This window comes from Ciconia boyciana, chromosome 14 (genome assembly GCF_034638445.1).
Source record: "Ciconia boyciana chromosome 14, ASM3463844v1, whole genome shotgun sequence".
Classification (NCBI taxonomy): domain Eukaryota; kingdom Metazoa; phylum Chordata; class Aves; order Ciconiiformes; family Ciconiidae; genus Ciconia; species Ciconia boyciana.
Genome location: NC_132947.1, coordinates 14,664,906 through 14,946,243, shown reverse-complemented (window position 1 = coordinate 14,946,243; position 281,338 = coordinate 14,664,906). Strand labels below are relative to the sequence as shown.

At 51.0% G+C, this 281,338-nt stretch overlaps 6 protein-coding genes and 1 non-coding gene across 21 annotated transcripts; 3 read left to right on the top strand and 4 right to left on the bottom strand.

The window, feature by feature from the left end:
- Positions 1-41,225: 41,225 nt before the first annotated feature.
- Positions 41,226-41,297, bottom strand: TRNAE-UUC (transfer RNA glutamic acid (anticodon UUC)). Its single transcript has one exon. It is a non-coding gene; the product is annotated as a tRNA-Glu (tRNA).
- Positions 41,298-86,550: 45,253 nt separating this feature from the next.
- Positions 86,551-96,745, top strand: EDEM2 (ER degradation enhancing alpha-mannosidase like protein 2). 2 transcript variants are annotated; one of them, XM_072879368.1, is made up of 11 exons: positions 86,551-86,709; positions 86,787-86,897; positions 87,016-87,055; positions 87,471-87,576; positions 88,679-88,804; positions 89,527-89,738; positions 90,917-91,058; positions 91,251-91,375; positions 92,098-92,242; positions 93,994-94,115; positions 94,958-96,743. In XM_072879368.1, exons 1-11 carry the CDS (start codon positions 86,597-86,599, stop codon positions 95,447-95,449), a joined length of 1,734 nt encoding a protein of 577 aa, XP_072735469.1. In that variant the 5' UTR covers positions 86,551-86,596; the 3' UTR covers positions 95,450-96,743. The 2 variants fall into 2 exon arrangements, with proteins under 2 accessions (XP_072735469.1, XP_072735470.1); XM_072879369.1 differs by lacking the exon at positions 86,787-86,897 and having other exon boundaries at positions 94,958-96,745.
- A 3,272-nt stretch (positions 96,746-100,017) lies between these two features.
- Positions 100,018-139,537, top strand: TRPC4AP (transient receptor potential cation channel subfamily C member 4 associated protein). Of its 2 annotated transcripts, XM_072878940.1 has the most exons (19): positions 100,018-100,189; positions 110,098-110,226; positions 110,485-110,601; positions 113,601-113,658; positions 114,819-114,874; positions 116,517-116,645; positions 117,801-118,002; positions 120,039-120,227; positions 121,922-122,064; positions 126,236-126,367; positions 127,048-127,106; positions 129,570-129,671; positions 131,507-131,590; positions 131,930-132,020; positions 132,383-132,523; positions 134,129-134,237; positions 134,449-134,561; positions 134,792-134,998; positions 136,725-139,537. In XM_072878940.1, exons 1-19 carry the CDS (start codon positions 100,052-100,054, stop codon positions 136,860-136,862), a joined length of 2,337 nt encoding a protein of 778 aa, XP_072735041.1. In that variant the 5' UTR covers positions 100,018-100,051; the 3' UTR covers positions 136,863-139,537. The 2 variants fall into 2 exon arrangements, with proteins under 2 accessions (XP_072735041.1, XP_072735042.1); XM_072878941.1 differs by lacking the exons at positions 100,018-100,189; positions 110,098-110,226 and adding an exon at positions 111,933-112,293.
- MYH7B (myosin heavy chain 7B) lies at positions 139,030-168,901 on the bottom strand. Its single transcript, XM_072879534.1, has 42 exons — positions 168,805-168,901; positions 167,646-167,749; positions 165,721-165,864; positions 165,462-165,618; positions 165,332-165,359; positions 164,068-164,164; positions 163,193-163,216; positions 161,182-161,274; positions 160,319-160,382; positions 160,099-160,197; positions 158,931-159,034; positions 158,272-158,410; positions 156,842-156,960; positions 155,893-156,042; positions 155,380-155,550; positions 154,486-154,665; positions 154,252-154,384; positions 153,669-153,745; positions 152,058-152,145; positions 151,498-151,615; positions 150,748-150,871; positions 150,127-150,263; positions 149,432-149,687; positions 148,605-148,847; positions 148,030-148,206; positions 147,537-147,682; positions 146,844-146,934; positions 145,825-146,214; positions 145,260-145,386; positions 144,659-144,777; positions 144,234-144,430; positions 143,684-144,033; positions 143,115-143,239; positions 142,703-142,818; positions 142,385-142,577; positions 142,090-142,293; positions 141,841-141,966; positions 141,501-141,671; positions 141,083-141,187; positions 140,609-140,704; positions 140,299-140,436; positions 139,030-139,089 (listed from the first exon to the last, which is right to left on the bottom strand). Exons 1-42 carry the CDS (start codon positions 168,899-168,901, stop codon positions 139,030-139,032), a joined length of 5,877 nt encoding a protein of 1,958 aa, XP_072735635.1.
- A 13,481-nt stretch (positions 168,902-182,382) lies between these two features.
- Positions 182,383-194,491, top strand: GSS (glutathione synthetase). Of its 3 annotated transcripts, none has more exons than XM_072878931.1 (13): positions 182,383-182,425; positions 183,024-183,208; positions 184,463-184,608; positions 186,093-186,168; positions 186,718-186,857; positions 187,012-187,128; positions 187,561-187,641; positions 188,866-188,943; positions 190,290-190,356; positions 191,002-191,196; positions 191,392-191,473; positions 191,788-191,977; positions 192,732-194,491. In XM_072878931.1, exons 2-13 carry the CDS (start codon positions 183,032-183,034, stop codon positions 192,853-192,855), a joined length of 1,473 nt encoding a protein of 490 aa, XP_072735032.1. In that variant the 5' UTR covers positions 182,383-182,425; positions 183,024-183,031; the 3' UTR covers positions 192,856-194,491. The 3 variants fall into 3 exon arrangements, with proteins under 3 accessions (XP_072735032.1, XP_072735031.1, XP_072735033.1); XM_072878930.1 differs by lacking the exon at positions 182,383-182,425 and adding an exon at positions 182,510-182,658; XM_072878932.1 differs by lacking the exon at positions 182,383-182,425 and adding an exon at positions 182,512-182,658 and having other exon boundaries at positions 183,024-183,160.
- An 864-nt stretch (positions 194,492-195,355) lies between these two features.
- On the bottom strand, positions 195,356-229,298 carry ACSS2 (acyl-CoA synthetase short chain family member 2). 3 transcript variants are annotated; one of them, XM_072879150.1, is made up of 19 exons: positions 229,113-229,298; positions 228,602-228,797; positions 210,694-210,785; positions 210,052-210,155; positions 209,658-209,730; positions 208,781-208,856; positions 207,255-207,369; positions 205,607-205,645; positions 203,581-203,718; positions 203,157-203,327; positions 202,151-202,284; positions 201,454-201,586; positions 200,921-200,977; positions 200,518-200,598; positions 199,958-200,066; positions 199,746-199,814; positions 198,284-198,460; positions 197,412-197,486; positions 195,356-197,200 (listed from the first exon to the last, which is right to left on the bottom strand). In XM_072879150.1, exons 1-19 carry the CDS (start codon positions 229,234-229,236, stop codon positions 197,073-197,075), a joined length of 2,091 nt encoding a protein of 696 aa, XP_072735251.1. In that variant the 5' UTR covers positions 229,237-229,298; the 3' UTR covers positions 195,356-197,072. The 3 variants fall into 3 exon arrangements, with proteins under 3 accessions (XP_072735251.1, XP_072735253.1, XP_072735252.1); XM_072879152.1 differs by lacking the exon at positions 229,113-229,298 and adding an exon at positions 211,216-211,389 and having other exon boundaries at positions 228,602-228,725; XM_072879151.1 differs by lacking the exon at positions 205,607-205,645.
- A 7,519-nt stretch (positions 229,299-236,817) lies between these two features.
- Positions 236,818-268,580, bottom strand: MTCL2 (microtubule crosslinking factor 2). Of its 9 annotated transcripts, XR_012045173.1 has the most exons (17): positions 267,764-268,580; positions 259,108-259,332; positions 257,349-257,507; positions 254,587-254,649; positions 250,495-251,727; positions 249,371-249,490; positions 249,062-249,187; positions 248,460-248,723; positions 248,175-248,282; positions 247,733-247,903; positions 246,403-246,654; positions 246,157-246,228; positions 245,699-245,769; positions 243,995-245,444; positions 243,758-243,899; positions 237,497-238,076; positions 236,818-237,396 (listed from the first exon to the last, which is right to left on the bottom strand). XR_012045173.1 is itself a non-coding variant. In XM_072879484.1 (16 exons), the coding sequence occupies exons 1-16, from the start codon at positions 268,508-268,510 to the stop codon at positions 237,967-237,969; spliced, it is 5,313 nt and encodes a 1,770-aa protein (XP_072735585.1). In that variant the 5' UTR covers positions 268,511-268,580; the 3' UTR covers positions 236,818-237,966. The 9 variants fall into 9 exon arrangements, 8 of the variants coding, with proteins under 8 accessions (XP_072735585.1, XP_072735592.1, XP_072735586.1 ...); XM_072879484.1 differs by having other exon boundaries at positions 236,818-238,076; XM_072879491.1 differs by lacking the exon at positions 237,497-238,076.
- Positions 268,581-281,338: the final 12,758 nt, after the last annotated feature.

Sequence of the window (281,338 nt, the reverse complement as noted above, 5' to 3'; positions counted from 1 at the left end):
GAGATGGCAATTAAAAGAACTGGATAAATTCCCAAAGGAGGAGGTGTTTCTTCAACTTTTGGTGTCTTCAGGTGGGGCCTGGGGTCCTTTACAGAAGACGCACAGGAATCCACCTCAGTGGTCCAGAGTTAGCTGAACTGGAAGAGCTCAGCCCTCTGTCATGAAGATAACCACTGCCACCCGCAGCAGTGTGACTTGGAAGGACTTCCAACTTGGGAAGATGGCATGGGGGCTGCTCTCCCCATGCTTTGCACCTTCCAGGCTGCCCACAACAGCTGATGGCGGAGAGATTCAGAGTGGGTGCAAAGAACGGTGGGATCCTCGATCCAGACCCTCACCCCCAGGACACGCACCGGCTCGTCAGCAGGGAAAGGAGCATTTTAAGGGCCAACACTTTCCTCCCTTCCTCAGGAGAAAATAGAGCAGAGCAAGAAAAAAAAAGAAAGAGGGGGTAAAAGTACTGAAAACAGGAGTGACAGAAAAGAGCAAGGACTGAAAGGGAGAGGATCAAGACAGGGTGCGGGAGAGTGGGCAGCAGCGTGCAAGGGCAGCACGGCGGCAGCGCAGCACTACTGCTGTTTGCTGGTGACGGTGGCATCGCTCGCATGAAGTGCCAATGCGAGCATGCGTGGCTTTTGCCGACCTGCCTGGTCTCGGGTGGTCACAGGCATGACTTCCCCACCACTTGCCCCGGGAGGTTTCCCCTGCGAGTCCCCAGGCCGAGGCGGGAGGGACCCTGCGGGCGGCAGGAGCCTGGCAGAGGCTGAGTCAGCCTCCCACCTCCCAGGATGAGGAGGAGGTGGGCTGGGTGAGAAAGGAGCCATGGGAGGGGGCTGCCGGGACTGGAAATCACTCTTTCTAGTTTTCATTTCCTCGTAGACACAGGCTGCCCTGCTCAGAAACGAAACTTAGAGAGAGACATGCCAGTGCTGCCTGAGATGCAAGGAGCCATAATGCCAGGTCATGCGATGTAGGGGCAGGGCGGCTGCTGGGCCGGGAATGCACAAAGCGGACACAGCCCTGGGGAACGTGTGGGGCCAGGTGAGCTCCCACTCAGCTCTGAAGGAGAGTGTAAATGTAGAGAAGATGTTTTCAAGTGCAGAGGACGGGTCTAGGAAGGGTGGAGAGGTGATGCTAGAAGCAAAAGAGCTTCCCCTCCACCTGTCTTTGCAGAAAGTGGTGCTGGAGAGGTTGAGTCTGTTTTCACTTTGGAGCTGTTATGGGTGTGGAGTAGCTTCTACGAGCCCTGGAGCATCCCATGTGTGCTTATGCCTGTGCTTCAGGCTGCTGCCCTGGGCAACTGCCTGCTTTGCCTGTGTTACAGGAAGGCTGCCATGTCATCTCCCATTGCCCATACCAGGAGATGCAGCTTCTTGCTCTGCTTTGTTCCAAGGCAATATTGTTCAGTCTTAGCCCTGATAAAAATTACATGGCAATCTCCTTTCCCATAAGCAACTTCCGTGCACCTTGCATGGCCAGAGCTAAGTGTGGAGACCATATATGAGCCAGAGCCAAGCTGGGTAGGAGTTCAGCAAACCCAGGCAGCTCTTACATGAGGCTGCCTGATTTCCACAATTGGATTACCAGGAAAATGTAGAAAATGAAAGCAGAGACTTCCAACTTCAGATTTCTACCTAGGGGTAGAGGGAGGAGAAGACAGTCAGGTTTGGCTGGATAGCTCACTGCCCATTGTGGAGATTTGGATGGAGCTCTCTCCTGATGGGGTGGGGAAGAGCTAAGTCTTTATCACTAAATCTCCTAAGGAAGAACCAGTGGTGTTTCTCATCATGGAGAATAATTTCTTTTGTTAGGCAAAGACAATGTCTGTATTCCATGTTTGTGCAGTGCTCCACCAATAGAGGCTTCAAAACACAAAACACAAATGAGCACTGCACCAACACACAGAAACTTTGATTCTTCAGACAGCCTGGACAGGGCTGCTGCTTCCCACTCACTAACGTGATGTCTTGCTTTTCTTATTCGTGGTGCAGCTACTTACCCATAGATTCGAGATAACTTGCTTACAGAACCAATAGACTTGCTTATGGGGACAAAACTAGAATTTATCAATGAAAAACAACTGGAAATGCCCATCTCATCTCAAACACATGCCAAATACTGAAGGTCTCTTTGCTGCCCTTTAAGAGTTGGACAAAGCTCCACAGCCATTACAGTGCACTGACTTTGAACTGGTTTCGATTTCCCATGCACCCATGTTCATTGAGAAAGGAATGAAGGCTAAAGTATTTGTCCAAATGACTTCAAGGGTTCTTTAGCAGATTAAACAAATCTAGTGTTCAAAAATGAGCATTTTAATTGTAGAGCCACAAGGCAGGCAGAGGTATGGTGTTCAGTGATGCTTCATAAATCTCACCAATTTGTACAGTTAGCTTAAAATGAAAGCTGTAATTAAAAGCAAAGGAACAGCTAGTCCCATTACAGACTAAATGGTTATATTAAATATTATGCTGTATCTGATTATTAATGTGCAGGATAACAGTTTAGTAGCTCGATATTTGTTCAGCAGGTTTTATTAATAGCACCATGGCAAATATTTCCCGTAACGCAGGATCCTCGCACCAAAGTAAAATATGAAAAGTTGCACACTTTTCCTCCGGTGGTTTCATTCTGCCTGGTAATTTCCACAGTTTTTCTGCATTATTTGCTCTCAGGTTTAGTCAATATGACACCAGGCCACGGCATGGCTGGGTTTTTTGGTGGGGAGAGAGGAGCCGTCCCATTCCCGTAACTGCAGAGCCGCAAAACAGACTGATTTCATTTTTCCCCTTACGTAAATGGAAGGTCCCGCTCCCTGTGACGCATGATCCTTGATTTCAAGAAAAGTAACTCCAAGGTCACCTGCAAGTGAACTAGCCCATCCCAGCCTGCCCTGGCCACCCACCACCACCAGGCAGGGGTACAGAAGCCGTTAACACGAAGGTGTGAAACCCTGACTGAGAAGCACCACAAAAGCACCAAGCAACGAGGAAGAGTGAGAAGGGGAGAGGGCTGTTTGCCTCCACGCAGTACATGAGTGGCTGGTTGTGTTAGTTTAGTTTCAGTAACCTCAGAGTCAGCATTTCAGATGTCAGTAGTTTCCACTGACAGCGACTGAGCTCAGGCCAAGTCAGTGAGGGACGCAAATAAATAGGGGTAAAAATTTATGCTCAGTCAATGGAAAAGTCACATTAAACAGAAAAGTGACCTAGATGAACTATCGCTCCACCCAGCCCACTTTTCTCACGTAGACTGCCAGAACAGGTCTTGCCCAAGAAAAGGCAGACAGCTGACTTGGGTTTGGCTGTTGCAATGGCTTCCAAGACTTAAACACCACACCGATCCTCCAGCCATGCTTGGAGGGAGCGTTGCAGAGCTGGGAGCACCTGGGGCAGAGCCAGCTGTGTCTGCTGGTGGAGCACTCAGTGGCAGTGGAGGAGCACCTTGTTCCTGCATCGCCATGACTTCTTCAACCCTGTTCCAAGTCGGGCAGGTATGGGTACAATTTCAAATAAAAAAGTGCCAGAGTATGGGCAGCTCCAGTGGTAGGTAGCAGTCATGGAAGAGCAGCGAGGAGAGTTGCAGCCTGGCAGTTTGGGCTCAGATGCCTAAATTGTGGCAAAATGCCTTGTTGCTTCGACAAGTCTTGTGTTTCGGTCTGGGCTCTTGTGCTTTCCGGTCATCCACCTCCTTCTGGGCACTGCTCTGCTCAGGAAGCGCAAAGCAGGAAAAATCTGCCTTTCTGATGTTGAGCTCTGACAAACTGACCCAGTTTGATGGCTGTGTTTGAAGTGTTGGAGGCAGGCACATGCCTCCCTCCTTCCCCGATGAGAGCGACACGGGAAGGCCTTGCACAGCATTTGACCAGTTAAGGGGTTTTAAATGAATGAATCCCTAAGCTACAGGACTGCAAACTAACTGATCCTCAGGTTAAGGAGGAAATGCTGTGGGAAGGGCTCTCCACCCACAACTCTATTACATGGAGCACCATGAGCCCTGGTAGGATCATCACCAGGGCCCCAGTGGGAGGACTTCTGCTCGGGGCTGACTGGTCCTCCCCGTTTTCTTATTTATTATTAAAACCTGGATTCATTTTAAATGTCTGCTCATAAGGAACCCAACAGAAGGTCTTACACACTAGGAAAGAGATGCCATCAGCACGGTGGTTGAACAGGCATCATGCATGTGTGAGTGATACGCTATCATCTCACTCCAGGAGAAATCACATCTTTTATAGTCCTAGGTATCCCTTCTACCAGGAGATGTCAGGCAGTTTTAGAAGCCATGTTCAATTTAAGCATGTCCAGCCATGGCCACCCCACAAATCTGTGAAGCACCATCACCTGAGGGAGGGAGGGAGAGAAGGAGGGAGGAAGAGTGGAGGTAGCTTCACAGGGAAAAGGGAAACATAAACATGAGAAAAGTGAATAATCAAGGATGTCTATAGTGGAGGACCCTGAATAAAAGTTTCTGTACATCCCCTGCCTTGCCTATGGCTTTGTCTCCTAGCTAAAGGCTCAGCCATCTCCCTGACAGCCACAGGGGACAGATCTCCCTTCTACACAGTTTCACATACATATGCCGTATTTCCTCAGTATCAGGCGTTAACAGAAATGTCCCAAATTATTTCAGAGCAAAGATTCAGACAGGGCCTGGACTTTGCTCTCCCCATTCTCCAGCAGATGTGACAGATGACTCACTCGCATAGGGGCCATCTGGAGACTGTAGGATGCTCCAGACCTCTCTGGTCCTTGCTCCACAAGAGGGGCCACAAGTGAGCTGTCTGATCCTGTAAGGCTTTAAGCTAATATATTTACATATGAAATAAAACTAAAGGTAAAGAAAATTATAACTATCTTCTTTCGTTACCTGTCATTCCCTGCTTCACACTGCTAGAAAACCAACATACGGTGAGAACATGGAAGTCTCCCAGTAGTAGATGTCATGTTTCTATTGCTGCCCTTGTTTTCTAAAAGGGAATGAGGAGGGAGGGGAACCTGTGGCATTTTGACCCTGATTTGCTGAGTTTCTACATGTTTTGAAGTTTTTTTAGTGCATGACTTCCAAAAATCAGCTTTTTGAAGCTGGATCCATATTATTAGTGGATGCTTTAGGTATGTTTTAAAACTAGCCTTTCTCTGGACCTCCTTTGTTCAAGCTTTGGAAAGAGAAGAAAAGCCATGAAGATGCAGGTGTGTCTTGCTGGAGGAGTCATTTCTGTTGGTCCAGGAAAAGACAACAGCTTCTAGCAGGGGCTGCTGGCTTCTCTGAACAGCAGGCATGTCTCCTGAACAACACAGGTTAAATGGTTTTCTTCCTACCAAGAAAGAAATATCAGTCTTAATGAGAGCTTCACCGACTTGCATTGCTGTGCCAGGGTGTAAGAACCAAAACAGTTCTTGGGGTATCAGCATCCTCTTAATGTACTCATGAGTCACCCAGTGCTTGCCAAGGCTTTATGGACTGGCAATTCTCCTTCTTAGTGTGCCTGTGGGTTGAGTGAGTGCTGGCAAACTCCCTTGGCAGAGCAGACTCTGGCACATCAGACATGACAAATGCTCCGGGACTGTACGTTAAATAGCATGAGCCTTGCGGTCAGTGGCCCAGCGCATGGTGAGAAGTCCCAGAACAGGGGGCATCCCACCCCGGGGTTCTCCAATGGGTATACAGGAGTGAAGGCTTGTCGGAGGGCTCAGTCCCCCTGGATCCACAAGTTGCTGCTGAGCTCTGGCTGTACGTGCTTTTAGTGCCCTCAGCTCCTCTGTCTCTTCAGGTTTTCTTGGTTCTCGCACACTACCACGTGGGCAATAAGTGTCTAAAATACACCTAAAATTCTTTGTCTCTGAGCTCACGTGTCCCACCCACTCAGGGCACTCTGCAGAGCTGGCAGAGCTATCTTGATGCTGAAATCAAGAGGATGGCAGGGACTGTGGGGGAGGGAAGATGATGCTGGTGCTTAGGGAACCGGCATGAACACAGGCAGACTTGGCTTCAACACCACCTCCACACATGTAACAGGGGGACACAGGGACTTCTCAGTAATGTTCACCATGGCTCCCACTCCTACTGTCCTTTCCTTCTCTTCTTCGTACCTTCGAAACGGTGTTACTTAACCTCTTTTTGTGAGGCCTTTCCCAATCCCCATCGTAATTGTGGCATCCTTTTGTCTAACTGTGCTCTTTTGTTTTACACAGCCCTTCTCTCTCGATTTTCTTATTTTCCTTTCTGTTCCACTATGTGTTCTCAAATTATTTATTTCCTGTTTCTCCTTTTCCTCCATCTTCATCAGAGATTTCTTCTCTCTTCTTTACTTCTAAGCCCACAGGGAGAGGAGCTGGAATCCTTCTTCCAGTGCATCAGTCCTTTTTTTCCTGAGTTCTGATCTAGTGAAACCTCTGAAAAACTGATGATGACAACCGTAGCAGTACAGGTACCCAGTGATGAGTTTTATTGACAGTGTCATGGACCTGTGGGAAGAAAATAGCCCAAGCTGTGTCCCAGACCAAGCCTGCAAGATGTGCAGTGGTTGGATCCTGCCCCTCCTTCTTTTTTTAAGTAAAAAGCAGCTCTTTACTAGGTTTGCCTTGTTGTCAGTTGATGAGATTAATCCAGAACCCACCTCTTGCCCCCAGCCCTGCGGGAATCCAGGTTGCCTGCAATGTCAAGCAAGTCTAATAAATAATTTGGATGGAGTCAGTGCATTTAGTCAAACAAATAACTTCATTTAAAGGGCAGAATGGATTTTGTCAAAAGCTTTTTTTCATTATGTCAAAATGAAGAAAAAATTGTGCAGCCCTTTCATTCTGTCACCACAAAGGCATTTGTTCAAGCTTCTGGCTTTGCTTGACGTAAAAAATGTAGTTGTCAAGCCCCACACAGTGAATTGCTCTTCCTCACCTTGTTAGCATGAGCACACAGCCCCTCACTTCCGCACAGGGATGAAGGGGCACGAGTCTTGTCATTGCACAGAAACACTGCTTGGATGGGGCTCTGGTGTGGAGAACAAACAGCAGATGGTCCATGGGGAAGAGGAAGCAGCATACCCAGGTCGACTGTATCCAGTGCTGAGGAACACTCACTCCAGTCCTCCCGGGCTTGTGCATGTCCCTTCCCTGTGCCCCAGCTCACCTCCACCAGCTTCCTGAGAGATGTTCTGCAGCGGGATGCAATACAGGGTTACTTGGTAGCATGCAATAGTGAGTCCCCTCTTTTTTTTTTTTCCGTTCAATGTTTGGCATAAACTCCCCCTAAGGTGAATAATGTTCTTTCTCTGCACTGCTCCCAAGGCCATGTACCCCTGCAGAATGTGAAAGGCGATGTTCCTCAGTGCTAAATTTGAGTGGTCAGAAGCAGCTGGAGCACCAGGCTCACAAAAATCGCGCGGATGAATTGTCCTTGTCTGGTGGTTTCGGTGCAGCCAGTACAGTGACAAGAAATTAAAACAGATCACGGATGCATTGAGCAAAGCCATCCCTCCAGTACACTCACCATATTGCATTCAGTCAGCGTCACTGCCTCGAGGCCGGTGGGGGGATCTATATGCCACCTCCGATGGCCAGCACAGCTCCAGGAGCACGCTTTGAGGCAGGGCAGACCCTGCTGCTGGTTTTCGTGGTGAGTGGAAAGCAGTGTGCTCTCTGAGTGCCCAAAGGAAATTCAGACATCCCATACCATTTTGAAAAATCCCTCTCCACTTCATTGAAATCACTTTGCTAAATTAAGCATGTGCACATCAAACATACATCTGAGCAAAAACTGGAAAATGGGAAATATGGGTATTTTTGGCACATCTTTCATTATATTTATTAAAAGTAATTAAAAAGAAGACCAGAACCTATGGGCAAAATGCTGGACACTGGAAGTCCTTTCATTTATAGTCAAAGATGAGAGACAAAGATAGGGTCCAACAAGCAGAGGACACTAGCTGATGGAGCAGTCATAGGCTGTATCTCCTGCATATCCTCTCAGACTATGTGAAGCCACCCACTTGCACCTTCTTGGAGTGATGTGAGTTGCAATTTACCGCATAAGTCTTCATATTCAGTGCAGTCCATAGCCAAACTTCCAACCTGCAATTCAAAGCCAGCAGCCCCCCAAGGTCTCCCAGGGCCATGATGCCAGTTTAGCAGTAGCAGGACCTACAGCTGCCCAGCTGAGCACAAAGAGTCACAGGAATGGGGCAGGCACTGTACAGTTCCTTTCAACAAAGAATGGTGCATCCAGAGGGTCATCATATCCACAAGTACATGTAAAACTTGCCTAGCTGAATGCAATAAATTCCTCCGACATAAAAGATACTCCACATATGGCTATAGCCTAATCGGGCAGCTGACTCATAACTGTTGGAGAAAAGAGGGAAGACATCAATACAGCATGCTATTTTTATTTTTTGAGTGGTGCTCTGTTGCTGTAGGGGACATAAAGAGCTCAGGGAGACATGTCCCTGTATTGGATCAGCACAAGTTCATGCTACCACGTTCTTCCACTTCACCTGAAGGAGCTCCACCACCTCCAACCTCCTCCACCCTCTCACTTCCCACACAACAGAGAAGTCTCAGACAACCGGCCCTTTCCTCCTAGCACAAGCTCATCGCTCTTAGTCCTTTCTTGGGCACTACGGCTCTTGCACAGCAGCCTGCATGGGGCTGCCACAAGGTGGGGCGGTGCTGAGCCCTCCATGCTGCAGGTGCTTGGAGTGGTGGCAGTGCAGAGAGGGGTCCACAGTGACTTCTGCACACCCACCCCCTGCCCAAACTCCACAGGGCTCCTGCCTCCTTGGATGGGGGACAGGGACTGCTCCCTGGGCTGGGAACAGGGCATTTCACATCCCTGCTGGAGACCTGGGGGTGGGAGGCACGCGGAGGGCCACATCCATGCTGAGATACATCTAAATACAACTACCAGGAGAACGGCAAAGCAGCCTTTCATTCAGATGTAGCAAAAGAATAAGGAGTTCATTAGATACCAATTGATTGATAAAGAGGGATTTATTGAAAGGTCTGTGTGTAGCCAAAATTAGTTTGCCGTGTAATTAACTAAAAATGACTTAAGCAATGCATTCTTAATTATTATCTTAGTACAGCCAGCTTGTAAGAAATTTCAAGCATTTAATTGGCATTTGATAGAATAGCTATAGCAAGCTAATTAGGTACCAAATTATGGAATGCACTAATTGATATTTAATAAGTATGTCAATTTGTGTCTAACTAGCCAATATGTTATAGCTATCTTGGAATATGTCAATTAAGTGCCTAAAGATCTCTTTCAAGTAGATTATAAATGTAATCTATTAAGGATGTAATTTGCAACATGTTTTGATTATGGATTGTAACTTATTTGCTTCCTGAATATGTTATTGCTATTCGCAGATTCATTCATACAATATAACGTACATAATTTTGCCTACATGAGCAACTTTGACAACTGATATTTTCCTGGGCTATACTCCTCTCTCAGTTATGCTGGTGTAAAGATTTACATTCCCTTCATAGGACCCAGAGGGGGACTTCTGAAATATATACCAGCGCAACAGCCACAGTCAGACTTGACAGAGCTTAAATTGGTTTAGCTGCAATTGGTGTCTAACCATAGCATTTTGGTTACTGTCGAGGGGTGGCGAGTTGGAGAGGGGCCCAGATGACTGGCATGACCAGCTCACCTGGAGGGCGGTGGCACTGGCTCAGCCCCGAGCCCTTTGATGTGTGGTCTTGTTCATCATCAGGAAAAATCAGGGGGATGCTACTGAAGTCAGTGGCATTGCACAAGTCTGAACCAGGCAAGAGTTTTTGTCTGCAAGTTTGTTTCCTCAAAGATCATAAAAATTGCTGCTCTCAGGACAGGAACAAGAGGGGGTAGTGCATGAGAAGTAGCTTAATTTAAAGGGTAAGATGTCCTCAGTGCCTCTCAGAGGCAGACATTACATCTCGGGATGCCAGGCTAGCTTGCTTAGCTCCTAACAGGATTTACCTGTTACTTGAACACTCCAGTCAGCCTGAATCCTCAGGGAATTTCACCATAGAGTTAATTTAAAGCACAGTGATGACCATGGTTATTTTCTTTTGATTTCTTTGATACAAGTTGCCATTTACGCTATGCCTTCTGAGGTCTTTTCCCTAAAGCAATCCACACATCTCTTTGTATCACGTGTAAGTATAAGGTTTGTATTATGAGAGGTGCAGCACATAACATTAGTGTTGTAGCAATCTGAGCACTTTATCTTCATGAGTAAAGTACCCAGCTGCTCTTGAATTCAACTGAAAAAAATATGCTGCCACTCGTAACAGCAATACATTTTCAGTTACTAATAACAACTGTTGTCATGGAAACAGCCGGTCCAGCATGAATGTAAGGATTTGCTTTCAGGTCAGTGCTGTATTAGTCAGCAGCCTTTCAAAACCTCATCTCCCTGGCACAGAAGTCTCCTGTCCAATTTACTCTCTACAGCACTTTTTCTCCATTGTGAATTACTCAAAATTAATTACATTTTATGACAATTGTGTGCAGCTCCTTTTCAACTCTATTCTTTGTATAATTACTTGGAAATGTTTTACGGAGGCCAAAAGAAAATTTCATAACTATATCCAGGTTTGGGAGTTCTTTTCTTCACAGGAACAGTGAACAATAGTAATAGGCTGAATTATCGTTATGATCATTAATAATAATAAAGCATTTGGTGTAGAGATGGGCAAGCACGTGGGATGTGTCTGGGTTCCCTACCCCTTTTGAGGTCTGTGAATTGGCTGGTGAAAGGGGCAGTGCAGGGGGCTCCAGTCCCTGCCGTGCCCCCATGCAGACCCAGCACGGCTGGGGAAGGGTGTGCGGGCATCCAGTGCTGCTTCCCCTGCTACAAGGCTCATTTTGAGCCCCTGTGGTGGACGTGGGTAAGAGGAGTTTGCTTCATCCCAGCCCTGTGGGCTCATTTCTGCAATTTCCATTAATCCCATGGACAATCAACTGGAAGAAGCCAATGTCCATCAGCTTCCAGACAGCCACATCACAGCCACAAATGCTCCTTCCCCACTGCAAAAGCAATGCCAATGGAGACTGGCTGTGGAGCCCAGGTCTGGGCTTTTCACCAGGGAAACCTTCAGGCTGGAGTTAGGCTCCCGGAAGGCACTTTGGGACCATTTCTTCTGGCTTTCAGAAGTGTCAAACACCCAGAGCTCCCGTTGATGCCAGCAGGAGCAAGAAGGGTTTCAGCCCTTTTTACAGCCTGGTTTAATTCTTCATTAAATGCTCTGCCTCTCCCACCAGAGAGAAGCAGTCCCATTCAAAGTGTGGGCACACCAAGCCTGTGAGCCCCCTGCCCCTTCTCACGTACGTCTCAAAGCTCCCTCCTACACAGACATATCCCTGCTGTTTCCTGAGACGCAGAATGAAAATTTGCATTTAATTTCTACCATTCTGGGACAAAACTTGACAGAAAATATCCCCAGACATGAGTGCAGAACAAAGGGGCTGATGCTACTCCCATACATCACCTGTGACTGTGGTCCAGATTTCTTATGCAGTGGGGAGCAGCGTTTGGTCCTTCCTTCCCAATCCTCCTCCAGCCAGTTTCTTTCCTTGTAGATCTGCCCCTATCCCCATCCCTGTGCGTTTACCTTCTCCTTGGTACTCTTATTTTTCTCCACAGTCAATCCATTTTTTCCTCTGTTTTAAATACCATAACCCAAGAATCAAATGAAACCACTGCATCCTTTATTCCAGGAACAGACGGACAGCCCTGGCTGGAGGGTGAAGTCCTTGCCTTGCTGTGGGGCTAACTACATGGACATGGTAAAAATTAGCAGGGGGCTGGTAGTTCAGGAAGGTTTTCTGACAAAAGAGTCAGAATACACTTTTGGGAGGCAATGACTGATTTCAGGGGAGTTTCAGATTTCAGCGTCTCTTGGTGCTTTCAGGCTTTTTGGGTGCTTGCCTTGGTGGGGTGCCCTATGGTGGGGACATGTCCCTGTCTTGGAGCCTCACTGGAGAGCAGGTCCCAGCTCTGCATGGGAGGAGGAAAGGAATAAAGATGAAAGACATCAAGAGCCTCAGTCAGAGTGTTTCTGATCTGGACTCAAACTTCTCCAAAGACACAGCTGGAGTGGAGGGCAGGATTTTGAGTCAAAAGTTGCAAAGGGAGGAAAGGCTCTGACTTTCAGGGTCAAGATGATGTCAACAGAGAGGGGACAAAAAGGACTGAAGGGAGCTGATCTCTGAGCAAAGGGAGTTTGCTGTACAGCCTGCGTACCTCCACCTTGTGGAGGTCTGTCTCCAGGCCTGCCTCCTTCACACCTAACCCAGCAAGGCTGAACAGTAGAGACAGTTTGCTTAACCTTGAATACTATGTAAAAAATCAATACCGATAATGATAACGGAAAGGGAAGGAGCCTGGCAAAGATTGCTGAAGAAACGTTTGATTTCTCATTTCACTCAAAGTCCTGCTCACCCAGGTGGAACGCATGGTCTCATCGTTTGCCTATTAACCCAACCCTTATTGATTTATTCATGGAGGCTTTGAGGGGTTGGGGGTTGCTGGAGGTACTGCTCTTATATCCCAGGCCATGGCTAGTGCATTGTCTGCACAAAATCAGGCTGTGCACTAGGTGGATTAGAGTAGCTATGTCAGATTTGTTTTGATACTGTTCATGTTACCTGAACCACAGAAAGGCATTCTGGTTCAAGGGGCCCCCTCTGCTCTCAGCAATCATCCTTCTCACTCAGGTAACTCCCCTCTGAACAAATCACCCCATCCCAAGGAACTGTGGGTGGCTGGAGTTGCCCAGAGAAGACTTTAACAGGGATATTGCAAGCTTGCACACAAAGTTTGTGCCCAAAGCTGAGGTGCAGACCACATCCAGGAGGTCTCTGCCACTCTGCCCAGAGCTGTCACAGCCCCCAGCCCACCCAGAGCTCTACCTACTGCTCCTCAAAGGTTTCTTCCTTCTCTACATGGGCAGACCAGCCTCTTCCTCTTGCTTCCGGATAAAAATAAATAAAGGTAGGGCAAAAATGAATAAAGGTATAAACCCGCAAACTATAATATTTCCTTCTCTGGGTCATTGGTGAGAATATTTAGGAGATGCTGCAGTGACTGTGTTCTGAGGGTCTGTCTATGCCCATGTGTTAAGAGGAACTGAGCTGGATCAGCACTTGCTCGGGAGATGCTCAGGCACACCTACATGACGGTGAAGGGCTTAGACCTGTAGTTCTTCACCCTCAGATGGCAGCCTGGGCAGGGATTAAGGTGCAAACCAAACTTTGGGCTCTTTGTGCTGTTGATGGATTCTGCCAAGGGGGACCTTGTGTCCTGGCTCAGGTCCAGCTCCAGTAACCACGCTCAGCCTCCTCCATGCCCTTCCTTGTGAAAGCCATCAGAAAGCCAGCCGACTTAAACTTCTGCAGGCATTGGACCACCCTGCAGAAGTGATTTTGGTGATCTTTGATACAGCTCCCAATGAAGGCTTAAAAATGCTTCGGGAACCTCTGGGAAAAAAGGCATGGGAAATAATGGACATTATCCCATGCTGGGATTACAGAGGCCAGATCCAGTAGGCCATCAAGATCAATGCAAAGGTTTTGCCATCCCAATGCCCTGGATGAGATCCCCACAGTGCTGCACTACCCTGCAAACTGAAAAGAGCCATGTGCTCATGTGTCCAGTGGTGCTCACAGGCAGCAGGGCAGGGCAGACCTCCCTTGTCTGCTGCCTGTTTGGGACCCCCATCACACCACAGATGAAGTGAAACACTTTCAGCTTCTTGAAACTTACTGCAGCTTTGAAACCTCTTTGCCAGGCCATTGAGCCATGGATGGAGGCTGGTCCCAGGAGCTATTTAATAAATTAAATTCGGAGACTTAGAAATCCCTGCTCATTCCTGTATTATTTATTGTTTACTCAGTAATACTCAGGCCTTTATCAACCATACATGAAGTAATCTGATATAAAACATTGGTAACTGAAGCCTCAAAAAGACCTCTTCTAGAATTATGTAAGATACATCTCATGCCATCCAAAATCTTTTCACGGACTAGTCAAAAGCAGAAGGAAAAACTAACCTAGAAAATACAACCACCATGCCTCCACCTCAGACAGAAGACCCACATCTTGGAAGCTAAGCATATTAAGAACGTAAAAATATAATAAGAACATGACATGTGTCCTGAGAGCCATCCAAAAAGGGCTGAGATACCCGGATGCCCAGACCGGCTCAGCCAGACCTGCCTGTGTCGCCTCTCAGCACTTACCCAGCTGTGCCCTGCACTTCACTGTAACATCTGTGACTTTACTGCTGAAATATCCCTTGTATTGGAGAAGATACAGATTTTATTCATAGCTCACTACTGTCTACCTTTTTATTGTTCTGTTATATGTTCTGAAAAGCTTGAAAAAAGTGTCCTGGACAGGGTGCAAATGAAGTTTTGTTCTTACCAATGTATGGCGCATTGAAAAACAAGATGACAACAAATCGAGAGCGAAAAGAAGCCTGGCTCTTATATAATGTACAGCGTGTGCTGAAATAAATGAGTCTTCAAAATGATAATGTCCCTATCCCCCAGGCCTGCTCTGCCATGAAGCTGGACTTCTGGAGCAGGAGTTACATTTGCAGCTCATTACGTATGCTGGAGTTTTTCTCTTCTCCTTTTTTGAATTTGTTTGCAGACTGTAATGGGACCCTTTCTGGTTCTTCCTCATATCCTCCGAATTGTTTTATAGGAGTGAAATGGAGGTTTTTGATATATTGAATATATTTAATATTTAAATGCTGAGAATTTGCAGGACAGAGCAGAGACTGCCTCTTGCGATAAGAGACATTATTATTGTTGTGAAGAATTCCTTTAAGATTCCATCTTAATCATTCTGCTATTGAAATGGAAGAATAAAGTAATAAATGGTTTGAATAGACTTGATTAAAAAGAATAATTATATTCCTTGGGTGGGTTAAATATATAAACTCTTTGTGGTTTTGCATTCTTCTAGCATTTGCCTGTTTAGAGTGAGCTTTTCTTTTCAATAAGCGCATGCCTCGCATGTGGGAAGGAGAGAGGCCTCTTGGCAATGAGGTTTGGGTCCTCAGTGGCCCCCGCCATGCTCTGCTTGGGGCAGAGGGAGGGCTTGTGGCAAACAGCAGCCCCTCACCTGAAGCCAGGCACTGCTGATATTTTCCCGCCCTGCTTTGGGACCAGATTTTTACCAGAAGTCTGCTCTGACCTGTGGGAGATGCACCACCTCCTTTGGGATCTTCCCTCTTTCACCGCCTCTTCGGGGCAACCACAGTGGGTCCAGATACCCACGGTGAGCTGTGCTGCAAGGAGGAAAGACCCACAGTGCTCCCGTCTCCCTTGGGGGAAGCACCCCCAGGAACCGGGGCAAAAAGGGCAGGTTTCCCATCGGCAAGGACTCCCTTGCCGATCTTGGCAAGCTGTAGTGGCTGCTAACAGCCAGCTGAGCATCCCTCAGGATGCTCACCTGTGCACCCTCTGCCACGGGTAAGCTGTGCAGACTTAACCTTGCCACTGGAAAGGACTGGGGAAAGGTGTTTCCTTTCTGCCGGGAATCCTGAGATTGCAACATTTTACTGCACCCTGAGTGAGGAGGAAATTCAGGCTATTTTTCAAAAGCAAGTATTCCAAGGTGTTTCTTACTGGTGCCCTGGAAGTTATGTAGGATGATGCTTCACGTAAAACATTCTGACCTAATTGCCCTGATGTGTGCACCTTATTGCAGTGTATACCATTTTGCCTAGTATAGCTTCCTTCTCTACCTTAATTGCCCATTGGTAGCTTTACAAAGATGAATACACGATGGCCAAAAATCGAGATTTCATTGCATCACCATTTCCTGAAGGAAGCAGCTCTTCTGGAATTCATCCTCACCCCAAAATTCTCCTTTTATCCCTCACAGTGCTGGGTCTCCCAGGTCTGTCCTTCTCTGCTTTGGTGCTTGAAAACTTTTGCTAGCAAAGAATTTGCTTCCAACCTACATTTCACTTTCTGCTCATGTCAGAGAGTGACTGCCTATCTCCCCCTTTCCCTGCAGATCTGATCGTAGATGCTATACTACTAAGGCTTCATTATTTTTACAAAAATCTACTCCAGTACAGTATGAAGTGTTATAAATAATTAAAGAAACACTAGAGTTGTCAAAATAAATGAACAAGGTACACTTTGAGATGCATGCTCTTGGTTTATTTGGGGTTTGTTCAGTTGGCAGTTGAACCTCAGAATTCAGTCCATGGAAATACCCACCAGAAATGCAACCAGTGAGGTTCAGCCATCTACCAACAAGGAACCTTTGTCTTTCCCCCAGAGCCATCTAGGAACAGGGCTGGACATCAAATAGCGTGCATAAAACACCAAGTGCCAGTCTCCTCTTGGCCTTTCCAGGGAAAGCAAGGACCCAAAATGCATCCAACCATGCATCCAGAAGTTAGCAAGACCTCTTGTATGGTCTGCTTTGTGTGATGCTAATGTTCCAAGTGAATGCCTCATTGCTCTGCACAATAAACCTTCTTCTCTTCATTCAACGCTCTTTTCCAGAAGGTCTTCTTTGTCGCCATGACGACAAATAAATTGCTTCTTGTTCACTGAAATCTGCTAAAAAGCTCGTTATTAAGCTAATGTGCCCAGGGTGGCAACACAGAAGAGGAAGACAGTCCTGCTTCAGTAAAAGATGCTTTCTTCTTGCTTTCCCATGTGGACACCACTTCTCTAGGGTCTTTCAGTATGCCTGCTCTGGGCATCACTCTCATTTGCTTTCAGAGATGTTTCAAAAAATTAAAGACATTTCAGAGAGAGGAGGAAAAACTCTTGAGTGTGAGCCAAAGACACTGATAACTGTCTGCTCACCCTTTCCATCTGTCTCTCTGTCTACTGCTGTACTCTTTCCAAGCACACTGAAACTTCCATACCAGGGCTCGTACTGGCCTCCAGCACACAGAAATCCAGACAGCGTCCCAAGTGCTGGCGCCAGTGCCACCACTGTCCTACTCACCATCACCTCCAGCTTCCCACAGCCTCCCCATATGGTGCTCCAAAGGGGAAATGCCAACATGGGAAGAAGACATAAAACAAAGTGCATGTTGGGGAGCTGTCTGTCATCCTTGCAGGGACCACTCATTGGGGTGAGGATCTGAGCACGCTGTGGTGCAGGTTTCTGAGGTCTCTGGTGCATTGCCTTGGAGAAGGGACCTGAGAGCCACAGTGCAGTTCAACGTGGTATGGGTGAACCTCATGAAAATCCCCAGGAGATGATGATGTCTTCTCATGGGTTGCCAACACCATTTAGCATTTCAGGGCTATCTTGTTCCTTTACCAACCACAGTATTTTTTACCAGCTTTCTTTCTCTCCCCACAATCCAAAGTGCTAAAAGGTCCCGTGAGAGTAAATGGTGAGAGCTTTCATGTGGTTACTGTCACTAGGGAAACCACTTCCTTGTGATTCACATGTTCTGTGAGTCTCTCTTCATTTCTCTCTGCACTCAGAAAGGTAATACTGTGCTGGTACGTGTCGGGGGGATGGGGCAGGGAACAGGCAGAGGCAGCAGGAAAATGTATTAGTATGCAATTGATTGCAGAGGTTTGGAAAAAACCTCAGCATCGTGGCAGGGTGAGGTAGAGCTAATCACTAGGAAAGGGTAAGTATTCAAAACTAGCAAAAAAATAAAACTGACTGTGTGGGACTCAATGCGACAGTCCCACAAAAAAAAAAAAAAAGGCCTTTTCTCTCCTTCTGGTATTACTTTACTTTTCCTTTCAACCGGATCACAAGTGTTTGAGCCCAAAATGAGCAAAATCAGAACAGGCAGACAAATCGTTACCATTTCTCTTCTATTCCTAAGACCAGCCTGGTGGGAAGTGTCTTCTGCCCGCCCAGGTAAGTGGGTGAGGAAGGGGCGGCTAGCCCAGCAGGTCACCGAGATGCAGAGGCACAGTGCTGTGGCTTGTGGCAGTGCAGCAGAACAACTGGGACTAACGCTATCAGCTGGAATGAGAAAGTAAGAGCCGGCGTATTAGAGGGGTAGCAGAAACTCAAGATTTGGAGAGCACCCCAAAATGCACAGGTATTTGAAGATCAGAGCCCAGGAACCAGTTTCCTCAGGGAAGACCAGAAAGCCCCTGGTTCTGCCATGTACCTCAGCCTCCAGGCTGTGGCCAGCATAAAGACCCACAGAAAGTGATGCTTTCTTCAAGCACAAGCAAACATATTTATTCTTGCTTACAGAAAAAAAATTACTATCCTTTGTGTTAAGAGAAAATTTTTCAGGGAAATTATTTGTTATCTAGAACCAGTTCCCCATTTATATTAGTTTTTGCCAAACATGTCCTCTTTCAGAGGAAAATTGTGATTTAGGGGAGGTAAAAGAATAAAGCTTCTGAAAACAGAGAGGTTGCAGTCAGCCCTCAGCTCAATCAATCTCACAGTGTGCACCTAGCACAAGGGAAGCCACCAGGTCTTTTAAAGGGTTCCCATGTAGAGCCTTGAGATGGGGACATCCGTCCCGGAGCTTCATTTCATCCATGTGTCTGCTCCATCCCTCACCTCCTTTTGCACCACCTTGCTGAAATCTGCTTCGTGCTGGCTCAATTTGCTGCCCCGCAAATTGAGTTAACATTCAGACACCTTTTATAGCCATAGAAGGTGGGTGTTTAAATCAAATGAAGATGAATATATTTGCTGACATATAATTGTTTTCTTTAGTAATTGCACTCAGGTCTCTTTACATCTGATCATTAATGCTGGGAGACAATTGTTTGTGAAATGTCTTATTGTTTCTGATGAATCCTATGAAAAGTGACATTCTTGATTATTTTACCATGCAGAGGATTACACTGGGTTTTACTGCTAAGCAGTATTGATAGACCTTGTGCTGTCTTTTACTGTTTAGCCGCTACTAATAAATCAGAACTTGGTTTCTTCTCCACGTGCTGAATCCTTTATCATGCACAAATACAAGAAAAGGGAGTTTTTGATGTTGCAGCTTCCCAGGGCTGTTTTCCTGGCAGTGGCCTGCCCCGGGGAGCTGGGCAGGAGCTGGTCTCCAGCTGGGGCTGGAGACCTCGGCGCTGCTCCAACATGGGGCTCGAGGAGGGGGTCCTGAACACCTTCCTGGTGGTGGAAGCAAGGCGTGACCATCCATGGTGGCAGGGGGACCTGGGCGGCCACACTCAGCGTTCCCAAGGCTCCTTGTTCACTCATGGGATTTCAAGCTTTTCTTCTGGTATTTTACACAGCTGCTGAATGGGAGGCAAAGGGGCTGGCAGAGGCATAGTCTGATACCAAAAGGGAAATCTGAACACCTCTTCACTTGCCGAGGCTGGAGTTACAGCTGCCTGGCCTGCAACGTTTCGAGCAGGAGGCAACAGAAAAGCCTCAGAAGTGGCCGTGATGTTTCTCATATTTGGGAGATGATGTGCTCTGAGATCCCGCTTTCCCGTGACAAACCCACAGCCAAAGGAAAGCCAGAGGCAGGGAAATTTGAGAGGATGGGAGGGTATAATGTGCCCCATCCCAGAGGACAGGGATACCCTGCCTCCGGCCGCGGTGGCGTGGACCCTCCCACATGTGCCGGCACCAGCGATGCTCGATGCCGAGATGCCAGCGGCAGCACTCAGGGCACAGGACCCCTTGGGCAGCCATGGTTCCAGTGGTAAATCTCCCCTCTGCCAAAAAGCTCAGCCCCCAGCCCAAAGCTAAGCTGGGAGCAGGATGCTCGGGCTCGTGGGCGCTCAGTGCTGCAGGCTCCCAGAAACACACCAGGGCTGGGGAAACCCCGGGTGCCGTGGGGATGGCCCGTGGCTGCGCCTCGCCGGCGGTCATCCCAAGGGGGATGGGGATGAGCTGGTGTCTGCTGTTCGTAAACCTCAGGGCCTCCGGGAGCAGGTAAGTGATCAAAGAGGGAAAGCGAGAAGAAGCACACACGTACGCCTCTCCATCCCTCCCAGCCTAATTGAGCTAATTAATTTAGCAAAGATACAGTGCACTGTAATTTGCCTAATTCAGTAAGAAGATACACAGCAGCAGAAAGTCCTGCTAGCAAGGATCATCTTCCAGCAGGGCTGGTCCTGCCAGGGGCTGAGCACCCTTCAGCACCTGCAAAACCCTTGCAGGTCCCATCAGACCCACCGGTGCCCGTCGCAGGCTCAGCGCCATGCCATGTCTAGCCCCTAAGGAGCTACAGATTAAAAAAAAATAAATGTTCCTCATCGCAGAGGCTGCAATTTCTAACCTGAATGAAGTCACTTGAAACTGAGCCTCTGATTGTCAAGAGCAGTTAAACCCTCATCTGCTCGGGCTTGTTTATTCTCCCAGTGTTAGGGTCCCTTTCCTGTTGTGAATAGAAAGCTCCCGGCATAAGGGGGTTTGCACAGATTCCCCTCTTCCAGAGGCTGCTTTTCTGCCTTCCTTGCTTTTTCTCTCTCTCTTAATGAAAATGTTGTGTGCTCATCAAAGAAGTGTTTCTGGATACGGCTAAAGATGTGGAAACTGCCATAATAGGAGACTGAAGTTAGCAGGCAACTGCATGCTGATTAGAAACCATTAAAAACCCTTCTGCAACTGGCACTGGTGTAGCAAAACAAGAGGGACTTCTATGCTGAAATGGAATGCAAAATAAAAATTACATCTAGCTGAGGTCATTTCTTGCATGATCTATCTTGGGAAAAGAGGGGTTTCTCTTCTTTCCCTGAGATATTCAGAAATTCAAAATAAAAGCTTTTAATTTAGGTGAATGTCAAGGCAGAGCCGCACAGGCAGGATCCAAGACCGGTGTTAATTTTGCCTTGAATTTTTTCTCCCTATCTGGCAATCTTTAGGAAAAAAAAAATCTTGACATTTTTGTTTCCTTATTTGCTTGTCTTCTCAATATGTCAAGAAAGAGACAAGACTATAACACGATCCCTGCTTTCAGCAAAAGACATATATTTGCCATCCAAACAGGCTGGTTTTTCCCTTTTAATGTAAATGATCATATTTGCCCAAGTTATTACTATAGATGTAGCAAGCCACATCTATTTTAATCAGCTTGTTTATGAGTATCCTTACATTTCCAAATTGCACAGGAGCTCTCTTGCTAAATACCCCTTTCTTTTTCAGGTAAGATAATTTCTAGGACAAAATGTCAGAAAGCTCAACACATCCCTTCAATTACTGTTGTACAGATTTTCTCTGAGCTACTGGACAATAAGTAGCTTTCAGGGAAGCATTAAGTAGATTTGCCCTCAAGGGCTTGCATTTCAGTAGAGTGACAGTTATTTTTGTAAATACAAAAAAAAAAAAAAAAAAAGAAAAGAAGGAAAAAACATACATAACGCCTTCCCCCAGCCCCAATAAAATAGACAGACATGGGCTAGACAACTGCTTATTATCTGAGAACCTTGAATCAGATAGGAAAACCAGAGTTTCTAATGTCTTCAAATGTCACAGCATTATGATTTATACCAGTACACAGTGTACCATGCTTCATTATAGAGAAAAAAAAATTTAAAAAATTGAATTACAGAGCTAATGTCTTCCCCCTTTTTTCAGACGGCTTCGATACTAGTCTGAGGATATAAAATACATCATTAGTTGTTTTTAAGCTTGTCTCTAATGATGAAAAAAATAATGGGGCATGAAACCCAGACTTAACAAAACAAAAATACAAAACACAGCATTTTACAGACTTTAGGTAAACATAATGTGACAATGCACTTCCTTTCATTCTCTGCTATGACAGTTAATTCCAGACCAGGAAAACTGTCAAAAATGTTTAGTTCTGCTTGGGTTGAGTTAATTACAGGCCCTGGGGCTGTGTTGACTTTCTCCTGCTAATGGCACTGTGCTACAGGTAAAAATCCATTTGCAAGAATGTTTTCAGAGCTACAGATCTAATTTACTGAATATCAAATATTTATGCCATTGCAATTAAAGTGACAATGTTCCACCCCTCTTCACCATGCAGGCTCGGACTTTTTAATAGAATTTATTATACAGTAAACATTTGGTAAAAAGTTTTGCTCGAGATTATAATGTAAAAGCTTTGAATATTTTATTGATTTTATTTCTTTTGCACTCAATCCCTATCAACACTGGAACGTTATGAACTTCTGCAGCACATAAAAGACCATTTTTTACTGTCAGAGCCTTATAAGCTTGCATGTAAAGGCTGGGGCTGAAGGATGGAGGCTTCGTTATCGCTGCAGCTTTCACTGTCACGCGGGGAGGAAGAGGAGGAACTGCGGTGAGGAGGGACAAAGTGCCAGGACAAATCTGCCAAGGCAGGAGTGGTAGCACAAGGGAAATAATTTTTCCTCATTACATAAATAGGCGAGTGGATTACTCCTCATTTGCACTGGGATCGGTAGGACCCACGGGGGGACGGGATGCCCACAGCCACCCATGTCACAGCGCGCTGGTGGATGGATCCTGCTTCCCGCGGGAGCAGTGGAGGTTTTAATGAGCACCCTGGAAGTCTGTGAGGCTAATGAGGCTCTCAGTGACGGAGGTGAAAGCGGATGGTGTCCAGGGGAGGGGAGGGGTTTGCTTTCTCCTTTGCTGTTTTGTTTTGGTTTTTTGACAGTGGAGATCAGGCTGCAAATTCTGCACTTAGGGCACTTCGTGCAACTCCGTGCAGCCATCCCCATTCTTACCAGGAGAGTATTTGCCCTTATTTGCCTCTGTTTACCACAAACCTGGTAGGTAACCATTATTTTTTTTCACATGAAGGATTTGACAACCCTGCTCAGGCTTATTTGCTTTCGCTGAAGATATTTTTAAGTTGCAGAGAGAAAACCAACAACAAAAAAAATTGGTTTTGAGCACCCGTTTTAAAAAAAGCCACTTTTGGTTAAAATCCTAAGTACTTTCTGCAAAGAAAAGGGCTGTGCAAAAGGCAAGGAAACAGGGTGAGGGGCCACCAAAAGTTGCCCGTTCAGCTTTAGGAGCAGCTGATGGTTGTAGCATCCACACTAGCCCTGGCGGGTGGCCCACAGCTGTTGGACTAGCGATGTTGTAGTGATGTTAGCAACATTGTCCTGTCTTGTTCATCCATTCAGCGACTTGTCCATGAATTTGTGCCAGCCCTTTCTGACCCTGTTGATACCACCTGCCTCCACCGCCTGCTTGGGGAAGTCAGCTCCAAAAGTCTGCTGTGAAAAGCAGTGCTTTCTCTGACTTGTTTTTAAACCAATCTCCTACGAGCTTTATTGAATTCCCCTTGAGCTGCTCTGCACCTTCTCGCTCTCTGCACTGCTTCTTTGTCCTTTTGCCTCATTTTTATGTAGTTCTCTTCTTGAAGCCAAACATCCACGTAGCAGGGTGATTTGGCTTGCTGCTCGTGCTAATGTGCCAAGCCTGACCGAGTAGAGGGGATGTCCCACTGCTACTTTCTGAATCAAGACTAAATCAGACCAGCATTGCTCCTCACGAGTTGTAAGGCTGGTCGCTCTAGGATGCGTCTTCTGTCACGTCCAAAAGTGCAATCTCTTCATCTAGGCCCAATGAAGCACCGACCTGGCCTGTGCGTGGGTAGCTGACATTTCCCACAGTCACTACCTGGCCTAAATTTGCAGCTTTGCTCATCCCACTTAATGTTTCCTCACCACTGTTGTCAGGGTAGTACTGCCCTGTAGCACATTTTATTATTAGATCGCGGGTTTTCCACCCACAGGGATTCCCTAGGGCTCCTCTTTCCACCTAGTATTTTAATGCTTTTCTTCTTTATATTATCACATGCCCTGCCACCCTCCCACCATCCTGCTCTGTCGTTCCCATAATGCTGGTACTGCAGCAACACCGCGTTTCTTGGATTATCCTCCCTCCACTAGGGCTCCTCGATGCCCACTGAGCTGGGACTGGTGTTGATGCCTAGCAGCCTAGGTCCCCGTTTTAGCTGTAGACCTCTGATGCTGGCGCAGGAGCTCATGAAGTTTTGCTATGGCTCTGGTGCTTCATGCTAAGGCTGCCAGCCAGCTGGATCACAGGTCGCCTCATTTGCCACTTTTGTGTATTTTAATTGTGATGCTCATGCCCCGCTGGTCCTTTCAGAGGTGCATCGAGCTACGTGCACCAAGCTGAACAACTCAGCTGAACCACGTGCTCTTCCTCGCCTGTCAGGTCTCCCCAGTACCTAGCCTAAATATGCCCCTAGGACCCCTTGGACAATGCTAACTATCACCCTGGCTCTGTCACAATTAAGGTGCAGTCCACCCCTCCTGTCCTGGATCTCAGCTCCTTCCTCTGATGTTGGCGCAGGAGCTCGTGGAAGTTTTGCCCAACTCCTGCCTGTCCCTCAGACCTCAGGTGTGGCATCGCAGTATTACTGAAGGATGCTGCTGCGGCGGTCCTGGAGATCAGCCCCGCCAAACAGCCTGCATTTAATCTCCAGGATAGCCTTCTTATTCTCGCCTACATCATTGGTATCAATATGGACCACAACTACCAGCTGTCCCCAGGACCGTGCCAGTAATTTATCTTGATCTCTCCTGAGATCTGCTCCTTTTGTACCCAGCAGACAAATACTCACACAGTCCTGCTGATACCAGAGACCAGCACTGTGTGTCTAATAATTGCATTTCCCAATGCCACCACTTGCGTCTCCTTGTCTTATAGGATCCTTTCTGCTGTGGGAGCATCCTTGATGTAAGAAGACCTTGGAGGGCAACTCTCAGCTACCTGACATCCTCCCTTGCCAGCAGATTTCCTCCTTCTCCGGTACTTACACCTTTCTCAGCAGTACAGGGGCTGCCCCAGTGGAGCCAGGACTGCGGTGAGACATCCCTGCAGACCTTGTGTAGGAGCTGCTGCTCCCCTGAGCCACCCCATTAAGCCTCTCTCACAGCAGGAGAAAACAAGTGCAGGAGAGAGGGAGGTCACCAGACATGCTGCACTCTGTGCAATAAATTGGGTAGTCCCCACTCCTGGGGAACACCTACCTGCCTCTTGGGCTTACATTAATTTAGTGTCTCTTTAAAGGAGGGATTAAAATCACTCTTATGCAACTCTGCTCTCATTAAACGAGTTAGCAATAGGTAAGAAATACCCAGCAGCAAAAGAGCAGCCTGCAGCCCCCTGACCTGCAGCCCCTTGAGCTCAAGTCCTGCTGTGACCTGGCTGCTCAGCTGCCTTTTGTCCTGCCCTGGGTCCAGGCAAGCTCTGCCCCTCAGCAGGGGCACAGGACCACTTTCAGGCTCAGAAACATGACAGCAGGAAAGTCAAGTGGGTGGGAAAACTCTCGTGTGCTGAGTGGAGAAAGGAGAAGAAAGAAGGAAAGTGATAAGGCAGTGTGGTATTGCAGGGGCTACAGCGAGGGGCTGGGACGTCCTTTTTGCTGTCTCCTGCAGCAGGAGCAGGAGGGACACCTGAAGCTGAGCTCAGAGCTGTCTCATGGAGAGGGTCGGTCGATGAGGAAGCTCACTGCCATCTCGATGCCGAGGCTGTGGCAGGGATGTTCAACCTGAAAAGTCAGGATTTAGGCCAGGATTTCTAACTGTGAGAGGAGAGGAGGAGACCAGTTGGCATGTACCACAGCATGGGATAATTTGTACGCTACCTGCCTCCAGACGGTCTCTGTACTGTGGCTGCAGACGGGATGGAGGGGGCACAGCACTCAGCACCCATGGATACCTGCTGCTGGGGCAGCAAGGGAAGGGCAGTGCCGGCAACGGCTGTACAGCCCAACCGAGTCCTCACAGTACAAATGACACCATACAAACTCTGGTCACATCTACAGCTTCAGTTTGCCTGGCCATGGGCAAGGTCCCCTCTGGGTGAAGGACGCTCAGAAAGCACTCGGGTCTGGCCAGGCACCGTGGCCGCGCTCCTGACAGCACAGGGCTCTCGAGTGCCCACCGCAATGATTACCGTGCTCCACGAGCACTTCGAGTCACTTGACCTTCAGCCTCCTGCCTCTCCGCACGCCTGAGACAGGCGCTAATCACTTCAAAACCCAACCGCTGTCATGTCTTATTGCTTAAACACCAGCTCTGCCAGCTGCACATTTACATCCTCAGCATTGACTCAGCTAATGTATCTGTCATTTAAGCACTAGTGATCTGCCAGAAATAATACTTGATACAGCAGCTATCGAGGGTCGGAGACTCGTGGCTTCCAGTTGCAGGGAGCGGTCCCTGGCTGTCCCGAGTAGGGCTTGCAGCAGCTCCCAACCATGGACCTTTGCAGGATGCAGGCAAGCAGTACATCCCCATGTGAGATGGTCCAGAGCCCCTGCAGCCCTCCTGGGGAAGGGCAAGAAGTGAACCCAAGAAGGTGTGGGATGAGTTCTGGTTGGAGGGGTTGTCATGGGGTCAGGGTCAAGATGAGTGTGGTAGGACCCCTGGGAAGGGGACATGAGCAGGGCTGGCAGGAACAGAAGCAGAATCCCTGCTGGGCAATGTCTGAAGGTGGAAACTTGCTCTGAACTAAAGTGTCTGAAGGTGGTTAGGTAGCTGGCTGTTCAAAGCTCTGTGGAAGCTGCTTCAAACACAGGCTGCTCAGGCATAACGCTCAACAGGTATTTGTGCTCTACATCCCATCACCTCTCCTCTCCCACCATAGTGTCTTCAGTTGGCTGATTAGAGCTGAGGGCAGCACAGCCTCTGGGGTGAAGCAGAGGAGAGAAAGACAGGCTTTACACCAGGAGCCTGTCCTGGAAAATATCCTCTGCATTGAGTCAAGCTCCATTTGATTGCAACCTGCTCTTGTAGACTTCATGCTGCTCATCAGCCGCACAATGTGCTCACTGACATCCTACTGAGGAAGATGTCAATGTGGGAAAACCTGCCCTCCGTGTCCAGGTTTGGAGGCAACTCAAGTAAAGTCTGGAGAGAAGAAAATCTTACCTAACCATCACTGCACCACACAAAGCCTCTTTCAGCCTGGAGACTGGTAGGTAGGTAACTTGGTTAGGTCAGAACATCTCTGTCTCTAATACTCCCATCAGGTAGTTGCAGGATGGTGGTAACATCAGGGCATCTCTCCTGGGGCTTAGCAGACAGCAGACAAACCAAACCTATCTTGCTTTAATCTCTTGCTCCCAGCTGTTCCCATGCCAAGGAAACATTCTTGAGAGGCCGTTAAACTACCTGGAACTGGTCACTGCTTTGCAGGCAGAGCAGAGGAAATAGCATTTGCTCCTCAAGCCAAGCACTGGTGTAGAAATCATGAAAGTCTCACCTGTGATGCTTTTCTGTGTGAGCAGCTGCCATACAGGTGTTAAAGATATCCACAGGAAAGTGTTCCCAGAGCTTGAGATGGGGAGGGAGATGTCCATTCCCACCTGATCATGGGTTTGGGTGGAGGAGAGGCTGCAGCTCCTCTGCACTCAACACATGATCTGCAGGGGAGGGGATGACAGGACTCCCAGTCCTTGAGCCTGCTGCAGCAATGAGTGATGCCAGCAAGTTTCCAAGATTTCTGGGCTTTAGTCCCAGCTTGGTGGGTCCCAGAATGATCCTTCTGCCTGGGGAGAAGATCTTGAAATGGACGTCCTGGAGATACCAAGGTCCTGAAAGAAGAACTCACAGATAAATCTTTGCTATGAACTCTCCCACCCATTAGTGTTTGAGCCTGTAATTGGTGATGGCCAGTGGGGTGGTGACAGTGCGTAATTGTGGATCATGTCACGTCTTTCAAGGCCACTGTGCCCAAGAGCACATGGGACTTGGCCAGGCAGTGCAGCAGCCCTGCTTTGGGAGATAACTCCAGTCCTGACACTACAGAAATACAGAAGATTAATGGTGCTTGAAGACAGCTCTGTTAGCTACTAAATCTCACTCCAGCCTGCTCTCCTCCAGCTCTGTGCCTGCTCAGCTCCCAGGGCACAGCATGGCCACCAGGTAAGAAATGAAGGATGGGAACGGCCCCACTCGCTGCTTGTGCTGGCCAAGGGCTGCTGGAGCTGATGCAGGGAGGATCCACGTGAATCCTCCAATGGAAAGATCACCAGCATCCCTAATGGTGGAGATCACATCCTCCAGTGAAACTCTAAAGAGCTAAGGAGTCTAAACCCAAACTTGCCCTGGAGCTGAGACCCCATCCTTTCAAGCTATCCTATCTCTGGACCACCTCAATATATTCTGAAGGTCAAAATCACATGCTGATGGGACAAAGGAAGATTTCAGAGAGTAAATGTGGAGGTGCCATGGACACATGGACATCCTCTGGAGCACAGATCAGAGCTTCTTTAAGAAGCTGCCCTACCTTGCATAAGTGCCTGGTCCCTGTGCTGCGAGGCTGGTGCCTGGAGGGTCCTCCTAAGCTGCCGCGGTGGGAAGAGCTCATGTTCTACCTTTGTCGCTGACTTGTTTTCATGAAAGTTTAATGCATCTCCTCTCTCTCCCTGGAAGTGAGCTGGCTCCTGTGTCCCTGCACAGAACAAAAGCAAGGCTGCACGGCCCACGAGGATGGAGCCAGTCCTGCCTTCTGCAGCCCCGCTTCTCCCTGCCTGGGACTGAACAGCACAGCAGAGATAAGAGAAAAGATCTTTGGTTAAATCCTCCCCGCAGGTGAGGCATGTGTGTAACAAGGAGGCACAGCACTGCTACTTAAATAACCAGGGCCAGGGCTCAGGGGAGCTTGTCTGAGGTCTTACTGCGCTTTAGGAAGCAGGCGGACTTAATGAAATCTTTCATTCGTCAGTAAATGCCACTGTATGAAGTGTAATTAATGGATTTACTAGAGCTGGATGTAGCCCAAACTGAAATATAAGCACTCAGGGAGCTGGCTGGGAGCAGTGTCCTCTACACCACTTAATTATAAGGTCACTGCCAGAGCGGTGGGAGCTTTGCTGAGTCTCCGACTTGGGAGAAATCTTGCCAGCTCCGAAATTTCCTCCAGCAAAGCGCTGGCTTTTCATGGCAAGAGAGCAGAGCATGAGCGGTGCAGGCAGGTCCGGAGCAGCGAGGCAGTGTGGGCTGTGGGCAGAGCCAGATGGGTCAGCAGAGCCCTGGGATGTGGTTGCACGGCTGTCAGTGCCGGGCAGGGCTGCTGGAGCAAGCAGCGTCTCTGGGACGTGGAGTCGCCCCAGTCTGGCAGTGGGGAGCCTGGCGTGCTCCCTGCTCTGGGCACAAGTGGAGATGTCTGGGCTTGGTGTCAAATTTTCTCCACATCTGCAAGGTTTTGCTTTGGTCCCTCTATGGTTCTGCTGGTCTCATAGATCCTCTGACCTGCAGGTGGCGGATGACGGAAGGGCATCGCTGATAAATAGCTCTGAGCTGGCTTCCCAGGCTTAGGTTAGATGGCATCTCATTTCCTTCATGCCTTCAGCAGCCTCTTGCGTGCAGCAGGAGTCAGAGCCCCAGTGGCACTGTCCCTCCTCTCCTCCCCACCCACCCGAGCCCCCCAGGCAGAAAGCAGTGAATATTAACATGAAGGTCTATTCCTCCCCAGCAGAAGGAGCCTGGCTTGGCTAACGTGAGGCTGGTCTCATGCACGCTTCTGGCTTCCTCAAATCTCTCTGTGACCAAATACCTTTCCACTTCTATCCTGAAGTGACTAAGGAGGAGATCAGCCCCGTGTAGCTGAAGGCAAACAGCTTCACACATGAAGATGAATCCACCCCCAATGGGGAGCTCAGGGACAGAGACAGGCAAAGCTTCTCTTCTCAAGAGTATCTGCTAAATTAAATGTCCTTGCATTCAGGATGTACAACAGAAGACCTCACCCTGAGAAGACCTCACCCTCACCCAGTGAGCATTTACATCTCACTCCTCTTCCTGGAGGTATTTGAGGACCTCAGTGGGATGACTGTGTGGTGCACAACACCCTGGTCTGCATGGTGTGGAGGGACAGTGCAAATGGCTTGTGTTCACCAGCCAGCCCGGGCAGACCTGCTCAACCCCGCTCATTGCATGTGGCAGGGGGAGATCGCAGCTCCTGATGACATCAGCCTTTTCCACCAGGCTTTCCAAAAGGAGAGCTGGCTTCCCAGCACCCGCAGCTCTCAAACAGCAAGTTTCTGTTGCTGAATCTTCTTTTCACTGCATGGCTTCCTTCCACATTACCCCACCGCCTTGCTACCAGAGCCTCCAGTCATTTAAAGGGTAGCCTTGGAGTACAGCTAGCCCTTCTCCTGGGAAGGACATCCTCCTTGGGTGGCCTCATGTCTCCAACTGGAGAACTTATTCAGCCAGGACATCTCTAACTCCCATTTGGCCCCAGCAGAGATGGATCTCCAGTTATTCTACTATGAAAATAATATATAATGGCCAGAAAGTGTCTAGCAATGGAGAAGAGACAGACACAGGCACAAGTCTCCCATAACCTGCTACATCCCCAAACGAGGGTGTGTATTCTCTGCAGCATATTTCAAAAAACCCAAAGCCCATTATGAGGAACAATCAGCAGCAGATTTTAATAGACGCATTTTGCACTCAGCTGTCACCATCTGTGTTTCTCCATTAGAAATGCAGAATGAACGAGCGCCACAATTACAGCTGTGAGGGTCTGGGAGGCCCAGCACAGCTCTGCATGCAGCCATCCCTCCTCTACTCCTTGGGAAATTCTGTCTCTCCAGCATGGCCAGTTGCTGCTGCGGCCAGTGCTTGGGCAGACCCTGCACCCGTCCCATGCATGGGGAGGGTGCTCTCAGGCATGGGGCATCGTCCTGCACCCCTCGTCTCTCCTAGCCAGAGATGTGCAGGGCCAGGACCTCCAGCAGGCTGTGGGGAGCCCAGTGTTGGGGTGCAGGGGGACCCCAGCCCCAGGCTGGGACCCCACAAAGGTGCTGGCGGAAACGATGCACAATGGCACGAGGCACTTTCAAAGGAGATGCGGGGGTGCTCCCTGTGTGCCCCAGACCTCAGAGGGCTCCTGTGCACACTTACAGGGGCTGATGAGGCCACAAAGCAGGAATTGAGGCTGCCGGGAGGAAGCTGTGCCCTTCCCTCCAGCACAACGGCCCAAGCCAAGAGCCAGACCACAGCACTGCCGTGGTGCCCAGCAGCAGCCCTGCACCAGGAGGGTCCGTGGGGCACCCCGAGGCAGCCATGCCCCAGCCCCGTGGGCTCAGTGCTCCCATGTGCAGACTCCGGCGGGCATCCAGACCTGCAGCGTTCTCCTGCAGAAAAGCATGGGCTACGTGGGGCTGCTTAGCCTGGGCGCAGGGACACCCCGGGGTGCAGGCTGGGAGCAGCTGCCTGGGGCGGGAGACCTCGGCTGGGGAGAGAGGAGAAGTGTGCTCAGGGTGCCCAGGTTGGGGGACAGGACCAGTAGGCAAGTTGCACACCAGAACAGCCCCAAAGCATGTCCAGAGGAAGGAGGAAAGAAGGGGCTGTGGATCGGAGATGCCCGGCCACGACGGGGCTGCTGTCCCCACGGGGAGCCAGGGAGGGGCTCGGCAAGGAGAGGGGCTGAGCTGGAGGAACCTGACAGGATGTGGGTACCCGCGAGCTGGCAGGATAATTACTTTTTTAATCAAGTCTTTTCAAAACATCTAATTTTATTACTTTATTCTTCCATTTCAATAGCAGAACGATTAAGATGGAATCTTAAAGGAATTCTTCACAACAGTAATAATGTCTCTTATCGCAAGAGGCAGTCTCTGTCTGCTCCGTCCTGCAAATTCTCAGCATTTGAATATTAAATATATTCAATATATCAAAAAACTCCATTTCATTCCAGAAAAATAATAAAGGAAAAAAAACCCCACATATAACATAAATTTTTCCTTCTTCCTGCTTAAAAAAAAAAAAATTAAATAACACTCAACTCTTTTCCCCTCCAAACTGCCTTCTCAGGGAGGGAGCCAGGACAGTGGGGACTGCATGAGAAACCTCCAGCAGCTGCCAGGCCAGGCCCTAGCTCAGATGCAAAATGAAGCCTTCCAAAGCTCTGATGCTACAGAACCCACCCAAGACGTGCTGCTTGGTTTGGAGGAGGTATGGGCTGGGTTGGTGACTCCCAGTGTGGTGGCTTAGAGAAAGCCTCTCCATCAGATTCGGAGGCTGCTGCAGGGAGGAGGATGCCAGCCCTGGTCCCCAGCACGGCACTGGGCCCCCAGCTGGGCTGCCGCTGCCCCCGGCCACAGTGCTCCAGCCCTTTTCAGCAATGTCCAGGTTAATGCTTGTTTTGATCACAAGAAGAGACTGTCGTCTAAACTTGGGGGTCATCAGAGTGCTCCCGAATAATGCAGGCTGTGTTTGGATCCTTGTTCCTCTCCAAGACCGTAAATGGTGAAAGGAAAAGTGGACAGGAGAGGAGAGTGACAGTCGCAGGGAAGGAGAAACGTGTTTGCCGTGTGATTTCAGGTTGTTTATGACAGCTCAGTGCTAAGCTTACCTTTCGGAGCTCAGGCTGCTGGGCATGCAGACTAAATGGAAGGGAAAAGGAAAAACCCAAAAGCCTTGTTTTGAAAAAGTGCACACGGAAATAAGATAAAATGTTGGAAATAAACACAGATGACCCTGAGCTACTGTCTCATTCCAAAAGCATGCATGTAATTTCCTAGCTTGTTTTGCTTTGCTTTGCTTTGCTTTTTAAAGGAAAGAGGTAAAAACAAATTCTACTGTGTCAAACATCCTTTGGATGATTTCCCTTCCTGCCCTGATTCTGTCTGGATCTGCCGCAGAAGCTTCTGTGTAACAGTCCCGGGTCTTCCCTGGGACAAAGCCCATGTCTCCATCACCTGGTGCCCGTGAGCACCACGCTCTGCAAAAGCAGGTGGGAAATGCTCCGTGCGAGTCGCGGGGAAGCTGGGCACTGCTGGCCCATGTGCCCGTCCTGCAGGCCAGGCCTGTTCCTGCTACCTGCCGCTGGAAAGATGCCTCCAGTAGCCACGTCTGGCACGAACATCTCACAGGAGCAAGGACCAGCCCAGGGGAGCCCTCACCACCTTTGAGAACTGACTCCAGAGGTCTGACGGACAGTTCCATCCCAAGCCTCGGTGAAAGGCGATGGGAAACAGCAGCTTAGTGATCCACAGCAATTTAGACACTTGTCCCCTGTGATTTCACGCCTTTGCTGAATCGCCCATTGCCCCAGGCAGCTGCTGGGGCACTGGCCTGAGGAATGTCCCTGCATCAGCCATTGCCAGCACCCACCCAGGGCACTGCTAGTTTCAGGTCTGAAAACTAAACATCAGGGCCTTTGCCAAAGCACGGGAGTATCCAGCTACTTCTAAATAACCAGGGTGAAGTACCTAAGGTTCTTGAAGGGAGAAGGATAAGCCAGGTGTTGGACTGCAGGAGCAATCCTCAGCACAGCTGGGTTTATTCTTGTGGTCTTCCACAGATGGGTTAACCTCGAGGAATTTGCATAGCTTTGCTGAGCCTCAGTTTCCCCATCAGCAGGATGGCATTTTTCAATCCTCTCTTGGGTACCACTTCCCTGGCCTGTCTGCAAAACCAGCTGTGGGGGATCTGAGCGTGCACATCTGGCCTGCGGATGGCCATTTGCCATCAATCTCCAAAACTCCTCCCTGTGCACAGCATGAACTTTCGAGGCATGATGATCTGGTAAGAAATACCCCCCTTTCAGCAGTTAACGCAACAAGTTGTCAACAATGTCATTTAGTTTTTAAGGTGAGCCCTGAATTTGGATCAGTTATCTAATGACATAATTCTCTATTCTGTAATGGTTTCCCTTCTGCATCGATACTCCCTTAAGATGAGTAATTTTAAATTGATGTCTATCTCTAATAGACTTTCCTCAGGCTCCCCTTACACTAGCTGCCTGAGCTGCTGGTTAGAGATTAAAATCTACTCGAGCCTGCCCAGCAGCAGTTCATCAATGACAGTTGTTTCATTAGTTGATGCAAACCCACTTAAAATAAATTCTAATTAAACCAGAAACTGAAATAATATATTTTTGGAACACTCCCATGCTGGTGGCACGCTCTGCTCTGCGTTTTGCTTCCAGACCTGTTATTACTCAGTCCCCCGCCTTGTCACTGTAGATGCGGTATCAGACAACGCTAAATAAATAGCGCTTTCATTAAAGTCTTTGGCAATCCAGGAGCAGATTGAATTATTTGTTCCTCGAGGTTCCCTGTGCACGTGAATGCGAGGGGAAAAGGGAAGAGCGAAAAAGCCACAAGCTGCTCCAGCGCCGTGGGGCAGCGTGCTCCCACCCCGGCAAAGCCAGAGCCAGGATCTGTCCTCTCTTCTCCCGGCTGGGTGCAGACCAGGGTGCCTGCAAAAGGGATTTAAAGAAATCAGGGCCCTCGGGGAGCTGCCGGCGGCGGCGAGTGCAGCCAGGCGGGTGCGTGGTGCTGGCACCACTCCTCTGCTGGCTCCTTCTCCTGGGAGGGGTTGGCACGACTCAAGGGCCCACTGCCTGGAGCCAAGCAAGTTTTTGCAAAAAGAAATCTTATCGTTTCTATTAAAAAATGCACGATTTGGGTAGTAAAAAAGTAGAAACACAAAAAATAAAACCTCCAGGAAGAAAACCTTTCCAAAGCCAGCTACAACGCTGTTCGCAATAAAATGTTTCCAGTTTTTCATTCAAATTTCTTCCCCTGGTTTCTCAGTTTTGCCTCTGGGATAAGATGAGGCTTGCGTACAGAGCGAGTTTTGTCCCTCAGCTGGGCAGGTGTCCCCGTCCCACGGGAGATGCTGCAGAGGTTGGACCGGGGGCCACTTTCATGCAGCGCATCTGAGTATCCACCGCTGCCAGAAATTCCCTTTGAAGTCCACTCCTATTGACCGAGTCATTTGTACTACACAAGTAAAACGCAGCACTTGAGCCTGCCGTCCTCGCAAAGAGCTGGACACCCACGAACCCCCCCGGGCTGGCGGTGGGCGATCTCCAAAGCGGGTCAGGATGTGCCTGCTGCCTGCCCCGTGCCCCTGCCTGCCCCCGCGGGGACCGGCCAGCCCTGACCTGCGCTCACCTCCAGTTCGGGATGTGCCAGATGCCCCGGGAGCGGTTATGGCCAGCGGCTCGGTGGATGCAGGGATCGCATGGAGTTTAGCAGGCAAACAGGTCACAGGTAAAGAAATCGGTGCTGCTTGATGTGGACAGGCTGGTGGCACCAGCCCCTGGTGGCAGGGATGGCAGTGGGGGACCCCGAGAGAGCTGCCAGGCCAGCTTGTGTCTCCTTCACCCCCCCCATCATTTCAATCAGCCTTCGCTCCCTTGCCAGCCCCAAACTCCTCACTTCGTCCATCCCCCTGACACGTAGTGCTGCAGCAAGGAGCTGTGACAGTCTTGCCACCGTTTTTTTTTAGGAATAGTTCCCGCAGCACATGATTTTAGAAATGCAAATAGGTTTGCCTGCAGATTTTCAGGCAGGTGCCAGGGAAGGAGAGAGAGAGACAGAGAGGAATGCTCCGATTTTATCAAAATCAGTTTTCCTGCCCAGGGGAGGATGGAAAGCAGCTAGTCAGCCTCAGGAAGACAATTCTATTTAAACCACCGGATCATGTTGTAGCTACTTCTTATTTACCAGACTGGAAAGTTACATTAAGAAGTTATCACTTATCTTGCAGGAGAACAGATTAAGAGTGAAGGACCGTTCCCTGGTTTGCATACAGCTGCACTTCCCGGGTTACTAAAAAGACAATTGATGTACCAGTTCAGGAAGAAATATGATTTTCATTATGATACGCAGGCATCAGGGATTGTATTCTAATGGTCCCCTGTCACCGGTGAAGAGCAAAATGGCCTGTGACCACTGTAATGGAAAAAAGGTTTCTGTGATATTTTGCATAGCGTGGAGGGGTTTTGTGTTTGGGAGGGTTTTTTGCTTGTAACATCCTGATGGCAGTATTAAAGGGAATGGCACCTATTTTTTCTAGATAAGGAATTTTTGGTCTCATAGTGAGAAATGTTTTTCCCTGCTCACAGAAGTATATTTATATTTGAAATTAACTTTTTAGTTAACTATAAGATAAAATAGTGGGTCTCATTTTCCGCAGTCTAGGGGATCTCCTGGGGACCTGCTCTCCACGCACACTTATTTGGGCAGGCGAAATAAGATGATTGTATGGAGTTACCTCATGGTACACCTCTCTTTTGGGATCCCTTGGAGCTTTTCTGACAATGTTTTGGTGCCCATAAGCTTGAGACTGTAGGAAAGCATCAAAGAGCAAAAAATGATGGTTGGGATTTAACCAGTGTCTACCTTCCCTGTGAAACATGTCTGGTTCACAGGGATTGCATCCAGGGCACGTGAGCACCACGACTGGCCCCAGATCCTCACTTGAATGTGCAGGCACCGACCCTGTCCTCTTCTTTTCCTGCAACACTCAGTCACTTAATGGAGAGAAAATGTGAGAACGGACACTTCACCAAAAGCAGAGATGTGTTTTATCACACTAAGTGGGATCGTCCGTCATCCCACTCTTCACGCCTCATTGGCTGGGTACCAGAACCAGCCAGTCTAGAGGCAGGAATGCACAGATGGCTTACACCACCCCTGTGAACCAATAGCAATATTGGAATATCAGCTATTCCACACGAATTATTCAGGAATAATTCCCAGATGGAAAAAAAAAAAGAATTCCCAACCACATTTTTGAATTACAGAAATTCTTAATAATTGATGAATTAAAGAATTTCACTATTAGTTTCAGAATAACAACAAGAAAGATGTGAAAAATGTAGCAGTAAGTGATTTGCCATGATTTTTTTCTCCTGTTTAATTACTCGACTGCTGTAAAAACTCAACGAAGTTTCAAAGGTAACTCAAATTCCCTCATCACTAGACAGTATGCAGCCCTTCCCATCTTGTGAACTTCCAGACAGCTGGGCTGAGCAGCTTTCCTTTAAACCCACCTAAGTTAAAGACAAACAATTTAGGTCCATTGATCTGTAGCTGCGGAGCCTCCTGTTTAAACTTGGGGAGATGGAAGAAGCATAAAGCTAGTGCATAGGATTTTCTTTGCATTGCTTAGATTAAAGGACATCAGGATGAGTGGTTTGTGTGATGATCAAAAGATTTAACACACTCTGCACCTGTCACAGGTACGAGCTCAATTCCTTATAGATAAAAACAGAGTGGAGCTGGCATAGCATGAGAGACTTGCAGGAAAGGATGTGCAGGGAGTATATTTAAAGCAGGCTGCATGAATATAGGATTAAATGTTAGTATTATAAGATAAAATGCTAATTTTGCTTAATTAGGCCATTCCCAGCATAGAGTTCCTGTTGATCAGAGCACTCCCTAGCAGATAAAGAGAGTGATAAGGAATTGCCTTCATAGAAATATGAGAAAGTTTCTAAATACCGATTTGGAAAAAAACCACAGTCAATGGCTGTGTAGATTAATGCCGTTTGCACTAAGGCTCGTGGCCTGACTACAATGGAGCAAACGGGAAACTCTCATCTCAATTTGCTATTTTACTCTTCCTCTGGAGGAAGACTTGCCCTTGGGAATGTGGAGTCCCTCCACCTTCACTGGTCCTAAAACCGGACTGGAAATCTGGAGACTGCTGGGACACGAAGAGCACAGACGTGCCCTCCCCAGGGCTGATGGTGAAGTGTGTTTCCATGGTCAGAGACTGATACTTCATGAGACCTGAACTCAGCTCAAGTGATTGTCATGTTCCTCGAGGATCCTTTTTTGCAGTTTTTTCCAATTAAACAAACTTATGCCACAAAGTCCCCCTCCGCAGCCTGAGCAGCTCTCTGATGCTCGGGTTTTCCCACTGTCATATCTGCAAGAAGCCTCAAGCTGAGAAATGATCCATGCAGGAGGGAGAGGGGACCCTGAGCAAAGCCTGCTGCTGGTGGAAGGGAAATGGAGAGCTTGGCGATGCACACCCCCATGCACCGGACCTGCTCTGCAATCGCCAGTCTTGCCACACGGTTTTAACTGCCATCTGCCAGGATCTGGTTGGAACTGGCACAGCTGGAGCCTAAAATTTTCAGATACCAGGGGAAAAACTTGCAAGTTGCAATATGAGAAGTCAACCTCTCTGAAAAGGAATCCTTTGTTAAGTGATCTTCTAATGCTAAATTTACATTTCTACATGCTCATGGCAAGTTAAAAATAAATAAATAAAGTATAACAATTAGGCAATTAAACAATGCCCAGATAAAGATGGAAACCGGCAGGATGCCAAGGAACAGGCAGTTGGGTGATGGTAATTTTGTGATACATTGCATTTTACACTATTTCTTTCTCATTACACATGTCACATCAGTCTCACTGGCCTGTCATATCCCCGGTCCCCATATGCATCAAAAGGCACTAACCGAGAGGAGAAGGAAGAGCTGACAAGGAGACAAGGTGTAGGTGCAGTGCCTTGTTCTCAGACTATGGCCAATGGTTTCCTTTTCTACTCAAGGACACTAAAGTCCACTGCAAAGTTTTTGTTTCTCTAAGAATTAACTCCCTAACTTCCAAATCCTTTACTGGACATAAAACCCATCTTAAAAAACAGGGGGGTTTAAGTAGGAAGATGCAGAAAGGGGCTGCATGGGACACAGGCAAGAAGCAGAGGTCTCAGGCTGACCTGGCATCCCATGGACCAGGCGGTGCAGATGTGCTTCTTGTGCTTTCATCTGCATGGACCATCCCCTATCGTTGCCATACTGTGCACAAACACCCCTGCTGCCATGGGGGAATAACAGGGACCTGGAGACAACACCCACACTCAGATTTTTTAATTATCCAAGTTATCCAAATTATCAAGTTATCCAAAAAAGTAAATGACCCAGTGATACCTTTTGGAAAACCCAGCATCAGCCTTGGAGAAGACTGTGGATATCAAGCAGTTTGACTCTTTGACTAGAGATCTGAACTGCGTTGGATAACCAGATAGTTTCCCATGAATATAACTTGTCCTTCCACGACATTTGCAAACCTGTGCCTAAAGCCCCTCTGCCAATCAGTCATCCTTTGAACTCTGCTTTATATTCCTGTTGTGATCATTGCTGGTTGCACTGAGCCAGCTCGCCGCAGAAAGCATGGTGCTGCATAAACTTCAAGAAGGGGATAAGAGCAGCAACACCTTGCTTACCCCGTATGAGGGCTGTTTCCCACCCAGGGGCAAGGGAAACGACCTAAGGGCAACATCTGTCCATAACAGCACACACCAATCCCTTTTCTGCAGCAGCCAAGGATGTTATTTCTGGTCCCAGGCTGTGGACGCCTGTTCCAGAGGTGGCTGAGCCATAACCCATTGCAACGAGCAGGTTTCCTTGTTCTGATTTCAGCCAGTGCTTCACTGAAGTAACAAATTTCAAGCAGAAATTCTGCCTCTAGTCAGTCGCTGATGCACGACTCCGACTTACAGCACTTGACAATCCGATCAACATGCCCAAGAGAAGTGTCTCTTTAAACCGCTTCAGTGGCCAGATAATTTCTTCCTGGGTTTATGCCTCTGCCAAAGCATCCCTCCTTCCCAACACCTGACGTCCAAAGGTGACGCAGACACAGCCACTGCTCTGCCCAGCCACTGCAAGCACCCGAGCACGGCATTGAGCTGGCTGGTAGGCAGGCACCACGGGTAGCCCTCATTCATCACTGGGAAATAAAGCCATCCCAATGCTGAGCTTGGAAAGGGTTATTCTTCATAGAGGAAAAAGAATATTTAAGACTGCAAAACTTCCTTTGACAGGGTTGTCTTTTAATTACCCTGTGGAATGATAAAATCCCAGCACTGAAAATGTGTCTTTACAAATCTCTAGCTGGAGTAATTAGTCCCGTGCCTGGCTCTCCTGAGAGATTATTGCTGCCTTCTTTTCAGATTACTTACCCAAACAGAAGTGGAATCATTGCTATGTTTGACAGTGAGATATAAAATATCAGATAAAGCTGTTAAAATACTGTTTCACACGCTGCGTTTCTGCAGAGTAAGGAAGCATCTGCTCTCTCGGTATCAGCATCAGAGCTGAACAGAAAATTCACAGCTGAGGGCTGAGACGATGAATCTCACTTCTTTTTTTGTCCCTGGTCATTCCTGGAAAGATCCAAGTAATCAAGATTTTAGTCATTATTCAAATGACTCAAATAACGTTGTTTGCAGCTTGTGTCCATTTTAAGGCTTGAACGTGCTCATGGGGTTTTAGGTCTGGTGAGTCCCCTGCTACGGTCTCAGGAACTCAACTGGAATACTTGTGTGACAAAGGCAAAGTTATTCAGTGGTAGCACTGAACCCTGAAAAATCCAAGTCTTGTAACACCATGCAGACATATTAGGTGGACACCTCTGTAAAAGTCTCTCTCTCTATGCAGAGGTACTTACGGGGGATGCAAAATGTAGGTAGCATCCCTCCTCTTACATGCTTAATGGTATGAGCTCAGAAGGAAGTTTCTCATTAGATATGGCATAGATTTGTGGTGAAATTTCCCTCAAAGAAGTTACAGTTGCTATTTATTACTTTCTGGAAAAAAAAATCTCTCTTTGGGAATTAAAGTGCTTGCTACATTATGTCAGGCTGTTAAGCTTACGGTGCTCAAAAATGCATTACTGACAGTCCTCATCAGTTGCCGAGCTGTTGTACAGACCACAACCTGGTTATTTCATTCCTTTCTTATCCACAGGACAAATTTATACCCGTGGTGGGTATGCAAACGCCTGGTGTAACTGATGTGCTAGCTGCAGGGGAAGGGTTCACACTGTTGGAGCAGCAGCTCCATCAGGGAAGCAGCGTGCCAGCCTTGCCTCCTTGACAGTCTGTTCCTTGCCATCTCAAATAAATGTTTTTGTGTAATTCTCACTCCTTCCAAGGCAGATTTTGTGTCTCACTGACTTCTAATGTAAGCCAGCATCGCAATGGAGCCATCCCCTGGGTCACCAGAGAGGTGAAGATTGCTCAGGCAGCTCAACTAGGATGAGGAACCACCAAGTATCCTGTTCCTGGGGAAATTAAAACCAACTTAACACTTTCCAAGAATGAACTTTATGGGTCAGAAGTGTGCTCTGAAGGTCTCTAGCCCAGCCTATATGCTCCATTAGGTCCAGCTGGCACAAGTTCCTCAGGGCCTTGTTCAATCGAGCTTCAAATATCTCCAGGAACGGAGACCCCACAGTTTCCCTGAGCCCCAGTTCCAGTGTTTCACCACCACGTGGTGATAAAATTATTCTTCATAACTAAGGAGAACTTCCCTTGCTCCAGCTGATGCCTCTCATCCTCCTACTGCGTGCCTCCAGGAAGAGCCTGGCCCCATTTTCCATGCACCTCCTCACCAGGCAGCAAGGAAATTTTCCCCTCTCCTTCTCTCTGGGCTGAGCAGACCCAGCTCTGTCCCTCAGCCTCCCTTCCTCTGTCCAGCCCTGGGCGCCTTGGCAGCCTGCACTGGATCCACTCCAGCAGGCACTCCAACGGTCCTCCTTGTCCCGGAGAGCCCCAAAACAGGCACAATATGAAATACAACTGCTTTCCCACACCGGGAGTCGAACCCGGGCTGCCTGGGTGAAAACCAGGAATCCTGACCGCTAGACCATGTGGGACCACAGCTGCCTCTGCCACCTGCGTGGCTCTGGACCTGCAGGAACAGCTGGTCCTGCTCCTGGGCTCACGGACCTACAGCCATCCCCAGCATGATCCCATCCTTTTCTTTCCTGGTCCATCCCACAGCCTGGAGGGAGAAAACACTGCGACGTAAAAAAGGCAATGGCCCGAGCTCTTTGATCCATCTGGGGCTCTGCTGGGATTCTCCTGCAACTCCATTTCAGAGCTCATGGTGGGACAAGCAGAGTTCATGCAAGCTCAGTCCCATGGGAATATTGCTGCTTTAAGCACCCCTGCATCGCCGTCCCCAGCATCTGCCCACATGCAGGCCCTTGCACCCATCTCCCGAGGGAGCTGTGCTGCTGCGGAGCTGAGGCAAGGTCACGCACGGGGCCACGCAGCATTAATGATAATTGGTGGCAGAGCATTGCAGGAGCTAATTCCACCCGGCATGAAGGCAAGTGCACAAGCTGCTTCCCCTTTATTTCATTTGATTACACTTTTTTGTTTTTGCATGATTCCCTACAGTAAGTAGCTCATAATTAACAGAGGATGAATAACATTTCTGCCACTCTGCGTATTAAGTTTTCTCACAACAAATGAAAACATAATTGCCATTACGCAGCACCCTTATCTGAGGAAACACGCTGCAGTTGGGATGATGGAGATTTACTGATAGGCACACACTTCTTCAGCTTCTCAGAGATGAAAACAAAGTGTTTGTGGCTGAGGGGCTGGAGCTGCTCGGCACACTGAACCGGCTTCCCGCAGCACCGCCCAGCAGTCCTCTCCACCATGGGCTCACAGCCAGGACCTCAGGAGATAGCTCAACAGGCGCTGCAGCAGAGGAGCTTCTGTGGAGCAAAGGACAGGATGAGGATGCCTAGTAGGTGACATGTGGGACATGGTCCCTCCTTCCCTTGACCAGGGAAACCCCAAAAACTGATGAGGGTGAGGCAGGTCTGAATGGTTTACTGGGAACTTTTCCACACCTCTGAATTGTCACAGGAGCCAAGACAAATGAAGTAGCCACAAAGTCTGATAAGTTCAGACATTCCTCAGGGCAATGATGTCTATCTAATGAGCCAGAGGTCCTGGTTCAAAGCCATGGGGCTGTCAGCTTGCCCAGCCACCGTGGGGCTCTCCACCAGGCTGGGGACTTCCAGAGCAATATTAATGCCCTATCTCCTGCACGCAACCAGCAGCTCACTGGGGACACTGAGAAGGCATGACTGGAAAACCTTTCTTCTCCCAACAGAATATGTTTAGTTTTCAGGAAAAAGTAATAGCTAAAAAACCTGGGCATCAACCCCACAAGCTTGACTAATGCTGCCAAAGAAAGAGCAAAGAGGCTGTTCTGGTTCCTGGGGGTGACACTGCAGAGACACCTGCCCAGATTCGGGACCTCTCCTATGGACATGGTATGGGCATGTCCAGGCAGGTCTGGCTCCAGAGCACTAGGTGTGTATTTGTTTCTCAGTTAGGACATTTTTCACAAGATTTCTTTCTCTCTTTTTTTTTTTGGATGAAAACTCAGTTTGCAGTAACAAACAAATGAGAACAAGCCCCTCTGCTTCCCCTGGCCCAGCTTGCAGTCTGTCCATGTCTCAACATCCATGAAGACACACATATCTAAAAGGACCATGGCTTGCCCAGCCAGGGATCAAAACCTGTGGTCTTCAACTCTGAACATCCAGCTCCTGATGGGCACAGGTAAGCACCTTGCAGGACCACATGCTCCAAAAAGTCAGCAGAGAAACCCCTTGGGGGTTCTCCTGGGCTGCATGGCTGCACAACACGGCTGTGAAACCACCACCACTAATGGGCAGATGGGGAAGATGAGCGCTGCGTGCCTCCTCCCACCACACAGGGGAGGAGATGCTGAGCAGGGCCAGACCTAAAGACCTTGAGCTGCCTCCTTCAGCCTTCAAAATGAAGCCAGGTTTGCCAATCCCACTCTAGCTGGAAGCATGGAGGAGTATGTGATGCAGGTGTATGATGTTCACAGCGCGCTCCCATTGCTCTTCTAGAGTTCTTGTCCAGTGTTGTAAGAGGAGGATTCTTCATAATTATTCCCAAACATCACACAGTATTGCCTCGCTCTCTACAGTTTCTTCTTCTTCTTCCTCTTCCTCTTCTTCTCCTTCTTCTTCTTCTTCTTCTTCTGCTGCTGCTGCTGCTGCTGCTGCTACAAAGCCTTCTTGGAAAGGCTGGTCTGGTTTTTATTTTTCCTTCTTCAGTAGGTTCGGGTAAAATATAGACTCTTCACCCATGTCAGCTCTGTCCTGCCCAAACCTCGGGTGTCTCCAAGTACATTTGTAAAGTGATAGTTTGCCCCCAGAGAGAGCAACCTGGAGCGCTTCTCCATGCCATGCCATTCTGTTTTGCTCATGTAAAAGCCCTGGCTTCCTGGTCGTTGTCATGATGCTGGTGTAGCATTGCAGACAAAATGTTCAGGGAGAATATAATTGCCAGTTGCTTCATGCGTTGCCTCCCAACATCTTATCTGAATTCTTTGAAAGCAAATTCTCATCACAGAATGAGAGAAATAATGACTTTCTGACAACAGACCTTGTCCTGGCCGTACTTACCAAGCAAATGGAGGCACAGAATACAGACATGGCAGAAAATGCTGAACTGTCTTTCAGGAAAGAGCTTGACCACCCATGTGCTGGGTGTAATTAGTACTCATTAGAGCTACTTATCATACAGACACTCCCAAAGGCCCTGCCAGTATTTCTGCTGGGCACTGAGCAAATCCACAGAGAGAGACTTCCCGCTCCCAAGCCTCAATATCTGAAAAGACAATCTCCCAAGGGCAAGGAATTAAACTAGATCTGAGGTGGAGCTTGATCACCTTACCAAAGTGATACACAACAGGGTTCCTGCATGAGCGGAGGGCAGGACTTGGTGTCACAGGGGCTCTTTGCTCCAGTTCTCCTCCACACCCAATGGATTGATCACTTGGCCGGGTATTTTCCTACATCCAGGTCAAAAGATACTCCTTTTCACAAAAGCTGCTGGCCGATGCATCCAGTCCCCAGTGCTCTACAAGAGTAAAGCTGGGCTCTGATGTCTCGCCCTTGGAGCAGTGTTGCTGGAGGTCCTACGCTATCGGGGTATGTGCCATTGCACCCGCGTCCCACTGCTCCTCCCACGGCAGCAGGCGTGCTGCGGCTCAGCCCCCATCACCATGCTCTGCGTGCAGGGGTTCCTTGCTCCTACCGTTTCCCTGGACATTCAGGAAAATAACCGTTTGTTTAACATTTTGGAAGCTTTGTTGGAATCCTGTTGCCTTCTCTCAAACAAACCCAGCTGCACGCTTATCTGCTCACAGATTTTAGGCTGGATTAGAAATAACAGAAAGTTATCAAAATAAACTTCAGTGCTCTCAGCACGTTATTCCAGTGTGACTGTATACACTCCAGGCGATGCCCCTATATAACTACACCAGCTCAGGCCAAGCACGCTGTATTATGAGGACGCCTGCCAGCCCCCTACCAAAGGCTATTTCATTTTTATTTGTCAACCGCAAGTGATGAGCTGGAATCCAAATAAAACACAAATGAAAACCATTCCTCCCAAAGGGATTTACAGCCTTTAAAAGATTTAAAACAGACTTCCCAAAATGTTCCCAGGGCTGGTAGCTGAATTATTTCCTCCTCACACAAACTTTCAGGATTAACATACTATTTTCAGCATGGTCACGGACCGCGGAACAGCGGAGGGAGCAGCAGATCTTTGGTGATAGGCTTTCAAATGACGTAGGGGTACACCCTGTCCCCTGCAATTTGCATGTGGATGTCACCAAAAGGCTGTCACCGCATGTCAGTGATGTAACAGTCTTGGGACATGTCACCATAAAGTACTTTTTCTAATTAAAAAAGAGTTCTCTATGTTTTTTTGATTGCTACAAGAGTACCTAAAAAGCCAGAAGCAAACAATAAGACATTCAAGATCTTTTGAAAATGAAGAATTCTCTTGATAAATACATCTCTTAATGAAATACAAGCAATTAAACTAAAAGCCCTATCGAATGCTGCTTGTCACTCCACACATTGACATTTAATTGACTTTTTTTTCCATCCCCTGGTTCCTTTTCCCTGATAAACAAATTCATTCACAACGGATCAGGTTTCACTAACCCAGAAACCAGATGATAGTCAATCAACTAATTGACACAACAAAGACTTTTATATGAAAAAAAAAATTGTCTAATTAAAGCTCAAATGAAATTTAATGATACACAGACGTCTTATAGTAATGAACAGTCTTCTTATATTAATTACTGTCTTTTTAACCCTTTCCCTTCTTCTGGTCACCTAAATTGTGAGGATGATGGAAGCGGAGGCAGTGCCCAGCAGAGCCACTGCATCCGTCCAAGTGTTTGCACCACCTCTGCTGGGAGATGAAGCCAGGTGTGCATGGGTGACCCAAGGGCTCTTCGGCTGCTCTGGGTTAAATGGATAAGCACCGTTGTTACCTCTTCTTCTTCCCTACCTGCTGCCATGTTTAGAGGAACTGCCCTTCTGCTTGCCCCACGCAGCCATGGTGTTCAAGCCTGTGCGGTGTAGGGCAGGACTCAACACAGAATGGCCCAGGATGGATGGATGGATGGAGGGGCAGACTCTTTCCTCCCTCACTGCGAGGCATCAGCCATCATGGTGCCCTTGGGAACTGCATCCTGGCCCAGCACCATGAAAAACGTGCTCACAGAGAGACACCTACACCAGTCCTGCCTTCAGTGAGAGCTTCACAGAGCGTTTCGGTAGGACAAAGGAGCAGCCCACCCCCTCACTCAAGATTTACCAAATCATTGAAAACTCTTGGGATTTTATCTCATGCTTAAGAGCCTTCCTGAATAAAGTTGAGCTTAAGGATGTGGTTAAAGTTCAGCAGGTGACTGAATGCTTTATTGAATCGGGGCTTAGGTCCACCACAAACCTGAGCCAACTCAGGAGAGAAACCAAAAACCTTTCCTGATGCCTTTCAGTGTCTAAAGTGAAAAATGTAAAAGCTAAACACATAAAGGGAAGCGCAGCAGATACTTCATCCCTAACGTACTTCAAATCTTAAATGTATTTGTAAAAACATGGAGAGGTCAAGGAGAGATTCTGAGGGATGCTGCAGGGACTGCAGGCAGAGCAGTGGCACATACCCGTCAGCAGGAGGGAAGGCTTCATCCACATTTACTCAGTGGCTGTTTTCTGGGTGCTCCCCTGCTACGTATAATCAGTCCTGATCAAAGTACGATAGAAAAACGTTCCAAAAATAATGAGCAGCCATTTGTGGAAGAGCCAAATAAAAGGAAGAGAGAAAAGCTCACCAAAGGGAATAAGAGTGAAGTTTTAAAAATGTTTAATTGCTCGTGCAAGCTGAACCCACAAGAGATGTCAAGTGCCTTTTCCATTCCAGTTCCCCCTGCACGCGGCGCTCCGGCCTTTGCCTGCTGCTCTTGGCTCTCTTGTTAAGAAGTAGCTATTATTTTCACAATCATTTTCTAGTGCACTTTATACCATTAACGGAGCAAGCTGTTGTGAATGGTCATTTTGTTTCCAAGCAAGTTTGGACACAAACAGCATCGAGTTCTTTCACCAGCTGAAAACACCCTGGGCTTCTCTCCCTGTACGAGGGTTTGGATACCCGTGGAGCTTGTCAAGTGCCCAGGGCAATCCCGAAACATGCTGCTCGCTGGGGCATGCCACTGCCGTGAGAACTCAATTATGCTAAACAAAAGCTAATAGGGCACCAGCGGAAAGAGGAAAGGGGAATTAGCAGCCCTGTCAGACTCCTCCAGGTAATTATGGTTTTTCTATCTAAAAATTACAACTGCTCTGGAAATGCCATTTTATTATGCTGGTGCACTTGGCATAAACATGAATGGAGAAGAGTTGGTTCTGCAGTGAAAACCTTTACCTTCAAACAGGTTTGTCAAAGGTAAAATTACTGCACAATTGATTGTGACCAGGAAGAAATCGGCTTCTGGTTATTGCGAACCCAGGAGATTTAAAGATACAAGAGCACACAGACTGCTTGAACAGCTGGATGAAATCCTGCCTCATCATCCCAAAGTGGAGGTCCCCCATATCCACCCCCTGAGGAGCTCAAAGCCATGTAGCCTAGGTAAGAGGTAACTGCAAAAAACCTGAGACTGCTGGAGAGGAGAAATAGATGATGCAGGGAGAGCATCCCCAGAGAGAGTCTTTTTTCACAGAGCCCTCAATGGAGACAGCTTGTCCTGGTCCCCACGCACTCCCAACCCTCTCCCCACACGTCTCAGCCCACCAAAGCACCCTCCCCAGCAGAGGCTTCTGAGCCCAACCATCACCCCCTAAAGGCAGAGAGACCGCGGTGGCACTGGGACGTGTCAGGAGAGGGATGTGACAGGGCCCCATCCCACCGAGCAGGCAGAGCCGTGCAGCCACGACGAGTGTCTGAGCACAATGGGACCAAAAAGCACCCCAGAAACATGCCAGGGGTGCCTGCAACACCTGGGGAAGACCCTTCCCAGACCCTCAGGAGTCGCTCCCGGCTCCCGCAGGAGAGGAAAACACTGGGGAGAGGGGCTGCAGGGCTTGTCTGCAGTGCAGTTGAATTTTCCCCGGTATATTTAAACATATTGCTTAGCATTCACAGAGGTGGCAGTCTGACAAATGCTAGTACTCTAAGGGTTAAGCTCTTTTAAATGTCTTGGGAGTTATTTGTAAAGCTATTACTTCTGAGTTTGTTAATAAATCAGGATTTAATACACCTGAGTTACATTATCTCCCTGTTCTAATGTATAAATCCTGTCACTAAACCTTCAGGCCCAAGTGCTGTGTGCTTTTAGTCTTAGGTTTAGCTACCTGGTTTCTAAAACGTTAGATTGTTTCACAAGTCAAGAGATGGATTTTTAAATCCTTCAAATCTCGCAGCAAGTATACAAATCTGTGTCTGGAGTTACAAATCCGATCAGAAGGTTTGTAAATCCTACAAAAGATTTATTTGAAAAAGTTTTCATTTACAAATTCTTGCTCTGCCTTTGGGACATGTAAGTGACTTATTTGCAAAGGAGGATTCGGCAGACCTGTGTTACATTGAGAAATCCTTCCCTTCACTCGTCACACACAACACAGGATAAATCCTCATCCAACCAGTCTATATCTGTCTCCCAAATGAAGTTTGGGGTTAGTAATGAGCTCCAGAAAAGTCAATGGAGAGGAACGGATGCTGGAGGGGTGTCAGCCTCCTGGTTTAGACACCATCTTAGGATGCCTGTGCTCTGCAGACACCTCCTCTCCCCCCCGACCACAGAGGGCGAGGGATACATAGCTCAGAGGAAAGGCTTTGTAGTGAGAGAGCTTGGGTGGGATGCACCCTGCCCTAGATGTGAACCTGAGGATCACCAACACCTTCAGAAAGCTGGTCTGAGGAGGTCAGTGAGGGGTAAGAGTGGTGAAGCCAGGTGATGCCACCCCACTTGTCCCAGTCTTTTTGCTGCTCTTCCTGCCGGAGATGAGTCTAATGGGGTCCCACCAGCTGCGGGTACGCCTGGCATCGCTAAACAGAAGATGCCACCCACCAGCGATGACCCTTCGTCCTCCCTGGGTGCTTCAGTGTGGTGAGTCATGGCAGGGTGTGCAGCAGCAGCCGGCCACAGCCAACACCACTCGAGCAAGATCCCATCCTAGACCCTACCCAAATCCAGCTGAGACCAGGCAAAGCCAGAGCGAGGCTGGGCAAAGTCACCCAGACCATAAACTCAGGTTTTCCCCCAGAAAGTCAGGCTTCCAGCATGGTTTATCTTTTGCCAGGCAGTCGTGCAGGTAAAGTAAGGATGAGTATGGACGTGCAGAGAAAACAGCTGAGCTGCAGCAGCATACGTGGTTACTGCTCGTGCATTAGCCCTCCTCGACTGCACAGTAAAAACCTTCAGCCTAACGCACCGACACATTTCGCTTTGCAACTGAGTCAGTTCCTATGGCTCTGTCATTTCTATAGGTGCTTTGATAAGCAGTATGTAACAGGGTAGTTAAAGAAATCAGGAAGATCAGTTTGGGTTACCTCAAATACTAGAGGGTTTTTCTAATATTTTTTTTTCTTCTGCTTCACTTTCTGGTTTCAGGCCCTTCCATTCATCCTAGAAAATTTTACTGAGACATGGACCTCTGAGGACGTGGAGGCAAATACAAAATGAGGGGAAAAAAATCAGGAAGGTTTTATCAAAAGTAGATCACATTAGACTAATTTAATATCATTTTAATAGGAAAACAGAGAGGAGCAGAGGAGCTAATCTATCTAGGTTTAAACAAAATATTGCATACAGAGCCTGATGGGAAATTAATCTTTCAATAGAGATTCTGGGAAGAATCTCTATTGAAGGAGTTACAGGAGTTACAAAGTGGCTGTGGATCCAGTTAAAGGGAAGGCTGTACAGAACAAAGTTATCAGCCTAGAAAGCAGTGCTGAATGGTGCTGCTCAGGGACCAGCCTTGGGGTCTTCCTGCAAAAGCTAGGTGTGTGCTTATGAAATGGGCGATATTATGAAGTTAGAAGGTATTGCAAGTGCTGAGGGACTCCAGTTTTCCATACTGGAAATGCTGAAATGGATACCAAAATAAAACAGGGTCTGGTCACAACATCTTCTGCCTCTCTTGCTTCTCCTGGGCTAAACCCATGACTAGATTTGCGCTCAGGAATGACTTTTCTCCCAGGTGGAGGTAGATCAGAGGGGTTTTCTCTGTAGCATTGGGAAATGGTCCGGTCTCCAGACTATGTGAATGCTATGATAGAAGACATCAGCAATATCAAGGGCAGTCAATGCTTTCGCTTCTCCGTCTTTCTTCAACAGTGCTTTAGACTGACCTTCTGCTGGGTGCTGGCCAGGGGCTGCATGGACCAGGCTTAGCCCATGGGTCTGGGCTTCAGCCTCGCAACAAGTCCGCGTGGAGGAGATTAAGTGCAGATGGTTACACCACCCCCCGTGACCTGTCTGGCAGGGATGCCTGCCCCACAGGCCCTGAGCCACAGGAGACCGGATCCGGCCACCCCGGGGATCCTGGACATGCAGCCGCCCCGGGGTGCCCGCTCCCCATGCCCCTGGGCTGGGTGTGCCGTCTGGACGCAGCAGCAATAAACACCAGCCCGACTGCATCCCGTCCTTTGGTCCACAACAATAAGGGGGGACTAATATGATATGGCACTTTTTAATTATTAGATCACCAACATCAAATAAAAGACATATTAAACCTTCCAGGAACAGATGCAGCTTTAAACTTTGGCTTTAAATTAAAAAAAAAATAAAAAAATCCCAAAAGCTAGTTCGGTGCTGCTTCTCTGTGCGCTTGAAAATCAGAAATGGCTTTGCCGTCTCATACTGCTTCTGTTTGTCCATTCTTCCTGTCTCTGTTTTCATGTTTTCATTTTTCTATGGCTATGTGGAACACATTTCTCAGTTAAGTACTTGCTTTTGAGAGTTGTTGCCATAACAACCGTTTCATTCCACGATATGCACACTATCTCTGAAATACAGAATTTCTCCTTAAAGGAGCATGTGCCACACACATCAAAGAGGAATATGGACTCATTATTTTTACATTATTTTGTGGGCAAATAGATGTTTTCCAATACAGTTTTTTCTAACTGGATTTTCTTGTTCAGTGGAACTATGGTTTTTTTAAGCATTCCTATCTTATAGTATAATTTTTGCCCGAAACCCAGAACATTAGGAGACAAGAATCTTTATTGTAGTTCCTTTTCTCCAAAGGTCTGAGAGAACTGCAGTTAATGCATTTAAAACACATCTTATTAGACAGAAAAATTATGTAAATAAAACCTATTAAAAATGCATAGTTCTTCAAGTAAAACCTCTATTTTACTGTACAAATTGGTGGTAGAAGGAGGGAGATGGCCAAGAATAGTCAGGTTGCTTCATTTTTTAGTATCTTGCTTTTGGGGGTCTCTGCAAGGGGCATTACATGTGCAACTGAACTGCAACTTTTCCCAAAAAACTACCCTCCCAAACTTTACTATGTCCGAAAGGTCAGAAAAACAGAGTTTTGCACATGAGCAGGACCTTGCTCCCAGGGCTCCCAGTTCCCTCCTGGGCAAGGAGTGCAAAAATGAGCCACAAGCTGGCCAGGAGCCATGGACGTTCAGGACAACTTGGTTTTCCGCTTTACTTTTACAGCACGTGCTCTGGGGTGGTGGCGTTGGGTCTTTGCTATGAATGGGGACATGGACATTTCTACTTGAGGGAAGTCCCCTCCCAGGGAAACCAAAGCGGGCTGTGGTGCTGAGCCAAGACCAACCGAGCTTGCAGATGGCTTTTCTATTGGACAGTGTTGCTTGTGCCTGGATGAAACCATAAAGAGGCACAGCAAGATGTGCTGCTCAGACATGTGAGTCCTTAGTGTATGGTTTGCTCACCACAGAGGCACGAAGCCATGAGCACCAAACTGAATTTTAATTTACACTTTAATTTCTAGGATCCTTAGGAAAGTCAAGCTTTAGACTACTAACTCAGGGAGACCACAGCCGTAAGAGTTCTGCAGGGCATGCATCCTATGCCCTGTGCTGGAGAGCTGGGGTTGGTGGATGGCTCAAGCTCCTTCAAGCAAGGTCAGCATGGATGTCTTCTTACGGCCCCATCATTTGCTGAACATTAGAGCCATGCCCATGGTCACACAGGGAGGTCACTGACGGAGGAGATTGGTCCTCACAACCCAATACACCTGTTACATCCATTTCTTCTCCCACCACAGATGATGGACACTGCTTGGCACCACAGTGCCATCACGCTCCTCCCGCATCAGCGTCATGTTGCAGAGCTCTCCAGTCACTGCTGCCAGTCCCTGTGAAGGAGCCGTCACAGCCCATCGACGTCTTGCCGTGATGACCTCGCGTCCTACAGCATCACTGTCATGATGCAGTGACACCCCTGCCGCAGCGCACACCCACTGCATGGCTACACCCCAGGGACACGTCAGAGTCAGCCGGTGTCACAGCCTCTTGCCGTGACAGGGCCATCAGCCTGCATTACAATCAGGAGGGGGAAAGCTTGAGTGCAGCTCATCCTACATGGCCCAACAGCATGGAGAAAGCAATATTTCCCGAGATCCCAAAGCCATTTACCTCGCTGTTGCACAAATTCCTTTCTCGAGCCACCAGCACAGCCTGCTCCCAGCCTTGCTCCCCCTTGGAGTGGAGCATCCAGGAGATGCAGGCAGGCAAGCACAGGAACAGGGAGCTGCAGTTCACACCAGTGCATATTTTAACTCACATTTACAGGCTGAAAATCCCAGGAGTGGAAGGATGCAGTAGCTAAAAATGCCGCCAGGACAGGAGCTCTTCAGCAGCACGGAGAAGTGCTTAACAAGGTCCCTTGCTCTGCAAGTGGCGGGTGCTGTGGAGGGAAGGGCAGCCAGAAAACACCTTTATTTCTGACCTTGGCTGGTCCTGCTTCCAGCTTACGCAGGCAAAGATCCGTGAATTGGTACCCCATGCCCTGGGGAAGAAGTTGGTCCCATCACTCACTTGTGGCCTCTCCCTCCAAAACCAGCTCTAGACAGAGATGCTGGATTTTATACAAATCACTTAGTAAGAAAGAGACCGTGGGGGGAAACCAGACCTCCAGGCCAGTGCTGAGGGCACCTCGTTGGGCTGGGGGAGAGCAAAAGTCAAGCTCCAGGGCCATGAAAGATGCAGAATAGCTGCAGCAGGAGCACTCCCTATGCAAAACAATTTCACGTGGGGCCTGCACCACAGCAGGGGGTCTGCACCCCACACATGACTTGGGACAGACCCAGCTTGTCAGTTCTGTAGTGAAACCTCTCAAGGGTTTTGTGTGGTCCCAGCGTGGGAGAGAGGAAGGGGTCCCGCCTGTCCTTCAGGACCCAGGGATCCCACTTGGTCCTCAGGATGTACAGAAGGTCCCATAGACAGAAACAGTCTGAGTCCGTCAGGTAACCAGCAGCAGAAGTGTTGAGGGGCTAGTGGATGGAGGCACCAACATGAGGCAGTGAAAGTTCAATCATTTATCAGAACACATACTGTTTTTAAGGGCCACATCACAGGTCTCTCTGGCCTGTGAGCTCTGCGTGTATCTTCTAAATTTCTGTCTCACACAACCCACAGCACCTCTCCGACTGTCTGCGAGCTGCCAGGATTGGAGACCTCTGTAAGAGGCCACTGGAGATCTCCTTTGCAATGGATACAGGACGAGAGTGATGGATTTACTCTTTGAAATCAAACTTCCTTCGCACTGATGGGGTGCAGGGATTTCCCAGTCCGGGGTCCAACAGCACAGCAGGAATTGGCTGCTGGTCCTGAGTGAGCCCTGGCACTGCAGGCAGATCCCTCGCGCTGCAATTAGTGCTCTGCAGCATCTTGTCGCTGACAGATCCCAGGACCACCATCCTCATGACTGCTGGTCACTTGCCAGTGGAGACCTTGGTGTCCTTGAGCACCCTGGCACCCATCACCCCTTCGGAGGCACAGCCACCTCCTCCAGCAGCCTGAGATACAGCCGCCTCCTCCAGCAGCTCGCCAGTGGCTGCTTTGAACCCTCTGCCAACATGAACATTTCATTGATTTATTAATGAAGGGTGTTCAAAAACACATGTTTGTGAGCTCTATGAAATAGCCTTTAGCTTCTGCTGATTACTCATGTTTTACATCAGACTGATGTTTTCTAGATGCATTTCAATCAATACAATAGCTTTTTTAGCACACATTACCGCTCGCCTTTGGCTAACCAACCATCACATTTCTTTTCAAGTGCCCATTTGCATCAAACTAACCCCAAAGATGCATCGTATCTCCTTTGACTGTCACCTGAGCTTACACAAACATTCCCATTTAGGTTTCAAAATGCCCTGCACGCTCAAGCTTCATTTCTGAGTGCTTCAGACAAGATGTTGGATGTGTTGTCTCATTCATGTCAGAGAGTTATTCTCTGCACAACTTGCCTTGCAACCAAAGCATGAATATTCAAGCTTACTCTTTTCCCCAGACTCAATGCTAGCCTACACAACAATTTTGGGGTCAAGGCAGCTCAAACAGGTAAACACGAGCAGTAAGCTCAAGGCAGGGGAAATACTTTGACCGAGCACATGCAGAGTCATGTGCTGCCATGGTTTCACTGCTTTTGGTACCCATGGTGGCTGTTTTCAGGCCAGCTCAGATTTGGCCCCAAGAGCTGCTTTCATCTCCTTCACTCAGCCACCGGCATGGTAACCATGCTCATTTATTGCATCTAAGGTTTTCATTGCGAAGCAACTGTTACGGTATCTGAATGACCTTTAGAAAAATAGTAGCAAGAGAGATATGGGTTTTTACTTTGGATCACTTCTTTGAAGATCCACCAGTCTTTAAGATTTGCCATTATTGTAATATGTGGCAAACAGCTCTGCTCCTAGAGCAGCATAATTGTCCTTTTGATCATCATTCAGATTAGTCCAGCCAAACCCAACCATCCTTGCCACCAACTATGTTTTTAATGCTCCAGCTGCACTTTTATTGTTTAGGTCATTCTGTCCAAACCTGCAATTCCACTTTTCACTGGAAGGGCACACAGCGTTTTGCATGTTTTAAAGGACCATTCTTTGTTGGTAGTAAAACGCACACTGTTAAATAACACAGCTGTTGTCTTCATTTGTTCAGTAGTAAAATGAAAGCAAACATTAATGCAATGAAGGGAGGGGGAAGGGACCTTCTTCTGCTGATGTTGCTTCCACACACACTATGGACCAGCTTTCCAAGTCCAGTATTTCCTTATTTAGCTGCTGACTTTGGTGAATTCCTCTGGGCGTATCCCAGCCACAGCTTTGGAGCCTGTCGGCATATATTTAAACATATCAGCCCACTATGACAGAGTGACGACAGTCCAAGGACAGTGGCATTCCTCCTTCTCCCTCCTGCCTCCCATACATACTCTCCCACCAGTCACACCGGCCATCCAAACCCACATTAATTTTCCCAGCAAGTTGCTTTGCTGCAGCCCTGGTCACAGCCAGGACACATGGACCCTCCACATCTAAGCGCCTTGGAGCCTTGCTGAGCAGACCAATATAAAAGACTGGGGATGAGATGGAAGGGTGCTTTACCAGCAGGATCTCTGACAACCTCAGTGAGATGTGGTGCTTTCAAGTGGTAGCTGTGCCACTGGGTCTTAAGAAGAGGAGCAGGTTCGAAATGTGCAGCCTTCAAAACTGGTTAGACACATCGCAATCTCAGGGCTCTTGCACTAGCAAGAGCACATGTGTGAGCTCAGCTTCCCTGGGCACCAACAGGTGAGCACTTTCATCCCTAAGTTGTAGGAACCCCAGCCCATGCCTGCTGTTGGACAGCTGTCACTCCAGTTGTCTCCCCCTGCACAATGTTCTCCAGGAAAGCAGGGGTTGTGTGAGACAGAGCCAGCCACGCTCCAATGCCACCCTGCTGTGGAGATGCTTGCCAAGTGCTGTGTTCGCCTCTTTTCCTGTGGGTGCTTTGTTCTTCCTCATGTTCAACATTCACTGTGGACTTGAAAACATGTTTCACACCAAGCACTCCAGAAAACTCCTGCTGCCAACCATCAGCCTTTCCAGATACCAGCATTCTCATTGCTTAAATTTTCTGTAAAAACTCAGAGTTCCTCTGTCTTTGAGGTCTATACAAAGATGGCACTACAGCTTCCGATGAGTCCTGGGGCTCCAGAAACCTAGGGACAGACTGAGTGTCTGAACATAGATGTGTTGCATCACAGAAATGACATGGCGTAGCTGAGACTTCCTCATGGATGCAATGGGACCTACGGGAGACCCACACCCTTCCTGACATCCTGAGACACCTTAGATATGTGTCTTAAGGCACTTTACTCACACACCCCTGTTTTCTCTTTGGCTTCCAGTGAGAATGTTTTAATGGCTGGTACAGGATCTGCTGCACACCTGCATCCCACATGTGATGCGGTGTAAGAGGACCATGGGGTAGGAGTGTGGTCAAAAACTGACCTAAGCTATGAGTGGTTTGAAATAATACAGAAAACTTTGGCAACAGAAATACTCCTGCAAGTAACCTGGATTGACACAATGAGGTTGTATTAGGAGACTATTGGCTGACCCATTAGGGAGTCTGCTCCTCTCCGTGAGCCCAAGAAGATCCTTATTTATGGCATGGCTGTTCCCAAAGTCCAGTTTAACAGTGGGCTAATGAGAAACTTCATGGCCTCATATACTGTAAAAGTTAGAGAACTGTAACAAGAAAGGGAGAGGGGAAGGTGGCAGAGAAAAGGCCACCATGAGTGTCAGTACGTGGGACTGGGCAGGGGACTTGACTGCTACAAGGAGTTATCAGATCATCTAACGTTTCTGAACCAAAAATAATTTCCTGGAGAAAGCAGACAAAGGTGGATCTAGTTCATCACCTTGTCTCCAGTCTGTTGCTCTTCCCTAGAAGATCTAGAGGGATGAGAACTTCACCTTTGTATGGCACATGGACAATACAGAGGATATGTTTACTCCAGGAAGAGTAAGATTCCTTTACTCCAGGAAGACAGTGAAAAGAAATCCATCTCCTTCACTGCTAGGTGGGCTCTCAGCTTGGGGAAAACTCCCTCGCCCCGCAGCCCCAGATGTGCTGACCAGTGCAGAGCGGTAGCGTGCCGGTGCTTGCCTTTATCCATCACTGTGCTCTGGTAAGCTGCTTCCTCTAGTTTCTGTAGTGAAGTAGCTGGTTCCTGCTGGCCTTTTCTCCTGGATTTGCTCTGGCCTCCACGCAGGCTCTGGTTTCATTTCCTCGGTCAGTGCTGTACAATGCTCCTTGCTGTGACAGAAATAGCTGTGCATTAGCAGCTCCTTCCTGCTGGCCAGGACTGCCTGCTGCCATCATCTCTGCTCGCCTGGTCATGCAGCCTGGGAGAGGGTTTGGGGGGGGCTGCAAGAGGAGACTGGAGAGGGTCAAAGATACTGTCTGTGCTGCAGAGCCCTTAATACAAGACATCTCTTCTTTCTAGAGGCAACATGTCAAGCTAAATTGAAGATACTAAATGTAATTGCAGTTTGCTTTAGCAAAACACACTCTCGGCTGTCTGCGAGAGACATTTAAGCAGTGAGCGCTCCTGATCCAAAGATTAGCACATTTGTGGGATTACAGCTTCATCCCACCCCTGATGTGAGCTTTTCCACTGACTTCAATGGGCGCTTCAGGGCTGGGAACCGGATCAGTAACCAGGAGTCCCCAGGGTGGGGTTAACCTATTTCTGGAGACACCAGGTGAACAGGATGGCATCAGAGTCCCTTCAAGGGGAGCAGGATGACCAAGAAGGTCTGTCCGAGCCAGGAGCACTTGCCATTAGCCTGTGCACCATGGAAACCATTGGCTTCAGTGGGAATGACCTGGTCAACGAATGCCAAGAGTTCCTCCTGCAAATCCAACCAGAGGCTCTGTCAGCAGGAAGGAAAGGGATGGCTATCAGCCAAGGCGTTACAGCTGAGAATAATGAGGTGATATTAAGAAAGGGAAAATGTGAGTAGCAGGAAGCATTTCCCAGAGTGAGATCTATCAGGTACTGGAATAATCCCTCCAGGGACATGGTGGCAGGTCCATGCCTTTAGAAATTTAAACTAAATAAAGCACAAGACAATGCAGAGGGACGTATTTGCAGTGCCTTTTCCAGTGTGATGAAGAAACGGAATCTGGAGGAGGACATTCCTCCTCCACTGCCTTTTGCAACAGTGAAGGAAACCTGCGATTCAGATTTGCACTGGACTGCCAGAAGTCAAGAGGAAAGAGGAGCCGGATAGCTGATGGCAGTGTTGGGATACGACGCTGTCTCCCGAGGGCAAGGGCAGCCCTGCGGGACAGAGCAGCTGGGGAGACGGGGTGCCTGTCCCTGCAGTGCCCCTGCGCAGCACACGCCGTCAGCACAGGCTGGGCTTTGCCTCTTTCTTCACCACAGTCCTGGAGGTGTGGGATGGTCTCCCACACCCTGCAAGAAGCCGGGGAGCAGGTACCAAGCTCTGCAGGGACCCCACGCCGCAGCAGTGGCGAGGGACCAAGGGGCCACTGACATTGCTGAGCTGAGGATGTGGACCAGCCAGAGAGGATAATGTATGGGCACTGGGAAACTAATAAACACAGGAGAGATCCACACTGGCATAATGGCACAAAATGTGATGGGGAGAGAGAAAGCAGATGAGATTTTAATATAGATGAGCAAGGTGCTGAGGGAGCAGGGGAGACAGTGGCATGACCAGGACCAGGACCATGAGCATGCCCCAGCCGTGGGGATCATGCCAGCAATGCAGACACCGGGCATGGGCCCAAAGGAGTTTGAAACTGTGCCTGGACTCTGCCCAGACCTGCCATCCTGCGAAAAGAGGGGGTCCAGGCGCGAGGTCCCTTGTTTCACCATCCAGTTACACCTTTTCCTTACACTGGTCTGGGGCTCCGTGCCAAGGAGGGGCAGAGCCGAGGGACTGGCCATGGCTGGCACTGCTTCTTGAGGTTTTCCACTTCTCTTCCAGTTCTTCTTGCAGAGAGATAGTGAAAAGCCATCAAGATGAGCAGTGCTAAACTTTCAAGCTCTTAGGGGGCTTAACAGAAGCTGTTTCACCTGCCGAACATGTAGCCTGAATCCGTGTCTCCAGCTATAGTGAAGACTTTACTTTGGCATTGTTTTTTTGTTGAAAATAAAACTGAACTGAGGGCAGGATGTTGTCTTTAACTAGTCTGAGATGACTAATTATTAAACTCATTTTCTAAAGGTTACCATATACAGAAAAGCAATTATACAGAGATTAAAACAAGTTCAGAAATCTGATTCATTCTGAAACTATGGTAAACCCAAATCTTGTACTATTTCTGATTTTCAATGACCTCAGGAACATTTTATTTAACTTAGATGTCAAATGCAATTCTGAAATGAGAGATTAAATATATTTCATGCCTTTTTTTTTTTTTTAACATAGTACAGTGCACAAATTTCCAGTGCTAATTCTGTTAGTGGATTTCAGCAGACTGGCAGGAGAGCTGTGCATGGAGAGAGGATCCCGGTTAACCCCTGGGTGACTGCGTTCCTTCGAGACACCCCGCCGGACCCTGCTCCTGCCTGCAGCGCTGGTGCAGCCCTGGATGTGGGTAGGTGACCGGAGCAGCTGCCCGTGAAACACTGCTGGGGCACATGTGCCTCCAGGACGCAGCCCCCAGCCCCCTCCGTCAGACCATTCTCAGCAACAAGCTGTGCTTTGGGATTTGGGGTAAAGCAAGGTGGGTCTAATAACGTTGTTTCTTCTCAGGACTGCTCCCTGCTTGTTCTGGCCCTGGCACGGCGACCCTGAATCCTCCCCTGGGAGGCTTTTGCTCATGTGGATTTTCTGTAAAAAGCAATATGAGGTTACAGCTCCTTTGGGCTGCTGTGCTGGCCCCGGGCTCTGGTGCTTGCAGGCTGGAGGGATCACTGGGACCGTGGTGGTCCACACATCGCACATGGAGCCATGGGACATCTTTCCCTGGCAGGTCTCTGGAGGAGGAAGAAGAGGCAACTGCCATGCTGGTTCTCAGGTGACAATGCAGCTCTGTGCTCCATCCATGTGACACAGTGACAGTCAGGAGCTCCTTGCTCACAGAAGCATCACTATGGCAGGTCATGCAAGAGGATGGACATTGAGTAAGGTGGGACAAGCATCTTTCACATGCTCCTCAGGCTCCCGCCCTACTGCCAGATACAGACAACAGCACTTTCTGCACCAGGAGAAGAGTGGGGTGGCAAGGCCAGTCCAGCAGACCGCACCAGCTGAGGCTGCCGGAGCGATGCCCTCAGACGGTGTACGCCAGAGCGGCAGATCTGCAGATCTCCCTGGGACCCGGCAGATCTCCACCAGAGCTGTGTCAGTCGGTGTGAGCAGCCCTGCACAGCGCCCAGCAAAGCTTCCCCAAGAGATGCAGCCACCCCAGCAGGGCAGCTCTGTGCCCAGCTCCAGAAAGAGATGCGAGGGCACCGCACCCCAGCCGTGGGGATGCCAGGACGGCCATGCTGTGCGCAGTGAGCTGCCCAGAGCGAAGGGCCACAGCTGGCCTCCCTCCTCGAGCCTCCTCTCGCTGCGCTGGAGCGGAGCCGCAGGGAGCAAAGTCCCGCAGGAAATGGCAGTTCATTCAGCCTGACACTTCCCAGCTGAAGTGTCCCGGGTTAAACAAACTGTCTGCTCCCCCGAGGTCTCTGACCAGCAAAGCTGCAGGCAGCCGTGACCCCCCCGCCTGGCACGGGGGTTGTCCTATTCAACCAAAATCAGACTTCAACAAAACTCAAAGTTTCAACCTCGAGCCTGCCACAGCTCCTGCAACGGCTGTGACCACTCCAGGGACACAGTGAGGGGAGATCTCCCTCCCAGAAGCCCCAAGGAGACAGCTCTCCTGCTTTTTGGCAGTTCCTCTGACCCCAGGTCACGCAGGATGACCCTGAGCGAGGTGTGCTGGCTATGTCAAATCCCTGGTTTTCTCTGCCAGGAGCTGCTCTGGAGCACGAGGCAAGTGAAAAATGCAGGAGAATCCCCTGATCTGAAAACAGATGGAAGGTGGAGATGGGATATCATGTACGCTTGCCCCATTCTTGATTTTTTGGTGTCTGCTGGTGACCACTGGGATGGACCCTCGGTCTCAACCTGAGGGGTCATTCCTGGGACCTGTTTCAGGTCATGTCGAGGCAAATCTCAGCTCTTCCAGGTTGTGAATGGGAGTCCAAGTACATACCTAAGAGGCAGAAAGAAAAGATTTTGGACCATTCTGGGAAAAAAATTGCCTTGCTTTTGTTTCTTGTCTTTATTTCTGCTCCACAGAAAAAAAAATGGACTTAGGGCTGAGTATTAGGTTTTGGGTTTCCAACAGGACCTGAAGTCAACTTCTGAACCTCACTGCTTCCCCCATGATGGCCAAAGGAGAGAAGCTGTTACACAGAGGAGCAATGCTCTGGTCTCATTCTCCATCTCCCAAAGATAAAAGCAGCCAAGCAATAAACAAGGTTTTAAACAACATCAACTGTGAATGAAGAGTTCCCAAAACACAGCTGCATTATCGAGGAGCTCACACAGCAAAGCGCTCCCTCCTCGCTGCCCTGCCAGCACCACTTCCCACCCCAGTGCCACCCTCCCTGGCTTGACCCCCATCTCCCCCCCATCTCCCCACTGCAAACAGGGTACCCCCCGTGTGGGTCTGGGGCTGGCAAATAATTTGAGCTAAAATGTACCCATTTCAGGACAGATTTTAAAAGGCTGCATGTTTCATTTTGACATTCACTAAACAAAGGTTCTGCTGTTATTGTGTCGAAATGATCTCGTATGGAGAAAGGCATCTCAATTTGCTGCTGCTTCTGCCAATGTCGAGGTGAAAACTTCTGTGAAACAACATGAAACACTCCATCTTTAGTTAAACGAAGCGTTGCAATGGTCTTCCATTTTTTTCTCAGAAATTGATTTTACTTTTCAGGGCCATCCAAAACTCGCTGTCTGCAGCTCAGCCAGAGAAGCAGGCAGGTGCTTATTTGCCCATCTCCAGCCTGGAGCTCTGCCGCTGCACCAGCCTGGCATCTGGGCGGCAGCGGCACGGGGAGGGGAAGCTGTGCGACCTGCTCTGCCATCGCCTTGTCCCAGCGGTCCCCAAAGAGTGGCGAGGACAGGGCTTGCTCCTAGTGGATGTGACTGCCTGGCTGCACAGGGCTGGAGGAGAGGACACTACAGCTGCGTTACACCCTGGACAGGCAGCAGGTCCTGGGCAGGACCACGCTCAAGCTATCACGGCGCAGCAGGATTTTGCAAGAAGTTGCCGGGATTACACAAGGCCCGGATCTGGAAGGTTTTATCCATCCCGCCAGGCTGCCAGCGGTGAGCGGCTGCCTCCGCTGACCTGGCCGGCATCCCCTGTGCAACAAGACCTCATCCCGCAAGAAACACTGTCCTCCCAACAGGCGATTATTAATTAGTGCATTGGCCTCTTTATTCAAGGTGCACACTGGCCTCTAGCGGTGCACAGACAAATCCTTTGTGATACCAACTCCGGAGCTGCGTTACAGGAATGGGTGACAGCACAAATGATATAGGTAATGTCAATACACACACACACACACACACATATATATATGTCTGTTTATTCATGTATTTATATATACACACATATATATGACCTGCTATTCTATGTATGTTGTACTTAACCCCAGTGCACCCTTGCAGGCGATTTCTCTCTCATTACTTGAACTGCATGAGTTTCCTTGTTGCTCCTTTCTGGCAGAAACAACACAGCTCTCTGTGAAGTTGAGTTGAGCAGTGTAACTAAAAGCAAGCTGAGCTCTGGGGCTGGTGATGCTTTGGGGAAGCCACGGCTCCCACAGGTTGACTGATTGCTCCTACTGGGTACAAATGGGCCAACTTCTGGCTGAAATCTGGAAAGACGACTGTCAAAACTGGAAAAAAATTCTGGCTTGAGATTTCAAGCTGAAAAACAGCTTTTCTCTCAAAATTCAGGACAGATAAAAGTTGCTTTTGGCACAGACGACAGCTGGGAACATTTGCTCCATCAGAGGTATCTGACTGTGATGGGAGCAGTGCTGTGACCTGGCAGATCCCGAAAGGGAGAGCTCTGCCGAGCCTGAAGAGCAAATGAGCTAGGACTCCAAGTGAAAATCAAAGGCTTGGGCTTATTTCTCCTGAAATAAGGAGATTTTTTCTAAAACTTTTTCTAAGACTTTTTCTACATGAGTAGTTTCACTTGGTTCTCCGGCAGCTTCAAAGAGAAGCACAGCCAGAGCCCTACCTGCCTGTGAAGCCTCTTGCTGTGCTCAGGCAGGAGGGTGAGTGGGGAAAGCTGCCAGCGAGGCTTGCGGGGAAGAAGCTCTTGAGATACAGTCTTGGGGAGTCTGATTGCCCAACAGCTGACTGAGCCCCGTCTCAAAGGCTGAGAGGATAATTTGAGTTGGAAGGGACTGCTGAAGCTCCTCTAGTCCAGCCTCCAAAGACTCCTCTCTGCCTGTGCATCCAGCACTGATGTTAGTTGTATCTGTTAATGCAGATGATCCTTCAGGGTATTTCACAACCAGGGCCAGGACGCAGGACCTCCTGAAGAGCTGGGCCAAGGGCAGAGCCCCCCAGCACTGCCCTCTGCTCTGCACAGAGGCAGGGCACAAGCCCTGCTGCGCTCCTTCGTTAGCTCCTTCGCTCCCGCTCAGACTCCGAAGGATCACCTCCCTCCCAAGTGGATCAGATCCTTTACTTCTCTTCCTTTCCTGATGCTGGCAAATAACAAATGTGCCACATTTGCAAATACGCTTTTTGCCACGTCCTGCCTTCTCACTAGGCAGCTGCCAGCTTCAGCACCGCTCCAACCAGTCCCAGTTAACTCTGTACTGGGAAGTCTGCAGCCAGGAAAGGTCTCCTGGCAGAGCCCACCCAGAGCTGCCAGGGCTGTAGGATGGAGGAGGCAGCTCTGCAGGGCAGCAGGGCAGAAACATCAGCCCCATCATCTCTGGAGAGAGCGGGGAAACAGCCACAGGCAGCCCCAAAACCCCTGCTGGTCCATCCATCGCCCTCCTCTCCTGCTCTGCCAGGCTGCTCTGGGCACAAGTGCACTGATGACATGTGATTCATGGGCAGCTTTACATAGGGCAGCTACCCGCGGAGAGAAAATAAGCCACTCATGAACCAAGGAATCACTGCGGCTTTAGGAGCCTAATCAAACATGCCATCTTATCTGCTAAGCTATAGGCACAAACAGCAGTGGGATAAGGAAGTGTTTACTGTCTTCAGGACAACAGAGAGAGAGAGAGAAGAAAGAGAAGGAAGAGAGAAAGAGAGAAAGAGAGAAGAAAGAAAGAGAGAAAGGGAGAAAAGAGAGAAGCAAAGAAGGAAAGGAAAGGAAAGGAAAGGAAAGGAAAGGAAAGGAAAGGAAAGGAAAGGAAAGGAAAGGAAAGGAAAGGAAAGGAAAGGAAAGGAAAAGGAAAAGGAAAAGGAAAAGGAAAAGGAAAAGGAAAAGGAAAAGGAAAAGGAAAAGGAAAAGGAAAAGGAAAAGGAAAAGGAAAAGGAAAAGGAAAAGGAAAAGGAAAAGGAAAAGGAAAAGGAAAAGGAAAAGGAAAAGGAAAAGGAAAAGGAAAAGGAAAAGGAAAAGGAAAAGGAAAGGAAAGGAAAGGAAAGGAAAGGAAAGGAAAGGAAAGGAAAGGAAAGGAAAGGAAAGGAAAGGAAAGGAAAGGAAAGGAAAGGAAAGGAAAGGAAAGGAAAGGAAAGGAAAGGAAAGGAAAGGAAAGGAAAGGAAAGGAAAGGAAAGGAAAGGAAAGGAAAGGAAAGGAAAGGAAAGGAAAGGAAAGGAAAGGAAAGGAAAGGAAAGGAAAAGGAAAGGAAAGGAAAAGGAAAGGAAAGGAAAGGAAAGGAAAGGAAAGGAAAGGAAAGGAAAGGAAAGGAAAGGAAAGGAAAGGAAAGGAAAGGAAAGGAAAGGAAAGGAAAGGAAAGGAAAGGAAAGGAAAGGAAAGGAAAGGAAAGGAAAGGAAAGGAAAGGAAAGGAAAGGAAAGGAAAGGAAAGGAAAGGAAAGGAAAGGAAAGGAAAGGAAAGGAAAGGAAAGGAAAGGAAAGGAAAGGAAAGGAAAGGAAAGGAAAGGAAAGGAAAGGAAAGGAAAGGAAAGGAAAGGAAAGGAAAGGAAAGGAAAGGAAAGGAAAGGAAAGGAAAGGAAAGGAAAGGAAAGGAAAGGAAAGGAAAGGAAAGGAAAGGAAAGGAAAGAAGAAAAGAAAATAAGAAAGATAAAAGCTGCCTGAAGAGCTGCAGGATGGGGGTCCCACAGATTTGCCGTCCCTGGGAGCTGAACTCCGGGAGGCCGGGGAAGCCTGTGACTGCGCTGGTGTCACGCAGCGGGTGCTGGTGGAAGGAGCTGTAAAAGGAGGTGGAAAGAGGAGCCCAAGCAAGAGGGCTCCTGGTGTGACCCAAGCACTGAGCTGAGTCGTCCCTGGCCAACAGGAGGAGAGCTGGCAATCACTGGTGGGGAACTGCTACTCCCCATCACCCCTTGCTTTTCACAGCTGTTGAAGGAGCATGTTGAGAGCCAAATGTGGGAAACAGGCCACCAGGTTTCCCCAAAGAAAGACCCAGGGGCTCCTGGCTTGCTTCAGAGACAGCACCCTCCTGCCGTCAAGCAACAGATGCCCTGGCGGCAGGAGCAGCTGCCTGGCATCCCAGAGCAAAAGCTGGTGCTCTCCCATCTTCCATCCCCGCTCTTCTCCCTGACTTTTGCCAAAAGCAGATCCTGTCCATGGTGGAAGCCCAGCAGAGCTGCTTCTCCTCAGAGAAGAAATGCCCAGTCCCTATGGAGGGAACGTTCAGAGCCCCCTCCCATCACAGGAACTTGGGGATATTCTGGTTAGATATGTCAAATTTTGCTTTCCAAACACTTGGTTTTACTTCTTTCTTTTTCCCTCATATTAAACATCTCCAGACGTTGGCATGAATCTCCTAATATTTTTGCCATGGCACTAAATTGGCAAAGACCCTTGAAGTCCCATTGCTGAGCTGTATTTTACTGTTCAAAACCACACAGAGACAGGGTCATGCTAAGACCTCCGAGCCCACCCCCCTTGGTCTCACACTGAGTACTAAAGCCAGAACTAACCTTGTACCCCAAAACCTCTTCCATGCATTTTTTTCTTGTCATTAAAACAGTTTTGCTCAATTCCTGCAGAGATGCTGAGGCCCTCGGTTATTTGTTAGGCTGCTCTCACATGGGAAGATCCACCTGTACCTCGGCACCAGCTTGCAGCAAGGGACATGACAGCAAAGATGGAGGCTTTGGGCACAACCACTTATTTCCTGCAACCATGGACTATGTGAGCCAAAACATGAATTGAAGACAACATCTCTGGGCCAAATTTCCTCTGTACATTTTCTCCTTCTACCTTCAGCGTGAAGGCAGTAGCACTCCTCAGGCAACTTCAAAACCAAGAGAGGCTCTACTCTCATCGCCATATCCGGTCCTCCACCCCGGTGCAAGGGCTGTGTTTGCACTTTTCTTCCTGTTATTGTGCACACACTAACAAGTGTCCTGGCCACCTCCTCCTCCTCGCTGCACTGAGATGGTGTTTTCTGAGCGCTTTGCCCTGTCCTCTGCTTTGGCCTGATGTGAAAAGTGGCAGAGAGTGAAAAGAACCCAAATCCCGGCACTCTGCGGGTGCAGGATTAAGGATGTGAACGAGCTTCTTGGGGATGGCAAGGCTAATGTTGGGGCTGAGCTTGAAGAGTTGGCCCAGCTCCTCTTGAGGGAAGCTCGCCAGGGTTGGGACCAGCCTGAAGGGAGGGTTCGAGGTGCTGGACATGACCAGCAGGAATAAACGTGGTTGATGTTGAACAGGCAGACAAGCTCTCGCCCTGTCCCAGTGAGTCCCTCTCTCCCAGCCATCGCAGACATCATTCCCTCACTCCAAAAGCTTCCCTTATGACAGGGAAGATCTTGGTGTCATTCAGCTCATCACTGGTGTCCCTCCAAACCCTCCAAACTAAGGACGAGGTGATACACGTCAGGTCTAAGAAATTAAAAAATTCCTTTCAAACCAAAGCACATCAGTCTGTTTGGATACCATTGTGCCAATTAATTATCCTTACTAATCAAAGATGATGGCAAACTTCATATGGTCTACCTCTGATGGCTGCTTAGAGGTATATGCATTAACATTTCTCACACTTATGGATCCTTTGGGATTCCTCTGGTCGTCTTCTGGTTTCCAAGCCTTTAAACTACATCCACATCACTTGGCATTCTTCTCTGCAAACACCAGGACACAAAGGTGATGCAGAATAAAAATTGAATCTTTGTGGTGCACGTCAGCTCTGATGCTTTAGTGAACTGTTCCAGTCCGCAAAACAGCCGCACTTCTGATGAACTGAAAATTTCACCGCCTGAGAGTTTTGTGCAAAAATATTCTACTGGAATATTTTTTTTCCAACTGTATATGAATTTTTGCTACAAGTGCAGCTTGAGGAGCTGCAGCTATAAGAACAACACTGGATATCGTGAAGACTTGCTGGACAATCCTGACAATTCAAGAATTCAAAGTATATAGACAGATAGGAAAGATGGGGCTGTATGCCTAGGAGTTCACACTCAAAACTACACTCACATCACTGTGGTCCAAGGGCAAGCTGTAATACATCAGACGGTGATCTGCATATAAAAATCTGTGGGTCTCTATAATCTAGTGACTATTAAATGTTGATCAAAATGTTTGTAATTCTAGCAGCAAAAATATGCCCTGAAAAAACTCAGATGTTGCTCGCCTCAACACAAAGGTCTGCTTCCAACCACCCTGCAAGGGTGCCGTGCAAGGAGGGCTGTGGTTTTTGCTCAAAGGGTTGGGTTGTCGCTCCAAAAGAAAGCTGAGCCACCGCAGCCGTGCACCCACCCGGCTCCAGGGTGGGGGGTTTGGCACCTTGGAGGTGCCACCAGGAGGCAAAACACCATGGGATTGCCCGTTCCCGCTGGTCTCCCAGCCCCGCTCCCGGTTGTCACTGTGCTCGTAGGAACTTCCCACCTCCGAGTCTTCAGGCAAGTTTGCTTGAAATTAGTCATCGGCTCTAAAAGCTCTGTGGGGGACTGACAGACAGATGGCAGAAAGACAAATAAGCAGCTGGCACGACTGCAGCACATCGTTGCCTTAGAAAACCAGGCAAAAAAAAATGGGATGTGTGTCAACTGAAGGCTTTTCAGAAGGGGTTCAATGCAGCCAGCGCTGGCCAGGGGAGACAGACCATGGCCGTGGGCTCCTTTCCCACTGGTGGTGTTCAAGGAGCGCTGGTGGAGATGAGAGAACAGGAGGACAAGGGCCAGACAGCCAGACACATTAGGAAATAAGAAAGGCTCTGAAAAACACAAAGAAATGGCAGCTTCACTTGAGAAAAAGCTACAGGATCTCCGGGGCAGAGCACGGGCTGGAGCAAACTTAGATACGGAGAAAAGAGATTTTCTTTGGCTCCTTCATCCTATGGGCTGAGAAGCCAAAGTAGAGTAGCAGAGATCATCGACCTGACCCCAGCGTTAATTCCCTCTCTAATGCAAGAAGCAGATTTGAGCTCCCTAGCAAGCTACATGTGTTGTCATAAATATTTCTACTTAGCAGTCAACATAAAAATGAACAGGAGTCCTTGATCCAGGCCCAGCAAGGACAGGTTTCCCCCACGCACCCCTAAGAGAAACAGGGCAAAAAATAAAAGCAGAAAATATTTTGACTCCCTTTGAAACATTTGGACTTCCACCGAAGAAACTCCCATGGGTGCCTGGACATTATTTACTATTGAAAACGGCTTTTGTGCCTTTGTAGTTTGAATTCTTACATGCAGGTGCATCTCAAAACAAAAGTGGGAAGGTTTTGCTTTGGAGATTTTGAACCAATTTTTTTCTTTGTTCTTTTTTCTTTTTTTTTTTTTGTCAACTACCAAGTGAAACATTTTGTTTAAAAAATGCCTAAACAAAATATTTTGACATTTTCAAAATGTTCTCCTGTTCCCTTTAGCCAAAACATGTTGCTATATTCAAAGCAAATTCGCAGATCCCTTCAGCCCTTCCAAAATGCCCTGGGTTTGCTGAATTTCGTGCTAACGGAGAGATGCTCATGCAGCCACGCAGGCTGAGCGAGGGGCAGGGACGATGGGGGGAATCAAGATGGGGTTTGAGGAGTCAGAGAGAGAAAAGTGAGGGGGACAGTGGCTTGTGGGGTGCCAGGAGGATGGTGAGGAGGAGGTGGGGAGAAGCTGGGAGAGGGCGAGGGGCTCCCGGCAGGGCTGGAGAGGAGCCAGGGAGCTGAGCAGCTCCACGGGCGTGGGCAGTGGGGGTCACGAGGTAGCAAAGAGGGAGCACCACGGATGCTGATGGGCAGAGGAGCCTGCCTGGAACAGGGCCAGACACAGCTTTTGCGCCCATCACCTGCGGGACAGATGCGGGGTGGAAGAGGAAGACCCGTCCCTGCTGCCAGCCGTGCTGCGCAGACACTTTGATGTGTGCCCCAGGCTGCGAGCCCCCTTCTCCTGATGCATCAAAACTACCAGCAGTGAGCTTTGCTCACAGCTTTCCCCTGTGGAGAAGATGGGAGAAAAACAAAATAACCACATCTGAGAGGCTCTAGTTACGCTGCTTACCGGCAGCCATGCCCTGCTGCCGCCCGCTACGCCAGCACAAAAACGGTGTCAGCAGCAGCGAGCCACGCTGGGAAGGGGACCCGGCTGCCGGCACTGCAGGAAGCTGCTCCCACCTCTCCATCCCGGAGCTTGTCCAGGGTGGACGGGTCCCTGCCCACCCCGTGTGGCGAGCTGGAGGGATGGGGCTCCGTGCATTCGCCAGGACACCGAGCCTGGCTGCATGCCTCCACCTCTCCAGGCTGACCATGACTGTGGGGGTATAATTGGGGCTGGATGGAAGTTTTCTGCAGATGTCCTCTCTGCTGCTCAGGGCCAGTGGAGGTCCAGCAGGCTGTGAGCTGTGGGGTCCCTGGTGCTGGGCTCCAGCTAACCCTGCAAGCCAGGCGAGGAGGCAAACCTGCAGCCTGAATTCAAGAAGGAGGTAGCTGAAGAGCTTTTACCCTTTTGGGTCCCATCCAAACCTGTTTCCATGGCAAAGGAACAAGCACGGTACACACTATCAGCATAATCAGCAATGGGGTGTCGTCTCATTATGCCTATATTTCCTGTTATTTTACCGGAGTTACATGTGGATTCAGAGGTGATTCACAGGGTTCATGACCTTCTCAGATACTACATTACTGGGGACACTGTGGGCGGCTGCTATAATTAGTAACTAATTCCTTGAATTTGGTAGCACAAGCATCAGGTCACCCTGCCAAGCCAGGTCCCAGCCAGCCATGCGCAGACCATAGCGGCAGGTTCGCCAGAGGAAACGCTGCATCTTTAACATCCCCCCGTGAGTCTCTGGTCTGCCGCACGGCTGTAAAGACATATGATGGGAGGGCACTACGGGGCTGTAGGACCCCCAAAGGGCCCATGTCCAAACTCATGACAGTCTTTCCAAGCTCTACTCCCATCACATCTGGAGCTGTCCTGCCCCAACACACAGCACGCAGTAATGACGACCTACACGTGGCCAGCATACCCCACAAAAACCAGGCCCTGGAGCCCCATGACGGAGAAACCCCCCTGTCTGCAAGAGCAGAAAAAAGAGGATGCTGAGAGGAACGCAAAAAAAGGAGTTTGGGGCAGACTACTGGGGGCTGGGGTTTGTTTCATGTTTTCAGCATCACCAGTGGAAGACGATTTGGAAGCCCAGAATTTGGGCCTGACCTCATCCCAAGATGGCTAATGAAGATGACCCAGTCTGACAGTGGCAAAGAAAAGATTTGGAGAAATCTGGTGAAATGCCTCAGGATGAAGACAATTACTATCTCTCGAAGCATGGGGAAAACTCCCTGTTGGCCAAGCTAGATGAAGGCTCTGCAGAAAGCTCTTAGCCTTCCTCTTGTACTGATCATGAGCCAAGAGACGACCAAGTAGGTCATCCCCAGAAGCTTTAAAGTGACCCAGATTTCCAAAGAATGCAGAGCAGGCCTCTACCCCTACCCTCCACCACCTCTCTGGGGCTATCTGGCACCATTGGTGTCTTCCACATAACCTAACATGGTGTGCGGTCTTCTGGGGAGGACTCAGCAGCTCACTATCTCGACCATGCCATTACAGGACCAGTTTCCCCAGCAGAAGTTCTGGCCCAACAGTTTGCCCTCACATCAACAGCACAAAGCTGCACAGATGGAGGATTTCGAGGGGAAATTATTTAGATAAGAGATTATCGGGTATACTTCGATGTCAGCTGAGCTTATGGGATTAATGCAGAATGATGAATCACCCATCCAAATACATATTATTTTCCCTGGAGGCACTGTCCTGAGAAATTTATTTCCCTCTGAAGGGCCTTGTAAATCATTTGTAACAAATAATCCACAGTATTGCCAACCCCACATGTTCTAAAATCCGGAGTCATGTATCAGGAGATTGGCCTAAAAGTCATGAGATCTTCCCTTTCTAGCAGTTTTAGGAGGTGGACCTTTCTCTGCTTTCTGACCCTTTCTTATTTACTTGCCCATTTTTCAAGCTTTCCTCTCCACTCCCCACTCCTGGCTGTGCGTAATATATATATTTTAAAAGGAAGCTGGTGTTCCCCTGAGATCTCTCAACTCCCATACCTGGCCCTTTCAAACATGAGCAGCACCCTGCTTATTCGCTTCTCCTCTTCTCACGGTGCTGGAGAACACTGTTTGCCCAAAAGCATTTGCCACCCGAACCCTGGCATCAAATCCCCCCTGCCACCAGTGCCCAGCGTGGAGCTGCTTGTTGGATTTAATATTGCCCGTCCCCGATGGGGAACTGAGCACAGACACCCACGCTCTCCGGCATCTCTCTGTTGCTGGCTTTTTCCAATCAGCAGTGGATTTGTTGGGGTTTATCCAGGACAGCCTGTGTTGCCTCTTTGGCTTATGTCATCTTTTGAGGCTCTGTGGGGTGATTTTGGCAATGACTCCCATTCTCCGCTCCAGGGAATAGAGGCAGAGAGACTCACAGCCCACGTGTGGGTGAAGCCAGGACAGCAGTTTCCTTGCTGGGGGTCTTGTATATCCCCTGCCTGGGGACAGTCCTGAATCACTGTTTCTCTCCCACCCTCTGCCCTGCTCCCTCTCACCCCAACCTTGGTGGTCCCCTCTCCTTCTGCCTCCCCCAGCTTCATTTCTGGGCAGCCCTTCTTGGTGCCCTTTTCAGCCATCCTTCACAGCAGAGGCATCTTCACTCCTGCCTGGGAGACAAACATGAACAAAGCCTGATGGCCAGAAGATTAGAGACTGGACTGAGAGCCACCACAAGTGCCTTCCAGTGCAGCAGATCCTTTGGCCACCTCCACGGCCAGCCCATGCTTTTGGGGCTTCAATACCCATCTCTCCATGAAACAAGGTTGATGGAGGAGACCCTCGTCACCGGTCTCTCTGGAGCAAGACGAGCTGAAGCAATGGTTGCGACAGGAGGTGTCGTGGGAAGTGGCTCACAGCAGGACCGGGGCTCCTCGTGACCAACCTTGGGGCCCAAGGGCTCAGGAGCTTTCTGAAATATCGGAGATCATGGGTGCTGTGATGGCAAATTTTCTCCCTTTCAGTGGACATTACCGGGAATAATTTGTGCCAAGCAAAGGCTGCAGCAGTTTGCTGCCCCTATCTGATCATCTCCCGCGATAGGTGCTCAGCCCTATCTGATCTAGCAGTTATTGAAAACTCAGCTGAGTGTGACTGGGATCATTTTTCAGGGTTTTCATGTTGTTCTTTAACCACGGTGAAAATTAAAGAGCCACCTGTGGAACAGGAGAAAGCTCTGTACTTTCACTATGACACTTTCTGGTAATGAGATATTTATTAATGTTTATTTCTTCTTAAAGGAAACAAACCAAACCCAATCCCTTATCTCCCTCTCGGTGTTTAAGTTATGAGTAACACAGGAAGCTATTAGGCCATGAGACAGCAAATACACCCTGCTCGGGAGCCTGTGGGTGTAGGAGATACAGCGATAAAAACCAAGACAGATCAAATCACTCCCATTTACCTAGAGCTTTCTGCAACTCTTGAAATGATGTAGGGATCTAAAGATGCTTTGTCTTTTTTATGAGAAAAGCAGCTGTGATTTAGCAGTTTAATCACTTTTGTCACAAAGAAATGCAAAACAAAGCCCATCACCAGGATATATTTTTTTTCAAAGCTGTGTTTTGTTTCCCATCAGTAAGGAACGATTTTAACTTCTAACAGCGGGCTGAGGTAGACACGTACTAAATAAAGCCATTGCTTATACAGTGGCCAGGCTTAGATCAGCTCTGTGAAACTGCTGTCCCACTAAGGGCTTAGTAATGGTGTTCATGGCCAAAACCTGCCTGACCTCAGGTGCTCAGCAGGTCTTCACAGGCAGCTGGCTGACTTGAGGGTGATTTGGGATTAGCCACATAATGAAGAGCTGCCTTAGCACCAGGCAGGATTTGGCTCACAGGTTTTTGCCCTGCAGTGACTTCTGAATGACCTTGTTCAGCCTGCAGGACTCGAGCCCTGGCTGCTGTGGCTCTCTTGCACTCGCAGCCAGCGTAGACAACCTGTGCTCTGGCAGTCTGAATTCACTTCCACGCTCTGGACTCGCAAAATCCTCACTGCTCTGCTCACAGGCACTGGGGTGCGATGCGATGAGTTTCTTAAGAAGATAACGCAATGAAGTAATTATTTCCTTTGTCATTATAATCACGGCCATGTGATTTATCAGCAGGGCTGGAAACTTCACAGACCTCTGCCAAGGAAGCTGTGGGTCTCACCAAACCATGCCGGCACTGCTCCCACCCCAACCACAGCTCCCTTAGCCAAGCAATTGCCCAGCTGCCCAGCAGCAGCCCCAGCTCCTCACAAGCTTTGGGACCTTTGTCGTAGACCCCTTCCCATGCTCTCTTCCTTGCTGCAGCCCAGCTCTCCTGCTCAGTACTTGGGAAAGGGCCATGGAGCACCCAGGGGAACCCACCTCCCAGCTTTGGCCAGTGTAGATGGGCGAGGCAAAGCTATTACTGACCTCCCTACTGAGTGTGCGCTGAATGAGACTTCTCCAAAGGGTTGCGATACAGACAAATTGGGGCACATGTGCATAGGAAAAGCAAAACATCCCCGTAGCAAAATGGCCATCCCTTCCCAGGCTCCAAAGCCTTGCTAAGCCTTCCCAAAGAAAGGGCCACTAGTTCATTACAATTTTGTAATGCATCATTTTCTTCTATGCCTTAAAAATGGTGGTCAAAGGATCCAAAGCTCATATGCTGCTGCCAACTCAGACAAGAGGGGTTATACAAGATCTGGAAGCTTTGTTTCCTCACTAGCCTTTTTTAAAACCCATTTTTTATTTCATATTTGCTGGCTTTCATGTATGACTGCATTTCCCAGTGCCAGGCTATGGCGGTGCAGTAAAAGGACTTGCTGTGCTGGTGGCTGGACACATGTCCAGCAAGACTCAAGACAAAGACTGGAAGGGAAAAAGTCTTCATGGGGCTTTTGAGAAATAGTCGCTCTCTGCCACTTCTCTTTAGTGCGCAATGGGGGTTTCCCACCTGGGCACTGGCCAGGTTGGTCAGCAGTCCCCAAATCACTTAGGCAGAGGCACTGCATGGTCCTTCTTATGGAGAAAGTCCCTTTTACAGGGCCTGTACCAGCATCTCAGCCAGCCTTCGCCAGGAGACGTGCAGGCACAGTGTCCTCGCATGGCTGCGCATCTCTCCCTGCCTCTGAGGTGGGGAAGAGGAGGCTGCTAAAAAACTCAGGCAGGAGCCAGGGAGCTCTCCCTGGCATTGCAAGGCTGAGGAAAGTGCTCCATAACCTTTCTTCTACATATCCAACACCTCCCTCAATGACAGGAGAGTCATCTGGTTGTGGTTACCAGTGGAAACCCATGGAAACCCATGGAAACCCATGGAAACCCATGGGAAATCCCACCCTTTGGTACCAACGTGGCAGAATGAACGTCTCTGCCCCTCGGCAGCCATCCCATCACGCCCCGTGGCTACTGAGGGGCACAGTACCAGCATAAGGCTTGTTCATGGGCTGGCAGTGTCCGTGGCCAAGGGGACCCTTGCCCTGCCCTCTACCTGCCACGGGCCACAGAGCCTCCTGCCCCAGCCCCTGTGTCTGCATGGGGGGCACAGCAGGACAGATTCTTGGGCATGCCCAACCAACCCAACTCGCCTTTTGCTCATGAAAGCAGTGAGGGGTTCCTGCCAGCCCTTCCAGGTGTGCCTCCAGGTGCTAATGGGTCAATGGTCCCAAAACACCTCCGTCCTTGCGGGAGCAGAGCTCTCACAGGCCATAGAAAAGCTTGGAAATGAGTCCCGAGGGCAGGTTTCCGCAGCCATGAAGAGCTTACAGACACGTTTCAGCTCAAGTCCATGTGAACGAAGAGGTGCTTCACTGCAACAGAACATCCCTTTCTTCTTCTCTAACTCTTTCTCTCCTCTTTTGATAGTGATGTTTTGCACAGCTCCACCAATTATATGTACCTCACTAGCTAATTCCACCTGTTCGTATGTCCCATTTAGGCAGGAAAACAAGTGTGGTCGATTGTACAGTTAAAAAGGAAGCTCAGCTCTGCAGGGGGTCATGGCATCAGCCCCTGCAACGCCATCATCCAGAGATGGTCAGTGGCACAGCCGGCCACAGCAGCAAACTGAGGGTAGAGGAGCCTGACAGCAGCCATGCTCTTAATGGCGGAAACATGCAAAATCAGGGCTTTCTATTTTAGTCAGACCAGGCCAGGTGGAGCCAAATAAAAATTTCCTAATTACTTTATTTTGGAGTATTTGGCAACATTACTCTACTTTGGAAAGTGCAGATTTGTCAAAACTTGAATTTTTCCCTGCAATGTGCTAGGTTTTCAGAAATTTGGGTTGAAAAAGGTTTCTCTGGCCTGGGAAGAACAGCTGGTTAAAATCAGAGATGAAACAAAATCCCCAGTGTTTAGGGGCTCTCAGTAAGGAGGCTGATGACCAAGTTGAGCTGGCTGCTCCAGTAAATAAGCATTTACCCCCCCTAGTTATTCAAATGGAGAGCTGTGAGTGGAGACACGGGGAGACCCTCACCACAGCACAGGCTGGATGGGAGCGAGTCTCCCAGGAGATGTGGGGAAGGACCATACGAGGGGCATCTGCTCCCAGGTGGGCCTGGGAGGAGACAGGAGACAGCACAGGTGCAAAGGGGAGAGCCGTAGCTGCAGCCCCGGTGCCGTCCTGGCCTGGCTACTGGCTGTGCCGAGGGCTGGAAGGGGCAAGTCTCACTTCTCATGAGAAATGTCAGAAAGCCACATTTCCACTGCAAGCCCATAGCAGGAACGTGTTTGTAGTCGCAACCAGCACTGCAGAGCAGAGTAACCACTCCTCACCCACCTCTTGCAGTGTGCAGCATGGAGCACAAGCACCTCTGATCTCTATCGCTGCGCTGCTTCATTTCCCAACGCCGCACTGCGACGACAGCAGTTATGAGATGAGCTGGCCAGCTCACCTCCATGGCACCTGCGGCGACTCTGGTGGCAGCACGGCTAGAGAGCCACAGGGCGCTCCTGGGGCAAGCCGGGCGGTGCCGGTGACACCAGCAGCCCCCAAAAAAGTCACGACTCCAGCCCCCATGGGGTGGGCAGCCCCGCAGGACATGGCGAGACCCCAGGCTGGGCTACTGCACCACTCGGCTGGTGCTCCCTGCCTGCAACGCTGCTCCACATCCACCCCGGCAAGCCCCAGCTGGAGTGCAGGCAGTGCAGGCAGCATGGGCGCTCATGTCAACAATGCTCAGGTGTCAGCCCGACCACAGCCAAACTTGTCCAAAATCTCAAGAAGAGCCAAGCACTGCACATGGCAGGGCCTGGAGAAGGATGAGACGTACCCTGAATTCCCACTGCTTTGGCCAAGCACCAGTGGCTCCCAGGAGATTTGCTCTGTTTCCTAAAATCTCAGCCTGAAGCCACGCAGTTCAGTTAAAAATCTCAGCTGTCAGTAAGAAAAATGTTATGTTTCTAACACTGAGGGTAGCAAGAGGAAGTTTGAAAAGGTCTTTGACCCTTTAAGTCTCTGAAACAAGGAGGCAAACAGGCGGAGCTCACAAGTTTTAAAACCTCATAATTTTGCAGCCCATATCCTGATTGCAGAGTCCTGCTGAGTCCTCAAACCTAACACAGGAATCATTTATCATCTGCTGTAGGGACTAGCGAGGACTCTTGCAGAAGACAGTTTGAGCTGCCCTTGACTGTAGGTTAAAAGACCCCTCCCTAATCTGCAAAACAAATCTCTCAGAGTGTTTTTCGTTGGATTTTTTTCTATTTTCGGAGAGCAGGGGGAAGTTTCAGAATTTCAGAAAGGTCATATTTTCCCCTTCCAGCTATGAAAACAGCTCTTTCACCTGTATACATGTATACAAATTCAGAAAGTACGTATTGGTATAAGGTATTACCCACAAAGACTTGTTAGATTAAAATCTAGATAAGCTTAGTCATCTGAATTTTAACTACATTTTACTTGGTTCACCACATTTTTTGAGTGAATAGTACAAGAAGATGTTCTCCAAAATGCCTTTAAAACACCCAAGCATAGTTCAGTAAAGTCCTAAAACATTTCTAATGTTAAGCTTCACAGAGTTTTGTTACACTACAAAAAAACAAGAAAGGGGAAAAGACAGGAAACGAGCCCCAACAACTAGGTCTCACAATGAGCAAAATTCAACTCAGATCCGTTGGCAGAATCCTATCAAACCTGGTCCCAAAACTGCAGTGTATTTTTGTGGTAGGGTGGTACCTTGTCGTTATTTGCTTGTTGGTACTCATCCGATTTTTGAGAAATCACCACTGAAAACTTGAGAAGCACAAGCCACAGCACTAACACATTTGACACTGAAAAGCAGATGTGACACAGGCTGAAATGGGGACTCTTGAAGGCAACAACTGATCAGTCATAAATGCACTGCACCCTCAAAACACTGTAGGAAGGGTCCAAGGGAAGGTCCTGTGCACCCACCAACCATGGCATCCTCACCCACTCTGAGCTGCAGATAACCATGCCATGATGGATGAGCAGCTGGGGTGTCCCTTTGTACCACTGCTGGTTTCTTCTTTGTACACCAGTAAACAAACGGTTGGGTTCACCAAGGACAAGAAGCTCAGAGGTGGTGGTTTTGTCCTCTGCTCAATCTCTCCCAGAGTGGACATCCACCTCTGGAGCTCAGGAGATCTGCCGTGCCGGCATCAATGGAACCTGCTTCTGTTTTGGTGGAGCTGGAAGATCATTGCAGGGATTTTTGCACTGCCAGCCTGTCATCTTCCCATCTGGAAGCCTGTCCTTTCAGAGTCCATTGCCACCGTGTCACCTCACTGCCTCAAAGGAGCTTCACAGCTGGAGCAGTGAAGAACGCCTCAATACATGCATTTTGTCTGACATGAAAGCAGAGCCAGCACTTGTCTTCAAGGCTCTCTAGCAGGCTCTAAAAAACATTAACAGAGGAGAAATAAATATCGTCTTCAAATAAGAGAGGAAGGAGCCCTCCAGCCCACCCACATTTGAGGATTCAGACAGCAGCAGCAGAACTGTCGTGAAAACAGTCCTCTCGTGACACAGACACTCTTTGACCACTCATAATAATTGTTAACAAAAAAGGCACACAGATTTCTTTAAAAATAATTTCCATGCTGGCAGCTTTGTCAGCTGCCTGGCTTCTCTGCAGCGCTGTGGTCATTCATCTGCCTACGGACAGCAGCAGAACAGGCTCTTCCCTGGGAGAAGAGGGGACCAGAGCATCGCAAGGGCCCAGCAAAAGCCGTAGCCCTCCCAGGGGCTCCCATGGTCCCAGGGCCCAGGAGCTACTTGGGGGGCTGACAGCAGAAGGACACAAGGAGCAATGGGGCAGTTGTCTAAGCCCAATTTGGACAGCAAGGTGTTTTCCCAAGTGCTGCTATAGGCACTCCAGTGAGAAGCTCCATGCCCTTCCCTGATGGAAAGGAGCAGCAGAACAGACAAGAAGCTGAGGAATGAAAGAAGATGTGAAGCTTTGGGAACCTGGAGGGGTGGGTTACTGAGGACCTGGCTGGACAGCCTCATCACTGAAGAGGTCCCAGAGCAGCAGCAGACAGAAAGGCATGGCATCCCTTCCCATGCCAGCCACGGATGAACATCTGTGATGCTGTCATGGTGGCAGGGCTGTGTCTCACAGAGCTTTCCAGAGGGGCAGGAGCTCGCTGGGGACACAGACCAGGGACTCAGAGGTGTAAAACTCCCTTCGAAACAGTTCTGGTTGACTGTGAAGGGAGCAGGTGGTTAGCCACCAAACCCTGCTCTGAAAAGTCACTGCCAGTGAAAACATGATGGATTTTTATCAATAATCCCAAACTAACAACTGAAAACTGAAAGTTTTGTTTTTAAAGCAAAGTTTTCATTCTTTCAGTTCTCTACAAACCACCAAACGTATACCAGAGAAGTTTCAACACAAATATCTTCGCCAGCACCTCGCTTTCTGGCTGGCACCTCTGTCCAGGCTGCCACAGAAGTGGCCAGTTCTGGGCTGGTTCTCCCCATCGAAAGCTGTCCTTGTCCACGGCTTTGCCAGGCAGCAAAAGGGGACGTCAAAATGTCCCTATGGTCCTGCTGGGAGCTGCATAGCCGAGGCCGTAGGGGAGTCCTTCAGGTGACAGCCCGTGGAGGTGGAAGCAGTGCCCAGATGCCGCAGGGTGCTGGGATGGGGGATGCCACCCCTGCCAGCTCGCTCCCACCCGCAGTTCACCACAGCCCCCCTGGGCTCTCCTTTGGTCACTGGGGGTGTATGGGAGCAGCGGCATGGCGCCCGGGAGAGTGGGTAGCCTCAGCCCTTCCTCACTGGAGACCTTCGAGCAACTTCTGGGCATGGGTTTCTTTCCTCCTTAAAGACCCACTCCTTGAATCTGTGGATCTCCAAGAATCTCAGCTTGCTTATGAACACATTGCAACTCCTGAGCCTTTGCGGTTGCACAGAAAAGCCAAGAGGTGCAATGTGAGCAGGACCAGAAGCACTAAGGAAACCCACCCTGTGTGTGTCCTTCTCCCTTTCCTGTCTGGGGCAGGAGCAATGGAGCGGGCATGGCTTGATGAATCCGTGGATGGATGATGGAGGCTGAAACTTGGCAGGAAGCTGATCTGCTACCACAACATCCTGCTGCAGCCATGAGTGCACCAAGGGAGACCCCAGTCTGCTGCATACAGCAGCTGGGAGTCAAGGTAGGCGTCCCGCTGCAAGACCCATAACCATCTAGCCATCACAGTCACAGTGGGAGCCTGGTGAGTGGGATGTGGCGAGGAGAGGAAGGAGGTCCCCTCCATCTCCCTCCACACTGCAGGAGGGGAAAATGGCTCTGTGGGAACAAGCGTCAGGAAGGACGGGGTCAGCAGCCCACATCTCCTCACCTGCAGAGTGGGGCAGAGCAGCCTACAAAAGATCAGGCCAAAACCCCCCATGGATGACAGCTATATATGCACACAGATGACAGCCCCCATCAGGAGCAGTCTTCCATACCATGGCCAGCAAACCCTCCACATCTTCTACAGGCTGCCACCGGAATAACGAAGCTGAGATTAATTCAGGGACCTTTGTGTTTTGTTTTCACATCCCACGTGTTCAGCTTCCAAGGCGTGGGCCAGCCCTGCAAGCGGGCCAATGCGGTGATGGGTAGGGTCCCCACGCCTCACTGCTTTGCAGGCTCTGCTCTGACCCTCAGCCATGCTAGAGGGGGTTCCCGCAATGCACATCTCACCCGCTCTCCAGGAGGGTCCAGTCCAGCCTAATGGCATGCAAAGATTTCCTTCCAGCTTTGCTAATGAACTCACCTCTCCTTCAGAGGCCTCTACCTAGCAGGAAGGAGAGAGCTTTTAACGAAATCAGCTTGCTGCTTGAATCCTTCTCATCAAACATGGATGAGACACTGAAAATGCCATTATGGTAGATCCCCAGGAAAGGAGGCCAGGACCTCACAAGAAGGAGGTTACTCTATTCAGTGTGTGAGTGCAGAAAGGGGGACGTAAGTTTTGAAGGCACTGAGCGCCAACAGCATGGACAAAAAAAGCAGGTATTTATTCCATAAAACCCAGCTGGGATTTCTCTCCCAGCCAATTGATGGGATCTCTGAAAGACGGAGAGGTAACAGAGCCTGAGCTGCCTTTGGGCTGTATTTAGTCGCCCAGATCATCACTCCTCTTGCAGGGAGGAGCGAGGTGTGGCCAGCACATGGGTCTCAGGCAAGCGCTGCCAGGACGGGGCAGCGGTGCTCTTCGGGTGGCCCTGCCTCCTGTGCAGAGCTCCTGTGAGCCAGCCCTGCTGAGCAAGCATCCTCATGGGAGATGTCACTGAAACCAGTGACCAAACGCTACAGATGCCAGCAGAGATGGGGCTTCCCTCTGCTCCAGCTTCCCACGGCAAACCATCCCCTTCCCAAGCACCGCAGGGCAGTCGCTTCTGTTGATGACCGCTTACGGAGACTGATTGTGCTGTTTTCATGGTAATTTCTGTGCCACAAAATTGGCAATTATCAAATATCTAAGTAATTTTCACAGAGAACAATGTCTTTCAGGGTTTGCCAGATTATTACCCCGAGCAGACTGAAATAACACTACCAGGAAGAAGCTTACTATTTACCTCTGTCAAAAAATGAGTCTTGGGACAGAAGGTAGCCACCAGGGTTGTCACCTGACTGCCTTAATATATGTCATATATATGACATACTTTGAGTAGTGGCAATAAAGTAGGTTTAGGTTGAAAGCAAAAATAAAAAGACAAAAAGGAGATGAATGCTGGAGAGAAGTGACTCCTCCAGATCTGTTCCGGTGCATCTCTGTGTGGTTCGTGCCACACCACAGAAAGGTGTCAGCCGGGAGCAGGCTTCGTTCTCTGCCACTCGGGCTCCTGTGCAAGCCCCAGCCCAAGCCCAGACCATTGCAGCGTGGCTGCTGGTGGTGTCCCCCTTCTTCCCCTGTCTCCCCCCAAAACCTCCAGACAAAATTCCCTTTTCCCAAATACAAGGGAAATCCCCACAGCAGCTTCAAACCCGCCTCCCCCTGGTCCCGCACCCCCTTTGGCAGCTGTTACCAGTGCAGAGTTACACGCTCCTGCACGTAGCCCTTGTCTCCTGCTTTGAGAAACAAACTCACCTCTGTTCTGACCTTTACCTAACAGCAGGAGATATTTGTTCAGTGACAAGTTTCAGTGAAGTTGTTTTACACAGTCATAAACTAGGGAATAAAATGTCTCTGCCACCTCTCTGTGTTTCCAGAGAGCCACAGGAGGGTTTTCTCATTGCTTCTCTCCAGCTGTAAACTCAGCCCTTCTTACCACGTTTGCCGTGCGAATGTGAAAGGTGGGGCATTCTCCCAGACATACAAGTTTTTTGAACTTCGAGGTCAAAACCCTGGCTGCACTGGAGCTGGTGATAACCAAAATTCCCACCCCTTTCCCACCATGCATAAGGCTGAATAACCCTTCTTGTCCCATTTTCTTTTTCTGCCTTTGCAAGCCCACCAGGAAAAATAAAAGATGCAGAAGGCAGTCCCTCTGCAGACATCCCTGACTCTCGTGGTGTAAGGGGCTGACGGCAGACAGACCCACACCTCTCCCCTACCCACACCCAAAGGCTGCGTACCTGCTCCTTGGCCCTTGCAGACACGACAAATTTATGTAAAAGGGAAATGGTGCCTGTCCCCTGTTTGCCTATTTGTATTCTACAGACACCAATCATCCAAACGCCTCTAAATCTTCCTGGTAAAAGAATATCAAAGCCACAATCCCTATGGGAAAATCCTAGCTCAGATAAAGAAAATGAAACCTCATTCACACAAGTGTGGCAGCTTTGGACTTTATCGATGTCATGTAACGTGGGTGCCATAAATCCCCATACAAAAAACCAAGACACATTGATGCTAACTCGGTTTTATTTTTGCTTTCTCACTTGTCAAAATCCCAACAGCAAGACAGACTTGCATAAAATATTCAAACTCATATAGAGCCACAATTCTTTGTGAGCATAGTGCAAACAGCTTCTGCCTGACCTTGTTTGGAAGAGACCTGTTTGGAACGGGAGCCCTCGCTGCATTAATTCTCTGGTTGCTGCCTACCTACAGTTTCTGCAACTACGTTAGTTAGTTAAGTTAGTTGGTGAAAGAAAAATCAAGAAGAGGTTTAAAGAGAACCAGCTGAAGCCGAGGAAGCTGCGCAGTGGAGCGATGTCACGTCAGCTCTCCCTTTCTCATGTTTTGCCGTTGTTTCTGCTTGCTGAGTGCCGCCTCGGTGGGACCTTCTCTGTTCGCACTCCCTGCCTGGGAGAGCAGGGCAGTACAGCACTGGGACACCTGCCAGTCACAGCTAGGCAGCTGGGAGTCCAGCTCTTTCTTTTTTAAATTGCAGCTTGGCTAAAAATCATGGCACCAAAAAGAAGGCCAGAAACCAGGTAGCCCGTCAGTTTTCTGTGTCTTATATTTGGCTATATTTCTTTTCTCTTTTATTATGTTAGTCAGGTGCTAAACAAATAAAATCAATTCTGAACTTATAAAAAGCAATTGGAAATGTCTAGTCTTTTATAGTGAAATCTCGACTGAAGCAGCCCACAGCACTTGGAGAAAAATCAATCATCGTTTCCATCCTGCTATGCGTGCTACTAAAATTAAGAATTGATGTTCAGCTGCAAAGGAAAATTATTTCAAGAGAACCACCTTAGCAACAGTTTTCAGTGTTCATAAAACTCCTGTTTACGGTTCTTCTCATAACAGACAAACTCCTACATTCCACCATGAATTATAAATATTAATGGGCAATCCTGATTTACATACAGTTTCCATCTTAATGGGCATCAAATTTGCAAGCAGGGCAACAGCACCACTTATGGTAATAGCAAGTAGTAAACAAGTCCTCAGCCTAAAGATGTCATAAACCAAAGTGTTAAACGCCCCTATAATTACAGCCTCCCCCACATCCAAATGAAACTTCATATTATTTTGCCAGTGGCCTTTTCATAAAGACAGAGAGCCTGACGAGCTGGAGCGAGGCATCTGAAGAAGCACTTAACTCTGATGCGGCCTAAATATTTTAGTAACATGCTCTATCCATTTGAAAGCACCGCTCCCTCCATCTTCTTTGATTTATTGCATCAAAGCCCTTGTATGATATTATGTGTACACCACATTAATATTCCTCTAGTATATGCCACAGCCACACTGAAAACCACCCTTTCCCCCAAATAATTTCCGTCCCACCGGCTGTATTTGTGTTTATTAACAGACATGCAGGTGATTGCCACACCATACCCAGAAGTCACTGTTTATCCTGCGGCAGGGGCCCAGCAGCAGCAGCAGCAGCAGCCCGGGCTGCCCGACACCCTGAGCGCGGCACGGCATGCTCCCCTCTGGCAACGGGAGCTGCTCCCACCCAGCTCTCGACAGACAATTTTCTCAGCCCCTCTGTGGTGGGGCTTGTGGTGGCAACAACAAAGTCACCTTGCTTCAGCGGGGCTTGCAATAAACCCACAGCTATGTCAGGAGGCAGGGCAGCAAATGCTTGGGAGGAGACAGCCCCCTCTGCCTCCCAGATCCGCCCCAGGGTGCTCAGCTGCCTCAAGCGCCCTCAGAAACAGTAAGGAGGGTGCTGAGCTCTGCACCAAAAGCGGCTTTTTCACAGCCAGCTCAGTTTTGATCCAGCTGGCTCTCCCAGCCGCTGCTCTCTTGCCCGCCAGTCCCTGGAGCAGCGGTTCAGTCCCATTTACACCCTCCTCCTCCGCTCATCCCTTGTTTTGGTCTTTGCTACTCACAGCCCTCGCATGTCGAGAGACAGAAAGCTCTTTTGCAATGGACAGCTCAACTCTGTTACAGTTAGCTACATTTTTTTCCAAGCAAATATTTTACAAATGCTTAGTGGGGTGCAGCGACTAATTACCACACTTCAATTAGTGGAATTGGTGCCTGCGATGTTGCCTCCATGGAGTCCACCGCCGCCACGGCCGCGGTGGCAGTGCGCTCCCACCTTCCCGGCTCTCCCTCTGATGCCAGTGGAGAGAGACCGAACAGCTCTGCCTCGGTCTTGTCCTGTTTTTCTTTCAACTCACATACTCTATTTGTTTCAAAAATACTTCAGTTAACTTTTAGAATTCAATAACTGACTTTGATAGAGAAATTACTGTCCCAGTATATGGAAAATGACAGTGGTCTAGAACACTGTTAAATTTAAGCCTGGAAAACGAACTTTAATAAAATGCGCTTCAGTAATGTACTGTGACAGCTTTTAGTGAAATCAGCTCCAATAGTTTGATTCTCCCAGAAATGTAGCGAGATATACTCCAGCAGCCTTGAGCCAGGGAATAAGCAAGCAGACAGCTTTATGATAAATGGGCCCAGAAACCTAAATTACAGCTGCAGCAAATGAACAATACGTCGAACTTACTCGGTGGCTTTTTGTTGCCGCCGCCGAGCAGAGCTGCGGGCAGCCGCGCCGGTACCCGAGCGTGCACTGACACCTACTGGGACAGCCCCCGGCGAGGAGCCTTGGGGTGAAGTGGGTTTATTTTATTACAGAACATCAACAACAGCCAGCCCTCCCCGATACTAAACACCAGCATGAGATGACGAAGTGCCGGGTTATTTGTGCCCTTTCCTCTCCTGCGAGCAAGCTGCTTTAGTTTTGATTTCTACATGCTACACCTTTGCCAGGCAACAGACTGGCTCATCACTTCTCTTCTTGTTTCCGCTCTCCCTACCAGGGTCCCACCTCACTCCTCCTCACCTATGGGCATGGATGGGCAAGAACGGGAAAGATTTACTGGGCATCAATCCAACTCTAAAGATGCAGGTGTAGAGAGATGCCTGCCAATCGCTCTGGTGTTAACATGTAACCTGCTGGTTAAACAGCAGGGTGCTAAAATTAGTGTAACCACACCGGGAGTACGGGCTCTGAAATCTCCCCTGACGTGAGCCACGGCACCGAAGCCCCCAGGGGACTCACTCCTCTTGCGGGGAGCGGGGCTGCTGCGAGCCCGGCTGCCTCGGAGCCAGTCCTGCCCCGATGGGAGAGTGCACGCCAGCACCTGAAGCCCACCTCCAGCACGGCAGGGTGACACCACACCACTCCACGCACGGGCCTGGCCGCTGGCTTCCCGGGAGCAGGTCCCCACGCACCATGCAAACCTCACGGAAAGCTGGATTTGACGCAAAGGGAGAAAGAGCACGAGCTGATTCTCAGGCGGCAGGCTTACGGGCCGGGAAACTCCCAATGGCCTCACAAATATTCTGGGCCATTTCCAGCCCCGCTTCCAGCCAGGAACCGTGCAGAGGCAGCACCAGGAACCACCTCCTCTTCCCACGTGGGACAAGGGCCTTCCGGGCCGCCGGTGCCATCGCTGGTAACGCATCACGACTATAAAAGCGCCAGCGTTTGTTACACTTATTGTCAGGCCTGGGAGCTACACCTCCAGTGCCGCCAGCTGCCCCCGTGCCTTGCAAGCCGCCCAGGAGACTCGTTTCTGCCCCCGGGCTCCCCCCGTCCCTGTGACGGGGAGTTCCGGCCCGCGGTGAGGTACGGCCGGAGCCCCCTCTGCCGGGGCCGGCTGCTGCGGCCGCCGCCAGCGCCGCCACGCTGCCGCCGCGCCCGCCGCCCGCCCCGCTCTGCCCCGCCGCGCCCCGGAAGCAGACGGGCGGTGCACGGCGCTTCCGGCGGCGTGCGCAAGCGCCGCCCGCCCCGGCCGCTCCCATTGGCTGGCGGCCGGGGGCGCGGCGGGCGCCGGAGAGGGGGCGGCGTGCGCGGCCATGGCCGCGCTGCGCTCGCTGGGCTCCCTGCTGTGCCTGTGGGCGCTGCGGCTGCCGGCGCTGCCGGCGGGCACCGGCGCGGCCGCCCGGGGGCTGGACGTCGCTTCCTACCGGTGAGTGCGGGGCCGGGCGGGGGGGCCGGGCGGGACCGGGCCGGGCCGGGGCTGAGCGGGCCGTGCTTGTGCCTCAGGGAGCGGGTGCGCGCCATGTTCTACCACGCCTACGAGCACTACCTGGAGAGCGCCTTCCCCTACGACGAGCTGCGGCCGCTGACGTGCGACGGGCAGGACACCTGGGGCAGGTACGGGCCGCCCCGGGACGGGGCATCGCCCCCGCCCGCCGCGGGGCCGGGCCCGGGGCGCCCCGCTGCTGGGCGCCGCCCCTCCGCCGGGCCTCACCTCGCTTCTCTCCTCGCACAGCTTCTCCCTCACGCTGATCGACGCCCTGGACACCCTGCTAGTGAGTACGAGCTGCCCCCGCCCCGGGGCTCGGCCCCGTGCGCGCCCGCGGCTGCAGCCCGGCCTTCAGCCCGCTCCAGGCCGCTGTCGGCCTCCTTCTTCACGCCTGGGTCTTAGGCGGTCGTGACACAAAGTCAGCTACCATTGACTGTGGAGGTTTTGCTCCAGCCCTGGGAGGCAGGTGGCCGGAGCTCCCTGCCCCTGTCCCCTTCTAACTCTGGAATAAAGACCTAAAGTGTGCAAAGAAAATGGTTTGAAATGAGGCGAAACAGTCAGTTGCTCTCTCAGTACTATTTGCAATTAATGATTTCATAAAATAGTAAAACAAAACTAGACTTATCCCCTAACATTGAATTCCGCCTCTGTTTTCCCATGAACTCTGAGCCTTGTTCTCTGTTGTCCTGCTCCCCCTGCAGATCTTGGGAAATGTTTCTGAGTTCCAGCGAGTCGTCAACGTACTGCAGGAAGGGGTGGATTTTGATATTGATGTCAATGCATCTGTCTTTGAAACTAACATTCGAGGTGAGGTGGGTTTTTCCGTGGTGTTTATGCTGGATTGCCTTCCTGTACGAGTCACTGAACCGTACACAGAGGTAGCGCGAGGTAGCAGTCAGAGTGAATTTGTAATGCAGTGTAACAGGACACGTAAACACACAGAAAAATCCCAAACAAATGTCACTTCCTATTTGTCTTTGCACATCACCTTTCGGCTTCCTGCCTCAACACAAACAGAAGTAGACGTGGCAGTTTCAGTATTCTGGTGCCAGGTTTTAAGCTTTGGAATAAACATCTCTTCCACTGAAACAGTACAAATTGCATATTATCTTTTTTACATACTGTTTTGGAATAGAGATTATTAATCTCTTGCTTTAGCGTCGTAAAGTGAAACTTGCCTTTTTTCTTGAAAATCACAAAGGCCTTTGGAGTCTTGTACCCAGCTGAACACCTAACTGCTTCAGTACTGTCCAACTAAAAGACACTGGCAGGGAACAAAACCATTAGTTATGCTTTTTTTGTGTCTCCTGTCCTCTCCTGACATTGCTGAGCCAGTTTTTGCAGCACTGTAATTTCTCTGCGTTTGTGCTTGTTATGTGACAGTAGACAAGGCTGTGAAAAGGGCTGATAACTCCCTGCCTCTGTCGGCCACGCTGAAATTCTTTACACTGGCCTAGACATTTTTCTCCAGGGTGTGCTGTATTACTTTACACAAACATAGCATTAAGCTATCTGGAAGAAATGAAACAGAATTCCTCTCACAGAGGTTTGTGTTAATTATACTATTAGCTTTCTAATAGTATCATCTGTCTGCAGGGCAGTGTAATAATAGTTTAATAGTATATCCTGTCTGCAGGGCAGTGCAGGTATAGTAGGGCAAGTAGGACCTGATGCTTCTAAAATAATGTAAGATATATATCTGCTACCCATTGCAAATAGGCAGGAAGAAATAAACCAACCACTCTTCTTTTGTGGCATACTGAATTAGGCTGTTAAAGATGAGCCATCTCGCTTTTCTTCTCCATAAACACTGCCTCTGCATCATGATAAATACAAATAAATAGAACTGGTTGCAGATTGCATTCCTCCCCCATGCGCTTTAATGGGATTCTTACTGTGCACCTTCCAGTGGTGGGTGGTCTCCTCTCCGCTCACTTGCTGTCGAAGAAGGCTGGCGTTGAAGTAGAAGTGGGGTGGCCGTGCTCTGGACCTCTCCTCAGGATGGCGGAGGAAGCAGCTCGCAAACTCCTGCCGGGTGAGGGCTTGACTTGTTTGTGTTGCTGTGCTGTAGTTCATGAGGTGACCGGTGTGTTTGATGAAGATGGCACTGCTTGGTGCGTAAACTCATAAAACAGTCCTGTGTTCCCTGAGCTCAAAGCAAGTTTAGCTTGCGGGGAAAACGTGAAGTGCATGATACCAGTTGTATATATGCATGCCAAGCTTTGTATGTGCTTAACACATCAGTTTGTTTGTTGCTTGTTGAGGGGAAATATATTGAATATAAATAATAAATAAAGGCTGTGAAACAGCAGCTTGTAAAGACAAGAAGATGCAGCCTTATCTACCCCTTTGTGGGCTGCTGCTGGGATGTGTGCCCTGATAGCACGGCACTGTTTCCTCGTGTGGTGTGCACCCTGGGCTACCACTGAGTAATCACAAGCTCAGCATTTGCATTTTGCTGTCCATTGTGTTTAGTTCTATTTTGACCACCCTGCTTGTGCTGTAACAAAAGTAGGGATGCAGTCTGCTGCTCTGGGCAAGGTGGAAGAGATCTGCAGTACCTTCCCAGGACAGTGTGTAGCTTGGGGTACCCTCTCTGCTCCTCCCAGGATCACACTCTACTTCTCATTTCTTTCTTTGCAGTTACGGCAATTGCTCCGGTCCCGCTTCTTGCCTGTGTGCAGTCTATTTGTGTGCTTGACAGTCTGTCAAACGTAACAGTGAACACTCATGTGAACCAAAAATATTATGTTTCAGCTTTTCAGACCCCAACTGGGATGCCATATGGAACAGTGAACTTGCTGCATGGAGTAAACCCTGGGGAGACCCCAGTCACCTGTACTGCTGGAATTGGTACATTTATAGTGGAATTTGCCACTTTAAGCCACCTTACTGGTGACCCAGTGTTCGAGGATGTTGCCAGGAAGGCTTTGAAGGCACTGTGGAAAAATCGCTCGGATATTGGGCTGGTGAGTGAGGAATGGACTTTGAATTTGCTGGCCTGCTTTTTGTATAGTTTTGTGGATGCAATTCTAAGCATAAAAAAGCATAAACAGAGAGGAGATAGAACTAGATAAATAGCTACAGTGCTAATAACTGGGCTGAAGTCGCGTGTTTGACGTTGTTCCTGATCACCTGCAGCACCCAGATCTCTGCTTTAGCAGTGCAACCCAACATTATGCCATCGTTCTGTCCCATAAGAGATGTGGTTGGGAGACAAATGCCTTCTGCTGGGTATTGCAGTCTTTGTAAGAGCAGCTGCAACAGATTAAATAAAAGGTCTGTCTAACGCCTGGTGGGACAATGGCCTACGGAAGAGAATAACAGCATGGCAAGTGCACCAAGATATCTTGCCTCTACAGCTTTGGTGTTTTAGGAATATCCAGAGCTAGAAGTGTTATCTCTGTGTTCGCTATCTACTGGTCAGTCTTTCTTCAGTTAATTTCTATAGCTGCTTTTTGAACCTATGTGAACTCCTAGTGTTGTATGTGTGAAGTGGAACAGATTTATTCATATGCTGTATGAAGAAGAGTTTCCTTTTGTTTGCTTTGTGATCTGTTTATTTTTGGTTTATACCCCTAATCCTTGTTCAATAAAGAAATTGAATAGCTGGGTTTTTTTTCATCTTTGCTAGGCAAGTCATGATTGTGTATTTTATTCTCCATCAGCTGAGTCTGCTTCTAGGCTGAAGAGTCCCAGGTTTGAAGGATCTATTTAAATATTAGCATGGCAGCTCTCATGCCTTTGACATCCTTGGGCTCCACCTCTGTACTTGTACCTCTTCATCCTTCCCTACTCTGTTGTAAGATTGGAATTAGGACCAGACACATCACGTTGAAATTGTGCATTTTTACAGTAGCATAATGGTGTTTTGTTTTGGCCAGTGCAGCATTTATATTGGAAGCATAAAATTCCAAAGTTATGTTTTCTACAGTTTGTACTTCTCTGATTATACTGATACATGTGTCTTGTAATGGAGAAAATGCTAGTTGGAGTGGACATTGGGAATCTGTGAAATGGACGGTCTGAAAAAGGGTCAAGGGTTTCTTGTGTGGTGGTGTTGGGAGTGATTTTTCTAATTATTGTTTAGTAGATAAGCTTTATTTCCACTTTAACTCCCTCTTTCCTCCTCCCTCACTTCTTCCAGGTTGGTAACCACATTGATGTGGTAACTGCCAAGTGGGTGGCCCAAGATGCTGGCATTGGGGCCGGAGTGGACTCCTACTTTGAATACCTTGTTAAAGGAGCCATTCTCCTGCAGGACAAGGAGCTGATGTCCATGTTTCTAGGTGAGCAGTTTGTTTTCTGTGTGAAGGGTCCCAGGAATGCCTCCTTGACTGCGCCTGTAAAAACTTTGCACGTGGGACTGCAGAAGAAGAATCTAATAGGGTACATTCAAGACTGTTCCTGAAGCCCTTGTTGTAATACTTTTGAACAGTCTGTGATAACAAAGACTTGAACCCATCTATGTTTCTTTATAGAATATAACAAAGCTATCAAAAATTACACAAAGTTCGATGACTGGTACCTCTGGGTTCAGATGTACAAAGGAACAGTGTCCATGCCTGTTTTTCAGTCCCTGGAGGCCTACTGGCCAGGCCTACAGGTAAGAGCTGTCGTACCAGTAGCATACGGTGATTTTGTTCATCTGTCTTGGGTCGGTCTTTAATATAAAAGTTACAAATATAACCCTTATCTGTGCTGGTTTAAAAGTTTGTTTTGATCTCTGGTGAAATCTGCAGTAGCCTGAGCCAGTAGAAGAGCAGATGTTGACTTTATCTATGGTCTATAAAAAAAGTCTTCCATTAAGCATGATGGGAGGGCAGTTTTGTTGTAGCAAACTCCACTGACAGTGGTCTCATAGTCCAGATGGGAACATAAGGCAAAAGAAAATCACACTTCTTTTTCTGCCACCTTGTAAATGCTTTATTTGTGTGAATACTTTCCCATTGAGAGGTTTGCTTTCTCATCAGTACTTATATTTGGTCTGGGACTTCGTTATCCCCGCTGAAGTAGACTGGATGCTGTGATTGACTAAAAGAAATGTGGACTGAAGAAACCCAGCCTTCCGTTAACTAAAAATCCAAGAGACTTCATATTATTTAGGTGCGCGGAATGTGATCCAACAGAAAAAGTAGCACCTATCTCCTTAGTCCTACATGTTCTTAAGGCATCATGCTTAAATATTACTTACACCATTCAGACCTGCTGAACAACCCATTTCTGTCACCATCTCTTGCTTTGACTATAGAAGTGTTAACGCATCAATTCCTGTGCTGTTTCTTCTTCACCTGGATGTTGCTTTGCTAATTGTTTCCTCTCTCTCAGAGCCTAATTGGGGATGTAGATAATGCCATGCGAACCTTCCTCAACTATTACACTGTGTGGAAGCAGTTTGGTGGGCTGCCTGAGTTCTACAACATTCCCCAGGGCTATACGGTGGACAAGAGAGAAGGATATCCACTCAGGCCTGGTAAGCAGAAATGAAATAAAAAGGAACATGGACTCCTGCTTTTGCTCTGGTGGTACAATCAAATGTTAGCAACACCTGCCCTCCAAAAGTTCCTCCCCAGTTTTGCTTTGACTTAGTTCCTGCGTGCATTTTACCAGCAATTTCCATAGTCAAAGCTACACATTTTGCTTTCTGCCATTCACAAAGGTAGGGCTACCTTTTAAAGGAAGCAAACCATAGTGTTACTATATAAAGGGGGCCTGTTAATTAATTGGGTTCACAATGTAGGATTTGACATGTTTAAGTGTTAGGCTGTCTGACACGGGATGTTTTAAAGTCATGCGAAACGTTAATGCGACTGCCTGTGTCCTTTAAATTAAGGAAGTGAAAGTGAGTATGAATAGAGCACTCTGGTTCTGTTGAGTTCCTGAAATAAACTAATTCTAGTTGCACTAGTAAAGCTCAGAGGGATTATATGTTGTCTGTGATACTGCAATGAAATGATCTGTCTTTTCTTCTGTTTTTTTACAACTCTGACCAAAAAAAAAAAAAATTCACACCTGATTATTAGGTCAGTGTCCTGGTTTCAGCTGGGATAGAGTTGATTTTCTTCCCAGTAGCTGGTATCGTGCTGTGGTTTGGATTTAGTATAGTGTTTGGACAGTACAGTGAGAATAATGTGATAACACACTGATGTTTTAGCTGTTGCTAAGTAGTGCTTACGCTTTCAGCTTCTCATGCTCTACTGAATGAGAAGGCTGGAGATGCACAAGAAGCTGGGAGGGGGCACAGCCAGTCTGGCCAAAGGGATATTCCATACCACATGATGTTATATAAACTAGGGAAAAGCTGTCCAGGGGCCTGCTGCTTGGGGACGGGCTGGGCATTGGTCAGTTGGTGGTGAGCGGTTGTTTTTCATTTGCATCATTGTCTTTCTTGGGTTTTATTTCTCTCTCTTTTTGTTATTTTCCTTTTCATCATCATTATTATTATTATAATGTTTCAGTTATTAAACTGTCTTTATCTCAACCCACAAGTTTTCTCACTTTTACTCTTGATTTTCTCCCCCATCCCACTGGGGGGGGGTGAGCGAGCGGCTGGGTGGTGCTTAGTTGCCAGCTGGGGTTAAACCACGACAGTAAAACTTTTTGTAAATGAAAATAATTAATTTCCTTTTGGTCTGAGTGTTCAGGTGACATCCACATTGCACACTTCTGCCAAAAATACTCATCAGCATTAACTTTCAAATGTATTATAGCATCCAAAAAGACCTGTTTCTTTAGTAAGTAAACACAGCACAGTGCATATGTTGCCTGTATAGAGTATTTCCATAGTACCTGTTTTTGTGGTGTTTTTGATACCCCTGTTTCAGAGGCTTACAGTATTGTTTAAAAACTGTATTTTGGGGGTTGAATTTCTTGTTTGTAATCCTTTCTAGAAGCATCTTTCTCTTCTTCTTTTGACAACTGAGTTTTAATCCTTTTCTCTCTTGCTCCTCTCCCACATTCAGAGAGTGGAAGGGGAGCATTATTCACTCTTACCTGAGCTGATGCAGTCTGGTTAGAGTGAATTTCTTTGTAGCGCATCCTTAGTAAAAGCAAGTATACTTGCTCTGGCTCAAGTATGAGCCAGAGGAAATACAAGGCAAGCTAGGCTGTTTACCTGATCATTTTAAAGTAGTGTTGTTAAATTAGTTCAAGGAATATCTTGTCTTCCCTGTGTACCTGGTTTGGTAATCTTTATGCTTGCAAATGCTTGGGGGTTTTTTGCAGAGCTGATTGAGAGTGCAATGTATCTGTACCGTGCTACAAGAGATCCCACGCTCTTAGAACTGGGAAGAGACGCAGTGGAGTCAATAGAGAAAATCAGCAAGGTGGACTGTGGATTTGCAACTGTAAGTGCTAAATCAACTACTAAGTCAGCTAAATGGCTGCTAAAAATCAGCTTTTAGAAAGTATTCTCATGAATGATGTTTTGCCATTGAGTCAAGCAATCACTGTGGTTGAAACATGACTTCTTTTTCAAACAAACCCCTGGTATTTCTCTGAAGCTGATCTGGTAACCGCTGGTCGTGTTTCTGGTAGTAACTTCCCTCACAGCCTGAACAGTGGGCCAAATTCTGTCGCTGGCTGTTGCACCAGAGCCCAAAAAATGGGAAAGCATCAGAAGCTTCTCCTGCCTCCTGTATCTTGGTAGCTACTAGGTGTTCCAGCTCAGCAGGAAGGCTCATATGCAGGCTGTCTGCCTGCCAGGTGTGTAGTTCTGCTTTTCCACTATGCCTTGAAAATCTGATCAAACACAAGAGAACTGCAGTGAGTGATTTCTCTAAAATCATTTAATAGAAGATTTCAAACACACTGTCAAGCTCCATTTTACAAAAAAACCCTTATAAATATTGGGAATTAGGCATTGTGATTTGGGAAGTAGGTAAAAGCCTTATGACTTTTTTTTTTTAGTGGGGGAAATGATGGGCAGCTTACTCACTGCCCTCCTCCTTATCCAGGTAGGAAGTGCATTTCTCCTGATTGTTAGTTTCCTGTTCCTTATCTCTAGACTATGCTAGTTCAAAACATCTGAAACCTTGTTGACATAAAACTGTTTAAAATACAGGGTCAATTGGTGCTATAGTGTGCTGTTTAACTGAAATGAATTGCAAGCTGGTTTTCCTTTTCCCCTTAAGTTCGTAACGTACTGAATTTGATATAACTGTAACCCACTGTATTTCTTCTCTTGTAGATCAAAGACTTGAGAGATCACAGACTGGATAATCGCATGGAATCCTTCTTTTTGGCTGAAACAGTGAAATACTTGTACCTGCTGTTTGACCCAGACAACTTCATTCACAATGATGGATCAGTCTTCGATGTGGTGATTACACCATACGGAGAATGCATCTTGAATGCTGGAGGATACGTCTTCAACACTGAAGCTCATCCTATAGACCCTGCTGCGCTGCACTGCTGTAGGAAGCGTAAGGAGGAGCAGTGGGAGGTGGAAGACTTGATGCGGGAATTTTACTCACTGAAGAAAAGCAAGAAATTTGCTTTAAAAAGGGCTTCTGACCATGATGAAGGGGAAAGTGCAAAAGACCCTGAAGACACCTCTTCAGAGAAAGGTGGAGAGAAGAGAAACTCTAAGAAGAACTCACACTCGCTCCTGAGTTGCCCCAGTCAATCCTTTAACTCTAAACTTGCAGTACTGGGACAGGTATTCCTAGACAACACCTGATTCTATTTTCATTATCAGTTTAAATTATTGATTCAGACTCTGGGAATATATTTTTATAGTTTCATAACAGACAAAGTCATACCTCACAATGTGAATTGTATTATGAAGTGAAACAGCTTCCCATTAAAGTCTGCTACTGCTGGTTCATAAAATGTGATTCAGATATCAGCTGTTAATGCTGTAAAGTTGCTAATCTCAAACCGATTGGTTGCCTGAATAGCAAACAGGTGTTCAGAAAGAGAAAGAAAAGTCTACAGGTTAGAGGTACCTTGTTTATTTCACTGTGAGTTTGTTTTGAAGTTTTACAGGCTTATGCAGAGCCCACAGCTTACTTTGTTCTATAAAAATAAGCCTGAGCGGTTCCCTGTCAGGGGAAGAGCAAGGATTACTAGCTGTAGCTTCACTTCTGAGACTACAAGTCTCCTCTGCGATGTGCTCCACCTTTTATCTTTGGCCTCTTTATGAATATGCAGTTAGCCTGAGAGATTGATGACCAGTCCAGAAAACCTTTTGATTTTGAGGTGGAGGCTCAGATTTGTAGATCTAGCATGTCTGTCGAGCATGAAGGATCGCATGGGGGGAGGAGAGCAGTTGCAACAGAAAATTTCTCAGTTCCTCTGTATGTAGAATCAGTGTGGGTCAGTACCTCCTGCCTGAAACCAGTTTAGTCATCTGCAAACTGAGGTGGAGCGTGGACTAGCAAAGGTTTGATTTACCCTGCAGTGGAACGTCTTTCTTCTTGCAGAATTGAACATGATTTTCCTATGAAATTTCCCCATTTCCTTCCTCTTTTAAACTTCCCTTTAGGGCCTCACTTGCATAACTCCGCATCAGACACCTCAGTCAGTGAAGCTGGCCTCAGGGTGGACCAGCTGCACTGTATGTGTTCCATGCATAAGGGTAGGATGGAAGGGGACTTGGTTCAGGCTGAAATGCAACTCTCCCTTGGTGCAGGAGACAGCCGAACAGATGTTCATAAGCTGGTCCCTGCAGCAGACAGTGGGAGAGCTCCTTGTGATCCTTCCTCTAATGGAAACCAGGCTGCATTTCTGTCTTTTTCTTCACAGGTGAAAGGCATGAAACCTCTCGGTGTTCAGCTGATTTGACGAATCCAAACCTTTAAATGTGATATTAGTGTCTTTTCGACAGATGTATGCAATGATCAGAAAGAGATAAATCAGTAGTGTTACAAAGAGTTTTTCTTTTTAAAGAAAAAGGGGTGGGGGGCAGAAAAATTATGGGCTTTCTTAAAGCCTGATGGAAGTTGAGTCTGGAGCAAGCACAAACAAGCTGTAGTCATTTGAGTGTGTTAGAGGTACAGGATAAATAAATCCATGTGGCTAGTGAAATACTTAAATACAACTGGGTCAATGTCCAGTCTTTGCTGGTGTGGGGTTGCTTTGAGAAACTATTGGTTTTGTCTCAATCTGTACTAGTGCTATAAAGTTACATAAAATCTGCACTCTGCCCTTCAGGATGGAAATCCTGTTGCAGTTTACTGAGTAAACTACAGTAAGAGACACTTGCAACTTGGACAGACAGACTTATTGGGAGGATTGGTAACCTGTGCAGGCCCTTCTAGTTCTGTACTTCTCCTTTCCTTTTAGCAGGTGGGACAGCTGCTGTTCCAGAAATACTGCATTGATGCAACTGTTGCAGGGGAGGTACTGAGAGAGGAGCACCCTAAAATTGAGGCATTGTTAGACAAAGATGGAGCTCTTGTTAGTGGCTCCTTGTAACCATAAGGTTATCTTTTTCGTTTCCAGTTGTTCATATCTCACATGCTCTTCATTGCCTAATCTGTAGAACAACAAAAGGCAGGCCTTCTCCAATGGCTTCACTTGGTGCTTGGTCCCGATTCTCTCTCAGCATCGCCCCACCTATGAAGTGGAGGAAGATGAAAGACTTGTGGGACAGGCTGCAGATTACCAAACAGTAGATCTCTGCTAACTGTGGCATTTTGGTGCCCTCACCTAAGAGGCTCCAGTAGCAGAACCAAGGGGTATTAGCCTTAGGAGGTAAGATCTTTCCTCAGCACAGCTGGAACTCATCTGTCCACAGCTACTGTTCTGTGAGTAATTAGATAATCTTGATTAGTGCTACAGGATGGGTGAGTCAGAATAACACAAGACAGCCTTAATTTTGATTTGTTCCAGTATTTGAGAGTGACTACCATCTTACTAAGACTTTCTTTTAACAAAAAGAACGGTGATATGATTTCTTAGGATCCTTAGTAAGCCTTTTCTTTAAATGGAAAACTGTATGACTTGGCCTAGCTGCTGGAGGGCAAAGAGCATGCTTGAGCCTTAGTGACACATGTACAAGTTGTGCTATTTCATAGGCAGCGTGATGAAGGACAGATGTTTGGGAACCTCTCTCTAAGGGATGGCAGGATGAAATTGTTGGTGGCTGCCTGTCCCACTAGAGATCAGATTCCATTCCCTGTGTGTACAACGTAAGAGGTTCTGTGTTAGTGAGAACTTGATGGATTCAAAACTACTATCACAAGTCAGCTGGGAAAAAAAATAAAGCTAAAACTTGTGGTCTCCTGCTGCCTCTCCTCCCAGGGGCCTCACAATGGAGGACATCTGTGGGAAGAGATGGCAGGTCTATTTTGGCATATTCCAGCTGGAGAGAGAGCTCCAATCAATATGGTGAGCGCTTGGTCATGTTAACAGAATGTAGAGGAGTTTTTTGTCAGGAATCCAAAATGAGATGTGCGTGAAACACAGACAGACGGGTAGTGGCAATTTTGGATGGCTTCCAAATGAGGCAGGTCAGCACTCAAAAGGTCCCATCTATAGTGCACACTTGTGGCATCTATCAAAGGCTGGAAGGAAACTGGATTTTGGTTGAGTTGTGAAAGATAGCACAGAAACCAAATTTAGCATTTGCTGTTGATGCTGTCCTTGTAACTGTTTTGGTTTTGTTTGGGGTTTTTTTCTCCACTCTAAGCAGCCTGCAAAGCCCAAAACTTAAGGGCAGATTTTCTGAGGTATTTCTGAAGTAATTGTTTGGATTTGGAGAGGCTGTGGATTGATGAAAGGTCAAACATCTTGTGAAAGACTATTTTAATGGAGCTAACAAAGGAGAAGATAGAGGAAAAAGAGTCAGACCTTCGCATGAATTCCTGGCAAATGGCAAAAAAACATACTGAAAAGCAAGGGAGGGGGGCAGGGGAAGCACTAGGAGAGGGGACTGAGAGCAGCCTTTTGTATCTGAGGCAGTGCGAGCGTGCAAGTGAAAAGATTGCCGTGTTTGCATTTCTTCAAATGCAGCGCTTAGTGGCTTTCTGTGAACAGCTATTTATCTAAACAGCAAGTCATCCATTAGCAGATCTTGCTTTTTACAAGTAAAACTGTGATCATCATCAGGCCCACGCATTATTCGTGGTGGTGAGAAGCAATGGGAAGATGTGATGCTCTGAAACTTTCAAATACATCACCTGGATGCCATCACAGCACTGGTTAAGCAGTGCTGTTAAGCATCATGTTAATCCCTAGTGTCCTTATTGCTTTCTGTTGTTCCTTGTACAACAAAGGAAAGTTAAAATGGAATGTAAACTAAGGTCTGCATTTAAAGCAGTCGTGATTTTGGGCACCCATGTTGTGTGCTGCATTCCTTGCTGTCTCACAAAGAGCTGGAGCCGGGCTGCTCCGCCAGGCAGGCGACAGCAGCTCTAGAGAGGCAGCAGCAAGCGAGGGAGGAGGGCGGCCGCTGGCGAGAGTTGTCTTTGGGACCATCGTCACCTCTCGGGTCCCTTGGACCTGCTGCCTGTACGTTAGTCAAGAACTCACTCCCGTGCGTCTGTCTTCCCAACATGCTGTGTCTCCTTTGACTTTTTTTTTTTTTAACCCTTGGAGGCATTTACACTGTTTTGCATTGGTGTGGAGAACAGCACCTGTCCCAGCAGTTTGCGTTGAGTCCAGCTTTCTCCGTCTTCCAGGGGCAGGGCAGCTTTGTCATAACGGTCTGTCTTGCAGCCTGGGCCCTGTGTGGCCACAAGCTTCTGGTTTGTGGTTTCTTCCATTTGATTCAAACAGCTCCTTGGTGCTGCGCTATGGATTTTAGTTCTGCCTGCGTGTCTGCATTGCTCGCCTCAGCTGATAATAGTAAACTAATAGTAAAAGTAAAAAAGTAATAGTAAAGCACAGGTGGGTATTTTAATGGGAATAAACTTGGGCGTGGAGGTGAGGCAGCTCCTGTCAGGGCCCTGCCGCCTCAGCAGCCCCCGGCAGAGATCAACGGGAGGAAGCCCGGGGCGGGAGAAGGAGGGGCGAGGACATGGACGTGGTGTTCGGTCCCCCCGTCCCGCAGAAACCTTGCACGCAGCGTGGGGGCGGCCCGCGCCCCGCCTTGTGCCCGCCTGGGGATGGCGGGCTGGCCCCCTCCTTCCCGGGATGCTCCGCGCCTGCGGCGGTTCTGCGCATGCGCCGCCTCCCGCCGGACTACGTTTCCCAGCGGCACTCGCGGGCCAGCGGCGGCGCAGTGCGCGCGGGGCCCGGGCGGGGGCGCTGCGGAGCGTCCCTCGCGCCGCTCCGTACAAAGCGGCGGGGGGAGGGGGCGCTTCCTGTTTGTCTCCGTCCGAGCGGAGCAGCGGCCATGGCGGCGGCGGCGGCGGCGGGGGGCCCCGGGCCCGGCGGGGGGGGCCGGCGCGGAGCCCGCGCGGCGGCCACCAACATCCTGGCGCAGCTCCGGCACGGGCAGCTCAGCGGCTGCGGCCTGACGCGGGGGGCGCAGGTACGGGGCGGGGGGTGGGCCGGTGGCGCGGCCCCGTGGCGGGGGCAGGCCGCTCCGGCGGCACCTGGGGCGGGGGCTCCCTGGGCCCGGGGGTCGGCGCGGCTGGGGGCTCCCGCGGGGGCGGGCAGAGCTCTGACCTGGGGCTTCGGTGGTGGGCCGGGGCGGGCTGGCGGAGGCCTCCCGCACCTACTGCCCCGAGCCCACCCCCCGCCCGCGGCCGGCCTGGGGCAGGGCCTGCAAATCCGCCTCGGAGCCCGACCCGCAAGGCCCCGCTCCGTCGAGGGTTGGGAGCGGGTGTTCGCCGGCCTTCGCGCCCCCTCGGCGGGGCTGAGCACCAGCTCGGGGCTGTCAGGCCTCTCCTGGAGCTCCGAGGCCGGGAAGAGCCCGGCTGGCCTAGCAGGGCCTGCCGCCAAGTCTGCTTGGAGGCAGCACCTGGCAAAGGGGCCTCTCTCCGTCCGGACTCGAGCGCTCCCCGACCTCCTCTGCCAGCCCGGCTTTGGTCCTGCTCCTGGAGGGCTGGCCCTGCGGCCTGACGCGGCGGGCAAGAAGGATGCCTCTGTGCCTTCGTGCTCCTCTTCCCTCCTTTCCATCCTCGGTCTCCCTGTAGAAAGACCGGGGAGCAGGACAAGCGTTTGCCATGCTGTAAAAGAGCCGTCCTCCTCTGTTGCTTTGGTTGGTGATGGAGATTGTGGCCTTCTTCTGCAAAGAAAGGAAGCTCTGCTTGGAACCGTAACAATGCAGCATCAAAATTTAAGCATGTTTGATGGACAAAGGCAACCTCATGATATTAGGGCTCAGGAGACCTTTTAGCTCTGAAATGGGGTAGGCTTTATGCTGGTGGTTTTCCATGAAACTATCCCAGGTCTATTTCAAATTTGTCATCTTTTCCAGTTGATGATGCTGGGAAATACCGAGAAATGAAATCAGCTCGTTAACCTAGGCTTGTGCCTATCGTGTGCTTATGCTGGCTTTTTTAAGGAGCTGCTCACAGATAATGAACTATTAATTTCTTTTTAGGAAGAATAATTGGCATTTATTTTACAGGTTAAATTTGAAGTGGTGCAAAGACTTGGAAGCTGAAGCGTGGGATAGAGAACTTGCATTTGGGTGGTGATTTATTGAGCTAGAGTGCCTTAAAAGGGTTGAAATGGAATAAATAATGGGATTTCTCTAAGTGGTTTTCACTAGTGCAGACAACAGTATTTTCCTTGATTAACAAGAATTCTGAGCAATTACTAAGAGAAGACTTGTTCATCATAAATGTCTACGCCTCGTTCTGTCGTTGAGATAGGTAAAAGAGCAGGAGGTGATTTTTAACACCTCTTTTGTCCTTATTGTACTGCTTGCTCAGATACTAGTTTGGGTATTACTTAAGAAAAAGCAAATCATTTGCATGAATTTAAACCTGATATTGTCTCTTTTGAAGGAAGTTATTTCTGTGGGATTGTTCTAGGAGTGTATTTCATACAGCATGTAGACAAAGCGGCGTGTTGTCTCACTAACTTGCCTGTCCACCTCTATGCTCTTGCTTATTCGCTCTCCCACAACCATAGCGCTTTAAGTCAGATAAACCTGTAACAACGGTGTGCACCAACATAATCTGTTAGGATGGTACCACCACTCTGGGCTGTGGTTTGCTTGAGAAATGCAGTGGTACTGGGTTTTAATTTGGGGCTTTTATGCATTGTTGGAAATAACTGTTGAAGCAAATGACCAGGCTTTTACAGTAATCGAGGAAACTTCTGCTGGTTATATCCTCCTTCTCATAATGCCCACGTTTGAGATGGTGGGGTTTTTTGTTGCTGGGGTTTTGTTTGTTTTGTTTTACTTTATAAATGTCAGTATCACTGTGCTGCCCTGAAAGACTTAAAGCTTGGACGCCTAGGGCTCCCAGTGCTTCATAAATGCTGTAGGAATACATTTTAAAATCACTTAGATTAAGGGGGGGGGAACAACTCGCTGAATTATTTTGAACTTTGTAAGTTACATGTCTCTGTACTTTTACCTTGAAGCAGCTTTTTGTTTGTAGATGATCTAAATATAAAACACTTTGATGTAACTTTTAAAGAAGTACAAGGCACTTTTGGGTGCTTTTCTTTTTTGAGTTATATTTTTTTATCAAAATGGTCGCAGTTTTCCTGCAGTTGACTCCTCAGCGGCAGTGTGGCAGCCCTTGCTTAAGTTTCTCAACTCATTTGCTCCTGAAAAGCCTGAGAGCAGATCAGTTTCCAAGCTGCTATGTTGGGGTGTAGAACAACAAGTTGGGAGAATGTCCTTCGAGTTTTCTTCATGTACTTTGCAAGGAAGTTTTGGGTCATACGCTGCATGGACTGCACTGCTGGTATCCCGTGAGGAAGAGAAACCCTTTTCAAGGTCTTAATTGAGAGAGATTGGGAAACACCGTTCCTTGCTGTGGTGCCTGCCATCTGAGTGGTGTTCTCCCGCAATGTCGTCACTGTATTTCAGCATCTGATCTCCGGGAGACAATTAGTACCCTTCTGTGGGCAGCAGTGGCATTTATTCTTAAACAAAGCTTTGCGTACTATTTTTAGGTGATCTCCAGATCCATTTTTGTATGAGGAAAGCGGGGGCTTATCTTTGAATTGGTAAGGATAATTGTTGACAGGCCTGCATCTCAAAGTTCTTCAGTCTGATCTTACAGGGACATAAAAATATTTTTGACAGCAGCAGCCGCCTGAATATCTGGCAGTTTTGAGGCCAGCTAAGGCTCTGAAATCTGGATCCTTGTGTGTTCTTGCTGTATTCGCCTACCAGGAGCCATAGCTTTCTTGCCGCTTGGTCTCTTTGCTTTATTATTAATAACAAGAAGGTTGATGGTTAAAGCAGATTTCAGTAGATATTGCCGTTACCTGTTCATATATGCATTTGAGCCATATTGCTAGCATCAGCTGCTGCCCTGGATGCAAGCCTCAATCATTGGTATCAGATTGCATAACCTTGTATCAAGGTTTGCCCTAGCACTGAGTACAGAGCAAGTGAAAGGGGCTTTTCAGATATTGGTAAACTAGAAGCAGACCAACTTTCCAGAAGTGACCCATGTTTTCTAATAAGGAAAAATATTGCTTGTGAACCGGCTGGTCTGTAGTCCCTCTCCTGGCACAGCTGTGCTGTGTGCACACAGGCACTGTAAATAAGACCTGACGGGGTTTATGCTGCGGTTCCTTGAAGGCAAAGGAACGTTTTGGCTCAGCTGATCAAGCTCAAATCCCCTTAGCAAGAAGGCACACGCTTCATCTGCTGCAAGCCAACTGTGAAAAGCATGTATATAACATGAAACCAGAAGATACTTAGGTGCAGCTATGTGTATCCCTGTAGACAGAGCAGTATAATAATGGACTAACCAGTGATTTGTTGGCAAACTAGCATGCTTCTGGTGCAGTCCCAAGAGCAGATCGTCAGCACTGGTCTCACTCTCACAGGATTGCCAAGGCTTAGCTGAAACAATCGGAATGTAAAAAAAGAGTCCATTTTTCCAGCTGTATTTCACAGTCTGCTATTCCTACGAATAGATGCTTCCCTTAGCAATATAGTCCCTATGCACTCTGAAAAAACCTCTCTGTGGAAGGAGAACATTTTCTGCCTCGGACATCCAGATTTCCAGCTCCTACCATTACAGGTTATCAGTAGTCTGTAGTAGTTTCCTAACTCTGAGAAAATATTTTGTTTTCTAATCAGTTTTGTTTCCTCCTTACACCACCACCGACAAAAAAACATTCATGTGAATATAATCCACTTTAGTTGCTCTAATTGTATGGGTCTTAGCAGGCTTATACCTCTTCAGTAGAGGACGGCTAAGTGAGTATTGGAAAGCCTGGAAGTGGCTTTTTATGTAACAGGAACCACAGCTCTGTCATACACTAGAAATGCTCAAAAGTGGTAGTGTTGGACTTCAGTAGTCTTATTTTGTGTGACTGAAGATGAGTGGGAATAAAACTGTTGTAGATGTGATATTCCCTGCCCCTCTGCTTTTTCCTAGATATCCCTATAGATTTTGCTTTCTTTCAAAATGAATTGAAGAAGAAACTTAGGCAGCTCCAAGGAAAAAGTGATCACTGAGAAGTTAATGTAATTTTACATATTAGTTGATTTATTTTTCTCTGAGAGTAAGATCATCAAAACAAACATTAGTTGCTATTATTACTATCTGGTAGATTCTGTAGTGGTTTTGAAGAGCTGCTGGTGTTAAAGATCTGTGTTGGAGTTGTTCTGCTCTTGGAAACGCTGTGGGGTTTTGAGATTTGTGAGACCTGTTGTTTGTCTTGGTAGACTAGCTCTTCGTCCAGTGAGGGTGAGTAGAGCAGTAGTTTGGGAGTCGTGGGATGGTTAGACCTGGCTAGAAGCTACAGCAGGTTTTCTCCTAGGACACCATGTCCCTGGGTTCATGCCTGGCTTTTGGGCTGGCAGGAGAAACAATGGCAGGCTCCATCCAGGGTTGTGGAGGATGGAGAAACAGTAGTCAGGGGAAACTTAATCCGCACTTCGAAGAATCTAGGAGCTGGAGAGAGGCTGGAAATAGGTGTTCTTAGGTGGACTTCCCCCAGCTTAATATCACCAGCAGAGTTTCTTTTTATAAATAAAATTTGGGGGGCTCTGACATGTTCTTGATCAGAGCTATGTGCAAAAGACCCAGCTGGTGACTGGTCGCGTTGTTTACTGCCCCACAGCTGCAGTTCACAGCTTCTCCCTTGGAACGCTTTCCAGAATCACTGTACGGGCCAGAAGTGGTGTTTCTGTAGTATGCTGTGGTGTTAAAATGAAAACTTGGGGGGGCAGGGTCATTTACCTTGGTTGTAGGCTTTTTTGTGAAAAGTTGTGTGAGGAAAGAGATGGCTTAGCCAGACTGAGGCATGTTTGTTAGTGACTGAAAAGGAAAATATAATAAAGAGCTGGGATGACAGGGCACTCCCCAAAATACTGAATAATCATTCTCCTGGCAGTCTGTCAGAGATTACTTCCTAAGTTATTGCTGTTCAGAGGAAAATTAAACATTTCATTGCACAAATATTAGTTTCCTGTTTTTTAAAGGTACCTTTAAAGCCTAAAAGGTTTGAAGAAAAGGATATGGAAAGGCTTTTATTTTATTAAAAATGCATAGAGATCATGTGCTTGCATCTGTTTCTTGAGATCCATAATCTTGTGCCTCTCTTTCCGTTTAAATTTTCAGAACATTTGAATATGTAGTTCAGAAGTTGTCATGGAAAATACTGGGAATGGAAATTCTGCTTTTTTTAAAGGACTTCCAATCTTAGCTTAATGCATGATTGCAACAAAAAATTGAATTAAGAAGAATTACAACTCGTGTCATAGCTGCAAAGTCTCATCACAGCATGAATTCTTTAGTGCTGTAAAGGATGCTTGGACACCTGAGTCACTATTTTTGCTTTTTGAAAGATCACAGTAAACACTTTTAAAGCACCCTCCTGTAGTGAGTGTTGAGCAAGACAGTGAAATGTTTGAAGGGTAAAATGTGAAATAAAGACACAATTTTATTAGAAAACTGTTACCCCTACCCTGGAAAGCAAAGGGAGGGTTAGCTCATGGTATTTCTGCTACTGTCATGTGTTCTTGGGCCTTCAGTTTGTCAGCAACCATGGGAAGACATGGAGATGTGTCACTGACCACAGCTTAGAAAAGTGGTGGAGGCAAGGTTAGGAAAAATAAGGGGGTTACTTTGTAAGGCAATGAAAATTTTCACAATGCAGGAACACAAATTGAAAGGAAAATCCTCACTGGAAGGGGAAGGGATTTTGAAGCAATCATAACTACAAGAGATTTCAGGCCAGTAACAAATGTTTTAGCAAGGCTTGTAACGCAGTTCTGACCACGCTGCATGGGCACAAAGCAGCCGGGAGGATAAGCTGCTTCTGTTGGAGAGGCTGTGCCTGAAGGATAGCAGTCATGGGTAGGAACATCAATAGCAAACACTATGGCAAAGTGGAGGGGGAGAAAGGAAAGGGGAACTCAACTGAAAGAGGGGTGGATTTAGGTAAATATTACCATGTAACTTAATATAACTTGGTGAAGATTTAGGTATTATTCAAAATTATTTATTGACTATTATGGTAATGGACGCTGGGGTGTTTTAAAAGGGTTCATAACACAGGAAGAGTGGAAAGAAATTTAAAATAAATATTTAGATTTGTGTGTAGTGTCTTTGTTCAGCCCTTTGTATACTTTCAAGAAAAATTACGCACAATAGTTATTTAAACTCTGTAGTAGGAAAGTATTCCTATGGTAGTTATCAGTCTTTGGAGTAATCTCCTGGGAAATCCTGGGCTCCAGTCCTTTGGGAGAATTTAAAGAGAAAACCACTCAGTCTGCTCTACCTTGCAGTCATGGATAGGCTTGATGACACATTTTTAACTCTGTACTTAAATCCTCTCAAGTCTTTGATTGCCCTTCCAGCAAGTTCACACTGCCATGGCTTCAACAGCCCAGCTGGAGGAGGGGGAGATGCCTGGTGCTGGTTAGGTATCTGATCACCTGGCTGGTGAACGGCATTCAGTAAACTGCCGGTGTAAAACTGGCATCGTACAGACGGCTTTGGACTATGACACAGTTTGGGAGCTCTGTGCTTGGGCCTGAGCTAGTGCGTGTGCTGCCTTGTTTCAGAGGCCTGCCTGGAATATAACCGCTTCTGGAGAGCCACAGCGTGCCATCCTCCGGGTTTCTCGGTTTGCAATTCAAAACTTGGATGTGTTATGGCAAAGTTCTGAGAAATGACTGTGTTGTGTCTTGGTGTTTGTACCAGTTTGGTTTACTGTACCTGGGTGGTAGGGAAGTTTTGATGCTGGTTCTTGTGTTTTCCCAGTAATTAGTACTTACTCTGTCTTCTTCTAATGCCAGTAAGGCATGACAGTTCATAACCCCTGCAACCATCAGTTAGGTAGGCCCTTTCTTTTAATTTACGCCATTTCCAGCTGGTTAAATGGCATTTATGCCATTTAACCTCCCCTTCTTGCTAGATAGTATCTAACCTCTCAAGCTTTGTGTGCAACATTTCAGAGATTTTATCCAGAGCTTTTCAGTGAATGAAGAAAATTTCTGAGAAATCAGGGTTGGATTGGGCTTAGCCTGCTTGGATGAGACCAGAAAAATGCTGGAGAGGGAAAGGGGCCCCGAGAGACCCAGTGCTAATTTTGATGACTATTCAATAATGTCTGCCCAAAAAAAGCAAGAAGGAAATCTACTTTGCTTATAAATGAAAACCATTGACTAGCTGCTATTACGGAAATCATGAGATGCAGTTTTTAACCAAAATGGTTGTACCGACAGACAGCTCCATACAATCTAATTGAATTTTAATCCCTCCACAGAATCCAAAAATCCTTGCGTTGGCAAATACCGCCCCACCACAATGGAAATATTGAGAGCCAGGGTAGCCTCATAAATACAGAATAGGGACCACAAGCTAGAGCTCACAATGAAACCAAAGACATGTATTAAATCAAGAGAAAGATTTTTTAATTTTTTTTTAAGCAGTTAAAAGAAGATGAGAGCAAGGAAACATTTGCTTCATTCTTTCAGAATTTCAGTGCTGAAAGCTTTCTGCAGATCAGCACAAGTGACTCAGAGTCCGGGACAGGGAGAGGAAGACCAGTAGTACAGAAATGAAAATGGAGGTGGATCCTGCCCCAAACCAAGAAGCATACATGCAATTAACAAATGCGGTATTAAGCCCAGGACAAGGTTTTAACATCAATTAAGGGCTTTTGGCCTTTTCTGAGGACACTTGGATGCTGAATTCTCTGCTGTGCTACTGGAACCTGAGATTGCAGCCCATACACGTCATTGTTGCCTGTGGTATCTTCCACATCAGCTGGAGCCGGAGAGTTGGATTCTTTCCCTGGCATTTTGCTGCACATTCTTTGCACTTTAAGCAACAATTAATCCGGTTCCTCCCGCCGGTCATGGGGCTGTGTACTCCTTCCACGCCTGAGATGGGGTAGTGGTAGAGCTCCTCTTGATCTCTGTGCTGGGTATTACAAGGAGAAATGTGAATTCGTGAGTTCAAAGGAGCTGACCCATTACTCACAGTCCAGATGATGAGAAGCCATTTTGACTTTCTAGTTTCGTCCTGCCATTTGTTGTGAGAACGGCCTCCTCAGAAGGAACTCTCTGTCATTCTCCAGCAGTGCTGGTTAATTACTCATATTCAGAAGTCAAAGCCGAGAAAAGTTAAAAACTGGAGAGAGTTTTATGTTCCAGGTTTGCTCATGCTACTTCAATAGCCCCTTGTAGCAAGAAAACCCAATACTTCAAGAGCCTTGAAATTCTTAGTTATGTACAAATTTGGGTATTGTATCAGGAAATGAACCCTAAGTATCTGGGAAGCTTAGAAGAAGAGTGAGGATCCATAGCAGCTAACATTGCCAGTCTGAGTTTTCATGTGCTTGCATCAGTTTTCTGGTCTTCCTGTATGCTGTCTAACAAGCAGAGAAAAGGGTTAAATTCTCAGTCAGAAATTGGGGTATATTTGCATATAATTGTGTAATCGGGAATTGAATGGCCCTTTGGAGTTGTACACTGAGGTATATCTGAGAAGGATGTCTTGGCTGAAACAATAAGAAGCAAGATTTCCTGGCTGTTAACTATTAACAATGAACATTTAAGCAGGCTGGAGGGAAACAATGCAAGTTAACCACAGAAAGGTTTGGGGAGTGACTTATGCAGAAAGAGAGCAGCTTACAGGTTTAGGTCTAGGAGTAAGAGAAAATCCACAAATGTTGCATTGAGATGCAGTCTTGCTGGCATGAGGATTGTTGTTTTTTTTTTTCCTCATTTTGTTTTTTATTTGGAGGGCATATAAAAATTTTGTAAAACCAGCCAGAAATCTTGCTGGCTATAATTACTGTTGTGTGCCTTACCTTTCTGTACAAGGGTAAGTCCGTATTTCAGGTTTGGTCTAGGTACCTCTAAGGTATCATTAAGGAAGGGGGTTAAATTTTGTTCAGCATTGACTGCATGGTGAACTTTAATTAAGAGCTCCTCCTTTACAGCATCTGCTGGCAGTAACCTGGAAGTGTTCAGGCTTCAAAACATCTTTTGTGGATTCTAAGCAGAATATTTATTAGCCTTGTGCTGCTACTTCATTTTTTTTCAGGTGTAAAAGTATAGTGGTGAATATTGAGAATTTTTTTTTATATTTTGGGGAGAAGGAGGAAAGTTGGAGAAATTTTGCACAAATGTAGTAGCAAATGCGAAGCTGTTCTTTTTTGTGGTTGCAGCCTGCTTCCCAGAGGATAATGCCAGTGTTGTTCTCCTGCTGATTTAGTTGTTGGTCTGCATTTCTAATGGGCCCAAGACTACAAAGGAAATTTTCACTGTATCTTTGATACATTCTTCTGGAGTCTGCTTGTAAATCTTAGTGGTTTGGGTCATTGCTATGACCAATAATGGCTTCAGGGACTTGGCTGAGGAAATACTCATTGCGAGCTGAATGTGACGAGTAATGAAGCCTTGCCATCTTCAGTGTTCTGTCTGCCTTAGACTAGTGTAGTTTTTGAGAGTGTCAAGGGAACCATTTCCTCCTTCAGTGACCTGTCAGTTGGAGTTCTACTAATGCAATTATTTAGAGACTAATGTGTTTCCATTTAAAAGTATTTGATCAATATAAAAATATGGAATGAGATTAAGTACTCTAAATGATAACATCTGCTTTAAGCCCTGTCCTGCTTAAGATACTTTGACCATCTGTAAAATTCTGCAGCTACCAGTCCTGGATAAATTGCTGCATGGAAAGAGGTACTGGATTTTGCAATGGTACTCTCTACAATAAACTATTTTTCTGTGATATTGTGATACTGATACTTTGGGGAGGTGATAAGGTTGTTTTCCTGGTTGTGAAGCGTTGGACACATGGGAATTGCATTCTTCCTTTGTTGCAGATCACAGAGGCCTTGTTAAAGGAGAGAGATAAACAAGCAAAATGGAATGGGATTCCCTTACTTTTGCAAAAGCTGTATGAACATAGCCACCCAAACAGCGATTTCTCCCAGTGCCAAAGCATCTTAAAGGTACTGTCTACACTTTTCTTCCTGAAAGCTAGGGGTTATTTTATTGTTACTTTCTTTAAAGTCTACTGTGATCGTATTCTAACTTAATTTTTGAAACTGTTTGCATGATAATATCTGGGAATTGGCTGGTAGATAAGAGCTGGGAATGCATGTAATTAATTAGTCAGTAGATTACACAGATAGTCAGTTGTGTTTATACTGATGAACAGTTTTATTTTTGAACCTTTCTTCCCCCCTCCCCCCCCTCCCCGCATGCAGGAAATTTCTCCACTTCTTTCAATGGAAGCCATGGCATTTGTTACAGAAGATAGAAAAGCGGCGCAGGAGTCCACTTTCCCAAATACATACACATTTGACTTATTTGGAGGAGTCGATGTAAGTGTGTTTTTTCAACTATATCAAAAGATTTCTGCATGGTAGTAATACCATTGCGAAATACTTAAGTGAGGTCTTTGAGACCTTTGAAGCTTCTAAATGCAAGCTACAGAATGACTTTACCAATTTGATATTAAGCATTAGAATTGTGCCTGTTTCTGTTAATCAAAATGTGAAAAGGGTGTATTTTACGAGGTACTACATCATCAAAAGTGAGGTGCTTTTTCTTACATGATAGAGAAGACCTGGCTGTTTCTTCAGGTTTTTAACTTAAAAAAGGTGAGACCTCTAGGTTCTCGATGAAAAGAGTTTTCAAATGATTTCTAGTTGTGAGATTAAATACTACAGTTGGTACTAGAGCACTGAGAATTTCACTTACCACTGAAGGATATGTGGCTTTTTTTTAAGCGTGCTAGGATGCTCTTAGCCAGGTTGTCTATGTTTATTGCTGGCATGCAATGCGGACTGCTTCATCTATGGAAAAGTTTTTTAAACAGTACTGCAAGGTTTCTGTAGACATTCTGGCAATGTATCTTTTTGTTTATTTGTTTTAATTCTACATTACACAAATACCCAAGTTTGCTCAATTTTACGGTGACAGGCTCTGGGATGTTAGCTTTCATTAGAAATGTATGATTTGTATTTTCCAGTGAACTAATTGACGCTTTCTCCTCCTCCCCCTCCCCCCTTTTTTTTTTTATTTGGTCTAACTAAACAGTGTCTTTGCTACTTCTCTCTTGTTACACTTAGCATGCTTTTACTTAAGTAAAACTTGTATTTGGGTTATGTTGTTTTGAAATTAGCACTGGTTTAATTGCTGGTATCCTGTCACCTGAGGACAAAAGTCTTCAGCTACCCAAGCAATTTAGAACATTGTATGAAAAAGTTCAAAATTTCCCTTGTTTTTAAAAGGAAATAGTGATACTTCCTGTAGAAGTGCTTTTAACGTAAGAAAGCACAGAAAATGGCTTTATGTTTTGTATTTAAATAAGTGTGTGTGTTGGGTTTTTTTTTCCTTGGGCTGGAGATGGTAAATATCAGATACACTGTAATTACCTGGTACTATGGCCAGAGATTTGGCTGATACAAGTGGGTTTAATCTGGTTAAAGGCAGTGGTAGAAGCCAGTGCAGTGTGTTTTTGAAAAATCTTAGGACTTGAAAGGGAAGTAGTCTTATCTGCCAGTTCTGTGTATGCCATGTGCTGATTCTGTATTGCAGTATTTTGAACTGTGAAGCATAAGTAACTTTGAAGGACACTAAATTTGCAGTGTACTCTGTATGCTATAATATGTTATAGTATATTCCTTAAAATATTTTTGGATTCTGACAGCCTTTACATCAAGGAAGAACAAAAGCACATATGTGTCTCCTCCCTTTATATGAATACATGTAAAATGTTACCTGAGAGTACAAACACATGAACTGATACACAAGCCTCGTGGACCTTGGACCTGAATGCAACCCCATTCCAAGAAATAAGATCTCATAACTCCCTTTCTGCTCCTTCTGCCTCTGGTGAGGCACCCTCTTACCTACTCTCTTTCTGCCATTGGACTCTTGTGCTTCTTGCTGCATACTGTTGCAGTTTCAGTAGGATGGCTGAAGAAAGCCCTCTCCAAGGAGTGTCTCACACCACTGCAGTCCAGTCCCTGGAGTGTATGTGAGGAGCATACCAGTTCTGCAAGAATAAGGTGATAAATACATGGTGGGTTATAGTATTGACCAGGAAAAATAAATACTAGCTGAAAAGGTCCACTCTGTGGCAAGGCAGGAGCGATCATGACTGCAGCCACCCTTAAAAGACAGACTTGTTGCAGTAGGTGTTCTTTCCCAGGAGAAGAGCAGGTAGCCTGCATCCCAAGTGCATAGGGTTATCTTTGGATGCTTATCTTGGGTACCGAGCTTTGAGGTGTAAATTCTTCTCCTAAAACGTAAGCCATTAATATAAGCACTACATTACTGCTGCAGTCATTTTTCTCTACCCTACTGATGCTACAGCTACTATTACAAATATTGCTGGAAAATGTATATTCCTCTTTAAAGTTGCCTATTTATTTATTTGTCAGTGCTTAAAATGTGGGCAGTGCTTCCAGTGCTATCAGATGTTTTCCTCTGTGTCTGGTAGGTAGTTCATTAAAAGAAGGGTAAAGTTGGGACAAATAGAGCAAGTTGTAAAACGTAAGTATATTGCCAGTTGGCGTGACTTGACTGGGTGATGCCTACATTGCTCTTAGCAATTTTAAACTGAATTTTAAAACTAGGGGCTTTTTGCAATACTTCCTGCAGAAGTCATCAGTTCCTTCTAGTGGCTAACTCATTTTTAAACAAACTGCTATTTTTAAAAATATTTTAAAATTAACAAGTGGTATAGGCTAGAACAACTAAAGATCAGTTCTACATCTATCGGAACCATAGTCCTAGTCTTGGAAAGCTGACTGTTACATTCCTGAAATAGAAATGAGACAACACTTCACATATCTGTAAATGTATATGTAAGTATACATATAAGGTGCATGTACACAAGCAGTGGCTTGCTCTTTGTTGATTTAAATCACATTAAAATCTGGAGTAACTAAGTTGTGTTACGTCTGGACCTGAAATATATTTTAAAGCTCAGGAAGATTTAGGGAGAGCCTTTGCAAAATCTGCATCTCTTTGCAGATTACTGCTAAAGATTCATTCTTTTGGGAGATGTGTGATAGCCATCCTTGATGTTATATGGATGCATGTGAAATTACATTCTTTGCAGACTCAAAATTCTTTAAAACTTGCTAGTGTGAGACTGTTTTATACAACTGTTATTATTTCTTCAAGGTAAATACAACTATTTTTTGTCAATGTGATTTTGATACCAGTGGGGTTTTGATTGTAGAGCTTCCATTATTCACCTCTGTGACTTCAGCAGAGACAGGACTAAGTTTGTATTTGTCACTGACAAATTAATTGGTTATTTGTATCCCAATGATTATTCCCTTAATTCTTTGTCTTGTTCTTACAGCTTTTAGTAGAAATTCTCATGAGACCAACTCTTATTACACAGAAAAAGAAACAGAAAAGTAAGTAAATAGGTGTTTTATTGTTTTTTTCATTCTTACCTTGTGTTCTTATTCAGCCAGAAATTATTCTATTTTTCTATTATTCTTTTTCCATACTGGCAATTTCCTGTTCCTAAATGAATCATTGGTTTCTTTGTTCTCTGTAGTACTGATTCATGATGGGATTCAGGATAGTCACCTGTTGTAAAGCACAGCTCAGGGGTATTCATGCACTCGGCATAACATACTTCTCTCAATGCAGTAAATCTGCAATCACTGGAAACTTTTATTGTTACTGTGGCTATAGCTACAGTTAACAATTATTATTAATAAGCCACAAAACATTGTTTATGTAATAGGAGTTACAGAGACTGTGAGATATGAAAAGTATGCTGTTTTCCTGACCTAGTCATAGTGACTACTAATTTCCAAATTGCTATAAGGATTTGTCAATGGGGCACAGTAGCTTCAGTGCAACTTTCCTGCTGGAGCAGCTTTAGTTCAGTGTTTTCATTTCTCCTGTCTGTGATTCTGCTGGTTCCCTGAACCCTTCTGAGGAAAGGAAATGTCGTGGTACACCCCACGCCTGTAAGCCAGGGAACTTTAAAGGTGAAGTAACTTGAACTTGAGCTAGAGTCAGCTGTTGTATGAGAACATACAACATACAACAGCTGTTGTATGAGAACATATTTTAGATATTAAAATGCTGGGCTAAATCAGATTGAAAGCTTTTCTATGAATTCCTGATGCTGCTTGGAGAAAACTGCATGAACTGTTGTTTCCCCCCCTGCCCCGTGCTTAATAACTGGAGCTAATATGTGTCTCAATGGTTTCTCATATTGACAAATCTTGAGCTGATCTATGATATTTTTCCTAAAATACTGTTTACACCCCTATAATTTTCTTTTGTGTGTGACTAAGAAGTGTGCTAGACCACAAGTACATCTCTCTCTGTGTTCCTAGGCAGTGCTGATAGTAGTTTTGGAAGGAAGCGTGTGAGCAGGTCAGGTATAGAGCGTTTCTTCCTCTGGTTTCTGTCCTCCAAGGCATTTGCACATATGATCTGAGCTAGTAGTTAGCCTGAAATTCTCACCCATTTTACAGCTATTCATGTCACTGCTGTGGACATTAGTGTTCCTTGGCAACGTATAGCTAGTGAATGTCTGTTTTCTCCTTTGCAGTAAGCGATGACCTCATCAAGGACTGTTTAAGCATACTGTACAACACGTGTATATGTGTAAGTACAACTGCTGTGGAAAAGTGTTCTTCTGCTGGTCATGTTTTACATTTGCCACTTGACAAGACAACATACAGACTTTTTTAAGCATAATTTAAACTTACTCTGAAACTTTTCATTAAAATTCCTTCAGTTAAATATAGGGCCACCCTATATTTTGATATGTTACTCAAATAATTTCTGTTTTCTTAGCCACATTGTCAAGTTTAAATCCTCTTGTTTGGATCTTTCTGTATCTGTGTTTCCATAGGAAAGCCATGTCAGCCTTTGTTGTATTCAAACCTAAAATTTGAAACTGGAAATGGGTACCTGCTAACCTGAGCTACAGCTAGTTGTGTTCAGTAACGGTGATGGCAAAGTGTTTTAACCTTGACCCTGCACCTCCTTCATGTGCTGAATGTTCAGTTCAGTTGATGGTAGATCAGTGCTAAGGAAGACGCTAGGTTAAAGGCCTGTTGAAATACCTTGCTATTAAAATTCTGAAGCTAAAAGTTCATGCCTCAGATTATGCATGCAGGGAACATCCTCAGGATTGTTTACTTAATCACACATTTTATTATGTCATAACCTAGGGAGCATTGTTTAACAAAGATTTTAAACAATGCAGTTACTGGCTTGGACCTCTTCCAAAGACATCAACCTAATCTTGAGAGTTTGAGCCTTAATAGATCATGTTCTCACTACTAAGTTTCTGTGTACACATGGGATGGGGAAGAGAGGGAACACTTTTTTCTTGACTTACGTGTTTTGTTTGCTTGGGTTTTTTTAACTACAGGTAGTGCAACTTTTGCAAACTGTGAATAGCGTAATATGCTAAGAAACAAGTTTGCAATTTATAGACTAGCTGCTGTTTTAATTCACGTCAGTATTACTGCTCTCTCTTGAATGAGAAGTGTTCAGGATCACTGAAATGTGTGTGCAGTATTAACTGTTCTTATGCTTATGTGTAAATATTCAGGAAGTATCTGAGCTAGTCTAGTTCTCTGAGCACTGGTAATATGTCAGTCATGTACAACAGACAGCTTTGCAAGCAGTAAGGATGTAGTTTTAAGTTACGTTTAATTCCAGAAAAGACTGGCCATGCTCTCAGCAGAGATCAAAGCATGAAAGGTGTCTTTAATGATCAGAGCATGAAAGCTGGCCTTAATGAACTCCATGATGAACCTGATTTCATGCTTTAGCATGACTTCTGGGTTCATCACTGAGTTCATTAAGGCCAATGCTTGATTCTGGTTGCTCAGACTCTGCCCAGCTGAGAGCAATGCTAACAGCTTGGGAGGAATCTGGGGACTACATTTACATGCCATAAAATGGAGCTGGTTACAATTTGTATGGGAAAACAGAGACAAGCCTCTCTGACATATTTCCAGGCATGCAGTGTTTACTTTTGATTCAGGCAAGTAAATAACTGCCTTGAGATGAAGCCTCACATCCTGGAGCCTGTAGTTTTTGCAAGTGTTTTTCCAAACTTCAGACAAGGACTGGAGCTAGTTTTGGTCACCATAAACACAATGTTTCCTGGTTTCAGGAATAGCTGATTCAATAACACATCTCTAAAACTGTCCTGCATGTGCCTGTAACATGTGACTTGTCAAGGTGGGCTCTGACTCTGGGTCTGTGTGTGCTTCTTGTTGCTTTCTAGACGGAAGGAGTCACAAGGCGATTGGCAGAAAGAAATGACTTTGTGTTGTTCCTGTTTACACTGATGACAAACAAAAAGACATTCCTACAAACTGCAACACTCATTGAAGATATCCTGGGAGTTAAAAAGGTTAGTTACTGGTTTGTTAATTTTATTTGTGTGGCTTTTCAGGCCAGTAGAGGAAGGACAGCTGTTTCTTTGAAGGGTTGCTGAAGATAATTCTCTAAGCTAGCATTCTTGCTTCTTGTAGCTGATTTGAAACCTGACTGTTTACAGTGATCATTAACTTCAATCACATTTCATACAGAAGCCTAATTATGCATGTGGTACTGTACTTGTAATGCTTTTGCATAGCTTGCAGAGCGTGGTGGGGGGCGAGTGCCTAGCTGTCATTAAAGTACAACCAGTATTTCAAATAAAGAAAATGAACCTTGTATAAGTTCATTTTTCATCCTTGCCTTCTGATTACGCTTCAGATATTTTGGTAGGCTTCCTGACATCTGGAAGGCTTCCCATGCTTCTCTCTTACCTTGGGGTTTGTCACCTCTCTGAGAAGTTGTAGGCTGGGGGAACAGGGCACTTAGGTCTTCTGCACAAACTAGGTTTTTGAACTTGCTTGCCAGCATCATTACAGCCTAGTGCCCTGATGTGATACAAATAATATATTAGAGGTGTAACCCTGGGAAAACCCTGAATGAAATGTGTCTATGTACATTTTGTGGAGAGGGTCAGGATTCTGGAACTTGTTACTGTTTGTTTGGGGTTTTTTTAAAGTTGAGGATGATGTACTTCCTGAGATAGGAAACAAGCTTAGTTTATTTGAACATAAATGGTTTTTTTTCTGAAAACTGTTTTCAACATATTTTTAATATCTTTTGATAAAAAAGACTGACGCCTAGATTTTTTTCCTCAGTTCTTATGTGTGAGCTTCAAAGAGAATACAGAGAGAAGTAGGAAGAGTGAAGCTTTGTAATACCTAAATGCAATTTTTCTGTTAAATTAGGGGGGTTTTTTTAAAAAAAAAAAAAAAGCCCCCAAAATTTGACTTCAATACTTAGTCTTTAAAAGATGGATATCTATACTTCTGGAGCTGATAAACATAAGTGACGCCGGTTGTAAATTCCAGGTTTTTTTCAGGCTCTTCACTTTTCGCTGCCTGTTAGCTTCTCTTCTACTAACATTGAAATAACACCCAGATCTCACCAGGGAAGAGCTGTAGCTGAAGCCTTCTGGCTGTGTCTATTTAATATCATGTGTGACTCACTCTGATGTTGCCTCCTCCAGGAAATGATACAACTGGATGATATTCCCAACCTTGCAAGCCTTGTGTCCAGTTTTGATCAGCAGCAGCTTGCAAACTTTTGCAGGATCCTTGCCGTCACAATTTCTGAACTTGACACAGGCAGTGATGACAAGCACACGCTTCTTGCCAAAAATGCCCAGCAGAAAAAAAACTTGGGTCCTTCTCGAGCTGAAATTAATCAAGGTAATTGTTACAATGTGAACAAACACAGAAGAATCTCAACAGTGTGTAAAGTTTCCCTCTTCTCAATGTCACATCTGTGGCCTATGTTTCTAGAGGATACTATAAGCATTCTGTCTTACAAAGCATTTTTCCTTATACACTTTCCTCAAGCAGTTTCCTGGAAACAATCTTTTCTGTTAATGAAACTTACTTTGTATCTTTCAGTTTCATATGTTGTTGGTAATTAGGTGAGTAAATGTCTGTCATTTCAGTCCTCTCTGATGAACTGAGTGGCTTAAAATAATTGGGTTTGTTTTCTGTCCCTCAGTCACTTCCATGGCCTTCCTTCAGCTACTCTCAGTAATTCCGTGTCCTTCTTAAAATAAGAATTCCTGAACTAAAACTGCATGCAGCCTGGTTGCTGTTGGAGAAGTTCCTTCTCTGATTTTTATCTGACATTGTCCTGAGCAGGATGTCTGTCTTTATCAACAAGGAAAGTGTGTTTAATAACGTTGCCCACGCTTACCACACCAGTCTTGGAAATCTGTGGGTCTAATCTCAACTTTAACTTTGGGCAGAGTGCAGGTTTCCTTATTTTGCTGAGTACTTCTCAGATGCAGAAGTCTTGCCTGGAAGGATGAGTATGAATTTAAGAGATTTAATTTAAAGTACCCTCAAATGTAGGATCTGCTGTTTTCAGCTCTTACTATGCTGGAAAGCTTTTGGACTTCTGAAACAGATGTTTGCATAGGCCTATGCCAAATAACGTTGGGAAGTGCAAAAAGGGGTTTTGGAGCTGGTTCTCCCATCTTCTAACATTTTATGTTAGTCATGAACAATAAAGCTCCATTTGTAAGCACTGCCACCTCTACAGCATGCAGTGAGAGACGGATAGCATAATCCAGCAGACAGAAACTGAGAAACTTTAAAGGGGGGTGTATAGTCTTCTGCCCTGTGATTGCCAGAGCTTGCTTGTAAAGAGCAGTGGACATATGTGTAGGTGTGGGTACAAAGTTTAATTTAATTTAGTTGAGCTGAATAAGCTTGGATCCTGCAGAGCTGAACTTAGCCAAGCAAATGTTTAACTAATAATTTTTTGTTTGCACAATTAGAGACTGTATCTAAGACTGTAAAGCATATTCCATTTTAAAAACTTTATCAGGGAGCTTATTCTTTCAGAGATGGTACCAGCGGGCAGAATCTTGCAACTCTTTTGCATGGTGTTCGTGGCCAAATTCTTTGTCCTTTTCTACTTCATCTGCAAGTGTGTAGTAAAGTGAAGACTTAGCCATGTATCTATAAGAAACAGGTCCTGTAATTAAGTTATTCTGTGAAACCTTTAGGACGAAATGGAGCTCCTAGCACCTCCCCAAGCCCCCCAAGCATTTTGCAGGGCAGCGAATTCTGTCCTTGGACTGCTATTTCTAAGGGTGCACTTCCACAACAATTAAAACCCTCGAACTTGGGGCTGCTGTCATGTGTTCCCCATCTGTTTTGCTCCATAATGAACTAACTTAGGAAACTAGTACTTAAAAAGCCAACAGCTTTCCGCCTAGCTACTAAAGTGAGCTAGTTCAGTTTGCTATGAGACATACACCACAGGAGGTAAAATGAAGGAGGTGGCATTGCGCAGAGGAAGGGGGAGGTGGAGCTGCCCCTTCCAAGGGCTGCTGCTTTATTTCTGCCAGCTTAATTTTCAGCCAGATCAGTTCCTTGATATTGACTCACTGTGGACTGGAAAACAGCAGTGCCAGCAAAAGGGAATTGGCCGGAAACAAGCAGTTAGAGTAGGGTAGAACTAATTTTTTTCCAGTGTAAGTCCAACACAATCAGTGTTAAACTGGTTTATGCCTGCGGTATGTATGCTCTCTTCCAGTCTTCAACAGGGGAGTGCACCGACTTCTTCCATCTTTGGATCTTTTTAACCAGATGGAATTTGTTTCTGGGTACTCTTCTGTATTACTAATATAGATGCTTTGGTACATTGTGGTATAGAGGATTTGATGACTGTTGCGTTGGTGATCCTAAATTGTAATAAAATTATTTTTCTTTTTCAGCTACACTTTTGAATATTCCAGGCTTCATTGAGCGATTGTGCAAACTGGCAACACGGAAGGTGTCTGAAACAACAGGTACTTCCAGCTTCCTCCAGGAGTTGGAAGAATGGTACACCTGGCTGGACAATGCACTGGTACTTGATGCACTGATGAGAGTGGCAAATGAAGAGGCAGAGCAGAGCAGTACAGGTATCTGGCTTGCATTCCTCTAGCCACCATTAGCTGATGCATATCTTAACCTTCTTCAGTGTTTGCCATGTGTTGCTTTTCCTTTCAGCCGGTGTCGATTCCCCTTTGCATGAAAGAGGGACATGTCAGCGTTTAGGTGTGGCTCCTGTTTTGTTCTCATGTAGCACTGATTTTTTTTCCATGAACTGAAGTTAGCAAAAGGAAATGTCCTAAGGCAAACTGTGCCCTTAGCACACCTAGATAACACTGTAACGCTGTACATCCTCAGCGCTAATATTCCTCGGAGCGACAAAAATACACGCATTTGAGGTAAATTGCTTTACCAGCATTTTGCTCTAAAACTTAGGCTGATGGCTTTAGGTCCAAATGCTTCATACCAAGCAAGTGGTCCCTTCTTCAAAAAGGAAAGGTACTTCCAGCAAAATTAAATAAGTTAATTGGAAAAAAAAAATTGTTCCAGGTGAGTATATGGAAGTGTTAATACAACCTTAGGAAAATGCTTCGAAGCAAGCGCCTGGTTTGTTTCTTCACCCTTCAATATTACAAAAATGCAATGTATGTCTTGTAGAACTCAAAGTACTCGGTAATGGAGTGAGGATTATCCCAAAATTTTGATATCTAAACCTTTGTTTCTATGCTTCTTTGGAAAACTTTCTTCCTTATCCAGCTTCTTAGCAATTAATTGCTAGTTTTGTAGCAATTATTAAAACTTCTGAAAATACACAAAAAATGAAGTATATGAATGCTCCAACAGCATCTTGCACATACCTTTACACACACCAACTTGGGGGAAACTGGAGAACACTTGGTATTTTGAAACAGGATTCACAAGGCAATTTTGCTGCAGTGGAACATGTCCAGTCACAGCTCTTGACCCACAACATCAGTTAGCAAGCAAACCTAGATGTACTTTCCCAGAATACTGTCTCAGTCTCCAGCGGCTTGTGGCTTAGGGACTTCTGAGTCAGAGGTGGTGTCTATGCTTTTTAGCCTTTGATGGTTTCCTTCCTTTGTATGTTTGCGTAGTTACTGTTTCTTCACATGGGTTCAAAAAGCATTCACGCTGTCCTGTGGCAGGGCAGTTCATCACTTAGTTATGTATTGTGTAAAGAGCTAACTCCTTTCTGAACTGCAACCTACAAGTTTCACTATGTCCTTATTTACTTTCTATGTGTCACTCATTATTTCTGTCCTGTTTTCCACTTGCAATTGTGGTGTGTTATATCCTATTTCTGCCCTTAGCAGTATAATTCTAGATAGGGCTATGAAAATTATTTAACTGTGGCCTAAGTATACTGGTACTGAGGTATGAAATGAAAGTAGACTGCTTCTGATAATCTCACCCCTACTTTTATTACCTTTTCCGCCATGTCCTTTCTGGTGCAGTAGTCTATTAATTCATATAGGTGACCTTACTTATTTTAGGTAGATGATGCCATTTAGGTTATTATGGAAAAATTAAATTATTTTTAAAAAACTAATTTTATCTCCTCTAAAGTTCCAGCTATATTTTTTTTCTCTTCTGTAGTATTTAATTTAAATTGGCTATTTGTTGTATGTCACTATTTTTAGTTGAGAAGAAGGTTCAACGTGCTGCTCTTACACCTGCCGTGTTTCAGTGTAACAGTAATAACTGTAACAAATCCTTTCCTGTTGAAGCTGCCTCAGGCTCATATCTTTGCCATCTTGTGCAGAGTCTTCGGATGAAAGTGGATTGGCCAACACCTCAACACGAACACAGCTTCCACAGTCCATGAAGATCATGCACGAGATTATGTATAAGCTGGAGGTGTTGTATGTTCTCTGTGTGCTGCTCATGGGGAGACAAAGGAATCAGGTGAGCACTTGTAAACGGTCACGCTTGCAGAAGTTGATATCTCTTTAAACCTAAGTGCTCGTTAATTAGGTCACGGACACAGAAACATGAAGGGCAAAGCTCAAGGCATAAAGCTGGGCAAATCCCATCATTGCAGTGATGCACAAACAAACAGGCAATGTTTCATTGCTGAGAACCAGAATGAGCCGCTGGGCAGGGCTTGTCACAAGTTGTGCTGACCAGTGTGGGGGTGGTGGTCAGCCTCTGCAGAGCTGCTGCTCTGGTGCAAGATGGCTGCAGGAGGATGCCTCCTGGATGAGGCATCCTGTCTCTGTGTGTGAAGAAGCATTTGGACGTACCTGGATGCTGCAGGAGCTGCAGCCAGGCGTTCTTCCCCCTCCTGGTGCACTGGTGACCCGCTTGGACGGAGCCCCTTCAGGCCTTCCCCTTCTTTGGCTGCTTTCACTTCTGGATATCCTCTGGGGTGATTTGTGAATGGGTGATTTTTGCAGTAGGTTCCCATGTCTTGGCTGAGTGAGTGTGTTGTAAAACTCTCAGCTGGGAAAATATACTTCAGTGCTGTCTGCACTCGACACTGCCTAAAAATCCCATCATCTGTTCCTTTTGCGTTTCTTGCTTTCAAAATGAATAATCTGTTCCCTGCCTCGCGTAGGCTTACAGAGAACCAATTGCTGTACCTTGGCTGTAGTTTGATTTAAACGGGTCAAAAGCATATTGTGAAGGGGAAAGAAAAGCAATCCGTTGGTACAGTTTTGACAGGTTTCCAACGTTGGCAGTCTGCTCAGTTCAGCAGAGCAGCTTGGAACAGCAGGGGCATTCGGCTGCCCTAGAGACTGGGAGGATCAAATTCTTCTGAATTGTTGAAGGGCTGTTGTATTAGGCAAGAATAGCTGTGTTGGGGGGGCTGTTGCTTAAGCACATTTATCTTGAGTATTTTGTTCTTTGCTAGTAACCTCCCACTGTATAGGAGTCTCAAATGCTCGCCACAGGCAGTCTCTTAAATCTCTTAATCTGAATTTAAAATAGAAGTGCATTTGTAGTACAGTCCTGAATGTAACTAACCTGTTCACTCAGAACCTACAAATGGATACTCAGCATTAAAAATAAATATTCTGTATAATAATAACCAGAGGAAACTAGCAATTCTTGCAGAAACCACAATCACTACCATAAGAAACTCATAATCTTGTTGTCATTCCTTTTAGAAGTACTGTTTCTATTGGGCATAAAATAAAATTTTAAAAAAGCCCAAGACATAACTGGAACTACCAGAACATGGATCTGTTAGGAGGACTTTTTTTTCCATTGTATCAAGTCAGATAATTCATCCCTGCTTGATTTCACCACAAGAATGCAGTTGTATAGATACTGCAGAAACTACTTGCAGCTTGCACTCATCCTGCTGCTGCCTGTTCAGGGAGCCGGAGGTGCTGGCTTCCTTACCTCCCTGGTCAGTTCTAGTGTGTTACTGTCAAATGTGACAAGGTAGAAAGTATGCTACTGAAATAGCTAGCTTTGAAGCTCACTTTTTTCTTTTTTTCTTTTTTTTTTTTTTTTTAGTTTTCTGGGAGAACTCTTTTCTTCCTCTGCTACTTCTGCCCCCATGCAAATGAGGAAACTGTCTAAGGGTAAAGCTGGCATGCAGTTCCCTTCTTCTCTAGGGCTGATTTGGGACTGGAATTGAATTCTTGAAAGATTTGAGTTACTTCAATCCCAAATACTTTTGGTCCAAAGCCAGCTCTTTTTGAAAAATCCACTGCCTTTGAAACACATGGTATATCCTTCATTCCTTAATCTACATAAAGTTTTCAGAGACTTGTGTGGCAGATGTGAATCCATTCCCCTTCCTGAGAGGCAATCAGATTACGAACTAGAGCTGAGCTGTTCTGCATGGAAAGCTCCAATAAGCAGGGAATGGCAGCGTCTCACTGACAAGCATTTCAGCTGCTTGGTGGTGTCTCTTTTTCTATGAGGGAATAAAAGCACAGGATCTGTGATACCAGTCTTCCAGTCTGAGCAGCCAAAGGTCTTACTGGTTTTATATGGGAATCATTTTGCATAGAATTTCTAAAGGGCATCACAAACCTGCTTCAGTCCACTATGATAATCAACATAATGGTCTGGCATTTGCTTGAAGCATCATGCAGCTTCCTAACAAACCCAACCTGTTGCTGAATGTTTACTCTAAATCTTTGGTTTAAACTTGACTGCTGGCTAACTTGCGTAAGTTGACAACTGTGCTGGCAGCAACCTGGCTCCTACCTGCTGCCATGTTGGGGATGATCACACCCTTGGGGATAAGTGGTGTTTCACTGCAGATCTGTGCCTTTGCTTCCTTCTCATTATGGTCACACCCTAAATTACTCTCTTTATATATTTTTCTAGGCTGTCTTGCATGTCTGTATTGTGGTGAAAGGCAATCAGCTCTTCTACTTGCTCCTGCTATAGGGAGCCAAACTGCACGCAGTAGAAGCTCATAATAGTTTTAGTAGTGAGAAAGCAATAGAGCAATTCATGTGGAGCTGGGCAGCAACAGGAAAAAGCCAAAGGAGTTTGAAGGATGGATATAGAGCAGGGATTGTCATGGCATCCCCGGGCTGAGTAGTTGTAATGAGTTTGGGGCCTGGGAGAGAGCATGATCCAAAGGCAATGACTGTGACTCAGGAGCTTTGTCGTGCAGCCATCTGTCAGGTGAGAACTTAGAGTTAAGCAAACTAAAAGTAAACTGAACACATTTGAAATTAAAGGTGAGTCATTTGGAATAAGGAGATCATGCTCTGTGTGGAAAGAAGCAGATTCACGAGTTAAAACAACGAACATAGCGCTCCTCCTTTAGTGAGGGGCTGAGGCTCTTGCAGGCAGCTCGCACGCTTGGTTTCATCCTGTTGTGCTTGTGCCATGCTGGCCACTGAGGGACAGGGGCTACAGGGAGTGCTTTGTTTGGTGAGATTCCTCAGAACTGTGTTTGTTGGAGGCTTGTGACTAGATCAAAGCGTCTGAGAGCGTTTTAAAGTAAGCGAGCACCAAAGGACCCCAGGCTTTGCAATCTGTCAGGGTAGTATGGGTGAGGTGGGAGGGAGCTGCATGCTTCCTCAGGTGTGATACTTGGAGATGCCCAGCAGCAGGAATGTGATTTCCATATAGATGGGAAAGTTGGTGGCTACAACCAAGAGGAATGCAAAAGGCCATCAGCTATGCTGTGAACAAGAATAAGAATGAAAACCTGTAAAATAGCATCGGCTTCAAATATTTTTGATTCATTCAGGTATATGAGGAAATAGAACAAAATGGAGTGATCTGCTTGAAATATTGCTAGTTATAATTCTGCATCTCGGGGACAACCTAGATTATTGTTTAGGTGACTTGATTTTAAGAAACATGTCCATTACTGCTTTGGGCACTTAATTTTTACAGCATGCTGGTCTTCCCAATCACGCGTGGTTTTCATTTGCACCACGTCTCAAGGGATACTGCTTGTCATAGGCTTGCAGCTGATGCGAGTCCCACTTTGTATTTCTCCTATTCCTCATCTTCCAAATTGCTTACATCAAAAGTATCAAAGCTTGGACTGAAGGTATTTAACAGCTGTTCACACCAAAATTACTAGCTTTTTTACAGGAGTAACTCTATAGTCTGTTTCAGACACGTCATGATGTACCATGTCCTAGCTTGGCAGGTGGACTGATAAATAAACCTGGGTAATTTGGCATTTTCTTCTCTTCTGAGCATTCTCTAAAGAAGTTCAACTTCCCCTTAACCTGAAGGAGCAGTGCTTGAACGGCAGTGGGGTTGTGTTACTGCTGGACTCTGCTTTGCTCAGAACTCCTGCCTAGGTCACTTGAACAAAAACTATATCGATAGTTTGTGTTGATCTGTAAGTGATCTCCCGATGTCCAAAGCTGCTTCCAGAGGCACAGTGGTTAACTGAAGCACTGGCTAACAGCCTTCTCCCAAAATGTCTGTTTTCTATCCATGTCTATCAAATGGAAACTACTCTAATGATAACACCATGGTTAGTGTGCATGTTAACACAAACCCATGCTGTTTGATAAAAGAATTCACTCTTTCTGTTGTCAGAGGATGACGTAATTGTGCCCATCTGTTTACCAGACTACGTTACATCCGCATTTGAGGCTGCAGCAAATGAGTATGTACTTCTCTTGTTTTCCAGGTTCATAAAATGATAGCAGAGTTCAAACTGATTCCTGGCCTCAATAACTTGTTTGACAAACTGATCTGGAGAAAGCATTCGGCATCAGCCCTTGTTCTGCATGGACACAATCAAAATTGTGATTGTAGCCCAGTGAGTAACTTTTTAAATTCTGTATTGGTTTTTTATCCTATCATATAATTCTGAGGAGTTGTATCAAGTAACTGGGTGCTTGTATAATAAATGAATTGAGATGTAGTAGCATTCATTTTGTTGTGAATTATTGTTTACACTTAAGTCTTTATCTTTGGCTCCTGCTAGCAATTTAGCCTCTCCCCTCTCTCATAGTTTGGAAACTGGGAAAGGGATAAATTCTCTGGTCCCTGGAGGCCAAAGGTAGAAGATGACCAAAACTTAAGGAAATTATAGCTAGCAGGTCTAGCAAGGAGAGGCACAGAACACAAAATGAATCACAATTATGTTGGGGGGGGGAGTTGGTTGGGTTGTTTTGTTTTGGGTTTTTTGTTTTGTTCCCCCCCCCCCAACCTAGATATTCTAAATCGATCAATACAGTGATGAGCTTTTTTGCCTTTGCAGTGAGAAGAAATTATTAACCGTTACATGCATAGGCTTGGAGGCAGTCTCCACTTCCGTTCTATTTTGGGAAGCCTGCAAAGTGCAGCCTTCTCCATTTATGCAAGTCCCTCGCTCTGCTGTCCAGAGGGGTTTGATTTGGATAGGTTTTCAATTCAGCCGTGTCATGTCAGCTTGGTAACTAATGATATCCAAAAATACTAAAGCAAAATTTTTTGACCTTTCTTGTCTCTTTTCAGGACATTACTTTAAAGATACAGTTCTTGAGGCTTCTTCAGAGCTTTAGTGATCACCATGAGTGAGTACGAAAAGCTGTGGTAGATTGTGGCTCAGCGGGATTGTTTGCCTGGTTGCAGTTGCAGTTACAGCAGGTGTCCTAGGCATGGTGCAGGCTCCATGTGAATGGAACATTGTACTGTCCTTAAACTTGATTCAGTGCCTTTCAGCTCCTGCTATGAAAAGGCTAAGGATATGCTCTCCAATGGGCATGTCTTAGTATGTCTGTCGATGATTAAAAATAGCCCATTTTGCTTCATTTTGAAACGAACCAAAACATTTATGTGATGGGTTAACACTTTGTGGCTGAAGAAATAAGGAGGCAGCTTTCATGATGCTGTTTATCTGTCTTCTCCCTGAGAGTTGGTAGTGAGCCAGTGTTCTCGCAAGAGCTCACGTACCCTGTGGAGACATGTCCAGGTTTAATTCAGAGTGGAACAAGCATGAAGCAAAGGCTGTTGGAAGATCAGGGTGAAAGACAGCGTACCTCTGAAGAGGTTAATACTCTTTTGCCTTTGTAAAAAGGCTGGGAAGATGCGATTGCTGTCGAAATGCCAGCAATGGAGAAGACCTGATTAAACTGGATGGGGAAATGTTAGGGGAACAATTATCTGTCAGCTAGCCATTGGGAATCTAGGTTGGAAATAGGAAGAAAGCTTCTGTTTGCCTTCAAAAGGCATACTTATGAAGCTTGAGTCTGCTGGAGTAGTTGAGGGGTGATGCAGATTTTTTTTGTTTATTTATTTTTTAATGCTTTTACATGCAAGAAGCACACCACCTCTGCTGGTACAGAGGTACTTGTTGCTCTATTCTGACTTGCAGAATCACATCTTGCATTCTGTCAATGTCCTGTTGCTCTAATTCAGTCCTGCAAGATGGTTTCCTATTCTTTACAAACATCTGCATTTGAGGCATATTGCACTGACTATGTATATGCCTTCACTTCTTGCCTAGCTGGCCTTATCTACAGCCAGGGTGATATTTTTCTGTAGGTTTTATCTTGTATTGTTAGATATGCATATTGAAAGTATCAGCCTTTTCAATTGGGAAGTATTAGCTTTAAGAATGGGGAGCTGCTGGACATGTTGTAAACATAAGGGAAAGGCTGACCTATCATAAATCCTCCATGCAAGACATCATTGTTTGCCCAGGAGTCACTCCAGGTTTTCCAATAAAATCTCTTTAGATGATGTTCCTACTTAAGTGGTTACTACAAAGATGTCAGGCTTCTTTAAACAAAAAACAGCTTTTGGCTGTAGCATTTGAGCAGGTGGAATGTGTGGAATCTGGTTAGGGTTTTTAAACAAATAGTTACATGGACTTTCTGTGAAATCACAGATAAGCTGAGTTAGCTGAGGACAGGATAAAAGCAAGTACTTACATACTAATATTAACTTCAGTAAAATTGTGTATAAACCAAACTTGCACAACTGTTTATTGCATGGAGAGAGAGGCTGTATTTTCATTACAGAAACCTGTTGATCCAGATCAAAGGAAGCTTCACATGAAAGCCTCAGTGGGCACTAATCTGGAAGATAGTGTTTGAAGCAAGATGGCATCCCCATCACCTTTCTGGTCTAATAATTTATCCTCTGTGTAGTTGCTATGTTTTGATGAATAGGTTGTGTTTGCACACCCTCACGCTCACCACAGCATCCTATGCTCCCTTAGGTTTCCTGTAAATAAATCTTTGCTGTCTGATTCTGAGCACTTCGAAGTAGGAGGGCTCTAAGGGAGCACATTGACAGTGGGCAGGAAGTCTGTCAAAGTGAGCCTTTGGACTGCATTTCTACTTTGTCAGACTTGTTCTGCATTTAATTTATTTTACAGATAAATTGGTTTTCATTATGAAAAGTTCAATATTTGAATAAAGCATTTAATGCAAATTCTGTGGGTTTATATCCATTCTGGTTTGTTTTCTACATTTCATGAAGCTTTAAAATATTTCCAGACTAAACAATTTGCTCAGAGTAATAAAATACCAGGATGATTGAGTACTTTTTTGCAGTTTCTGCTTTCTAATTGAGGTTTATTACTGATAAGGAGCATAGTCACTATATGGCAGAGAAAGACTGTAGGAAGCTGTGAAAAAGTTTTCTATTTAAGTCTGCTGAAATTCAGCAAAATGGTGCTGAGATTTTAGAAAAAGAGTGCCATCTGGAAGCAAATATACACAAACCAAACCATAACATCCTGAGCAGGTCAGCAAAGAACCAGCATCTCGAAGCTGGTCAGTGTGGAAACTTGCATTTGGCAAATTTTGGAGGAGGCTTATAAAACAGCAGCTGGTTGGCCTAGCTTGGGAGTGTGCTGTGGTGGAGGGGCGTAGAGTGTGAATGGCTGTGGAGAGCTGGAGAGGTGAAAGCTGATTGCCTAGTCCTGCAGCCCTCAGGCGTGTGGCTTTACTCTTCATGGAATTGCATGTTTGCCTGCCTCTAGAATTCATCATATTTTTCTCCCCTACTCCCCAACTGTCTTGCTTTAGGAACAAGTATCTCCTTTTAAACAGCCAAGAACTTAATGAGCTGAGTGCAATCTCCCATAAAGCCAACATCCCTGAAGTTGATGCAGTTGTCAACACAGACAGGTGAGTAGGGATAGAGGGTTTAGGTCAGCAGCTTCTAGCGTTTTGCAAGCACGTATATGGGAGGTTTGATGTCACCTGTTTCGTTTGAGGTCCTTCTGTCCACCTCACTTGCTTTAATTTCAGTGACATGTTTCAGCAGGGAGTGTCTAGGTTTGTATGATGTTCATGGTCATTAGCAAATCTAAAGTGTGCTTGTGCTCAGAGTAAAGCACTTTAAAAAGAAAAGCAACCTAAAATGGGGGTTTTGAGTGCACGGCCCAGACTTCACTGTGATGTCCGAAGTCTGCCTGTTTGTCTGGCCTTTCTCACTACAGGCATTGCAGACAGACTTGGAAATTAAACTGGGATCCCTCTAATGCATTAATTGCTGCTACTAATAAATCTTAGTTTTGAGATTCAGGAGCAGTCTGTGCACACACAATGTCCATTTGCAGTCTGCATAAACAGATCTAAGTGAGTCTGCTCAGAGTATTTTAAGAGCAGCTAATAACTAGAATAAGCTAAATTAGATTAACATGTTAAACCACTTACAGAATCTCTAGTATTATATTCGAGTATCTGTTAGATTGACTATTTTGATTTAATGAGCTCTTTAATACATGATTCTGATGTACAAACATCACAAGGTGAAACATTGTTGCAGACTTTAGTTGTCAGAATACTCCCAGGGTATCAGCAGGGACTTGGTCTGCACAGAGCAGATTTACCTCGCATCAAAAGGGAATTCTCTAAGAGGATTTCTAGATTATAATTATTATCATAATAGTGTGCCTAATTGGGAAGAAATGGTGTCCGTATTACTCAGATCCTTTCCTTCTAAGCACAGGTACCTTTCTGGCTTTGTTCGAAACAGAGTAAGTATTTAGGGGGAAAAATTTGCCCAGGTAGAAGCACACTGAAAGGAAGTAGATCAAGGGTATGAGCAGCTTTTTCCAACCTGCAAAGTTTCTCATCTCTCTTGAATGTTAGTAAGAACAGCCTGTCATGCTGCAAGAAAACCACTTCCCACAAAGGCTTTGTCAGCTGGCTGTTGACTGCCCAGCAAAGGTGCTGATACAGTATGTACCCATTAACCTCTGTGCATCTGCTGAATATCCATGCTGGGGTGTTTTTTGAGTAGAAGAGTGCCTCTTAGAAGCATCTTACTCTGCCTCTGCAGGATGGTTTGTATAGCCAGACAGGCAGCATTGCTCAGTTTCTGGCCTAAAATTGGTTTCTTTTCCACCCTTAGCACTTCGTTTCCATGTTGCTTTTCTTGATACATGAGGAGGCCAAGGCATTGCTTCTGCCTGAGCTTACTGTAGGTAGATACTCCACTGAAGGTGCTATTTAATACAAGTAGTATTGCAGTTCTACATCCTCTATACTTTTACTAGTACATACAGAAGGCTACCTCATGTAGCATCTAGGTTTCCATGCTCTGCTCTGCCTCCTAAATGGAATGTAGAGCTTCCTTTACATTTGTTGAGCAAAAAAGGTGTGTTTTCTTTCATTCCTAAGCTCAAATGTGATATATGTTTTTTTCTAATCTCTTAATTCCTTCAAGCTGTGAATTGGTATTTCTGAAATCATTAAAATTTTGAGAGAAAATGAATAGTTTTTCTTTAGGATTTATTTGGAAGTCATGTTACAGGTATTGCAGACGTTTACCAAAGGCAGTGAGGAGAACTCTTACACTGGTAGAACTACTAATGAAAATTAATATTTGTACTGTATATTTAATACTGGGATTTTGATCATTAAAAGCTCTGGAGAAGCGACTGGATTCAGTGTTCTACAAGGTACAGTGCTTGCCAGCCCTTCCACTCATGCTGTAATTTCTTCACGTGCTCTAGGAGTCTTGTCTGTGATGGGAAAAGAGGGTTGTTGACCAGACTGCTTCAGGTCATGAAGAAGGAACCAGCTGAATCCTCTTTCAGGTGGGTTCACTTTGCGCTGTAACATGCTGTTTTGAGTTGACTGGGAAGTCGGTTTGTTTTCATACAGCTTACAGCAGTTAAAATGCTTGAAAATCATAAGCTATGAAAAGATCTGGCTTTGTTGCACTTGGCTACAATGGCAGTGCAGGTGAGGGGAGAATGCCAAAGCCTGCATCGAACCTCATACCCAGTAGAGTCAGTGATTTTTCTGCAGGATCAAGCGGTGTGAATCCAGCTTCAGATTGGAATGACATTATTAGGAAATCTGAGTTAAATTATAGTTGTGATTAAATAATCCCCTTGCTCCAAAATTAAAACTTCATTTCTTCTATTCCTCAGGTTTTGGCAAGCCAGAGCAGTTGAAAGTTTTCTGCGAGGCACCACCTCCTATGCAGACCAGATCTTCCTGCTAAAGAGAGGACTTCTGGAGGTAATGAAGTATATGTCAAGTTTCCTCTGTAACCTATCTCCATAGCAATAGGGAAGGATTTATCTGTAATTAATTTAAAAGGGGGTAAAAATGTAGTGTTATATATTCACTGTGAATAGGGAAATTTTTGAAAAGTATTTGTGAATTCTGCTTGTGGCAATCAGGTGTGGCGTGGCCAGTTCTATAGCCTGCATCACTGGGAAGTTAATTTAACAGAAGACTCATCTGAATTGTTGTCTTTAGTTCTGTCATCTAAGAGCCAAACCTGCAGATAAATGTTTTAAATGGTGATTAAATCAGTCTATGCTGTACTGCTGGCTTGGGCTAAACTGTGGCAATAACGTGTTTTCCTCCCATGCCAGCATATTCTCTACTGCATTGTTGATAGCGAATGCAAATCACGAGATGTGCTTCAGAGTTACTTTGACCTTCTGGGAGAACTGATGAAATTCAATATTGATGCATTCAAGAGGTTCAACAAGTACATCAACACAGATGAGAAGGTAAATATTTGTATAAAGCTGTCCCCAGTGGGTCAAATTTACATGCTTTTATAACCAAATGTAGCACTAAGAAACTCAGATTCATTTGCTGATTTTGGTGTGATTGTTGAGCTTGGTGCGCGATAAAACACTGAGGAGTGAGCTGCCAGTCTCTTCACAAGCATGTATGTTGCTGCATACACTCATGTTTTCAGAAGCGCTCCCAGCTGTTCTGAGTCAGCAAGCACTGAGCTGTTCAGAAAACATTGCCATGTTACGTGATCAGGCAGGTCGAAAGTCAGGGGTCAAAGATGGTAGAACATTTCCTGTGAAGCCACTGGGTTTTGGGTTAAGCTGATAGTTGTGGACATTGAGACAGGCTCCAAAAAAATCTTTTACTGGAGCTTGGGCGGAGGGTTCTTTATGGAGATGACAAAATATTCATTAATATTTGATACTGCAAAAAGACATATCTTATCTTTGATGTTATTTGAACTTACAGACATTTTAAGAAGTCATGGCTGATGTAATTACCTATAAAACTTAGTTGCGTATGTAGATCAAGAATGAGCAGCGCTCTATGCAAAGTGGTTTCGTGCTCTTGTGCATTTTGTGCATGTAACATCAGCTGTTGGGTAGGTTTTGAATGACCTCATACTCTTGCTTATGTTACTGTAATTTTTCTCTGGTTGCTGTTAGGTCTGGCAGACCTTGGAGAATAGAAGCAGAGATGTATTTAAAAGAAAGATGTATTTAATTTCAGGTTGTTACCTGGTAAATGAACTCACACATTCTAGAGAATCTGTCTTTATACTTTGTGTGTGCTTACTACTTATTGATCTGTAACTTTTTAAAATTCTCATTCTGTATAAGTCCCTCACTGTATTCCTGCCTAGCACTGTCTACTGTACAAAATAAAGTGTAGGAGAACACGGAGCTGGAGGAACTACAGAGGCCAGCAGCCATGCTGTCTCATCTCCCTCTTTCAAAACAAATAGTGTGTGAAATCCTGGTCTCACTGAAGTAACACAGCTTCAAAAGAGATTTTAGTGGTGCCACACTTGGGCATTTTTCTGTTCCGTAGTGTTTTTAAGGTACTTGCTATAGGGATCCTTTGGTCAGCCCTCAGCACCAGTATTGGCTTGGACTGGACGAGGCAGGCCCGGGAGTGTATATCTCCTCTTACTCTTGTTAGAGATAACAGAAAGGTAACGACCCTGAGTATTTTGGCATTCGGAACCTAACTCTTGTTTCTGAAGGGAAGGATAAATTGTCCATGTCTGTGAAGCCTTATGTTGGTGAAGTGTGTGTTTTAAGTGCTTGTGTTCAGAATTCAAGGCAGTTCCTCCAGTAACCTTCAAGAACTGTACTCTTTCAGTGTCGAAAATCTGGAGAAAGCTTACTGTTGCCCTACTCGCCAAACCCTGTTCGTAGCTCTTCCTACTCGGGTTTGCTGATCTGGTCCCCTTGTGCCAACAGAGTAATTGGCTTAGTACACCTCTTGGCCATGCGCATTCTGAAAAGGGTACGAAGTGCTCTTCTGTCAGACCTCATCTATGAGTGTTCATATAGGATGAATTTTTTTGTTTGGTTTTTAATGCGACACTAAAAAGTACTTCTCTTTAGTTCCAGATATTTTTAAATCAGATCAACAGTTCATTGGTTGACTCAAACATGCTTGTTCGCTGCATTACGCTGTCCCTGGACCGATTTGAGAATCAGTCTGATGCTAAAGGTAAAGAACAAGAAATGGGGTGGGTGGGTGTGTTTGGTGGTGATAATGGTTATTTTAAGTCTGGGCTTTGAAAATTTTGGTTTTAGACAGAGAAATGCCACCTTGCAGGTTTGTTGCTACAGTCTGAGCACCACTTCTTACTACCATATTGCTTGAACCAATGTGTCTGAACTTTAAGCACCTGATGATTGTCTTTTTCCTTTTGCTGCAGTTGCAGAAGTCCTGTCAGAGTGCCGCCTGTTATCATATATGTCCCAGATGTCCATGAGAATGTCCTTTCTTTTCCGTCTCATTAATATTATTCATGTACAGACACTTACACAGGTAAAGAGCTGACAGTAACTTTGCAGTTGTCTTGCTGATACTGTGTAGTGATGAACTGGGCTGGGAGCAGGGAGGAACCTGGCTTCTCTTGCGGAGACCCTTGTCCCTTCTCTCAATACAAGTAGGAGCACCTCCTCTGCATGCTTACCATGAGCACATTTTGTAAGGACATGTACAACCGATGTCTCTTTTTTTTGTTGTTTGACCTACTGTGTCATTTTTACTTTTAGGAAAATGTCAGTTGTTTGAACACAAGTTTAGTTATCCTAATGCTGGCCCGAAGGAAAGAAAAGCTACCTTTTTATTTGCGCACTTTGCAACAGATGGAATATACAGAAAAATACCCAGGCTTCATCCTGAACAACTTCCACAGTCTCCTGCGATTCTGGCAACAGCATTACCTCAACAAGGATAAAGACAGCACCTGCTTAGAAAATGTATGTGAACCTGTTACCACAGCAAGAATCGATGATAGCAATATCTGCCCGCTAGTCACCTAGCAAAAATGGGAAGTGAGAGGTTGTGAAGGGAAAGAAGGGAGCAAGTTCTGCCCCCCAGTGTAACTTTCTGTAGTGCTTTTCACACCATCTTACCCACTCGGGTCCCTTCTGCAAGCAGTCAGTCTGCCACAAGGTAGGCACTGGGTTTCCCTGCAAACAAGACCTTAGGTCTTGGCTCTGGCATACAGAAGTGAGACTTGCCAGTGCTGAGCGGGTTTGAGAGGCAGGGCTGGTGAGATGGCCAGCCCTGCACAGGGATGTGAAGGCAGGACAGAATCCAGCTCCCAGACTAGTTAGCACCTTAACCAGGCTGTTCCCTCTTCCTGCACTGTTTGCCACACCAGGAAGAAAGTATCTTGTGTAGCTGCTAGAAGACAAGGCAGCTGCCCTGTGGAAAGCAGCCTGCGAGTTTCTACTCCAGAGCTGGTCTGTCTTGGGCACTGAGAAGAGGAAGAAATGACCTGTGATGAGAAGGTGACTCCCTTGTATGTGCCCTAGAAGGCTAAAGCGAGGTTGCACAGGTTTCTTCCCTGACTTTTCAGGGCTTGGGTGGCAGCTTTAATGGATTTTTAATGTGTTCATGGAAAAGCCCTTCTTCTCTGGTGTGCGTGTACACTGCAGCACGCAGCCCCACGGCTGTGACGTGAGCGCAGTGCAGGCAGTTTCCTATAGACAGGGTACCTGAAGAGGGGCAGTATTAGGGCTTGGAAGTAGTTAAAAGAAGGAGCTTCAATTCTGCAGAAAGGAGTGCAATGGAGGGAGTCCACGTGGGAAGGAGAAGCTGCAGTGAATGGTGCGGACTTGTGACACTTTTCTCTCAGCCTTATTTGGTGCTGGGCTGAGCCAGTTAGACCTGGGGAGCGGCAGGGTGACTTGGGGCCTGCAACACCCGGGCACCGTGTTGCAACGTTCCCGCCATGGTTTGACACGTCCATGGTGCACTGAGCTGCTGGGCTGCAGAGGGGAGATGCTGCCGAGCCCAAAGCTCTCTGCCATTGCTGTATTTCAGGGTCGCATACACTACGGTACTTGCTGTGTCTTGGGCCACTGGTGGGGTAGAAATAGTCAGTTGTGCAGTGTAAAGGCTTTGGGTAATACATGATGTGGTGTAGGGCTGCCGCAGAGGCCTTTTGGCCTTAAGAGCGTGATGCAGGAGGGGTGCGAGCAGGGAGCGGGTATTGGCTCTGTGTCTTCCCTAGGAGTGGGAGCTACTGCCACCATTGGCTTGATCTGCAGCACCATGGTGTTCCGGTTTGTGTTTGGACTGGACAGCAGAGGAGAAGTTTGGGCTTGTGTGTGTGTGTACTACTCGGGGGCAGCCCTGCCTGCTGGCCCACGCAGGCTTGCTGGAGTGGTGGTCACCCTGTGCTGCTCTTAGCAGGGCTATAGTTGCCACAGGTGCTGGGAGTCCCTGCCTGTAGCTGGATAGTGGGAGGCTGGTTGTAGCAGGTGTAGTTGGCTCAGCCTCTGCCCCTTCTGCTCCACGCCCCAGGGAGGATGGGCTGAATGGTGAATCAGAGGGGTGAAACTGTGTGGCTGGGGAGCTCGGGCTGAATAGGAAGGGATTTTTGGTTCTGTCTGCTGAATGCCTTTGGGATGTGTCTTCTGCTGCATGTTGGTGCCGGGGGACCATGCTAACCAGCCTCTTCGTCTCTTCCCACAGAGCTCATGTATTAGTTTTACCTACTGGAAAGAGACTGTATCTATACTGCTCAGTCCAGACCGGACATCCCCCTGTGCCATAGTTAGCTACATCGACGAGGCATATATGGACATTGACAGAGACTTTTCTGAGGAGTAATTCTTCACTCTGGCTTCTGATGGACAGCGCTTGGAGGGTACCTCGCAGCCCGTGGATTTTCAGGGATACGCTGTGTAGTGTGTGTGTGCGTGTGCGGCTTGGAACCGTGGAGCGTTACTGCATTGTCAAAACCCCAGCCCCCTCCCCATCTCTGATCTCTAACGGATGAGACTTTGAAAGCTCTCTGGGCAACACATTCAGGGATGTATCTTCCAGTTGTTCTGGGATAAAAATATTCACCCACAAAAACCAGCCTCTTTATTATTTTTTTTTTCCTCTCTCCCAGTCCAACGTGGCTGGTCAGAGATTTTTTTGCTGACGGATGAGGATACTCTGTATGTGCCAATTTAGTTGTGGCTGTCTTTCATGGCTACCAGAATTAGCAAGTCAAAAAGCACAGAAATCGCCCTCCAAATGTGAGGTCCAAGGAGCCAGTCTGACTGGGACCCCGACACACCAGCCACGTGCAGAGCCACCACGAGGACTCCCTTCAGGTGTAACTCTTCTGTTGGGGTTTGGAATCAGGGGTTTAGGGTTGGTTAGAGTGTGAGTGTGTGTGTGTGTGTGTGTGTGCTTTTAATTCCTGAGAGCCCTAGCTCCAGTCATGTCTTTACCATCTACTTTTGGATCATTTGGTACTAAATCTGTCTGTGTGTTAGGAGAGAACCTCTGCTCCTGCTGTCTTTCCTGCAGATCCTTCCCATCTGAAGGCATTTTACAGTGCTGCGGAGAACAGAGACATTTCAGCAGTGGTGGAATTGCAACAGGGGTTGGCTTTTTCACGGAGCACTAGCATTAAAATGTACTAATTTTTTAAACTTGCGGCTTGTCCCTTCTTGGGTAACTAATCTGGTTTTAAAATCCTTTTCAGGACCATTGCTCTTGATGCTAACCTGCTATGCCTGGAAGTCTTAGGTCAGTCTCTGCTTTCAGTCCTTAATATCAACACACACATTAATCTTGAAGTGCAATATTTACTGGAGATGTCAGTTTTCCTGGATCTGTTTTAATCAGAATGTGTTAAATGCTGGGAATAAACACTCCTGGTTGAAAGGAACTTTGTAGGATATGTTGGGAAAGGGGAAATCAGGTTTTGGCAGTCCTGATTGCCAGACCTCCACATGCCCTGCCTGCTCACCAACTTGTGTTGCTTGTGTTGCTCCAAGACAGTCAGATTTCCAGGAATGAAATACAGTGTGAAGTCCTGAGCCATTGCATTTAAGTCAAAAAACGTGTCTTGCAGCTCCAGCTAAAAGAAACCTGTCTTCTTTGAAACGTGCATCTGAATTTTTTAAAATTTTATTAACTTATTTGATGAGATGATGTGACTTCAGCTCTGTCCAGGCTCTAGAGAGGGACCGGTGGTGAGGACGTCCCAGAGCTGTAGCATTTTGTCTCTAATCTTTGCCAGCAGAATGAAACCCACTCTGAGGATCCCTGTGCTGGGCCCTGGATGAGTGGACAAGGCTTCCAGCCCCAGGTGCAGGACTTGCTCTCTAAAAGTCACCCTTCTCCTCTCGCTTATCTCACACTTCAGTGTCCTGCTATGGACTTGCAGTCAGTACTTTGCTTGCAGGGTGGTCAGAGCTGCTGAGCTTGTGCATCAACCTGGAGCCTTGCAGGAGCTCCTGGGGATCCTGCTGTGTCCCTCCCTGGGGGGCTGAATCCCCATGGCAGGCTCTGCCCCGCTCCAGTGAGGTTACCCGCGTCGCACCCCTTGTGTCGGGGAGCTCCTCGCTACGGCAGCTGCAACTCTCTGTTCTTCATCAGGTCACCCCCACCCTGCCCCCTCCCTCCCCTGAGCTAATTTCTTTCTCATCTGTGCTTTTTTTGTTCTTGGGTATTTGTGTTTTTGGTGTATCTTTGCTTCTTCTTAACTGTAATAGATGTACACTTAAAATAAATGCTTCAAATTAAAAGGCTTTTAAGTTAAGGGATGCCTTTTCCATAGTCTAGTTAATTGGTGCATCCAATGATTGCTGCTATAAACCTGCAGAGTCTCATTTACATCTCTGTATTTATGTAACGTACAGTTAGGGGCCAAGCTGCGTCTGTCCTTGGCTATCGGCCTGCGTGAGGCTGAGCTGAAATCATGCCAGCCTGCCTTCTGGCTTGTGGATCCCTCCTCCCCAGCCTGGGAGCAGAGTAACTTTTGGGACCTTGCTTGCTAGAGGCAGCTTGGTTTTGCTTTTGCCTTCAGGCTGACGCAGGAGGCCGAGTTGGCTGTCTGCAGAGAAGGGCACAGGAAAGAAACCCACAGCAGCTCCTCCAACCAAGGAGCGCGCTGGTCTCCAGGGGAAAGGCTCTGCCTGCAGCGGGCAGGGGGATGGAGCGTGCAGGAGGGTCACAGGCAAATTTTAACTGGGGGCCATGTTCCTGTGGGCTCATCTGTCCAGGCTGGATGCCTCAAGAATCTCATTTTGAGGGGGACCAGACAGCTCTGTCCTTCATCCTTGTTTTGTCTTATTTATGGAGAGCATGGGGGGGGTGTCCTACGTGGTGCCGGGGAGAGCTCGCTGGCTTCAGCGAGGTTGCAGCAGGCTGCGTGCTGGGGCAGGGGGGAGATGGGACCCCTGTCACTAACAAATACTTCTGGAAGTCTGCACTATCCCCATGGATTGCTGAGGTTTTTGCTGCCCAGATTAATGCCAATTTACTAACTGCAAATAAACGTATTAAATGGAAACTATTAAAGAAATCTATTTTAAAGAAATGAGTGGAGATGTCTTTCTTTGCAGTCCCTTTGCCAAAGGCATAACAACCCTCCCTCTGCCCTGCAGGACTGTAGTTTGGATTTTTTTATGTTCTCCCCAGGAGTAACAGTTTTGGTGAGGTCTGTTCTGCCCTCCACCCCTCAGCTCTGGTCCCCTGCAGCTGAGAGCAGGCTGAAGTGTTTTGGTGGGAAGGCACGAGGAAAGGGCTCTTTTCCCAAAACCCGCCTGGAGCAAGCCAGGGCCGTGGAGCACAGAGAGGGGAGGCCTGTGCCCCTCTCCTGCCCCTGCCTGGCTGTGAATGATGTCCCCAAAGACCCTGGCTTGCCCGCACAGCTCCAGCAGCAGAGCCCAAGGCCTTGGCTGGCCCGTGACAGACACAACAGAGCAAGTCCTGGCAGATCTATGTTTATTCACATGGTGCAAAGGTGGCAGTGACTGTTGCAGCCGTTTGCCTCCAACCTACAGCAGGCAGAACAGGGGACAGGGCAGGCAGCTGGGCTCCTACTACTCGTGCTGGCAAAAAAACCAAAAGGGCTTTGGTGAGAGCCTGGGCCCGGGGCTGGGAGCGCTCTGCCACACTTCAGGTCCTGGCAGGTGAGGATGGCAGTGCCACAGCCGTGCTCGGCAGGATGCGGCCATGGGCTGTGCAGCCGCTCCTCTGGCTCCAGGGATGGCAGGAGCCCCTGCCCTGCCTCCCCCTCCGCACGGCTGGGCGGGCTTACCTTGGAGGTGATGACCTCCCTGGTGCGGGCGCGCAGCTTGTTGACCTGCGTCTCAGCGATGTCGGCGCGCTCCTCTGCGTCGTCCAGCTCGTGCTGCACCTTGCGGTACTTCACCAGGTTGGAGTTGGCCTGCTGCTCCTGGACGGGGTGAGGGGAGAGGTGGGTGTGTGGGGCACAGCCAGAACACCAGGCTGCAAGCTCCCCACATCGACCTCATGGCCCCTTTCTCTTGCAGCCATCCTGGGCGGCCCCGGGGAAGGGCAGCACTGTCCTCTGCCCCAGGAGAGCAGCGGTGGGGACGGGCACTTACCGCCTCCTCAAACTGGCGCTTGTAGCTCTTGACCTTGCTCTGCAGCTTGTCGATCAGGTCCTGCATCCGTGTCAGGTTCTTCCGGTCTTCCTCAGCCTGCAAGTGCCCCAGCTCTGTTAGGAGGACCCCAGAAGACCCTCCCTAGTCAGGGTCTGGCTGCCCCCATACCTTTATCCAGGAGTCCCAGTGGTGCCATGGCCCTTCTCGCACACAGAGAGCACCAACCCATCCCTCCCCCTTGTGTCCCAGCACCCAGCTCAGGAGGTGCTGGCAAACGGGCGGAAGAACAGAGCAGGGAGTGGATGTTGGGACAGGGAGAAGCCTGTCCCACCCTTGTCAGTCCCTGCACAGAGCCCAGAACAAGCCCAGGCTGGGCTGGGCTTGGGGGGAGTTATTGGATAACGCAAGAGGCTGAGCACAGGGAGAGCTGGGCCGAGTCCTGCTAGGCTGGAGCTGCGACCGGTGCTGCCGTACCTGGTAGCTCAGCTCCTTGATCCTCCGCTCGTACTTGCGAATGCCCTTCTGGGCTTCAGCCATCTTCTTCTGCTCCATATCCAGCTCTCCCTCCAGCTCCCGCACCTGTAGGTGGGTGGAGGCCAGCTCAGCACTCTGCTCCCCAGCACCAGCCCCAGCTGAGGCCAAGCCATTTTCCCAGCTTGGAGAAGCCACAGCAGAGGCTAAGCCACCCCAAGCAAAGGCTGGGAGCCGGGCCCAGGCTCGCAGGTCCTCAGGGCCTGTCCCTCACTGCCCACGGTCCCCCTGTGGCAGAGCCTGGCCCCAGTGGGATGGGGCAGTGCTGGTGCCCTGCAGAGCCTGGAGCCACAGGGGCTGGGGCAGCACCAGGAGCCAGCTCCTGGGGGACACAGCCAGGGGTCTGCCCCTCTCTTCTCACCCTAGCCTCCAGCTTCTGGATCTGCTTCTTGCCCCCCTTGAGAGCAATCTGCTCCGCTTCGTCCAGGCGCATCTGCAGGTCCTTGATGGTCTGCTCCATGTTCTTCTTCATCCGCTCCAGGTGCGCGCTCGTGTCCTGCTCCTTCTTCAGCTCCTCTGCCATCATGGCAGCCTGCAAGGTCAAGAGCACAGAGGCATCACCACAAGACCAAGCAGCCCTGCCAGACACAGGGGCTCAATGGAGAAGTTCTGAGACTCTCCCCTCTCCTCCCACCCACCAGCCCTACCAGTGCTGGGCACCCTTGCTGAACCACACAGCACAGTCCCCACCACGCTCTTACGTCCGTGATAGCCTTCTTCGCCTTCTCCTCAGCGTTGCGGCACTCCTGCACTGCATCCTCCACCTCGCTGCTCAGCTGTGAGATGTCTGTCTCCAGCTTCTTCTTTTGGTTGATCAGGCCCGTGTTCTGTGGACAGAGCAGGTTCAGTGCCACAGGGACCGGCCGTTCACCACGGCAGGTGGCCCCGCTGCCAGACAGGCTCCTGGCTCTCCAGTACTGGCGGAGACGCAGGACTTAGCAGTCCCTCACCTGGGAGTGGAGCAGGTTGACCCTCTCGGTGGCCTCCAGCAGCTCTTGCTCCGCCAGCTTCCTGCTCCTCTCTGCCTGCTCCAGCGCTGCCCGCAGCTCCTCCACCTCTGCCAGCAGCAGGTTATTGCGGCGCTCCAGAGCGGCTGCCTGCTCCTTCAGGTCATCGTTGTGACGCTGAGTGTCATCCAACTCGATTTGCAGGTCCTGCCGAGCAGCACGGGGTCAGTGGGGACAGGAGGGAGTGGGGCTGGCAGCAGGGACAGCACCGAATCTGTCCCATCCACAGCTGCCCAACCTTGATCTGGGCCTGGAGCTGGCGGCCCAGTTTCTGGAACTCGGCGGCCTGGCGGTTGGCATGGCTCAGCTGGATCTCCATCTCGTTCAGGTCTCCCTCCATCTTCTTCCTCAGCCGGACGGCCTCATTCTTGGCCCGGGCCTCTGCATCTAGCGTGGCCTGCATGGAGTCCATGGCGCGCTGGTGGTTGCGCCTGCAGGAAAGAAGATGCATCAGCCCCGTCTTCCTGGGGACACCCAGTCTGGGGCAGCCCTGTCAGGGCCATGGTGCCAGTCCTGCCCCCACAGTGATGGCCCAGCCTGTCCCCTCAGCACACACCTCAGGTTCTCAAATTCCTCGTCCTTCTCTGCCAGCTTCCTGTCCACATCAGCCTTGATCTGGTTCAGCTCCAGCTGGATGCGCAGAGTCTTGCTTTCCTCATGCTCCAGGGCCCCCTAAAGACAGCAGCAGCCATGGAAAGGTGGCCTCTGGGGGGGATCTCCCCAGCCACCCGCCCCAGCCTGGCCTTGACCCAGCCCAGAGCTATGGAGAGCAGGGCAGCTGGAGCCAGCCCAGTGCCTTGCTGTGGTTGCACAACCCCTGTGAGCAGGGTGCCCAGGGGTTGCAGCCCGGCTCAGGACTGTCACCCTACCAGCACAGCTCCAGCAGCACCCAACCAGGGCTGCAGGGTGGGCCAGTGGCTCTTGAGGGCACGGGCTCATGCAAGCATCAGTGGGAAACAAAGACCCACCTCAGCCTCTTCCAGAGCTGCCTGGATATCGCTCTTCTCATTCTCCAGGGCTTTCTTCAGCTTCTCCAGCTCATGGATGGTTTTGCCGCTCAGACTGATCTGATCAGTCAGATCAGCAATTTCCTCTGGTAGGGACGGAAGGGCATTTGGTCAAGAATGAGTCTGTGAGGCCAGCCCTGCACAGGCGACTGGCTGTGCAGGGAGAGGCGTTAAGAACCCATGGAGACCTCCTTGTCCAAGAGCAACACCCCCAAGCCACTGTCATGCCATAGCCATGGCACTCTCAGCAGCAAAACATGCGCCATTTGGAAACAAGAGCCAAGTGACACACACAGCCTTGTCTGCCCAGAGTGCCCCCGGCAAGAGGGCAGGACACACGCTGGCTTCCTGGCTGGGCTGCTGCATCCCTCCAAGGGATAGGCCAGGCTTGGCTGAGCAGCAAGGTCTGCTCCCTGCCCACAAGGGACCCCCGTCTCACCACATGGCTGAGGATAGGGGAGCCAGAGGCTGCCCGTGAGAGCAGGAGTCTGGGCAGAGAGTCCAAGGGGAGAGCTTGAGCCCAGTCCTACCCTGCAGGTTCTTGTTCTCCCTCTTGAGGGTCTCCAGGTTGTCCAGGGACTCCTCATAGGCATTCTTGAGCTTGAAGAGCTCCGTGCTCAGGCTGCGCGACTCCTTCTGCGACGCCTCCAGCTCTGCCTGGGTCTCCTCATACTTCTGCTTCCACTCGGCCAGGATCCTGTCAAAGTTGCGCTGCTTCTTGTCCAGGGCAGCGCAGGCCGAGTTGGCGCGCTCCAGGTCCACCGAGAGGTCCTCGATCTCGGTCTGCAGCCGATGCTTGGTCTTTTCCAGTGAGGAGCATTTGGCGTGGGCAGCCTCCACTGCCTCCTCCGCCTCCTGCAGCCGGATGGCCAGCTTCTTCCTGCCGATGGCAGCAAGGGGTGAGTGCTCCCAGCCCCAGTGTCATCCCACCCCACTGCTCTGAGGAGGGGAGGCCACAGTCTGCCCAAACAGCCTCAGTCTGGGCAGGGGGGTGCAGTCGCACCCTGGGATCTGGGAAAGCCCCATCACTGAACGGAAACTTGTCACCTGCAAGGAACCGACTTCTGCCATGAGACTTACTTGGCTTCCTCCAGCTCCTCCGTCCTCTGGATGGCATCTGTCTCATACTTGGTTCTCCACTGGGCCACTTCTGCATTGGCCTTAGACAAGTTCCTCTGGAGTTCACTCTTGGCCTCCACCTCCTCCTCGTACTGCTCCCGCAGCAGGTCACAGTCGTGCCGGGAGGCTTGCAGGGCATGGGCCAGGGCGTTCTTGCTCTGAGGAAGGGAGAGCTTATGAGAGGAGCAGCTGGCCCCAGGCTCCAGGACACCGGCCATGGCACCGGGACTGGGGGCAGCAGGAAAGAGCTGCCCTTGGGGCTCCTGTGTGCAGGGTATGTCCCACCTCCCCAGTCCAAGACTCTGGGCCACTGCCACTGTGGGACACACGTCCTATTCCCTGAGATCTGTGTCACTCAGAGATCAGCCATGCCCTAGAAGCCTCACCTTGGTCTCTTCCTCCAGCTGCCTCTTGAGTTCCTCGATGTTCTGTGTGAACGAGGTCTTGCCACGGCTCAGCTGGTTGATGAAGGACTCCTTCTCCTCCAGCAGCCGACTAAGCTCGCCTGGGTTCAAACAGAGCCAAACCAGCTACTCTGGGGCCGAAGGGCTGCAATCTGCATTAGCTCGCACCTCCCCAGAGCCTGTGGCCTTCAGCTGCATGGAGTCACTGCCTCCAGCAGTCCCAGCTGTATCCCCACCCAGGCAAACTGGGACCCATGGGCAGAGGTGCAGGCAGCTAGAGGCCAGCTAGGAAACCCCTCCTTCTGATGCCTGAGATGACAGCACATCCCCCAGCAAAACTAGCATCACCACAGAGCTCCTCTTTTTTGCCAAGCTATACGGCACCTCTGCAAGGCCTGGGTGGAGGCACAACACGGACATCCCACTCCCCTCCACTCCAGATGGAGCTCCTGCTATTTTGTTTTTTGTCCATGGGAGAAGGAGGACAGTCTGCCCGGCTGAACCGTAACTCCCTCACTCAGATGCCCCAGTGCAAGACCAGCCCCAGGGCAGCCACATGTCCCTGGCTGCTGCCCCCACCTACCGTTCTCGGTCTGCAGCCTGCCCCGCTGCGTGTTCACGTCGGTCAGTTGTCGCTGCAGCTCGTCCACTTTGGACTTGGCCTCGCTCAGCTGGTCCTCATAGGTGCGGCACAGCTTCTCGGCATTGGCCTGCATGCACCGAGCAAAGCCTGTGTGAGACCCAGCTCTGGCCAGAGAGCACCGTTCTCCCAGAAGGGGCTCAGCGACTGCATCACCCTGGGACCTCGCTGCCCTGCTCAGCTGATCCCAGCTGCACACAAGGCAGAGAGCAGGAGCCTGCCAGAGCTCTCATGTCTCTGCTAAGCTAATAGTGGCTCTCTGCAGTCAGTCTCCCAGGAAATGTCTTCCCAGATCCTCCAGACTTGACTAGGACAAGCAAAGCATCCTGCAAGCACTACCATAGTGACATAGGGACAAGCTATACCTAGTGAAAAAGAGGGACTTGGCCATGGCAAAGAGCTACCTAGGACAACATCCCATGAACATGGCTGTGCTGAACACACTGCAACCAGTTGCACTGATGTTCACAGAAGAGACAAACTTGCCCCATACAGAACCAGTGCCCACCTTGTTCTTGGTGAGGTATTCAATGTTGGATGACAGGTCATCCACCTCCATCTTCATCTCACTCTTCTCCTTCTCCAGCTTCTGCTTGACGCGCTGCAGGTTGTCAATCTGCTCGCTCAGCTCCGCCACGCTGTCTGCGTGCTTCTTCCGCAGGGCGGCCGCCGTGGACTCGTGCTGCAGGGTTGCCTCCTCCAGGTCCCGCCGCAGCTTCAGGAATTCTGCTTCCCGCTTCTTGTTCATCTCCAGCTGTGTGGCCGTTGCCCCACCAGCCTCCTCCAGCCGCTCGCTCAGCTCCTCCAGCTCCCGTGACACTTCTGCCCGCTGCTTCTCCACCTTGGCTCTGGCAGCACGCTCAGCCTCCAGCTCCTCCTCCAGCTCCTCAATGCGGGCCTGGCAGAAACAGAGTAAGGCAGATGCTCCAAGCACCAGGTGAGGCTCCAGCATCTTTGCTCTCCACAGTGGAGCAAGGTGTCTCCTCTGATGCTAGGGAGCAACAAGCTACCAGTCTGGAGCAAATGCTTGGGCTGTTTTGAGATTCTCAGAGGCAGGCATGCCTGGTGCTCCTTGGTAGCGTGTTTTGCAGAGCTCCTGCTCTCCTCTGTACCCTGCCATCAGGATCCAGCCTGATTGATACTAGCTTCTTTTCAGTGGGAACCTCCATGCAAACAGCCTGAATCTGGGGGCCTGTCTCTTATAGGAAGAAGCCCAACATACTAGATTTGGATCTTCAGAGTTTGGGCACTGGATTTAAGGTTTTAGTCTGGACAGAGAACTACATCCTAGAAGTTGTTCCTCATGCTGGTGCTAGCATTCACCTCAATAGTTCATTCTTTAATTTTCAGTCCACCCCACTTCAGCAGAGGGCTTTGCTTCTGCTAACAACGCCAGCTTTTTTCATCACTCTTCAGCCAAGGAGATGCCCCTGTGCTCAGAGAGGGACTGGCCCATGCAGATTCCCCAGCACATTACATCTGATGGAAATTTAGGACTCCTGGGCTGTGAGAACAGTTCCACCATACCTGGAGCTCCTTGATCTTCTTCTGCAGCTGGGCCTCAGTCACTTGCCCATCTTCAATCCTTGAATTCAGCTGACTCATTTCAAAGTCTTTCCTGTACAGGAAGAAGGCAGAGCCTCTGGTTAGACAAACACTGTCCTGCCCTTGGCTGCCTTGGCAGATGCTCTGGCTCCTGAAGCCGGAGGAAGATTGTTCCCTGCACTGTAACACCCAGGTCGAGAGGACAAACCAACCCACACAGGAAAAGGACTGCAGGGGTAAGAAGCAGCACATGGACTGCTCTGAGGGAGGGCTGGAGTGGCCAACCTGGCTCTGAGGTTTTCCCTGTGAGGTCCCTAGGTGTTGTTCTCCAGTTCCCCAACGAGAATGGGACATGAGTGATGAAGTCTTTACTTGTAGCTGAGGTCCCAGCTCTGCATTAGGATCCTGCCAGGCAAGTCTCCCCTCTCCAACCCCATGTACAGAGGAAGGTCCATAGCGCCCTGATCTATTAGCCTGTGCAGCTGACAAGCTTCTCAGCATCTCTGCATAGTGCCCAGGAAAACTAAGCCCTCATTTTGCCTGGACTGATCACACCACCAGTACTCAAAGCCACATCCCAGCAGGCCTTGCAGAGGCCACACATCCACTTGATTTAGAGGCGGGCACTGGCCTGGCAGAGTAAGCACACAGCCCAGGCACATATCACACACTCACTTTTTGAGTTTCTCCTCCAGCTGCTGTTTGTCATTCTCCAGATCCATTACAGACTCTTGTGTCAACTTCAGGTCTCCTTCAAGCTTCCTCTTTGCTCTTTCCAGGTCCATGCGGATTTTCTTTTCTTGTTCAAGAGAGCTTTCCAGCTGGAGAATGAAGGGAGACAGGATAGGGATGGAAAGGACCCTCTGTAGCCCCAACCTTCCCCATGTCCATTGCTGTGGGAACTTCACTCAGCCCCAAGATCCAGAGCTATTTCCTAGTTGGTCTCCAGTCCCATTCCCTCAGCCCAGGACTGCTCTCCATGGGGTACTCTGGGCCTTCTCTTGGTTCAGGGGCAGTTTGTCAATGGGGTTATTCATCAACTGGCCATATTAAATGGGGATCTGATAACAATGTCACCCTCCAGATCCCACTCAGAGACAGCCTTTGCGCTCTCCTGGAGGTGTGACTGAAACCTCTCTCACTTCACTGTCACTGGCCTATGACTCACATCATCCACTTGCTGCTCCAGTTTGACCTTGGCTTTGGTCAGTGTGTTGACCTTGTCTTCCTCAGCCTGCAGGTCATCCAGGGCCTGCTGATGGGCCTCTTGCAGTGCTTTCTTCTCTTTCGTCAGCTTGGCAATGATCTCATCCAGAGCAGCCATCTCTTCAATCAGGTTTTTAACCTAGATCAGTGAGGTCAAAAATTGAGTGCATCTTCTCAGATAGAGGGGATGCAAAGCTAATACGGCAGCCTGACCCGTGAAAGGCAGGAGTCCATGATCAACAGCAGCTTGGCACCACAGCAGCAGCCAGCCCCTCTCCCCTTGGCCAGGCTGGTTCCACCAGGTGGTTTGTCAATGCCCCAAATCACTTGCCATTGCACAGAACCGTTTGCCCATACCACTCCTATGCAATAAGGCAGGACACCAGAGGGTTTTGCCCTCTCCCACACCTCTTTGCACTCTGCCCTGCCCCAGCTCCCACACACCAGCAGCCTTGTCTCTGATGTTTCTCTTCGGTGCCCCCACAAGCACTGAGGGCCCAGGGCAATGAGGCTATACTCTGCAGGAGGGTCAGTTACCTTGTTCTCCGTGGCATGCTTCTCCTTCTCCACCTTGGCCAGCGTGATCTCTAGGTCATCGATGTCTTTCTTCAGCTCTGCACACTCATCCTCCAGCTTGCGTTTCTTGGCAGTGAGGTCTGAGTTCAACTCCTCCTCATCCTCCAGACGCTCTGTCAGCTCCTTCACCTTGGCCTCCAGCTGGATCTTGGACTTGATCAGCAGGTCGCAGCGTTCCTCTGCATCTGCCAGGTTGTCTTGCTCCTGGGACAGGCACAGGACAGCCAGTGCTCATCCACTGCCCCAAGAGCATGCCAGCAGGCTCTCAGCCATGCTATCCTGGCCCAGAGCTAAAGCTCTCCTTGTGGAAGGGGCAGAGCAAGCCCGAGGTGCTCAGGCATACAAAAAAAGACAGCTCCAGTCACCGCCCATTTTCAAGGTCCATAGGACAACCACTAACACTAACCAGGGCCAAAGAGCTAACAGCAGCTAACAATCTTTCCAGAGGAAGGAAACACTGGACTGACACTTCCTGGCACAGAAACGGCACAGATTAGCCACAGTTTGGCAAGCAAACATTGCCATCCCTCCCACCCCCTTGTGAGGAGATCACCCTTTCCAGAGCCAGGGGAGCAAGAATCCCCACGGCAGCCCTGAGATAGCAAGTCGGTGACGTTGCTTCAGGTTTGCACCGAGTCTAACATTGCATTTCAAACAGATTGTGGCAATGAGGGGGTCTCAGAACTGCAAGAGGCTGAAGGAGGGATCTAGCACGCTCTGCTCCTTCCACGGAAACCCATGGACCCTGCGCTATCTTTACACTTCCAGAGAGAGGGTGAGGCACTCACTGCCTGCAGCTGGAGAGCCAGGTCATTCTTCTCCTGGATCATGGAGACCTGCTTCTCTTCCAGCTCCTTCCTCTTAGCCTCAGACTTCTCCAGAGCTTCCTTCAGCTTCTGGAACTCCTCCTTCAGGGTGGACATTTCCTTCTCAGTCTGAGCAGACTTAAGCAAAGGCTTGATCTTGAAGAACAGCTTCATCCAGGACCAGTTCTTGACAGCATTGAAGGCCCGGATGTTCCACTGGATGGTATAGAGGGCTTCCCTGGAGGGATACAAGCACAGCATCATCATGGGTGTAGATTCCCCACATCCCATCCTCACTGCAGCAAAGACCTGGCTTTTGCAGGCCTTGACATGGCTCCACCAGCTGGACAAATGGCAGTATGTTGAATGAATGGCACATTGTCTGCACACTGTGATGGCCCTAGTGGGATGGGTGGTGTGGCCTGGCTTTCAGGCCCCTTCACTCTGCTTCCCTCTGAATCTTCCAGTGGAAACCAAAGGCTCCCCCCACCTAGATACACTGACCCTCCCTACCAGGCCCATGCCAGAGCTCTTACAGGTCTGTCCCCATCCCTTCAGGACAGGGCCATACTCAACCGCTGCCAGCCATAGGCAAGCCCCACAGGTCAAACCCACTGAAATGTGCAGAAGGAACAAGGAGATACACAAAGCTCTGCCTCTTCCCCCCCCAGCTCTACCTCCTGCTGAGCATCTTCTGATACTCAATGCGCATGAGGTGCCCGCGGATTCTGGCCTGCAGCATGGTCAGGATCTTGGCCAGACGCTCATCTCGCATCTCTTCCAGCAAGCCCAGCAAACCAGCCTTGAAAAACACCTGCAGGCAAGAGAGAGAACAGTCAATAGCAGAGAGGACAGAGGGCTCAGGGGTAACATAACCTGTCAGGCAGACCTGGGCTATGTGTGGCCCAAAGCAGGGATACACAGAGCAGTAAGGCCTACACACTGCTGGTTTAGATGCCTTCCCTGCACAGGCGAACACCCACACAAGGCACAGGCACAGCTGTGCGCCAGATCTCCCTGCCCTGAGCACATCACATTCCCCAGCAGGAACTAGCTGCTGTGTTGGGTGGTATGAGGTCAGGCAGCAGTGACCTTCTTCTCAGACCTGTTTCTTCCCAGCCTGCATCTTCCTCTGCCCTCCTCAATCCCTCCAAGGGCCACACGCAACCTGCAGAGCGCAGGGCTTCAGCAGGGCTGTGGCCAGGCAGACAGCCAGCTGGGCATGGAAAGCAAACTGGGATTGCAGAGAGGCAGGAGGGGCAATGTCTCCCTCCCAAGAACCAGCTGCCTGGTCTCACCTTGGTATGACCAAACTTGTACTGTGAGTGGTCCAGTTCCAGGGAGCTCAGCAGCTTCTCTGTGGCCTTTCTGCTGTCCACAAACTTGTCATCTGGAATGGCTGCTGGATTCAGGATACGGTAGCTGCAGGGACAAAGCAGAGGGAGGACATGCAAGAGAACCCCAGCACAGAGTTGATGGCTCCATCATCATCCCTCTAGCCCAGTCATGCCAGTTGTCCCCAGAAGCATGTCGCTGCAGCACAGGCTGGAGCCATGTATGAAGCAGGAGCTCCAGGGTGCAGTATGGGCTCTTCTGCAGAGCAGACACCAGGGAACCCTGCCAGATCTTAGTCCCTGAACACAAGGAAGACTGTGCAGGAGGAGGCCACTGGCCTCACCATGCCTGGTCAGGCCCAGGCCAAGCAGAGTGGATGGGGCCAGCTGGAGAATAGTAAGGATCCCAAGGGCAGAGAGAAATCTGAACCAGGATCAGAGGACCTGAGTCTTGCCACCATCCACGTGCACCAGCCTTGCATTCACCATCTCAAACATCACCAGCCCTGCTGTCTCATCACGTCTGGCACCAAACTATCCACGTCTGGCACCACAGAGCCAGCAGCAGAGCTATCCCAAACTGTACATGCACTGGGTGTATTGTGGTGGTTCAGACCAGGCCTGCACAAGCTGGGGAGCAGGTCAGAGCCAGGACAAGACTGTCTCTGCTCAGAACATGTGTGGGTTGCTGGGCAAGGAAGAAGAGGGAGTTACCGCTGCTTGAAGTCTGCATAGAGGATCCTGTTGGGGAATCCCTTACGGCAGATGCGGATACCTTCAAGGACACCATTACACCGCAGCTGGTGCAGCACCAGGAAGGCATCCATGGCTCCTATGGGTGAGAACAAAGACAGCTCAGCCCAAGAGGACAGGGGAGATGGAGCTGCAGCATGGGCCTGAACTCTGGAAACAGCCCATGGTTTTGAACATGGGTGTTAACCTGTCCTATAGGCCTAATCTGAGCACCAGTGCTGCAGCCTGGGCCTTGGATAGCGGAAGTCAGCCTGAAAGACTCATCCGTGCCTGCCAAGTGTAAGGCAGCCCAACCATCAATGCTTCCAAAATGGGAGCCTGGCAAAACTCATCCTCCCCAGTAGAGGAGAGTGGCATGGGTCATAGGGGTTTCCACACTGAGATGGGGCCACGTCGCAGTGGCAGCAGAACTGCTGCAAGAAACGGGTTGGGGGGAAGGTGGGTGCAAGAGTCCCTGCCAGCTCCCATATGTGGATGTCACCCAAGGGAACTGCCAGGGTGCTGTCTCAGTCCGTGCATACCTGGGGTCTTTGTCTCATTGGGGATGATGCAGCGGACAAAGTGGGGCTGAGTGGAGCGCAGGTTGGTCATCAGCTTGTTGAGATTCTCCTGTAGGGCAGACACAGGGGATGAGGCATGAGGTGACAGCTCTGCTCCCCTGTAACACTTCTCTCCAGCCCCTTCCCCCCACAGGCAGGGAGAGAGCAGACGCTGAGAGCCCCTTACCACTCTTCACGGAAAGGGGGAATTTCCTCCTGCTTGGCTGCTCTCTGCTATCCTGCCAACGGGACATCCCCAGCCCCACAGCAGGATCACTGCTTTCTGCCGGGGTGGGAGCAATGGCAGAGGGGACTGGGCTGGCAGACATGCCAAATGGCACCTGCAGGTTCTGCTATGCCAGAGAGGAGCCAGATGCTTCCCAGGTATTTGCAGGTAAAGTTTTGCTGCAGGGGAGAGCCAGGAACACAGGACTGAGCATGTTCCTGGTATACAGCTCTGCTGGTGCCCATCAGCCCTGAGCTCAGCACCCTGCAAATCTAGTGCTGGCATCCGCATTAGCTGCAGTCCTCATCTCACCAGGTTTTCCCTGCACCTCCACAGTGCTGCCCACACCCTTCGGCCATGACAGAGGGCCCTGCTGATCCAGCCTGGGCCTCCTTTTCTCTCCAAGGCAGGGCTCAAGCCAAGACATGGCCCTGCCGTTTCTTGTGGGAAAGGCATCTGCACCCTCGATCTTTCCAGGCTGCCTTCCCCTGCTCTTACAGGCTCAGCCTGTCCAGGATCAGCTCGGGGAAGGGAACGCCTTCCCACGGCTCCACGTCATCATGGGGCAACTTCTTGCCGCAGACACCTTTCCCCAAGGGCTGTGACTTGTCCAGGAGGAAGAAAGTCACACATCTCCCTGAACGGGGACTCTGACACAAGCGCTGCCCTCTTTGAGCACCCTGTCACCACAAGACTGTCATGGCAGGACACAGCTTTGGGCTCACACACCCCTCCGTGCTGTTTTCCAGTTGCTTAAGCTTTGGGGTGGACAAATAACTCCTGTGGTGAGCATGGGAACGGGGGGGTGTGTTATCCTGAGCTGTAAAATAGCTCAGGTCACCTCCCTGGACAGGACAGCAGAGAGCTGCCTGCTCAGAGACCTGTAAGATCCTCCTCCATTTTCTTCTGCCCAAAGGCTGTCCTTCCCGCCGACAAGAATGAGGAGAGAAGTAGCACAGACTTAAAGTGATGTTCATGTAATACATTATCTAAACATCACTACAAGTCTTAACTGCCGCTCTCTCAAAGGTGAAGGAGCTGCCGGGCAGCGCAAGCACCACGTGGGCAGAGGCAGCACAAGCCCCAGCTCAAAGGGAGCCATCGCTCTCCCAGCCTGGAGCCTCATGTCCTTCCCTAGCAGCACAGGGACAGGGCTGGGACTCTGCCAGGCACAGGCCCCTTGCCCAGGGATGAGAGGGTGTTAGGAGCTTTTGCCTAGTGGTGGTCCTTCAGGAGCCCTGGTGGTCCTTCAGGCCCCAGGAGTTCATGTGCAAAATAACCCAGAGTCTTGGCAGGGAAGTGGGACTGATACTGGGACACTCTGAGCATGCTTCCCTCGTGGCCTTGAATGAGGGGCTGGCTCTTACCTTGTGCAGCTGCGACACTGTTTGGAAAGAAGCTGCCTTTTTACGTTTCTCCTTGGTCCCTGGCTTGTGAGGTTCCTCTGTTGGGTTGAAATATTGATTAATTATATCAGCAAAATATATGCTCGGCTTGGAGGACTCAGGAGCACCCCCAAATACCCCTGAAACACCCACAGCCCCTGCTCTCTGTAAAGCAGAGATGGTAGTGCCCTGCTGCAGAGCAAAGCCGCAGACCACCGAAAACATCTCCCACAGCACCCAACTCTGGGTGTTGCTCCTCAGCTCTTGGTAACAAGAGACCCCTTCTCACATCCCAAGTCACAGGGCCACCAGGACAACTCTACAGCACTGCACAAGCTTAGCCTGGTCCTAACCACCCACCTAAAGCCCCTAGGCCAGCACTACATGTCCATAGTACCCACCTACCCAGGTCAGAGAGGTTTTTAGGGGTCAATGTGGGTCTTCCCTTTGCCCAGGCTGCTAGGTGCAGGAACGCTGCACCAACAGCTGGGCGTGGGGGTAAGGAGGCTTTGCTGCAAAGGGAGGCAGAGACCAAGGTCAAAAAAGGAGTGAGGTTGTTCCTCACCTGAAGTAGAGCTCACGTAGTTCTCATAGAGTGAGGCCAGGAGCTTGTTTTGGGATTTTTGGAAGACAGCCACCACTGTCTCGTTCAGGGGGTCCTTGTTCTTGTCCAGCCACCCAATGATGTTGTATGGCACCTGTCACCAGAGGAGAGAGGCAAGTAAGGAGAGAGGGCTGTAAGGACAGCCCTGCAAGGGGGGAGGTGTGAATGCTGTGGAAGAGCTGACAAGGGACATACCACACCAGCATAGTGCACCAGCTCAAAGTGGGCCTCATATTTCCGTTTTTTGTCTGGCCGGGGCTTCTGGAAGTTGGGTGACTTCCCAATGTGGTTGTCGTAGAGCTTAGCTTTGAATGACATGTCGGAGGCTTTTGGGAACATGCACTCCTCTTCGAGGATGGACAGGATTCCCAGTGGCTGCAGGGAGAAGGTGGTATAAAGAGGTCTGAGCTCAGTGTTGCCATGTCCCATCCCAGAATGGGGGATTCTCTGTGCCACTGAGCAAGGTGAGGCAAGGCTTGACTTGGGAGACCTCGTCCTCATTCAGGCAAATGGTGCAAGACATTGACCATGGGGCAAGATATCACTGGTGTATTCCAGGCTGCATCTGACCTCCAGCCAGTCAGAGTGGGACTGGCCAGGCCTGCAAGGCATGGGGGCTTGCCCAGGTCCATCAGATTGTTGGGAAGGGGAGATCCTCTCCAATATCCTGACAGGTTTGCTCCTTTCAAAAAAAAAGGTATCTTCCATGCAATGGTGAAAATCTTTTATACAAGTTGCTCTGAATCGGCAAGGCCTCAAGTAAGAGGCACTGAGGAGCAGCAAGTGGGTAGGAAAAAAGGGGCAGAGATCACTGTTCTCTAGAGGAATAGGCCGCACCAGGTTTTGTGGCTCACTGGTGGGTAGGAACAGAATTTCCATGGTTTCATAAAGTCAAAATTTGTGTCAAAAAGGACTCGATGGGCTGGAGGCTCTGAGCTGTAAGTGTGGGGAAAACAAAGTTGGGCACTTGCCACTGACTGGGAAGGGAATCATTTCATTTCTGGTAGCAGAGCACATCTCACTGTTCCAGTCTTTGCAAACAAGCCGCCTACCAGAAGTACCATTCCTGTGCCCTGACTCATGCTTTACCTTCTCAATCAGGTCGATGCAAGCCTGCAGGTCCAGGCCAAAGTCAATGAAGACCCATTCGATGCCTTCCTTCTTGTATTCTTCTTGCTCCAGGACAAACATGTGGTGGTTGAAGAACTGTTGCAGCTTCTCGTTGGTGAAGTTGATGCACAGCTGCTCAAAGCTGTTGAACTGCAAGAACAAAACAAACCTGTGTCAGAAGGAGGAGCTCCAGACGTGAAGGGATTCACTCTTCTGCTTTGTCTGGCTGTGAAGAGTGATCTCTGCTAGGCTCAGCTGGATTGCTACCAGAGCAGGTAGCCAGGAATCATTGGAGATGTGCCCACGGCAATGTTAGAACAGCCCTTGTGAGCTGCCTGTTTGCTCCAGATATAAATTAATTCAGACAAGAGTTCTTTTTCTTACCAAGGCCAGAAGTTTCTTGGAGGAGATAGAGCTGTCAAACACTAGGGGACTGAGCTGTCTAGCTACAACATTCCCCCAAACCCATTGCAGGGGGCCTGCAGAACTCACTTCAAAGATCTCGAAGCCTGCAATGTCCAGTACTCCGATGAAGAACTGTCTGGCCAGCTTGGTGTCCAGGGTCTTGTTGATCCGAGCCACCAGCCACTTGAACATGCGATCATAGGTGGCTTTAGCCAGGGCTCCCACAGCATAGACAACCTGCCAAAGCAAATCATAGAGCAGGTCATGAGCACTTACGCTTCTCCCTGCTTTTGTAGGAGCTAGAGGCTGAAGAAGAGAGCTCCTCTTGGCACACAAAGGACAGACAGACAGATCCAGGGAGTTCATGGTTACAGTATATGCTCCAAGATTAGTTTTCACATGCTCACAAGTGTGTTCTTGTGTCTCTGGCCTGGTCTTAACCTCCAAGGTTTTAGGATACAGATTCAGTCTAAAGTGATATTTTCAGAAGCCTGTGTGCATGGCAGGAGCCTACAGCTCACTTTGGCTAAGACACCAGCTCCTAATGTCCTCTTGAATTTTACTTGAGGACTGGCTTACTCTATTCAGGCCAGGTTTGGGTTCCTAACTGTGATGTGGCTGGAATCTGACAAGATGCATTTTTGGTGCATTTGAGTCTCCCACAAAATCAGTTTAGATGAGTTTTCTACTTTCGAGAGCTGAACTCTTCATGGGAGTGGGACTGTCTCCTAAGCAGATCCATAGAAACTGGACCTCTTCTGGCTGGGATCCAACCCACATTTCAAAGAATACTGCATTGAACCTCCAGCCTTGGTTAATATCTAGTTATCTGCCAGCTCTGCCACCAACTTTCCCAGCTGCTAAAAGCCAGTAACTGTGGATACATCTTCTCATGCTGCTCTGGACTCTCCTCCTAAACCCAAGAGGGTGAACCAAAGCACCAGTCGCCCTGTGCAGAGAACATTACGCAATGGGCCTGCCTGCAGAGGAGTCACATACCAGCATGAGCAGGGAGCCCGTGTCCCGGCACACTCACCTGTTCCACGTTCTGACCTTTGGTCACGTATTCATTGCCCACTTTCACACGAGGATGGAGTAAGCCCTTGATGAGGTCAGCTGAGCTGATTCCCATGAGGTAGGCAGCTTTGTCAGCACCTGTAAAACAGCACAAGGCATGAGAAGCCAGCAAAGAAGCCCCAGGAAGGAAAAAAAAAAAAAAGAAAAATTACCAGCTTTTCTGCTGTTCAATGCTAACTATACTAGTTTTTCCACCTGCTCCAGAGTCTCCTCCAGTGTCTAGTGTGATTTCCCATCTTGGATATTGTACAATGCTTTTAAAGTCTGCACCTCCTGCCTTAGAAGTTACTGCTTGGAGGAGATGGCTATAGCAGACCTGCTGCACCTTATCAGGTGCCCATTAGGTTTTTGAGTCTTCTTGATCTGAGGATCTCTATGCATTTTCCAGTGGAAGCTTGGATTCCCATGCAGTGAATTTGAACTGACCAGAAGAGAGATTATTTTCTTGCTTATCTCTCATAGACACCTAATAGCAGGTTGTAGCTAGAAAATCACCTCTTCAGGGAAATCACTGCTAGATCAAAATCTTCTTTAATTACCACATAGCAGCTGAATCCTGTGTTGACGTTCCTCAGGCAAGGGGAACTCTTCCTTCATAAATGTTAGCATGACAAGGTCTGATCCAGGTAGTCATTTCTGCCAGATCCCTGCCTCAGCTGATGTATAGTTACCGCTTAAACCTTCCAGTTAAGTGATAGGGCTCCCCCTTCTCATCCTTCCACATGCTGGAAAGGATCCTTTGCCACATCCTTTTCCAAGCATCCTTGAAGCTTGCTCCATTATGCCTGGGAGCCAGGCATAATGCAGTAGTCCAAAAGTAATAGAAAATATTTGAGCTCTGACTTTTCTGAATTTTCAGGTTTGCTCTGCAGCCTGACTATTCTCTTAGGTCTATGATTTGCACTGGATTTTCCTAAGCAACAAACAAGGAAAAGTATTAGACAGTGACTGTATCCTACTCTAACCACTCTTCAGGAGGCCGTGACTTGAGCAGGTCCTTGCAGTCCTGATCACGGCCTGGCTCATATTTTGTGGACGACCTGCTCTAGAAGGCTGTCTAATGAAGCGCAAGAGAAGAGGTGATGAAGGGCAGGAGAAGACTGAACAAGGTGAAGCACAGCCAGGGTGTGACAGCCTGTGATGTTGCTGAGGCAAGTCTGATGCAGATGAGACCACCTAGTGCTTGCAGCAAAGGCTGTCCTAAATATGCCCGTTCAAGGACAAGCCCCTTTGTGCACCTACAGCAGGTCCTAAGACAGTGTGGTTGCTTGGGATCATGGTCACTGGCCTTCACAGACCAGGCCAGGAAAGTTATCACAGTCTGCCCTTGGAGGAATTTGCATGCCCAGCCCAGGCTGGGCAGATCTGGCAGCATGGAGCCAAACTCACTTTCAGTGCCGTCAGCCTCTGCCTGCTCTTCTCGCTGCTTTTGCTTGAACTTCATGTTGCCGAAGTGCATGATAGCGCCCACTATTTTATAGGAGCCGTATTTCTCATCATTGCTGAAGCCCAAGATGTCCATGGCGTGCTGAGGAGAGACAAAGCAGTATAGACAGAACAAAATCACCACTCTGACGTGAGGGGTGGTCCTCCCACCATCTCCTAAGGCGCTTTCCCTATCCTGGGGCTCTGGACAGGGTGCTCTATCCAGTGGGCACCTAGCCAAGGAATTCTGTCCATGGGATTTTGAATGTGAGTCCAGCTCCCACAAGATCTATTTGAAAGCAAAAGGACTAGTCTGGAATCCACAAGCAGGAGGTTTTCCGAGCCATGGGATGTAGTCATGTGCTACAGGCCCTTCCTAATGCAGGGAATTACTCTTCCTTCTCTGCCTGGAGGAGGCTGTTGATGGAGATCAGAGTCACTCTGCTCTTTCTTGTAGGCTCACAGCATGTGTAGAGCAACTGCCAATAAACCAGAGGGAACTCACAGGTAATTTAGAGGGACACAGAAAAGCCAGGACACGTCCCCATGTCTGCCCAGAAGGAGGTTGTGCCCTCTCCCAATCCCCTGCCTCACGCTGTGCAGTGTGAAGGAAGTACACGTACATCTGTCGCCATGAGTTCCTCGCCGTCATCCAGGTTGTCCACAGTTGTTACACCCTGAGAGCAGAAGTGGTAGTCGTAGGGGTTGAGGGAGAGCAGCAGCATATCTGTTGGGGGAAGACATGCAGAGAGTGAGGTTAGTCTGACGGAGACAAAGCTGGGGCAGAAGGGCAACCCTGGACACAGATGAAGAGGTAAGGCTTCACCGGCCTCAACAAGAGGGCACGAGCCGGTGGGAGGAACAGCCTCAAGCCCAGGCAGGCCCACACGTGAGTCCATCTCTTCTGCGATGTGCCTCCTGCTTGCTATCTTGGGATATGGCTTGGCTGCAGACTGATTTAGAAGTGGCCATCCACGTCCTTGTGACCACCAGATAAGATTACTGCTCTGCACAGCTCTCCAGACCTGCCTAATAAGGTATTGTTCTCAAGCCAGCAATAAGCTCAAGAGTCCGCAGCCAAGAGGCTGACCACCCCAGGGGACTGTGCCAGACATCATTCTGCAGCATGGAAAGATTTCCTGTGCACTCCGTGTGACCTGGCACCTGGAGGGCAGGGCTGCTCAGAGCACAGGACTGCCCCACTGCAAACTCAGGTCAGCTGGGACTGTCCTGGGGAACACATGTAGGATATGTCTAAACCAGGGCTGCTGCTGCCAGTGAGCTGTGCAGCTGTTTTCAAGCTCACCTGAAACAGGCCATCTCACTAGGGTGGCTGAAGAAGCTCAGAGTAGGCTGCAAAACACTTCCCCCTACCCCAAAATGGGTAAATATCCAGCCTGCACATGCTGAGGTCAGTGCTGTACCCGCCACACGACGAGAACTCTATGCAAGGCAACTTTGCAAAGCATGCTCCCACCCTGCAATAGGCCCTAAGTGACCACTTCTCTGCTCCTAGACAGTTGCAGAAAGGGCTTTAGTCTGGCTTCTCAGACTGCGAGGATAAAGGAGGCTGGACTAGATGACCTCTTGAAATCCCTTCCACCCTGAATTATCTGCCAATCCTCCAATCCTATGATCCTGCGCAGCTAGCAAAGCATTCGAGGGCAGTACATGCAGAGTGAGCTGGGTTTGCTCATTCCCTGCGGACCCTAAGGCTGACAACAGCGCTCTTTGTGGCTATTGTCAGGCCATCATGCTATAAAGGCTATGCTGCAGCTTTGGCTGCCTTACCTTGCAGCTCTGGTTTCTTCCCAGAGAGGATCTGGTAGTAGATGTGGTAGCTTCGCTCTTTGGGTTGCTGGAAAATCACTCTTGATTTTTCCAGAAGATCTAGAATCAAATAGGGCAGAGGGGTTAGAGGAGGGCTTGTTCTTTCCTGGAGCTGACCCAGCATCGGCACAAATAGTGAGATGAAATCCCTCCCCACTGCCGCTGGCACGTGTTTACTCACAGATGTCAATGTCTGCAGAGGCCAGCTTCCCTGAGGGGCCAAAATGGATCCGGATGAACTTGCCCTGAAAACATGCGCAGGAGGTAAGTGCTGGGCTTGGCTACACAGGTACAATTCTGAACAGCTCCTAGAAACCTCAGACAACTACAAGACACTGGTAATTTCCCGCTTTTTAGGCTTCTGCTGATGCCAGGCAAGTTACTGGGCTCTGTGAGGGGTAGGTGGGTGAAGTTCTCAGGTTTGTAATGTGCAGAGGGTCAGACAGCATCGCCTAAGGCTTTAAACACTAGGCAGGCAGAAATTTCACTCACAGCAGATAAATCGCTGTCCTCAGGCCTGTTCTTAAAGCTAAGCACTTCTGTGGGGCAGTGTAATACTGACTCTGCCCACTGCCTCCTGCTCTGTGGCGTGCCAAGGAATCTCACCCAGGAGTGTCTCCTTTCCCTCCAAGGCACGAGAACAGGCATCAAAGCCACCTGTGGCTGATGAGCTCTGCATCCCACAGCAGACCCAGACTGGGCTTAGCAAAAAAAGATGCTTCTCCCTGGAAGGGGCACGCTTGTCTGTCCCAGCTCCAGACTCCAGGCTGTGCTTACTGGCACTCTCAACTTTGGTCCTGTAAGGGACTTCTCTCCAGCCACAGGCTGTGACAGCAGGGCGATTCATTCTGACCAGCACACCATTTACTGCACTGATGTAACCAGAAGAAACTTGGCCTCAGCAGTCCAATCCCACTAGGAAGCAGAGCTAACGTCCCGCTACGTGCCTTTGGCTCACACCGTACAAACACCCAACACCACAAGCAATGCGTTCAGCTTCCATAAACGCGGCACATTAGCTCCCTGTCTTGCTAAGATACTCACAAAACGCGAGGAGTTGTCATTTCTTATGGTTTTGGCATTGCCAAAAGCTTCCATAGCTGGGTTAGCCTCGATGATTTGATCTTCGAGGGTGCCCTGGAAAGCAAAACCAAAGGGTGTGTCAGCTCCCACCCAGCCGGCGGGGATCTGTTACCAACAACACAGGGAAACAGAGAGTGGGGCTCCTTGCACCATCTGCCTGCTGCGCTGTTAGCTGGCTTTCAGAGCCTGCTGCTCCTGAGGCATCTCCTTGTCTCATGAGGCAATGCAGCTCGGTTTAAGGGTCAGCAGACAGGTTTTGCAGCAATGCTCTCTGTGGGCTTCTCCTTGCCTAAACTGGTCCCTCTGAAGATCCAGGCTACTGCCCCCTCTGCACACAGCAGTCCTTAGCCCCTTTCTTAGGCTGCTACAATATGCAAACCAAGAGCAAGCATGCATTGTCATCACAACGGTCTGAAACATTTCACGCTCTTTGACTCTGCCAGGCATTTCCTCTTCCACCAAACCGAAGTCTTGGACAGTTCAAATCACAGTACATTGCAAAAGAAGAAATCCAGAAAACAGGCTTGATCTACGACTCCCTACACCAATAACATGCACAGCAGTGTCACAGTATGATGGGAACACATCACAGGTCCCAGCTGGCGTGATCTGCTGAACTCACAGGAGCTCTCCCGAGCAAGCCCAGAGATTAATCTTCTCCTAACCTTGTTTTTCCATTTGTGTTTCACATGCACAGTTCAAAGATAAAGAGACAGCCTCCCCCTAATGCAGGCAAAGCCAGGACAAGAATTTGAGGAGAGAAGCAAGAGACTCGTGCCAAGCTACACAAAGGACAGCGGGGTTTGACAACAGTAGTAGAGTTTGGCGGCACAGGTACTTGCAAGATTTTTCATGAGATCTTTTGCTCTGACACATTACAGTCCATAGGGCTTTCCTTAGGTGGGAAACACCAGCTCTGGGCTCTGCCCACGAAGAGCCGTGCTGTCTTTTCAATGTTGGGCCCACAACTGCTCCCCACCTCTGCAGCTCAGGTGTGTGAAGGGCAAAAGAGACAGGGAGCAGCTGTGAATCACAGCTTTACTAACAAACTGTATTTTGTCACTTGGATATCCTTTGATCTGTTATCTTTAAATTCAGCTTGATCTAAAATTGCCTGGCCTGTGAGATTCAATGGGGGCTGCCCCATGGGCTGCCCCAGCACCCACAGATTCAGCCCCTCAGCTATCTCACTCTTAGTAAGTTTGCCCAAGTGGTCGGAGACTCATGTGTTAATGAGCATCCCCCAACCAAGAGCGTGCATCAGCTAAAGGCTGTCCCTCAGTGCTCAGACAGAGAAACCGAGGGCCGAGGACACATGACTGAGCTGCTGAAACAGCTGAGCCCTTGGGGTGCTGGGAGCGCCAGGGGCTGAACCTTTGCTGGATTTCCGAAGGTACTCAGTTGTTTCCTCGGAGCTAAGCAAGCACCTCAGAAATGCGCACCAGAGAAGGACATCAGCTGCCTGCAATGTGGTGGGCTGAGCCAGTTCAGGTCTTTGCAGAGGGTGGCATATCCAAGCATCATCAGGGCCCCGGTCTGCAGCCAGAGCACAGTGCTGCCGGTGGCAGAGAGGCTCTTCCCCTGCCCCTCAGCACCACCGCCCTCAGCTGGGCTTCGAGGCTGGGGGGACACTAATGGCCCAGAGACTGGAGGCTTCACCTTATCTTTGGAGGAGCCCACACCACCCCCAGGCAAACATTGTGCTGGTTAGAAATGAGTGTTTGAAGGACAAGATTGGAGTCAGAAAGGTAGAAAGTCACTAAGAGATGAAACACCAAAGCTTCAAACTATGGGAAGGTGGGAGATACAAAGCCAAGCGGAGAACTAAACACTGCCCAGGTGCTGGGGCAGCCTGTGCTCCCAGACCCAAGGCAGATGCCCCACACAGGCGTTCTCCCTCACCCCGCCGTAGCTCTGCGGTGCAGCAGAACCCTGTTCTCAGCAATACAGATTAGGAGTCTACAACACTTACCCCAGATTTAGTGGCAAGAGCTGCCTAGAGAAAGGAAAGAAAATTGTCTTTAGAAATCCAGAAAAGCCAGGCAAGAACCACAAGAAGCATGGTCAGAAAAGCAGGGCATGACCATTTAGTGCCAAAAAACGTCCAAGAAAAAATGGGAGGATTAAACTTTATAAGAGATGCCAAAAAGTTGTTAAATAGATTAGCTCAAGAAAATAAAGAAATGCGTCAAAAAGCAAGAACAGTTAAATCCAAACCCAAAGAAGAGTAAAGAAAATAATGCTGAAGTATTGCTTGTCTGATACCTAAAGCAGCCAGTTTGCTTCTACAAGGGAAAAGCAGGCTGGAGCCTCAACGTATCAAGAAGAAATAAGCAATTGCAAGGGCAGCTCAAAAATAACCAGCACCAAAGAAATGCAAGAATCAAAACAAGAGCAAGAAAAGCACAAGGTAGAAAAGGGTCAAAATGAACAAGAGGAGAAAAAAAGGAGAAAAGGACGAAAAGCAAGGCTTAAAAGAGGCAAGGTGGGAAATGGCAGGTTTACTCCATTCTTTTAATGCTCCTTAAGAAGAAGATCTGTGGGGTGTTGAAGGACAAAGAGAAGATAAAGAGGGCATCTAAAGCGCCTCTTCCAGGCTGCGCAGAATGAGCAGCCACATAAAAAAAATCCATTTCCCCTTGAGCAGAATAATTTCAAGCCTTGCTTGTTCAAAAGTCAGGGAAAAGCCAAGCCCTGGGTGGGTCAGACCAAAACACGCTTCCAAATGCAAAAAGTTGGGGGAAGAAAAAAAAAGTAAAAAGAAGAAGAAAGGGGGAAGGGGAAAAAAAGAAAAAAAATAAAGAAAGGAAGAAAACAGCAAGAACTTGTTTCAAAAGAGGGTCTTACTACTTTCTTGCCCGGTGTGTCGCCCAAGGCTGCGACAATGGCAAAGTACTGAATGACCCGCTTGGTGTTTACAGTCTTACCAGCACCAGATTCTCCGCTTAGAGTAACAGAAATACACAGATCAAGGACATGAGGCAAAGAACAGGCAAAACTTCAAACAGAGACCCTGCCAACCTGCCACCCTGCTCATCGTGCCAGGAGGGAGAAGCAAAGTATTGGAGGGACGGGGAGGCCAGCACTATCAGTCTCCTCCAGCCTGGAGGTGTACGTGCTTGTCTTTGGGGCTTGTCTTTGGAGCGAAACCCAGCTCCATCCTCACCGAGTCCTCCGGCTGCAAGCCCAGGCTCTGCCTGCCTCCTCGAAGGTGCCGCGGGGGGTCAGCTGCCCGCTGCAGATACAGCGGGAGGTGCTGGCACCCACCAAGGCCGTACAGCCCTGGCCCCGGGGCTTCAGCTGTCCAGGATCAGCCAGGAACCAGCCTCGCCTGCTCCTGCTCGGGTCGTTTCAGCACGCCCCACTTTGCAGGGGGGGCTTGGAGATGGCAGTGGCACCGCAGCGGGGCATATCCTGCCCGGGCGAGCGCAGGGGCTGGCGTGCCCAGTGCAGGGTGCAGGTGGCCAGCGGGCCCCACTGAGCTCATCCCTATAGTTAGCTGCTCTCCCATTGTAATCCCAGATCACAAAGAGCCGGGGGGGAGCTGGGGAGCGGAGCCACCGCCGGACACGCGCCAAGCATCTCTCCGCAGCCCCTGCCTTTCCTAATTAGGCTATGGCCGAGGCTAAAAATGTCCGTGGCTCCTGGCAGCAGCGTAGGGTCCTTTAGAGTCCTTTATATAGCCCTTATCTATATGTCACTTGAAATCAACCTGGCCTACACCCTCCCACGTCACCCTCCTCCCCCGCCACCACCCCTCCGGCCGCAGCCACCATCTCCCTCTGGCCTTGGCCTCCATCTCTCCTTCCCACTCGCTCCTTGGAGGACGCCGGCAGTCGGAGCGCCCCACGGCAGCTCCCGCAGCTGTCGGGGTGCGGGGGAGCCTGCCCGCCAGGCCCGTGTGGGGCTTTGTCACCTGGTGCGGTGGCGGCGGCAGGCTGGGTGGGAAGGGACGGGGGGCCAACAGCTGTCGGGGCCGGGGGGGGATGCAGCCGGTGGGGCCCTCCCCGGGCACGGGGTGCCGGCCCAGGGATCCCCCAGGGAGGGCAGCGTGGGGGGCTCGACTGCTCGCGCGGGGCTGGGCAGGGCGAGGGCACGGAGGGGCACTTACGTGATGAGCATGGACTGGTTTTCACGGTCTGGAAGAGAAGGAGGAGGTGTTAGGCTGGTGCCGCCCACCTCACCCCCTGCCCCAGGAGCCCAGACCCCCCCGGATGGGGGTCCCCAAGGTGAGGGCTTACTGCGCAGCATGTCATTGTAAGCGTTGTCGGCGATGGAGTAGATGTGCGGGGGTGCCTCGGAGCGCCGCTTGCCCTTGTAGGCCGCCACGACGGGCGCGGTGTAGACGGGCAGCCACTTGTAGGGGTTGATGGTGACACAGAAGAGCCCCGAGTAGGTCTGCGGAGGGAAGGGGGGAGGATGAGGGACGGAGGGGCCCTGACACCCCTTCACCTCCCCACCCCGGGGGTGACCCCCGTCCCCCGGGCGCCGCCGGCTTACGTAGATCATCCAGTGGGAGTAGCGGCGCCTCAGGTTGTAGAGCACAGAGGCCTCGTTGAGGTGCGTCAGCATGGCCATGTCCTCAATCATGTCGAACTTGGGGGGGTTCATGGGCTGCAACTCGTCCTCCTTTACCACCCGCGTCTGCCAGAGGAGGGGGGACATGTCAGATGGACCCCAGCCCCCACCAAACACCCTCTCCCCCAAAACCTGCCGGGGGGTGGACATACTGACAGTCCCATGCTGGGGACAACCCTGGCCCCATGCCCGCTATCCTCCCGACAGGGTTGCCCTCCATTTTGGGGTGACAGGGCTAGGGGAGCCCCGCCAGCACCCCAGCCACAAAGCCCAGCTGGGAAAAGCTAGCCCCAAGCCCGTCCCCTCCCCAGGGACACGGGCTGCAGCTGAGCCCGGAGGAGGGGGTCCAAGCTGGGGAGCACCAAGATGTCACCCCACAACGCGCCTGACACCCCCGTCCTGCACTCTTCTTCACAGCCTAAAACCCCGCAGCAGCGTGATCTTTCACTTGGAGAGATCCCTGGTTATTTGGGCAAACAAATTAAGCCTGTACCCCAGGACTTATAACTGGATTTATTTAATTGTGTGAAGCCAAGTGCTGGGAAACGGGCACATTAGGTATCTGGCCTGAATGGAAGAAGCTGGATTTAGCTTGTCTTGTTAATGGTCTTGTTAATAAAGATTAAATGATACCTTTCAAAGAGTTTTTTTTACCGGTGAATATGAAGTGCGTGGTGTTAAAAAGTGTTAGGTGTTAAAAGCGGGAAGGTAGATAGAAGGACAAGGGTGGGGTTATGTCTCTTGAAACTGTTTCTGCTGGAAATGCTGATCCAGGGAAAGCAGATATAGTTTTAGATTTTGTAAATCCATGACAAGTTAGTAAAAAGAACAGTTTCAAGAGGGAACAGCAAAAAAGGTCTGGAAACTGCTTTGTTTGCAGAAGCTGAAGATCTTCAACCACAGCATTTCAAACCTCAGAATAAACTTTTCAAATTGACACCCCCTCCCCAATAAATTTTCTTTTGGGGTAGCAAAAATAGTTTTTCTTTTTTTACCATTTCAGACAAAAATATTTTCAAAATCTTGACACTTTTCAAAGACAATTACATATATTTCTTTTAAATTCGGCAGACCTGAGAGCTTCTCAGTGCTGTTGACAACTAGCTGAGATGTAGAAATAACCAAGTCTACTACAGGCACAGATCCTGGTCAGGTCCTTGTTCTTTTTCCCAGTTTTACACTAGTGTAATGATGCTGCAAGGCCACGCAACTCCCATACCCAAAAAAAAAATACAATTAAGCTCATTTGCAGCTATTTGTACTAGATATTATCTTGACAAATATCAGCTGATTGTTGCTTGCTTTGCCTCCCTCCTGCTGCTGGAAAGCTGGAGCCTCACCACTGGACATAGCTGGTCCTACCTCTTTGCCCAGCACCCGTTCTCCCACCAGCACTGCTTACTCTGCTACAAATCTCAGCTAAAATGAGCAGGAATTGTCCAACTGGCCCCTTACCTCTTGTTTTGACCTTCGAGATGAGCCAGGCAGCGGTTCAGCATTGCAAAGGGCTGTGCTGAAGCAGGCGCTGCCTTCAGGCAGACCTTCCTCCCACGGCTGGGAGCTGTGCTGGGCCAGCCCGGCTGTCCCCCCTCGGTCCGCCTCGCGCGGTAAACCGTGCTTGAAAGCAAACACTCGATGGGGGATGCTGAACTGTTCCAACTCTTGGCAAGTCATTGGCCTACGTGTCCTGACACACTGCGGTGTGTGTCCCCTCGGGGCATGACTGATCACTGAGCGTGGAAGGGTTATCAGCAAGAGCTTGGCTAGTTTCAGACGTGATCTTGTCATACATATCCCCCCTCCGCACACACTTGCTAGCCCTTGAAAATGCAAGGTATTTTGCTTACATCCTTATTTTTGGTTTCCACGGTGACTTTGCCACCAGAGGTTTCTTTGATTTCCACTTCAATATAAGCTTCTTTCTCATCTGGGATCCAAGCTCGCTTCTTTCCTGGAGGAAGGGAAGGGAAGGGAAGGGAAGGGAAGGGAAGGGAAGGGAAGGGAAGGGAAGGGAAGGGAAGGGAAGGGAAGGGAAGGGAAGGGAAGGAAGGGAAGGGAAGGGAAGGGAAGGAAGGGAAGGGAAGGAAAGGAAGGAAGGAAAGGAAAGGAAAGGAAAGGAAAGGAAAGGAAAGGGAAAGGAAAGGAAAGGAAAGGAAAGGAAAGGAAAGGAAAGGGAAAGGAAAGGAAAGGAAAGGAAAGGAAAGGAAAGGAAAGGAAAGGAAAGGAAAGGAAAGGAAAGGAAAGGAAAGGAAAGGAAAGGAAAGGAAAGGAAAGGAAAGGAAAGGAAAGGAAAGGAAAGGAAAGGAAAGGAAAGGAAAGGAAAGGAAAGGGGAAGGGGACACAAAACAGGTTGAAATGTAGGAAACCATTTGAAATTGTCAACTGAAAGCCCCATAAATGCAGTCCAATAACGTGGAAGGACAGTGATTATTCCTTCCTATGCTCTTGGTCATAGGAGCTGGGATTTCTTTGCCTTTTTCATGTTTGGCAGCTGTTTAATTTGCCAGGGTCAACTTTTAGTCTGACAGAAGTCTGCTGTTTTATGTGTGCTTGCACTCAGACTATCGTGAAAAAAGGACAGTGAGAGAAAGCAAAACTCTCCTTGTTTGCCGAGCTGAGATGAGCAAGCTGGGCTCTGGAGCCCTGAGCATGGTGAGCCGCAGTACCGCGGGGTGGCTTGGACAGAGCGGACACCTCCAAAATGAAACAGCACTGGAGAAGGCTTTGCCACCAGTCCCTCAGCCCATCTCCCTCAGCCCTCCTGCCCCTCAGGGTCCGGAGAGATGAACAGCCACCTCCGCCCACACCTCAGCAGACAAGAGGACAGTCAAAAACCTGCTTTTCCTACTCTTCCTACTTCTGAGATCTTCCTGTCCTCCAGGGTGATGGGGGAAATTCTGCAGCACCTGCAATACCATGGGTACCAGCACCGGGAAAGGGACGGGGACGCTCTCCATGGCCAAGGGCTCCCCTAGGGCTGTGCTGAGAGCTGCCTTGGGGTCTTACCATCAAACGGGATTGTCTGAAGCTTCAGCTGCTCTGTATAGCTTTTCCGGAGGTATTCAGCAGCCTCCCCAAACTCGCTCATGTCCAGCATAGACATCTTGCCTGGCTGGAGGAAGACAGCAACAGCGAAGGAAGAGTGAAAGACACCTTAACGCTGAAAGGAAAGGGACAAGGAGTCAGTGCATGGGGAAAGCACCCACCGCTGGGCTGCTAACCAAGAGCAACACGGTCACCAAACGCGCTTTTAATTTTAGAGAGTGAGAGAAGGCAGCGACAACAATACTAGCTAATAATAACAACTATAATAACAAGACAATTACTGAACACTTCCCCTTCTGCTGCTATCAGCCCCGCACTGCAAGTGCCAGCTGGGTGAGCCAGCACTGCTTTGGTGTCAAAATCCACATTCGCATTTTAGGCGTCATCAGAGATTGTCAACGACACCCCTTTTCTTGAGAAACTCGGCTAAAAACTATTCCAGCTCTACAGATCTGTTGGAGCCCTGGTGCCCTGCACAAAACCTCTGCAAAGCCCAGGGCCAATGTTGGAGAGCAATATTGCAGGAAGATAAAAGCAAGACTGGAGGTATTATCCCTGGGAAGACCCCGTCTAGAAGACCGCTGTGACAGCTGCTTGGAAAAGCGCTTTTATGAGAGTGCTTTCTAATATCCATCTAACGCGATATCACACAGCAGAGCTCCAAAATGCCGCAGCGATCATCACGAATGTAGTCACTGCTGGTAGCCAGCAACTTGGCGAAGCGTGGAGACCTTAGCAAAAATGCTCTCGATCCAGGTCTGTCCCACCCTCCCCTGTACCGCCAGAGTCAGCCCCTGTCCTCCAGGAACATCCACCCTGCAGAGGTGAAGCGGGTTAGTAGCAGAGGACAAGCGTGCACACAGACATGCTCTTTATTACTAACCTTGGTGATAGGACTGAGTGGCTGTGTGCGTGCAGCAAAGCCCCTTTTTATTGTGTCTGTCAAGGTCAGAGTGGGAAAAGATATGTCAGAAATTCCCATGTGTCATGTCCACACAGCTCCATTGGTGCTGCTGTCCCACTGCCTGGAGAGACACAAAAGGCAAACTTCGCTTTTATCTCTCTGCAAATGCAGCCTGGTTATTTTTATTCCTGTATTGTCAGGCAAGTACAAAGGCAGAGTGAGAGGCTCCAGCTCCAGCAGGCAGCGCAGCGCTCCAAGCCTGCCCGTGCTGCCTGCTCCGGCAGGGAGCAGAGGAACGAGAGTCTCACCATTTCCTCCTGCACTTGAGCAATTGGTCCTCCTGCTTCTTCCTCGCACCCTGCCAGGAGAGCCGCTGCCTGGCGGGATGTGTGTAGCCGCTGGCTTTCCGAGCTGGAGCATCCCAACCTCTCACTCAGCTCTGGTTCAGCCTCTCCCCAGCCAGACTGCCCGGGAGCTGGGGACCAGGGAAGGACCTTGGGGCTTGGCCTCTGCTACCCCCTTGTCTTCTTCTCAAAGGGCTCGGCTTGTTTCCTGAGGCACACCAGCCACTGCCCGTTTAACACCAAACATCACAAACACCTGAATTTTCTTTTCTGGTTATAGGCAAGTGAAACTCGATGGTTTTGTCAGAGGGGTCTGATGCTCCCTGGAGCCGTAGCGGTACGTGGGCTCGAGCCCCCTGCTCTGTCTTGCTGACGTGGATGGGCTCTGCTGGGACCCCTGGGTTCTGCTCCCAGAACTCGCTTGCCTTGGCTTGGGAGCTTGGTTCATGGCTAGACCAGATTAAAGATCTCTCTACAGAGAGGCTTCTGGGTTTCCTCCACACCATTCTACCTGGGCAGCACCCAAAGACACCACGTACAACGTGGTGATCGCAGCCCAGAGGACACCGCTGTCCCAACAGCACCACTGTGGGCTGCCTGAGATGGGAACAGGACCTGGGAACAGGACCCACCCATGCCACGGGGATTTCTGTGCCAGGCTCAAGGAAAAGCCATTTTAGTTGCTGGCAGCTGACGTGCAGCGAGGTTTCTGCCCTCTGGGCTGGCCATGTTGCTGCCCCCCCGAAGGACCCTCACGCCTGCCCATCAAGCGCTCCCCTCCTTTCTTTGCCTTTGCTTTGGTGCATTTAAAAAGCAAAGCAGGGCTGGATGCTTTTTTGCACCCCATCTCCCTCCTGCCCGCACCAGGCCAGGATGTGCCGCTGCCAAGGGCAGGATCAGCACGCACCTTTCCCAGGGCAAAGGGCCCCACGGAGCAGCCCAGCGACTGCAGCCAGGCCACGCATGCCCTGCCAGGGTGGGCTACCCCCACTCAGCCCCCCGGGAACAAGGCCGGTCCCCTCTGCAGCGCTGCTCTGCTCCTTCCCGGACACAAAGCCACTCCATGCCCCCCGTGGGAGCAGGGGCACTCGTGGGCTGCTTGGATTCAATGTAGACTTGTGTGAAATGAGCTGCAGCCGCCTCCAGAGCTGGAAATCAGCCTAACTAGAGCTGGGTGACTTGGGACCCCCCTGTGCACATGCAGGGAGGGGCAGCACCTGGCCCCCCTAGACAGTCTGGATGGCTGCATCCCCCGTCCTTGGCCGGGGGCTGCCTCAGTGCCAAACCACCTCTTGGCTCCCCAGTCATGTGGTCATGTCCTGGGGACATAGAAATTAGAAATAACCCCACCGAGGTGATACTGCAGAACCAGGGCCCATGGCTGCAGAGTTTTGCTATTCCCCATTCAGTACCCCTCACACCCCAAAGTAACTTGGGGTTGTTGTATGCTCCTGAGAGTAGGGGAAACTGAGGCACAGCGTGATTAAGGATTAGCTGCACAGTGCTGTGCCCAGGCTGGATGTGGCATGGCCTCTGCCACGGCCAGAATAGCAGCACCAGGAGCTGCTTAGGGCATGTGGCTTCAGTCTGGGCACAAAGCCCAGGTTGCAGAGAGATTTTTGCAGCCCCAGGACCTGCCCTGAACCTAAGCCAGGCACCGGAGGGGGTTTCTGCTGAAGCCCCAGCAGTGGTCAGTCCTTCCATCTAGCGCATGGCATGGTTTGCTGCTACACCCTGCAAGTCTGTGTTCCCAGTGCTGTCTCCTCTGCACCCCCCTGACAGGCAGGTCCTCTGCCCTGCCACCCTGCTTTGGAGTGAAGTCTGGAAGATTCATGCAATGGAGGAATACTCCAGACCGGTCCCCTGTGGCTTGAGCCCCAGCAGAGAGGATGGCTGGGCTCAGGGACGGGTTGATGTTGCCTTCATTGGCTGCATGGTATAACGTAAGGGCTTTGCACAGTGCTAGTCTTCCCCATGAATTAAAATGCTCCTCTGGAGGAGAGCCTGTAGCACAAGCAAGGTGACTTTGAGCACATCGGGATAAAATGGGGTGCAAGCCCCCATCTCCATGTCCCATGTGGGCGATCTCTCACCAGGCTGGTGGTCAGGAGCTCGGGTCCTCATCAGGATTTGGCAGCAGCTGGTGCAGAGCTGGACTCCGTGGATGTGTCGACTGCAACTCCCCTGGGGAGACCATCAGGGGGACACCAGTCCTGACATCCCTCTTGACCATGGCATGACAGAGGTGCTCAACCTTGCCAAGACAGTAGAGTTTCAGTGTCCTGAAGAGCCATGGGCACTGGTAAACCACAGGTCTCTCTGAGGTTACCCTGGTGGTCTTCTGCCTCTCTGTCCTGGGCTCAGAGTCAGGTTTCCACCCACACTCTGGAGGGACCTGAGGCCTTTGGTGGGTCCAGTGCCAAGTACCTTTGCCACAAGCGCCCTGGCAGTGGGACGAGTTCTCGGCCCAGACCTACCAGCTGGCCCAGCCTCACACATTCTTCTCAGGGCATGTACTCGCCCCGCGCTCTGCTCACCCCCTCCGCTGCCTTATCTTTAAAGCGATTTTATTTTCGGAGATTCCTTCTGCAGTTCCTTCTGTTCGCCCTAGTTTCTCTCCCTCTTTGAAGAGGTTCCAGCAGGGTCCATCAAAGGCCAAGCAGATCTGTAGAAGGGGAAATGTGGAATGGTCGCTCTAGCAGCTGCTGAAGTGCACTTCCGCTGGGTTCGGGCATTTTCGGCGCTGGCGTTTGTGATGTGGTTTTCAGGGTGGTAGGAAGCTCATCCTCATATTGCTGGCAAGGCCTGCGCTGTGCCCTGCTTGGACGGGCGTGATGGGGCATCCTCAGTGGGGCAGCAGCCACAGAGGGCTCCTATGGACCTCCCACGAAAGCCCACAGGCACAACGAGGAGCCCATGGCTTTAGCCTGAGCAGAGGGGACCTTGCTTTAGGCGGCTATTGCCTGAAGTGAACAGTTTGCCCGAATGTCCCACCAGCCCTGCGTGACCAACCTCAGCAGTGGGAGCATCTCCCCTGGCCACTGAGACACCCCCGTTCTTCCCCCTGTAGCTCTGTGCTTGCCCCGTTGGTGTCCCATGATATGACAGAAGAGGATGGGGCTCCTCAGCCGTGCCCCCAAGGGCTGCACAAGGGACAGGACACCACCAGCACCAGACTGCAGAGCTGCCCCTTCAATGAGCATTTTGTGGTCAGATCAGCTCACCCAGCCCCAGAGAGCCAGGAGGGTGCCAGGGGCTCAGTCGTCCGCTCCAGAGAAATGCCCCAGCTGCTCCCCGACCCCCAGGAGGAATGTTTCCCATTAGCAGGCTCTGATAAGTGGCAGGAAGGAGAATTACTCTACACATCGGGCAGTTTGCTAGAGGTTTCCACACTTAACATATCACCGCTATCAGCTCCCTGAAATGCACTGGACAGGAGTGCGAAGGCAGCTGATTAGATAAAGACAATCTGCAGAGGGGCTATTTCAGGCATATTTCCATTGAGCGAGAATGTCTGCTTACAGCGAGACAGGCGGAGGTGACAGGCCAGCGCTGCCAGTCCAACAGTGTCCCTCTGGCTCAGCCTGGCCATGCAAGGCTCCCTCCAAAGCAAACCCCTAAATCCCCACAGCCCTGTCCCACCAGGGCGAGAGAGACAGCAGCCACCACCCCAGCACAGCTTGCCGTGCACCCCTCGACATCAGCAGGAGATGGGCGCAGCACCAGTGCCGCTGCAGGGACCCCAAAGGGCAGATGTTCCCGCGGGGCTTGGGATGGGGTTGGCACTGTATGCCCTCATCTCACAGCTCCCTGGACACTTCCCAGCACGAGTGCCCTGCTGCCTGGACGTCACACCCCGGGGACAGTGTGATCCCCCTGTCCTGAGCTGGCTGTCCTTTGGCCGAGGGTGAAGTGCTGCCTCTATAACCCTTCATGAACATGCATGAAGCTGCTGCTGCCATGAGTGCCTCGGTGCAGTGGTACACACCTTGCCATGGCTTGAGGCTTGGGCAGCATAGGCAGGCTGGTGGCTGAGCCTCCAGGCACCGTGCTTGCACTGCATGCAGGAAGTCTCCAAAATGAGTATCGGGATTGAGAAAGTACCTGGAAGAGACATGACATGAGAAATTAGTGTCCAGAGTTAGCAAGCAAGGTGCTGGGAAGGTCACATGCAGGTACGGAGACAGTAGGATCACCTGGCAACTGGAAAAATTGGAGAGGTTTTGTTTGTTCGCTTTGAATTTACCAGCTTTGAGGTTTGGGGGGTTTTCTTCTGGGGATTGCCACCACAGAGCATCTGTTTAGGAATGAAGGTTGTACTGAACACTGCAAAAGTTACAGGAACGTGTGAGCCTTCAGTGAAGATGCTTGAGGTTTTGGCAATGCACTTCAAAACAATGAGAGAAAAGAGAATCTTGCCCTGTTCATTTGAATATTTAATAGCACCTTAATTGCAGCTGGCCTGCCAGGACAGACCCTCGCACACAGCAGCTGTTGGGAATCATGGCCAAGAGCTGCCTTGGAGGCTGCGAGGGAGGCACAGAGCTGGAGCAGAACCAGAGCTGGGACATGGTTCTGCCAGTCCACGTGCAGGATCTGGCCCTGCAGTGCCCTAGCTGTTCTGGTTTTGCATCAGTTTTCATCTGCTTTGAGATCTGAGAGCACGAGGTTGGGTAGTGTCCTGCACACACACCGAGCCCACACAACCAGCCGCTCGCAGAGCATCAGTCCCCGGGACGATCCCGTCATAGCCCCCTGCTCTCTCCAGTCCTCACACACCTTCTCCTTTGCTCCATGGGAAACTAGACTAGGGCCATGTTGAGGAGATAAGCTGATGAAAGTGGCTGTGCTGGGTTGGCCCCTGCTGCTTGGCTTTAGCAGCTGTTTCCTTGGCCTGGTGAAGGCCATGGCTCTACTCTCCTGGCCCATCGACCTAGCCTTCTGCTCACTGCAGGTTCAGACACTGCTCGGCTTGTCCTCCCCACTGCACTTGGTCATCAAGCCTCACACAAGATCGAGCTCAGTCTATCTCATGACAAGGGACAACTGTTCAAGATGGAGTGGCAACAGACATGGGAGTTCTTCATGGGATCTGGTAGGCTTGGACCTTTCTCAAGACTGGCTGTCACCTAGGAGGGAGCAGTATTCCTGCATGTCCTCACATCACAACAGGAGGAGACCTTCTCACCTCACTATGGCCCATCAGACAAGATGGGCTTTTCTTTCTCCAAACTGCAGCGAACGTCTGATTCCAGGTTTCCAGTCTCTAGTCTGGATATGCCTCGGTGGGATACCATCTTGCAGACAGCAGCCTTCCCCTACAAGATGTCCCCTGTCCCTAAGCAAGGCTCTGCCACATGGCGTTTGGGCTCAAGGGTTACCTTGAGCATCCTAGCGCGGCAGCTGAGCTGGACACACACATGCAGCCCATGCTACTGCCTGTTTGTTGGCTGGCGGGAGAAATAAACCTCCCTAAAAGCTACCCCGGGAAGCAAGTCCCAGTGTTGGTGGGACTCTGGGACTCTGGCCCCGGGGGACCAGCTGCTGGGTCCGTGCACAACCAGCATGGCGGCTGCTGGGGCTGCGCCTGCAGGAACCTGCTCTGCCCCGCAGAAGGGGATCAGCACCCATGGCTGGTCCCCACCTTGGTGCTGCAGAAGCTTGGGCAAGCGAAGGTGCAGCCCAACACAGGTTCAGCACGGCAGCTTCGTCTTCCACCAGCCGGTTCCGCTGCCTCTCTCGCAGCCTGGCTCAGTGCTATTTATACCTCGCTCCACGGCCACTTCACAGTGCAGAAAGGCCTGGTGGAAAAGCTAAGGAAATGAAATTACTTTGGGGAAGAAATGACACTACCCGTTTATAAATAACCTGGGTTTCATTGATCTTTTAGATGCTCTCTTGGCAGAGAGTCCAATGTCATCGCTCCAGCAATGCAGACAATACTTGGGCATTGTTTTATTCTCAGTTACAGGGAAAAGGACAGCACCAGCTGCCTTTCTATCTTTAGCCCATGAGAGCACCCTTCAATTGTTCTGCACTTCAAACAATAGGCACACGTGTGGGGGGTTTCAGATTGCTGGCTTTACCAGAGCATTTCTCATCGAAATGCGGCCTTAGAGACAATAGATTTCTTTCATGCCCTGGCTGAAGCTGGTATTTATACGACAGAGAAGCCAGGGTGCAAGAGCTCTGTCTTGTTTTTCTTGTGCATGATGGGCCAGCGAGAGGTTCGGCTCCCCGGGGAGCCCTCTGAACTCTCTTCCACGAAAATAGCCCTATTGTTCTCTCTTTATTTGCCTGGTGCCGAACATCACATCATTCCCTCTGCTCGCGGGGTCAAGTTAATGGCTTTGGTGCTACTCTATTGCAAAAACGAGTTTCTGCATTAATGCACAAATATCCTGAGATACAACAGCATTGTCCAGAACCTCAGACTTGGCTATGCTGGTTTTGGAGGAAGGGAGAATTGGGGGATTTTTTTCCCCCCTGTTACAGGGTACCGGGGAAGCGAGCCCACCCCTGTGCGGCTGATGAGCGATTCTTTGAAGGCGCGGACGGGCAGCCAGGCACCCAGCTCTGCGACCGGCCCGTCAGCTGCAGTGTATCAAATGCCCATGCATAACTCGGCAGCGTCGTGGGCAAACAATCTGCTCGCTTTCGGGTGGCTCTGCCAGTGTGCTCGGTGCCGGGCTGCCCCTGCCCTGCACGGCTGGGGGACCTGGGCTGTGCCGTGGGCATCCCAGGTGCAGGATGCAGCCGAGTGGGGGACGTACCTGCTGCAAAGCTCCCGTCCGTGCATCAGGCTCTGATGAGTTAGAAAAGCAGGGTCTTGTCAGAGCTATTTATTCCCCCTGTCGTGGCTGATGTTGTATTGAGTTTCAATTGTCTGAGCCCTGGGCAGCCTTTGAAAGGGGATGCGACATCCCAAAGCCACAACGCCCATCTTTGAAGGCTCTTTAACAGCCAGAGGAGAGGTTTACAAGTATAAAGTGCTTTTCTTTAAACTTTGCAGGACTCTATTTTTAGCAAATAAAGATAATGTCCCAGTTGCTGTTGTTCATCTTTTGTTGCATGTAACATGCCAAATACTTACCATGTCTGCCATATTTTTTTATCATTTAACCTTCTCTGAGCTGCATTGCAGCTCTCTTACGCTGTAGCAGAGATTATGGGCTATCTGCGTGTACAAATCCTTCCCGGGCTACTGGATTACCTTGAAAAGATCTCATTCTCCAGACTGAATTTGGAAAAGAGAAAGAAAAGGCAAGCCAGAGCTCTCTATAAAAAGAGTTTTCACAGTCAGAGCAGGGTGCATTCGTTCTGGGAGCTCCTGAGGACAGGGCAGCACCTTTATCCAACTTACTTGCAATGAAACGGGACCATTTTTTGTAATGTTTTGCTTAGAAAGTCAAGCTTCTTATGCCCTTTCTCAGACTCTCAGAGCAAATGGAGAGGAGAGGAGACTCAGGACCCTGCCAGGACTGAGGACTGAGAGGGGAAATGCTTCCATCTGAGTAAACTCCGACCTTCTGCGTCGTCATTAGAACTCTTGGACTTTTTTCCTCACTTCCATCCCTTGACCAACACGCAGGTGAAGAGCCCTTGCCCCGTGGGGGGGTCTAAGCAGGCTCCCGGTGCAGGGCAATTTTCCAGCAAGACAAGACTAGGTCTACCAGTCCACTTCCAAATTCACAGCCTGGATCTGTATTAATTAAGGTGTGAATCCACTGTCACCGATCAAAGGGACAGCAGCGAGGAAAGAGTAGGACTCCTGAGTCCAGAAAGGAGACAAGGTGGGTGCATTAGAGAGCTATAATCACAGAGCTTTATTTCAGAGATAGATCTCTAAAAGCAGAGCTAAGAGGCTTGCAATGACCTGGACAACTCCTGGCACTGGTAATAGGATAAAGAGCCGGTCATCTCTCGGCTTGGCCTGGTGACGGGTGATGATCCATCTACGGAGGGCGACCGAGTGTAACAACAGGCATTGCCCTGGGCAATCCCTCCACCGTGGGCAGGCACGTCCCAGGGTGGGAGGCTGCCTTTGCACCCTCCTCTTAATGCATCCCACGGCGGGGTCCCCCTGCCTGGGGCTTTCCCTTGCTGCCCCAGGGTGCAGGTGTGGATGAGGGCATGAGCAGCACACGTGTGAGCACAGCATGCATGTGTGAGCATGGCACCCTCCTCAGCCATCATGCTCTAGGTTAATATATAGGTATGTATATATATACAGTCTTAATCCACCCACAGCCTCTCTGCAGGTTAGAGGGGTCAGGGACTCCTCTGCACAGACAGGCTCCGGGGTGAAGGGCTTGCTGCAGGGCTTGGCGCTTGGTGCAGGTCCAGACTTGGTGCTGCTTTTGCTGCTGGATAACTGTAGCTCTTAGGGCAGATGGGAAACCGAGGCAAAGGATAAAGTCACTTGCAGAAAGTCATCAAGTCAGTGGCCAAGCAAGGAAAGGATCTGCTCCTCCTCCCAGGCAGCCCAGCGACACATCTTACAGCCCTGGGACAGGGCACCAAGGAGATGGGGCGGTCTCCATCCTGGGAGGTCTTCAAGGCTTGGCAAAGTAAAGCCACAGCCATTCTGATCTCATGCTAGGGACGGTCCCACTGTGAGCAGGAGGCTGGGTTAGAGACCAGCCCCTTCCCTCTCTCTTTCCCTGACGTGAGGAAATGTCTGAGCTAATCCCTGGTGGTAGAGCAGACAGAAAAAAATAGTATCCGCGGGCAGCACACTGGAGTCAATCAAATAATTCACAATTTCCTGGTTTTGTGATTGCAGGATCTGAGCATCATATGTGGATTTACTCGTTCTGCTCCCAAATCTGCATTAGTTAAAAATTAAGCCCAAATAAAGATGCAGATCTGAGGCTGGTGTTCAGCCATTGTTCTGCTGGCTACACACAAGCGTCACACAACCCTCTCCTCACCAGCAATTGACAATTTCAAACGTTCGTAACACAGGTTGCAAACCAAGTCCAGCCCCACTGCTTTGTTGGAGCCTCACAGTTATATCATAAATGCACTGTGGAAATGCTTAAGTAATTATATTACTCCAGTAGGTACACAAATGACTGCCTTGTGATGACAACAGATCTTTCTAGTTACGCTGTTGTGTTGATGGTACCTTACTGGCAAAAGTGTTAGGGTTGTTTCATTTTATTACACTTATTGCAAGGGCAGAGCCAGTTAGGACTGACAGTTCCTTTGTATATGTAAACAAAAAAAGTAGGAAGGACCTGGTTTGGTTTGGATTTATTTACACATAAACCAATGTTATCTGTTCCAAATACAGACATGTTCCTGCAGAAATAATCCTCTTGATTTGTCACACTGCCATTTTGAGCCCTGTTGCTGGGAAATGAATGTCCTGCAAGTATATGAAACTGTGCTGAAATCTGAGATTTACCAGATGTACTCGACTGAAGAGGCACAGAGCAGCCCCCAGCCTTGGATCTGTCCGAAACAAGAGCAGAGAGCAACCCCATCTCCTGATGAACTGAGACAAAGCGAGAGTAAATACACATCTAAAGTGGGAGAAAAATATCAGCTTGCATTACGCCGCAGGGCATCCCAGAGACCGCCGAGGACTCGGGAGTGCATCCCTACCACGGCACGGCACGGCACACGGGCGGGGATGTCCCCCTGGGGACACCTGGGTGCACCCAACAGCCTCTCTGGGAACAACAGGGGGACATCTGCGATGGGGGCTGCCAATGGGCTGGGCTGCGTTGAGGTACCCCTGGCCACCCCCTTTTCCAGGTCCTGTCGGTGCAGCGCAGCAAAGGGATGTGGGCAATGAAGATGTTGAAGAAATGGAGAACATTAAGATGTTTCCAATATCAGTTCAGTTCAGGTTCTTGATTTCCAAAGCCAGGCTTGCAGTTCCTCTGTCTTCCTCTGCCTGCAAAGGGTGAATTTCAGCTCCCGCGAAGGCAACAGATGATGCAGCTCCAGTACAAGAGAAAGTGCCAACGAGTTAACATGAAGATGTTTTCCATTGCTTTTGGCTCACAGCAGCCTCAGAAATGATGCTGGGGCCTTGCAGGAGGCACTCTGGGGACGGTTCGCAGCGTACAGTAAACCAAGGTCAAGGTTACAAGTTCTCCATGGTGAAAACATCAAGACACTCTAGGAAAGGAAAGGCAGAGCAGGGGCGAGCTGGCCTGCCCAGCTCCTGGGGACTGCCTTTCAGGCTTGATGGGTCCCTCCAAGCTGGGATAATTTCAAATGAATTGGATAGCATCAAATGGAGCTGGGGTGTCACTTTGGCCCTCCTCCTTCGGAGGAAGCTCTCCCTCTTGTGGGAAAGGCAGAGGTTTGCAAGATCTCCCTTTTGTGCGTCTGCAAGGAGGCTGGTGGTCACCCCGAGGTTGGGCTCGAGCACCACGGGCTCCCTGGAGGGGCAGAGTCACCGACTGCGGGGGCCCCTCCAGAGGCTGGGGCTCTCCGGGAGGACCGTGGTGGCAGCCCCGCGTGCCCAGCCACACCCAGGCTCTTGGCATTCGGGGCTACGGAAAGACGGAGTTGTTCAAATATCGGTTCAGTTCAGGTGCTTTAAATTTCCCAAGCCAGGCTGTGGTTCCTCTGTCCGCCACAGCCTGCAAAGGGCCAATTTCAGCTCCTGCGAAGGCGACAGATGACGCAGCTCCAGTGCAAGAGAAAGCGTCAACGAGCTGACGTGCAAACCGCCACGTTCCGCTGCCTGCACGCTGCCAGCCCTGCCGCATGCTGCGACCAAGGGTCGCAAACTCGAATCCACCAGTTCACCAGCTGAGGTCTTGTGACTGCAAATGTCTTCAGTCTTATGAAACACAGCAGCTTTCTTCTAGTTCAGTTTCCTTAGAGCGACTCCGTAACGTGCAGCCTGACATGGGCATTCACAAAGATGCTTGCTGGGGTCCCCCCTCTGCACATACGAGTAGCAGAGCTCAGCGCTGCACAGCAGAAGAAAAATCAGTGGATCACTGATTTTTCCATCTGGGTGGGGTTTGACTGATGGAGGACTCTCTTTCAGGCCGGAGAGCTGGGGGCTTTTGCCGTCAGAGGACAAAACCTTCCCTGGGGTGAATGCCTTGGCCAAGCAACCCCCTGATGACCAAAAGTCTTCACATGTTGGCTGAATCCTGGAGACACAAGAGCTTTCAGAGACATCTCTTTTGGACACGGCCGGGTATTTTGTGATTGATTCACTGGCAGCGGGAGATGGTCGTCACCGCTTGTACCTTTGTCAAGCTGTTCCCGCAGAGCAGCACCACACCAGTCCAGTCACTGGGTCTGGGCCTTTCTCCTGGGTCCTTGGGTGCACACTGGTGGGAAGATCACTGGCACCGCGGCAGGCCAAGCGCTCCGCAGGGAAACGCGTTCAGCATTTGCACTGGAGAGCGTTTCTATTCAGCACAACAAGATCTACCCCAATAAACCAGTAAAATGATGTCCCCCGATATACAGACAAGACACAATCTTGCCAAGCGTTGGCAATGGGTCCGTTCTGGAGAACGTCCCTAGCAAGCCCCTGCCTGTTCCTCAGGCCGTGGGCGCAGGCGAGGTTGAAGCCTGATGCCCACCTCCCCTTCGCGGCCGCAGGGATGGCGCGCAGCCCTTGCTTTCCAGCAGGAGCCACCGAACCCAGTGCCGGCTCCCGAGCCGCCCCGCACCGCGTCCCCGCTGGCCGTAGCACCTACGACGCCAACGGGAGGGGAAGCCCTGCTCCGCTCCGCAGGGGGGTCCTCCCCGGGGTCCCGCAGCCCCGCCGCACGCCAGGGAGCACCCTGGGCTCCCCCGCCAAGGCTCTGCCGAGCCAGCGCGGTGCCGTGGGTGCTGCGTCCCTTCTGCCGGGTGTTACGTCCTTACGGCTGACGGTGACTCGGAGGGGCTCGGAATGTTTCTCTGCGCAGGTCAGCACCGCGCGGCGTCGCCCCTGGAGGCAGGGGGCGGTTTTCATTAGCTTGAGGCCGCTGCGGGCGAGCACCCCAGAGCCCACCGCCCCGGGCCCACCGCGCCGGGCCCACGGGCCGCCCGAACCCCGCCAGCGCTGCTCCCGCCCGCCTGACAGCCAGCATGACGTCACACCTCCCCGTGACGCACCCCCGCGCCGGGGTACCACGCCCCCCTGGCGCCAGGCACGCATGCGCCCTCTCAACTCCTCCCGCAGCTCCTTCCCCCCGCCCCCGGTCAGCTCCATTGGCACGCCGTGGTGTCGACCCCCGCGCTCATAGGTGAGGTGCGCTGCCAATCAGCGTCTGGGGCGGGGCGAGGGTGGGAGCGCTGTCCAATCGCCTGGTGGCGGGCGGGGCGTGCGGGAGCGGCGGGCCGGAGCGGCCGGGAGCAGGTAGGGCCGGGGCTGCGCCGGGCCCGGGGGCCGCGCTCCCCTCGGGGCCGAGGCCCAGCTGGGGGTCGGGGGCCAGGGCCAGGCGCCAGGCCAGTTGAGTTCAGCTCAACTCAGCTCAGCTCAGCTCAGCTCCCCGCCGGGCAGGCCCGGTGCTGGGCCGGGCCCGGTCCCGGCTGCCCCAAGGCGGGCCGGGCGGCGCTGGCGAAGGGGTGTCGCGGCCCGGCTCTGCGCAGGTCAGTGCCCTGCAGCGAGGGTCCCGCACGGGCCTTCCTGAGGCGAGCCGCGGCCTCGGGCCTCGGCAAGCCGCGGCGCCGGCTCCAGAGGCAGGGCAGGGCTCGGGTGCTCGGCCCTGCCCGCCCGGGGCAGGCCGCGGGCTCGGCTGGGGGCGTGGAGGTGCCTTCGTCCGGCGCGTGGCCCGTGTGCAGCCGCCACGGCGGTGCCGGAGCCGGGCAGCGAGGATGGTGCTGAGCTCCGCGCCGCCCCGGCCCTGCCGGGCTGCCCGCCGCCGTCCCCAGCGAGAGGGCGAGGCCAGGCTGCCTGCTGGGAAAGAAGGTGAGGCGCTGGGGCCGGGTGGGTGACTTCTGCTCTGCCCCCTCAGCGCCGGCCATGGCTGCGCCGTGGGACGACGTCCTGCGTGACAAGTCGGCCATCCAGGAGGCGGCGTGGGTGGCCGTGGACGCGGCGCTCCTGGAGGGCGTGCTGATGCGGACCGAGGGGGAGCCCAACGCGTCGGATGTGAGTGCCAGAGCGCGGTCACGGGACGCGTTCGGCCCTGGCCAGGCTGTGAGTCAGCAAAGCGAGAGCAGCGCGGGGGGGAGCCGGCTGCCATCCCTGGGTTTGCTGAGCCCTCGTCGGCGTGCGCTGCTTTGCAGTGAGCACCCAGCTGCCTGGCTGAAGCACGGCCGACCTGGGGGCTATAGCTCACAGCCCAGCCTGCTGATGAGTGCACCTCCCTGAGAGACAGCCCTGCGATCCAGGTCCCCTTTTCCAAGGAGAGGGATAGATCTGGAAAGGTTTGGGAAATTGCCAGGAGCCCTGCGTGTGTGTGGTGGGAGTTCATCCCTGTCCCAGCCTCCCACCACCCGTATGATCCTTTGAACCAGGGGAGTGTCTCTCGGAGGGGCCTCTGGTTTTGGCGTGCTCCCAACTACGAGTCAGCCTTCACCCCGTACCTGGGACAAGGGGACAGGGGTGGCCGATGCGTGGGATTACATCTGGTGAATCTCTGGCAGCTGGCTGGGGCAAGGGCACTGATGGGGGGCTCGGCCTGTTGGAGGGGGATGCTGTGAGGGGTCTCGGAGGAAGAAGTACCCCTGTGCAAGAGCGGTGGGACACCATCAGGGACGGGCCCCTGAGGCGCCTGGGGGCAAGCAGGCAGGTGCACTGGGAGCTGGCAGAGGTATGATGAGGGAGATCTCCACCAGAGGGGCTGCTCCTTGATGTCAGCCCCATGGTCAGGTCAGGGCTCTGAGGGAACCTCGAAGGGTGAGAGGAAGAGGGAGCCTAGGAGGAGAGGCCAAACACACTGCCAGTGTCCCTTGTCCCTTGTAAAAAATCAAGGTGATTTGGGAATTTCTCTCTGGTGGAATATTTTGGCTTTGAGGGTGGCCCTGTGCCTGAGCTGTGGGGTGAGCCAGGGGTCCGGAGTCACCCCTGGGACTCGGTGAGCAGGGATCAAAGGAAGTGACTGATGGCCAAAACCCAGGACTGGCAAATTCACCTTTTCTCTGAAGCTGAGGCGTTATGGAAACGGTGCTCTCCAGTTAAGGTGGAAACAGAGCATCCTTCAGAGAGAAGCACTCAGCCCAGCTCGAGCTCTGTAGCAGCTGCTCCTGCCTCTGCAGCACCCCACGGATGGCTCATAAAGCAAAGCCCTCAAAAGTCAGGGGTCAGCAGGGTTGAGGCCATGTGTCTGTACAGGGTGCACCGAGGAGGGCTGGGGTGGCTTCAGTCTTCAGACAAGCAGAGGAAGCACCTCTTTAGCCCCGCTTAAACTGTGTAGGCCTGATGGCTCTGCTGCTGCATCCTTGTTTGCAGGTGGTGAATTATGCTCCCTTCACGCTGCTCCCGTCTGCAGTACCAAGTGCCCTGTTTGAGCAAGCGTATGCTGTTCAGCAAGATTTTAACCTGCTGGTGGATGCTATTAGTCAAAACAAAGAATTCCTGGAGCATACCCTGGCCAGGTAACTTTTTTGCATGTTGCATTTTAATGAAATTTTAAATGCAAAGCATTTATCACCTTTCAGGCATTCCTACCTTCCATCCATTCATGTCCTTCAAGCTGAGGTGGGCATTCCTGTCCTCTGCAGAAATTCTCTCCTTTGCTGCATTATTTGTCCTAAGATTAATTTCCATCAAGTCTCTGTGTTTTGAGGTCACCTTGGGCCTCAGAAGATGAGACATCTGGCCAAGAGTTGACTCCCTGCAATGATCTTCAATTTTGCCAGTGTTTCAAGCTTGTGAATGTGTTTCAACAGTGTTTCAACTTGTGAGCTTGTTGGCCCCTGGGCCTGAAATTCAAATTGCTGGAGGCGTCTTTGAGTCCTGGATTTAGTAGTCTCTTAGTCTTGTTTTGTATCTGCCTGTGGCTCGGATAACCGCCAGCTCTCCTGCCTGCCCGCAGTTATGAAGAGAAGGTGTTTGTTCTTTCCCCCACACCTACCTCTGATCAGTCACCCCATGTCCCCTGCTTTCCCAGCCATGCCGGGAAGGTGACCCGCGAGCTCTGGGTGCTGGAGGACTGGTCAGCTCTGGCTTGTGGACTCTGCTGGATTTATCTGTGGCTGTTGCCCTGTGCTGGAGCAACCACCACTGACTGTGGCCCCCATAATCTGCAGGGCTGATGCTTCCACAAAACCCATTTCCCTTCCTGCTGCCCGTTCTGTGCTGCCTGTCTGCGCAGGTGCTGCTGGCTCTCTGGCACCAGGACAGAGCAAAGGAGACTTTTCCAGCATCCTTCTTGTTTTGCTAAAGCCTGACCCTTCAGAGCTATTTCAATGCTTGCGCCTGTTCGAGAACTGGCTGCAACCAAAGCTTGTGGGGGCATGTTTATATCTGTGGCTAAGGAACGCAGCACCTGGGGCTTGTGTGCACTCAGGTGCCTGCCCTGCGCTGCCTCCTGCGCAGTGTCTCAGGGCAGCTCCTTGGACGGGCTGCTCACAATTAGCTCAGAGATTCGGGATCCTGAAGAAAAGCCAGACCTACTCTAGCAGGGCCACCGAAGCACTTGGCACCACAGTGTGCAGGATTTGGAGCCCAACAGGACAGGGGGAACTTGATGAAGCTTGTGAAGCTTCTTCTGTGAACTGTGTGCGCAGGCACAGAGAGACTTCTGATTTCTTTCCTGTATCTGCAGAATTCTGCTGCATTTCTTTGCTTTTGCTTGTCCTGTCTCTCTGCCCTGCAAATGAAAGTCACCTCTGCACAGCAGTGCTTTTTGTAGAGTGGCTGTGCTGAGCAAACTGGATTTGCATTATGGTTATGCACCTTGATGAAGAGTGCATTCATGGTGAGATGCTTAACAGTGCTGTAGGACTTGGTCTAGCCACAGCGCTGCTATTTGTGTTGGAGAATGTCCCTGGTAAGGTTTTTTTCCTGGAGAGGACTTAATTTTCTTGTTTCTCTGTGGCAGTGTAAGGGGGCTGATCTGGTCTGTCTTTCTCTCTAGCACCGTCAAGGTAGATGACTTCACAGCTCGACTCTTCAGAATCCACATGCAAGTTTTGGAGGAAGGCTTGGCTCAGGTACCTTGGCAGGAGACCCCAGTGGTCAGCAGCTGTGTCCCTTTGCATTGCGGTGGGATTGCCTGGTCTCTGTCTGCAAGCTTGCTGCTGTGGGCTTTGAACTGTCCCATAGTCAGGCTGGTCCCTACGCTACGATGTCTCGGTTACAGCCTGTGAGCTCAGGACCTTGCCCTATTTGACAGTCATGCCCTTTGGTTAGTGCTGCTGGAAACAGTCAGGCCTTGACTGGGAGGATTTCGTAGGGTTTGTCCTTGTCCTCTGGGAGCCTCAGGAGAGTGCAAGGACGTGTGCTGTGTCGGGACCTGTGCCGGAGAGGCTGTCCCTGCAGAAGCTCCTTTACTCTCACCAGTGTTGTTAACTCCTCTGGAGTACTGAGGAGGGCTGTGGGCCCTGAGCGAGGGCCAAAGCACCCACAGGCACATCTTGCAGAGGTTTTTATCAAAATGAAGGTGACTGGATCTGCCCCAGGAGGACTTTGAAGTGAGGTCATCAAAGGGATTTGCAGTTAAAGGCAACAGGAGAACCCACTTCACCTCCCCTCTGTTTCAGTCTGTGTTTTTAGGCATAAACCGCTCTGATTACATGTTTGACTGTGGGGTGGATGGGACACCAGCTCTGAAGCAGATAGAAATAAACACCATTGCTGCCAGCTTCGGAGGCCTCACCTCCCGCACCGTGGCGGTCCATGGGTAAGGGAGCATCTCCGGCCTGTGCTGCGAGGCGCTGCAGCAGCTGTACCGCGTGGCCTGCTGCACTCCGTGTCTTTACGTGCTCTCCAAACTCCTGCTCCATAGGTCTGGTCGAGGGCTGTCATGGCATTTACAGCTTTTTTTTGTTCTACAGGCGGGTGTTGAAAGTGCTGGGAAAGTCTAAGGAGGCATCACGCCTGCTGCCCAACAACCCATCGAAAGGGCTTGCCTTGGGTATTGCGAAAGCCTGGGAGCTCTACGGTTCTCAAAGGTAAGGAGAGAGGAGGTGCTGGAGGCTGGGTTATCTTGTCTCCCCTGGAGATGCACGTGTTTGGTTTTGAAATTGCGCTTTCTGAAAGATGCCTGTTTGCTAGACAAGCTGCTCTCAAAGCCTGTGGCAGCCTGGGAAGAGCAATGCGGTGTCACAAAGGCAGAGAGGTGCAAGGGGACCCTGGAGGAGTTGTGTGGTTTGACAGCCCTGCACAGAGCTTGCTTTCCCTCCTGCCCTTGTGCTGATGCCCCGCCCTGGTTTGGTAATTACGCAGGATCAGTACTGCTCTCCGTTTGCATGCTGACCCTTGGAAACACTGGAGAAAACAAGCAGGAGCCATGCAGGAAGCCTGAATCAGAGATCAAAAGCTGGTGATCCTGGGTGCATGTGGAGCGTTTCTGGGTTTAATGGTGTCCTTGGTATCTCTTCCAGTGCTGTGGTGATGTTTCTGGTGGAGGAAGTCCAGAGGAACATTTTTGATCAGCGATGTGTAGAAAATGAGCTTTGGAACAGGTAAAGGTTGAATTTTCCTGGGATGGGAAAGGAAGGAGACGGTACAGTTCTGGAAAAGGGAAGCAGGGAGAACTGCTGCCAGATCATGGTGTTTCCCTTGAGGCAGCTGTGGGGCGTCTCCAGGCTCTCCAGCAGGCACAGTGTGGCAGCGGAAGCGTAGGAGCAGGCCAGGGAAAGATGGAGGTGTGCAGAATCTGTTTGCTTTTTACTTTGTCACCTACTCAAGGATAAAGTCAAAACACTATAGTTTCTGGGACTGTGAGAGGGCATGTCTTGGTATGTAACAGGGCAGCCTTTATCTTGGGCTTATCTCTGTGGATGGTATGCAGCTCTCTTGAGAGTTTCTTCAGTGGCCTCCTGACTAGCCTCAGCACCCACCTTCATCTTCTCACCAGCCTCCCAAAGCCTCTCACCAGCTCTTTGCTGGAAATACCAGCAGCCATCAAAGCCTCTGGTCTCCAGAGCTGATTCCTTGCCGATTTTGTGCCTGTGTAGTCCTCAGAGCTGCACCAGTGGTAGCTTTGCTGTGGGCCAGGTCTCTTAGATGAGACAATAAGGAGCAGAGTGGGGTTAATGAGGGTCCTGCTTGCTCTCTGACTTGGGATTGGGCAATGGGTATTTCATAAAAGCTGAATTAACGAAGCTTCAAACCCATTGTGAAAGATCTGGGCAAAGTAAGCAACGCGGCAGTGGAGTAGAGGCCTCGGGAGGAGGCGGCGTTTTGGGAAGGTCCAGCCCTGAGCCTGTGCTGGAGCAGGCGGAGGTATGGGGCTGTGTCTCCAGATCAGCGAGTCCACACTGCCGCTGTGTGGAGGAAAGGCTGTAAAGCGGGAAGGAGGTAAAACATGCAGGAAGTCACTCGTCTGTCTGCAGCTCCTGGCTTTGAAGCCAACAGTGAGTGAATCTGTTGTGTAGGGATAAAAATCCCAAAATATTGACTTTTCTTAGAAAAAATTTAGGAGGTGAAAGGTGAGTATGGAGAAATCCAGGGTGTTTAGGCACGTGTTCTGATTCCTGCAGTATTTGGGCTGGAAGCATAGGACAGGTGCTAAAAACAGGGACTGCTTTGGCCTGTGGGATTCCTCTGGCTCCGTAGTACAAAGCCTGAGGTTATTTGTGAAGGAGCCTACCGATCCTCCGTGCTGGAGCCACCAGTTCCACCTGTGACTCCTAGCTCAAGCGACTATGCCCAGCCTGGTGACTCTCCCACTCCTCTCTTAACAGGAATATTCGGGTCATCAGGAAGCGATTCAGAGATGTGTTTGAAAAGGGGTCTCTGGATGATGCCAAGAGGCTGTATATGTGAGTATGAGCCAAGGTGCGCGTTCCTGGCTGTGTGTTGGGCACACAGGGCTGTAAATGGGAATTTTCAACCAAAGCTGGTGGTATGTTTTGAGTGTAAATAGTGACTTTCTGAGAAAGCTGTTCTCTTCCATGCTCCAGGCTGCTGCTGCTACTTCCTCTTAGAGCTGAAATGATTTTGTTTTCACAGTGGTGAGACTTTGCATACATGTATCAGTCCCTTACAGCTAGAAACATAATTTCCCTCCTTCAAGCTGCAGCCTTCAGAGCTCTGCAGGATCTTTACTTCCTCCACATACATCTGCTAGGAAAAGCCCTGGCTGTTCCAGAGGCTTCCACAAAGACATTTCCTGTTTACTGTTCACGTGATGCTCTGCCAGTGGGAGCTGGGCTGCGTTATTGGTGCTAGAGGAGGAAGCATTACATGTCCTTATGGTATCTGTTGGTTTTGAATGCACTCAGCGTCTTGCCCGCTCCCTGCGGAGGCCAGGACATGCGGGTCACAGACTCCAAGTGCTGGCAGCTGGTCCCAAGTGTGGTGTTTGCCCTATTTCCGGGGTAACGTGCTTGGAGCTGTACAAGCCTAAAGGAAGATATGGTTTCATGCCAATGTCTTTTTTTTTTTTTTTGTAGTTAGGCTAATTTTTCTGCGGTTTGACCTTTGGTGCCTCTGCTGTGTTTAATTAACAAATACATTTGTCATTGCCAGACAGTTAAGGGGAAAGTGTATCCACTGTACTTCCTCCAAGCATCCTCTCCTCTTACTGATGAATGCCTTTACACTGCCTGGCCACCAGCAGTTTCTGTGCTGCTTTCCCTGACCTGGCCCACAGTTTGTGTGGCCAAAGCTTGTGTGTGTGGTGCTACAGGTATGCTGATGGCCCTGCCCTGGCAGGATGTTTTGGTGCCTGGGCAGGTTGTTGAGTTGATGTCCTGCCTTGAATTGCCACCGGAGGAGGACCCTGTTCCCTCCCAGCTTCAAGAATCTCCCAAGCCTGGCTCCCGGTGGCAAAAGCTATTAAAAAATTAGGTCCTTACCTCCTTGCTGGGCTGGGTGCCTAAATTATTGAGACTTTGGTTAGTCAGGGCAGAGGCCAGGTGTCAGCTCCCTGTGTCTCAGGAAAGGGCAAGCCAGCTGGGGCTCAGTGGAGAGGAGCCAGGGCTTGCAGTCCTCAGCTTTCTCTGGCGGAGCCAGCCAGGAGTGGAACAGCCCAGGAGGCCACGGAGAAGGGGCTGTAACGCGTTGCCTGCCTGACCCCATTGCAGCCCTCTTGGTGCTGGGGAGTTTGGGCAGAGGTGGGAGGGCACTGGCCTGGTTCTGTGAATGCTTCTGGTTTCCGTTACAGGGACGGCCAGGAGGTAGCAGTGGTGTACTACAGAGAGGGCTACGTGCCAAAGAACTACGACCAGCAGGTCAGTACTGACCGCTCTGCTCTGAGAAGCCGCCCACACTGTGGCCTTGCCCAGTGAGTTTGAAATGCCCCGTGATCCCAGGGACATCTGTCCTGTTCTGGGTGGGGTTAGTCCTGTCCGGCGTGGCTGGTTGTTAGCATTGGGAAGCTGTAACTCAGCAGCACATGTGGGTGTCCATGACACTCACGCAATAAGAAAAATGAGTGGCTTTCTTCTCCAATAACTGCTCGTGTGGTGACCTCGTACCGCAGCACTGAACTGCTTCTGTACAATATGGGTTAACACAGGTATTAGCACCTGCTTAAAGGGTCTAGACTTGATCTACAGATCACACTCTGTCCTCTACTAGGACTATTAGGCTGCAGGTAATAATAATACAGACCAGATCTTGCTATTGTCTGGAGGTGGCAGCACTGGACAAGCTGGGGAGGGGGTGAAGGCAAAGGCAGTGGACTAACCTGGCTGTGCTGTTTGCAGAGGTGGTGGGAAGTGCATGTCTACTTGTCTCCAGAGTGCTATTGCCACCCCCATCCCTGCCAGGCAGGGAGGGAGGAGGCAAATCATATGTCAATGACAGAACAGAAAAGAGTGGAGAAAACCTTTTGGTTTTTTGCTGACGGGATGGTTGCTCTCCTTCTGTCTCAGAACTGGGAGGCACGGTTGTTGCTGGAGAGATCGAGGGCAGTGAAGTGCCCTGACATTGCTACCCAACTCGCAGGCACCAAGAAGGTCCAGCAGGAGCTGAGCCGGCCAGGGACGCTGGAGAGATTACTGCCCGGCCGTGCCGAGGCTGTCGCTCGAATAAGAGCAACATTCGCTGGACTCTATTCCCTGGACATGGTGAGTGTGAGCGGGGCTGGAGCAGGAACGAACATGCAGATGTGTGCTTGCCCTGCATGATGTTTCTCTTCGGATAAGAAGACGAGAGGGCTTTGTTGTGGTCCCTGGGGGACCCTGTTGATCCTGCTCAGAGGGGTCTGTCGAGGAGCCCCTGCTCCTCCCTGATGCTTTGCTGTTGCCATCCTTTCCTGCCAGGGCGAAGAAGGTGACAAGATAGCTGCTATGGCTATCGCTGACCCTGACCGGTTTGTGCTGAAGCCACAGCGAGAAGGTGGAGGTATGAGCAGGACTGGGTCCATGTGGGTTTTCACTGCGGCTCGTGCTATATCCAGGAGAGGCAGTAGCTCTGTGATGGCTCCTGGTCCTGTGCTGAGGCATAAAAGGTGGGGTGGGGTGGCTTGTAGCTACTTGTAGCCATGGGGACTAGTCATGGCAGTAAGGTAGTGCTTCTCCTGGAGGAGCTCCCTAGGCCCCAGAGCTGGGGTGTGGGGAGGCAAAGGCTGGGTCTGTTTGGGCTGCTGGGGCTGCCTAGCTGGGGCCAATGGCTTCTGCTGTGCTGGGAATTCCTTGACTTGCTGGTTTTGTTGTCAGGGAACAACCTCTATGGTGAAGAGCTCAGGCAGGTTCTGGAGAAGATCAGAGACAGCCCTGAGAGAACCTCCTACATCTTGATGGATAAGATCAAACCACAGCCAGCAATGAATTACTTGCTGAGGGCTCATAGTCCCCTACAAGTGTCCGAGTGCATCTCAGAGCTTGGTATTTTTGGTGTCTATGTCAGGTGAGAAATGTGCTGTGTTACAGGGTGGTTACCTGCTCCAGCCGGCACTTGGGTTGGGAGCGTTTTCCCCTCTGCGCTGAGCACAGCAGCAGGGCAGATGTCTCTGGGGAGGTGGAGGTACAGGGGACAGATGTGACCGCTCAGTCTGCCCCTGTCAGCAGCTGAGCACTGTGTTCAGATGCTGAACTGCTGCTCTGTACCTGCTGCCAAAGGAGTTGTTGAAAAGCCGCAGAGCTGGTGCTGGCGGTTACTGGTGTAATAGCCACGTGGAACTGATGCGTCTCATCCCTGATTTCAGGGAGCACTTCTTGGGTTCTGGATGCAGCCACATGCTTGTCTGAAGCCCTGGTGATCTCGGAAACATCTGAAGGCTTAATGGGGTTGTATTCAACCCTAAATAGCTGCTGCTTTTGTTTAAAACCCTCATAGGCCCATAGAAATGTTTCCATAGCTTATAAATTAAAGTCCTTCCCGTACAATTTTAGAAACAAATGTACTCTGGCAGCTTTCAGAACCTGACACTGCCTGGGTGCAGAGCAGTCAGACCAAAATGGCCCAGCTGAGAAAGGGCACTGTCGCTGGCAGGCACAAAACAGGCGCAGCTCTGTCTGCAGCGACCTCTGCATTAGCCCTGGGGCTTTTACGCACCGGTTACCTGCCCTGCGCTGTAGCAGGGAACGTGAATCAAATTGTCCAAGGTGAAATGCCGTAAGCTTTCTGCTCTGCAGGTGCTCAGTTGCCCTTTTCTTTGCAGACAGGGCAAGGAGATGGTGATGAACAAGGCTGCCGGCCATCTCCTGCGGACGAAGGCGATCGAGCACGCAGATGGCGGAGTAGCGGCTGGGGTGGCAGTGCTGGACACTCCTTACTTAGTGTGAGGAGGCGATGCCCCATCCTGCCCACCTCGCTCTGCTGCCTGAAGAGCCGATCTGCCACAGCGATGTTCTCCTTAGGGTGCATTTACCAAGGCTGACGTGTTGGGAAAGGCGAGGAGGGACTGTGTGGACACAACTGCTCAGCTGTCCTGCGTGCCAGCCCCAGCTTCTCCTCTGCAATTCCTTCTGCAGGAAGAAGGGACTCCCTTGCTCTGCCTGCTCAGGGGGCCCTGCCCTGTGCATATCCCAGCTATGACCTCCCAGGACTGCAGTGGTCTGGGTGTTCCCTTGGGGTGTAGCCTTGTGGGCAGGGGTATGTACAGCAAAGCTGAAGGGTGAATGTGCCACAACAGGCACTCACACTGTTCCCAGTTTCATGCTCCTTGATGCTGCATTACTTCTGGAGACACACAAACCCAAAGACAAGGGCATGGGAGGAGGAAGGTGGATGTGCAAGTAACAGCCTTCATCTGTGGGGTTTGGGGCCTAGGGCCTCAGTACTTTCCAGGTTAAAGAGGGCAGCGCAGCTCCACGTGCCCAAGGCCCCTCCAGCCCACCTTCAGGTGCTGCTGCTGCCCTGATTTCTACTTTTCCCTGTGCCTGAGGATCCTCGGGGTTCCTGCACAAGGGACGTCTGCCCTGGTGTAATTTGCCCAAGGGCCCCTTGCTTGCATTTGCTTTGCCCAGCTCCTGCTTTGTTGGACTAGGGTACTCCTCCCAGTAGTGCCTCTGCGCTACACAAGGCAGGCAGCAGTGCGGAATGCTTCTGGCAGGCCATGCCCTCCCCATGGCAGGGCTGCATCTGCTCCCGTTGCCTCCTGCAGCCTTGTCCAACAGATCGCCATGGGTTGGCACAAGAATCCCTCAAGGATGGTGGCACATCCCAGCACGATGCTGAATTGGAGCCTCGTGTCACAGGCAGGGTGTTGATAAACCCTGAATGCCCCCGGGCTTGTGCCAGTGCATCCCACTGCAAGTCACGCACCAAGCATCTCCTGCCTGGTCTGCTGCTGCACGTACAGCCCAAGAGGTGTCAGGGAGCCCCGACCTCGGTAATGGTCCTGCTGGGACGCAGGGTGGGCTGAGAGTGGGAGCTTTGTGGTGGGGAGGTGACAGAATTGCAGGAGAGGCTGAGCAAGTGCAGCCCCAGCTGCCAAGCGCTTCACTTTGGCACCAGCACCGGTGGGTGATGTGACGCCTCCCCCTTTCATGAATTGGTGGGAACAGCGCAGCAGTGGAGGGCCACAGAGGAGTGCAGGCTCTCCATCCCATGGGCTTTTGCCTCTTCCTCCAGTCCCTCTTCTTCCTCAGCCGAGCAGTTCAATAGGAAACACGGAAAATGCACCGTTCTGGCAGTGCCCTGGTAAAGCAGCCGCAGCTCTGCCCTTTTAGCAACAGCAGGGAGGAGCAGTGTAAAGCCAGAATTTCTGAAGAATGACGGTGCTGATTGACAGACCTGCACGCTGCTGGGCGCATTGCCGCTGTGCGGCAGCACTGTGTGCTTCCATCGTCAATCTTCCACCTTGGAAAGGGCCCAGTTCTGTAAGCGTGACTGATTCTGTGATTCCTGGGTGGTTGGTTTGTTTGGGGGGGAGGGGGGTGTGATTACCCTCGGCCAGAGATTAAAGCGTACGTGCAATGTGAACCCTGTTCTTGTGCCAATTCTGCTTGAGACTAGATGCGAAGGGGAGGTGTTTGCCTCCTCCCTTCCCAGGCATGGCTTCTGGGCAGCCGTGCACCCGTGCGTGGCCCTTTCACGTACCTTCACACCAGGGACAGCTAAAGCCAACCCACCAGTTTCTGCTCTGGTTGCTGTAAGGCTGCACAGCACCATGGCGGAGATATGTCCTGGCGCTGCAGTGCTGGCCCAGCACAACCCGTGGATGGAGAGCTGCTGGTGTGAGGGGTGCCAGGTAGGACAGGCTCCGGCAGGACACACTGGAGCAGCAAGGGCGCGAGGTTAGATGCAGCTGTGAGGAGAGCCCTGTAGCAGAGCCCCTGAGCTGCTGGAGAGGCCTGAGCCAAAGGTGACAGTGGGGACCACAGAGTGGATGCAGAGGCTGGTATCCATTGCTGTGCCTGGGTGAGGACCAGGCCCAGTGTGGAGGCGAGGCAGCTATCAACAGCCCCGAGCTTCCTTGGCTGCTTGCATGGGTCCTGCATGGGGGGGCTGATGACAGATGGGCGTTGCACTGTCTTGTGCTTTCCTTGAGCTTTAGTAGAACAATGTTGGCTGGAGACCAGGGAGAAACTGAGGCACAAGCTTCAGCCCTGGAGCCAGAGCTTCTGCCCTTGCCCCAGTGCAGAGCAGCAGCACAGACTGAGCCACCACCTGTAAATCTCAGTCCATGAAAAAGCATTGCACCAGCAGTAACCTACCCCTCGCCGTCCCCAAAAGCCCGCCCCAGTTACAGCACAGCAGGTCCAACAGCAATGTCTGAGCACTCCCCTCTCCCCCAGACTCAACACCACACAAGCACCTACAACCATGCACACTCTAAGCCTGTTTTCATTTCCTTGAATTTTATTCCACTTTGCATACAATTCTAGCTGTTTCCAGCCAAAATTACATAGCAGACAAAGAGTAACAGAGGAGGAGAGATGATGTGGGAATCCTTGTCAACAAGGTGGCACAATCCAGCGGCAGAGCCATGGGGGGTGCGTGGGACACCGGCACACACTGAGGTTATAGATCAGAGACAAGCGCTGTGCCAGTGAGAGCAGCAGGTAAGAAGTGAGACTTGGGACTTGGACAACAGCCCACCAGAGCACCTGCAACACTTGCCCTGAGCAACCAGCCTCAGAGGCAGTTGCCTCCTCTGTTGCAGCCCAGCCAAGTCAGCTCAGTCTGCAGGTAAAGCCTGTATGTCGGCACTCACCAAAACAGCTGTTGCAGCAAGTTTTAAAGCCCATTTCTCCTTTGGTTTAAGTGCAAAATCAAACAGTTCACATGCAATTTTCATACAGACATTACAAAGGCAGTATCTCTCCCAGCTCAACCCAGGGCTGGAGTGAAATGTAATTCATTTGAAGAAGAATGGCTTTGCCAGTACCCTTGTGATGTTCAGGGTCTTGAGCTAGAGGTTTTGGGCTTTTTTCCTCTCATCATCATAAAGCCATGGCAGATTTAAGCAAAAGCTCACTTTAAACATCTTCCACCATTTTTTTCCTGATGAAAAAACATCATCTAGGAGTAACACAGCCCTGCCTGCCTTAGTTTCGTCGCTGTAGCAATGGCCATGGTGCACTGTAACCCAGCGCCTGGTTTGCCTGCAATAGGAAAGGTGCCTCTGCATGGCTTTGTTTCCCCTCCGTCCTTTGGTATCAGCAGCACCCACTCCTACCCCAGGATGCAAAAGGAGCATCCAGCTGCGCAGCCTCTGAGTTCAGCTGTGAGCTGGTGGCAGCAGAGCAGGTGGAAGCAGTGCTCTGTGGAGCATGTCAGACTACAGCTTTTCCTCCTAGACCATACGTGGCTCCCCATCATGTCCATGGCCAGTGCAGGACCCTGGATCGGGAAAAACACACCAGCTGGCACCATGCAGTTGGGAAGGAGCAGATCTTGGTACCAAACTGCTCTAAAAAACCTGTTTAAAGCACAGAGCTCCTTTGAGCCTTGCCCTACTCCCTTTCAGGCTAGGGGACCTCTGCTAGCCACAGGCTTGGACAGTGGATGCAAGACTAAAACTCAGCTATACAGTTATGATGTGAGAGTGTTTTTAAGTTCTCCTGCAGGCTGCAGCACTCGAAGTAGAAAAGGAAGCTTAGCTGGCGTGTGGGCAGTGGCAGCTGCACCTCCCTTGCCTGCCTGCATTGAGTAAGTCTCCAGCACCACTTCCCCTCCAACCCCCAAAGTTCCTTCCCACTGTGCACAAGGTGCCAGGGCCCCTCAACTACACAAAGTTAATTAACACCCCCCCCCCCCAAGAAAAATAAAATTAAAAATCAAGAACGAGGTGCTGAAAAGGGAGGAGGACGAGTCCCTCTGTGCACCAGGCTGGACCTCAGATGTATGATACCCATCTGGAACACGATGCACACGCTCCTCCAAGGCATGGACACCCTAGTGAGACACGGCCTTTCCCTCGTTTGTAACATTTGTACATTCAATTCAACAGGTGAAGGTTTCCTTCCCAGGGCAGACAGCAGTTATTCAAGGGACCTGCTCATCAGGACACTGCTGCTGCTACAGTTCTGCTCAGCAGGGACAGGTCACGCTGCTACTGTTTAGTGTCACATCTGCTGTTGAAAAGATGTTTTATGATGCCCGGGTTCGCCAAGGTGGAGATGTCCCCCAGATCTTGGTCATTTTTGGCAATCTTCCTTAATATCCGTCTAGTAATCTTTCCTGTAATGACAGCCATGAAAGGAAAGCAGGAGTCAAGAATCTCTTCAACATCCTTAGCAGACCGGGGAGTGCCCAGACCTGCGGCATTCTGCTTGCCCTGAGGTTGCTCTCCCCTGAATTTGAGTGGCCCTGGATGAGCAATTTAGGGCTGATTTCCTTCCACTGGCCGGAACCACTCAGTCCTCCCCAGCACTGTCACTGGGCCCCTTACCTGAGCGGGTTTTGGGCAGGCTAGGGGCATACTGGATGTAATCAGGTGTTGCTATCGGTCCGATTTTTTCTCTGACTGCAAAAAAAAAAAAAAAATTTTAGTGTAGGTACTAGGAGATACCATGCAGATCCTTTTCAGGCAGGATGACCAAGTTCAGACATGTAGAACCCAGCTCCTGGGGAAGCTGGTAAGGCAGTGCTTAGGGCTGCTGCACCGAGCCTCCAGGCTGTGGGAGGGGGCAGCAAGACCTGCAAGGCCAACAGGGCTATAAGCACATCTTCCCAAAGGTAAAAGCACTCATTTTTTCATTCTCTCCATCTTCAAGAGACCTCCTATCGTGGCTACACCAATCACTATTACCATTTTGATAAAGCAAGGACTGATTTGCTGTTGGGTTCCTACAGAGAAGAAACTGCCATGGGTCCATTTCATGTATTAAATGCTGCAGTCCCTTGTGACAATGAAAGAGCTCCCTTGAGACCAGAGCACAAACACCCAGAGCACTACCCCAAAGCAACCGAATGATCAGGAGATCTCAAGCCAGGGAGAGCCATGGGAGCCGTGCCCACACCAGAGAGCACTGCTGCGAATGAAAGCCTGCCAGGTACCCCAGTCCTTCACATGGCTGCCAACTCCCAAGAGGTAGAGATGGCATCACATGAACAGCCAAAGGCCGGGAGAACTAATTTTAGTCTTCGCCAGCCGTGCTCTCTAATCAGAGGGGGCACCTTGTCGCAGTTGTCCACGCTGCATTCCCCAGACTACATGCACCCTCATTCAAGCACCCAAGCCCTTAACCCCTCCATCACTCTGCCCAGCACTGTCCTCCCTCTCCCTGCCACGTAACCTCCCAAATATTTGGCTGTTACTACCTTGTTTTTTCAGCTCATCCGTCAGGTTCTTGGTGAACTCGTGGCCATCTCTCAGAGTCACGAAGCAGTAGAGGCACTCGCCTTTCAGAGGGTGTGGGTGGCTGACCACCGCAGCCTCTGAGACAGCGGCATGCTCAAGCAAGGCTGACTCCACCTCTGCAGTGCTCAGCAAGTGGCCTGGAAGCAAGGAGAGGCAGTGCTTTACAGACCCGCACAGGGCTGGGGTCCTGCAGCCTCCCAGCAGCTGGGAGGAAGAGGTCTGCAGGTGTAAAAGACCCTAAACTATAGGTTTGAGAGCACTGACTTCATTTGCTTGAGAAAAGACAACAGTTGGAGAGAGAAACTCGTTTCAGCAGTGCAGGGGCTGGGCTGCCCCACCCCAAAAGTTGCCAGGTATCACTCACCTGCAGAGCAAGGCCACCTCCCCTGGCTGTTCTCCCTCCCACCTTTAGGCTTCTTTCTTTAACAGATCATGAACTGTTCACAGCCATGGGATTAAACAAAGCACAGGCTGAGGAGGAGCTGAATTTGGTCAGAGGAGACCTGCCCACATGGTCAGCTGGAAGGTGCAAAGGATGAAGAGCCTGGATCTGCAGAGCCCAGGAACCGGCCCTGCCATGCACTGCTCCAGCTCATTGCCATGGGGAGATGAAACAACGCTCCACATCTCGGGGCAGGGGCACAAAACTCACTCCTGTACACCTCTGCTCCTGTACCTGCACTCTGGCATTCCACCCTGGGACTACTGTCACAGAAAACCATGGGAAGGTGGTCAACTCCCAGAATGATCAGTTGGTGGAGGATCAAGCACGGCTGGTCAGGTGAAAGGATCTATTTTGATCCAGGGACAACTACAGCAGCATCTCACAGCCAGTAGTACCTATAGCCTACAGCCTCCAGGAAAGGAGAGAGCGAGCTACTAAATGCAGTATATGGAAAATGATGGGCTGAGAAGCAGCTGAATCTCAAAGACTCAGTCAAGAGAGGTGGGAGCATCTCCACCTCTGTAGACGCAGCTCTGAGCAGCCTGATCCAGCTTTGAGGTTAGCCCTACACAGAGCAGCAGGTTGGATTAGGGACCACATGGTCCTGCCCAACCTCTGTGATTCCCTGTGGCCCTAAATCCTTCAGCACAGAGGCACCTTGGCTGGTTAAGGACCTCCTTAAGAGGTTACAGAAGGTTCCTTCCCTCCAATGCATTTTCTCCAGAGGAAATGATGCAGAAAGTCACCAAGTCACAGATTCATCTGTCTCAGAAATAAGCCTGACCCAGCAATTAGATCCACTTTGAGGACAGGTTGCTGGGCAGAGTCACAGATGCAGAACCATCCCCCATAAAGCAAAGTGGCATTTTTAACTAGTGTCAGAAACTGATGCAGAAGTGCTCCCCATAAAGCAAGGTGTCTCTCAACTAGCGTCAGAAAGCACATCGGTCTCCACTGAAGACAAAACTCGTTCTTACCAGAAACATTCAACATGTCATCAATTCGCCCTGTGATCCAGTAATAACCATCTTTATCTCTCTTGCAACCTAAAAATAGCCAGAAATGACAGCATGAGGAAGCAGTGCCAGCCCTTGGAGCAACTGATAAGGGATTCCGAGGCCAGGACACGGCAAGATTTAAATTGCTGGCCCCAGGCCTCTGCAGCCACACACTCCCCAGACCACCTTACCGTCGCCTGTCACATAGTACCCAGGGAACTTCTTGAAGTATGTGGTTTCAAATTGCTGGTGGTTTCCATACAGTGTGCGCATTATTCCTGGCCAGGGCTGCTTAAATACCTGATGGTGAAAACGCAGACCTGAGTCAGCGAGAGCAAAACCAATAACCCAGGCTTTGCACCACGGTGCTACAGATGCACGCAGTCTTTGCATGCGGTGATAGAAACGCTAGAGACAGCCATGAGTGATGACACTCAAGACGCTTGCCGCCCAGTGCTGATCTACCGGGAAAGTCTCGCCAGGCTTGGCATGGGGGAAGGAGCTTGGCTGAAAAGTTGTTCCTGTCCTCCTGCCTTGCCCATGTGTGCAAGTGCATTTAACGATCAGTTGAACAGTTTGTTTACAGCATAAAGCTCCCAGCGAGTTATGGCAGTGAAGGGAGTTCCTACCTCCCAAGGGGGTCCCTTGTGTGGACCCAGAGTAAGCAAAGACATGTGTACGCTACCAGCAATATCCCAGAGCTCATGGGGAATGGACAAGAGGAGGGTGGGCAAGATCAGCCCTTCTTTACCAGGTAGCCTTCTGCTTCTCCTTCCAGCTCTTCCCCCGACTCGTTCAAGATGGCAGGGACCACACCGAAGAAGGGGAACGTCTGCCATGCGGACCAGAGAGCAAGGAGATATGAAGGTGAGCCCCGGCATTAAAACCCCGTGAACCAGAAGGAGTGGGAGGCTGAGCAAGGGTGGCTTTGGAGAGGCTGCGGCACGTGGGGCCTGTAAGCGCAGCTGCACGGGGCCAGGCCTGGGATTTTGGGTGGTGGCCACCTCCCTGCACGTACCACCATCCCACGACCACCCTGGCAGGCTGGTAACCACCAGGCCATGGCACAGACAGTGCCAGCTGCTGCTGCAGTGCCTTGCCGCAGCCCCCAGGGAGCCCTCCCTGCCCCTGGGGAGAAGAACAAAAGTACTCACGGCAGCGCCTGGCTTCAGTGGGGTGGCAGCAGGGAGAGGTGTCAGCATGTGACCACCCTGCGAAGAGAGGCAAAAATGAGCGAGTAAAAGTGGGTGAGTTTGGGCCATGCCAGCCCGTCCCACAGCTGTTTGCATCGGCTCTGGTCACATCACATCCTAGTCAGATGCAGGCTGCTCAGGGCAGTTGTGGAGACGGGGCCTTGGGAAGGATACAGTGGGGGATAGGGAGCCTGTGTTTGGGCACGAAGCTTTGGAGCTGCTGGGGGAGAGAAAGAGGGGAAGGAAAGCAGGGTCCAGAGCAGACCTTGGCAGGGACCCTTTGGAGAGGAAGGTCTCCCCTTGGAGCCTGTTTGAGGTCCAGGAAAGAAAGAGGAGAAGGGGAACCAACACTTGCGGGCCGCACCGGAGTATCCTGGGCAAGCAAAACAATAGTCCACATAGAACCAAAGAAACACTACGGCAAACCCGCAAAGACACCCTGCAGGGAGCACAAGGGAAAGAGAGGTCCTAGGGACACCCAGGCGAGGACTCACTGTCTCTGTCTGCCAGAATGTGTCCACAATGGGACACCTCTCTTCTCCCACCACGCAGTAGTACCACAGCCAGGCTTCAGGGTTGATGGGCTCGCCGACGCTCCCCAGCACCTTCAGAGACTTCCTGCTGTGCCTGCAGAGAGGAGGGGGCTGGCAGGGACTCAGCAGGCCATGGAGAAGAGCAGCAAGCCTGCTGCACAGCAAAGCCTGCAGGAACCCCTGGGCTACCCAAAGTGTACTTGGGGCTTCCAGGCATGGTTCAGACCCTTCTCAGCCCTCTTCCATGGGGGAAGAAAAGAAGCCTCTGTGATTTTGGTGTCTCCCACTCCAAGCTCCCACTTGGCTCTGCTCCTTCCCTTCCTTGGGCCGAGGAGCAGCACACAGAGGGGCTCTCTGCCCAGCACACCTCTGTGAGCTTTGGGTCAGGAGCAGGGAGAACCTGCAATCTCTGAGCTTAGCTGCAGCTTACGATGAATAAGAAGGACCTGCTAAGAAGTACCATAATGAAGTTAGTGCTGGGAGTGCAGAAACATGGCCTGCATATTGCTGTGTAGAAGGCAGAAGATCCTGGTCTGTTCAGAAAATATGCTGGGGAAGCTGCTGCTCAGCGAGGAAGCTGGGGCTCCTGGTCCTCATCGTGAGCCTCTGGCTGTACCAGAGCCAGGGACCCCCCACGCCACTGGGGACTGGCACTCACTTTTTGACATGCTCCTCCCCATGCTTCATCAGCAGCCGGATGGCTGTGGGTGCCGTGTAGAACTTGGTCACCTTGTACTTGTCAACGATGCTCCACATTCGCCCAGCATCTGGGTAGGTGGGGACACCTTCAAACTGAGCAGGAGACAGGGCAGTGACACAGCCATTCCTTACTGCTACCAACCTGCAGCACCTTCCCAAGCAGGAGGAGCTGAGAGCAACAGGGAACAGCAGTTGGACCCTGGCACGTCCTTATAGGAATGCCAGGGACACCATGCAGTGAAACCAGCCCAGTCCAGGGCCCTCTCTTACTGCTTCCTTGGGATGGATTTGGCACCACCCCACCCCAGCTGTCCTAGCAAATGTCCCCTGAAACACCCTAGCAGCATGGGCACTTGGGTGGCTACCACAGTGACAGTCCCACCAGCCCAAATGACTTTGTCCACATGGTAAAGGGCAAGAGGTCCAAACAGTGACAGAACCACAACCAAAAGTACCAAGAACCCCAAAAAGGACTCCCCCAACATGACAGTGATTTTCCTGCTTGCATTTCCGCAGGGAGTCTTGGGCACAGGGCTCTGGCTCCCTGATCTGTATGCAAGTTATAGCTGTATGCTGCCAAGGGAGAGACAGGCACAGGAGTTAAATGCAGGTTGTCAAATCAGCATCAGCAGTGAAAACATCACTCCCTGCTCCTGATCCAGCTTTCACGTTACCCTGCAGCAGCCCTGGCTCCCCTGGTACACAAGGCTTGTACTTCTAAGGGAAAGAAATGGGAGCATTTGAAAAAACTAACCACCCAAAAGCCACACACAAACTACCCCCCCCATCTGCCACCAAGCAGTCACCCATGCCCTCCTTGGGGACTGCCACCCCCCCTTGCAGAGCCCAGGGCACTGCACACAGGTGAGAAGCACGCTCATTGCAGAGCAATGCAGGGATGCAGCTCAGCACCATGACCGCCACTTTCTTGGAGTAAAAGTACCCAGCTGCCACCCAGCACTTACTAACACACTAGTTGCCCCATTTGCCAAGGGTCCATAAGTGAGGTAGGAATGGCCCGTTATCCATCCAATGTCAGCTGTGCACCAGTAGACATCCTCAGGTTGGTAATCAAACACGTATTTAAATGAGGTGGCAGCAAAAAGCATGTATCCACCCACCGTATGCAGCACACCCTACAAGGAGAAGGCACGCAACTGTCAGGGCAAGCTCCCACCAGGGCCCTCACCCTCCCAGGCCAAGCTGAGCATCACCAGTCCACTGAGCTCAAACAGCAGCCGAGCAGGAATGACCAGCACAGCCCCTTTCCCAAGACCTCTGTGGCTCCTCTTCTTACTGGGGCCTCCCAATGTGACCCTCACCAGTTCCAAGAGCTGAGGTGTTACTCAGTTCAGCCTGGCCCCACGGGCGGTGAGCTGGGAAGCGTACCTTGGGTTTCCCAGTTGAGCCGCTTGTGTAGAGGATGAAAAGTGCGTCCTCCGAGTCGCACCACTCGGGCTCGCACTCTGTGCTGGCACTGCTCATCAGCTCATGCCACCATATGTCCGTGGCTGGGTTCCAGGGGGTCTGAGAAAAGCAGATTATTAGAAACAGGCCCGCCCAAAAGCAAGAGGGGGGGACAAGGGCTGCAGCCCCAACCTCACCCCCCTCATGGGCCATCGAGGCAGATGTTCACAGCACAGCTTCTGCCCCAGAGCTGTTTGCTGCAAACCATGTACCAGAGCTGCAGCTCCCACTCCAGAAGCTCCTTTTCTCAGCCCAGAGCCATGAGGAAAACCTTTAAACACAGTCTGGCTGCAAGACCTGAAGCAGACTGCCCAAACCACTGGTAACACAGACAGGTCCCCCTCAGCAGCAGCAGCCAGGAGAGGGCCTGCAGCAGCAGCTGCTCTGTGCTCTCACAGCAAACAGGCTCCTCCTGCCCTCCTGGGCTGCCCCAAGCTGCAGTCGAACTGCGAAGCAGCAAGCCTCACTTAACACAGCCACACACCCACCGGTCCCGCACACCTTGCGGGGACCCCTATGGCAGCATGGCCCGAGAGAAACAGCAACATGCTAGGCTCACGCTGCTTGGCCCTGAAGACCTGAAAAAAAATCTGTTATCTGGATTTTAAGGTAATTACCCTGATAAGAAGCGACTGCTCCAATGCGGAACCAGCCAGCACTGGCTGCCCAGAGGAGCTGCTTGAGGATGCCAGAGCTGTAACAGAGCCACCAACGCTTGTGGCTGATGGGCAGAGGTCACCCCGAGAGTTGTGCTGGCTGGCTACCTCTCCAGGGTGGCATGGTTCAGTGCAAGACCTAACTCTACCTGACCTTCTTGCCTTTCCTCAGAGCAGCTTGGGGGCAAGCTGAGCAGGCAACACCCCCCAGCCTCAGCACAGACTTTCCATATCTCTTTCCACATCTCTGCGAGGGCAGGCACACTGACCCAGAGCCTTGCAGCTCCCAGCTGGGGCACATCTCCTCCTTGCAGAGCTAGAGCCCATTGCGCAGGCACAGCCTGCACAGAGTCCCCACAGCTCCCTCAGCTGGTGTGCACGGAGGCACGGTGACTCTCTGCAGCCCTAAAGATGTTCATGTGCCATTTGGAGGCACCGGGACCCCACAGCCCCACACGCAGCTCCTGCATACGTGGTGCAGGGGACACTACCTGCTTGACAGCCTGGCATAACCGAGCCCACTTGGAAAGCTCTCACAGATCCCCAGGGCTCCTGGCTTTACCTGGGGAAGCAGCTTCCACAAGTCTGCCCCACCAGCAAGCTCCCAGCAAGGCACCAGGCCAAACAGCCCCAAGGTAGGCTCACACCAGCCCATCCAACAGTCGCTTTCTTGCATCCCTCCTTCAAGGATCCTTCCATTTTAGCACCCAGCTTCCACTGACCCATGGAGGAGGTCAGATCCATGGCATGGCACACATCCCCTGAGACCAGGCCTGCCTCTGCCTGCCTGCTCATGGGGTCCTGAGTCTGTGGCCCCTTGGATGGGGCGGGCAGAGTCCACATGTTGGGTCTGGAGCTCCAGGTCTGCTGCCCACGGCATGCCGCTGCAGCCCAGAAGCTCTGGGTGATCCCTGCCAGCCTCACTGCAAAGGGAAGTGCATTGCGGGAGCTGCTTTTAAAAGGCAGAGAGACGAACTGTCATCCGAACGCTGACAGCACATCCCAGTGGTTCTGCATTTCCCCCGGTCAGCACACTGACGTGCGCTCAGGGGTTTTTAGGGATGCAGATTTGTTTCCGGCAGCAAAGTTGGTGGCACTGCATTCACCCCAAAACTGTGGGGAGCCCTGGCCAAGCGGCGAGTGGTATCTATCACTAACATGCAAGTGCTGGTAACCCAGTTAGGAAGGCATGTGTGGCCGTGCAGAGTCAGAGCGGTTAGGAAGGTGGAGCACCGGAGGGGGAAGCAGAGGGGAGGTGCCACGAGAAGAAAGGCAGTGCTGTGTGTAAATACCTTGGGATGGAGTCTCTGTGAGCTCTCAGTCTTTTTTTCCTGTTAAAAATCCACAAAGAGGGTGTGAAAGTTGAGAAGCGGAGGATCCACACCAGGCTTTGCCGGCAGGAAACTGAAAGCCCACAGGCCCGGATGCTGGGAAACTGTCCCGGCAGGCTGGAGAGCGCTCAGATCCGGGGCCAGGCCAGGAGATGCCCTCTGAGCAAAAGCCTGCCCCTTTCCATCACCTTCCCTGGGTACCCGCCACCTCTGCAGCAGGTCACAGAGACCACCCTCTGCATGCGGCCAGCTGGGTACGGAAGCACAGAGCCGGCATACAGCCCACAGGCCCTCCGATAGCATTACACAAGCCAACAGCATGGTAAAAACGTGCTCACAAGGGAAACCAATCTTTAATGAAGTGTCTGAACAAGTAGAGCAGCAAGAGCCAAAGGGTAAGAGACCCCCTCCAGCCTCCTCCCTCTTCCTGGGACATTCTGCACAACGACCTCACCTCGCCACCAGTGACCAGCGCAGGGACAGGCTTCTCTGCAACCACCTGACCAGGGAAACCTCACACAGGAAGGCTAGTCTGCTCCAGTTTTCCCACCGCTTGGGCAGCTACCCTGCCCTCGCAAGAGAAAGGGTAGAGGAGGCCAAAGTAACATGGCCAGGCTGGCAAACACCGAGCAACACTCTAATAAAATTAACACAGTTGAACGAGGAAAATTAACTCAAAGATACAGAATCTGCTGGACTTCTTGTTCCAAGGATGTGCACAGACCATCCCTTCTGAAAGCAGAGCCCAAAGCTCAAACGCACTCCCCAAATACAACCCATTTCTGAGCAAGCAGCAACCTAGGGATAACCCAATGCAAATAATCACCAAACACGGAGGGACAGAAGACACCATTGCAAGACACGGAGCCGTTAGGTAGTTGAAAGCAACCTGCCTTTTAAGTGGATGAAGGCAGCAGGTAGCCGCTGGGCGCAGCAGGACTGCATACCAGCCTCAGGAGCTGAGCAGGCAGCCATGGCTCCACAACACCTTCTCCTCCTTCCACCCCTATCTTGCCACATGCCTCTGGCCCCCATCCTTTCATCGGGTTTCAGTTGCAAGGGAAAGCCCCAGCCCCGACAGCTGACACAGTTACTGTGCCAGCTACACAGAGACTGCACTATTCTCAGCATATGATTGTTGTCATGTTGGGGGGCTGTGTTGAAGCCACGCCACGAGCACAAATCTCCTGGTTTTCCTCTCCTGCTTCCACTGTCACAGCTACAGTGCAGGACAGCATCAGCCTTTGCACAAAAGGGGAGATAGATACAGGGTTAGGAAGGAAAAGCCCTTCACTGGGCGGAAGAAAACGGGCATCTTGTCCTTGTCCTAGTGGCTTTAGATGATGTACCCCGCTGTGCTTTCAGGGGTCCTGCGGGCTGGCAGCTATCGATGGTGTTAAAGGAAGCAGCAGGGAGAGGATCTTGGTAAGGCAAAGGAACCATTTTTCAGACTACTTGCAATGCAACAACAGCAAGGAAGGGAGAAAACAGGAACAGCAGTCAGAACAGGAGCATCCAGGGAAGCACTGCAGTGGTTTTGTACTGATTGATTTGCTGGGCTCAGGCACATACCAATAAAATCCTCCCTCTCATCCCCCCAGGAGCATACCTGTACATCCTGGCACAGCCTTTTGAGAGGGGGAGACTTGCTGCATGTCCCATCCACTGCTATCTCTTCTCTCCCCAGGTGCTTCACCACGATGCACTTTTTCAAAAGGGAGCCCCTGTAAAAGGCAGGAGCTGTCAGACCAGGCTGTTCAGGCAGGGGCTAAGCCTGCCCTTCATAGGCCAGAGGCAGAGCAGGGGCCCTGAGCTGCTTTTGTTGAACTAGAGCATATGCCACCATGCAGACTCCAGGCACACCACAAATTGCCAAGGGACACCAGCCACAGGAACAGAGCTCGGAGAATAGGAAAGGTCTGTGCACAGCTTACTGGGGATTTATCAGGTGCGATTCCTATGGAGGAAGCGGGATCCCACAAGCATCTCTCACAGGTCGCTGCTGGAGAGATTCCTTACAAATCCCAAATTTGCCTGCCTGTCACTACAAACAAGACCTCCCGCAGCACCCAGATGTTAGGTGGCTGCTCCCATCCCTATGCGTGACCAACTGTGTGATTCAGAAAGAAGAAAGGCTTCCAAAGCCAGATTAGACATCAAGGAAAAGAATGGGGGTTTGTCCCCTCATGAGGGCCTACCTATAATGCAAACAAAATGATCTTATCACCCTTCAACCCTGTCAGAGTACCAACACGCGTTCTCCATCAGTTAATTCCCAACTTCAGGATCACTTCTGTCCTGCCATGTACCTAATTCTACAGACATATAAACTTATGTTTTAAAGTTTTAGTTTTAAATGCTTTTAAAGAGTTTAAATTTCTAACATGCAGACTATCTGCCCTAAATTTTCATGTTTGATCTAACTTACAAGACCACATTCAGTCTCATACAAGCTACACAGACACTGTGTCTGTAAGCTTGGCAAAGTCATTTCATCATGATTATTTCCCTTTCTATAAAATCTGATGATAGATCTGTATCTCTTTATGGTTTACAGTATCTCAGTGAAGATGCCTAAAAAAAATAAAGCAGCTTCACCATATACTTGTGCACAGTCAGGCCCTGATCCTGTCCACATGTTGGTGCATGTCAACTGGAATGCCTGTTTGTGTTTACACGGCCATTTCCCAAACTTGAATCATTTCTGGTTTATTTCATTCTTGTTGAATGAGTGGCTTTGAAGAAACACTTAAGCCTCATCTTGACATGCCCCACAGCACTGCGTCCAACTGTTCACAACTGATATGGCAGTGCATTATTCCCTCCCACTCCAAGAGCTGCTGCTGCAGAACTGGGAGATCTGCCATGGGCTATAACGATGGTGGATCAGTTTGTCTCCAGCAAATCCTCCCATCCAGCATGTGGGCCTTCAGGTCACAACAGACAAGAGGAAAGTTAAAATATTTTTAAGACAAGGGAGCTGAAGCATGTATTACTTCTGAAAGGCTCACGAACGTAGTGCAGCTCGTGTCTGACCTGCTGCAGAGTCTGCCCACCTATGAAAACTTCCATTTCCATTTCTGCAGGAGCAGATTCCGGCAGCAATGCCCTTCTTACAAGGGAATCTGAACTTACTTGTCTTTACATTTCTGGAGGGCTTCATCTGCAATATGCTTCAAGTTGATCAGCTTGTCCCCTCGATAAAAGGCATCTGCAAAATGGTAAGGAAAACATTAGAGGGGCTTCACAGCCAAGGCAGCCTGGGACAGCTGGAAGCAACAAGCAGTTTCAGGAGGGCAGAGCAGAGCTCATGCACTGGAGTGAGGGAAAGCAGAGGGACAGCTGATGGGAAAAGTTTCCTAATATGCCCTTTTAGCCTAGAGAAATGGATGCCAAGAGAAATGGTGAAATTCCTTCCCTGGGAGAGGTGCCAGTTTGACCCAACAAGTCTCTTGGGAATATTCTGTGGGGAACAATCCAATGCGGCCAGAACACAGACTGCAAAGTTTAGTGGGTCCTTTCCATACCATGGACCTATTAATAAAAACACTACTTTTTGCACTATTGGAAAAAATAGTTGGGGAAATGCAGTGGGCTTACATGCAAACACAACCCCTCTCTTGATCCCTTGCTTTGCAAGGCGATAGTTGCAACAGAAATTTCCTTGAAATTGGGAAGGGAGGAAATTCTCAAATTAGGGCTGCCTCATAAATGCTACATCTTGCAAACATCTGGCTGATTTTGAAGAGGAACATGGATGAGAAGCATTTGGAAACATGTTATTAGCAGCTGGTGACATCATGCTTTACAGGACAAAGTGGGTGGGCTGCTTAGATGCTTCACTGTATGTTCAAAGTGGAAAACAGTACTCAAGCACAGCTACAAGCAGTGCATCTGCCTTGCGGCAGCTCAGCTGAAGCACTGCCCCTTCCTCTTCCAATTGCAAGTGCATTTGGCTGTTAAAGACCTTCCAGACAGGCAACAGTAATGCCTCAGAGGCACGGTGTTTTACCTGCTGTGATGAGGAGTGAACAACTGCAGTCAAGAATCCGCTCACAGAGAGAATCTGCCGAGAAACCTGCAAACTGACAGAGATCACACAACCAAGTCAGCAAGGAGACACACACAAAACCAACCAAACAAAAAAAACCAAACCAAAAAACCCCAGCAGCAACTGTGCAGTTCACCCATAGTAGACAATACCACCAGGCACTCATAGAGAGAGCTAAAGGAGCTCTCTACAACTAATACAGAAGACGGCTAGGAAACAGCACCTTAATTCAGTTTCCATCCATCTCATGGTCAGCACCCATCTTTCCAGCTCCTCTCCCTCACTCTCCCAAAAACAAGAGCTGCTCCCTCCCAATAGCTCAGCACCAAAAGCAACGCAAAGGGCTTGTTCCCACCACAACGGAGTGCAGAGCTCCAATCCTGGCGCAAGCAAGCATGGCTACAACCAGCTCCAGGATCATTGGCATGTAGATGGAAATTCGGTCTCCTTTTTTCACACCTGCAGAGGGAAAATGAACACGGCGTTTGTCAAAATGAACACATCACATGTCAAAAGAACAGGATATAGAAAGAAATTAATGCTTTTAAAATCAACATTTATATGCATGCAATAAAACTTCAGCTGGAGTTAGAGCTGAACCAGCCTTGGGTCTTGCCTTTCAAGCCCTATGGCTCTTGTAAGATGACTGCAATGACCACTCCGTGTTCTCAGACAGAGCCCTTGAAAGAGGCATAAATTTAACCACTGACCACTGCTACTGGAAACCCAGAGCAGGAAGTTTTGAGCACAGATTTCCTCCTTGTACAGCTGACACGACCAGCACTGATTAGCTTTCACAGACAGAGCCAGAGATGAATCTCCAAAAGTTTGCTGCAGAGCAAATCTGCATCCACCCTGCTTTACAACTGTGGAAGCAGACAGAGAAGTGAAGCATTTTGCACAGGATTACTCAACAGACTGGCAACTACGCAAAAAAAGAACCCAATCTCTAAAACCCTTCCCAGCATCCAATGCTACTATTGCTTCAGTCACCTACCTTGGCTGCGGAGGACGTTGGCGAACTGACAGACTTTGTGCAACAACTCGCTGTATGTGATTTTTGCGGAATCTGCAGGTTCATTCCCTTCCCTGAAAAGCAAGGTAATATTTGTTACAGTACAAGCATTACAAGGTGACAATGATGCTGCAAATTCAGAGGTACTTACTGTTCTGGACAACACATGTCCTCACCTGCCCCTCCAAGCACAGAGTAATCAAACCCCAGAAATCCACCCTGGACTAAAGTTTTCCAATAGTAGGAAAATTTAGTCCAAAGTCCCCATCCCTGCGTAGATCACTACACCTGAAAGCAACTGAATGCATGCAGTGGAAATACATGGTACTTTCAGAGAGGCAAGAAGGGTCCAACAGAAACAAAGCTAAGAGTACACACACTCAAGAGCAAGCCGGGATTGAAGGCACGGCACCCTTGCTCACATGCACTTATGCCTCCAGATACGTCTGCATGAATAATTGGCCAACGTTGTCATGCAGCAACACCCAGCCCCTAAATACCTACCATCTGATGGACTGAGATGGGATGCCAAGGGCTGTCTTATTTGCCAAGGTCATATATAAATATACCCGTGTATATTTGTTCAGTGCCATGCCTGCTCTGCGTTATTCTCTCTGTGGTCCTCTATGAATCAGGTTTGGGCTCCTGCAGCTCAGCAGGACCTTGCCGTTAGACACACTGATGGGAAGAAAAGCCAAGAGCTGCACCCAGGGATGGAACAGCAATGTCACATCCCCAGGGAAATAGTTTGCTAACAAAGTAAAAACCAGCTAATTTTAATGTGATACATTCAGCCATGCAAACGAGGTGGCACTCCCAACAGATCAGGAGATTAATGAAGAATTTGAAATGACTTCACACTCAGCAGAGCAGCGGTCTCCCACACCCAGGAAAGGAGGGAGACTCTTTCCCAGGTCTCTCCCCAAGGCAGCCAGCACAGAAACATTAGTGATCCATGAAAGAATAGGGGTATCACTCTCAGCTGATAGTCCCCCTGGAAAAGTGTCCCCTTGAGTATGTGCAGCCAAATAAAAAACAACACTGGTGCTGGGGAGAAGCCAGGAATCACCTCCATGTCATGTCCTCCCTTAGGACTGCAGCCAGGCTCTAACTTGGGAACAGAAACCTCACTTCTTTAACGTCTCAAACAGTCCAGAGCATACAAAAAATATGTCCTGAATTCTAGCTAAAACTAACCACTGTTCCCCCCTCCCCCAGCAACACAAACAGAAGGGGGCTCCTGTGATGCAGAAATGCAGAAACAAACACCCTCATTCCTCGTGTAATTCTGTGCCAGCACAACAGTCACCACGTGCTCCAATGGCAGATACGGTCCTGGTGGAAACAGCGTAATTGGGAGAGCCCCGCTGATACAAGCTCTGTGCCTCCTGCCCCTTTCAGAACCAGTGGTTACACTTGGATCATCCCCTTCAAAAGCTGCTCATGGATCTGCTGCTTACAAACTTGACTTAGCCCTCTTCATACCTAGTTATACTCCTGGCTTCCATGGTGCTCTATAGCAATCGGGTCCATTGATACCTGCACTGACGTGCACAGGGCAGAGTATCTTCCCACCAGTGGCTCCTGAAAGGGGATTCCCTGCTTGATCCTTTATACAAGTTTGGCCCCTTTTAAGTGCAAAGAGGAAAGAAACAAGAATACAAAGAAAGAGAAAAGCTTGGGAATGAGAACCAGTGCCCAGGGTAGGCAACTCAGCCCCAGCATCCAAGCAGTTTCCTCTCCTTTCCCCATCATAACCAAGAGCATCACTTTGAGCTAAATGACATGTGAAACGGTTAGACAAGGTCCCTTACAGCAGGGCTAAAGAGAAAGCAGGAAATGGGAGAGTTTCCTTTTTGATTTTATTACTTGAGGGTCAAAGATCCAAGAGCTTATTTCAGTGCTGGACTGAGCAGCTGTAACCGATCTGGCTCGAAGGAAGAGCATCTGCTTCTGTTGCATCTGGCTGCAGGCTGAGTGCCTTCCCTCCCTGTGCAGAGGTTTTCCTTGGTGCATCTACACCATGGATGCAGCACCTTCAAGGCCAGCGCTGTGCAAACCTGCTTGGGTTCAGGCATGCAGTATCACCACGTGTACAGCTCTGCCTCTCAGCAATGAGCCTTGCCACAAAATATCTCTTAAAGACAATTATAATGCTTCCAAATGCAAGCTGAAGCATTCCAGACCACTAATCCCTCACCTGAAGATGTCTGCACTGGGGTCTGCTGGGCACTGCAGGCAGGCCCTGGGCAACCCAGCCCCCAGCCTAGCATAAACCTGCAGAACAGGGCAGGGAGGAGGGACGTCCCTTTGCCCGTGCTCTGCTGCAGCATAGGATCTAATTACAACCTTTGCTAAGAGAGAAACACATTAGGAGGAAAGACTAGCACAGGCTGTCCCATCTGGAAGGCTTCCCATGTAAGGCAGGTAGGCAGAAAGCAGCCCGTGGCCATGTGTGCTATCTGCAGCTCAGCTGGGCGCTGTAGGTGAAGCGCTGTTTTCGCTGGCAGCAGCCTTAGCCAAGGACACAGCAGAAAGCATGGCGGTTCCCTGTGCCAGGGCAATCGGGTTTGCCCATCAACCTGCTGGTGCAATACCTGCCTAAGAAGGGAGAGGAAGGCTCTCCTCTGTGTGCAAAACTTGCGAGTCCTCCAACACAAGCCCTGCAATCCCACTCTCCACGAACGCTCAGCTCCCTGCCTTGAGCCTTCACTGGCTGCATTTCTAATACATCTCCTTAACAGATTCCAACAGAGCCTGGCCGTGCCCCGCTCTGCAAACAGGTGTCTGCAGGTGCTGATCTGCTTCAGGCTGGGGTGGTCGCTGCTGCAAGATGGGCTGGTGATGGGATGGAGACAGAGCCTATGTAAAAGGCTGTGCTGAGCACCCTACGCTTGCCTGGCAGCCGAGGGGAGACAGCAGCCAGGCCACACCAAAACGCAGCTTCTGCGGTGAGCAGCCCTGCACACTCCCTCTGGGCAGAGCTACGCTGCCTTCTGCACGTGGTACCCACGAGGGACAGGGACCTGCCCTGCCCTGCGCCACCCGGGTGCAAGACACGGCTCAAACATCCCGGCTCTCCCTGCACACAAGAAGTGCATCTCACAAGAAATACGCCAGGTCCTCCTCACCAGGCTTCAGGAGGGAAATCCAGGCCAGGGAATGCACCCAGGCTTGTCCTCAAAGCCAGCATGCACAGGGCACTGCGGGAGAAACGCAGAGCAAAGTCAAAGAGAAGTTAAGACTTTTGCAAGGATTTTCAGAGGGCTTTCAGAGTCCTTTCCATTCATTCGCGTGACTGCGAAAGAGCCCCACTAGCATCAGCGGGGGAAATTATCTTGTGCTTAATGGGAAATGAGTCACATCAACGTTTCTACAGGACAAGACGCCTTCTTTCACCACATCTCCAGCAAATGCCTCCGAGCAGTCTCTCAAGAGCAGGCAGTTGCTTTAAGGCTCCCCGCATCTGAAAGTAGTTTGGAGTGCCCACAGCTACGCTCAGCAGGCTACAGCAGCACTCAGAGATTGCTCTGTCCTCTTCTCTGGCACAAAAGCCCAGAGAATTATGTATTTTAGACAGGGCATTTAAAGGAATGCCCACTCACATGCTACCAAGTACTCTGTGCGTCAAAAGCGAGCCTGTAAATTCCTGGCAGCAAAGTTCTGCAAGCGGCATCTTCCCTTTGGTGCCCATCAGATAAAAGCAAGAACTGTCAGTCCTGAGCTTCTCACACAGACCCGCTTGTCCAAATTAAATTGAAAAAGAAATAAAAATAAAATAAAAACCCTCATGCTTCTGAAAACATGACTGCAGTGCTCGCCTCCATACCTACAGCATGCAGCCCAAGCCCTGCAGAATCCAACATCTCTCAAATATATCCTTTAAGAACCAGTGATGAAAATAGTTGGCAGCAGCACTGCTGCGATTGCTAGCGTGTGATCTTTGATCTAACAGCAAGCCTTCTTCTGAGAGGAAAAACCAATTTTCAGCTCCCCAAACTTCCCAGATACATCATTAGATGAAATACATGGCGAAACACAATTTGAGCCTGATGTTTTTCTCATCTCACTCAAACAGAGTCCTGCATTTAGCAACTAGTAATCCAAAATTTTACAGTATCGTCTGGGTCACAGCAGGAACGTATTTGAGTTTTTTAGCACTTGAGAAGCCCATGTTTTACATACTGCATGTTGTGTGCACACTCAGCTAGAGAAAGGCATTTTTGGCCATATGGACTCAGCTGAACCACCCATCAACTAAGTAAATGTAAGTCCTTTAAACTAAGCACACAGATGCACAACTGGGGACCTTCTAAGGCAGGCTTTCTCCTAGAAATCGGTGCTTTGTTGAAAAAGTCAGGTTTCATGCAAAGATGATAGCTTTCTAGCTGCCTGGAGCCATTCGTTGCCAGGACCAGATAGCCCAAGGGCATCAGGACCATCATCACAGCGATGTGCAGGACAGCGGTGCCAAGGTCTGTACAAAATAGGTCCCTGTCAACATATTAGAGGAAGCACAGGCTCCGCAGAGCACTTATCATACTGCTCCCTTCTGCCAGCAGTTAAAATAACAGGCTCTCCACTTCTGAACAGGCACCATGATGCACACAAGCCCCACAGTACATGCCTCCGGTGGCCCTACCAGCATCTCAACAAGAAACAATCACATGGAGAAGTCACCCTGGGCAAGGGAGGAAGAAAACTTCAGGTGGGAAACCTGAACACTTACCACCTCTGTGGCAAAACCACGCTTACAGGAGGATCGTGGACTGACTGCCTGCTCAGCTGGGAGTTTGACCTTGGAGATGCAGAGCTGCACACCTATTTGACCTGGTGCCCATGTAGCTAAATCAAGGTTAAGCTTCCCTGTATGAGTGACCACAATCAGCTAAGCAAAAGATTTAGTGTTGCACATAAATTGTGCAGTAGGGAAAATAATTTGTAGGAGGAGGCAAGGATTTCTTGAGAGCCACGTTAACTCAAGCGTTGCCCCTGTGGAGCAGTCAGGGATGCAGAGCAGCAGTGTGGGAGAGGGAAGCTGTGGCCAGATGCACTTGGGGGTATTTGCACCAAAGCAGGTTAAGAAGTTACTGTGCTCTGCCAAGCATCAGGGCTGACTACAGGACTTTTCAAAGCACTGGTCTGCTTCAACCACTCATCACGTAACCAAGCAAGCCTTGCATTGCCCATCCAAGCAAGCTGAGCCCATAACAAGCTGTGCGGGGGGAGATGGTGGTAACTTGTTAATCTGCTACAGCTCACGGGCCAAGAGGATGTGCACTTCCCAGAGCACCCAAAGCAAAGCTAACCCAAAAACAAATCAGCAATGCAGTTTGGTTTCTCTCTTTCACCAGATTTCTAAGTAACAATTATTTGCATAATCTGTTTGAGTAACGGATTAATACAACTTCCCTGTGCAACACTACCTCAGCACTTGCATGGAGCAGCAGGAAGCACAGGTTGCATCAGTGAGAATTATGGTTTTCAAGGTAATTGCCAATGATAATTGTGGTTTGCAAGGGTTATAAACACCACTAAGAGAAGCTCGTGTATAAGAGAAAATGATGAAATGAAGCTGAGCAAGTGAAGTCTTACAGGTTTTCAAGATCTGCCAGACCATCTGCAGATCTGCAGGCAGTCAGAAACAGAAAAATCACAGACCAAAGCAAACTAGGGCACAAAGCCAAAGCCTACCTGACCCCTGTAAACACTCCCACTGAGGACCAAAGGGGCCGAAGATCATTTAAGTTTCTCCTCTAAGCTCCTGTGACCACATCGCCCTCAAATAAAAGCACTGACCCAAAGTTGCCAAGCACAGCTGGGGTGTGGGGCACCTGGAAGGTAAGTTTTCAGAGCAAAGCAAACCACCTCAAAGCCACCAGGTTTAATTCCCTGACCAGCAGAGAGGCAACAGCAGCCCACAGAGCAGTTTTGCCTAATGCAGGAAAAAGGTTCTGCATTTTAGCTCGTGGAAAGCACCCTTAAAGAAACAGGGACTCCCAGTTTGGAAATGGTGGTGGGAGAGGGAAAGGACCTTCTCTCAGATGATGCAATATCATGGGGAGAATTTGCATGGTGGGAAACTGCAGAAAGCCTCCAGCAGAGCAGAGACGGGGACTGTGGGAATGTCCACCCTAAAACATCTCTAGTGCCATCTAAACTAAAATATGCTCAGAGCCCAAAACCCCTCCTAAGCATGGGACCAGGCTGGTGCATGAGAGGCATGGGATGTAGACAGCAAGTTCTCCAGCGCCTGCTCCACCAGCAGCCTCTCCCCAGAGCATGGTATGAGAAGGAAGGAGCTTTCCTCTACTGCAGGCTCCTGCACGGTGGCACGTCCTCACGTGCAAGGTCACCCAATCCACCCCGCATCCAGAATTAGAGCAGCTGAAATGCCAGGCAGAGCTCGGTGGGGATGAGCTCCTGCCATCTGGGGAACAGGCTCACGTGCACACTGCATGGGCAGCGAGAGCCCCGGGCCTTTCCAACGTCTGCGCTAGCATGCATGGGCTGCGTGCTCAGCTACCGTGGCTATCAGCTGCTCACAAACCTCCTGCTGCCACTTGGTCTTGGCTGTTCTCAGGAGACCCAGGAAACCTGCAGCCTGAAGAAGGGTCTGTCTGGAGCCAGCTTGGTGGTTTGGGAACAACAGCTGCCAAGACTGAAAAAATACGATTTCTCCCTCTAGCCCCAGCCTTGCTTATCCCATCTGACACAGGAACGGCACTCGAGTAGAGAGCCCCCTTTAAAACTCTGTCCTTGAGAAAACAGATTACATTGAAATGTGAAATTTGGAGAAACCAGCTGTGCAAGATAATCAGAAAAAGACACCGTTTCATCAGGAAAAAATGCTTGTATTTGCATGGGTTGTTCCATATGGAAATGCTCCTAGAGATACTGCCCAAAGCAGAAGGGTCTCTGGCAGGGTCTGCTCCACTGACTCCAGGAGGGAGACGGGGGTGGGGGTTGAAACAGGTTTGCAAAACACCTTCATGAGAACCTTTCATAATAACAGAACAGATTGCCCAGCCCTGCCCATGCTTACCGTCACCTATCTCCCATGGCAGTAACACATGGCAGCAAATACCCAAAGGAGCTCTGGGAAGACTGAGAGGCTTTTTGAGTAAAAGGTTTACCACAAAGCTCAGCCTCTACGGTCCCTGCAGTCATACTCGAATCCTGCTGCATCATGACACAGATCAACAAAGAAGTTGTGTAATGATGGAGCGTAGCCTGGGAGCGGCTGGTGAAAAGGTTTTCCCAGTAGGTTCAGAAGTATTTGGCAGCACTGAGAGAACGCTGTTGAGTAAACCTGGCAACAGAAGTCCCAGGGAAAAGAAAAATCTTATCAATTTAACAGCATCACCTTCTAAAACCATACAGTTAATGCTGAGACCTGCATTAAAGCCACCCTATGATTTTCCCCTCCAGTGCCCCCCATACATAGGTAGGGCCTAACAAAGCTCCACTGTCAAATCCATCTCTGAGCCAAACCATCTCAACTAAAAGTTGATCATGTAACTAGGATGAACAGGTTCCTATTGCTGTAAGGAAACCCAAAGCAGGCTGGGAAACAATGCTGTGCTGTGCCAAAGCAGGAGGCCTGTGCTCTGCAGAGCACGATGCACTATGTCCAGCCCCCAACACCCATCCTCTCCAGCCCAACTGACTCAAACGCAGGCATTACTGTGCAGGCACATTTTATTTTACAAAGCAGCTAAAATGGAGCGTATTTCTAAAGGGACACTGGGCCACCATCTGCTCTACGATCAGGGAATCAGTCTTCTAATCACCTTTAAAAATAGTCACATGGAAACGCAGCCTACAAAGAAAACACCCAACACCCTGCATGGTTGCTAGTGTCCCACAGGAAAAACTGCATCAATCTTTCTGTCCTTCCTTCTCATTAAATACATTCTCAGCTACTCTTTCTATTTGCAGCCTTTCAGAACCTGAACAAGTCCCAGAGGCATCTAAAGAAATAATATTTATCTTGTGCAGTCCAACCACTGTTCACCATACCCTGAGCGATGCCTACAGCAGAGCCCAGCTGGAGGTGGACACTGCTCCAAAATCATTCCTTTATTTATTGACCCTCCAGAATTCCCTCCAATTTTCCCACTCATCTGCCAGGCTACGCCCTAAAAATCTACTTCAAGCCCCTTTCTTTAGACTGTGGGATGATGATCAGACATCTCTACAGGAATCAACACCTCCCGGCTTACACTGCTGCTGGTTCATCAGCCAACATAAGCAAGCAAATAAAGTCAATGTGATGGTGTTTGTACAGCCTGCGTTCACACCTGAGAGCCAACACTCAAGGGTAACAGCTTTAGAGAAGACAGGATCAACAGCAGTCAGCAAGTCTGCTGTTTTGGGGGAAAATCTACTATTATTTTGCCACCTTTGACAAAATAAGGCAGTTTACAAGTAATACAGACCACATGGAAATACCTCAGTGATGGTATCAGCAGCATGACGGGTATCTGCTCAGCAGCAAGGGGAATTCTGCTCCTCTGTGGCTTCACATTTTTCCTACTTGCTTGATATTGAATAACCATCAAGCCAAAAGGATATGCATTAACTGTACCTATGTTCTTACTTTAAGTATTTTACAACACAGGAGAACAGTCAATGAAGAAAAACAATAGCTTTTTACCTATTTTATTTAGAGAAAAGTTTAAGATTTTTAAACAAAAAAATTTGTTTTTTTTTTTAAAAAAACTTAAAAAAATTATTATAGTGTTGCAACAGAGCTCATATGCAAGACTTATGCAGTAGGTCACTGAGTGTGGCTGACCTCAGCCAGCACTTCTAACCCTGCGAGCCAAATCCACAGAACGCTGTAGAAGAATGCAAGAGTTTGACACGAGAGAATCTGTGATTCTGAAAGGAAACATTTTAGATGTTTACCATAAGTAACATTTTCAGAGGAGCACGGACTATTTTTACCAGTCCAACAGGAGGAGAGCTTATTTCCAGCACAACACAGCTGATTCCTTGTTTAAACAATTTGCCATCGGGCCACAAAACGTATCCTGCATGAATCTTCTATAAGTAAAATAGTCAACAAGCTGCCTGCAGCTGGGAAATACCCCATTTTGGGAAATACTACATCTCTGGGTGGAGCATACTGCCAAATTTTGGAGACCTTCTAGAAACACTGAAAGCCAGGCAAACTGATTTCAGTGGAGGCTCAAACAATATCCAGCAAGGCCAGGACAGGAAATTAAACTTCTAATCAGATTTTTGGTGGACATTTCAACTTCATGCCTCAGAAACCTCTGCAGGTGATGGCCAGATGTCACCTGCTGGACCGTCATCTCATTCTATACAAGGAACATCTCTTAGAAGATGGTCAGTGGCAACAGGAATACGAAACATGCTTCACTATCAGGTACACAGGTGTGAAAAAGGAACGAGGAAGGCCATTGATTTCCTTGAGGGATTCCCCTAAAGAAGGGAGGTAACACCTGCGAAAGTGACGGGCTTTGAATTTACAGAGAACTGCCAGGGCTCGCGGTTTCATATCACACCACATTTCAGTATTTACAACAAGGAATGTGCAGAAACGCAAACAGAAAACTGAAACCCTGCTCCAGCCGTGTGCAACAGCTCCGACTCTAGGCTGGGCACATGAGGGAAGGGCAAGCTCATTGCGCTGGTGGGAGTCAAGAGGTCTTGTCAAAGCATTGGCAATCAATACTGCAGCCTAACAGCTCTGGGCACAGAAAGCCCACCAGGCACAACAAATGCAACTACTCATGAGAAAAATGCCATGCTTGGAACAAGCACCCCCTCACACCTCTTTTGGCAAAGCCTAATCACTTTGTCCCCTGTAAATGCCACTACTTGGAGCAAGTCTCATCCACATCGAGCCTGAGTCCTTGTCCACTTCTGCTCCATTCACACCAGGGTGCCAAGGGAGAACACACAAGCCATTCACACAGCTGAAATAAAATAATCAGGTTTTCTAGTCCAATGAGCAAACTGAAGGCTCTGATCTTCCATGTCCTGAACCCATACAGGAGTTCACCATCCTCTCTGTCCATGAACTCCATTTATCCACCCCAAGTTTCAACTCTCCTGCCAGTATTCACAATATGCCACCATTGCATAACTTCGGTGCCCCTCCCAACAGTAAGCAAACTATTCTTAAAACATATCAAGGTGCCTGTAATATCTGCCAGTGTTACAAGATACAAGTTTCACAGACGTGAGAAAATCTGGGAGCTATTGTCTGGGCACACCCCCCCCATCTCTACTTCCCCCATTATTGTCAACCACACGCCCAGAACCATGCAGAAAGGTGGCTTTAGACAGGGTCTAAGCCAACATTTTAAGATAGGGGTGCAAGAAGCAATTAATGAAAAATTATTAAATCCCTTGTGCTGGATCAACAGAACCAGACCCTCTGTCACATCAATGAACAACATGAGGAAAAAATACCAAATAAGAACATAAAGGAAGCCACAGGTCTCATTTACATGGCAGTATTGCACTTCAGCACTGGGATGTTCACAGCAGCTCAGCCAAGACCCTCTTAGACAAACAAAATACCACACTGGGTCAGAACCAGGGTCCAGCGTTTTGTCTCCAGGAGCAGCAGCAGCAGGAGATGCTGTTTATGGAGGGCACATGAGGCTGGCCACCATCAGCACTGCAGTTTCAACATTGATCCCTGAGGGACCTGCTGCTGGTCCTGAAAAGTGACCATTAAAAGTGAGGAAGCAAAGGGTAAGCCTAAACCAGCTCCACAGAAAGACGTGTCTTCCATTCACAGTTAAACTACTTTCTTGAACAATGCTTTGTGGGAAACCTCACTAAGGCAGCCTGAGAACAGCCGTATCTGTGCACTCAGTGCCACCCGCCTTCACTCTGGCGGGTCTGCCAGCAGGACTTCACTTTACAGCAGCTCCATCACCTTTCCAAGCAGACTGCACTGGTCCATGCTCAAAGTGACCTGATTCCACTGTACCACCAGGGATGCAACTTGGATTTACTAGTTCCCAGGACCTCCTCTATTGCCCTCTCTAGAAGGAGTGGAGCTGGCAACCTCCCAATCCTTGGCACAGCAGCCCTTTGCAATAACACACAGCACACCCTGGCCAGCAGCTCTGCAATTTCACATTCAAGTTCCTGCAGTCCTCTGGGGCGCATGCCATTTGGGCACTTATTGACATCCAACTTGTTTATCTGGTCAAATACTTCCTGGATATTACCTCGTATTTATATAGATGGATGCTGTATGCCTGCCAGTAACAGCTACCAAGGGTTTCAGAGCAAAAGGCTGGGAGCAAACAGCTCCGACACAACCCGAACGAAAGCTGCTCCCCTGAGTCAAGACTGCTGCCGCTGTGTGTTCCCAAGCAGGAGAGCTTACACAACCCCCTCTCCTTACTGCTCAGCCACGGAGCAACCACACAAGTGCTGCTCGAGTGCCTTCTTTCTTTACAGACTTGACTTAACAGAGGAGAAAAGTCCCATTCTGCCTACAGCAGCAGGATTACAGGTTATATGAGCTCAGTAAAGGCTACTTCCAGTGAAAGCCTTCAATAATGCTTAACGCCCTCCCACAGAGGCACAAGTCCAGGGGTGCTTCTGAATGGGCAAAACCACAGGAGACCACAGGCACTGTGTAATCAAGTGATCCCCAACTTTTAATACCTGCTCCCTTCCTTTGTTGCACTGCAGAGCAGAAAAGCATGAGGCTGAGAGCACTTGCCGGCTTCCCGCCCCTGCCCTGCATCCTATGACAGAAAAGGCTGTGCAGAGCAAGAACAGGGCTTGAGATCTCCCAAACAAACCAACCATCCTTCCCGGCATCTCCCTGCAAACCAGTATGTGCACCTGACAGGGATGAGTCAAGCTCTGCTTCCGAGTCAGCCCTTGGAAGGGAAAAACAATTTCAAGTAATTCCGTGCCTGCCAGCTGTCTGAGTAACATGATGCTCAAAACCCTGACTCTCAGCATCCAGGAAAACACACCCCACACACTGGAAGCCCACAGGACAGTACCTGCCTGAAGAAGGTATTTCACTGCTCTCTTATATTTAGTTCATCCCATTGGCACAACTGCTCACCTGGTAACTATCTCAGAGATTTCACTAGTAATAAGGAGGACACAGGATGCAGCACACAAGTGCAAGCCATTAACAGAAACACTTGGGACAGAAGAACCTTGAGATATGACAGAAGAAAACCGGCAGATGCCAGGTCTCGGCACACACACATACAGCCTTTGGAAACAAGCTTCATGCCATGATCCCTGTGTTTTCCAGCCCCTCAGGCCAAACCAAGACTCTCCAAACCCTTAAGCAGGCATCACCACGCTGCCCTGGGGCAGCACCACTTTTGTATCTCATCTACAACCAAACCCACAGTAGGGCAATCAGAGTAATTACGTTAAATCAGTTAATACTGAGTCCAGCATGGCCTTGCTTTAAACAGCCCACAGCTGAAGATGGAGACTCCATCCACCAATGGAGAAAAGCCAGGGACCTACACCTGAGGACAAGCCATGAGTCCCTCCTATCCCAGTTTGCACTTGTATACGAGCATCCGAACACAGCGACTGTTTGCACTACTGCCACAGCACTAACCATACTGGTTGGTGACTGTCCCAGAACTGACAGAGGAAGAATTCCACCAAAGAAATCAGGAAAGCACATGACCTGGATGTGTCTGAGATACAACAGCTACTCCCTTTACTCCTTGTTGTAATACCAGGTTTCTATTGATGCTTCCACCATTCTCACTCCTGCACTACCCACACAGCCTCAGAGTCAGAGAGGGCCCCACAAAGCAGAGATGTTCTCGTTTGGAGGTACAAGAAACACTGCTATAAAGCATTCAGGCAGATGCCGTCAGTCTTGTAAACGCCCTCCCAGGCTGGAAGATTTCACAAAACCCACCAGAAGACAGCTACCCTTTCTGTGATGGAAAGCTACAACTATCATTGCCCTTGAAGGAGAGTACAAGATCTATAGCCTAATAAAATGAAAGTACATTCAATGTATTTTATTACCTACTTTAGGTGCACCTAATCTGCCTGATTTCCAGAAGCAGACCATTGTACTGTCCAGCAATGCTTCAAAAATAATTAATATCTGCCAAGACCACCAATTTATCACTCCACTCTCAGCACACACAATGGGGAGATGATATGGATTGCTGAGGATGCACCCCAGAAAGCCTTATTTTCAGGGCTGAGTGGGCCTGAAACCCCCTTTTCCCATAGAGGATCCCTATCAGGGAAAGGGGCTGTGCTGAGCCTGGTAGTGCTGTGAGCATAAACCAAACACATGGTAACTTCTCCATAACGCTTCTCACTGCTGTAGAGCTTACTGGGATTCCCCTAACAGAAGTAATCCCTCCACAGTAGTAACAGCGGAACAGCAGCATTGGGTATAGCTGTTTGGTAGCACCTGCAACGTAGCTTTGACTGCTCTCAGCAGTCTGCGGGCATCTGCCTGCAAACGCATATCAGTAAATGCAACCTTCCCCGTGGTGAATTTTTGTTCTTTAAACAAACTATGTTATTTAGGGATGTGCTTTCACTATCAGAACAGTGTTGAAAGAGGCTGCATCACTGGAAGTATGACAAGTTATCAAAGAAATTAGGTTTGGCACAGGACACTCCAAAGTCCTGAAGCCAGTGGGAATAGCAGAGCCGAGTACTTCTGAAAGTCTTGGATGTTAACAGCCAGCATCCTCAGTCACAGCATCTGCACATATGACAGTAATGGAAGACTGATACCTGCGAAGATATCTAAAGAGAAAAACAAAACACAGTGCTGATCTGCATGATGGAGACCAAGCACTTTGTTCTCACCAGTTTAAGGCAAGATTATTTTTGCCAACAGATGAGGTCCAGGCCTTTACAGCAGAAATACAACTGAAACACAGCTTCATCTGGCTTTGTTCTCGACTCTGGGATGGCACATCCCAGAATGAAGCACTCCATGGTGAGGGACAGCCACCAGATCGAGGTGCACCAGTAGCCTGCTGGGGCCCCGGGAACCAGCAGGTGTAGGCTTGTCCCATTTGGCCCCAGCAGCGCATTTAGACCCAATTGGTGTTTGACAATCCGTATCCTCTCTGGAAGGCTCCTGCCCAAAAAGTATTTCCAGTTTCCTAATAAAAACCTCCAGAAGTGCTCCCAAATAGAGTTCTGCTTCTTTTTTTTTTTTTTTAAACATGCTCTGTAGTTGTTTTTTTCCTTACAGAAAGATTTATTGGAAGAAATCTCACAGCTACAAGCCCCTAAGTCCTTTATTATATTTTTTAAAAAAACAAAACAAACCAAAACAAATAAAAAAACCACACCAAAACAAAACAAAAACCACCTTCTCCATTTTATCTTTGCATGTCATGTTTGTTCTAGCCCAGAATGGGGACGATAGGCAGTTATTCTTTTGTCTAAACAAAGCTCCAGCAAGCTCTGGCAGCCTTTACTATCTTTGTTTCTCCTTTCTAGATGTGTTATTTCATATGCGAGCATAAGAAAGCAGAAAATTGATATGCTCTTCCAAAGATGGCAGAAGCCAGCAGCACCCTGCTAAGCCCACACACCTAGGCTACAGGGGGGCTAGAAATAGTGTGCTGAGCTCTACCTCCTGCCCTTGCCCCCTGGTCCCACCAGGCACCACCAGTACTGTAGCTGGGCTGACTGGTTTGAGAAACAAAGGCAAGAACTTAATGCTTCAGCTACATACAGGTTACACAGAGAAGAGGCTTCATCCAAGTATCTTCACACACCAGGGTCTAATTAGAGTCTTGTAATAAGTGTTTTGCCTTTTTAATTCCCACCTGGTTATATTTTTACCTCCAAAAGCTGCCCAGGCTGATGTTTATATGGGATTATTAACAGGCACTTCAGCACAGAGCTAAGTGTTTGTCCATGCGACGCAGGCATGCCTACAGCTCGGTGAAGACACACTGTGGTCCTGCTCTAATTAACACTACCCACCACAGATGAAGTCCTCAGCACTCCTTCAAGTCCCCTGCAAGTGCCCTCAGTGTCCCAGCTAGTTTGTCCAGTGCATTTTGCCTGCAAGGCCCATGAAAGCCAGCGTAGGTATCTACCTGCACAGTAACCACAGCCTGACTTCAATTAGTTCAATTACTGACTTCAGCCTTTCCAAGCAATTATGAAAGAGATTTCACTTTTGAGAGCAGCACTTTATTAGAAACATTTCCTGGAGCTTCTGGTTCCTTTTTAGGCCACATCAGCAATACCAAACAGAGAAAGAGGAATCAAAAGCAGCAGGGACAGAAATACTTGTAACGTTCACAATCAGCAAGAGAGATCATAGTGAAACAGGCAACAGGAAAATGCGTTTCCTACAGACTCAGGATGGTCGTTTGAACTACATAGTCCTAACAGCACCAAGAGGATGATACTGCAACATTAAACGTCACCTATGTACAAATTCTGCAGCATGAAGCAACCCCATGTACTGCCCTTTGTGCTGAAAGAGCAATCCCATGTGGCTTGGGATTAGACCCTCTGAGCAGAGCAGATCTGGGCAGTCTCGAACCAGCAGTGATGCAGGAACCTTCAGAGCAGCTTGGCCATAACAGATCCGGATGAATCACTTCAATTCCTTCCAGCCCATGCAAAACTCCAGACAGCCACAGCCAGCAACGCACAGCAGCTCTGAGTTTTGTCAGGACCCCTCTCTTCTCAGAGATACTCGGTAACGCCTGGAAACATTATCCACTTTTTCCCTAATTTCTCCTCTCTGAACACAAAGACCATAATCTTGTATCTTTTCAAAGCCCTGAGCCATGCAGTCACTGACGCCTTAGTATAATCTCAGCACCTTCTGCCATCTAGCAAACTATAGACATTCTTAGAAGCAAGCAACTGGCCAAGGTATTTAAAATATCCAAGTTTTTCCTAGGAATCCTCTTTGGCTTTCAGAGGCTCTTTTGACCGTGTGACAAGTCTCAAGTGTTTTAGGAAAGCAGGCTTATTCAATAGAACATTAAACACAAAATGTGAAAGGACAAGAAGACAGCAATTAACATTTTGTTACTGAAGAAAAGCATGTGTCCAGAAAGGCATGTGCATGCTCCTAGAAGAGTCATTTTTCGAGTCGCAACCCTTAGCTCCGCTTCCTTAAGACCTCAGTGCCACAAACTCGCACGTCAGTACCGGACACGTCATGTTCAGCATGCCTCTTCCATCCCTCCCACTGGCATTCCCAGCTGACAGCTCCAGACACCCCAATGCCAAGTCACCTGTGACAGAACCATGCTAGGAGAGTTTTATCCCAAAATAGTCAAGGGAAACTGTCTACTAAGAAGTAAGAGACACCTTATTTTTCAGCACTGCAAACATCATGACTGACAAACACCCACCAATTCAATATCCACTGCAAGTTTTGCTCAGCATCACAAATACCCCCACAAAGGCTGCCAGAATAACTAACAAGAAAAATCTTCATCAAGACCAAATTTGAGCTGTATGCTGCTGCCTATCAACCAAATATTTACAGGCAAGAAAAGCAATGCACCCACTCCCTCCATAAATGCCAGCACAGCTGCCAGCCCTGGCCTGCCAAACAGCTTTGTTTACTGGCACACCTTTACCTGAAGGAGTTTACAAAGGAGTTTTCATTCAGAAGCTGCAGTCATTCTACATCTGAGTGAGTTAGCAAAAGCACTTAACTAGCAGGGAAATAAATACTTTCCACCATTTCACCTGTCTCTCATCAATATGATTATTTGCTATGCAGTAAATGTAGTTCTTTTACTGAAGCAGTAGATGTATGCATAGAAACCCTAGTGTGAGCCCGATTTACAGTTGCAGGCAGAACTACACTGGTGTAAACATGCTCCTTTCTGTAGCAGGGTAGTCCCTAGTCACCTTTACACCAGCCACACATGGGGGGACTCCTCAGCTGCACAAAATCACTTAGAGCAGCACAGTTGTTCATCGTTAGAGCATCTGGTATTTTTATTGCAATGAGAGTAAGACTTCTCCAGCTGCTCTGCTGAAGGGACTCACCATAACCCAACAAGTTACTGCATCCTAACAAGCGGTACATTTAATTTTGCTTCTGTACTGCCACATACAGTCATACCCATGCAACATAAATGCATGCTAGTTCAAGGGAAACGGCAACACACACAGGTGGGCAAGGCACTGTTCTCAGTTTGGGGACACAGCTGTGGTGCCAGCTGAGCTAGTTCTGCAGGAGAGCATTAGTTCTGGATCTCAGACATCACTGATGAAACCTGCTTTGCATCACTGAAAATTTCAAGTTTCACATGGCTTTTAACACTAGTAACTACTCTGGTAAAAAAATACAAACATACTTCAGATAGGGCTGGAAGATAACTTTTCTTCCCACAGGTAGCATAGAGAAGCCAGCCTTTGAGAGCACCACGGTATTATCCGTGTTCAAGCGTAAGGAATCAATACATAAGCTCAGGTTTTAGAAGAACCTTTCTGCCATGAGTGGAAACTTGCCAGATCCACAACACATGAAAATAGGAGACATGGGTTTAATCTGCTTTTTGCTGTTGGATGTTAGCTGTTCCTTATCCCATATCTCTACCCACATCTCCCTACTTCACAAGGGAGTTGTGGCACCTGCCTCAATACCATCTGACTGCTCTTAGCTTTTAGCAGGTACAACCACAAAGGCAGAGCTGGCACTGCTATGCTAGGCCACTTCTGTGCATCCCAGGATGGGCAGAGAAGCTCCACTGCACAGCTCTCCTCAAACACACAGAAAGCAAACACCTGCTGTACCTACGTAAAGATTAAAGCCTCTCAGGTTTTACCATGTTTTAATTCACCTCAGGAGAAATCAACACTGTACACTTTAGCACGATGTTTACACACGTTCTACACCATAATAAAAACAGAAATTTACCAGTAAAAAGCAATTTTGTCCCCAAGTTTCTTCTCGTTGACATTTCTGTCCAGGAGGTTGTAGCAGATGTTGGTGGTCGCCCCCTTCATCCACTCAATGAAGATCTTCCCCTTTGTCACATCGAAGTTGTACTTCAGAAAGGGTCCCGTGTGCTGACTCTTCCAGTAAAACTCTTTAGCAATGTCACCCCAAAATTCTGCAAAGGCAACGGCCAGAGCTCGTGACCCAGAAACGGGCATGGAGAAGGAAGACGACACTTCAAGGAACACGAGGAGCAGCCCCCACCCTCCTGCACCCCACGCGTGGGGTCTCGCCACAGCCCAGCCGCCCCCTCCCGCCCGCCCGGCACCCCCAGCCCCGCTCCCCTCCCACCCTGCGGGCAGCCCCCGGAGGAACCGGCGGCGCCTTGCGGGAACCGCTCCCCCGCCGCCCGCCGGCCTACCCCGCCCCGCCGCGGCCCTCTCCCCCGGGGACAGCGGGCAGGGAGCGGGCTCCCGCCGGCGGCGCTCACCGTGCGGCTCCTCCACGGAGCGCTGGTAGAGGCGTTCGTAGTGGGGCAGCGAGGGGACGTGCGCCGCCGGCAGCAGCTCGGGCCGCGGCCGGTACAGCCGGGCCTGCTCCTCGGGCAGCACCATGGCGGAGCGCCGGCGGCTCTAGGCGGGCGGGCGGCCGCCGAGCCCGCTTCAAAGCGGCGCGGAGCAGGGGGCGGAGACGGCGGAGGCGGCGGCCCGCCCTCACGGCGCGGGGGGGCAGCACCGCCCCGGAGCGCCGGAGGTGGCCCGCCCGCCGCGGCGGGGCCCGCTGGGCCCGGCAGGCCGCCCCGGGGCCGGGGCAGGCAGGTGCTCGGCAGCAGCCGGCTGCGGGGCGGCGGGCGGCGCGTCGCTGTCAGCCATGTCACCCTGTCAGCCGTGACCCCCCCCGTCAGCCATTTTTCCCCCCACCCGCCATGTCCCGCCTGCCAGTGGTGTCCCCCTGTCAACCATGTCCCGCCCATCAGCGGTGTCTCCCCCTGTCAACCATGTCCCGCCCATCAGCGGTGTCTCCCCCTGTCAGCCATGTCCCGCCCATCAGCGGTGTCTCCCCCGTCAGCCATGTGCCCCCCATCAGCGGTGTCTCCCCCTGTCAGCCATGTCTCCTCCATCAGTGGCGTCCACCTGTCAGCCCGTGTCCCCCCATCATCAGCCATGTTCCCACATGCCAGCAGTGTTCCCCCATTAACAGTGCTGCCCCATCAGCCATGTCTCCCTCGTCAGCAGCGTTCCCCATGAGCCATGTCCCCTCAGGGCGAGTCCCTGCCACTTTGCCAGGCACAGGGGAACAGCCCAGGGCGCCATTGATGAGATCCTCCTTCACTTGCCCCAAAACAGGCCCAGGGGCCATGGCCACACCTGGTGCCTGGCTGCCCAGAAAACAACCTTAATTGTCATTCCAGACACTCCACTTCCCCACCACTGACTGGCTGGGTGACTACAGTGAGCCCTGTCAGTTCACCGACCACCTTTCCCCCTGCAAAAAATTGTACAGATCTTGTGTAGTTAGTGAAGGATTAAGCAATTTTTTCACCAAGGTGGCAGTTAAATGCTGGAACAGGGGCCCAGAGTGGCAGTACGGCCTCAGCCCTTGGAGAGAGTCAAAACTCAACCAGACAAGCCCCTGAGCAACCAGCCCTGTCGGAGCAGGAGGTTGGACCTAGGGTCTCCCAAGGGATCAACGTGATTCCATGCGTCTCTGGTCTTAAAGGCAGGAGCTGCCTATGGTGGTACCTCCTGCAGCAGACCCATGCTCAGCTCAATCCTTAACAGTTCCTGCGTTGAGCTGGGCTGCCCTGACAGCGTTGCCTAAGCAGGCTGCTGAAACCTTGAACGTCTCTTCTGCACTGGGGAACATCACCCCTTTGAGCGAAGCTCCGCTACGCTACGCACAGGGAGCCACGTGCTCTGGAGCTGTAGGCAATTTTTGTGGTGGTTTGGGCTGGGGCCAAGGAGCACTCAAAAGATAAAAGGCCATAACCTTGAACTTGGCACAGTATTCCTCAGGCTAGAGAGCAGCGGCCTGGTGTCAGCGAGCAGGCACAGCCTATTCTGGGATCCTTGGTGTTTTCCATGATTTAATGCACTCCCCGGGAGCATCTTCTTGCTGTACACTGCAGGAACTGCAAACCTGTGGACTGGTGAGCATCGTCTGCCAATCCATGCAATGTTCTCATCAGCAAAGAGGCCAGAAGCAGTTCTTCTACAGATAAAAGTGGCTGGTGCTGGTGTGTATTTTCTATTAAGGCTGCTCCCTAGTTTTGAAGGGCACATCTATGCTGCATCTCCCTGTTCTGGTGTTAGTCAGCTGGCTGCCCACATGCTTGAGGGCAAAGTTTTTTCTGTGACTCCATTTGGGAGGACATAGCTGGTTTCCTCCAAGATAAAACCCAGGAGTAGTTCAGATGATACCTCCCTTCACGGGCTGTATTCTGCGGGCAGCATCACTCCAGAGATGCTCTCTACACCTCTCCAACATGACCTCAGCAGGCTTTACACCCCAAATAGGTCAGCCGCCCTCACACCACACTGTAGCACATGTAACAAAGCTTCTTTAGCCATATGCTGTGAAATCACTGCCCTGGGAAGCTGCAGCATGGCCTCATATTATTCATTTGTTATTAACCAAAAAAATCACAGGAAGGAATATTTAGATCTTAGGGTACAGGGACTCAATCTCTACTAGTAAACCACACAGATGTAGGCAAAGTCTCCAACACAAGTCCACATCCATCCAGATGCCCAATTTTAGCACAGTCCCTGTTGGAATTTCAGCCTGGGACCACCAGGCTCCCAGCCCAGGCTCGCTCCGTGGGCAGACGCAGTAGGGGTACAGCCAAACCCTGAAATGTGTTTCCCTTCTCCAATTTCCCTATTACAAAAAGATGTTTTTGAAGAAAGAGTCAATTTGGCCCTGCAGCCTGGGATCCCTGGCATGGGTAGTTTTGAAGCTCCCCAGGAGCTACGGGAGTTGCACTCCTCCAGCACTCCCCTTGGAGTTGTGGTCCATGCACAGCCCCCAGATTTTTGGGGTACACATGGCACATTGTTTAACAACCCCAGTTGGAAAGCACACTGATCCTCTCCTGCAAAGGGGGACAAACCCAACACTTCTAAAGTCCTTCAGAAGCCACCTCGCACTGAACATTTTATATTACGAGTTGCCAGCCCTTAGTTTTAGCAGCCTCTGTCTCAAGGATTTTGCATTTACAGGCAGGGCTTGGCAGCTCCCTAACAAACCTTCTGTCTCCCCACATGCCAGACAGGGGCCTGTAGTTCACCGCACTGCTGGGAAAGTGCTTCATCGCTCTCCCTGCCATGGGATAGGTGCCCCAGCTCCAACAAAGAGGTGGTTTGCAGATCTGGGAGGCACCCTCTGGTTTCCTTCTCATTGGCCTTCTGCTTTCAGTGATTTGTCCAGCTGAAATTCTCCACCAGGCTCAGTGACAGCATGATTTCTCTCCAGCAACTGTTGCCTGCTGTGAGCAGAACGTACCAAGCCACAAGGCAGGAGCAGCACCATGTCCCAGCAGCCCATCAGCTGCCCTCTACCCAGCATTGCCCAGTATGGTCTGCCGTGGCTGGGGGATTTTGTTGTTATGCTTCAGCTGCCCACAGCTGTGCCCCAGGAAGCTGCCTGATGGGGAGCAGCTGCATCATCTCTCACAACACACCTGCAAAGAGGAAAACTCAGAATAGCCTCCTGGACACGTTTTCCCATGCTCTCTCCTCTTGCAGGACTCTGAGAACTCCCAAAGAGCCTGTGTACAGGGTTGAGAACCACATAGTTGGTACCATCAGTCAGACCTCCCCATGGCACAAATGCAGCCCTTCTCAAACTTTCATTTCAGTGGTCCACAGCTGAAATATGGACGGGCCCAGGCCTCCCTTCAGTGATTTTGTAGGCTCCAGGGAAAGGGCTCTTGCTGTGTGACCGTGCTTTGCTACTCCAGCTCCCGCCACCCTAGCGCAGCGTGCATCAGGCTGGGCTCCTGCCTTAGGAGCTGGTGTGTGGTGGGACTGGATGCTGCAGGGTTTGCTCCAAGCTTGGCTCCCAGCTCTCCTCCTGACTTACCAGGCAGAGCTCTCCTCCCTCCACCTGCCCTCCCCTCACCCTGCTCACTTGATCCAGACTCTCTTCCACTCTAAAATCCACTTGCTGATAAATCCATGTGAGTTTAGGAGCGGTTAAAACCTCCATGCCCTGCTGAGTGCATGCTGCCAATGCACCTCGAAGGATCACCCCATGCTCCTCACCATCTCTGCCACCACGGGGACCCTGCTGAGGCACGTCCTAGGCATGTTCCTATGGCCCTCCCATAGGAGCACTTGTCCGGGTCATCGGGCTGTGCACAGGGAGAGGGTACCCAGTTTGCCTGGGATGAGGCTCTGCTGAGCATGGGCTCTGTGTAGAGGATAATTTGTGTCAGCTCTTGGTGCTCTCAGGGTCAGATGCTTTTGGGACCAGCTCTGAGAGAAACCTGTGGAAGGGGCTCTTCTGCAGCTGAATATCTTCTCTGCCAAAATTTGGGTGTGCAGGATGCAGCATGGCAGGAAGGAAGCAACCCAAAGCAGTGGAGGAAGCAACCCAGGCAGGCACAGAGGTGTCTGAGCCACACCGAGGTCGGCGTGATGGCTGAGTGCCATGTGCTTGCATGGAGGAGGAGGACAACAAGCCACGTCCTCTCCCACTGCCTGTCCACTTATCCCAGAGCATCTCCTGGACAGGGCAGCCTGGACCTCAGCTTGGCGAGGCTGTAACAGTCTGGCCAAGCAGGTTCAATACCTCGGTGATACAGGTGCCAGTGATGGCAATCACTGCATGGACCCAACCCCTGGAGAACATGTCACAGCACAAACAAGCTTATGCCTTGCACAGACATGCCAGAGGCAGCGGGAGGCTTTATCAGAATATCCTGCAGTGGGAAGGGAAAGTTTTCTTGGACTATGGACAACTGCAAGGACAGGGAATTGAGGGGAAGAACAAAGGAGCAAAGGACCTGGAAGGAATCCCAAGTGACACCAGCGAACGCTCCTGGGACCCGCAGAGCAGGCATGAGAGAGGGAGCAGGGTGGGCATCTGGCAGCAAGGGTCAGCTTATGGCCCAGCTAGTGCTGCCAAAGGGACGTGCTCAAGGTTAGCTACACTAAAACGGGCCTGTGGTGCTCATGCCCCCAGTAGGCACCCATGCTGGCCCTTGCGTGGGAGACGGCGAGCAGCAGGACTGCTAGCAGAGAGCTCGAGGCTGGCCAGTGCTGCAGGCTCTGACCTGCCTTGCAGGGACAGAAGGGAAGGCACCGTGCAGTACCACAACCACCTGTGGGCTGTGCCACCGGCATCCCCCTTCTCCCACACGTGATGGTGCTGGGTGGACCCAAGCAGTATGGATCCCCAGAGCAGCATCCTGGGAGCTGCGAGGCCACAGTGAACCAGAGGAGATGGGGTGGGAGGACATGGCCAGGCTGTGGATCTTCCTGCTGGGGTTTTCTACGCTAATTTTCAGCACATGGCTAGGCTGGGCAGCCCTTCACTTGTACTGAATTAATCAGCACATAGCGGCAACGGGGTTAAACACCGGATCACAGAAATCTCCCTACTGATGACGCTCCTCCTCTTTGTTGGCTGCAGAGGAAATTTTAATCAGCACCATGATAACAGCCTTTCAGTCCTGCTGAGAGTTATCAGCTCCCTTGTTTGTAAATGTAACTGCTCGATACCAATACAGCTCTGGGCTCTGGCACACTATGGCTCTCTCCACAGCCCTTTGGCTCCAGCAGCCAGCTGCTCCCAGCCAGCTGCTCCCAGCTGTCCGGGTATCGGGGTGTTAAAACAGGCCAGGTTGTGCTGAACACAAAGATTGAGCCTGAGCCATCTCATTCCTGCCTTGGCTGTCACTGGGAGAGAGACCTCTGAATTTCAGGCTGTTTTAAGCTTCAAAGAGTAGCTGATGAATATCAGAGCCTGGTAATTTAGCCCTCTGCAGAGTACAGACAATATATTCATGATCATTTTACATGTAGATGAGCTAGTAACGCAATCAGGGTTATAAATCAGACCCAGGAGACATGTTACTGCTGTTCGTCTGAGCTTTTTGAGCGATCTAGCCACAAGAAAATGTCTGTCTGTCTCCTAGATGGGGCCAATTAACCTTATAAAGATGCACTCTCCTCTCCCAGCAGCTCATTTGTTTACTTGGGCTCTGCTGGCTGCTGCTATTTTCATTCTGGAAGAGGGGGCCAGGTTGGTAAGAGATTTGGTGGAGGCCCGGGCTGCAGAGGAAGGGAAACGGGGCTCAGGAGAGATGGTGCTTTGGTCAGCGACACGTTAGAGAGGTTGAAGTTTAATAACTGGCTTCCCTGTGTGGCTTCATAGCTGTCCCCAGGCTTCAGAGAGTGTCCTTGGCTACCCATAAACGTAGCCGCCTTCTTTTGTCCCTGTTTTATTGAGCAGTAAGAGATAGCTGGGGCTCTGGGGTGCTCAGTGACCGCAGCCCATGGAGCAGCCGTGTCGGGCAGGCTCCTGCCTGCACCTTGGGTAGCACAGGCCCACGCAGCCCGGGCGAGCAGGCGGCAGCGGCATGCCCTCTGCTGATGAGCTGCCAGCCATGCAGGGCCGCTGTGCCAGGGCCCACAGTGCCAGGGGTGCGGGGACCTCAGCGCCAGCAACCCAGAGTTCTTGGTGCCAGGGGTGCAGGGTCTGCAGTGCCAGCAATGCGGGGTCTGCAGTGGCAGTGATGTGGGGTCTGCAGTGCCAGCAATGCGGCGTCTGCAGTGGCAGTGATGCGGCGTCTGCAGTGGCAGTGATGTGGGGTCTGCAGTGGCAGTGATGTGGGGTCTGCGATGCTGGCAATGCAGGGCTCACGGTGCCAGTGATGTGGGGTCTGAGGTGACAGCAGTGCAGGGTCTGTGGTGGCAGTGGTGCAGTGACTGAGGTGCCAGCAAAGCAGGCTGTCAAGTGCCAGCGATGCAGGATCCAGGAATGAATTTGCTGCAGCCATGTCTCCTGGTGCAGCACGTGGGCTGGCAGTGCTGGGTCTCATCCCAGCCATGGGGTCAGGGCACACGCATCACTGCGCTGTCCCCTGGCACCATCTGCTTTTGCCCTGCCCAGAGCCTGGAGCAGCCAGGAGCAGAGCTGCACCGGGATGCTTCTCCGGTACTCAACAGCAAGAAAGCCATTACCTATCTGCACAGGGGGGGCCTGGGGCTGTTGCCCAGCCCTGCACCCCACTACCTCGCTCATGAAGCTCAGGGAAGGGCGAGGGCTTGTATGTGGGTACAGGAGCACGGCCCACACTCAGTCAGCTTAGGGGGTAGCAGGACTGTACCAGTACTTGGTGGGACTGCGAGGGCTGATGACAGCACCCAACAAAGCGGGTCTGCTTTTCTCTTGCTTTGCTTCCTTCTGGCTTGGCCATGCCTGCCCCACACCATGTGGGGATGTCCGTATGCTGGGAGCAGGACGGGGCCTGCTTTGAGTGAGCAGGATTTGGGGTGGTGCAAGGATGCACTGGTAGCCAGGCAGACCTGGGAGCAAAGGGACAGAGCTGGAGCAGGGCCGGCACAGAGCTGAGGTCGGTGCCGACACCAGAGGGTGGTGTGGTCTCATGCATCCCCAGCACCAAACCCTCTGAGCTGCTGAGGCCTTGGGACTGCCATTTGGCCCAGGAACTGGCCATTTGCTGCAAAAACTTGTTGGACCTTGCAGCACCACGGGCCAGGGTAAAAGGCAGTGGGTGATTCGTCTGGCAGCTGCCTCCAGATTCAGCGGGGACAGGCAGCAGCCTGTCCCACCCCAGCCATACCCTCAGTACCCAGGACCCCAAAACGGGGCTCCAGACATTGCTCCCCCGTGGTCTTGGCTGTGCCCTGCCCTGGGCGGGGTGGGGGGGCATAACCTCTGGGCACCCAAGGGAGCCACTGACAAATAGTCCATGCTGCCACGCACCGGGGGCTTGGGCTCTCTCCAGGGTCAGGCAGACGCTGCAAGATGGGGGCTGTTTCCTTCATCGCCCAGGATATTACAAAACCACAGGAGCTGCGTCTTCACCATAGCTGGTGTCCCCAGGGGCTGTGGCAGGCAGGGGACAGGCAGGGCTGGGAACAGGAAAGCCACCGCTGGAGACACATCACTGCTCTGTCACATTTGTAAGAAGAGGACTTGGAGACAACTTTTATTTATTTTTTCATAGAGGTTTTTAATGTTTATTTTTTAACAGACTTGGTTTAATTTTTTTTTTCTACAATAATTCAATGTAAAAATCCCCATACAATATACAACAGTTTGAACATTTGGAATAAGAAATCCAGCTTGGGGAGACACATGAGTTCAGCTAGTTTCTAACACAGGTAGCAAATTCCCTCCACCCTCCCCCAAATTCACTAGCCAGGAAGGCATGTGGACGGGAACACTTTACAAATGTCACCCCCACCCTGTCAAGACACTGGCTGCCCTGTCCCTGCCCGTATTGCAGTGGGATGGTCCCTCAGACACATCACCTTGGTAAGGGCAGGGTCCCCTCCATGGGATGGCTGGAGCCTCCAACATTGCAAGGCAAAGTCTGCAGTCAGGCAAGGCCGGCTGGCCCTTGTGCGTGTGACGTGGGATGCTTTGAATGGGCCCTGCATGCAGGTCCCTCAGGGTATGGGGTCCCTGGTATGGAGAAGAGGCCTGTCCTCCCTTTGTCAGCAGTGCCAGCAGCCCCGTGCCCTGGTGCAGCCATAAGGTCGTTGGAAGGGGATGGCCATGTCCCTGCATGGCCTAGCCTGAGGGAAGGAAAACAAAGATGATGCAAGGGTCCCTGGCTCTAGGGTCTGAGGGGGTCATCTCAGGGATATGACCTGAGGGATATGACCTGATACTGGCCTGGGATCTGGCAGTCTTTCAGGAAGCCACTTTGGCCTGGCCCATGGTACTCAAGCAGCCTGGGATGGTCCTGCTTGAACAGCTTGGAGTGGTCCTGCTCAAGGTACATGGGGTGGTCCTGCCTGAGCAACATGGGAAGGTTCTGCTCAAGCTACCTTGGATGACCCTGCTCAAGAATCCTGGAGAGGTCCTGCTTGAGCAGCATGGGGTGGTCCTGCTCAAGCAACCTGGAGTGGTTCTGCTTGAGCAGCATGGAATGGTTCTGCTGGAGTAATGTGGGGTGGTCCTGCTTGAACAGCATGGAGTGGTCCTGCTCAAGTAGTGTGGGATGGTCCTGCTCAAGCAGGCTGATGTGGTCCTGCTCAAGAAGCATAGGGTGGGTTGCTTGAATGGTCCTGCTTGAGCAGCATGGAGCAGCTGCAAGTGGCAGGGATGGTTCCTCATGTCCTGCAGCATCCCAGGCACTGCATTCAAAGCCATGTCTGGGCTTTCTTGCCCCTGTTGGAAATCCTCCACTGCTTGGAGAAGTCTCCCAAAGATGTGTGTGCTTGAAGGGATTCCAGGGGGCTCTGGTTGAGCTCTGTGTTCCAAAATAGTTATTGCTAATGACAAATCAGGACATTGGTGATTTTGTCTAGCTGAGTTTTGAAACCTTCCAAGGGCAGAGATCCTCCCACTTCCCCAGTGACCAGTTCCAGCTGCACCAGCCCTGGGGAGAAGTGATTCCTGAAGTCCAGCATGAATCTCCCAGCCTGCAAGCTGTGGCCATTACCTCTACTATGAAAGTACCTTGAGTAGTGGGGATGGGGTGGGAGGCTGGTTCTCCATCTAACACATCCCATCCCCAACAGTAAGGGTCCTTCCTGCTTGCATCAGGGATGGCTGTGTTGGAGGTGGCCTTCCTGGGTTGGTAAGGGATGGGATACAAGGCAGGGGAAGGAGGAAGAGAAGGAGAAAATAACAGCAGGAGTCAGATGTGCTGGGAGTAAAAGAGTGCAAGGAGGATGGAGGAGAGGAAGAATGGGAGAGGTCAGGCTGGGAGAAGATTGGAGGTCAGGATGGAGTTGGGAGGTGAAGGAGAATGAAAGGACAGTGAGAGAGGGAAGTGTGAGGTAAGGATGGATAGTCGGAGGTCAGGAAGGAGTGGAGGGGAAATCTATGAGATAGGTGGGACATTTGGAGAATAAGGAGGGATGGGGAGATGGGGAGAGATGGAGGAGTATGAGGAGAAACAGGGAGACTGTTGGAGGCGAACAGCAAGGGATGGTGAGATAGCTAGAAGTTGGGTATGAGGAGGGACAGGGCAAGAGATGAAAGAGCATGAAAAAGGATGGGGGAAAATGGGAGGTGGAGGTTCACAGGAAGGATAGAGAGACTGAGGTGGAGGAAGAAGAGGCATGAGATGGAGGAGAAGGGAGAATGTATGGGTGATGGTGGAAAGTGGAGGACAATGAGTTATGGGCGATGGTGGAAAGTGAAGGACAATGAAGAGGAAAGGAGAGGTTAGAGGAGGATGAGGACGACTGGGCAGATGGTAGGAAGTGGAGGATGATGAAGAACAGGCAAATAGTGGGTGGTGTTTGGGCATGGAGAAGGATGGGGGACAGTGGGAGATGGAGGAGGATGAAGAAGGTGGGCAAAATGATGGGCAGAAGAGGGAGACAAGGAGAGATGAGATGACAGGTGGTTGAGGACAAGGAGGGAGGGGGAGATGGAGATGAAGGAAGAAGAGGAGGGATGAGGAGACAGTGAGAGATGGACAAGGATGACAGGAGGGATGGAGAGACATTTAGGGGTTAGAGGAAGACAAAGATTGGTGGGCAATGGAGGAGGATGGATGAGGAGATGGTGGGAAATGGAGAAGGCACAAGGGGGAGGATTGGAAATGTGGGAGTGGAGGAGGAGGAGGCGGGATTGGGTGATGTTGGCAGCTGGAGGAATGGGGCAATGGTGGGAGGTGAGGGTGGATTTTGGGATGGGGGAAGTGGAGGAGGATGAGGAGGATGAGGAGATAGGAGGAGGCAGAAGAGGATGAAGAAAGATGGGGAAAAGATGAGAAGTGGAGGAGGTTGAAATGGGTTGGGGTGATGGTGGGAGCTAATGGAGGATGAGCAAGGAAGGATAAGAAGATCCTAAGATGCAGAGGACAGAGTGATGGTGGGAGCTGATGGAGGATGAGAAGGGATGGTGAGATGTTGACATAAGGAGGAATATGAAAGGAAAAGAGAAACTGGAAACAAAGCAGGAAGAGGATTGATGGGACGGTGGAGGTGGAGAAGGAAGAGAAGACATGAGGAGATGGTGGGAGGTGGATGAGGATAGCAAGGAATGGGATGTGGTAGATGAAGGAGGAGCAGGTGAGAAGGATGCGATGCAAGTGTGACAGGAAGACAGGAAGGTGGGATATGAAGGGCAATGGAGGAGCACAGGAAGGAGGGATGGGAGGTGGTGGGTGATGGAGGAGAACAAGAAGGAGGGATAGGACGTAATGTAGGATGCAGGAGCACAGGAGGGTGGGAGGAGACAAGTGGGTAATGGAGGAGCATGATATGGCAGGGAGGGATGGGACACAGTGGATGACAGAGGAACGCACTCTGGAAGTGTGGAAGGAGGGATGGGGTATTAAGGGGGTGGAGGAGAACAGGGAGGGATGGGAGGTGGTGGGTGACAGTGGAGCACAAGAAGGGATAGGACATGATGGAGGATGCAGGAGCACAGGAAGGAGGGACAGGACATGGTGGCCAATGGAGGAGTACAGAAAGGATGGGATGTGGTGGATGATGGAGGAGGATGGCAGGGAGGGATGGGACACAGTGGGTGACAGGAGCACAGGAAGGAGGGATGGGATGGGCGGACAATAGAGGAGCAGCGGAAGGAGGGGTGGGACATGAAAGATAGAGGTGCACAGGAAAAGGGATGGGGTATGGGGTGTGATGGAGCATGGGAAGGAGGAATGGGATGAGTGGGTGATGGAGGAGCACAGGAAGGAGGGCTGGGATGAGTTAGGTGGGTGATGAAAGAGCAGAATAAAGAGGGATGGGACATGGTGGGCAATGGAAGAGCACATGAAGGAAGAAAGGGATGTGATTGAGGATGGAGGATAACAAGAAGGAAGGATGGGACATGGGGGATCAAAGAGCAGGGACAAAACAGGTGGGACGTGAAGGATGGTGGAGGAGCAAAAGGAGGGGTGGGTCATGGTGGGCAATGGAGGACCTCAGGGAGGGACAGTTTAATGTAGTGAGCCTGGAGGAGGCTGGGACCTACAGGTGATGAGGGGCACAAGGGCAAGAAGCCATGGGCAGCAATGGGAAAGGGGCTGCAGGGTCTGCATGCAGGCTGGGGAGGACAGGATGGGACAGGGGAAGTGTAGGAAGCACCAGCATCACAAGAACAACATGGAACCGAGAGGAGCCCTGTGCACGGTGACACAGCCCTGGCAGTGAGGCTGTGGAGGACCCACGGGCGATGACAGGGAGCCATGGTGGTGTGGCACAGCTGGGGTCAGCACACGGGGATGGGATTGGGGAGAGGCAGGCGGGCGAGGAGACAACGGGACACTGTGTGTGGGCTGGGCAGCTGGCGGGATGGAGAGACAGGAGCTAGGTGGATCTCACCACCCATGGGTGCCCCAGCCACCCCACACTCCCCTCCACGGCGGCACCAGTTCACCAGACATCACCGTCCTCCCGCCGCAGCCCGGGAAGGCAGCACCAAGGGCATGGGTGAGGGGTTGCAGGGCCTTTATTCATCACACAACAAGCAGGCATGGTACGGGGGTGCAGGATGGGGCGGGCAGGGGGCCTGTCATTGGGGCAGAAGGTGCCCTTCATGCGACCTTGGCATGGGCTGGCGAGAGGAAGCAGGAGGACAGGTCAGGGGCAAGCGTGGCTTTGCCCAAAGCTTCTCCCCAGGCCGGGTGCTGGCATGTGGGGAGGATGGGGGCAGAGGCTGCGCGGGGGCTGGGGCCAAATCGGCCGCCTCCACACCTCAAGCAAATTTTCCCCGTCGCCTTTGTGAATTCCCTGCCAGCCCCTGGCCCCGCCGGTAATGCCCAGCACCGCTATTTACAGAGTAAGACAGAACTGACCAATATTACAAATAATTAAAAGGCAGTTGTAAAAATGAGAAACGACATTCCAAAACTAGAGAGTCTTTTAAAAAAAAAAACTAACAAAACCAAAACCCCAGTTATCAATGAAAACGCTAAAAACCACCCCAAAAGGATCTACGTACAGCAGGAGATTGCCCGTGGCAGCGCTGCTGGGGTGCAGGGACCCGACTTCTCCGTGGCAGGCAGGGATGCTGCCTGGCCCCGGCTGCTGGTGAGGGTGGGCAGCGCCTGCCCCGCGTGTCCCGCTCTCGGGTGATGCGGGTCCCCGTGGGGCCGGACAGGCGCCGCAGGAGCAAAAGGCCATCGGTGCTGGGCCTGCTGGGCCCTGGCTGATGCTGGTGTGTCCGGAGACACAGGCAGTGAGCGGCCGTCGCGGAGATGCTGACGGAGGCTGCGACGTGGCAGTGATGCAGCCTGCCTGCTGCGGGCAGCGTGCGGCTGGACGGGAGGGGGCAGCAGCTTCGGCAGCAGGAGCATTTTTTAAGCGAAGCTGCAAGATGACAGCAATGCGCGGAGCTCCTGGAGCAGTGTACGGAGCCCCAGAGCAACGGGCAGAGCTCCTGGCGCAGCATACGCAGCCCCTGGAGCAGCGTACACGGACCCAGGAGCAATGCACAGAGGTCCTGGAGCAGTGTACAAAGCCCCAGAGCAACGCGCGGAGCCCCTTGAGCAATGTATAGAGCCCCCAGAGCAAGGTACACAGCCCCTGAGCAACGCACAGAGCCCCAGGAGGCACGGGCACCTGCAGGCAGCTCCATCTGGGTGAATCCCTGCCTGTCCCCTGGCAGGCAGCTTGAAAATAGGTCAGGCAGCCTCCTCTAAAATTGCTGTTCTCTCCTGGGGCTGCACAGGGGCACCAACGCTGCTCTGCGTGGGGCTGGGATGCAGGTCCCCAGCCCCTGGGAGCTCTGCGCTGCCGTGGGGGGCTGCGGCCACTGCCCCCCCTGCTCCCCGGATAAGGCTTCTTCTGGTGGTGACCAAGGGACACGCGGCGCAGACCGCAGGCCACGCTGCAGCCTCCCAACCCACAATCTCTTAATCCAATTGGTGCATCTCCAATGTAACTCATTTCGGTATTTTTAAAATGCACTTGGTTTTACATTGCAGGCTGTCCGGAATTGGGCAGAGCCAAAAGTGGAGGGAAAACAAAACAAAACAAAAACAAAAGAAAAAAAAGAAAAAGAGGAATATGTATATTCTGTATGTTCAGCACTTGGAGGAGCAAATAACTACAAGTGGCCGCAGGCAGGGAGGTGGGTGTAATGCAGGGGGCATCACAGCCGTGGCCCCTCAGGATGGTGGCAGGAGATATGCACGCACACGAGTGCACACACACGCCTGCACGCGCTGTCTCTCCCCACACTGTGCGCCCTGTGGCCCCATCTCTGCAGTAGAGGAGCCAGTGGGACTGCCTGGACCCTTCCCAGCAGTGAAGGACCTCAGCAGCCCCCCCCAGAGCAGAAGGGTGGCCAGGGAGGGCCCCCACACCCAGCCCAGCCCGGGTGACCGCAGGGTCCCTCCCCGCCTCCTTCCTGCCTGGGGAAGCACACGCGGCCACGCGGCTGATGCAACTGTGCCGCGGTCGGGGCTGGCAGCGATGCGCTGGAGCTCAGGCAGGGCGGGCAGCGCTGGCAGCGGCCGCAGGGGCCGGAGCCAGCACCCTCCGCCCTTAGGGGCCAACACGGCATCACGCCTCCATCCATCGCATCCATATGGTGTCCCTGCCGTGCTTTGCCCCGGCCCTGCCCTATCTACATGAGCAGCCTTCCCTGGCTGCTCTCCCCTTCTCGGGGCCCCGGCGAGCCCTCGGCATGACGGGGTCTCAGCTGACATTCCCAGGGTGGTGGGCACGGGTGAGGACCCTCAGTGCCGGCAGTGGCTCCGAGGGAGTGGGTCTCCACACAGGTGGGAACTGAGGCAGCCACCCCAGCGGGATGTCCCCACGCACCCCAGGGTTGCCGGCAGCCTCCACCGCCGGCTCCACATCTGCTTCGTAATCGTCCCCGGGGGCGAGGGGACGGTTAGGAGACAGATGCGCCTGCGCTGCCTCCGAGAGGGGTCCCCGCGGGGCGTCAGCACGGGCGCTCTTCCGGCAGGAGAGTGAAAAGCAGGCACGCTGTGTCCCCCGGCCCCCCGTCCTCACTCACTCGAGGCCCCCGGCTTCTCCTCCGCCCTGGGGGGTTCTGTGGGGTGCAGTTTGCACTTGGAGGGGGAATGGCGGACGGTGGAACGGGACGGCCGGGCAAAGCAGGAGGTGAGGGACTGGGAGCTGCAGTCACACGCCGTGTCCTGCAAAGATATACAGGGCACAGGGGGGTTAGAGGGGTCAGGCACCCCGTCGCCCGCCACGGTGGGACACCCCGGGGGGCACCCTGCCTCATTACCTCGCTGGCTATGGCCGAGATGAGGTCGGGGTCCCGCAGGGCTGCGTCTTTACTCCCCTGGCCAGGGGACGAGGGCTTGGGGTCCTCGCAGCTGCTCTGCTTGAGGACTTTCTTGTTCAAGATGCGGGAGATGTTTTCGGCTGGGTGGTGGGTGGCTGGGCTGGGGTGCTCGGCTCTCTTGCTGCCCTCCTCCCCGGTGGCCTCCTTCTTCTCTGGGGGGGCGGTGGGGCTCTGCGCCCGCCCACAGACATTCCTGAAGAACTCCTGCACGAGGCCGTACTTGGGTGCTTCAGGCTTGGCCCGGCTGCTCTCGGGGCAGCCCGGCTTCCAGATGGACTCGGTGCTGCCCGCGTGCTCCACCACGCTGAACAAGCTGGACAAGCCGTCGTTGATATTGCTGAGGACGGGGCTGTCACGGGTGGTGGTGGAGCGGGCCCAGGCAGAGCCGTTCTGCTTGCTCTGGTGCAGGTTCCAGAGGCTCCGGTCCTTGGAGGCATCCAGCTTGGAGGAAGACCTCCTCTGGAGCTTTGGAGAGCCATATTTTGGGGAGCAGCACGGCCGCTCAATCCTGGAGTGGACTTTATCCAGGGAGGAGGAGATCTGCTTGCTGCGCACAGACACAAGGGAGGAGCTGCGCGGGGACCAGCTCTTGCCGTGCATGCTGCTGCTGCGTGGCAGGTCAGTCTGCAGGCCGACGCTCACCGTCTGGATGGTCTGCGTCCCCACGTGGGCTAGCCCCACTGTCTGGCTGGAGGTGCTTTTCACCTTCCTCTCCAGCGAGCTGGAGCGGATGGCCTGCCGCACGCAGTTGGTGATCTCCTTCATGTCGTCACTCATGTTGCCGGAGATCTCCAAGTCGTGCAGCGACGGGGGGAAGTGGGGCACCGGCGACACCACGCTCTCCACTGTGCCGCCGTCCAGCAGCTCCCGCTGCTGCTTGGAGAAGTTGCATAGCCACTGGCTGTAGGTGCTCTCAGCGCTGGTCGACTCCTCTGGCTCCTTCGGCTTGGCCATGGTGAACAAGAAGCCGGGTTCAATCATGATCTTCCCCTCCTTGTTGTGCACCAGAGGTGCCTCCAGCCGCCGCACCACCGGCGGGCTGTAGTAGATGCGGATCCCCGTCTTGTCGGGTGCCGTGTAGCTCCTCTGCATTTGCTTCTGGGCTGGGTCGTGCCCGGAGAGGCTGCGTGCCCGCGAGTAGTCCCAGGAGGAGATGCCCAGCTTCTCCTTGGCCAGGCTGTCGGGGGGAGGTTGCTCAATATTCACATATGTACAGTTTGAGGGAGGAACACCAGCACTGTCCCGGATCCCGTTGGGCAGCAGCTGGGCAGCCGTGGATGCCTTTTTGCCCCGGGAATGGTCGCCCAGTCCTGGCGCGGTCTTTGCAGGGAGGTAGGGAGAACAGTCGAGCAAGCTTTCAAACTCTGACATGGAGGAAACGGACTTGGTCCTGTGGGAGGAGAGAGGACGGGGCTCACAAGGGGACAGGGCAGCGGGTTGGGGAGCAGCTGCAGGCACCTCACTCCCTCCCAACGGGACCCTCCTGGGCACCCAGTCCTGCTCCTCATGGAAGCCCTTCGCCTCCAGGACAACCCTGGACCAGGGCTGCATCTCCCCCCCGGCTTCCAGGGCTGCCAAGCCCGGGGACAGCCCCACGCAGCCTCCTCTGTGCCCCGGGGACCATGCAGGCACCAGCGCACTCACCTTTTGAGGTTGGTTCCCTTGGCTTCTGCTTCAGAGATTGTCTCTTTGTCTGTGATTTTTTCATTGAGAGCCTAGGAGGACACAGAAGAAAGCTCTGGTGTCAGCATGCACAGGACCAAAGTACACAGACGGGCTGGAGCTGGGGCTGCACCCTGCTCCTCTCTAGCACTACCACCCTCCTCCATGCACCCAGGCCCAGCATCCCATTCCCAGGGCTACATGGGGCTCCCTGTGCCCTCATCTATTTTAAATCAAGTTTTTACAACTCCACTAAAGCCCTTGCAGTTCAGCCATACTCTCCACCCTCTCATTCTCCCCAGTCCCTGGTGCTCCCCCTTGCAGCCTCATTTGCTGTTCAAAGGGGTGTTATTTGAGGTTCACATGACCTCCCATCTAACCCTTAGCATAGCCCTGAGCTCAACAAGCACCCCAAGAGTCCTCCGCCTTCTCTTGCCCACCTCTTTCCAGTTGCTGCCATGCTTCTCCATTTCAGAGTGCTTCAGTGCCCATGGGCTGGCTCCTTTCTGCAACTGGAGAATGTGTTGGTCACTCAATGTGTGCAATACATGCCCATCTGGGCAAGCAAAAGCATTTGCCGCTTGCCCTTGGTGCGTGCCCCGAGAACATGCAGATGCTCTCGGGGCACACACCAAGGGCAAGCGGCAGAGGCTGGAGGACACATTCACGATGGCGGGACACCATACCTGGTTGATTTTGTTCTGCAGGTCCTTCGCTTGCTGCTCTGCCTGCTGCTGCTCCTCCTTGAAGCGGGCCAGCAGCTCCACTTTCTCCTGGTTCCAGTTCTTCTCGCTAATCTGCAGCTGCTTGGTGAGGTCCATGACGGCGCTGTAGGACTCAGCTAGGAGATGCTGGTGCTCCTCACGCTCCCTCTTCAACGCCACCTTCCAGTCCGGCAGTGCACGCTCTGTGATCCCTTTGCCTGCCTTCGACTCCAGCTGCGGGGACACATTGGTGGCTGTGGGGGACCCATGGCTCCAGCATGGTGCTGGACATCCCCAGCAAAGGGGCAAGGCTGTGGGCATCCCGGTTCCCAGTGCAGGTCCCATGCTGCCCAGGTCGGGCAATAACCGTGTCCCCAAGGCCGTGCTGCACAGCACGGCTTGCCCATGGGCACAGCCGAGCTGCAGCTGGCCCTGGCTTGCAGCCGTGTCACGCCAGACGGCCCGGCAGACGGTCACCCAGTGGGATGTGGGATGAACGTCCTGCCTGCTCGGCTGTGCTCTGCCTGCAATGCTGCCTGCTGGACCCGGCTCCTGGAGAGGGGCAGCATCACGTGCAGGGCCGGCAGAGCGGACCCCGAGGATGCTGCTGCCGCTGGCAGCCGGGAAGGCACCTGAAACTGGGGTGCTGCCACCGCAGCAGCTCTGCTCTCTTTTGGCGGGGAGAGAGGGGAATTGGGGACCACCTCTGAGCTCTGCCTGGAGAAATCCCGCCTGGGAGGTGCTGGCACCCGCTCTGAGGAGCAGAGCTGATGCACGGCCACGGGCTGCTGCCAGCACAGTGCGAGGGAGCGGAAAACCCTCATCACTGTGAGGGCAGGGCTGGGGGACCGATGGGACTGCTTCTGCGGGCAGGAGCTTCCCCCAGCGCCAAGGCTGCCCTCCCGCCACCTCCTGCCCTCACCGCAGCCGTACGTCCCTCTTGCAGCATCTGTGGGGGTGCAGAGCCCCCACCTCTGCCATGACCCGGGGGAGAAGAGGAGGGCTCTGACACCCCTCCCAGATGCCTGTCCTGGGGAGGGATGCTGAGCCCCAGTACCATCCCGTCCGCCTCAGACAAACCCAGCGGAGGAATAAAGAGCATCCTCTGCTGCTCCACAGTCAGATTTTCGTGCCAGCCCCGTTGCTATAGAAACTCGCCTGCCGGAGCGGCTGCTAATTAAGATTCCCACAGTGCCACCCGGCCTCCCAGCCCTGCCCAACAGCCAGCACTTGGCACTTGGCGCAGGCAGCCCCCCAGCCCCCCGTCCCCACCAGGCAAGGGGGATCTCCGCGGGGTGCCCGGGGCTCCCACCTGGGCGATGTGGCACTTGAGCTCGGCGCGCTCCATCTCCCAGGCAGCCTTGGCCTTGGTGAACTGCTGCTGCAGCTCGCTGGCACCGCGCCGCTCCTCCCGCAGCTCCGTGCACAGCTCCTTCAGGGTCACTTTCATGTCCGCCAGCGTCTTGATGCACTCGTTGGGCTGCTGGGAGATCAGGGGTGAGCGGAGGAAGCTGGGGCCCTGCACCGGAGGGGACCCAACGGGGTGGGACCCTGTGGGAGCTAGCCTCTCTGCCTCCCAGCCCTGCAGGCTGCCGGGTGTGCCACCAGGGCAGGGGACCACCCCTACGGGTGACATGCCAGCAGGGAGCATCCCCTCCCTGCCACGCACCCCGAGATGAGCCGCCACCCCATGCCACGCAGCTGCAGTGGAGGCTGATCCTGCCCACCCCTGGGCTTGTGGGGACCCCGCTCACCGTGTTGGGGGTCCAGGCGTCCCCGGCGCACGTCTTGTTGTCCGCCTGTTGCTGCGGGGCGAGCTCCTCCTCCTCCAACAGCAGGTACAACTCCTTCATGCTGTTCACCTGTGGGAGACACCACAGCCGGGGTGATGAGGGGTCCCACAGCCCATGGCCATGGATGGGGGACACCCAAGCAGCCCTGGGTGGGACAAGTAGGCACAAGGGACAGCCCCGGGGATGCCGGACAGCATGGTCAGACCTCCACGGCAGCCGAGGTGGGAGCCCCTCAGCCCACAGTACCTCCAAAAAGTCCTCGCCCTCACTGTGCACCATCTTGCCCTGGCGCCAGCGCTTGAGGAACCACTTGAGCTTCATGAAGAGCAGGAGGAAGCTCTGCCTGAACTGCTGCGACTCCTGCACCAGCAGGTTCTTCTCCTGGCTCCAGAATTTCTGCTCCAGCCTCCTCTGCAGGTTCAGGCTCTGCAGCTCAAATTCCCGCCGCAGCAGTGCTTTCTGGTGGTCCTCCTTCAGCTGGGGAGAGATGCGCGGGCTCCGACACAGGGGCTGGCGGCTGTGATGTGGTGCCTCTGCCCCAGGTTCTCGACCGAGCCTGGTGTCCGCCCCATATTTAACACCCCTGGGGAGCTGCGAGGCCCTGGCAGCATGCTGGGGACAGTGGGGCCATCGAGGCATCGCCATGGGTGGAAGCCCTGCATGGCTGCATGCCCGTGTGCAAGGAGGAGTGTGCTCAGCCCCTGTGTCCCTTGAAGATGGGACATGCTGTGTGCGGTCCTGGGTGACACCCGAGTCCCCAAGTGGGTCATCAGCCTGGGGCTGGAGGTGGCACAGCTGTGGGTGTGGGGACCCCTGTCTCCCAGGGATCGGGGCTGCTGCCTACTCACCTGGCAGATCTTCTGTGAGAAGTTGTCCACCTCGTCCTTCCTCAGCTGCCTCTCCTGTGAGAGCTGCTCCTGCAGTCCCCGCAGGCTCTCGTTGGCCTCTGACAGCACCAGCTGCAGCTCCTTCATCTGCAACAGCCCGGGGAGGGGATGGGGACGGTGGGCTGTGCCTGGCCGCGCCTGCCCATGTCCCTCCCGGTGGAGCTCTGCAGCTTCCCTTGTCCCCGGCTCTCAAGAGGGACAGTCCCATCCCCGCAGCCCTGTCCCCAGCCCCGCTGGCCGAGGGGACGCGGTTTCCCGCCTGTGTCGTACCTCGGTGGCGTAGGAGTCGTTCTCCTCAGGCCGGCAGGTTTTGTAGCTCCGGGGATGCGCGGGGTCCGTGTCCTTGGTGTGGGGGATGCGGTAAGGGTCGGCGTCCCTAAAATCAGGCTGCTGCATGCGTGGGCAAGTTAATGAGAACAAACCAAAAGAGCGGGAAGAAAAAAAAGCCAGAAAACAAAACAATGGGTCTCCGAAACAGTAAAGAACTACAAGACAACAAAAAGGATGAGGAGGAGAAGGAGCTTCATCACCATGGCGGGAGACAATGCGGAAACCAAAAGGAAACACAGGATGAGGAGACACGTGGCCTGGATTGTTTGGGGAAAGGGGAAAAAAGAGAGAAAGAGGGAAAAAATGTGCAAACACCAGTTACGGTGCCATGCAGTGACTGGGGGAGACTGGGACCTGGGGCTGGTGGGACCACATGCAGAAAAATAGGACTCTGAACAAGCGAGTGTGCTCCAGAAAGGGGCTTGTGCCTGCGGCCCCAACCACCATCGATATCCCTGGCCCCCGGCATGAGCTGGGCCGCCCGGAGAGGAGGGAGACGGCAGGGCATGAGCTGCTCTCCGCTGCTGCAAAGGTGCTCCCCATCAGATACAGATTTGCCCTGGAGCCTTTGCTCTCCAAATTACCCTGCCTGGGTACCACTGGGGGCTGAGGCTTCTTGCAACTGGGGTCCCCGCAATTTGGGCTGCTTTCAGGAGGCTGCAGGCTGCTCTCCTCCCACCCAGCTCATCCCCACTAAGCAAAGAGCTTCCGAGCCAGGGATGTCGGGCTGAGCCGGGGGAGAGCAGCCGAAATGTCGTCCCCTGCTAAGGTGGGATCGCACCCGAGAGCCCCTGGTGCAGGCAGGGCAGCCTCGGCACGACCAGCCCATGCCAGCATGTGCCAGGATGCCCACCGCCTCCTGCCCTGGGCACACTCTGTTGGAGCAGAGTCCTACCTTGTCCCCGGTGCCACTGGCATGCAGCAAGGTGTTAGTCTGGGTTTTGCTCTGGAGAGGCAGGAGGGAGGTTACGCTGGGGATCGGGGTTTGCTCCGTTAAAGCATGAGGAAACGGGGCAGCAAATAAAGCGGCAGCAGCTGCGGGGGACGTGGGAAGAACCCCGTACCTGGAAGTCAGATGCATGCTCCTTCTGTAGCCCCTCTTTGGTGGCGTCATGGCTGCCGGGGCCGGAGAAGGGGAAGGAGTCCGTGTGCTCCTTGAGGCCGCTGGTGAGGTGGTCCACTTTCCTTGCGAAGCAGCCCAGGTCCTGCTGGAGCACGCCCAGCCGCATGAGAAGCGCGTTCATCAGCTTGGCATCGCTGGGGCTCTCGCCGCCGCTACCCACCACCTCGCCCAGCAGCCCCCCCACGCACTCGTTGTCCAAGCAAGCCTTCAGTCCGGAGGTGAAGCCGTTGGCATCCGAAATCAAGACATCGATCGCTTTGCTGATGAGTGCCGCCTGGTCCCGGATGCCCAGCAAGGTCTCCAGGTCCTTGGGCTTGAGCAGCTTGGTGGGACCATCGGGCACCTTCCTACCGCCGGGCACCCTGTCCTGCCCGTCGGCTTCGCTGCTGCCCATCCCATCCCTCCAGCCGGAGGTGGGGATGCACTGCGCCGAGTCGCCGGCCTCGGCGTCGGTCTCCAGCATGGGCCGGGTGGTCTGGCAGGAGGCCAGGTCGCAGCGCTGGAGGTTGGAGAGCAGCACACGGTTCTCGTACTGCAGCTTCTTCACCTTGCCGCTCAGCTCACTGATCTGCACCTTGGCCGTGGCCAGCTCCTCCTGCGAGGGCTCGCTGACCACCGAGCAGCTGTCCTCCGACAGCGTCACATCCAGCTCATGGTCCGACTTGTACTTGGTCAGCTCGTTCAGGAGGAGCTTGTTCTGGTCCTCCAGCTCCAGCAGCGAGCGCCTCAGCAGCTCGGCCTCCTCCTCCACGAACTGCAGGTGCCGGCGCAGCTCCGCCACCGTGTCCCCCGCGTCCCCGCAGCCCGAGATGCCCACCAGGAACCGTGCATCCTGCCCCGGCAGCTCTCTGTCCCCCTGGCCCTTCATGTCATCCATCTCCGCCCGCAGCCCGCGGTTTTCCACCTCCAGCTCCACTATCCGCCGGCTGAGGATGTTGGCTTCCTCCTCCACCAGCTTGAGGTGGACCTTCAACTCAGCCTCCCGGGAATGGGGAGAGTCGGCCAGCTCCTCCACGGAGAGGGAGCTGTCGAGGTCCCCGTACAGGGACCTGTACTTCAGCAGCTCCTCCTTCATGCCGTCGTTCTCCTTGGCCAGCTTGGTCAGCTTCTTGCACATCAGGGCCGACTCCTCCTTGGCAAAATGCAACTGGCATTTCAGGTCCGCGCTGTCCTCCTGGGGACCGAGAGGGCGCGGGCGTTAGAAAAGTGCTCCCAGGGGCCACGGTGGCTCCAAGCGAGCCCTGGGGACATGCCACCCTCCCACCCCGGTGATCCCAGGGAAGCTGCAGCCCCCCTCATGGAGGGGAAAAAACTTTGAGATCCATCCTGGAGGCTTTCAGGGAGAGCCTGGACACAGGGCAGGAGAGCCTGGACACAGGGCAGGATGCCTGGGTGAGGAAGGACATGGAGCCACTGCTGGGGATGCGGGGACCAAGCCCAGCCCTGCCGCAGCCCGATCCACCGTGGGGAGGAGGGGGAGGGAAAGCTGTCAGACTCCGCAGAGCAAAATAAAAGCCACCAACAAGGTTTCCTCCCGAAAGCTGGCAAGCGCTGAAACAACTGGTGCTGCTGCCACCGCAACCCCCCCGCTGGGGCTCTGCTCCTCCCGCTCAGCCCCAAACGCTCCATCACGGGGCGGAGAAGCAGCGGTTGCAGCTGGAAACCTCCCGAAGTCCCAGCCCTCGCCCAGCACTCGTCCTTGCTGCCATCACCTTGCCAGGGGACAGAAAACCCAGGCAAACCGCCCGCATCAGCTCGCTGTTCCCTTCCCAAGCCCCTTTGCTTCTTGTGACCGTTTCTCCATGCGTTTTTTTTTAAATTTAGCAGTTAGGATCTTGGCTATTTGCCCGGGCAGACCGTTTCTCTGCTTTGGAAAGCTTTTTGGATGGAGGATCGGGATTTCCTGATGTCCAGCTCACGGCTTCCCGTGCCGTGGGGTCACTCGAGTGCTCTGAGCTCCAGCGCTCCAACTGCCAGGAGGGGACCTGCCGGGCTGCGACCCTCGCCCCTCGGCACCCGCTGGAGCCCTGGACGGGTGCTGGAGGTGGCTGAGCCCTTTGGCCGGGTGGCTGCTGGCCCCGGCAGCCCTCTGCCTGGCTGAACTCATCCCCTTTCCTGTTTAATTGGCTGGCAGAAACAAGCTGTCCCCCTCTTTGGGTGCTCCTGACCCCCCAGCCCCCCCCAGCCATGCCCACGCTCACCCCCCCCAAACCCCATAGCAGCTATTTACTCTGCAAACTTCCTGGGCCGCTCATATCGAGGGCAGGGGCAATGGGGGGGCCCCAGGAGTTTGGGGTGCTCTTTTATTCCCCAAGCACCCTGCCGTGACCGCAGGAACCACCCTGCTGCTCTTCTGTGCTTGCGCATGGAGACGCGGCCTCGCTAAGGCGCATTAAAGCCATGCCCCCCCTAATTAGCTGCGGAGATTAGGGGAGGGCCAGTGCAGGCAGCTCTCCCCGCCGGGGCAGACATGACCTCAGTTCCTGTTTTTCCAGGGGAAAAAAAAAGCAGCAGCCCGGCATGTCCCTCTGCCCCTTGGCATTGCTGGAGGGACGCACACGTCCCCTAGACCACCTTGAGTGCTCCGGGGTCCGGGGCAGACCTCAGTGTTGAGTCTGTGCCCCTCAGCTCCATTTTCGGTGAGTGCTGGTGCTCGCCCAGCGCAGCCGGGCAGGAAAGGGGCCCAGGAAGCCACAGATGAGTCACGAGCATCTGTGCCCGCAGGGCCACTGGGCCACGGCTGCGCTGGAGAGGGAGTGCCGGCGGGGGGCCACGTCCAGCGGCATCTGCACCCGAGGGAGCTCGGGGTTTGCTTTCCAGCACCGGCCCCTTCCTGGAGCATCGGTCCCACTGCAGAGCTGGGGCCGCATCCAGCCCCGCATCCCCAGGCTGAGGGGTCTCGGCTCCGTGGGGATGTGGGAAGCAGAGGGGGGTTTTACTGCAGCCCAGGGAGGAAGCAGAGGAGGGGCTGTATTTCAGCCTCAGGAAGGGGGGTGATGGAGGGACTCCCCGACAGCTCCCTCGGCTTGGGGCACAGCTGGGTGTAGGTGCAAAGCCACGGTCTGCTCGTTGGGGAAATGGAGGGCAGGACTCTGGGACCATCAGCTGGCCTGAAAGGGCTCTCAACAGTGGAGTTAAAGGGAGATGATAAATAAAAGACCGAAGGGGAAAGAAAGTCTTTGAGGGCCTGGGGATCCTCGTCCTGCGACTGCACAGAGTGGGCTGTGCCAGCAATGACACAGGTCACCCGGGAACCCTCGGGGTGCTCGGGGTCCCCGCCATGAGATGGTCTCAGCAGCGCACAGCAGGAGTGTCTTGACAGGGTCTCCCTCCCTGCCCCAGCTTTGGGGGAGCAGATCTACTCCTCAAAATAAACCTTTCAGGTCTTTTGCCTTTGAAAGAGGATTTTTCCAGTATTAAAACACTTGCATTTCTATTCCCGCAACACCAGCTCTGCCCCTCCAAGCCCCCGTAACAGCATTAGCAAGTCACAGCAGCTCAGCCCAACAGCAAGTGACAGCTGAAATCCTGCTGCCGCCAGCAAATCCCCCCTCCCCTGCTCTGCCTGGCGTGGGGTAGGGACATCGAGCCGCTCCCCATGGGGACCCTCAGCTCCCCCAAACCCCATGGGGCTCCCAGGCCACCCTCCAGCATGGCTGCTGGGGCCGGCAGGAGGGACCCAGGCTGCAACAGCCGCAACCCAAGAGCAGAAGCAGCTTTGCCATGTAAAAGCCAAAGTCCTTCAGCTCCTTACTGCAGTCCTGACACACGGAAAGGGTTAAAGCCACCAGCCGGCCACTGATGCTCCATTGATAAATGAGACAAGGGAGCGGTTGAGGACAATGAGGATGGCCCAGCACATCAATCCCTCCCTTATGCGGGGTCTCTGAAAGGCAGGAAAGCCCTGCAAGGGAGGGGATGGCACTGCCATGCCCAGATTTACTTCTGGGCCAGGCGTAGTCTCCAGCTGGCACCACGACCTGGGGTGCTGGTGGGCTGCTGTGGCGTGCCCTGGACGCGCTGGCACCGATACCTGCACTGACGGTTTCTTCTCTGTCTTCCCGATGGAGCGAGACCCCCGCTTCTTCAGGGAATTCTGCAGAGAGAAGAGAGAGCTGTTACCCACGGTGATGGCATGGCAACCCGGTGCGGACAGACAGACCCAGCATGGATGGACATCAACACTGACTTCTCCAGCCGCTTGTGAACCCCAGGAAAACACCAGAGCCCCAGTGGGCTGAGGCCCTTTGCTTTGGGGGAGCTGGACCAGCAAGCATCATATCATGAGGTTTGGCCAGAAATTCCCCCTGCAGGCAAGCGAGCAGTGAGAGAGCAGGAGTGAGCAGGAAATGAGCGGTGGAGAGGCTGAGTCACGGCTGGATGGAGCAGGGAATCCAACCCCCAGGCCAAGGGATGGCTCTTGGGGCATCCCAGCGTGGGAGCAGCAGATTATGATGTTCCCCATCACCTCTTCCTCAAGCAAGGGACATGTCCTGGTCGCTCAGCTATGGGGAGGGCTTCTCAGCAGGACGATGCTGACTCTGCCCTCGGGGTCTCTGGAGACACAAGGGATGATCTCCAGGCTAGCGAGGACAGCTGGGAGATGGGGAGGCCAGACAGAGCAATAAGGGAGACTGGAAGGGGGGAAAAAAGCAGGTGCCCAGAGCAGGGCCAGTCATATGGGGAGGGGAGCTGGGGGAAAACCCTCAAGAACATCCACGCAGCCCCCCATGAGCACCGGCCAATCCATGTGACGCCCTGGACCTACTTCCAAGCTGGCGCTGAGGCCCAGCAGCCAAAGAAAGCAGCTGTGAAATGTAAGCTGCTGCCTGTGCCAAGGTGCCGGGCTCCAGGCTTTCCTATTAAGGCCATGACCATTGCTGGAGCTGCTGCTGCTGCTGCGGAGCCTCTCCCGGGGGCTGGCTGTGCCACGCTGGCATCCCTTGCCCCCACCGCACTGGGGACTGGGGCTGGCAAAGGGCATCACCCAGCCCCAAGCAGCCCCAAGCACGGCACCCTGGGTCAGATGGCGGCTGTCATCGCTCCACCTTGGGTGCATCCCTTGGGGTGGCCATGCCTAAGGGTCTTGTTGTGGCCGAGCTCGATGCGGCAGGCTTGGCACGGGGTACCTGGACAGGTCCCACTTTTCTCCTTCCCCCCCCAGGAGATGCCACAGAGGGGTAGAGCCGGAGGGGCAAACACATGCACCTTTGGGGATGATCCGCCCATCCCAACAATTATCCAATTATGGGAGAAACCTCTTGGAAGGAAGAAATAATCAGCCCTGAGGGGTGAGCCCAGCCCTGCGCAGCCTCCGCTCCACGTTGGCTTGGCTGCTAACAAGCTCTGCCACGCTCTGCGCCCTCCAGCAGCAGGGAGGAGGTGGAGGAGGGCTGTTAACTCACTTGTTTGTCTAATTAGCGCTGTGCAATCAGTGAGTAACTCCAATGCCCTTGCTAGCCTGGGGACATGCCATCCTGAGCTCGGGGAACTGTGCTCTGAGCTGTGCTGGGTCTCGTGCCAGCCGGCAGCGTCCCCTTTGGGTTCACGCAGCTGCAGAGAGGGGCCGTATCCTGTCCCACGCTCTTTTGCCAGGGCAAGGCAGCAGCTGGAGCTCGGGTCTCCCTGCACACTGACCGTGCAACCATTTTCTCTGCCTGTTTTTCAAGCGTGAGAGTCCTCCAGCCCAGCTCCCACTGCTGCCATTTGTTATTCAGCCTGCACTCACCGGCTGCAGGGAAACCCATTTCACGCCTGTTAGTGGAGGCTGTGCAGCGGAGGGACAGGACACCGTGTCTGGGGTGATGCTGCTCTGTGTCACCCTGCGAGAAGGTGGCTGCAGAGGGGACGGGTGCAACCGTAGCTGGGTCCTGTGCTCGCCGGGAGCTGGCCCTGGCGTTAACTGGAGCCGGCTGTGGAGATGCCAAGCCATGTGCTGGCTCCCTGCCCTGCCGCGGAGGGGAGCACGGCTAGGGGCAGAGAGAGCCCTCCCTGCGTCATGTCCCCATCCTCGGTGGGAGCAGGGCCCGTGCTCTGCCACGGCATGTCTCCTCCCATGCGCTGCCCTGATGGCTCAGCCAGCAACGCTTGCCGAGGCTCCCCGGGGACCAAAGGTATCCCGGGCAGTAGGGAAGTGGGTTACAAGTGCTGCAACGGATCACAAGCCCACGCTGTCACCGGGATGCCTTTCCTGTCACCGAGGATGACATTGCTCCTGGCTGGGAGCTGGTCCCAAACCCGGCATGGCACGGAGCGCCCTGGACCTGTGCGTGTGGGTACACGAGTAGCACATGGCTTCCCAGGACACAGATGGGACTGTGCACCCACCCAGCTCTGCAGCATCGCCGGGACATCACTGGGACACTGCCGGGACATTGCTGCCATGCAGCGCCGCGGCTCAGCTCAATTTGAACCAGCAGCATGCGGTCAGGATGCAGCCAGCACCGGGCACTGTGCCAGGGACACAGTGGACTCCACACATCGTGCAGAGCTTTGGTTGGTGGGAGCTGGGCACAGCCTAGGGCTGAGCAAGTGGCTGAGGACACATAAAGTGGCTTTAGTGCAGGGGGGAAGTCTCGTAGCCCCCGTGGGACGAGCCACCCCGTGCCTGCAGGGCGGGATGAAGCACGCCTCGTGGAGGGCAGGCGCTGCTCAGGTTTCGCAACCATCTGCAGCATGGTTTGGGTTTCAGCAGTGCAAGCAGGGATGGGGGATCCTGCGGTGCGGGGCCAGGACACCTGCTACGGGCAGAGCCTTGCGGACGCCTCCCGGTCCCCTCTCCCATGTCCCCCTCACCTCTCGGAGCTTGTCCATCTCGTTCTGCACCACCTGCTTGGCCAACTCTGTCTCAATGAGCCGCTGGCGCAGGTCCTCATTCTCCTCCTCCAGCCTGATCCTCTTCTTCTCCACCGCCTCCAGCTCATTGTGGAGCCGCACAGAGACATCCTTGGCCACCTGGGGACACAATGGAGCTGTCATCGGGCTGGGTGCACTGTGCACAGGGCTGGGACCGCAGCGCCTGGGCACCTACAATCCTCATGCAACACCCACAGAGATCGTCAGGCTGTTACTGAGACCCTTTGGAGCAGACACTGTGCTGGCCCTCGTGTGTGTCCCCTCCATCGGGCGCCATGACCGCGGGTCCCCCTTTGCAGCTGCGTCCCCATCCCCTGGCCAATCCCTGCCTTCCCCAACCTTAACACCATGCTGTGGGATGCTCGTTGCCTTTTTGTACTTTTTTCCCACACCGCGAGGCTGGAAAAACCCCCACCAGGCTGGAAAAGCCGGCGGGCAGCACCAGAGCAGGCAGCCTCTCGCCGCGGGCAGCAGCTGTGCCGGTTGGGAGAAAGGCGAGCTGCTGCATCATGTTACGGAAAAAAACGGCAGCTGCCCCCGGGGTGAAGGTGCCTCCACCCATCCCGGGTACGGTCCAGAGTCCCCCTCCGGATCCCTGCAAGAGGGCAGCCCCCAGCATAAAGGGAGCTTAACAGCACAAAGCGTTCGTTCCTGCACCTGTAGGAAGGGAAAGATTGTCCCCAGTCCCCCTGGTCGCCTGCCCAGCCCGGTGTACCAGCGCTGCGGAGGCAGCAGCAAGCCCCGCTGCAGGGCTGGGGGGGCTCAGGCCATGGGGTCGGGCTCCCGTCCCCCCGAGGATGGGCTGTGCTTTCTTTCCCAGAAAGGAAGAAGCTGGAGGGGGACGTTTTTGGCAGCAGCACCCCAAGCCGGGGTGGGGGCAGGGGGCCAGTCCCCTGGCAAGGACAGGCAGGGCAAGGCGGGTTTGCAGCCCCGCACTTGTGGCACGGCTCAGCTCCGGGATTGGCTGTTTTCTGCTCAAAAAACTAAGTTACTCCTCGAGCTGTTGCCCGTCCCCTCTGAGCCGTCTCCAGCTGCCGCTGCACCCCACTCCTGGCAGCGGCCGTGTGGGCAAGAGCACTCAGCAAACACTCACCGGCACCAGCGGCTCCTCGAGGCCAGCGGCAATGTCACCCCGCAGAAATCCCCTTGTCCCTGCCCCAGCCCAATGCGCCGCGATGCCCGGGGCCCTGCAAGGATTCCCCGACGGCCGAGAGGAGCAGCTCCCAGGTCCTCAGGGTCCCGGTCCCCCTGCTCCCTACCTGCCCACTCGTGCTGCTCCAGCCCGCAGCGGTGGCCCTGTCCTCATCAGTGCAGGATAAGGGAGCTCGACCCCCGGGCACACGGCTGGGCTGGGCACCAGCCCACACAGGATGAATCCCATGTACGGTACTGCAAGATGCCCATCCTTGGGCAACGCTGGCCCTCTCCACCCCCAGAATCCCCCCAAATGCCCCCAGGCCCAGACCACCTGTGAGCTGAAAGCACTGCTCCCTACTTCTCACATCACCACCGCTAGCGGGGAATCGTGATGCCCCCATTAACAGCCCCATAAGCAGCACAGCCCCGTGGAGCTCCCTGCACCCCAACATCCCCTGCCAGCCCTTCATGCCTCACCAGCCACCATGTCCACACCTCACCAAAAACCACTTTGGGGGACCTGGGGACTGCCCGGATGGGGACGTTGCCCTCCCGGCCTCACCTTGACGTCCTGCTCGAGGCTGTGGATGAGCTCGCCGTCCACCTGGCCCGTCTGTGCCACGCGCAGGCTGCGGCGCTCGGCCTTGCGCAGCCGGTACTGCAGGATGCGGCAGGTCTTGCTGGCCTGGTCCAGCTGCTGCCGGAGCTCCTGCAGCTGGTAGACATCCTCCTCCATGTAGACATCCCTCATCTCCAGCATCTCAGCGCGCAGCTCCTCGATCTCATCCTGTGGGGAGATGCATGTTAGACCCCGCAGCTTGCTCTTCCCTCTTTTACCCCTGGGACACCTCCCCACTGTGGCTCCCCTGCCCTCCTCCATCCCATGAGCCATTTTCACAGACCTTCAACCCCTCGGGCCAAGCCCCATCCTTGCCGGAAAAGGGCTCAGAGCCAGCTGAGCACCATCACCCACTGGCGAGCCAGCCAGCCACCCGGGAGGGGAACAGCCACCCTGGGTGCCTCTAAATATTTGTGGTAAAAGAAAGAGGAAGGTGGGGGAGGGAGAGGAGCTGCAGGAGCAGCACAGGCGGCAGCCGCGGCAAGAAAAACGTAGGTTGTCTTTGGAAAAGATGTGTCAGGGAGGCAGGCAAGGGAAGGAGGAGACAGCAGGCGAGGACAGGGGAGGCAACGCGGGGACACAAGTCAGATGCCGCCAGCGCCAGGGACCAGAGGTTGCCCCTCGTTTTGCCACCAAGCAGCAATTGCCGGGCTGGGTCCCCCTTCCACCCCTTCCTGGTCTCATCAGCTCTCACGGTGACAAACTTCTCCCAGCCCAGCGGAGCCTCCCGTGTGGGGCCACGGCATCGCTGTCACAGCAGGGCCAGCGGTGACGTCCCGCTGGCACCAGCACCGAGCCAAAGCCTCCTCCGGGTCTGCGGCACACGGCCGCTGTGGGACCCCCTGCAACAGCCACAGCCCCCGTGCCACCTCCCCATCCAGCACAGAGCTGTGGCCACTGGGGATGCTCAAGGACTGTCCCCTCTGGTCCCTGGGGACGAATAGAGGCTGTGCTGCCCAAAGCTCTTTTCAGGTCCCCCAGAACATGGTCTCAACGCAAATCTTCCAAGCAAATGCTCCAGCCGTCACATCGGCTGTTCTCCTCGACAAGACCCGGTGGACCTGGCATGCTCCTGGGAAGGGATCAAGCATCTGCTTTCCTGCCAAAAAACCCTGCCACTAAACACCTCCCGCCACTGCCAAATGCGATTGCCACTTGAAAAGCGAGGGGCTCACACTGCCGCCTTGCACCGCGGCACAGTGCGGGAAGGGACAAGATGAGGATCCGGCACAGGCAGCAGGGATGCGCAGCCCTGATTCACCCCAGGCAGAGTGGGATAGGAGCCTGCTGCTCCCGACACCGCCCGTGACAGTGACCTACAGCCTGAGACAGCAGCACCATGCCGGCTCTGCCAGGCGCTGGCACGCTCGCTGCTCTGCTCACCCGGCCCGGACAAAGCCCCAGCTGCAAGAATTCCCCCAAAAGGCGAAGCTGAGCCCAGGGAGGGGGGGCAGCAGCTGTGGGGACAAGTCACAGTCGCTCACTGTTGGCTTTAAACACTACGTGACAAATATGGAACATCAATTAGACAATCCCGGATTATCTCCTGGCCCAGGCTGCCGGAGCCCGGCTGCACTGTGGCCACCAGCGTCCTGCCACCCTCTGCCACTCTGCTTCTTGCTGGGGGGTCTCGAGAACAACACCAGGGCAGAAACAGCCCCAAGGAACCAAGATGGGCAGCGGGGTGCTCCAGGGACAGCCAGAGACTGTCCCGTGGAGGGGCATCACTGGAGGCACGTTTCAGAAACGCCCCCTGGACAGCTCAGGCCTGAAACCCCCCAGGGACGAACCGCACGTGCCGGCAGACAGCCCTGCGATGGCTGCGATACACGCCGGGGCGACGACCCTGATGGAAACCCACCGCCAGCACTGCCCACCCCACACAGCAGTGCCACCACCCTGGGGACACCAGCAAAACCCCTGTCAGCCAAACCAGCCCGGGGAGCTGGTTTATGGGATCTGTTCCTTGGGAGCTTTCATGGGAAAAAATGCATTATGCATTGCAGGTGAGCAGGCACTCTGCAACGGGGCGGTGGAAAACAACCTTTCACTACCAAGTCATGCAAATCGTGGCTTGAATACGATCGCAGAGGCATGCGGGGCTGCCTCTGTCCCGCTCCAGCGCTGACTCCCAGGGAGCTCCAGCCTCCGTTTGCCATGTGGCTTCCCCAGGCAGGAGCTGGGCAGGGCAGGGAGCAGGGACCTTGGAAAAAACCCAACCAAACCTTACATTTGCTGGAAGGAAGCCTGGGCTCGCCATGCTAAGAGCTCCTGCTTGTTTATACCTCGCGTTGTAGCAACCGTTATTTTAGGGGGAGACCGTGTCTGGCGTGAGCTGCTGCCTGGTGGCACAGCCCTGAGCTGCTCCTTCGCAGGGTGCTCCTGTGGGGAGCGGGGCTGGGGGGTTTGCAACAGGGCCGGCTCTGGGGGGGCTGGGAAAGCGGTGCCTCCCTTCGCTCCAGTGGCAGGAATTCGCCCACACCCTGTAACGCCAATAAACCCGTGCAGCAGCTGCAGCCCAGCAGCCGCACAGCCCGCCCTGAGCTTGCCCCTGGGAGGCAAGCCATGCCGCTAAGCCATAACTGGATTAGGATCGGAGAGCAGAAAAGTGCCAGCAAACTGGAAGAGAGCTTAGGATGGCAAAGCTGACCCCTCCGCGGCCGGGCTGCGGCGGGCAGAAGAGCCCCGTGGTGCCTGGAGGCAGCGCATGGGGTGCAGAGGTCCCCTGACGGCTTTGGGGGTCCGTGGCAGCCACTGAGCCTCACCCTTTGCATCTGCACGTTTTCTGGAGTTGACGCCCGACTTAGCAAAATCAAAGCAAAAAATCCATTTGGATAAAAGTGAGAGCAGAGCCAGGACTGGGGAGGAATCCACAAGAAACATCCCAAATTCAGGGGTGGCATTGCAAGCATGAAGCACCACAAGTGATGCTAAATAAAGTGTGAAACGGAGACCAGGTGGACAACACTGAGGATGGGATAAATTACTTCTTTCCCACACAACTGCCTGTGGGGACTGCCAGGCTTGGCCACTTGTCCTGTAAATAAAAAGGCGCCCGTCCCTACGTGGAGTCACAGCTTCCCAGCACCCATGGGCTGCTCACCCCCTCCATCCTCCAGGATTATCCATCACTGCATCCGTGCTCACCCCATCTCTGCAGCAGCAAAGGTTACATGGGGTATTTTAGGCCAGAAGTCACCCATCTTGGAAAAGACACTGGGGATCTGCAGTCCAGAGAGACTTGTTTCAATGCCCAAGGGATGATGGTGTGCAAAAACAAACACTCCACTTGTCTTTGCAGGAGCCAGGTTACACCCGATGGAGGAACCGAAGAGATAATATACACCTTCAAACTTCTCTGAGCAAACCTTGGAGAAACTGTCTCTCCCTGGGGAGATTATTAAGGCAACAAAGAAGCAGCAAGGTGGGATGCAAACTGCCTGGTTCCAGTTCAGAAAAAACCCCATGCATTTTCAGAGCAGGAGAAAGTAACAGCTACACCCGTGTCCACACGCCCACTTGAAGGACATCGGCTCTTCCAGGAAGGGCAAGACCTGGAAGGGGCTGAGCTTTAGGGTGATGGCCCTGAACAGTGGCATGGCAGGAGGGGGGACCAGTGGAGATGGCAGAACACACCTCAAAATGCAGATCAGACCCGTCACGGGTTGCAGCAGAAGAGTTAAACCCTCAGATCTCCTGCCCAAGGGAGTTACATGCTGGCTGAGGCGCCTGCAAGAATGCAGCAAGCTCAGACCAGACCAGGGGACTCGCGCTGTGCAACGCTTGCAGCTCCTCAGCAGGATCCACTATCTTTTAGAAGCAGAAAGCAGCAACGGATACAAAACAGGATCATGCAAATAACGACGTGGCTGGCTGTCGTGCTGCTGACAGCACATACACCCTCAGCTTTGGCAGCCCCAGGCTCTGGGGCACAGCCAAGCAGCAGCCGCCTGCCCGGGGGGGACAGGCAGCCCTCGGGGGAGCACAGCCCTGCCTGCATTTGCACCCTCCGCCCGCACCCCCAAACCTCAGCGCAAGATGCAAAGGAGGAGAAAGGGTGGAAGCTGCCTGTATGTTTTGCATCGACGCCTTTGTGCGGAGCTCGGGGCTGCGCTGGCAGCGGTTGCGCCCACAGGAGAGCCTGCGATCCCTCGTGCAAAGACAGCGATTACCATCCAGGAGCAACAAGCTCCGCTTCCTCTGAGATTACAGGACAAAAGCAGCAGCTTTCAATTAACTCTGAGCACTCGCCAGACAGAAGAGGGAATTATGCTAGAATTTGCTAGGGAAAAAATAAAATCAGAGGGGATTTCTGAAGGAAATTGCCCAGGGTGCTGAGGCACATCCCCTGCCAGCGATGGGGTCCCAGCAAATGCAGCTCACCCCAAGCCCATGCTGGGGTGCAATGGGTCAAAGGATGGGTAAGGGACACCCATGTGTCACACACAGAGGCTTCTTCAGGCGCACTAACAGCAGCTCTAGCCCAGCTCCGACAGTAAACATCGGCCATCCTTCCCTCCATGTCAGGCTGGAGCTCAGCACAGCAGCCTGCACACTGCATCCCGCTGCACCCTGCCCCTGGCCGGCACACCAGCTCCCACTCGGCAGAGAGCACAGCACGTTGGCGAGGGAAAAATCAACATTTCTCAGCTTTACACCTGCCCCCATAAATTAACAGGCAATCAGCTGCGGGCTGTCTGCCGCGCAACCCGTGTCGTGCAGCATCCAAAAAAGCAGGAGGCTGCAAAGCCCCTTCCAGGGTGGCCGCTGATGGGGTGATACATGGCAGAGCCCTGCACCCCGGCTCTGCCTGCGGTTACCATGCCCCCCGGCATGGTCCCTGCCCCCGTGGCCTGGCAGGATCTGAGCAGCAGCAGAGCTGGGACCCAGCACCACCCAGGCTGCCCAGACACAACCTCTGGGTCCCCCATGCACCCCTGGGTGCCCCTGCGGGATGCTCTCAGCGAGCCCTCGCTGGTGGCAAGCACTGGCCCCAGCTGCCTCGGGAGAAATGAGGCACCCACCCTACGTGTTTCTCCACGGAGCTGGGAAATGCATGCAAACCCCAAGGGATGCGGGGTGACGCAGGGCAGGGAGCAGGAGGGGGGCAGGCAGGACTGTGCTCCCGGCACTGCATGGCTCTTGCTAAGTCCCTTCCTGCAGAGAGGAAAGGGTTTGCAGGCATCCCCTCCCCTCACTCCAAACCCTCTCCCGTGCCCACTCTTTGTCTGCCTGTCCCTCCGCAGCTGCTGCTGTATCGCATCTCACATTTTCCAGCCCACTAAGCAGGGCCAGGAGCCGCTCTCCACCGCACGGCTCGGCAACAGCGAGACGGGACGAGGACACCCAAGACATCTCCTCCCTCGCCAGGCTGCCAACCTGCACACAAGAAATGGCCCTTTTTGGGGAAATGCTTGAAATAACCCATTTATGGGGGGTCACAACAGATGCATGCACCCGAGAGCAGGGGCAAGAGGAGACACCAGCCCATGCAGTACACCCAGAGCGGGAGGAGGAAGGCAGAGCCTTGCAAAAATCTGGGTTGCAAAGAGAAATGGGTGAAGTGTGCTTAAATATGTACATTTTATTATGGCAGCCGAGGAAAGATACAACGTGAGCTGGCACTGCTACAGAGGGCTGTGATGTGCTCTGCTGGGAAGCTCCAAAACCCAGCGTGCATCACATGGGTGTAGTAGCACCACGCACGTCTGGCCCGTGCCAAAACGTTGCCAAAACCCTCCCACCCCCAAAAATCCTCATTTCTCTTTAAAAACACACCAGGTTTTAGACAGCTCAGATGAATAAATAAAAAAATATTCATTTGCAGCTATTTGGGTGAGTCCTAGGAAATAAGTCACCTCTGATAAGTGTGATTCATCCATACCCGAGGGGAGGGGAGCTGCCGAGGCCCGAGGCCATCTCTGCAGGGTCCCTGCAGGCTGCTCTCCAACCTGGGCTGCACGGCAAGGCAGGTGATGCTGATTGCTTGGGTTAGGGCTTTATTTTGCCATAAGACCCCAAATCCCCAAATTTTTAGCAGAGATGGCACAAGCCAGCACCCTACTGCAGCCCAGCACAGTTTTCTGCTCCTTGCTGGAGAAACTAGGCAAATCTTCCATCTTTTCTTGGAGCACAAGGGGTGCATGTGTCTGGCTGCGGCTTCTGCCCAGCTGCAGCCAGGGTACCACCCCAGTGGTCTCCTGCTCAAGCGTCAAGAGAAGAGAGCTACAACACTGAAGCACAGTTATAAGCAGGATGCAACATGTCAGGGCAGAGACCTATGTGCTGGCATGAGCGCACATAGGAGATGTCGTGGTGAAGAAGCGAGGATGCCACCAGCATCCCCACGGTGCTTCTTGGTGCACACCTCCAGCAGCTCTCTGCTTTCCCCACCACTCCTGGCCAAGGGATTTGAGTTGCCATCCTTCATGGCAGGTAAAATACTCGTACTCGCACCCCGCACGCCTGCAGCTCGCTGGGAAGAAGATCACATGGAAACAGAGGAAGTAATTGCTCGGTCCACAGGAATGGCAGCGTTTGCACGCACGTTCTTGGAAACTGGAGAGGCCTCATCTGTATTTTTCCAGCTCTCAGTAAATCAAAGCCCTTAAGCTCTCGCTGCTAATTCTGGCAGGAGTTGGGACACCAGCTGTGAACCGGGGCTTTGCTAATGGATAAAGGGCCCGACTGAGCATCTTCGAACGCATCACCCAACACCCAGCTCCCACCTCGTAGCTATAATCCCGATGCATTTACAAACTTTGGCACCAGTGGTTGAGAGCTGGCCTGATTTCCAACCTGCGACATCTGAAGAGCAGCCAGCGAGACATGGTACCTACTCCTGAACCCCCCAGCAGGTGACTGCCCAAGCATCTCATCCACAGCTCCACCCTGAAGAAGAGCAGAGGGTGCCAAATGCCTGCAGCCCACCGGGACATGGCACCTGGTGGGTGTTTGTGCCCACCCCGCAACAGGCAGCATGTGCCCAGGTGCGTCGGGTCAATGTGTGACCGGAGGCAGAACAGCTCTGTGCCCCTGTCCCCACGCAGCACGTCTGCCCTGGCTTCATCACACGCCCGTGAACCAGGCAGCCATGCCACACGCCCGGAAAAAGGCCCCGGGGAGCACAGGAACCGGCGGAAAGAAGCAAGCTGGAAAATCTCCCCAGGGTCTGGCAGCGTCAGCAGGCAGGGAGGGCAGTGTGTAGCATCCCACCCTGTGCCAGGCCGAGCTGTGCCCAGCCGCGCGGGGTCAGGTCGTGCCATGCTGTGTCCCAGGATGCCAAATGGGCTGAGCCAAACTGTGCCATGCTCAGCCACGCCAAGCTGGGCTGAGCACAGCCGTACCATGCTGAGCTGTGCCTTGCTAAGCTGTGCCAGCCTAGGCTGTGCTGAGCCTCGCCGTGCCAAGCTGGGGCCATGCTAGGCTTGGCCATGCTGTGCTGAGCCAAGCTGCGCCTGCCTATGCCACGCCAGGGCAGGCCATGCCCAGCTGGGGCACGCCAGGCTAAGCTGGCCCACGTTGTGCCAATGCGTGCCCTGTGCCATGCATGTCATGCTATGCTGAGCCAAGCAGTGCCCAGCCATGCCTCACCATGCGGGACCATGCCCAGCTGGGCCTTGCTGTGCTGAGACAGGCCAGGTCTTGGGCCCAGCTGGGCCATGCTGTGCCAAGCTGAGCTTTGCCCTATGTCCAGTTGGACCATGCCAGGCTTAGGCAAGCCATGCGCTACATCCAGCCACACCACACTATGCTGAGCTGAGCCAAGCCCAGCCATAGAATGCCAGGCCATCCCCAGCTGTGCCATGCCGTGCTGAGCTGAGCCCAGATGTACCGTGCCAGGCCATGTCCAGCGATACCGTGCTGGGCTGAGCCATGCTGAGCCCTGCACCCAGCCATGCCATGCTGTGCTGCCCAGCTGAGCCAGGCCAGGCTATGCTCAGCGATGCCATGCCAGGCTGAGCTGAGCTCTGCCCTGTGCCCAGCCGTGCCCAGGGATGCTGCACTGTGCTGTGCCCTACCTGGGGATGCTGTGCCATGCTATTGCCCAGGGTGCTGTGCCATGCTGTGCCATGCCGTGCCATGCCATTCCCAGGGATGCTGTGCCACGCTATTGCCCAGGGATGCTGTGCCATGCTGAGCCATGCTGTGGGATGCCACTCTGTGCCTGGGATGCTGAGCCCTGCTACACCCAGGGATGCTGCACCGTGCCATGCCATGCCGTGGGATGCTGTGTTGTGCCCCAGGATGCTGAGCCATGGTGACCCATGCCCTGGGATGACACGCTGCATCACGCTATTGCCCAGGGATGCCGCACCATGCTGAGCCATGCCCTGGGATGCCACGCCGCGCTGACCCTTGCCTGGGATGCTGTGTTGTGCCCAGGGATGCTAAGCCATGCTGACCCTCGCCCTGGGATGCCACACCATGCCACGCTACGGCCAGGGATGCTGTGCCATGCTAAGCCACGCTCTCGGATGCCACGCCGTGCCATGCCATGCCCAGGGATGCTGAACCACGCCACTGCCCGGGGATGCCGTGCCATACGGAGCCGTGCCCTGGGATGCCGCGCCAGGCCACGCTATGCCGCCGTGCCCACCTTGAGATAGTCGTTCTCGGAGCGCAGGTCCTCCAGCTCGCGGAGCAGCCCGTCGGTGCCGGCGTCCAGCAGCTCCTCGGTGAGGTCGGAGAAGGCGAGCGAGGTGCTGAGCTGCAGGCGGCTGCTGGCCATGGAGGCGGCCGACGGCTCCTCGGGCAGCGGCGAGGCCTCGCCGGCCGAGGGCGGCGGCGGCGGGGCGCTGCCCGGGGACTCGCCGTCGCTGCCGCTGAGCCCCAGCTCCAGCGAGAGCAGCTTCGCCTCCTCCGAGGCGCTGCAGTCCGACACCTCCGAGCTGCTGTCCGTCAGGCTGGCCCCCGGCACCGACCCGGCCACCGGTCCCGGTCCGGGCCCCGGCCCCGGCCGCCGCGCCCCGGCCGCCGCCGTCTCCGCCCCGCGGCACCGCCCCTTCGCCCGCGCCGCGCCGCGCCCCGCCGGCCCCTTGCCGCCGGCCCGGGCCGCCGCCGCCGCCCGCTTCTCGGGGCGCCCCTCCTTGCCGCCGCCCGCCCGCCGCGGGTGCGGGTGCGGGTGCGCGCCGCCCGCCGCCAGCCGCGGGGCCGCGCCCGGGTGCCCCCCGCCGCCGCCGCGCCGGCTCTTGGCCAGCGACCAGCCGGGCACCTCCTTGGGGCGGGCGGGCGACGGCGCCCGCTGCGGCTTCTTCTTCCTCTCCGGGAGCGGGAGCGGGAGCGGCGGCGGTGGCGGCGGCGGGGGCGGCGCGGGGGGGCCCTGCTCCGCCGGCGCGGCCTCCATGTCCCGCTGCGCTGCGCTGGGCTCGGCCCCGGCTGCGGCTGCGGCTGCGGCTGCGGCCCCGGCTCCGCCCGCCCCGCCGCCGGGCGGGGACGCGCGCGGGCGGCGAACAAAAGGCGGCGGAGGGGGGAGCGGGGGGGCGGCCGTGCTGGCGGCAACAGCGGCAACAGCGGCCCCGCCGCCCGCCCAGCGCCGCGCCGCCCGCGCCCAGCCGCCCCCCGGCGCGGCGGGACCCCGGGCGTCCCTGATGGACGAGGGGCGTCCCGGGGGGGGGCACCCCCATGGGGAAGGGGTCCCCCCGGTGGGGAAGGGGTCTCCCGGGCGTCTTCAGCAGCGCCGGTGCTTGGGGGTAGCCGTGTGAGTGCGGGTCCCCCCCAGCGCGCCCCTGTGGGTGAGGGTCCCTGAGGCATCCCTGGGGACAGCGGTCCCCTCGTGTGTCCCCCCGTGGGGCACCCCTGTGGGGTAAGGGTCCCCCAGGGCGGGTCTGGGGAAGGGGATCCCCAGGGTGTCCTCAGCAGTGCAAGTCCCCTGGGAGTCCGTGTAAGCGCAGATCCCCCGGGGCAGCCTCGGAGGCGAGGGTCCCTGGGGCCCCCTTCCCGTCCCTGGGGCACCCCGTGGGTGGGGGTCCCTCAGGGCACCACTGTAAGTGCAGGGCATCCTCGGAGGCAGAGGACCCCGTGTACCCCATGGGTGGGAGGTCCCCGGGGCCCCTCGTGGTGAGGATCCCCCGAGGCACCCCCATGGGTGGGGGTCCCCTGGGGCCCCCCACCACACTGCCCAGTGCCGGCTCCAGCTGCCTGCCAAGCTGTCGGGGCGTGTGCAGCCCCTCGCAGTGCCTCTCTGGGGGGAAGCCGTCAGCGGCGAGTGCCTGTGCGAGTCTGCTCCCACCCACCAGCCCGCGTCTCTCATACGTTGACAACCCGGCCCCAAACCCACTGCGAGCATCCGAAAGCTGGGTTTGAAAAATGCTCCTCTGTGCCTGCCCCTGCGGCAGCGCGGCAGGCCGCGGCCTCGCCGTGGGAAGCGATGCTCTGCCGCCTCGGGCAGAGCCCCCGTACCCCTGCGCTGCTCAGATTCGGCTTTTAATGCTGGGCAGCGCAGCCCCAAGGCAACAGCTTCTTTTCTCCAGAGGCAAACCCGAGCCTGGCCGAGGTGCAGAGCCCACCGCATGTCTCGGTCGGCTTCTGCCTGAGATAAACACACGTGAGGTTTACTAGGGCATCGCTTGACACCCCTCCCTGCTTGACACACAGCCCCCCTGCCCTCCCTGGGGAGCCTCCCCAAGCACCGGGCACCCTCTGGGACACAGGGTGGGTTGCACCCCCCGCTCTGCCCTAAACCAGCCGTGCATCCGGCACAGGAAAATCAGGATTGTACAACAAACCCAGGCTTTTATTGCAGAAAGAGCTCCCTACGCCTGAGCAAGCACTATAAATTGGGTGGGTGCCTCTGGCCCCCGCTTGTTGAGCCCCTCCTGCGGCTCTGCAAATCCCTAGGTGGTGACTCCAGCCGGTCAACAGCTGATGACTGTGACAAGGGGGATGTCGGTGGAATAAGGGACCCCAGGAAGGTGAGGGGGGCTCAGTGCCTCGGCCCCACGCTGCAGCGCAGCCACTGCACTGGGGTAAGGTCCCTGGGCACTCCTGCCCCTTCTAGGCTGAACGGCAGCCACAGACATTGTTTTCCAGGCGCTGGCACATCACCTGATCCCACACCTTGCTGGAAAGCAGGTTGAGCTATCGCAAGGCCCATCCCACAGCTCGGGGCATGAGGGATGGATGGAGGATGGCGTGGAGCTGCCTTTCTGTACGTGCTGCAGAGCAACACGTGGCTGGAGCTAACGGGAAGGCTGCTCTCCCCACAGGCCTCGCAGCGTTGTTAGCGGAGTTATGATTCAGCCCTGCTGCATGACTGCACATGCCCCTGTGCGGGACGTCAGGCCCTGACCGACAAGTGCTGTGCTCATTAATGAAGATCATTATTTTTCCTCTGAGCAGTGGTTAATTGCGTAATGCAAGGCACGCCGTGGGCTACCCTTGTGGAGCCGCACAGCAGCGGGAGAGCGAGGGATGGAGGCAGCCTGTCCCCAGCCTCATCGCTCTTGGGGACAGCCCCCAGGATGCCATAAGGATGAGGCACATGTGCCCCCAAAACTGCTCAGGGCTGAGCACAGAGTAAAATGGCTTCCCTGGAGAGCAGCCTCCTTAAGGGAAGCCCTTCCGTGATCTGGCTGGTCTCACCACCCACCGCCCGCTTGCTGGAGCTGGGGACACATCTCGGCACTTCTAGCCTGGGTTTGGCTTGTCCCCACTCCTGTCCAGGTGGCCTCGGATTGTCGCACCCAATGGCAGATGTGAATCTCATCACAGTAGGGTGCACATCCAGCGGTGCACGTGCATCCAATTGCAGGCTTGTTGCATCTCACCACCTTTGCCGCGCAGCGAGCTGGCAACAGGCTTTGGAGGCAGGCGAGGGCTGAGCCAGCCCCAGTCTGGGACCGCTGCCTGGGGGATGACTGCTCAAAGGCAGAAACAGGTTTGGGGTGGAGGCGGGAGGGATACTAACAGACCTCAAAATATCCTCTGGGGCTGGAGGCAATGCAAGCAGCCAGGTTTAGAGCTGAGCCAACATTGCCCTGGGCCAGGCACCTGGTCCTGTGCTCACCATCCCCTTGGCACGGCCACAGAGCTGCGCTGGAGGACACAGCCCTCCATGGCCGGGGCCATGCCAACTGATCTCATTGATGGTCTGTTGTAGTGTCTGGTCTTGAACTAGCTGTTCCCAGGAGAATTATTCAATAAATTTGAATTAAATGCGGGCGGGCAGCTTTCTGAAGCCTCTGAAAGAAAAGCAATGAGCTTAACCAGCCCCCTGGGCCCTCGGGAGGTCTGGCCAGCAGCCAGCCGGAGCCAGGATTCAGCACATCCTGGAGCATCGCAGAGGGGAAGGTCTGCTCGTCAGCGTCTGCACCACTGGAGATGGGGCTCGGGCAAGGCAGGAGTCCCCCTGGCCCTCCCAGGGGCCACCAGGGCCTGGGAGAGGGGACACAGGCAAGGTGGCCAGCGGGAACATTGCCCCGCTGCACCGCACAGGGTCCCCGCTGGGTGCTGGCTCCTGGCAAAGGGACACCAACCCTGCAGATCCCAGCCACCACCTCCTGGGCCACCACCTCACAGGGGCTGCACTGCAGTTGATCCCACCGTGCTTGGTGTGGACAAGGGCAGAAGCACCCCAGGGGCTCAGGGGGTCATACCCAGAAATACGTGTCCTGAGTGCAAAGGGCAGAGCCCAGGCGAGCACCAGGAAGCAGCAGCAGGTTTTCACACCTGAACACCTTTCTGGATCAGGCCCTGGGCTCTGCACGCTGTCTGCTCCTTTTCCTCTGGCTCTCAGTGGCAGCACTGGCTTCGCTCCAGATGAGGCCGTCAGGTGCATTTTGGGTTAAGATGCTAAAAACCTTGTAGCAAAGAGCTACAAAGCAAAGAGCAGCGAGCCCTGGAGAGTGGCAGGAGGCAGAGCCTGAGCCCTCAGCCTCCAAGGGTGCAGCAGGACCCAGTGAACCTACATGCTGGCCCAAACTGTATTGACCAAAGCTGAGAAAACCCCATAAACTGATGATCCTATCATTTCTTAGGGAAAAAAGATTTAGAAATGGTTGTAATGCTTAGCTGATATTCACCTTCCCCCTTGTTCAAACAACATTTGAATCTGATATTAAGCACTTTATGTATATATACACACACACTATTTGAATGACAAATATTCTGATTGGGTTATTTTTAAACACCTGCATGCATTGCTTAGTGTAAGTGCCATGCTTCCCCCTCCCCAGCACTGTTTTCACTGACGGGGTTTTTGCTGCCAGGGAGGGTCCCGGATAGGGACAAGGATGGGGACACACAGCCAAGGGCACAGCCAGCATCCCAGGGGAGGCTATGGGAGCAGAGGGGAGAGTGTGTGTGGCCTGCCCTGCCATGCTCACACCTGGAGGAATTGCTTTGCTTTCCAGCTGCAGCACATCTGCTTGCAGACCTGCTTGACGTGATGTTGCATCGAGGACAGTCTGCGGCAACCATAGCAACGGGGCTGCCTTGGTTTTCTACCTTTCCCAGCAGAAATGATACTGATTTCTCCCAAATTTGCTGCTGCCTGAGAGATGCCAGCAAAAACCGCTGGCCAGGCAGAGGAGAGGGGCTGATCTGCCCCTGGGGAAGGTACCCAGGTTGGGGATCTGCTGCTCCATGTCAGGTGAGGACTCTGGCGTTGGGCCCAGAGAGCAGCTCTGCAGGCTCCAGGCACTCCCACCTCCACCAGCCCGAGCCTCTGCAGAGCCCTGAGTCGCACCCCAAACCCTGGCTCTCTCCATCCAGCATCAGCAGGGTGGGAGGCACTGCCTACCTGCACCAACAGCTTGGATCCCATGAGAGGAAGGAGGAAGAGCGAGTAAGAGCCAAGCATCCAAACAGCTCTGGGGTCAGCAGCAACCTGTAAGCAGACAGCAGTGCCAGCACAGCATTGTACAACAGAGCACGATGGTGTTGCCTGCTGAAATGGCTACTGGGGTTTGGAGATGGGGTCCTGGGTCCAGGAATGGTCACAGGGATTTAGGGTGTCAGAGCAGCCCTCGCAGATGCTGAGGGCACCCTGGGATCAGAGCAGCACCCGGTTACAATGGCACACCACCAGCATCTCACTGACCTGCAGTAAGGTATTAAAAAATGCAAAGATGAACAAAGCACAAGACACACCCTGGACTCCCCTTCCCTGGCCCCGAGCTGCACCCACTCCTGTGCCAACCGCTGTCAGGGTTGCTGCAGCTGTGGCACCCACTGGTCCAGCACCAGCTGAGCCTGGCCACGAGCCCCGCAGCCTCTCCCTGAGCCAATCCCACCTTCCAGCATTGTGGACTTTGCAGCTCATGCTCTCCTGTCATCACTGGTGATGCCCGTGGTTCCTCACCCTGCCCTTGGTGCAGGTCCCAGAGCTGCACAGAGACCCCCCAGCCTGCCCTCCCCCCTAAGGCGTGGTCCAGGCGCGCTCCGGGCTGTGTTGCTGCTGCTCAGTGCTCCCCCCCTCTCTGCAGCAGTGCTCTCAGGAGATGCTTTTTGAGGGGGCTTTTGCTCTTGGGGTACCAAGCCACCATGCTCAGGTCCAGGCTGCGCTCCCCGTGCACAGCTTTCCTCTCCCACACACTGAGCAGTCCGGCTCTGCAACAGCAGCAGTCAGGTCCTGGGCCAGATACAGGCAGCACACTGAGCCCCCCAGCCTGGCTGTCCCCAGCGCTGGTGACACTGCAGTGTGGCAGGAGGGGGGTGTTCCTGAGGAGCAACAGGGAGAAGTTTGCTCCAGAAGCCCAACAGAGCGCTCCACACATCTCATCCATATTTACCCCGTGGGCACCAGGGGAAGTGCCACCGCGCTGTGACCCCGGACCCCAGCAGGCAGCCTGGCTCTCCCAGCCTGGAGATGGGAACCTTGGTCTGGGAACGGTCACGGGGATTTAGGGCATCAGATTGGCCCTCCAAGATGCTGAGGACATCTCCCAGCCTGCCTGCTCCCCCAGCTCAATTTCTCAGGAACTGCTCTGCTTGGGACAGGGGCAAGGACATCACCATAGGCCAGGTGGGTCCTCCCACCCACGAGTCTTCTCCTGGCCCCGCACCCCCAAAGCCCAAAGCAAACCGAGGTCCTTAGCAAGCGCAGAGCTCTGCAATGAACATCCAAATCGGTGTTTTCCGCCCCATTTCGCGCCGGGCTGCTGGCCGAGGGAGCTGCGTGGCTGCATCGCCACCTGGTGACCGCGTGAAATAGCGCGGGTGCCTGTGGGCGGCTGCTGCAGGGAAGGCGGCTCCGGCTGCCGAGTGGGCTCCTTAAGACCAGGTTACTGACGCGACACTGCTCAACACTGCAGAGAGAGGAGCACTCATACATCATTAGGCCATAAATGTCACTATGTTTGTATTTAGACGTGAATGTGATACAAAGTTGCTTCAGTCTTCAGCCAGGTTTTTTATTTGTATTTATGCATCCCCACGCCTGATACCGTCGGCGCTTTTGTGCCTGTCCCCTGGGAGCAGTGAGGGGCAGAGCCCACCGCTCTGCTAAGGCACTGCCCGGAGCCCTAGCATCCCGTTTGGGGCACTACCAGCAACACGCAAGCAAGACGAGAAGTCCTCCTTTTTCTCCCATCTCACTGATGGCGATGCGGTAGGGAAACAGTGACACTGCAAAGACTAGGCTGATATTTAAAGGATGCTAATTATTCTTTTTTTTTTTTTTTTTTTTTTCTGGATGTCCAGCAGAACGTTTAGCGACATTATGAGTATAAAACCCAGTCAGGGCAGCCCAAAGGCTGAGCTGAGAGCACAGGGGTGGGCACTGGTCCTTCTCCCCTACAGCCAAAGACAACTGAGGATGTTCAACCATGGGTCCAAGCTGGGGAGGGAGGAAGGACAGCAACTCCATGGTTCAACCAAAGGCTGAAGAATACATAAGGAAAAGCCTAAACAAATTCTTCCCATTTCTTAACTTGGCCACTGAGAAACTATCACCTGCTATACGAAAGTTTTCAGGGTTGGACAGTTACATTGATGTGCTGACCACAAATTGAATTTTAAGAAGTCTCTAATACATATACCTAGCTTTTTAAAAAAATATATCTAATAGAAAGGAAAAAAAAGAAACCCAGTAAAGCCTGAAACCATAGCAGTGTTCAGAGCTTGAAGTTTTGACGCCAGTGCAAGCCCAGCTATATTTGCACTCACCCTTTAGAGAGGGCTTTGTAGCCAGAAGCTCAGGGCAGGCCTCAAACAGTGCAAAGGAAGAGAGTTACAGAACCCATCAATGCTTTTCCTAGGGAAGGTCTCCTAAGAAAGGCTGAAACTACATTTTGTAGCTTTAAAAATAGGTAATATCAGGCCAACATTTAGTAGCAGGATAGAGCAAGTGAACACAAAGGAGAAAAAGTACCCATGTTTAAGCTTCCCTTTTGTGTCTCCCAATATACCTTAATCAATACTCTCTATCAGCTGCGCTAGAAAGAGCGCATTGTGTGGGCTCAACTCATCCAAGCAGCATCTCTGCTTAACCAGCTACTGCCAGGGTGCCCTGAGTGCACTAATAAGGCTGAACCCCTGCTGAGCCTGACCTGGGACCCCACTCACACCCTCCACCCGTGGTCCTGGAGCTCCCTTTAAGCTCAGACCCAGGCCCCTCTCAGTTCTTGGCTGTGGCACTTCCTAGGACAGTCTCTTTCTCGTAGCTTCTCAAAGATGATGCTGTTGGGAATTTTTGCTGCAGTCCTGATCTACTTCTGCTGTCACCCTAGAAGACAGTAAGCGTGAGGTCTGTTGCAACGGTTCTGTAATCTGGTAGCTGGCTTGTGAACAGCCACCTTTGCATACGGAGGAGATGTTTGCAGCTGCTAAGTGTGGCTGCTGGCCCTAAGGAGGTACCTGCCTGTAGTATTTCTGTTAGGGCTGGAAAGCCCCAGAGAAGAGCTGCATTGCAAGGAGCATTTTTCTTAGTAGGAGGGATAGGCCTTGATGGGAAACTTTCGGTGGTTGCTGTGCTGCTGCTCCCCTGTTTAGTGAGCCCATGACACGCTGGGGTCTGTACCCTGTGGCTCTGGCACACGGCTGTGATGCATCTCCTTGGGCAGCTCATACTGGTTGCTTTGGCTTGGTGTTAACTTGGGTGACCAGAAATCTTGCTCAGCATGACATTCCTCTAGGGAAAATCTGGGTACAAATTCTAAGGGCTTGGAAGAAGCAGAAAATGGTTCTGCATGTTTTTCTGTGGCCAGGGCCTGTTGTGCTAATGTCGGCTGGTTGCTCACACCTTCCTGTGTGAAGCTGTTTGCTCAGGCAGCTGTTGCTGATCAGGCTCAATGAAGAAACTTTCTGTCCTCTTGTGGGAAGGGAAAAGGGCTGGGAATGAAGACTGGGGTAGCAGGTTCCTGCAAGGAAGAAGAGGAGTGGAGGTGTTCACATGTGAGGAAGGAGACTGGCTATATGTGAACAGCAAGCCAACAACCTTAAATGAGTTTTCAATTTTAAATATGATAAGAAGGCCTTTTTGATCAAGTGAGAGAGCCTTTCAACCACTCCATCCCCTATGCCCTAGATTTACCATTTCCCCCTCATCTTTCATAGCTGTTTCATGTGCTGTTTAAAGACTACTTCTAATTAGCAGAGTGGAGCTCAGGCTGCAAAATCCAGAGGAGAGCCAGTGCAGACACCAAGCCCTCAAAGTTCAAGGGGATTTAGTTCAGCCAAAACAGAATGGCCCACTTACAAAATCCCCCTGAATTCAAGTTTTGAACAGCCTCAGAGCCCACAGGTGCTTGTGTTCAGAGTATGAGGAAGGCTCCCTCTTTAGCAATTTGAGTTGTGCCTCTTCCCCCTCTCCTCTGTGGTAAGCGGGTACTGCAGCCCTGTAGGAGCAGTGCTGGAAACACTGCTGTCCCTGTGGCTGCTCCTCTTTGGCCCATGCTCTCAGCTTCTCTCTCCCAGGCTCAGAAGCTTTGTGTCAGGTCAGTATTAAATAGGGGAGTTAGGATTTCTGTAGAGGAGTGCCTCTCCAGAAATAAAACTTACACAGGCATCACTTTTTCTTGAGAGCTTGAATAAAATGGGATTTTTTTTTTTTTTAAAGATTTAGGCATTGTAAAGCCTTCAGAGCATGCAATATCAGTAAAATCAAACTAACTTTTAAGAGGTGGCTGCTGTCAAAAAGAATCATCTTGAATAAGAAACAATTAATATAAGGTAGACTCCCAGTGCAGTGATAGCCGAGACGGGCAATCGAGGGTTTAGGCTATGTTACTCTATCCTGTCTGCCCTGCACCCTTTCCATGCAGTGTGGGAAGGGTTATGGTGATGCCGGTGACAGAGGAAGGATGAGGTAAGGTGCCTTCAGTGCTGCCTGCACCGAAGATGGCAAATAAAGCCCCTGTAATGAGTTGGCCAGTGCACAAGAGCACAGCTACCGCCTTTGGATGGAATTGGAGTTGCTTGGCTTTGAGTGGCAGCCCTAATTACTGCTCATTAATGGAAAACCTATTTCAGTTTAATTGCTGAGAATTTGTGCTTCTGAAATAGAGGGTCTGGTCTCTAATCTTGCCTCTGCTATAAAGCTCTAAGCAAGTCCTACAGTCTAAGTAGAAATTTTAGTCTCCCACCTGATCACAGCAGACTTTGAAATGTGATTGAAGCTTTTCCATGTTGGGCTTGAATTCCCAAAGAGCTGGATGCCAAGAGCAAATCCTTTCCATCTTTGCCTCTTAGCCACTTTTCCCACAAAACAACGCATGAGCAAGGCTTGATTATACTGTGGGTTTGAGGTATGGAAGCACTGGGGAGATGACGGGCTGATAGTATGATAAACACATTAATAAATGTTGGAGAAAGCCCATGAGAATGGGCTTTCAGGATGTTTTGGGAGGTTTAAGCTTGTAGCTGACTCCCTGTAGAGGCAGGTCGGCCTTTCCTGGGTGGGAGGAAGCACAAAATGCTCATGGCTGAGAAGAAAATCTGTGGAAAACAGGCTCCAGGACATGAAATAATAGAACCTTACTGCAAGGGCTGGTTCATTGAGGGGATGGACAAAGCAGCAGGGTGAACCTCGGTTTCTGCCCTGCTGAGCTCCACAGGGCTGGACTTGCAGCGGTCATGAGTCACTGCAATGCAGAGAGCATCTAGTGAAGAAGGTGAGGATGGATAAAACCACCGCAAGCTCCTCTGTCTGCTGGCTCCCTCCTCAGAGAGGTCTAAAAGGGCAGATGAAGGTGCTCACCCTGCTGCCTGTACCTGATACTGGCTGTGGGACCAGCGTGCGCAGTGCTTTCCCCGTCACCAAGATCTCACTTGCTCTGTTTGGAAAAAGAAATCAGCCTGGATGTTAGCTCAGCAGGATACCTGAAAGCTTAATGGATGCCTGACACACCACATTTCCAGTGTGCTGGTATAAATCGAGCACATTAATAACCCTTTGGGGCTGGTATCTAAAGAAATGGGAAGCACTGAGCTACAGTTGCAAGCCGGAGGCTAAATTCTAGTTTTGGAGATGCGACCAAACATCTGGGTCTCCTGCCTTTGCGTGCAGGCTGCTGCTTACCAAGCAGGAATCCCAGCATGTGGCCGAGGGTGATGCACTGCTGAGTTGTGTATGTATGAGGCATTAGCTACCGAGTTGTAGAGCTAATTTGATATGCTTTATGTCAAATGTTTGTAGCAGATAGCAGCTGTTTGCTACTCCTACTATTTTCTCACTGCAGTGCTGGCTAAGAAGGGTGATATTTTTATTAAAAAGGCAGCAGAAGATGTTTCCGTGGGGAGGAGAGTTGGTGTGGATGCCCATCAGGAAAAGCAGTGCCGTTGAGATGCCTCAGGTGATGCTCTTCTGGAAGGTGGGAAGCATCGGGTGTCTCTGTGCCCCATGGTAGGGCCCAGCTGGTGGCCTGCAGAACCCAAGCTTGGGAACGCTGTTTCCTCTGGTTTTCCCTGTATCCCAGCAAATCATTTGCAGCTGCAGGCAGGCTCCTAAGACAGGAGAAGTCATGCTTTTTCTATAAAACTAGGCAGAAAATAAGTCAAAAACTGTTTCAATTTTTTTCCTCTGATGAGGGGTGGTAATTCCACCTTCCAACATGCTCTCCAGGAAACCTCAGGAGGAAGGATGGGCCCCGAGTCTGAGCCTTGCACAGCCGCTGGGCAGGAGCCTTGCCCGCATCCACTGAGTCTGGGTCCCTCTTCCTCGGCATACAGCAGACCTGTTGTGGGAAATATTTTAAATATGGGGGAAATCACTCAAGCAACAGCTGGTCCACTTCAATCACAGCCTCCAAGCAACAGAACCACAAATATAAACATTTTTTGGAGGCGAAAATTTCCTCTGGTCCAAACTTCTTTTCTATCCCTGAAATGTAGGCTTTTGTGTCCACTGTAAGATCTCCCAGACTGCCCAAAGAGATGTTTTATGAAACCTCTTTATGGCTTTGTCTGGGGAGACTTTTCAGGGATATTTGATTGGAGCTTGAGGCAGGTAGTTGCAGCTGGGGAGCTGAAGGCTTTGCCAACTGTTGGACATCCCCACATGAGATAGGGGCTTGTGTGGGCTCTTCCTCCCACTGATCATGTCCTGAGAGCTGAGCAGGCATCACCTGAAGGCCTTCTGTGGACAAAAGAGAATTGCAATAGGGCACTTTATAGATGGGCTGAATAGCTGCTGCATTTCTGCTCCTGCTCTGAGCCTTGACCCTTCGCAGCATGTTACAGGGCATGGCCTTCGCAATGCTATGTGGGATGGTTTGCTTCCTCCTGGAAAAATAAACCCGCGGTGGGGCTCCCTGTCACTCCTTGTTGTTTCAGTTGCACTCAGGAAGCAATGCAAGCTCTGCAAAGCTGCAGTGCTGGTCCTGCTGTGCCATGGCAGCTTCTTGCAGGGATTTGAAGCTGTGGGAAGAGCGACGGCACTCTTGGAAGTGCATTTAATCCAAGTCGGTGGTTTTGCTGGTGAGGTTTTTCAAACTGCAGTCTCCCACGAGATGGTGCTGTGGGATAGGGGACACTGCCACCGAGACATGACTACAGGGCCCTCGCTGTGGCTTTATGGCACTGGGTATAACAGAAAATTAATTTGTGGCTTCAGTAGGGGAACCGAGGATTTCTCACAGTGTCTTTGCAAAGGTGTCTTCAGGGAGCACAGATGGGGAGTGAGCAACATTGGCTGCAACTGGCAGAGTCCCCTCCACCGGAAAACAGTCACCAAATCCCATTAAACAATACATAAATGACAACTTGTGCTGAGCCCTTTTTCACTCAGAAATTAATGCTGCTGATGTTATGCTCAAAATCTTCTTTATGGTCAAAAAGGAAGCACACCTTATGTGTAAGTAAAGTGAAGAACATATTGCTAGTATATACAATATCTTAAGAGTTTAAGCATTATTAAACAAGATAGGTTGTAGCAGAAAAAGAAACAATGCAATTAAAACTGTTATACATGCACTTATTTTCTACCCCTTTTTTCAGGGTTATGCTTGTCTCTGCCTTGCTCTCCTGGCTCCTAAAGTTGGTGGTTTCCTGCTGGTAGCGATGGGGGATGTTAAAGCAAGCTGTCAGTGTCTTGAGTCCTTTAAGAATATGATGTTCTTGGTGGTGATTTCTGTTTGCTTGCTCTAGGATCCTCTTGGCATCATTTCTTTATGATTTCTTTTCATCATTTCTTTTTTCTAATATGAGTTCATAGCTTTGCTCTTTCTTCATTTGTCTACAGCTCTGTGTTATGTCCAAATTTATCATATGTGGTGCTCTCTTCATATATTAGGTTCTGCTTCTGTGTTCTCTGTCACACCTGAAACCAGCTTTGCCCAGCTCCAGGTCTGCATGTCTTTAACTGACCATTAGCAAGTTGTTTATAGCTGTGGGGTCCCCAGTGCCAGCCGGTGCCCCAGCTCTCATCACCCCACACCTGCATGCCTCTGTGCTGCCTCCCACATCTCCACTTCTTCAGCCTTGAGGTTTTGCAAGCTTGGTACAAAGCTTATGGCCTGCCAGTGGTGATGGCAGTACTGTATTACAGGGCATGGGGTTACCCTGGCTGTGGAGGCACTGGAGAGCAGGCGTGGGATTTCTGCCCCGCAGCCCTTTTGGTGCCTTTCCCCCCCAGTTATGATGCTTCACACACGGGAGGGCTGTTTGGGGAATTTTTGATGCCGAGCTCCTGATCTCTGAGAGTCTTGTTAGGGCAAAAATGTTTTTTCTGAACATGTTCTGTCAAATGATGTTCTTCATTAATAATTATACTTTGATCAGTGTCATGGAAAATGTG

Excerpts from the sequence above, each read along its gene's own strand:
- EDEM2 (XM_072879368.1), top strand. The coding sequence starts at position 86,597 with ATGGCCGCGCTGCGCTCGCTGGGCTCCCTGCTGTGCCTGTGGGCGCTG. Across the intron at positions 86,710-86,786 it reads CTGGACGTCGCTTCCTACCG|GGAGCGGGTGCGCGCCATGT; the intron begins GTGAGTGCGGGG and ends CTTGTGCCTCAG. Across the intron at positions 87,056-87,470 it reads ACGCCCTGGACACCCTGCTA|ATCTTGGGAAATGTTTCTGA; the intron begins GTGAGTACGAGC and ends CTCCCCCTGCAG.
- TRPC4AP (XM_072878940.1), top strand. The coding sequence starts at position 100,052 with ATGGCGGCGGCGGCGGCGGCGGGGGGCCCCGGGCCCGGCGGGGGGGGC. Across the intron at positions 113,659-114,818 it reads ACAGAAAAAGAAACAGAAAA|TAAGCGATGACCTCATCAAG; the intron begins GTAAGTAAATAG and ends TCTCCTTTGCAG. Across the intron at positions 114,875-116,516 it reads TGTACAACACGTGTATATGT|ACGGAAGGAGTCACAAGGCG; the intron begins GTAAGTACAACT and ends GTTGCTTTCTAG.
- MYH7B (XM_072879534.1), bottom strand. The coding sequence starts at position 168,901 with ATGTCTATGCTGGACATGAGCGAGTTTGGGGAGGCTGCTGAATACCTC. Across the intron at positions 150,872-151,497 it reads TATGCAGACTTCAAGCAGCG|CTACCGTATCCTGAATCCAG; the intron begins GTAACTCCCTCT and ends TTGTCCCTGCAG. Across the intron at positions 146,215-146,843 it reads AGAAGATCAAGGAGCTCCAG|GCCCGCATTGAGGAGCTGGA; the intron begins GTATGGTGGAAC and ends TGTTTCTGCCAG.
- GSS (XM_072878931.1), top strand. The coding sequence starts at position 183,032 with ATGGCTGCGCCGTGGGACGACGTCCTGCGTGACAAGTCGGCCATCCAG. Across the intron at positions 183,209-184,462 it reads CGTTCGGCCCTGGCCAGGCT|GTGGTGAATTATGCTCCCTT; the intron begins GTGAGTCAGCAA and ends CCTTGTTTGCAG. Across the intron at positions 191,474-191,787 it reads GCCACAGCGAGAAGGTGGAG|GGAACAACCTCTATGGTGAA; the intron begins GTATGAGCAGGA and ends TTTTGTTGTCAG.
- ACSS2 (XM_072879150.1), bottom strand. The coding sequence starts at position 229,236 with ATGGTGCTGCCCGAGGAGCAGGCCCGGCTGTACCGGCCGCGGCCCGAG. Across the intron at positions 207,370-208,780 it reads CTCCAGAAATGTAAAGACAA|GGGCTCCCTTTTGAAAAAGT; the intron begins GTAAGTTCAGAT and ends TGCCTTTTACAG. Across the intron at positions 198,461-199,745 it reads TGACATGTTGAATGTTTCTG|GCCACTTGCTGAGCACTGCA; the intron begins GTAAGAACGAGT and ends CCTTGCTTCCAG.
- MTCL2 (XM_072879484.1), bottom strand. The coding sequence starts at position 268,510 with ATGGAGGCCGCGCCGGCGGAGCAGGGCCCCCCCGCGCCGCCCCCGCCG. Across the intron at positions 249,491-250,494 it reads AGCATGCATCTGACTTCCAG|CAGCCTGATTTTAGGGACGC; the intron begins GTACGGGGTTCT and ends CCACGCATGCAG. Across the intron at positions 248,283-248,459 it reads AGGGCGAGGACTTTTTGGAG|GTGAACAGCATGAAGGAGTT; the intron begins GTACTGTGGGCT and ends TGTCTCCCACAG.